The 288,358-nt window shown below is 39.4% G+C and overlaps 2 protein-coding genes across 2 annotated transcripts; one reads left to right on the top strand and one right to left on the bottom strand.

The window, feature by feature from the left end:
• Positions 1 to 53,303: 53,303 nt before the first annotated feature.
• Positions 53,304 to 97,993, bottom strand: ankrd50 (ankyrin repeat domain 50). Its single transcript, XM_017459342.3, has 5 exons — positions 97,764 to 97,993; positions 93,424 to 94,234; positions 77,287 to 77,519; positions 56,196 to 59,749; positions 53,304 to 55,898 (listed from the first exon to the last, which is right to left on the bottom strand). The coding sequence occupies exons 2-4, from the start codon at positions 93,894 to 93,896 to the stop codon at positions 56,199 to 56,201; spliced, it is 4,257 nt and encodes a 1,418-aa protein (XP_017314831.1). The 5' UTR covers positions 93,897 to 94,234; positions 97,764 to 97,993; the 3' UTR covers positions 53,304 to 55,898; positions 56,196 to 56,198.
• A 30,876-nt stretch (positions 97,994 to 128,869) lies between these two features.
• Positions 128,870 to 236,667, top strand: LOC108256470 (protocadherin Fat 4). The gene is made up of 17 exons (XM_053688190.1): positions 128,870 to 134,582; positions 181,064 to 181,195; positions 188,918 to 189,179; positions 189,983 to 190,333; positions 194,578 to 195,500; positions 196,325 to 196,499; positions 213,231 to 213,411; positions 215,542 to 215,792; positions 216,005 to 220,357; positions 221,718 to 221,822; positions 222,072 to 222,379; positions 225,952 to 226,037; positions 226,594 to 226,773; positions 227,729 to 227,853; positions 229,252 to 229,499; positions 230,700 to 230,961; positions 233,422 to 236,667. Exons 1-17 carry the CDS (start codon positions 129,480 to 129,482, stop codon positions 235,314 to 235,316), a joined length of 14,940 nt encoding a protein of 4,979 aa, XP_053544165.1. The 5' UTR covers positions 128,870 to 129,479; the 3' UTR covers positions 235,317 to 236,667.
• The last annotated feature ends 51,691 nt before the right edge of the window (positions 236,668 to 288,358 follow it).

Here is a 288,358-nt window from a genome sequence, read left to right as displayed (position 1 = left end):
ACAGATACAGTAGTTGGATACATCTGTAATTTACCATACTAATCACTGTTTGGAGAAAGATATCACTAATGTTGATGCAATTTTAGTTCTGCAATATTGCATGAATGTTTGAAGTTCACTATAGTAGAACAGTACCAGTAGCCACTCAGGCCTGTAACTGTAAACGTGCAGTTAAGTAAGCTTTTTATGAGCTCTGACAGAGCAAAGAAAAGAAAAATCTCACATTCTGCATGTCGAACATCTCTAGGTGGGAAACTACCGGTTACATCACGAACGCAGTACAATTTGGGGCTCGGTGACCAATTCCACCTGCCACCCCCACCCCATCAGTTTGGTGACTATTCACATAGTTTCAGCAGCTTGATTTTCTCAGTCTACAAGTGATCACTGCAACATTTTAAAGCATGTTTGCAATTCAAGCAGCGATTAATTGTGTATTGTGAACTCTTCTGTGTCATGCAGATCACATCTCTGAATCCAGTTTATCATCCATCTATTTGTGTGGGAGGGCAAGTGTAAATCCATCCATCCATCTTCTGTACTGCACACAGGTGGGAATTAATCTTTCAACTCTGGAGGTGCGAGGCAAACGTGCCAACCACTACACCACCATGCCCCCCACAAATGTAAATGTAATAATAATAATAATAATAATAATAATAATAATAATAATAATGCTTCTAAAAAAATTACCTGGGATGTCATACCCAAATGTTTGTTAAGAACAGAACAAATAAAAACAAACACAACATTATTTGTGATGCCACACAATATGAAATTAGCTACTTGTTTCTCTGTACCTCCACTTCTCTTTGCAGAACAGTCAATCCCCACTGCTTGCATCTCCCCAAGCAATATTTTCTCTTATTTTTCTTTCTTCTTCTTCTTAAACAAAATAGAATTTGAAAGTCGTGCAGGTGGCTGAGGGTAGTATACCTGTATCTCATGTACTACACACAAATAATAACTGTTAATTCTAGTCATTTACTTAATACTAATCATTAGTATTGTATACTAAAGTTATTTATTAAGTTCATAGTGTTATAGAAGTTGATTTGATAAGTATATATAACTGTTGTATTAGCATACTAAATAATTTTTCATTTATTATTATTTTAATAAAATAGGTGTAATATGTTTGAGTGTATGTGTGTAATGAGAAATCCAGACACTTTCTACTGGCTAAAATATGCTTTGCTTTAGTCACACTAAGTGTGTGTTATCTTCAACACACCTGAATCAGCGCAGCTAAGGCCCAGATAAACACCTCATGAGTCAAAGCAAGTAGTTAAAGTACACAAATGTGTCTGGACGCAAGATCTGCGGCTCAACATAATTGCATCACGGGGTGTGAATTGAGGTCACATGTATCTGTGCTTGAATCCATTGAGGTTCATGGCGTCCACCTGTGGAACTCAGACACACACGGATTTCAGAGGCCAAGACTTCACACACGATTACACAGATAGCAGATAAAGTACCTGTATGACAGGTCAGGAACACCTGCAAAGCTTCCTTCACACACATGTTATCAAAGGGACAGATCTTCATACAGGGTGGACACACACACTCATGCACACACTATCAGAGAGGCAAATCAGCAGTAGCTGCTGGTAGGCAACATCACAGGTTCAGCACAGATGTTCTGCAATTCAAGTTCAACCTGAAGCTGGAGTGTCACGCACCCCGGCACGCTACAAAGATAATGGCTAACTATTGACTAGCATGGCCTCCAAAAACTGTAGCACAAAGATTTTTTTAAACAAATTTTTATTACAAATCGACACACTTTTGTAATAGTTGAAAATGGCAGTTGTAGTATTTAATCTAACATTAGCTAGCATTGACATATAACTATGTATATTCACATTAAACTAGAAGTTGGACTCTGAGGCACATTTATTTTCTTCATATAGACAAATGCTTCACTTCTGCAGTTCTTTAGCTAAATTATGTTTCTGTCAAAAAGCTCCCACAATTCCGTTTCAGAGGTTGAACTGAATGTTGACATTGAATAGCAAAAATAATTACAGTTACCACACTGAAGGTGATAATTTTCCAGTAACAACATGTCCAGAAGTGTTTTATTTCTCTTAAATCACAGCAATTTGCCAACAATCAATTGTTTTATTAATCAATAAAACAGTTAAAAAGATAAAGTGTTAGAAACAGCACAGGAGAAACAACACCACAGCTCTGTTCATGACACTGTTCATTTGTGAAACACCCAACTGAACAATGCACTTCCATATTTGGATAAAATCTACAGTATTCACGCATTCCTGTACACTTGTACCAACATAATAGATCAGGTTGGTTCTTCAGATCTGACCCTCGAGGTCCACCGTCCTGCAGAGTTTACCTCCAAGCTCAAGCTGAATATTTTTTACAGCACAATGCTACTATAGAGGACTTATTTCTGTGAAAATTTCAGGTTTGTATCTGGTCCCCAACCAGAGATATTCAACCTGAAAGTGAGGGAATTTTTAATTGCACTTTCTCACCCCAATAAAAAAAGAAAAGTTTCAAAACCTGAAATGTTCTGCATGCACACTGTACTTACCTAGGTATCCCCTAAAAAATTAAGACTTAGACTCGAACCCTCACTAATCACTCAAAACAAAATGAGAAAAATTATAAATAGTCAAGCAACCAACTTTACAATTATTGGACCCCTTGAGCTGGAATGACCCTATATTTATTATTAAATTGTAATATAAGCTAGTGTACAGTACTACTCATCCTACTTGTGCTTTTGTGTGCTTTTGAGTATGTATAAATTTACACATGAGAAGATTAACTAATGTAAATCTCAACTTGATCAACTTCAAGTAATCAAATTTGCATGGATTACTGCACTTTTATATGTGGAATATACTGTCATTTAAATAGATTATTATTATTATTACGTTGACATCACTTAGCAGAAGCCTTATTCAGAGCTACTTAAAGAAGTGCTTTGGAGTCTCTATCAAAAGCACATCCTCATGCTGGTTCCCTAGGTCATGGACTAAGAATATAATTGAGAACATTTTGTGAAATCTAGTCAATGTATTTTATTGGCATAAATGAAATAATATAAAAAAATAAAGTAAGCAATTCAACACAAACCCAGAAATTAAGAACTCTAACACAAATAAAACTAATAAATTCAATTATGACAAAAGAAATAGCACCGTATAAACGGAGGACGGGCCTGTCAGTCTGCGCATATCCATAAGCCATAAACAAATGCCTCAGCTGATGGAAGATTTAGTGCTCATTTATTATTAATAATATATACATTATTAAATAGTTTTTATTGGCACAGAAGTGAGTCAAAATAATTGGCAGTTTTGTTTTTTAGGCCTTACCCTGATTATTCATTTCGTGCTCACAGCTGTCTGTGCACTTGACCTTTTATGGAGTTTTGTGGGCGTCACTACATGCAAATGTGTTGTGTCGGGAACAAGCACACACACACATACAAGCTTCTTTCCCTCTGTGCTGCCACGTTATTGTGTGTCTGTGTGTGTGTGTTGTAGATTTCTTATCAGTACAGTTTGCATGCTCACCGAGGTGGATCGTCGACCCTCATTATACCCTCATGCCATTACATCCTTCTTCTACAACTTCCCTCTTTCTCTCTCTCGCTCTTTCTCTCTCTTTCAATAACAGGTGTCTCCCTTCATCAGAGCTGGTTGTTCATACTGTACATGACTGGCTGTGTTCCAAAACAACTTTTACCTTAATTTACCAGGGTTTTGGATGTATTCATCTTCGTGTGTGTGTAAAAGAGTGTGTGTATATAAAGATACATAGCTGTTAAGGAATTGTGGGTGTTAAGGAATTGTAGGTGTTAAGGAATTGTAGGTGTTAATTGTGGGAGGTGTTACTTGAGGCTATTAGTGTGTAAGTTCACAAAATTAATTTTGAAAAAAAAAGCAAAAAGAAAAATTCAGACAGTTTGACAGTTGATATTAAAGATCATTCAAGGCCATTCTTTCAGTCTGGGATTCATTCAGTTATTCTTCATTAATAATACCAATATCTGCAATATACCTTATACAGTACCTACAGTACTCTGTATAAACATGTAAATCCACTGCTATAACACTAAATGAATAATAAAATAATAAAATAATAAAAATAATAAAATAAATAAACAAATAAATAAATAAAATGAAGCATTGAAATCCACCGCTACTAAATACAAACCACACATTAATAAGTCAATCCACTGCTACAAAAATAAACATACATTTAAATAAATGTTAATAAATAACTGAGTAAATTCTACCACAAATGAACATAAAACTAAATACATTGGAATAATATATGCTATAATGTATACTGGAGTAAATGTATGCACTACATTATATATTGTAAGTAAAATGTGTGTGTGTGTGTGTGTGTGTGTGTGTGTGTGTGTGTGTGTGATGTGTGGGTAAGTTTTGTAAAAATCATAGCAAGCTTTGGTAATATTTGTAAAAGTATGCATGACAGAGTTTCCTGGTAGATGATATGAAGATAGAAGCACATCTGGATGTTCAATTGATTAGTCGATTGTGTGTGTGTGTGTGTGTGTGTGTGTGTGTGTGTGTGTGTGTGTGTGTGTGTGTGTGTTATGTGTGTGGGTATTATGGGAATTTCCTGCCAGCTAAAGCTCTGCAGTTCCAGGAATGCACTGAAATCTCTCTGTGAGAATCATTTCCTGCCTGGAGGAAACACACAGATAAGACTGGCAAAGACTCAAACAAACACACACACACACACACACACACACACACACACACACACACACACACACACACACACACACACACACACACTCTCTCTCTCTCTCTCTCTCTCTCACACACACACACACACACACACACACACACACACACACACACACACACACACACACACACACACACACACACACACAGTTCTGTTCTTTTTCAAAACAATGCGCAATCATACATTATAAGAAGAGCCTATGCATAGCCACACCCATCTGTATATATTGTATAGCAGTGGTTCTCAAACTGGGCCCCCTGGGGGGCCACCAGGTGGCACCAGGGGGGTCTCATAGAAATTCCAGAACATTATTTAAAATATATATATATATATATTTTACCTCTATGTAAGTTAGGATTGTCAACTTTTGAACTATGAAGTACATAAAATTGAGAATTATTAATAAATGAAATCAATTATACACAGCACACTAAGACACACACACACACACACTACTGAGACATCAGTTAATATACTAGTGTACAGTACTGTTAGCTACATGCTGATTAAACCTAAGATCTCCATTAACATGGATAAGTTTTTAGATGGAGGACATAGTCTCTTAGCTGAGACGGTTAATACAGAAGAGTGTAATGTGAAAAAAAAAAAAAAATTGCGAAGATTTTAGGACTCTAGGGGGCCACAAAGGGATGCACCCTACACAAGGGGGGGCTCACACTGAAAAAGTTTGAGAACCACTACTGTATACTAACAGAGTCACATACACACACACACACACACACACACACACACATATATATAAGCAGTGTATGCATAAAACTTAAGTGCAAATAAGTGTTTGTGTGTGTTTGTGTGTGTGTGGGGGGGGGGGTGCACATGTCTTTACACATCTGTCATTTGAATTTCTACATTTGTGTTTTGTGTTATTGTATGTATGTATGTATATGTACAGTGGGGGAAAAAAGTATTTGATCCCCTGCTGATTTTGTACGTTTGCCCACTGACAAAGAAATGATCAGTCTATAATTTTAATGGTAGATTTATTTGAACAGTGAGAGACAGAATAACAACAAAAAAATCCAGAAAAACGCATGTCAAAAATGTTATAAATTGATTTGCATTTTAATGAGGGAAATAAGTATTTGACCCCTTTGCAAAACATGACTTAGTACTTGGTTTAAAAACCCTTGTTGGCAATCACAGAGGTCAGACGTTTCTTGTAGTTGGCCACCAGGTTTGCACACATCTCAGGAGGGATTTTGTCCCACTCCTCTTTGCAGATCTTCTCCAAATCATTAAGGTGTCGAGGCTGACGTTTGGCAACTCGAACCTTCAGCTCTCTCCACAGATTTTCTATGGGATTTAGGTCTGGAGACTGCCTAGGTCACTCCAGGACCTTAATGTGCTTCTTCTTGAGCCACTCCTTTGTTGCCTTGGCCGTGTGTTTTGGGTCATTGTCATGCTGGAATACCCATCCACGACCCATTTTCAATGCCCTGTCTGAGGGAAGGAGGTTTTCACCCAAGATTTGACGGTACATGGCCCCGTCCATCGTCCCTTTGATGCGGTGAAGTTGTCCTGTCCCCTTAGCAGAAAAAAACCCCCAAAGCATAATGTTTCCACCTCCATGTTTGACGGTGGGGATGGTGTTCCAGGGGTCATAGGCAGCATTCCTCCTCCTCCAAACACGGCGAGTTGAGTTGATGCCAAAGAGCTCCATTTTGGTCTCATCTGACCTCAACACTTTCACCCAGTTATCCGCTGAATCATTCAGATGTTCACTGGCAAACTTCAGACGGGCATGTATATGTGCTTTCTTGAGCAGCGGACCTTGTGCGCGCTGCAGGATTTCAGTCCTTCACGGCGTAGTGTGTTACCAATTGTTTTCTTGGTGACTATGGTCCCAGCTGCCTTGAGATCATTGACAAGATCCTCCCGTGTAGTTCTGGGCTGATTCCTCACTGTTCTCATGATCAATGCAACTCCACGAGGTGAGATCTTGCATGGAGCCCCAGGCCGAGGGAGATTGACAGTTCTTTTGTGCTTCTTCCATTTGCGAATAATCGCACCAACTGTTGTCCCCTTCTCACCAAGCTGCTTGGCAATGGTCTTGTAGCCCATTCCAGACTTGTGTAGGTCTACAGTCTTGTCCCTGACATCCTTGGAGAGCTCTTTGGTCTTGGCCATGGTGGAGAGTTTGGAATCTGATTGATTGATTGCTTCTGTGGACAGGTGTCTTTTATACAGGTAACAAACTGATATTAGGAGCACTCCCTTTAAGAGTGTGCTCCTAATCTCAGCTCGTTACCTGTATAAAAGACACCTGGGAGCCAGAAATCTTTCTGATTGAGAGGGGGTCAAATACTTTTTTCCCTCATTAAAATGCAAATTTATTTATAAAATTTTTGACATGCGTTTTTCTGGATTTTTTTGTTGTTATTCTGTCTCTCACTGTTCAAATAAACCTACCATTAAAATTATAGACTGATCATTTCTTTGTCAGTGGGCAAACGTACAAAATCAGCAGGGGATCAAATACTTTTTTCCCTTTTATATGTGTGTGTGTGTGTGTGTGTGTGTGTGTGTGTATATATATATATATATATATATATACACACACACACACACATATATATGTGTGTATATGTATTTGTGTGTGTGTCTGTCTACCTGTCTGTCTCAGATATTTCATCCATGATTAGTTGTGTGTATATGTGATTAGTGTGCAAGTGTATCTACTGCACCTGTGTGTGTATGTGTGTGTGTGTGTGTGTGTGTAGTGTGTGTGTGGTGCATTTCTCCCCCCTGTATGTGTAGGTATGTGTATAAGTGCAGGTGTGTGTCTATGTGTGTGCATCTCAGATATTTCATCCATGATTAATCATGTGTATGAGTACTTTGTATGTAAGTTTCTCTAATGCATCTGTGACTGTCTGTCTGTGTGTGTGTGTGTGTGTGTGTGTGTATGTGTGTGTGGTGTGTGGTGCATTTGTCTCTCCTGTATATGTAGGTATGTGTGTAAGTGCAGGTGTGTGTGTGTGTGTGAGTGTAAGAATGTGTGGTATCTGGTTGTTCCTCCTGGACAGCCAGGCACATATAATACACACTCACACACCCATTCATTCACTCTCACCTTCTTAGCAGAATCTCTATCTCCTATACTTAATATCCTGTATCTGAATTTGATCGAGGCATGGAGAGTTAAAAAAAAAAAATCCTATTAATACCACAGGACAGAGGTTTTTACATTATGTCAATATTTATCCATTGAAATGTGTGCTCATTTAGGGGGTTTACCACCTTAAAACACAAGCACCTGTCTTTAAACCTGAAAATAGGATCGAAGGGAAAATGCAGACTGAAGAAGGAAATCGTGTTTTTTTTGTTGTTGCTGTCATATAATGTAACTATATATATATATATATATATATATATATATATATATATATATATATATATTATTATTATTATTATTATTATTATTATTAATATATATTAATATATTATTATATTATCATATTACTATTATATCTATATATAATAGTAATAATATGATGTAGCAAGAAAAATAAATAAGACTACTAGCATGATACTGTATATGACTGCGAAGTTGACAAGAATTGAAATAAATCTAATGGGATTCTAGTATATTGCTGATTGTCACATCAGTCTTGGGCAATTCGCCACTACGCCACCAGAGGGCAATGTCCCACAGGTCCTAGAGATGCTTACTCCTTTCCATTTCCTGTCTGTATGGTACATAAAATGCATGGACATGTAGTGAGAACGTGAAGTCTTGCCAACAGTTGGATTCTTGCCTTTTGGATTACCCTTGTCTAGTTTGGGAGTTTATATTCTGTGAACTGATCTCTGCCTGTGACCTTGACCTTGCCTATAATAATAATAATAATAATAATAACAACAACAACAACAACAAACAGTCCTAATTGTCACATTAATCACTGCATTTAACCATTTTTTAACTGACACTCTCATTATTTGGCAGCTTATACAGTAAAATAGCACTTGATCCAGTGCATCCTATTATTTGACTTTTTTTGTCACATTTTCACAATCGATACAATATACTAAAGTGAGGTCATGAGATCATAATGTGTGAATGGGATTATAGGTTATTTAACACACTGTTGTGATTTGTCCAATTAATTAAATATAATGTGTGAATGATGTGAATATTCTGCACTCTCCTTTAAGAGTGGTTTGAAGGATAAGCTGACCAAGGACATATCAGCATACAGGACTTAGAGCTCACTTTAAGTTAGTTCATAACTTTATCCATTAAAAATTGGTACTCAAGGTAAGCAACATGACACTATTAATTAATACTATAAATCAATGAATAGTGATTTATTTAAGTTCTGTGTTTTCCCTCCTTAGTGGTGGAGCATTTGGTTTGCACATAGTTGGTATGTTCTGCAATATTTGCACTGTGAGTGTTTTTTGTTTTCATTTTGAGTTTTCTGTATCCAATACTTAATATCCTGTATCTAAATTTGATCGAGGCATGGAGAGTTTAAAAAATATTTTTTTAGACTTTGCCTTGCCTAGCCTAGTTAAACACAATTACTCTAAACTACTGTTCATTTTTATTAATTGTTTTGCTTAAATTACATCTTTCCAAGTAGGTTTTTCCCCAGATTTCTACTAGCCCTAGCTTTGTAACAAGTGGAATCTCAAACTCAACATTTGTACAGCAGAATGCTACTATAGAGGACTTATTTCTGTGAAAATTTCAGGGTTGTATCTGGTCCCTCACCAGAGATATTCAACCTGAAAATGAGGGGATTTTTTTTTAAATTGTACTTTCTCATCCCCCCAAAAAAGTAAGAGAAGTCTCAAACTTGAAATGTTCTGCATGCACATTATACTTACCCAGATACCCCCTAAAAAATTAAGACTGAGACTCAAACCCTTCCCATTATAAATTGACCCTAAATGTGGAACTGAGCAATCTTGAGCACTACATTTGGACTTAAGTTCACTTAAGCTGGACTTAATGTTTATATTTGCTCATGCACCTTGTAATGTGCTCTAGAGATTAAGGAGCTAGGACCATCCTTAGCAGAGATATTGAGGTTTCCATACACAGCTGTAAAATTTGTTGTGTGCCATGACACAAAGATGGCCATCATAGTTAAACCAAGTAAAATAAATAAATAGATTAAAAAAAGAACCTGGTGGTTATGCAATGCCAATACATAGAGGTAATCACAAAAAAGAAAAAAAAATGGTCAAGCAACCAATTTAGCAATTATAGATGACTATATTGACTAATAATCAAGCCTATTTTAATATGAATGATAAACCGAACATGTCCATTTATGGTAAACTGGAATATCTGGGATGAAATGTTAATGGGGATGTAGACATATCTCTCTCTTTATTATTCAACTGTAGGCTGTATCTCTTTCTTACTCACTGTCTGTCTCACCCTTTCTTATTTTGATCTTTGTATCGTTCCCTGTCTATTTTTCCGTCTCTATTTTTCTGACTGTCTCCTGTTCTTCATCAAAACCATATTGATTCTCTCCTCACTATCTCTCTTTCTCTCTCACTCTGTCTCCTGTGTCTCCTGTTCTTCATCAAATTCATGTTGGAGAGAACGAAAGTAAGATAACAGGAGGAGAAGAAAGCCAAATCAAAAAAAAAAAATATCTGTTTTTCCGTGCTGTTCCTTCGCAATGTTCATACAGAATTCCATTTAGAGTTGAAAAGTCATATTGATTCATTGCCTCATGAGGACGCAGGCTGTTTTCGAAGAGCAAGGAAAGTTTTTCCTTATTTAAGCATTTAATCAGTCAGTGCCTTAAAGCTTAAATATTATATATTGCTAATGTAAAGTGATAAATAATGATATTTAATTATGTATAATAAATAATGATGAAAGTGCACATTGTTCTCATCATGGACAGCTCAGAATATTCACTCGTTCCTCATTTCAGTTATATAACAGCTCATAGAAATCTGTTCACTGTTGATTAACCTGAATTAGATGCTGACAAGGTTAAGTTGTGATAAATAATATCCTAAATCATAAGAAAACATTAGACAATTATTGTGATGTAAAAAAATTGTATCTTATACAGATAATGTAGTGATGCCATTATCTGTATAAGGAATACAGCATACAGAATACAGCACCTGTAACAGTGCACTCTGAAGTGTTGTATTCCTCTTATACCACAGCAAATTACCAATACTTTTATTTGTGTTTAAATGAAAGAACAAAAAGACTACACATCCCTGTCAAAATGGCATGTTTTTGTGATTAAAAAAATGAATCCAAGATAAATCATGCCAGAACAGAAGTGAAAAGCAATCAGAAACATTTTAGGGACAAATGAAAAACATTCAACAATCTGGCTGCATAAGTATGCATACCCTTTTATAACTGGAGATGTGGCTGTGTTCAGAACGAACCAATCACATTCAATCTCATGTTCAAAAGTAATTATCATACAGCTGTCATCAATGAAATTATTTTGATAAACTCCAAATAAAGATCATCTGCTTCTGCAGGATTTTCTTGACATCTTCTTGGTTTCATTTGACTGCTGTATACATGGTCCACAAAGAACTTACAAAGCCTGTACAGGGTCTCACTCTCGATTAGAATCAATCAGGAAAGGAGTATAAAAGAATTTCCAAAACATTAGATGTAACATGGAACACTGTGAAGGCCATCATCAACAAGTGGAGAAAATGGAGCACCACTGTGACATCATCAAGAACAGGACGTCCCTCTGAAATTCATAAAAGGAAAAGAACTTACCCGGGAGGCTGCCAAGAGACTTACGGCATCATTAAAGCAGCTGCAGGAATATCTGACAAGTACTGATTACTCTCTGCATGTGACAACAATCTCTTGTATTTTTCACATGTCTGGGCTATGGGGTAGGGTGGCTAGACAGAAGCCCTTTCTCACAAAAACATCCCAAATAAATCACCCAAACAATTTGGCAAATTATGGTCCGATGCAACCAATTCCATAAGGTGTAATAATTCCATAATTCCAAAACGTATGTTTGGTGCAAAAAAAACCACAACACCACCTCCAAAAGAACACCATACCTAGGATGGTGAAGCATGGTGGTTGCAGCATCATGCTTTAGGGCTGCTTCTTTTCAGCCAGAACTGAGGCTTTTATCAGGGTATTTGAATATCTACAAATACCACTCGATTATAGTGCAACATCTTCAGGTGTCTGCAAGGAATTTCACCATTCAGCATGACAATGACCCAAAGCATACATTGAAATCAACAAAGGAATGGCTTATCCAAAAGAAGATCAATGTTTTTTGAATGGCCTAGCCAGATCCCAGACCTGAATCCAACTAAAACTCTATGGGGTGACCTGAAGGGGGCTGTGCACAGGAGATGTCCTTGCAATTTTGATGGATCTTGAATGTGTTTGCAATGAAGAACGTAATGGTGCAGTGCTGACACTGGAGACTCCTTCCATAAGTGTTTCCTTACAGACCAGATACTTGACCACATCAATGATATGGTCTTTTAAAAATGGTTTATTATTAGCCTTATGTGCATCATTAAACATACGAGTCCCTGTGAATTAGCTGTTACTCTATAAACATAATTCAAATAAACACTCTTTACAACCGTGATGAGCAGAAAAGTATCTCACAATGCACAACATATCAAACCTTTGAGGCAGATGAGCTTCGACAGTAGAACAGGCAATATTTTTCCAATATTCCAACTGTCCAGTTTGGGTGAATTGTAGCCTCAGTTTCACGTTCTATTCCAAAATTTTATTCCAAAGTTCTATTCATAAAATATTTTTAACTGCCACAAGAAAGGACAACCTTTGCAAGGTGTTGACTGATAAACATTGTGAGATGTATGGACATTTGGTGGCCACCCCCCTTTTTATGAAATATAAATAGTATTTAAAATTCTGATTGTTTCAACCTCAACGGGATATTATTATTATTATTATTATTATTATTATTATTATTATTATTATTATTATTATTATTGTCACTAACAGTGCAGTTGTACAGATGACCACATGTGGGTGTTATAAGATCTTGGCTTCACTGAACACACTGTGTGTGTGTGTGTGTGTGTGTGTGTGTGTGTGTGTGTGTGTGTGTGTGTGTGTGTGTGTGTGTGTGTGTGTGTTACAGATTCCAGCACATGAAAGGCCTCTGGGTTGCCAGTGTGTGATTTATACTCTGTGTGTGTTTCATATAAATCATAAAGAGAACAGAAACAGGGTAGTGTGTGTGTGTGTGTGTGTGTGTGTGTGTGTGTGTGTGTGTGTGTGTGTGTGTGTGTGTGTGTGTGTGTCTCATCCTTTGATGTGCAAGTTTAAAGAAGGAATAAAAGGAAAAGGTAGAGTCTTTATTGTGGTTGGACCTTTTGACTACTAAAACATCCCTCCTTCCTTCCTTCTCTTATTTATTTAAAGGCTTTGTGTGTGTGTGAGTGTGTGTGTGTGTGTGTGTGTGTGTGTGTTTTCCATATGTTATTAAGTAAAGCAATATATGCAAAGTGGTGTTCCCTTTAATATATGGATAAATGTAAATAAACATATAATCACACCCAGTTGTTTGACACACAGGCCACAAACAGAGTGGATGTGTATGTGTATATGTATATGTGTGTGGACAGAGCGAGAGTGAGATACATATATGATAACAACAGATTTCTACATTTACATTTACATTTACATTTACATTTATTCACTTAGCATACGCTTTTATCCAAAGCGACTTACAAATGAGAAAGATACAAGCAAAGCGATATATCAAGCAGAGAACAATACAAGTAGTGCTACCATACAAGATCCATTAATTGATTTCCAGAAGAAGCAAAGTGCAGAGTAGAGGTGTAAGTGCAAATTTATTTATTTATTTATTTTTTATTTTGAGTTGGTTAGGTGTTCATGGAAGAGGTGGGTCTTTAGCTGTTTTTTGAAGATGGTGAGAGATTCTGCGGTCCAGATTGAAATTTCTGTTATTATAATGCATATTTTGCATCTGAGCTTTACACTTGTATGCTGTAAATAATATCGATAAAACTCTGGCTAGTGGCTTCATCACTCCAGTCACCTTGCTTACTTGATTAAGTTAAATAAATATATAAATGTAATTTCACAAGCTGGCTAGCCGTCTTAGCTAGCATAGCCACTGTTGTCACAAATGCAAGAGATCTGATTCATAAACAAAATCAGAAATCATACCTATAAACAAAAATGTATGATGTTTAACCCTGGTTTGTATTCATGTATGTAAAACAAACTGTCGTGGTTATGCCAAAATCAGCACTGATCTACATTACCCATCAGCCCCAGCATGTCACATGACCCACTGATCACTCACACCTGTTCTGTGTTACTCCTAATAAAAACCCTTATTTATTTCTGGTTTCATTGGCAAGCTTCTGTTGTTGTCATGTTTGTGTGGTGTTGTGTGGGTCACAATGCTGATTATTGGCTGGCTGTTTTTGCTTAGTATTTCTGATTCTGGTCCTTGTTTTCACGGTTTTGGTTATCTGGTTGCACTTTATTTAAATAAAATCTGCACTTGCATTCCCCTCCTTTACAATTCCCTGACACAAACAAAAAATGAAGCCTGTTATTGAGGTTGCAAAAATTTAATAACAGTGTGTCATGATTGAGATATATAAAACTAATAAAAACCTTTTTTTGCCTATCCCACACCACTATAACTACACTTTACCTTGCAATGCAATCATTTGCATTTAAAATCTCATGCTTGGAATCTTCCACAAGTCACATGATAAACAGGAAGTTGCATTGTGGGAGTTACGTGAAGATCATGGGAAGAAAAAAAGTAAGTTTTTTTTCTTTTTTTTTTTAAAACAATATAGTGATATTGACTGATGGTTATTTGAAAGTATGACCCTGTTACCCAAATTATAGATTGAATGTAAAGTATTAATGGGAAAAAACATTTAAGTAAATGTAGCATGTATTTAAGGTACTAATGCCATTGGCATGGATGCTAGTCGATCACATTTTGTGTATTTTCTTTGTTATAATTATATGCTAAGTAGTGATGTGTCGTTCATGAACGATTCGCTTATTTTGAATGAATCTTTAACATGACATCTCAGACAGTGATTTGTTCGTTTTTTACCACACATGCGCTGCAACATCCCCATAGGTTCTGTACAGGAAACAGAAATGATTAGTTCACCTCTCAAGTCTTCGGGTTCGAGTTGTTCGTTCATCACGTCACAGTTCCACTGCATTCAGCCTATGGGGTGATCACGGGATGAATGAACAACTCGAACCTGAAGACTCGAGAGGTGAACTAATCATTTCTGTTTCCGGGGAACAGACATGATAAATGTGACGTGACAAAAGGATGACTCGGATCAGGAGGTGAGGTGAACTAACAGAATCTATAGCCTGAAGACCAGCTAAGCTATTAATTAATCATTTCTGTTTCTCATAAATTGGCCTTGGCTGCATTAGCCTATAGTTTATTTTTTATTCCAAATGTATTGTATTTGTTGTATGTGTTGCCTGAGATTTTAAATTAAGGTACATGCAAACTTTTTTACATTCAATGGTAAAAATAATTTTTTTAAAAACCCCAGAAAATCTTTGTCTGTGTGGGTTTTATCTGGGTTCTCTGGTTTCTTCCCATCTCCAAAAAAACCCCTCAAACAAACATGCCTGTAGATATATTGGTTTATATCTGTCTTACAAAGCATATAAATAATAAAGACTATGATAATGATGTTCAGTAACTTTATCCATGTAGATAAAGGCAACTTAAAAAAAAAAAAAACCTGAAGTGTATTAGTGATTGATTATTTTGTTATTTATTATTTTTATTTTGTCTTATGATATTTTGAATATTGCTGAACAAATCATTACACAATACAGTAGACCAACTTCAAAGATACTTTTACTTTGGGAACTGATTAACTAAGACTTTTACACAGATGTGCTACTGTGTAACACGTGCGAGTGGAATCACTCAGCCTAAATCCATCAGCACTCAGCTCACAATGTGGACGTGACATTTTGCCTGCCCAAATTTCTGTCTTTCTCTTTTCTCCGCTCTGAGAAATCGCTGAAAACATCTCAGGAATTTCTCCAGGGGCTGCTTTGGCACCTTAGAGACCCCACCATGTGCATGCGTGTGTGTGTGTATATACACGTGTGTAAGAGAGACACACTATTTTATACATGTGCACATACCTATATATGCCTACGTACACGTCTTGTTTGAAACAATATGGACATGCCATCCTGTTCTGTATAGGTATTTATCTCTGTGCATATGTAGCATATCCCTGTTCTCTCACAGCTTTAGCTATATATAATGTGTGTGTGTGTGTGTACAGTGCATCCGGAAAGTACTCACAGCGCTTCACTTTTTCCACATTTTGTTATGTTACAGCCTTATTCCAAAATGGATTAAATTCATTATTTTCCTCAAAATTCTAAAAACAATACCCCATAATGACAACGTGAAAGAGGTTTGTTTGAAATCTTTGCAAATTTATTAAAAAAAAAAAAAAAAAAGCACATGTACATAAGTATTCACAGCCTTTGCTCAATACTTTGTTGAAGCATCTTTGGCACCAATTACAGCCTCAAGTCTTTTTGAGAATGATGCTACAAGCTTGGCACACCTATTTTTGGGCAGTTTCTCCCATTCTTCTTTGCAGGACCTCTCAAGCTCCATCAGGTTGGATGGGGAGCGTCAGTGCACAGCCATTTTCAGATCTCTCCAGAGATGTTCAATAGGGTTCAAGTCTGGGCTTTGGCTGGGCCACTCAAGGACATTCACAGAGTTGTCCTGTAGCCACTCCTTTGTTATCTTGGCTGCGTGCTTAGGATTGTTGTCCTGTTGGAAGATGAACCTTCTCCCCAGTCTGAGGTCCAGAGTGCTCTGGAGCAGGTTTTCATCAAGGATGTCTCTGTACATTGTTGCATTCATCTTTCCCTCGATCCTGACTAGTCTCCCAGTTCCTGCCGCTGAAAAACATCCCCACAGCATGATGCTGCCACCACCATGCTTCACTGTAGGGATGGTATTGGCCAGGTGATGACTGGTGCCTGGTTTCCTCCAGACATGACGTTTGCCATTCAGGCCAAAGAGTTCAATCTTTGTTCAATCTTTGGTCTGAGAGTCCTTCAGGTGCCTTTTGGCAAACTCCAGGCAGCTGTCATGTGCCTTTTACTGAAGAGTGGCTTCCGTCTGGCCACTCTACCATACAGGCCTGATTGATGGAGTTCTGCAGAGATGGTTGTTCTTCTGGAAGGTTCTCTCTCCACAGAGACACACTGGAGCTCTGTCAGAGTGACCATCTGGTTTTTGGTCACCTCCCTGACTAAGGCCCTTCTCGTCCAATCGCTCAGTTTGGCCGTGCGGCCAGCTCTATGAAGAGTCCTGCTGGCTCCAAACTTCTTCCATTTACGGATGATGGAGGCTACTGTGCTCATTGGGACCTTCAATGCTGCAGAAATGTTTCTGTGCCCTTCCCCAGATCTGTGCCTCGATACAATCCTGTCTCGGAGGTCTACAGACAATTCCTTGGACTTCATGGCTTGGTTTGTGCTCCGACATGCATTGTTAACTGTGGGACCTTATATAGACAGGTGTGTGCCTTTCCAAATCATGTCCAATCAACTGAATTTACCACAGGTGGACTCCACTCAAGTTGTAGAAACATCTCAAGGATGATCAGTGGAAACAGGATGCACCTGAGCTCAATTTGAGTGTCATGTCAAAGGCTGTGAATAGTTATGTATATGTGCTTTTTTTGTTTTTAATTTTGAATAAATTTGCAAAGATTTCAAACAAACTTCTTTCATGTTGTCATTATGGTGTATTATTTCTAGAATTTTGAGGAAAATAATGAATTTAATCCATTTTGGAATAAGACTGTAACATGACAAAATGTGGGAAAAGTGAAGCGCTGTGAATACCTTCCAGATGCACTGTGTGTATATGTGTGTGTGTGTATATATGTATAATATATATATATATATATATATATATATATATATATATATATATATATATATATATATATATATATATATATATATATATATATATACACAGTATGCCCATATTTCTGATGTTCACATGACTGACAAGGTTAGAGGGTGATCATCCATCTTGTTTTGAGTTCAATCAGGAATTATAATGCAGCAGCTGGAAAACTTCTGCCAAAGCTATAAACTATAAAGCTATAAGCTATAATATTATATAATATTAATAAGCTACAACTATAATAAGCTATAAACTATAATAAGCTATAAATTATAAAGCTATAAGCTGCTAAACCTTTAAACATACATATATAATTACTCATCATCTATATGTACACGTACTATAGACCTTTCAGTTTTAATACATTGCTGCCATCTAGTGGAGAATCAGGAAACAAAAAGATGCCATCTGACTTGTGTTTTATGTCTTTTAATGAGCTTGGGGCTCAGGTTGAACCTCAAGAAAAGTGTGCCTCTCCAGTGCAGAGGACAACATTTCTAGGGGTTATATGGGATTCTACTACTATGAGGGTGTTTCTATCCCCAACACGTGTAGGGTCAATCCTATCCACATTGAGAAAGATAAAGCTGGGTCTGGGCATGCCCTCCAGTCTCTGAGAGACTGTTGGGGCTTATGGCAGCAGCAGCCAACGTCATACCATTGGGCCTATTGCACAGTAGACCGTTTCAGTGGTAGCTGAAAAGCCGGGGTTTCATCAGAGGATGAAACCTCCTAAGGTTAATCGGAGACACATGGCGATGCGTATGTGCTCTGAGAATTTGGAGGTGTCCCCAGTTTCTAGCCTCGGGTCACACCCTCGGGGCATCATCTTATCGCAAGACAGTAATGACAGATTCCTCCCTCACAGTCTTTGGAGCGGCCCTCATCTGGAGTGGCATATAAATTGCCTAGAAATGCGAGCTGTATTTCTAGCACTGAAATTCTTTCTTCGTCAATTACGAGGTCACCATGTGTTGGTTGTGACAGACAACACAGCGGTGGTCTCGTATATCAACCACCAGAGAGGGTTATATTTGTGCCCCCTGTTCAGGCAGGCGCAACTAGTTCTTCTCTCTGGGTGGAGGGAAAGTTCTTGTCAGTGAATGCACTGTACATTCCGGGCAACCGGAATGTGGGGGCAGACATCCTGTTGAGGCTGAGGCCAAGGGATTGAATCCATCCACAAGTGGTGGAATCCATATGGCGGAGGTTTGGCCAAGCGGAAGTGGATGTGTTCGCCTCCAGGGAGACAACACATTGCCCGCTGTATTTCATCCTCACTCCTCCTGCACCTATAGGGTTGGATGCCATGGTGCACTCGTGGCCACGGTCATATATATACGTTCTGGAGTTCTTACAAGGATGTTTCTCAGCAGGGTTGGCTCCTTCTACAATCAGGGTCTACATGGCCACCATTTCGGCCAGCCACACCCCTATTGATGGACCTCTGTGGGGCAACATCCTCTAACATCGAGGTTTATGCGTGCTGTCAGGCTGCTGAGGCCCATCTGCAGACAACGCATACCTTCCTGAGACCTTTCTGTGGTCCTGGAAGGCCTGTCAGGTGCCCCATTTGAACCCTTACTGTCGGTCTCAGAGAAGCTTCTGACTCTAAAGGTAGCTCTTCTGCTGGCCCTGACATCTCTCAAGCGAGTAGGAGATCTACAAACTCTCTCAGTTGCTCCTTCCTACCTTGACTTTGCCCCTGGATTAGCTGAGGCCTTCCTATATCCTAGGTCGGATTATATACCTAAAGTGCTTACATCTGCTTCCCAGTGTTGCAGGCTTTCTGCCTTCCTCCGTTCCTCACACCGGAACAAGAGAACCTACTATGTCTAGTAAGGGCTCGCTGCAATTACGTCCACCACTAAGGCCAGTGGTGTAAGTCGGAGAAGCTGCTGGTCTGCTTTGGCAGGGACAGTAAAGATGATGCTGTGTCGAAGCAGCGCATCTCCAATTGGATAGTGGAAGCAATCTCTATTGTTAACATACTCCACTAACCACCTAATTTACTATAAAGGTTAATGCTAGTTAGCTAGTTTTAATGAACAGTTTTTCTTTTTGGGTTTCAAGGCAAACATATGCTAACCCTTGACCTTAATGTAAGCCAACATAGTTTATCATGTGGAAGAGCCAAACAAATAGTAGCTAGTCAATACCACGGTGTGGTATAAAAAAATAAAATAAAAAATAAAAATTTAAACTCCCCTGGAAGACATCCTCCTCCAGCTGATACTGGCAGAGAGAGAGAGATATTTTAGTTATCAAACACTGTCTGACAATGACTAATAAAACAGTGGAGGCTACAAGTACAACTCCTAATCGCACACACACACACACACACCTCTTATACTCTGAATGCAAGCATTAGTATAAAATCACTGATATGGTGGCAGGCCAAAAAGATTTATTAAAACCATTAACATTTCAATAATTATTAGTGACATTAGGCCACATTTAGCTGACAGGACACGTGCTGAATGGCGATGCATGGTGACCCATTAGGAGGTAGTTTATAACATTGCAATGCATTCGTGTCATTAACAAATAACTGGCTATTGCAAACATTACATGGAGCATAACGTTAGCTGGTTTCATGACCACTCATGTGCAGTAAGAATCAGAAAGCCAGATTGGAATTCACAAAGAAATACAGAGATGAGCCACAAAAGTTCTGGAACCAAGATTAACCTTTACCAAAGTGATGGAAAGGCCAAAGTGTGGCAAAAGAAAGGATTTGATCATGATCCAAAACATACAATCTCATCTGTAAAATATGGTGGATGTAGTGTCATGGCTTGAGCTTGCATGGCTGTTTCTGGGAAAAAAAACTCACTAATCTTTATTGATGATGTAACTCATGATGGTAACAGCAGAATGATTTAGAAAGTTTACAGGAACATTTTACCATGGAACAGGAACTGTATCATGCAGCAAGACAATGATCCAAAACACACTGCCAACTCAAGAAAGGACTTTATTGGGGAAAAGTGGAAGGTTTTAAGCTGGTCCAAGTCAATCACTAGACCTTAACCCAATTGAGCAGCATTTCACCTCCTGAAACAAACAACAACTCGAAGCTGTGGTAAAGCCTGGAAAAGCATCACCAAAAAAGAAACCAACAATTTGGTGATATCATGAATTGCAGGCTTGATGCAGTTACTGCAAACAAGGGATTAGAAACCGAATGACTTTACTTCACGTCTTATGTTCTTATACTTTTGCTCACACAGAAATTGGGTGGTCTGATACAAAATGTACCATGTTTAATGTACCACTATGTAAATGTAGATTTAAAAAAAATCTATTTAAATTTATGCAAAAACGTTGTAATTGGATAGAATTGCAACCTCAGCACTGTTGTCGTCCAGTAGAGGTCAGTGTTGCTTCAAATTGTTCAGAGGGCAGCTTCCTGTGAGCTCAGCTCTTACCAGTGGAATCAATTACTGATGAAGTGCACATGGAAAAGTGTAGTCAGGCTGAAATCATAGACACTCCTGCACTTCCTTCCTGTCTACATCAACAAAATAAAACCTTTGAACAGTTTTCAGTGTGCTCTTGTTGGCTCTTCCTCCCCTTGGATTAATCCCAGTTGTCATCTTTCATTCACAGAGTGAAGATAAACATAGTGATAAGCTACACTTTTGCTTTTTGAGTCTCACTTCCTGTTTGCCCTGTACATTCATTAAAGATATAATTGAGCCACAATGAGCTATTTTTTTTAAAGACAGAGATCAGAGATTAGCATAAAGAAGATGGCTGAAAAATGTAGTATAAAGACAACGGCCTCTTATTTTGGCAGACATTTTGAATTAGCATTTTGGATGTACATGGCTATGTTGAAATAGGTTGGATGAGAACTATGCTGAGTAATGCTTTGGCATTCAAGATGGAGTCTCTCACATTGAAAAAAAGTTTTAAACATACTATAAAAGTTTTGCTCAGATCTGCCAAAAATAATAATAATGATAATAATATGCCAAGTCCATTCAAGTATAAGTTCAACCAAGCATACGAATGTATATTTAATGATATGAACAGTTTACTTTGGATGTCCTATCATGTGTAAAAATCTATGTTTGTCTGCCTGGGAAACCCCTTGCCATGGTGAATTTTTGAAATTTTCTTCTATTTATAGTTCTGGAAGCTACAGTGCTTCTCTTGTATGTATCTTAAACACAAGTAAAATTCTAGTGTTTTAACTTTACCCCTGAATATTAAAAGGGTCACATTTAAAGATTCCCTGCAGACGTTTTAATAGCTGACATCTGATAACAAACTGAATTGGTTATGCTTATGTTTATTTTGCTTTGACAACAACTGGCTATCTAACAACGTGATAAAAAAAATATCCATGTGGTTTAGGAGGAATACTTATGCTTATAGTTATAGTTGATAGTTATGATTTCTTAAAATTGATGTGTAAGTGTATGTTTACCTGAATTCAGCCACAGTGATGTCCAACAAATTTTCCCAGGCCACCACATACATTTCAGTAGGAGATCTGCTAGATATGCATTGTTACTTATAAACTTGTACTTTATTTAAAAGAAAAATATCAGTTAAAAAAAAGTGTGTTAAATACAGTGCTCTGCTTACCTTAATGTCCACATAATGTTTTTATGTGAGCAAGTTTTAACCTAGTAAAGCAATATGTTAAAAATATTTTGGTGAAAAGATTTTAATCAAAAATAGTTTTAAGTTACTGTGTAGTACTTTAGCTAACATTTAAAAGGTTTCAGGGAAAACCAATGAACAGACATAACGTTTTTCTTTTAGTATAGTTTTATAAACCCTGGCACAAACTGATGTAAGGTGAGCTTCAGCCATTCCAGTTGGGTCAAGGTTGGCTGCCAATGCCAGTTTTGTCTGTTGGGCCACAGTTGTGTCACCAGGTCTCACTGATTTTCACTCACATTTAAATCCACTTTGCCAATGTTGGGCCAACGTTGGCCATTTTGGTGGAGTAAAGGTTGGGTGCCATTGTTGGGACAATGTCAGTTTTTCTGTTGGGTGAACACTGGGCCAGCAGGGTCAACAGAACTTCAGCCACCTTTAAAATGACCAACTCACTGTTGGCTTAAACTCCGCCATTTTCTTGAACCAACATTGGGTCAATCAACTTTCAGCCACTTTTAAATCCACTTAAGACATAAGACCAAAATGTGATCAGTTAAAATTTGGTTAAAATTTTGTGATATAGTCAGCTTAATATGAAACCTGGCTTACGTGACAGAACTAACTTGTCCCGCAGACGTTCCAAAGAAAAAAATCCAACTATAAACTTTTAAATCTTACTATAGACTTTTAAATCTTACTATAAACTTTTAAAATTTTTGTTGTTGTCTTTTTTTTTTCTCCAATTTTTGTTCATTAATAATTAATAAATTCAACATTGCAATCATTGACAAATTTCTGTGGTATAAGTGGAAACTATATAAAAATATACATAACACTCTACCCTGGTGTGGATTATTATTGTGTAACCGCACAGTTTGACATGATATTCCAACATAATTTGTTTCAAAATCATGCATGAAGTTTTTGGTAATGACTTCCTGTTACAGAATTTCTTTAATCAGTTTTCATTTCAATTGTGTTACTAACAATTGTCCATTATTTTTATTCGACCTTAAACTAAATTTTCATTTTAGGCCATTATTCAAAGTGTGTTTTTTGATCACAGAAATTATGGAGTTTGCTTGATTTCATATTAATGTTTACAGGAGCTCGCAATTTTTCAGAATTACTGCAGATTTTCCCGAGATGTCATGTGACATCATCACAACGTGCATTCAGTCAAAGCTAAAAGGTCTCATTTACCAACAAAAATCACTGTGAAAGACAATTTTGTGCAATTTCGCATTTCGCAAAATCAAGCATTTTTGGATGCAACAATCACAAACAAACTCTACACAATCCTGTACGAACTGGCAAATGATAAGAGAGGAAACACAAAAGAAAGTAAGAAAAAAAGACATAAAAACAAGAACATTTTACAAAAGGGAGAATAAAAGGAAAAACGTCTATGGATTCACACTGAGTTGTAGTGAGCTAAGTTAGGGAGACACTTCTCAGAAATATTTGGAATTGTGTATTCAAGGTGTATAGATTGAAAGAGAATGAGCAAAATAATCTTTAATTTGGTCAGAATCTTTGGTGATTTTGCAACTAGGAATGCAGATTGACTTTGATATTACTTTGAGATTGATATTCTGCTTTCTTATTTACAATATAACAATGTTAGGCCAGGGTTGCTCATGAAAAGCCTTGCCAACATTGAGCTAACCTTGGGTCAGAAAAGGTTTGCCAAGGTTAGGCCAGTGTTGAGTCAACGCAGAGCCAGGGCTGTTTATGAAAAGTGTGCCAGAGTTGGTTATAAAATGTGCCACCAACATAGCCACTCAAAACGTGAGTTTGGAAACTTGGACATTCCTGCACTTTTCAATGACCAAGAGGTCAGTTGTTTGAATTCTGCTATGCAACACTTTATTTTTTTCTTAGTAGAAATGGCTTTATAGCTAAAGTAAACATACAGTAATTGAGGATCATTGTTAAGTCTTTTAAGATATCAAAAGAGAAAGCTTTGAACATAAAAAATGTCCTCTGCGAACAAAAGCAAGTAATTTCAAGTAATGCTAACAGTTAAGAAGACATTTTCTTTGGGTGTTAGCACTGCCTGTTACCATATAGCAAGGAAAATGAAATTGCAACACAAGTGTAGAAGCACCAAACAGAAGTAGAGCATCAGGAGGAATCAAGTCTGGAGGGTGAGAGAAGCCACTGTATTAGAAGCCAGATGTCAGGATCAGGCACCAGGCTATATGACAAGCTCTTTATTGTCTATTTTTTTGATGAATTGAAGACATCTTCATAAGCTTGAAAGATTGATATTTAAACCGAACCTGCGTTTTACTGTTTTGAGCAATTTAATGAGTCAGTACGGGGGAGGAGTTGTATATCTGGCTGTGTCTCATTACCCTAATGCATTGTTCTTCCTGACTCAGCACCTTCTCTTCCTCGGCTGTATTTGTTATCCCTCTTTCTGTCGATCAGATGTAAACCAAAGTGTTGCTTGATGAAGCAGCGTGATTCAGCAGATTACATACATGATGATGTACTGTAATTGAAAAATACAGTAGCTACATGTAGCCTGAATTATTATGCAAATACAGCTTTTGGATGGAGCTAGTGTAAAAGCATAAAGTGTAGTGCAGGCTGTTTTATTTTAAATGGAACATTTGTGTTAAAGGTGTAATGGTTGTGAGGCTCTAACTTAACGATGAGCGAATAAAGTAGCGACACACTATTTACACTCTATTAGTTCTGTCAATTTATGCATTCATAAGTTCATATAGAAAAATGTGGGGCTGTCATTTAATCCAGATATGGAAATTTGAGCAGCTACTGTATGAGTGCAGTAGATAGAAATCTGGAAGTCTCTGAAAGTTCATATATCAAACTGTTCGAGTCATCGAAATTCACACATTTATTTTCACACATTTGATCAGTCTGTTAGCTAGCATGTGCTAACTTGTCCGGATTCCTGAAAGGATTTTTAAGCCATGTTCAAAAAAATTCATAATCATTACTGCTAATGCTAGCTAGCTGGCTAACATGACAGGATATGTGAGGAAACTTTATTGTTTTGAGTTTAATCACTAGTGTAAGCTCATTTTGATAATCAGATACCTACTCAGAAACAGTCTGAGAACGCTTTTTTTTATTATTGATTTTGATCAGTACTAATGGCAGGACGATATGATGTGCATACCAGTAGGATGTATGAAAGATAATACTACGTGATTCTCCTTTACCATTAAATGCAATACAATTACAGTAAATGTAATACCATGCTACTGACCTTTACCAGGACTCTCAGGTATAGAGGCCACGCCTCCTTTTCTGGGAATGACAGGTACAGAGGCCACTCTTCCTTTAATGGTATTGCTAAAAACATAAACAGAGGCCACGCCTCCTTCGCTTGGAAGCTGAGAAACAAAGAAAAGACACTGTGCTCCACCAGTGTCTAACCTGCAGCTAGTGTGTGTGTGTGTGTGTGTGTGTGTGTGTGTGTGTGAGAGAGAGAGAGAGAGAGAGAGAAAGAGAGAGAGAGAGAGAGCGAGCGAGGGGAGGGGTCATGAAAGGTCTGAATAAGGAGTGACGGTACGAAGCTTGACAGCGGGGGATGTGCAGAAATCAATTCCAACCTGACATACAGGGCAACATCAAACCTTCACCATTATTAAGCTTATATTAGTCTTTCAGGCTTCAGGAATATGTGTGTGTGCGCGTGTGCGCGTGTGTGCGTGTGTTTGTGTGTGTGTGTGTGTGTGTGCGCACAAAATTATTAGGCTATGTCTGTAAGTCCTACTGAATACACATGTTATACAGAAATATAATGAATACAGTTTCTTAATCTTATGCATGATTAACATGCTAAAATGAGTGATTGAAATGAATTGAATCATTGACACTGGAAACATGAGTAATGAGTTGGAGGTTTTTTTTTTTTAATTTACTTTAAATTACTCAATCAACAAAACACAAACTCAATTAATAAAAAGTTCTAAAATAAAATAAATTACACAAAATGAAAACAATGAATCTTTCAGATCATTGACCTTCAACAAAAAAGTTCTAAAGTCTGATGTCTGATCTTGCTGTATGAAAAATAGCTTCCTATGAAGTGCATACACACACACACACACACACACACACACACACACACACACACACACACACACACATATGCGCAACAAAGGCAGGGACAATAGTTCCTGTGTGTGTGTGAAGACAAAGTGTAGGTTTCATGTTGCCAGGGCCGTTTTTGGCCATTTTGGCGCCCTAGGCGAAATTCCTTTTGGTCACAGGTACTCTCTTTCTTGTGGGTGGGCGAGTCGAGTGGGGGCAGGGGCGTTAGGATGCTCATCAGTGCCCCCAAGCTGGTGGCGCCCTAGGTGACCACCAATTTTCCTATGCCTAGAAACGGCCCTGCATGTTGCCATGTATGTATGCGCATATATGAGTGTGTGTGCACGTGTGTGTGCTCATGTGAACTGGATAATAATGTCAGCAGGTCATAAATACTGATAGTTTTCAGTTAGAGGCCAGTGTGGGGGAGGTTCAGTAGAGGCACGCCTTCTCAAATAAAGGTGTGTGTGTATGTGTCTTAACTGAAGCCTTGCAAAGTGAATGGGGTAGGTGATGGGTTCTAAAGAAGAGACTATAAAGCAGGGATTTTATTTATACCTCTTTTCCCCCCTACTAGCAATGCTGCTGCTTTAATGCAAGTATAATTACACGCTGTTGTATATAGCACATAACTGTAACTATATGGATTCAAAATGTAATGCTGATGGTGTTTAACATTCATGTAGCAGAGAGAGTGAGAATGGAATAGAATGACACACATACACACACACACCACACTGACACCAGACTACCCCGATGGAGGCAGATTGTTAAGTGCTTAAGAGATAGTAATGTATTTCAGTTAGTAATTTTGTAGTTTTTAAATAGGTACGTGAACATCGGTCTGCCTCAGAGCGTAGTCTGTGTGCGTGTTGTTCTACTAAGGAAATCATTTATTCGATATTTCCATTTCTCTTCCCACTTCCAACACACACACACACATTTCCTGGCAGGTGTCTCAGGTCTCTGGGAAGCAGATTCGAATAATCACCTTATTTTAAAGCAGATGTACATATTTATGTATGTATGTATATATTTAACCCAGTAATATCACACATACAAAGGCTGTTAATTAGAAACAACATAAATTGGCTCTTTTACACACGCACACATGCACACACACACACACACACACACCGGAACATGTGCTTATGTTTTTGGAGTGCGTTTGGAAGAAAGACCTGCACTGAACTACATGATCACTGAGGCTCCAAGTTTGACACACAGACTGGTTCAGCCCAGTAAGCAGATAGACTGACCCACATTTCTGTTGTGTGTGTGTGTGTGTGTGTGTGTGTGTGTGTGTGTGAGAGAGAGAGAGAGAGAGAGAGAGAGAGAGAGAGAGAGAGAGAGAGAGAGAGAGAGAGAGAGAGAGAGAGAGAAAATGTGTGTATTCTCAGCTCAGCAAGAGAGAGATCTTTTAACAGGCTCATGTGGCTTTAATTAGTATTCTGGAAAGACAGCAAGAGCAAAGGAATGAGTGAGAGAGAGAATTTGACATTAAAACCCTATAATATGGGCTTTTTAAAAGCTTCAATATTCTGAAAGGGAATGATGCCATGATATCATCAAAAGAGCAACAGCCAATCACACACCGGATTGGCGAAACTATAACACACACTTTGCTACATCATCGTTTATTCCAAATTACACGTACAGTTTTTACATCCATCACATCTATCCACACCACAACAACCAGACAGTCATCTAAAATCCAAACAAACCAAAGCTGCAGTCCCACATGGGTTCCTACTATTTAACAAGTATTATATGTATGCTTTTCAGGCCTGGAATGGAGCTGACCTATAAATGTGCCATCAAGTTCATTCCCTGAGAAAGAATTTGCTGTAAAAGCAGATTTGATCCAGAGGAGTGACCTTTGACCTCAGAAGACACAGTTAGTGTTTTCCTGGATGTGTGCTTCGCTGTGGGTGTGAGTTTACAGCGCTTAGCGTGGGTCAGTGATCTCTTGTTTCCTCTTGGAGAAATCCCCACTCTCAGCTTAAAGGGGTGGGCAAGGGAAACATCTGGATTTTACATCCTTCATTGTCTACAACAACTGAGGGAGGGTCAGAAAAGGGCTGATCAGAGTGGATGGGAGCATATAGGGATAGGCTGGCTACATGCAGGGACAGATGGGATGAATAGGATATCTTGGGTACATGGGATGGATGAGGTAGATACAGGGCCTATATGGGGTCGATGGTGATAGGTGGGGGTTGATCAATGTGGGAGTACACTGGAGTAGATCCATATATATTATGTATTTGGGGTACAGATGATGGATTAAAACAGTCATAGGATTGCTCAGGGCAGATAGGATGGAGGGGATGGTGGGGTAAATGGGATATACATGGTAGGTGATTAGATCAGATAGGTTGGAATATATGGGGTGGAATTGGGGAGCAACAACTATTTAGTATGGCATATAATTAATCAAAGAATCCTAATGCAGGCACTGTTGCCTTTCACAACTCACTACAGCTCAAATTTACAGAGCCTGCTGATGATAAAACTCATTATGATTATACTGGGCCTCCTCACGCAGCTCCATCCCCATGTGCATATGAGGCTCATGCAAAGCAGCTGTATTTTTTAATGTTTTGTTGCAATTTTTAGTAGTATGTACGTATGATAGAAAATTAGGGTTAGCTCCTACATTTCAGACAGATTATACAACCAGCAATAGCTCTGTCCTAAGCCCATAGGGGGGCCATAGACAGGGCCTCCTTGGGCAGCTTCATCACAAAATACAAAAGCATGTAAAAATACACACAGGAAGGCTCACAGGAAAACAAATACAGGCCATCCTCAAGCAATTTTCCCCCAGAACTATTAGGTTAACATAAATGTAGTAGATGTATATGGCCTCCTCATTCAGCTCCATCCCAGGGCTCATAGTTATCCATATACAAACCACAGATAAGCAGCTCCATCCTGTGTATCTTAGATGAGCATATACAAGCCTTCTTACAGACCACCATCCCAGGGCTGAGGTGTGCACATACAGAGGCTTCTTAAGCAGATTGATCCCAGAGATCACTGGAGGACATATACAGGGTGTCCTCAAGCAGCTCCAATCCATGACTCAAAGGTCACCAGACACAGGGTCTTCTTGACAAGATCCATGAACAGCTCTGGCCATGGGGGTATAATTGAGCATAATTATAACGTGTCTCCTAAAGGAGCTCCATCCCAGGGCTCAGAAGTCAGTGAATACAGTGGGTTCTTGAGTAGCCCCATTCGAGGAGGGACTATATAGGGCTTCCTCTTGTCACCATATTGCTCTTGTTCTTGGACCTCTATGAGGCATGTAAATGTAGGGACTTCTTGGGTACCTAAGCAGCTCAAAGCCTCTGAGTCTTGGATCGGAGCTCCTTAAGCACAGCCTGCCAGCATATACAGGGACTTCTTGAACAGATCTACAACCAGTTTTATCCCTGGTGTTATAGGGGACCATAATTATAAAGGGCTCCTCAACAGAGCCCCATACTAGGGCTCATAGGTGAACATATACAGGGCCTCTTAATGCAGCTCCATCCTAAAGCTCATAGATGATAGTATATCCAAGCTTTCTGGCACCTCTAAGAGGCATGTAAATACAAGGCCTTCTTGAACACAGTGATCCCACAGATGACTAGCGGACATACACATGATGTCTTCAAGCAGCTCCAGTCTAGGACTCAAAGGACAGTATAAACAAGGGAAGTAATTTTAAAGGGCCTCCTCAAGCAGCTCCACCCCAGGGCTAATAGGATGGTCTATACAGGGCCTATACAAGCAATTTAGTCTTGGGGATCATGGGTGAGCATATACAGGGCCCTTTAAGTTGATCAGTTCTTGAGGGCTTACCTTAAGTATCTTGGAGTAATTTGGTAGATCTTTCAAAAATCCATGAACTGGCTCCCAGAGGTCTGACTTTAGCAAAATAAACAAATGAAACATCCTACGATTACAGTATTGCTTTACCCAATGTCTTTTTGAGCATTTGGATTTGATTACTTTGGGATAACCTCATCATGTATCTAATATTCCTTTAAAACTTTGCACAGCTTTACTATATTAGTGTTAAGAGCTTGTGTGTGTGTGTGTGTGTGTGTGTGTGTGTGTGTGTGTGTGTGTGTGTGTGTGTGTGTGTGTGTGTGCTGTATCATGAACATAAATGAAGCATTATTCTGCTGGAACTCTAGGAATCTTAAACGCTTTCACTTCCTACAGCAAGTCAACAAGATTTAATTTAATTTTACACACACACACACACACACACAATCGGTGCATAGGGCAGTGTGTATTTCCTGGACTCCTGTGGTGAGTACATGTGTGCGTGTTTGTTTGTGAGTTTGAAGGTCAGGATGTCCATTAGCAGTTTAATGGTCTCAGAAGCCTTTATAGCCACTTTAACTCATACTGCCCGCAAGGCTTTCACATTATACAGACAGAAAGAAAGGGAGACAGGGAGTGTGTGTGTATACGAGAAAGAGTGAGTTTTAGAATGTAAAAGAAATGAGGGAAGATTAAGGCTCTGTCCCAAATGTTAGAATTCACATCTGGTTACTGTTCTCATTAGAAAGTTAGCCATTTTTAAGAACAAGATTTTAACCAGATTTTTTGATAGATTTGATTTCACTTTATACCACAGCAATGTTGAATTTTCAATTCTGATTGGTCACAAGGTGTTGATTATTTATCTATAACAGCACCTCTGACAGTAGGTCTCACTAAAAGGAAAATCACAACTTGATATTAATGTGCTCATTCTAATACGTTATTGTTCCTATAGTAGCACCTCATTCACTGGGACTTGTATGGTGGCCGCGTCATATAAGCTAAGACTAATAATAATAATAAACATACGTATAATCCTTGTTACAGTGGAGTTTTCAGCAAGGAGATGTTTAACATTTATGGAAGGAGTCGTCAGTATCAACGCTTTGCAGCTGTCAGTTACGTGTTTTCCAACACAGTAACAAGCTACATTACCTGTCTTATTAACATCGAGAGAAAGTGAGTGAATAAATGTTTATAGCTGCTATAACTTAAGTGATAACAGGAACTATCTTTATTTAGAAAAGTAATATAGTGAGTTAAATACTACACAGTGAGTGTATTTTGTGTTAGAAGTCATGTATTTTCAGGAGCCATGAGTTCTGAACAAAAACACTTCATCTATGTCAAAGTAACATTAAAACTTTATTGTTTTGGCACCGTTATTTATTTATTTAGTTATTTATTTAAAAAATGGAAAAAAGCTAAAATTCTTTTAGTGTTAGACATCTGCACAGGAAAAAAGCAATGGAAAGAAACTAAAGTAAAATAAAAGAAAGATGTTTTTCAGAGAAGAATCCACCCAAACCACCTACTCTTGTGCTATTAATTTTCTGACAGCCCCAGGATCACGGGTCAGGCTGTAAAGTAACTACAGTATATAATTTTAGTCGAACAAACTTGTTTCTTAGTAACTTACCAACACATCTGAGAAAGATGATTTATCATTTGTTTTGGCTTGTTTTCAAAGTCGCAGTTGCTCTGTATGTGCTAGCCGTCAAAAAAATCTGACAATCTAATCTAAAAGCATTTAAGGTTCATGCATATAAGGTTTATACAAATGGAAAATCCACACATCAGTTGCTGAAATTATCTCCAAAATGAAGTTTTAATGGAATTTGTACATAATGTGCTTCAGGCTGAGGTAATGACAGAAAGAAATTACAGTACTGTGCACTCTGCGCGCACACACATACAAATCAAATGGATTTACAACAAGGATCACTGGAATAACTGAGCTGCTGTTCACTGGGGTATTATTGTACAGATCAGGTTTTTGGAGGCGTGCCATGAAGCACATTAGACAGCATTTACATTAGATATTAGTCAGAGAGACAAATGAGTTATAAAAACCAGCAGAACATGATATGTCCATTCATAATACAAATGTTCTAAATAAGCAGTCCTTAAAAAGCTTCCTGAAGACAATTTCTATAAAGAGTTGTAATGACTTAGAGGTTGGACATACTTATGCCATTGCATTATAAAGCGTTACAACATTACATTACAGTGGACATAAAACACATCCCTGTTAAAAATTTTTGTGATGTAAAAAAAAATTAAACTAAGATACAAATCATGTCAGAACTTTTTCCACCCTCAATGTGAAATTACAAATTAAGTGAAAAACAATCAGAAACCTTTTAGGGAAAATAAATTTAAAAAATAACCTTGCTGCAGACTTTACAGTAAGTGTGCACAGCGTTTTATAATTGTGGATGTGGCTGTGTTCAGAATGAACCATCACATTCAATCTCGTGTTCAAATGTAATTATCAAACAGCTGTCATCAATAAAATTGTTCTGATTAACCCTCAATAAAGATCAGCTGTTTCTGTAAGATTTTCTGTAGGTTCATCTTGGTTTCATCTGACTGCTGAAGCCATGCTCCACAAAGAGCTGACAACTCCTTGTCGAAAGGAATTGATCAGGAGAGGGGTACAAATTTTTTCCTAAATATTAGAACACTGTGAAGGCCATCATCAACAAGTGGAGAAAATGGAGCACCACAGTGACATCACCAAGAACAGGACGTCCTACAAAATTTACAAAAGGCAAGACAAAATCTTACCACGGAGGCTGCCAAGAGTACTGATTACTCTCTGCATGTGACAACAATCTCGTATTCTTCACATGTCTGGGCTATAAAGTAGGGTGGCTAGATGGAAGCCCTTTCTCACAAAAATATCTTCAGGTCCACTTAAATCACCCCAAACAATGTGGCAAAATGTGTTATGGTCTGATGAGAACAATTCCAAAAGGTATCATCATAATTCCATAATTCCAATAGGTATGTTTGGTGCAAAAAAAAAACAAAAAAAAAAAAAAAAACTCATCACCAAAAGGTCACCATACCCACAGTGAAGCAGGGTGGTGGCAGCATCATGCTTTAGGGCTGCTTTTCTTCAGCCAGAACTGGGGCTTTTATCAAGGTGGAGGGAATCATGAATAGCTACAAGTACCAGTCAGTTTTAGTTCAAAACCTTCAGGTGTCTGCTAGTAATCTGAAGATGAAAAGGAATTTCACTTTTCAGCATAGCAGTGACCCAAAGCATACATTCAAATCAACAAAGGAATGGCTTATCCAAAATAAGATAAATGTTTTTCACTTTTATTTGTATACTTTGCAAAAGTGGGAAAATTTGAATTTGTGTTAGTCTTTTACTTGACAATAACCTGCCAACAGGGGTGTAGACTTTTTATATCCCTTCTAGGCCCCATATAGGACATTATACACAGTCCTAAATAATCAATATATGAGCCCTAGTGTGACCTGAACATATTAAAGTCACAAATAGTTGTAAAAGACCATCAAATGAAGTGGGCGAAGACTGTACTTTAACATAACGCTTGTTAACTATAATGACCACTGACTGAGCACAATAAAACCATTCATCCAGAAAAAAAAACACTTGGGGTATGCTGTTACAGGAAAATAATCAACGGTGGGGTGATGTGATGCAGCCTGACGCAAGGAGATACTGTAAACACCCCAAAGTTGATTATTTTCCAATAACAGCACGACTTGAAACTGGTTCATTCCTCTTCCAGTACAGCAATTTGCCAACAACCATTTTTATACATTAAAGAATAATACCTTGCACTTTATATCCATTTATAGCTACATTTAATGTTGCGGAATGTCCACAAAAGAAGTTGGCTCCTATTATTGTTATTTTTGTTTATTGTTTATATATTGTTTAGCTACATATAAACAGTCATTCCCTCAAAAGCCTCAGAAGCCCTCAATCCTGAGGATGTTCCTGTGGTGGAAAATTTAAAGCTGGAGCTTTATCTCTGATTTACAAAGCAATGACACTGGTGATTCCTTCCAAAAATGTTAAATAATCAACTCCTCAGAGAAAACGTATCCATATGAACATTTAACATGTTTCGTAAGTCTGCGTGTACGTTGTTACTATAGAAACAATAATTAATATAGTATAACTATTAATATAAACTTGTAATTTTCCTTGCAGTTGAAAATACCACTAGAGCTGCTGTTACAGAAAATGAATCAACATCATCTAACCAATCAGACTCAAGAATTCGATGTGTAACGCAATGCCATTTTCTGTATCTGTTTTGGGCTGTAAAATTTGAATCTGCTTCAGTATTCAGACTTAAACTGGAAGTGGGAGTGGTCTGTAACAGATTTTTGTTATGCCCTAGAAACACTGGAAAACATTGAAAAACAGGGCTTCTGGAAGATAAACTGTATTTTTTTTTTCATTCACAAATTATAACAACAGCTATTTTCCCAAATTTCTCCATCTGGGGGTAATAAAGTATTATCTTATCTTATCTTAATTGCAGAACATAGCATTATTCAACTCCTGAAACAAAAAAAAACCCCAAACCAAACCAAAAATGAATACTCCACATACTGTCCATAACTGTATTCGTATTTGTTTAGAACACATTATCTGTTCGATACAAATAAAGTATTTGTATTTGCATGCCTCACATACACACACACACACACACACACACACACACACACACAACAAATGAACCACAACAGATACTATTGTGCTCGGCTAAGTGTGGAAGAAATGCCTGCAGGAATTCATGTTTTTCTCCATATACAACACACACACACACACACACACACACACACACACACACACACACACACACTCACACACACACACACACCCCAACCAAGGAGTAACACACCCCCCACTGAGGAAACTCATCACCCACTAAGCTCATTTATGACAGATACTAACAGGCTAAAGCTTCCTTTCACACAGAGAGAGGAGGAAAATGGGGGGGATGGAAAGCAGGGGTGGAAAAGGAGAAACGCGAGAGAAGGAGGAGAGAGGAGGTTTGTGATGGTTGTGTTATACAGATCTATTTTTTTTATTAATATACCTTTAGGAGAGAATTAAATATGGACATTTTATCACGTTATCATTTAAATAAATTGAAAGCTTTAGGGACAAGAGAAGAACACAAAATAAAGATGGGGCGGGGGGGGGGGGGGGGTGAGAAACATACTCCTTTTCACTCCAACTGAGGGTTATGAAAAATGTATGATATTATGTGTGTGCGTGTGTGTGTGTGTATGCGTGCATGCGTGCTCACATCAGCATGGGGCCATGTCCCAAATTGATGCGAGTGCTTTCCTGTAGCAAGAAGGTGATTAGGCTGCACCTGTTCACCTTTTACACTCCACTGACACACACACACACACACAATTTTCTATAGCCCTCATTTGGAGTAAGAAGGTGTTGGATGTTTCTCACCCTAATCACTCGCTCTTTCTCTCTTTCAATACTTTTCTTCCCCTGAGACTTATACACTGACACAAATGATTAACTGGTGACAGTGAGTACATTTAAAAAAAAATTTTTTTTTGAAGAAAATTAAGTTTTTAATCATTGTTATTGAATAGATGCATTCATTATTAAGCTTCAAAGACATCCCAGTAAAAATTAATGATCAAAGTTCTGACTTTTTATACATTTATTTTTATTATTATACATTTTTTATTTTCTAATAAAATTTCATATAAGTTGTTTGTGTGTAAATACACACACAATATAAAATATATAAAGGTGTATGGTTATCTAAATATAGTATATACAACCTGTAAATAATAAATTAAAATGAATGTAAAAAAAATTTCTATAAATAAAATAATGAAATAATAATAATTAATTTTAATTAATAAGGTTAATTATTATTATTATTATTATTATTTTTATTATTATTATTATTATTATTATTATTATTATTATTATTATTATTATTATTATTATTATTATTTCAGAACCGTGATTACCGAGACACCAATTTATTAATGTGGTTCAATGTTTCTATATAAATTTGCTTTAAATTGTATGTGTGTGTGTTACTGCAGAACTTATTTACTTGATTTAGGTAAATACACGTTTAAATAATTAAAATGATTTTTTACCTGACAATTATGATTTTTTAATAATTATTATTATTAATTAACACATTAAAACTATAAAAGGCTGAGAGTAATCTTTACCATTAATCTTTACATAAATAATCAGACAGCTGCGACACACATAGCTTAGGAACATGGATACATAGAGTAATTTAGACACAGATCGGACACACACACAAACAAGAGCAATTTTCTGAAATGTCTCATAGGTTTAACCCTCCTATTATGTTATGGGTCAATTTGACCATTTCCACATTTGAAATGTCTGAAAAACTGCTTAATCTTCCTTTTTCTCTTTGAAATTTTTTGACTTTCCTCATTTAGGGTCATGAACTTGTATGTAAATATTTCTTATGTCTTGTCTCAGACAAGCCATAATAAAGGTTTACTGTTTCAAGCTGTTCTTTGCTGTTTTTGTGTGTATTTAAACTGTGGGGAGTCATTTTGACCCACAACATAATTTATGTAATGTTTTTTCCCCAACATAATAGAAGGTTTAAAAGCATGATTAATGTACAGTGCTGGAACAGCTAGAATAATTAGGTAATACTACATTAACCTGTGGGAATTATGGTAATTATGAGGCGACATATCACCTCTGACTTGGAAATTAATCATTTCTGTGGCAGCAGTACAGCTATGGTAGCTAGTGGTTAGCTCAATCTTATTTTAAAACCGCTGTCTGGTTTCAGAAAGCTAAATGCTACAAGTGAAAAAGCTACATCACACTATACTGTCATTACGTCACCTCTGTTAGAAAGCAACAGCCACCACTGCCTTGTAGGAACATTACTGACAAAATGGATTAAACAAATGTGTTAATATGTGCGTTTGTTGGAGGAGTGTGTCTATTTATTTCATGTGTGTCTGGACATGAATTTATCATCAGATGTCCCTTGACTATATGACCATTTTGACCAGGTGGAGACATTTTTCCAACCCCAAAGTATAAAATAAAAAGAGTGAACAGATCCCCATTTGGTTACTGAGGTTAGGATTGTGTAGGCATAGCATTATTTAGCTACACTAACAAACAAGTCAATGAAAGTACCTCACATAGCTTTGTATAGATGTATGTGCGTGTATAAGTGGGTGCTTGTGTAATGTAAGTTTGTACCTAAAGGACAAAAGACAGAAGGATGAATAGAAGAGAGACATTTGATCAGCCGTTTCCACACTGTGACATTCAGAAAAGCCTTGTAATTATAAACTTACACACACACTTTCTTCCGGATGCATCTTTTCTTGTCTCACCTGTGCTTGACTTGCTTCCTGTTGGTATTGGGTCTCTCAAACAGAAACTCACACTGAATGAGCTTTAAAGGATCCTGCTATGAGATAATCTAAAGCTCAGACATGAATGCAGGTGTGTTTGTGTGTGTATTAGGGGTATTTTTCTGAGTCCATAGAATTCCAGCTTTAGTGGAATTGTGAGAGGGCAGGTACAGCAGCCACGCCTCCATTAGTGTGACTGACAGGATAAGTGCAGAGGCCACACCTCATTTAGCATGACTTACAGGTCACTCTTGCTTTAGTAGAACTGAGGAGGTGGTCACCAACCCTCTTCCTTGAAATCTACCTTCCTGCATGGCTCATCTCCAACCAAAAGCTAACACACATGTTTTGGTTTATCAAGAACTTTTTAAGGCTTCTAAAGATCAGATGGTCATGTGGGCATGATAGTCTTCAGGAAGATAGATCTCCAGTAACAGGGTTTGTGACTATTGGTCTACATTTACGGCATCTAGCAGACACCCTTATCCACAGTGACATGAAGAAATGCTTTGTAGTCTGTATCAAAAACACATCCTCATGCTAGCTCACTAGGTCAGGGACTAAAATTGTCAGTCTAAAAACCCTGCTGGGGAGGAGTAGAATATGAAGAGAAAACACAACTCAAGGATATAGTTATTTATTAATTTTAGATAAATGTGTCATTAGATTTGGGGGGCACGGTGGCTTAGTGGTTAACATGTTTGACTCGCACCTCTGGGTTAGGAGTCTCAAATCCTGCCTCTGCCCTGTGTGCATCGAGTTTGCATCTTCTCCCAGTGCTTCAGGCATTTCCTTCAGGTACTCCAGTTTCCTCCCCCAGTCCAATGACATACGTTGTAGGCTGAGTGGCATTTCCAAATTGTCCGTAGTGTGTGAATGTGTGTGCGAATGCTTTTGCGATTGTACTCCAGCCTCCCTAAGACCCTGTGTAGGATAAGTGTATGGATGGATGGATGGATGGATGGATATTATTAGATTGACAAAATGCAGATAGGCCACACCTCCTTTATAGCCTTAGGCCATGCCTCCTTTCATAAGACAAACAAGACAAGTGCAGAGGCCATACCTGCTTTAGTGGTACTGAGGAGGTCAAGCCAAACCTCCTTTCATGAGACTGACAGGACAAGCACAGAAGCCACATCTCCTGTACTAGAATGGTTGGGACAAGCAAAGAGGACATGTCTCCTTTAATGGGATTATCAGGACACACATAAAAGGCATGCCTCCTTTAGTGAGACTGACATGAGTACTGAGACCACACCTCCTTTCAATGAGGTTCGTAGGACAACCGTTTGCCATGCCTTCTTAGCATGACTGACAGGACATGCACAGCGGTTATGTCTGCATTAGTGGCACTGAAAAGATGGGCCACACCACCTTTTGTGAGACACACAGGCACCATGCATGGTAGATAAAATTGTCAATGAGTGTTGCTACAGGAGTATAGTGGAGTAAATGGCCGAAAGCAGAAAGAACATTGCTCGGAAACTGAGTATGTTGAGCATAAGCTATCTTTTTATTTACCCTTGTGCCTGGGTCATGGTGATGAAAAATAATATAAAACTATTCAAGACCGATACGTTTGGCAGCTTTCCTAGCTTGCTCATTACTTTTAGCTCTGCTCCTCTCTTGGCCACATTGACACGTATTCAGCTCTTTCCTGGGCCAGGAGATAATTCTCATAATAAGTGGCCCAGTGTGTGGAGTTTTGTTCGCAGGTCCACGATATACTGTACTAAACTTCATTTTTACTGAACTTGATCAGCTGGGATCTCTTTCAGGATCATAACCCTGGAGATTACTTGAAACAGTGCCTTGGCCATGCTCTTCCCTGAGATCATCCACAGTGCCACTGCTTTGATATGTCACATTGTGTAGTTCACAAGGACTAACATGAAATCTGAACCAATTCTTTTGAAGGGGATCTCAATAAGGAAGAGAGGGAGCAGTGGTGTATTTGGGGAGGCTGTTGAATTCACCAGCTGATATTCGTGGCAAGATTCACATCATTCACATCCATCACGTAAATGATGGGACCAACAACTGGGTCACAGTTTCCCCTGTTAGAATGTCCAAACCCACTTTGAATAGCTTAATATTAATAATTGTAGTATAATCTTTTTTTAAGTGGGGGAAGGCTAGTGCAGCCCCATCTCAAACACTTTGATTGTCCATCACTGTGACCAGCTCAAAAACATTCATCCATGCATTGTCATGTGGCCCCACCCAATCACAATTATGCAACATACTCAGAAGTGCATCTGCTGTTAAGGCAATGCAAACACACCATTTTACTAGTCCTAGTGATAAATCAGCAGCTAGCTAACTAAATCCCAGTCAATTTGGTTACCAAAATTACTGGGTAGGAAAGATGGCAGTGACTACTATGCGTTTGGCTATTGTATTCAATTCTGAGATGCCACATCTCTTCAGAGTCTTATCTGAAATCAGGCTTCAGTGGATCAGGGTCTGTGTGCAGCCTGAATTCACAAACGCCTAATGTATACCCCCTTGAGTACTAAGCATTACTCCGTATTTCACCTCCAAGTTGGGGGAGAACCTCAGAGATCAGGCACACCTGACCTGCTTCCATAGGAATCAATTTGCCTGGAAGTGGGGTCTCTGAAGCTCAAACAGACCAGCTTGGGCCCCAATTTGTTGAACAATGGCCTGCCCAAACATCAGGGTTGCAAGTCCAGTGTGTACCATGAACTCCAGCAGCTTTTTGAGATGTGACTAGGAGGTAGGTGCAATTCTCGGGGTGGTGAAAATGGCACAGCATGTTTCAGGGTCCTCAAACATGTTCCTGGATCCATGTGGTCCTTGGCCAGCCAGATAGAACCAGTCAGATGCTGGATTGGTGACACTGGACCCAAGGCAGTAGCCAAAAGACAGGTGGCGAACTGACCCTCTAAGGTGAACATCAATGGTAGGTCTACTTCTTCAATTCCACTGAGCAGAACTGCCAGTGGTCCTCTGAGGACAGCCTGACCTACTCGAGCATGGCTCTTCTAATTGCCAAATAATCCAGCTGATCCTGCCAGTTCAACCTCTCCAGTCAGAAGAGCCTGGATACAGAGCCCCCCACTTACTCTTTGGCCAGCTACATACTGTATGCCAAGGTGGTACCCTTGAACATATCCAGGTATGGCTTGGTATCACTAACTCATTGGTGGTGTAGCTAGAGAGGAGGAAAGGGTTATGGTGCTTTTTAGAACTGCTTGATCCACAGCATGCTCATCTGGGATTCTAGCTGATCCTTGCCTGCGTGCATTACAGGGTAAGACCACACATTAACTTATGAGCTTGGCAGCCTTCCAGCTTGTTAATCAATGTTCCGGGAAAAAGAGAAAAAGAAAACATCACATTAGTACCCTGGGAAAACAGGGCTCTAGTGTGCCATGCCAATCATTACACCTGCAGCTCATCCCCAAAACACCACCCTCCTGCTACAAACTCGTACTAAACCATGTCCCCATCTGATACACACTGATTGAGTCAATATCAGGTGTTGGTTGTTAGCACAGAGTGAAATACTCTTGTACAGTGTCAGAACTTTATGTGAAACATTAGTCCTTTGGCAAGTGTTTCTCAGCCTCATAGTTCTTTGCAGACATGTTCAGACACACACCTGCCAGTGACACATCACACAGCTTTGAACCTATATACTGTACAATAAGCACAAAACCACAAGGAAACTGTGTGTTTGTGTTACAATTGTGTGGGGGGGTGTCTGTTACAATGTAGCACATTGGACACTGTCTTTAGTCATTGTTTCTATCCTTTAATCATGACTTGATGGATAATAATTACACACACATACACACACACATACACACACACACACACACACACACACACTGGGAAAATGTAAAGGAACAGTTATGATAAAATAAAATGTACACAATGTTCCCATGTATTAACCAAAAAAAGTTTGGTGAACAGTATTTATGTATAGTTTTACACTGGCACGCTAATATAGCTAACAAGTAATAGAAGACTAGAAGACTCACCCAAAATGCTTTCTGTCGGTGGATGATAAAGCTAATTATTTTTTTTATTTATTTTTTTTGTAGATGTGCGCCAAACAAAAATAACAGTGAGGCAAAGAACTGTTTTGACTGCTACATAATAATAATAATATCCTATATTTATTTATTTATTTACCACCCACCCAAAGAAACCATAGCCCGGCCTTCTTGTTTTCTATCAGCTCAAAAGACCACAGCTCATGAAATCACAGGTCAGTGTTTATCTACATAAAATCAGTACACAGTAAAAGTAAATGCTAGCAGAAGCAAAGATGTGTATTCCACAATCATTATCCATAGCGAGGGTGTGAATTGTTATGCTGTCGAGATCATAAATGCTATGGCTAAAATCGCCATATTGTATTGACACCTCATTAAAGGCACCAACTTTTTTTTTTTTTTTTTTTCAAAAATATTCAGATTAAAGCTGTCAGGTAGATATTTATTCAAAATTCCATTACATTTCTTTATTTGCTGCAAGATCCAGTACAAAACAAAAGAAGCAAACACTGAACAGTAAGTCTCGGTAGATCAAGTCCTTTTGTCTAAAGGGGACATTTTCCCCCTGAAATGTTCCTTGAAATAAACACAACCACAGTGTATTGGAAAGCATTAGATAAGACATAGATAGCACATGCACTTATTCCCTCAGATAGCCATTGCCTGAGGTGACCCTATTTTGTCAGAAGACAAATACAATCCCCCATCCCCCTAAAAAAACACCTCTTAGATGTTTTGCCCAGCTTGTGTGACAGTGACAGCAGATCTGTGTTGCACTCTCTCTTTCTCTCTCTCTCTCTCTCTCTCTCTCTCACTCTTTCTCATACACAATGATTACACACAAATACTAACTAGTGATCTATCTATCCATTATATCTCAAATAAATTCTGTTTATTCCCTTTTGGTTCTGTCTCTTTTTCATGATTTATATGGAGTTTGTGATTCTGTGTGCTTTAGTGCAGAAGTGTGAATTGTACTGCATGTTAATGGGGGAAGACCTGCTGTGTAAGACTGTGTGTGTGTGTTTGTGTGTGTGTGCATGCTCTGATTGAGCTGAATAGGTTGTCGACATGAGGGTCACAGAGGTTAGAGGTCACTCACACACATGGTTCAGGAGGTGATTTGGACCAAAATTAATGTGCGCGCACACACACACACACACACACACACACACACACACACAGAAAGAGAGAGAGTGAGAACATTTAGCATTGATAAATCACAGGAATTGTTCTGAACAATTGATAGATGGAATCCAAACATGGTCATTCTCAGCTCCGCCCTTTCTTTCACTTGTGACATCACGCTTTGGTTGACACAGTAACTGGAAGAACAGAGGCTTGTCCTTAGCTGAACTGCAACACACACACACACACACACACACACACACACACACACACACACACACACACACAACAGTGTGATGCCAAGGCATTCCTAAAAGTCATTCCCTTGATAACACTCACTTTCTCTCACACACACATACACACGTGCACACACGCACACCATACACACACACACACACACACACACACACACACACACACACACACACACACACACACACACACACACACACACACACACACACACACACACACACACAAATGTGCAGTGGTCTATGAAGAACATACACAGTTTCCATGGACACAAACAGGGAAACAGAGAAAGAGATGAATATGATCAGAACCAGCTGCTGGCTGGTTGATACAAAATGTGTGTGTGTGTGTGTGTGTGTGTGTGCGTGTGTGTGTGTGTGTGTGTGTGTGTGTAGGAGATAGAGAAAGAGTGTGGAAAAGTGCTGAAAGCTGCTTACTGTGCTCTTGGCTAAGCTTCCTCTGCAAACATATTGCTGTTTAAAAAGTAGAGTGCACGCACACACACAAACTTCACTCATGTTATGAAGTATTAATATTTACACACACACACACTGATTTATATGACTGTGTGGTGAGTGGCACAGTTAAACGGAGCAGGTGATTTTGAGTATGCAGACAAGTGTGTGTGTGTGTGTGACCTCATGTTTTTTTTTGCCATGATGTTAAGTGCCAAGTAATAGGAGATTATGTGTGTTACAAAGATGTAAATACTGCCAACAGATGGAAAAGTGTGCATGTAAACACACAAATAATTTACATCGTGTACTGTAGAGTATATGTAAAGGCACACCTACATTAGGAGCCACTACATTAGTCATCTATCTACAGTATTAGAGAGTTAAACTCTTATAACTCCATCTCTCTCTGTCTGTCGCTCTCCCGCTTTCTCTCTCTTTCTCTCTCTCTGCCACGTGCACTTCAGTGCAGAGGAATATAATTATGGCTGCTGCCACAAAATGGGAGAGAGCAAGAGAGAGAGAGGAAAAAAAGGGAAGAAAAAGCTGTATTTGATTCGGAAATATATAGTCAACAGAGTTGATTTCATTAATTGTGTTTTCCTGTCCTCAAAAATTTTACTTCAACACCTCTTTCTTCTTCTTCTTCTTCTTCACTATTTCATTACTTTTACGATACAAATCTACATACGAACAAATATATTCATAAAATTGTTCATGCGAACATTTACACAAATGATGCAATATTCATGAAAGTCCAGTTAGTTCACAAAAAAATGTTTGTATCTCACGAGTGCTCGAGAATTTGTTGCAAGCCAGAAACAAAATCCATAAATGAAGACAAATAACACTAGCCATTCAATTAGGGCAAAAGTAACAGCACCCTATAACAGGAGGAATGAGTTAGTGTGTGTCCATGTTAGCTGATGTGCTGCAGTGGCTGAGCTGTATTATGGGAAAGACAACCATTTAGTTGTCGTTTTATTGTTTTCGGCTCTATCTGAGCATCCCCTTATATGGAGTTCCCTTTCAAAGGGAACTCAATGTTGCATGAGCTCCACACTGTGGGAAGTGCCCTCACGCGTGACCGGTATCTGAAGCTTGTTTAACATCTTGCCTATGTATGACATGGTATAAAACAGCACCTGTGAACCATGCCATCAACCTTATCTTCAGCAAGACTGCATGTCAGTTTTTGTGTAACACTTGCAAAAGACTCTTCATTTCCTCTCTATATTTAAAAAAATAAATAAATCAGGAAGTGTGTCACACTTTGCTCCCATTTCATTGGGGGTGGGGAGGGGTTACACTTTCTGTGTGAAGTGTCTAGGGCCGGAGCATGCCACATCAGCCCTCAAGAAGTCTCACTGTGAAGTCTCACATTGCGAACGCCTTACAATCAGGCAGCTCCATTCGCGGCTCGCTCTCTTCTCGGCCAAAGTGAGTTGAGTTTCAGAGCCTCGCTGATCTGGGCCGGCCACTGCTGAGGCAACCAGACGGCTTAGGTCCTGGGGATCTGGTATGGTGGGCAAAGCCTATGCGGCAGTGGCTCTCACTTGTGGGTCACTGCATACAATGACATTATTGCAGGCCTACCAAGCAGACCTGCTGAGTGAGCTCATCATTGGGGAGGGACTTGGGCCTGAGGCAGTGGCGTAGCTTCACTGCACAACGGATATGTCTGTCTGGGCAACCATGCAAATGGCCCATCATATCAGTTGTTCAATAGTTAGCTTGATTGTGGCAGAGAGGTACCTATGGCTCAACCTCTCAGGAATGGGGGACAAAGATAAAGTCTCCCTGCTGGATGCTCCTGTTGAACCTTCTGGCCTGTTTGGCGGCACGATTAATGCCACCACTGACAGGTTTCGTGAGGCGAAACAGCAAATGGCAGCGTTCAGTCAGTTCTTTCCCTGTCGTGTCACGTTCGCACTTCCCCAGTGCTAGTTCGAGAGAGGCACAGAAGGTGAGTGTGGCAGCCTACCTCACCCTGTGGAGAGCCAGGAGGACCGGGTTGCCACAGTTGCAGCCTGCTAATAGGCCTGATCTAAGAAAGATCAAAAAGTCCAAGCAGAGAAAGAAGGAGCAGTCCTTATGGGATGCGGAGGGACGTATCAGGGGAAGTGAGGTTGTTAGGGCAGTTAGCATAGGAAGTAAGAGTCCTCTTGGACAAAGGTGCCACAGAACATGTACCCCGTTCCTTGAGGGAGGGAGGTTTTTACAGCCATTATTTCCTGGTCTGCAAAAAAGATGAAAGTATGCGGCCAATTTTAGATGTGTGTCGTCTGAACCATAGTCTTCGGACATAAAGTTTCAAGATGCTGGCGCTCAAACTTATCGATTCAGTTCAAGGACTGGTTTTTGAAGATGGATCTAAAGGAGGCATATTTCCACAAATATCCAGAAATATTGCCCAATCCCGGGAAGTTCCTTAGGTTTGCGTTTGGAGGCAACACGTACCGATATCAGGTTCTTCACTTCAGACTAGCTTCATCCCCTCGCACCTTCACAAAGTGTATGGATGCCGCTCTGGCTCCCTTGAGACTACAGGGCATCTGTGTACTGCACTACCTGGATGACTGGTTAATCCTAGCACGATCCAGGGAACTGGCAATTCAACATCGAGATGTTGTTATTGCCCACATGAGGAGCTTGGGGCTCAGGTTGAACCTCGATAAACGTATGCTTTCTCCAGTACAGAGGACAACTTTTCTAGGTTTTATATGGGATTTTACTATGATGAGGGCATTTCTATCCCCAACACATGTTGAGTCAATCATATCAACACTGAGCAAGATAAAGCTGGGTCTGGGCATCCCCTCCAGTCTCTATGAGAGTCTGTTGGGGCTTATGGCAGCAGCAGCCAATATTGTACCATTGGGCCTATTGCACATGAGACTGTTTCAGTGATGACTGCAAAGTTATGGGTTTCGTTCAAGAATGAACCCTCAGAGTAATCAGTGTCATGCAGCGATGCCTACATGCTCTGAGAATTTGGAGGTGTCCCTGGTTTCTAGCCTCGGGTCACACTCTAGGGGCATCTCCTTATTTCAAGATGGTAATGACAGATGGCTCCCTCATGGGCTGGGGTGCAGACTTAGATGGCTGTCCAGCTCACAGTCTCTTTAACGACCCTTATCTGGTGTGGCATATAAATCGTCTAGAAATGTGGGACTTATTTCTAGCATTGAAATTCTTTCTTCCTCAAATGAGAGGTCATCATGTGTTAGTTGTGACCGACAACACAGTAGTGGTCTCACATATCAACCACCAGGGAGGGTTACGTTCAAGCCCCCTGTTCAGGCAGGCACAACTAATTCTTCTCTGGGCAGAGGGAAAATTTTTTGTCAGTGAGTGCAATGTACATTACGGGCAACTGGATGAGGCCTGGGGAATGGAGGCTCCATCCACAAGTGGTGGAGTCCATATGGCGGAGGTTCGGCCAAGCAGAAATGGATCTGTTCACCTCAGAGGAGACAACACACTGCCCGCTGTGGTTCACTCCCACTCCTCCTACACCATTGGGGCGGGACGCCATGATGCACACATGTCTGAGGTCACGTCTGTACGTTTCTTCCCTGATCGCTCTGCTCCCACAAGTTCTAGCGAGAGTTCACCAAGACCGTCTACGTCTGCTGCTAGTAACACCTTATTGGCCAGCTCAAATATGGTTCTCAGAGATAATATCTCTGCTAGATGGCACTCATTGGGAGACTCCTGTCCACAGGGATCTACTGTCTCAAGCTGGAGGGCTGATTTATCACCCTCGGCCGGAAATATTGAAACTGTGGGTCTGGCCCCTGAGGGGAACCAGTTCATAGTTTCTGGTCTCTTAACTGAGGTTGTAGAGGCCATGTTGAATGCTAGAACAAATCCATGAGAAAACTGTATGCGGTCATGTGGTGACTTTTTGTCTTGTGGTGTGAGGAATGTCAGCTAGACCCAGAAAACTGCACAATATCTACTGTCCTGGAGTTCTTAAATGGGCATTTGTCAGCAGGGTTGACTCCTTCTATAATCAGGGTGTACATGGCTGCCATTTTGGCCAGCCACGCCCCTATTGATGGAGCCTCTGTGACGCAACATCCTCTAACATCGAGGTTTATGCGTGTCAGGTGTCAGGCGGCTGAGGCCCATCTACAGACCACACATACCTTCCTGGGACATTTCTGTGGTCCTGGAAGGCCTGTCAAGTGCCCCATTTGAGCCCTTAGAGTCAGCCTCAGAGAAGCTTCAGACTCTATAGGTAGCTCTTCTGCTGGCCCTGACATCTCTCAAGCAAGTAGGAGATCTACAAGCTCTCTCTGTTGCTCCTTCCTACCTTGACTTTTCCCCTGGATTAGCCAAGGCCTTCCTATATCCTAGGCCGGATTATACTCCTAAAGTGCCTACGTCTGTTGCCCAGCTGGTAGTGTTGCAGACTTTTTGCCCTCCTCCGTTCCTTCATTCCGGAACAAGAGAAATTGTACCTACTGTGTCCAGTAAGGGCTCTCTTTACTTATGTCCACTGCTCGGGCCAGTGGTGCAAATAGAAGTTTGCTGGTCTGATTTGGAGGTGACAGTAGAAGTGATTCTGTGTCAAAGCAGCGCATCTCTAATTGGACAGTGGAAGCAATCTCTATCGCTTGTGAGGTGCACGGTCTCACTATACCTCTGGGCATTAGGACTCATTCCACTAGGGGGTCGCCTCCTTGAAGGCTTTGTCCAAAGGGGTACCCTTACAGGATGTGTGTGCTGTGCCAGGCTGGTCTACGCCACACACATTCATTCGATATTACAGCCTGGACATACATTCCACCCCAGGCTGAAGTGTCCTGAATGACCAGGCTGAATGACCCTCGGGTTCTGATCTTTTGAACAGGCCATACCATTAGTATGACGGAGAGGTTATTCTTGTTCGCACAGCATGGACCTTTTGAAAGGGAACATCTGGTTTACGCACGTAACCCTGTTGAGATTTTGTGAAGCTTTGTCATACTGGAGCATACCTGTGAATTGCATCTTCGCTTTAGATAATAGAGGCTGACCGTGTGGTTCACAGACGCCGTTTTATATCAGGCGACACGCTTAATTGCCTACTCACCTGATCACAGCATGCCTATAAATAGGCATGATGTTGCACAAGCTTCAGATGCTGGTCATGTGCGAGGGTGCTTCCCATAGCGTGAAGCTCAGGCAATGTATCGTTCCCTTCTCAGGGAACAAGGTTAACTGCATAACCCAGACGTTTTTTGATAATAAATAAAAGGAACTCAGCTGTGCCTTGGTCCTCGGGTGACTGGATTTTATCAACGTACTCACATGAATATGAAGAAATATAACTCTATATTCAGTATAACTTATTTAAAGGTAAGAAGTACTACTTTATTCAATCTGTACAGGATTTCGTGGTGTTTTTCTGTGATGGTTGCAGTCAAAATTCTTCAAAGTTTGCGATGCAATTTGCTGTTTTTTGTGCTTTTTTTGCAGAAATCTACTTGATTTGACGAAATTGCAATTGCACAAAATAATTGTTCATGGACTTTCACAGTAATGTTTGTTGGTAAATGAGACCTGTTCTCATGTTTGCCACACGTGAATTGAAGAGGGCTTTGTCTGAATGCATGTTGTGATGACATCACATGATGTATCTGGTCCAAATCTACAGAAAATCTGTGATAATTTTGCAACATTGCAAGATCCTGTGAATATTGCCGTTTCCTTGATTTTGTGATAATTTCTTCGATTGCAAACTTGCAAAATCCTGGAGGATTGACTTTGGGATTCAGGAGACCGCCATGGGTTTATGAGTAGAAATCAAACTGCGTTTTATTATTAATGAACATGTCCATATTTAGACTTCTGAAGCTGCAAAACTAATCTATGCATTAATCTCCAGCAGATTAGATTGTACTGACCTTTGTCATAAACACACACACAAAATCAATAAGAAAGCTTTTGCTTCCAAACGTATTTACACAAACAAGAAAAAAAGAGAACAACCTCATAACTGCTATATATAAATCACTTCATTGGCTCCTGATCGTCTACAGAATTGATTTTAAAGTACCTTTACTTGATTACAAAGCTCTTAATGCAGCTTCCAAATACAATTCAGACTTGCTCAGTGTGTAAAGAGTGAACAAAGCTCTAAGGTTAAAGAAGACTTAAAAACAGTGAACGATATGAAAGCGATTTGAGTTATGGTCCAACTGGATGAAAAATTCTACCTTACAATGTCTTCATTTAAAAGAAAGCTTAATTAATTTGTACGCCTTTAGCCATCTATGTAAATACAAACCAAGTGCCTTTGTAATGCTGTTGAGTAACCTGACATCTTGTCCTTGTAAACCATATATAGCAGTTCTCTCTCTCTCTCTCACACACACACACACTCACACACACACACACACACACACACACTAAATCCACTTGGCCTCCCACTATAAACAACATACAATTCATCATACAGATAAATCCTAGATGAATCAATGGTTGCTAGGTGCACAGATATGTGTGTGTGTGTGTGTGTGTGTGTGTGTGTGTGTGTGTGTGCGCATGTGTGTGCGTGCGTGTGTGCGTGCGCGTGCGTGTGTGTGTGCGTGTGTTGGGGGGATGGAGTTGGGGGGGGGGGGTATGGTCCAGTTCAGAGAGACACACAGAAAGAAGGAGAGGAACAAGGAAGTACCACCAGAATCGGGGTAGGGAGACAGAGACAGATAGAAGTATAGGGAAAGGACAGTGAGTGGAAAAAAGAGAAAGAAAAAGACACAAGAAGAAACACAGAACATGGAAAGGAAAGAGACACAAAGAGAGAAAGAGATCTAGAAAGAGAAAGGCTGAAAAATGAGAACAGAATGAGTCAGACAAAAGGGGTAAGAGAGAAAATTCCCCATGTGCAGTTACTGAAGATATCTGTGTGTGTGTGTGTGTGTGTGTGCGCGCGCGTCTGTTTTTGCAGGGGATTGAAGTTCAGAAGGTGAATATGCTGTCACTGTGCAGCGTGTTATCGCATCAGCATCACACTCTTGTTACACACTATCCTGTTTGTTTTTCTACACACACACACACACACACACACACACACACACACACACACACACACACACACACACACACACACACACACACACACACACACACACACACACACACACACACACATCTTTTATCAAACACACATCTCTTACATTTTCACCTTGTCCTAACAAGTCACAGGAGTGTTTGCCTCCTTTTATCACACACACACACACACACACACACACACACACACACACACACACACACACACACACACACACACACACACACACAGAACATTTTATGAATGGTACCTTCATAAACCCTAGATAACCCATTCACCCATTCATAAGCATTGTATTATTTATGTATTTATTTTACAAAGCAATGCTTGAGAACTTATTAAAAGACTTAAGTCAAAACTTGTTCAGTGACATTTAGAGGCTTTACGTGACTGTCTCTTCATGATACAGAGAAGAAAAAAATCACAGACTGATCATTATGTGTCAACAAATGAAGTACCGGATATAAAAAAAAAACCACACACACATACTGTGTTAAAAATACCATTAAACAGAATTAGGGCAATAAAACGCTACGCAGGTCCGAAACTGTTGTGAAATTTACCAAAAGGAAGGCAAAAGAGCCCAGGATCAGAACTGTGGAATTTAGCTGGTGGTTGTACCATTTCAAAATCAACTATTAAATGCCACTTGCATACTGGAACAACAAACTGTTTTGAAGCATTGCAAGAAGAAGCCCTTCCTAAGAGTATCTCACTAAATACAGCTAAATACAGGATAGGATGATAGCCCACTGTAAAATATGTCAGTGGATCATTGATGGTTTAGGGATGTTTTGTGGCTGGTAGTTCAGGGGTTCTTGTGAAGATAGATGGAATCTTGAATTCAGCCCAAAACCTGGCTTCCCCTGCCAGGAGAAGATGCTGAGCCAAACATACACTATATGGCCAAATGTTTGTGGACACCTGACCATCACACCTGTATGTACTTGTTGAACATCCCATTCCAGATTTAGTCCCTCTTTTCTGTTATAATAACCTCCACTCCTTCGATGGGTTGGCACCCAGTCCTGCCTTGTGCCCTGAGTCCCCTGGGATAGCCTCCAGGCTCCCCGCGACCCTGTGTAGGATAAACGGTACAGAAAATGGATGGATAACCTCTACACTTCCAGGAAGGCTTTCCACTAGATGGAGTGTATCTGTGATTTGTGCTCATTCATCCACAAGAGTATTAGTGAGGTTAGGTACTGGTGTTGGATGAGGAGGCCTAGGGCTCAGTCAGTGTTCCAGTTCATCTGATAAGTGTTCAGTGGAGTTGAGGGCAGGGCTCTGTACAGGTTACTTGAGTTCCTTGGTGAATCATGTCTTCACAGCCCTCGCTTTGTGCGCAGGAGCATTGTCATGCTGGAAGATGTTTGTGCCCTTTAGCTTCAGTGAAGGCAAATTGTAATGCTACAGGATACAGAGACATCCTATACAATTTTGTGCTTTGAGGTGATAGTTTGGGGAAGAACTGCATATGTATTTGATCGTCAGGTGTCCAGATACTTTTGGCCACACTTTATAGTGTACTTCCAAATCAACAGTCATATTTTGCTGTGGCTATCTATCTCAGGCAATGGATTTGGACCCAACTGAAAACCTCTGTATGCAGTCTGAATTGAGTATTCCACATGCACAAACCTGAGAAAATAAATAAGCTTAAAATGTTCTGTATTGAGCAGTGGACCACAGTACCAATCTTGCTCAACATTATGAGAAGAGAGCTGGGGCTGTTGTGACACCTGCCATGGAGACAACAAAATATTAATATAAGTAGTAGTTTTGTAGAGAAAAAAAAACAACAACCCTATTGCATATTGCACAATTTAAAAAAAAATGTTCTGAAAAAACGTTTGATTAAAATTATACAACATTCCTCTGGGGTGGCACAGTAGGTAGTGTTGCTGCATTACATCTCCAGGCTCTCTGGTTTGATCCTGAACTTGGGTTACTGTCTGTATGGAGTTTGACAGGTTCTCCTCTTGTCTGCATGGGTTTCCTCCCACCTCTCAAAAACAGTGATGGGTGGATTGGCTATGCTGAAATGTCCTACTAGTGTTTGCATGGTGCCCTGTGATGGACTGGTGCCCTATCCAGGTTCACCATCTTTGACTCAGCATTCCTTGGATAGCCTACCCTGATACAGTGTGATCCTGATCAGGATATAGCAGCAAACAAATCTTTCTGTAAGTATCCATCCATCCATTTTCTGTACCGCTTATCCTACACATGGTCGCAAAGAGCCTGCAGCCTATCCAAGGGGACTCGGGGCACAAGGTTGGGGACACCCTGGAAGGGGTGCTAACCCACTGCAGGGCACAATCGTGCACACATTCACACACTGGCAGAACATGCAAACTCCATGCACACAGGGTGGAGGAAGGATTCAAACCCTCAACCTCAAGGTGCGAGGCATTAGTTAAGTCTTCTCATGCATAAATTTACACACACTCAGGAGCATGAGTAGGATACAAACATTTTTTCAGAATTCATGGGATTTCAGAAATTTCTTGCGTTTTTTGCAGAGGCGAGGGAAACATACCCCTTCTCCCTGTTTGTATAAGCTCAAAATATTACTTATAGTATGTGTTACTCTTTTTGTATTTTAATTTTCTTCAAAAGTGCCAATAATTCTATGCGTACACACTGCTGTCATCAAAGACAAAACCGAATCAAGGAAAACAGCTTCAGCGGTAAAGCAAATATGTTTATTAAGCACTTTAATATACGTCCGGGGGAAAAAAAATCATATAATACAAGAAAAAAAAGTTACGTTTAAATGTACATGGTGAAGCTATTTACAATCTCCAGTCTCACACTTCTTTCATTGAACCCCGAAGTTGAGATATTACACAGGACAGACAGACATGCATGGTGGAGGAACAGAAAAAGAAAATGAAGCAACACTGCAGGTCAACAGATGGCTTAACATTTCTGAATACTGTCCAGAATTCCTTTCTCTCTCTCTCTACCTTCGAATGAAAGGCTCTTGTTCAGACATACCAAGCTTTCAATAGTCTTTGTTAGTCTTTTATTATTATTTTTATTTTGTTGCTATCACCCTTCTTTTATTCTTCAGCTCTCACTGCCAGCAGCGTAAAATGAAGCGCTACACACCCTCAACTCATAGATTCACTCACTCTCCCGTTACTATTTCGACTTTGGCATGACGGAAACACGTTTCAGATGATGCCCTGAAACCAAAATATGAATTACTTTAAAATGTTAACAGAGGAGAACATTTCCAGCCTCTTTGTCATGTTGTTTTCTTCTGGTTCATATTTTGATAGAGAAAATGTTTCTCTATAGGAATTCCCATTGAAAATATAATTCAGGACAAGAATAGGCTTACCGTATTTTTCATACTATAAGACACATTTATATCAGAAAATAAAATATGTCGCTTAATTCAGAAGTCACATTTACGGAATAATGCGGTGAACAATAAATTAGCGTAAAGATATTCAATCAGCGTCTGGTGTACATGTTTATTTGTTTAGGTTTGCATCTTAACTATGAGACTAATGTAGCTAAATATGCAAGGTTGATCTATCACACCCAAATATTTTTCAGAAATATCTTTAAACCTCATCCAGTTCTTCACACAGACTTTAGCAATGTAGTTTAGGTCATAGTACGACAGTGAACAAAACTTAATTATCAATATTAACGTTCTTATCAATATTAAAGTCTTGACTCTCTTATGGGAAAAGTAAAACTGAGTACATTTTAGTATAGCAGGCATTTAGATTTTATGTAATCATGTCAATCATCAACTATGGACAAGTAGGTTTAACAACTAGAGAAAGAAAAAAACCTACACATTGGAGATTTTCCTTGCCTGATGGGCTAGATAAAAATTTCCTGATTTGTCCACCCATGATGAACCAGGTGGCCCAGTCAAATAAAGTTAAATAATGGCTTCAATACAAGACAAAAAAATTGGTAATTTGTGCTTGCCATGATGACGGGTAAATTCAGTTCATTTATTGGTTGGATTTTGTATAACATATGTTACGTGGTTGTACAGATCACAGTACGTTCTCAAAAAAAAAAAAAAAAAAGGTGTCTTATAGTGTGGAAAATGGTCAGGAAAAAATTGATCCTACAGTCAATTTTTGATTATAGAAAATCGTTTTGTATATAGCACCAAATTCTATTCATGTTTAAATATGACTGTAAATAATTCAACATTATAATAAAATGTTAAAAAAAAAAAAAAAAAGTCCCACAGGGACTAAATAAAAGTGCGAGGCAAGGTCAAATAAACCCCACCCCTCAGGGCATCGGTAATACTACAATAAACATGATATAAAGTTAATAAAAGACAATGTAGGTGACAAAGTTGAAAAATAATCATACTAGCAAATAAAAACTGCACACAGCACCATGAAATAGTATGACAACTAAAAGTGGCTTTTTTTTCCCAAAATAAATATGATTGACTACACGGATGGGGAATAATTTGTGTCTGCCGTTACTATTAAATGCGTACTGACTGACTGACTGACTGAATTTGTGATATAACAAGAAGATTAGGATAGAGATACGGTGTGTTTTTTTCCAGAGGCGATTATTGATATTCTTGATATCCTCCTCAGCTGATATACTGCTGTCCATTTTGCTTGTTTTATACAGGTAGAAAAGTGATAAACAAGCAAAAACACTGAACCGATTTCTTTTGATTAAAAACAAATAATAAAAAAAAAACAAGCACCATAAAATCATAAAAATGAAGGAGAAAACAAACAAACAAACAAAAAAGTATAAGTGATTTAGATTTTTTTTTCTCATTGCAGAAAAATTAAAAGTGCATACATGGCTTATTAAATAGCAATACATTAAATTAAAATGATGGTGTGCATGAATATGAGTAGGCTGTAACATCGGTAGGCACATAGAGATTCAGTTCATATTATTTGCCATATGCTGCAATCAGGATACTTCCCTTGGGTTTCCACACCCCCTCCCCATCTCCCCCCCTCCCCCCCTTTTTTTCTTTTTAATTCTAGCTGGGGTGTTTCACTGAGGGCTGAGTAGCAATGGTTTCTAGGAGCATATGTATACATTTCAGGAGTTAAGTGCAGACCTGGGACCAGTTCCTTTCTGATAATTTCATGTAGTATTCAACTTTATTCACATAAAATCTGATTCTGGATCAAGCACTTTCGAGCTGACTAGTTTCATACATACAACCTCTGATATATTTTTTTCCCCGATGAAAACAGCTGCTTTGGCACATTCTCCATAACATCTGGATGAGGGTTTCAGTTTAAGATGCCTGAAACAAAATCATTTGAGTCAGTATTCGGTTGGAAAATGATTTCCTGGCACAACATGAACATTTTTACAATAAAAAAAAAATACATGCATAATTCTATTACAGTTACTTCTATGGCTGCATAGTTGACTAAAGACCAATTACCCTGGAAAGTCACAATGACCCGGAGCCATATAGTATCCAAACACCAAATCTAAGTATTTATTTAATGTGTTTCACATTTGCACTGCATTATGCAGTGTGGACAGGACTAACATCTTAAATAAAATGGAGTTTAGGTCAAGTACTTCCACTCACCAGTTATAATGGCGTCTCTTTCTTGTAGTTGAACCCAGGGTCTGATCCTTCAATCTGCAGTTTCAGAGCTTGTTTAAGGCTTAATTCAGACTCCCCTAATGGGTAGTTGTCAAGAACTTCCTGATGTCCCCTACTGTGCAGAGTTCTGGATACTGAGACTCTCCCTAAATAGACTTGATTTCCCTGTAGGTGATAGTTAGGGTTGGTCATAATCCCATTTCTCTTCTTTTCAGCGCAGCTCTGCTGTTGGATATAATATGGCTCCTGCGATTGGCCAGAGTCCAGAGTGTTGGAGCCTCCCAGCACAATCTTGCAATGAGGATCCTTTACTGCAAAGTTGGATACTGGCTTGTTGAGAGCAACTCTTTTATCAAATTGGGTCATCTCATATTCCAAAACTTGACCATGTGGAAGGACACTGCTATTTTTAGATTTCTTCTTGTCTCCAGATCCTTCCTTTCTCATGCAATAGTTTGTCCCATTCCCACTCTTTCCTCCTTTACAGGATTTCAGACCTGGTTTCACTTGACTCCAGTCAAATTCACTGGTAGGAGATCCCGGCTGTGGGCCGATGGACTTTGTGGTCGAAGAAGGGGAAACTATAGACTGCCTGCTGCGACTTCGAGGCAGAGAGTGTTGCTGGATTTGCTCTGTGAAACTAAGTCCATGGAAACTATCTATGGGCACTGTCTGGGCTGTTGAGGTGGATGATGTGGTCCTCAGCGATGAGTTCTTTGAGCTTTTTAAGGAATTATTGGAGAGGGAGGACTTCTGTCTGTCCACTGTGGAGTCTGGAGATTCAGAAGGGGAGCTGAAAGCATGAACAGGTCCGTTAGATAAACCTCGACCTGATGGTTGAACATCTCCAGCTCCTGTGCTGCCAGAACTACTGGATTTGATAGTAAGTGATTGCATCTTTCCTGTAACTGACAGTGGGGTTTTCTGCTCCATAGTATGTATAGGTGAGGGATTGCAGCCATTCAGACTAGTGGCACCATATTTCTCTAAAAGTTTGATGATCATTGAGTGGCCTCCTTTGGCTGCCACCCTCATGGCTGTACGACCAAACTGGTCTGCATGGTTTGGATCTGCGCCATGCTCAAGAAGAATCCGTACTACATCAATGTGACCCTCTTGCGCAGCAATGCCAAGTGCTGTGGCTCCCTGATTGCAAGTGTGATCAACATGAGTGCCACTGTCAATCAAAAATTGGACAACTTTTGTGTGACCTTGCCAAGCAGCGGACTGAAGAGCAGATCGCTTTTCGTTGTCACAAGAATTCACATCTGCATGGTAGCTGATCAGCAACCTTACCATTTCCACATGGCCTTGCCAACAGGAAACATGAAGAGCTGTCCTGCCCTCCGAATCACTCGCCTCTACATTTGCTGCATTCTCTAAAAAATACTCAGCCATGCCTAGCTGATTCTCAAGCGCCAGTATATATAAGGTCGGGCGGCCATCAGCGTCTTTGTAGTCTATGTCAGCTCCATGACTTAACAAAAGCTCAACAATATCTCTGTGTCCTTCCATAGCTGCAACCCTGAGGGAGTTTCTTCCATCATACCCTCTCTGATCAATGCAGGACTTATTCTCAAGAAGGATGTGCACACAGTCATAATGTCCCTCCTGAGCAGCCAGGATCAAGGGTATACGTCCATCATTGTCCACCTCTGAGCATCGAGCACCTTGTTCAATGAGGGCATCACACACCTGCCTATGTCCCTCAAATGCTGCCATGTGTAAAGGTGTCCAACCAGCATCATCCCTGTGATTTTCATCGAGGCCTCTGTCCAGCAGAGTTCGGACCACTTCCACATTCCCTTGAGCAGATGCAATGCTGAGCACAGTCCTTCCTTCACTATCAATACTGTCCACGGCTGCACCCCAAAAGAGCAATGTATTGACAACAGAAGCATGTCCCATGGATGCTGCAGCAAGCAAAGGTGTTCTTCCATTATTGTCTGTGTGGTCAACATCTGCTCCTCCTTCTAGAAGCAAATCCACTACGTCCACGTGCCCTTCATAGGCAGCAACCAGAAGAGGAGTCATGCAGTCTTTATCACAGTGGTCCACTTCTGCACCACGGTCAATCAGAAGACTAACCACCGAGGCGTGGCCTTTGCTAGCAGGGACACAGAGGGCTGCAACAGACAAAGCTGTCCGTCCATCAACATCCTCATGGTTTACCTCAGCACCATGGTCCAGCAGGTGCTCGACAATCTCTCTGTGTCCCATGTAGGCTGCTGCAATGAGTGCAGTCCGTCCTTCATTATCAGCCTTGTTGACTTCTGCTCCATGCTGTAGAAGGTTAAGGACAATATCCTCATGACCTCCCCATGCTGCAGCTCTCAGGGCCGTTCTACTGTCTGCATCTGCGCAGTCAACCTTAGCACCTGCATACAGGAGTGCCGAGACCACTTCTGAGTGACCACCCCAAGCTGCAGACCTCAAAGCCGTCCACCCATCATGATCTGTGTGGTTGATGTTGGCATCACAGCCGATCAGGCAGTTAACTACCTTGGTGTGTCCTTGTCTGGCAGCAAGTGTGAGTGGTGTCTGTCCATGGTTGTCCTCAAGCTCCATATTGGCATCTCTGGAAACGAGCAGATTCACCACATCCAAGTTGCCACTGTACGCTGCATTAGCCAATAGAGTTCGTCCGCTGGAGTCACTTTGGTTTACTGAGGCACCATTATCAAGCAAAGTGCGGATGGAATCCTCTCGCTCCAGTGCTTGTTGAACAATGCATGAAGCATGATCATCCTCATTGCTGATGTGAGCTCCGGCTTTGACCAGAAGCTGCAAGACCTCCTGCTCTTTGGGAATGGATGTAGAAAGAGAGTCTTTTGCAGGTGTGCCATTCCACACCATCCATAGAGCCAGGTTAACAGGTTCAATCTGCAGGTTGGAGTTGATCAAGTGAAAAGCAAACTCCTGCACCTCCAGAGGTTTGAGCTGCTTGGCTCTACACGTATAGCTCATAGCCATCATCCGGTGACCCTCAGCAGCATTGCAAAGGTATTTCTGAGTGCAGTGCTTAACATCAAGAAGCCATTCAGCAAAACTGTAATGAAAAAGAATCTTGGTACCTTCGAGTCCATCCACTAGCAATTTGGATAGAATGTCCATCTTTTTCTGAAACTCCTCCATGGTGAGGGTCATGTTTTTAGTCCAGACAGCATGGTACAACTCCTTCACTGTCAAAGGCCTGCATGCAGCCAGAATGACATTCAGGATGGGTTGCACTTTGGCAAATTGCTTTCTGACAAAAAGTCTTTGGCAGAGCCATAGGTAGAGTCCATTTAGTGTTCCTGGGATGTCGCGGATCTCACGGAGCATGATGAAGTTATCAACCACACCATCCAGCACACGCTCCAGATACAAGAAACAGCCACTGCTCTTAATGTGGAGCTGGTTAAGCATTTCTGCTGTCTCCTTGGTCAGGTGTTGCCGTAGTGCCTCTTCCTGGTCTAGCCTGTGCAGAATGTATTGCTGAACATCCTTAACAATGTAAGCTTTACGTAGGTCATCCAGACTGATTTTGCGGAAACCTGTAAGTGAGGGGAGAGAAATAAATTGAGTATTTTTCTAAGTCAGGGTAAGTAACCATGGCACAGTTTAACACAGAGGTTTTTCAACTGATGCAGTGTATTAAACAAGATGTTCATCTACAAGAGACAAGAATGTAAAAATCTACTAGAATGATCTCTGGAATAAAACATAGTAATCATGTTTGGAAACACCCTAACAAGTTCATTCATTTAACAGCACTGACCTATATTTTATACTGAACATCACGTTTTACCTTGAACACACCCCATGACCCCTCTGACTAGTTGGATTATAACAGTTCCCAGATGTGTACCCATAATAGTACAACAAATTAGAGCACGTACACACACAAACACAAAAATATGTTCAAACATTACAGCACTGATAAAAGCAGTCCTTCCAGGACAGACAATATGGTCATGCACAATATACAAAGCATGGTTCCAGTTCACCCTTAAAATATGAAAGGTCTATTTATATAGCAGAGGTAAATGGAATTTTTCTTCTCACATAAAATAAACAGCTAAAGAGCCATAGCAGTTCCTGTAACAGAACCGTGAAACATAAAGAAGTCTGAAATGTTCTTAGAGTTACTATACACACTAAAGATGCATTTAGGAATGAAAGGCAATCACTATAAACCCTGACATTTATTAATCATCATTTGCAGCAACAGAATTGCCATGCTAAGGCAGCTTGTTCTTGATAAGTGCAAATTCCATACTTTTATCTCTGGCCAGGCAAAAGGGTAGAACAGTTTCCCTGTGGAAGCACATCTCAGCACGTCTGGAAGCCTGAGGGCAATTGAGGCATTTACTCATGGATTTTATTTACTGTTCCCACGGACATACACTAGCTTAGGCTGGGGGGGAAAAAAGCCATGCATGCAAACTCCTACAAAACTGTTAGCATATTTTTCAGCCTTCGTCCAGATTGTGCTGCTGGGAAAGCAATGAAAGGAATTCTTTGTTTTTAATTAATTGCGTGTGTGTGATAAAGTATCAGAATGGTTATATTCTCTGCCAGGAAGCCAGATCTTAAGCTAAGCATTTTAGCCTTAGATCTGGTTAACTGTGACCTTTTAAATGTGATAAAGGGATCACAAACTTAAACCCAAGTATCTTGACTTAAATATGTCAAAGCTGTCATAAATCCAAAACAAAAAGAGAAGCACTATATAAGCATGCAGTGGCAGTTGCTTAACATTAAATTGATTGAAATTTAATATATGATGGTGCCATGAGTTTTGCAGAGTAGTTCTTTTTCATCTCTTAATAACTGCCTTAGCAATATCTCATAACCTACTATTTGAAAAGTGAAGAAAATAAGTGAAAAAGTGGCTGCAAATTATGCATAGGCTTTTTTTTCTAAGCTGGTCTTTGCTGCCATATTACTAAAACTAAAATACTTGGAAGGAACAAAAATATGCTGCTGTTTTTTTTTTTTTTTTTTTTTTTTAAATAATGTTGAAATGCTTCTTAAATAGAGAAAAGGATGGACCATGTTTAAGCTCTTGCTAGCAGTTGTTTTTGCCATTAGATGGGTATTTTCCATGACACGTCCCATAGGACTGCATCCATTTCCAGTCTCACTGACCTAGACCTCCACCTTAACTCGAATATACACACTCACCATTGGTGGGAGAGAGTGTCTGTGTGTTTGTCTATCTCCAGGAAGAGGAAGAGGCCTTCTAGGGGTAAGAAAAGGAGGTGATGGTTGATGGCTGACCCATACTCTTTGCGTTGGCCAGCGGGCTTGTTTGTAACAATTTCCTTGTCTGTTTGAAGATGCTGTCTGAATATTTGCTTTGGAAATCAGCCATTAGTTATAAGGTTCATAGAGTTTAAGGGAGGATTGCAAACTTAGTGTGGCTTTCGAGTAAATATTCAAAGCCTTTGAGACAATACGGTATATATGACCAAACATAATATGAACTAGCAGCAATCTTATGAGACAACAATGTCTCGAGTTTCAATCCGAGATACATCCAAGGCACAGGCACTGTGTGTTATGTTCTTAGTGGGATACCATAAACCAAAGATGCTGACCTACAATTTCCACTTGAGTCATCCAGTGCGCCACGCTAATTCATGGATTACAGGAGGCGTCTGAATTGCATTTAAAGCAGTCTGATGCTCGTCACATCTACACTGAACATGTCCAGTCTTTTTCCACTCTATGCCGTCAAAAATCTTAAAACCACTGAGGAATTTAATAACATTAGACAGAATAAAACCAGTTGTAGGATCTTGTTGTTAGTCATCTGCTAGCAGCTTTCACCATGTGTAATTTGAGGTGATTTTTTCTCCTTCTACAACATGTAAGATATTTTAGTGCTGGTGCTGTTAATGAGCATGTTCTTTGGTTCTTTAAAGGAGAGCCTGCCTACAATGAGGTTTTCAAATGAACCTTTCAGCATGAGAGCGTGACTTTCAAATAAAAAGGTTTTTATTTCTGTTACTTAGCTGCCTTGATGGGCAAAGTAACAAACAGTAGACAGGTTATTTTAATCTTTTAATGTACTCCAGCTGCTACTTGCTGTTAAATCATCAAGAGCACAGAGATTAGGAAACCTTCAGCCACATGACCTTTACAATCATGCAGATTGGAGTCATATGGCAAAATGCAGCATCATTTGCAATCAGAAAACAGCATGTTATCATTGCTATGTGACTGAAATCCAGTTCAACTTTATTCTGCCAAACCAAGAAACAGGTTCTGGACAATCCTTTGGCCATTCTTTATGGGAATCGCCAATGAACATGAACAGGTCTGCAATACATATGCAACGTATATACCTTAAGAGACTTATTTTGAGTCTGCAGTTCATTAACACACACTTCATGATAATGAAATAAGCGTGTTAGTCTGATAAACTGTTTTGAATTGTATATACTAGAGACTGCTGGACTTTTAGTGTTATTGTTAGTGGACTGTTAGTGTTAGTGTGTCTTTTCTATACAGTTTAGTGTGTTCGCAGTCCTCAACTCATTAACACACCCTTTGGGTGCTTAAATGGGTGTGTTCAAGCTAACAACAACAAAAAAAAAGTGTAAAGACAGGGATACTGAGCTCTAACCCTAACACTCCATAACACACACATTCAAAACTCATGAAAGGTGTGTTCATGAACTGAGAAGTGGAAACACACGAACATCATAGTGCTGCTGAATTCTTGCATTGGATTGGTCAGAAGGTGTTTATTAATTTCCTATAACAGCACCTCTAACAGTAGTTCCATAATGCACTCGTTCTAATATAATCTAATAGTTTCTAAAGTAATCTCTAATTTACTAGGACCTGCGTGGCAATCTAAGGCTAATAATAAACATATTTTAAAAACATGTCGTTATTTAACAAAGAAAAATCCATAACTATTGATATGGTGAAATTTTCTGTAAGAAGACCATTATGTAGCATTTATGGAAAGACGGAAGGAGTCTCCAGTTTCAGCACTTTTTCCACCAAGAGAACGTCTAAAGGCATAAGATTCCATTTCCAGAAAGTGCGTTTCCAGGTTCTTGGTATCAAGCTGTATTTTCTTAGTCGTATCAAATTCAAAAATTTATTTAAAATTAAATCCACAAACTGAGTGTTACAAATATAAACTTCAGACTAAAACTTTACACAACTGTTTGTCCGTTTATATAAGACTGAAAAGAACCCAACACACACACACACACACACACACACACACACACACACACACACACATCAGAATATATATTATTAATTTAGGACCGTAGTTTAATTCAGTGCCATAAACAAATGCATAAATACTTGTTTATATATATATATATATATATATATATATATATATAATTACACACACACACACACACACACACACACTTATATATATAATAGAATATGCATTACTTTTTATGGATGCATACAGTCCTAAATTAATAATAAAAACTCTTTCACTGCAACTTGTGGTTTCTGTTACTCCCTGCTTTTAGACATATTATTTTACTTGTGTTTACTTTTGATCATAATGATTTAATTAGACATTACAGATCTTACTCGCGCTACACTCTGTATCACCGCGTCTGCATCGCACGTGAGGAGCAACACTGCCTTGTTACTAATACATCACTTCTGTTATAATCAAGAACATAAGTTACACTGATACAGCATATAATGACAATAAACTTAAATGAAACTAAACCTTTTAAGCAACTCGCGACCGCATCACTGCCGTGCTTCCGTGCTACACAAACTCCGATTTATAAAGTTTATAAATCTTCTCGGCGGTGTTAATATAAAATGCTCCTTTGCCTTAGAGGACTTGGAGGGCGCACATTTTTTTCCTCAGTCACGTCATGATTACTTCTCCGTCTGATGGTCACTGAGAGAAAAGAATGTCATGTACGGTGACTCTGGGTATTAGGCTAAAGTATGACGTCATGTAGGAAGCGGCATACACTTCTGGCTAGTAAAAAAAACCCGCTGGTGTTCTATTTGAGATGATACTATCTTTCTAAAATCCACACACTAGATGGTAGTGCAGAGTGCATAGTGTAACTGTACAGTATTTCATTTGGGACACAACTTTAGTATTTACTCTTCGAAGCGTGTTTTCGGAACAGAAGTTACGTAATGAGTAAATCTCCCCTGTGCCGCACGCAGACCAACTAAACGATAATGAGATTCGTTGACAATGATTTTCATAATCGATTATTATCGATTTTGTTTATCGACAAAGTTTTTATTCCTTACGTAATATGTAAAAACCTTGGAGCTGAGAAGTAATACAAGTTAAAACCTGACTAGTACAACAAGCTACCTGACTATCTAAAATGATTTAACACACAGTTTATCCTCATGAAAGGTATGTTTATGAGCGGAATCAAGTTTTTTAAAGTGAGAGAGCTCAAGGAGTCTAATACCAGCGACAGCACGAACAGTGTGTTAATGACCTGATAAACTGGAAACTTACTATAATACGAAGTCCAGATGTGCACACCACACGGCCCTTGTAAAACGAAGTCCACTAAATCTGCATTAAACCCGGCTATAAATATGGTGTGTAATGAAAGGATCACATTGTGTTCGCGCACCTGAGGACACAGCTGACTAACACACTCAAACAGGTGCATCCAAATCACCGTGTCTGACTCACATGGTCAGAGACGAGGAGGACAAAGCGCGACTCGTCCTACCGTGTTCATCCTCCTCACACGCTCACCACCATACTACTGAATCATCAAACACCACCCACAATGAGCCGACGGTGCGATACTGTAATTATACTCAACTAGCTGCGGGCTTTACATGACATCAGCTTACATGTGGTGTGGTCCATTCTGAAGAGATGAAGCCCACAGCGGGGATGATGAAAGGGGAACGCCCACGGCAGCCATCTGTATGGTTGCTCCAATCTGAAGTGTTGAAAAGCAATTGTATCAAAGGGCCCTTCTGAATGGGAGATTATTGAAGGGACCGAACGATGGACACTTTGTGGTGTTATTACATAATTCTTTTTTTAATGGTGGTGTTGACTGATAAATAAGGACTTTGGTGTAGGTCGAAATAAAGTTCATCCATCCATCCATCCATCTTCTATACCGCTTACTCCTTTTCAGGGTCACGGGGAACCTGGAGCCTATCCCAGGGAGCGTCGGGCACAAGGCGGGGTACACCCTGGACAGGGTGCCAGTCCATCACAGGGCACAATCACATACACATTCACACACTCATTCATACACTACGGACACTTTAGACACGCCAATCAGCCTACCATGCATGTCTTTGGGCTGGGGGAGGAAACCGGAGTACCCGGAGGAGTACCCTGGAGGTGTGAGGCGAACGTGCTAACCACAAAGCCACCATGCCCCCTGGTTGAAATAAAGTAAAAATCATAATTAGTTCACATTTAGTCATAATAAATCTAGCCTACACTTCGGCATCTTCATATTTGAGGAGTCTCCAGTGTCAGCACTTTGTAACAGTCAGAGGGAAAGCTATAACTTTTCAGACACAGGAAAGTCTTCAGGACTGAGGACCTCACAGCTTGCTGTTTCTCAGGAACATGACAGTTTCTTGTCTTATTAAGACAGAAAAGAAGCGGCTTGCAAAGGGAATGACTATATGTATAGCTGCTGTAACATAAGCGATAACAGAACTTGCTTAACAGAACCAGATAACAGAACCAGAGGCCAAAACCTGGAATTTGTGTCTGTTTTGGAAGTGCCCGTGTTCAGCATTGAATCTATTTGTGATGTAATACTCTACAGTAGTGGTTAATGGCACAGGGCTTTAAGAACGAGCAGTTTTTCATAAGTCAATATAAATATTTTTAACCTAGCCTACTAGATTTAAATATTATCATTTCACTGTGGCAGTTGTATACAGTGTTTTACTATCCAAAAAGCTTTAGTTGTGCTGACCGTTTTATTTCTGTACCAATGCTATTGTGGAGAGGTGTGAATGGCTTGCCCAGCAAGGGGCTCACACCCCTCCTCTTTCCCTTCACCCTGCTCACCAACAGCTAAACACAGAGTCCTGATACTCTACACACAGAAACCTAACAGTGTCCTGACTAATCTTATAACAGACTCATGTGGATGAAATAATTCAGTTGTTTATACTGATTGAAAGTGTCCGATAAGTTGAACGCCAGTTTACTTCTAGAAAGGGTTACTAAAAACTGATCGAAAGTCCTTTAATTAATACAAAAATGAGCAATGGCAAATTGCTGTGGTGTAAGAGTGATGAAGCATTTTGTGGCATGCTGTTGTAGTAAAATAATCAACTTCAGGGTGGTAATAGTATTCATGCCAAGCCATCGTTTCCCATGTTTTATTCCTTACTCATAACACAAGTCAGGTATTAGCTGATATCCAGCTATACAATCGGTAATACAGTTGAGCAACAATTAACCTTTTTTTTTTTTTAACAGTGAAAAACCAACAATTTGTTCTAACAACAGCACTTCTATATTGTCAAAATGTTACACACACCACTGGACCAATGGACGGATTCACACACAGTTATGAAAAGGTTACGAAAACCAGCTCAATAGCTGTCTTCTACTCTTAGTAATGTAACAAAATATTTCATACATCAGCCAATATTTTTAGGCAAAATTTTATATGAATATTTAAAATAATTTCATTTGGACTGCACCGTAGGCGTAGACCTTACTCTGACCTTAATGAAAAAAAGTATCTTGGCTCTTTTACACACGCGCACACACACACACACACCACTAGCAGCAGCTGCTGTGCTGATTGGAATGAGAGATGGAGTTGTGTGTTCAGACACACCTGCTGCTGTTTAGGCAAATGGATCCTGAGATCCTGTGCTACACACAGGCACTGTTCAACCCTCACAGTGATCAGATGACAAACTATGGACAGACGGTGTGTGTGTGTGTGTGTGTGTGTGTGTGTGTATGTCTCAGCCATAAGGCAACTCGGTCTTGGATGTCAGGGGCGCATTTGGAAGCGGCAGCATCCCAAATGGACCATGTTTTTCTCAACAAGCCATCTCAAGGCCATCAGAGCCAGAATGAAAACAGAAACATTATCTCTCTTTCTCTCTCTCTCTCACTGTGTTCCTCCCTCCTCCATTCTGGCATATGTTACACTTAGATATGTGGACAGAAGAAAAAGTCCAAGTCCACTAACTGCATTTATTTTATCAGTTACCAAAATTTTGGCCAGTCATACTGCTCTAATGAGACTCATCCAAAAGCGTGTTCTGATTGGCTGAAAGCAGTAGGAATGATAACAAACACTACTACAGGCAATATCGGGTATTTGCCAATAAGACCACAACATTTAACACCACATCACTGTTGAATTCTTTACTCTGACTGGTCATAAGGCGTTGATTAATTTTATACTCTGACAGTAGTTAATATTAATACTAATGCGCTCATTATAATACTTTATTCTAATACATTCTATACCACATACTTGGAGACTAATAATAACAGATCAGTGGTTGGCACGGTGGATGGATGGATGAAGTGTTCCGTTAGAATGTTTATTTAAAAGTCATGGAAGGAGTCTCCAGTGTCAGCGCTTTGTACCGGTAAGCTGTAATGTTACATTTTCCGCAATGAGAAAGTCTTCAGCACAGAGGGCTTTATTCCTTATATATCCGTTCTAAATCAATCCTCACACTGCGACCATGGCAACAACTATAATAATAATAAAAAAAGATTTAGATCATTTAGCTTTGTTATCGCAATGAAACCAACCAACAGTATGCAGAAAATGCAAAGTAGTTGAAGGTGATAATTTTAGATAACAAGCTGATTTAAGTCAACAGCTCAGGTTTGAACATGTCTTTGAATAATAAAGACAGAGAGCTAGAGAGAGAGATAGAGAGAGAGAATCTAGTATGATAGAAGTAGAGAAACAAAGACTGATTGAGACTTATGAAGAGAGAAAAGACAGATAGAGACAGATAGACAAAGAGAGATTGAGGGAAAGACAGAAAGACTTTAACGATGACAAGGATAGAGAAAGAAATAAATTGAAAGAGACGGTGATGAGAAGAAAGACAGACAGAGGGGCTTGAAAGACAGAGAGAGAGAGCGAGAGAGAAAGAGAGAGAGAGAGAATGAGAGAGACTCATTGTACAGTATATTGAGAGGTTTCATTTTTTTTTACTCTTGCTGATGCAAGCGCAGTGAAACGGGACAGATTTGCTCACATAACCACAAATTCTGTCAGAAATTCTGTTCCAGAGCAATTTTTCACACAGCCTCTCTCTCTCTCTCTCTCTCTCTCTCTCTCTCTCTCCCTCTCTCTCTCTCACACACATACACTTCTCTTTCAATGTCAACATGTTACATTAATTCCATATTCTAGATTTTCTCATGTATTTATTTCCTTGCAATGCCATTTCCCTGGTCAGTTTTATTCGAGCTGTCAGTCAATCTCCTCGGGATTTGACGGGATCAGCTATCGTCACTGGATTGTCTATGAGTAAGACCGCAGTAATTCCTCTATGGCCACAATGTCTCAGCACATAGTGTGTGTCTCACTGCCATAAAACCGAAGTCAATCAGTCATTTAAGAAGCCTATGTGCAGTAAAGTCAGCTGGCTAACATTCAGTAATATAGCTAGTTAATCTGATGTAGTGCCTCTATTGTCTTAGTTTAGTCTTTATAGTTTACTCCTGGATGCAAAAGTTTCCATTTTGCTCCATTTTTTTTTTACCAACAGAACCGTCTACTTGTTATTTATTGGCTCGTGAATTCACACGTCAAAGTAATTGAAAGTAATTGCTACAATATTGCCCCGTGTCCTTTCCCCTTTGGTGAATTGCCTTTATCTGCTGGGAAAATTATATTTGCAATTGGTCTGACCCACGGGTTTCGTAAACTGAAATTCTCTTGTGATTTCCCTGAATTTTAAAAGCATTTTGTAGGCCGTCTGTCATTTTGACGGATACAAAATAAGTCATTCAATGTAGGCGTGCACGGTAAGTCAAGTCATGTCAAGTGGGTTTTTAGTGTCATTCCTCTATATAGCTTGTATACATTGGAACGAAATGGTGTTTCTTCAGGACTGTGGTGCAACATGGAACAGTTTGCAAGACTACATAAAGTGCAGAGATTTTTTTGTGGAGTTGCTTTTTTACTTCACTGGCAAAATTGCAATTGCATGAAATTGTTTAGCACGGCCTTTTGCAGTGATGTTTGTTGGTCCATTTTAGCTGTACTCATGTTCAACGCATGTGAATCGAATAGGGCTTTGACTGAATGTGTGTTGTGATGATGTCACATGATGCGTCTTGGGTCAAATCTCTGGAAAATCTGCAGTAATTTAATATAAAGTGTCAATATTTTGTGTGGCCACCATTATTTTCCAGCACTGATTTAACCCTCTTGGGCATGGAGTTCACCAGAGCTTCACAGGTTGCCACTGGAGTCCTCTTCCACTCCTCCGTGACATCATGGAGCTGGTGGATGTTAGAGACCTTGTGCTCCTCCACCTTCCATTTGAGGATGCCCCACAGATGCTCAATAGGGTTTAGTCCATCACCTTCACCCTCAGCTTCTTGGCAATCTTCTTATAGCCTAGGCCATCTTTATGTAGAGCAACAATTCTTTTTTTCAGATCCTCAGAGAGTTCTTTGACATGAGGTGCCATGTTGAACTTCCAGTGTCCAGTATGAGGGAGTATGAGAGTGATGACACCAAAGTTAACACACCTGCTCCCCATTCACACCTGAGACCTTGTAACACTAACAAGTCACATGACACCGGGGAGGGAGAACGGTTAATTGGGCCCAATTTGAACATTTTCAGTTAGGGGTGTACTCACTTTTGTTGTCAGCAGTTTAGACATTAATGGCTGTGTGTTGTTATTTTGAGGGGAATACATTTCTCGAATACATTTCTTCTTTGAGGGGAATACATTTCTGGAAATTCTAGGCAAAAAGGGTGTCTATTTTGAAGATGCTAAAATACTAAATTAGTTTGATTTATTTAGGATTTTTTATCACAACATAATTCCCAAAGTTCCATTTGTGTTATTCCAGAGATTTGATTTTATTATTATTATAAAATGTGGACAGAAAAAAAATAAATAAATAAAGAATGAGTGTATCTAAACTTTTGATGTGCAGTGTACATTAAAATGTTATAAAATCACTCTCATCACATAAATAGTTTATTGGTGTTGTGTTCAATAGCAATTGTGGGTTAAATGAACTAGCTAGCTAGTGTGAATAATATACCTAGCTATTTACTGCTTTCCTTAATAAACTGTTAATAGATGGTTTGGACTCCCTGACACTCACACATTTCAGTACCTTAACAATGTTCAAAGTGGTAACAGGAACACCATTAGAGCTGCAGCAACTAATCAATAATAATCGATTATGAAAATTGTTGTCAACGAATCTTATTGTTGATTAGTCGGTCTGCGTGAGGCACGGGGTGTGTTTACTCACTACATTACTGTAGTGTTCCGAAAACACGCCTCGGAGAATAAGTACTAAAGTTGTGTCCCAAATGACGTACTCTACACTTACACTATGCAGTGTATACTCTACCGTCTAGTGTAGGTTTTTTTTACTAACTGGAAGTATAAGCCGCTTCCTAGTTGACGGTGCATGACACCATACGCACGTAATGCAACGCCACTAACTTTAGCAGATACCCAGAGTCACCGACAATGACTTTCTTCAGTTTACTGTTTGTCACCGTTACCTTTTATAAAAAGTAATGCATAAATACTATTGTGTTATATAAACTTATATATAATATATAAGTTTATGTCAGTCACTTATATATATAATCTAATATATAAGCATTTATGTATTGTTTTTATGGATGCGCAAAAAGCACTGAATGAAACTGCGGTCCTGAATGAATGATATATATTCTCATGTGTGTGTGTGTGTATTGGGTTCTTTTTAGTCTTATATAATTAGATAAACAGTTATGTAAAAGTTTTAGTCTGAAGTTTATATTTGTAACACTCAGTTTGTGGATTTTATTTTAAATAAACGAAAAAATGGTACTGAAAGTTTGCCCCCCCCAAACACCCCCCCCCCCCCCCATTCGGTGAATCGATTAATCAAAAGAAATAAAATAATTGACAGACTAATAGATTATAAAAATAATCGTTAGTTGCAGCCTTACACACCACTATTCATTACTGGATATGGCCAGAAATGGTTCAATTGGCAGTTTAAAAATAATATGACTGACAAGGGTAGACTTTGTATAATGATTTGCTGTAACACAACCTCTGTTCTCTTAGTTGAGAAAGCAGTTAAAGTGTAGTTTCTGGCTGTCTCCCGTATTGCTGCCAAAAATGCTATGGCTGAACCATAAATATTGGCACCTCTGGGAATGTTCTACTTTAAGAAATCATGTTTACACCATTGCTCTTGCACATAAAAGTTACTGAAAGATGGTCAGTGTGTTTACTTCTCTCTCTCTCTCTCTCTCTCTCAACAAGATTGCATCATTTGAAATTTTGTCTCATGCCATAACCAGCATGTGTGCTTAATCTCTTCAAACTGTAGCACATACTAATTGTAAACCTGGCAGTGTGTGGGATTTGCTTAGCGGTCCGAGACAAACACTTTGCTTAATCGCTTGTTTTTCCATAGGTTTTGTGCCTGGCTTAGATGCCAAATCCCTTTAATAGAACCCCTTTGTGTGTGTGTGTGTGTGTGTGTGTGTGTGTGTGTGTGTGTGTGTGTATGTGCAAAATGAACTCTGTTTCAGTCCAACAAATCATGTCAAAATAGTTTTATCTGCATGACCATATGGAGTTTCAGATTTGCCAAAGCACATAAATCAGTCTGTATCATCATCAATCATGTGTGTGTGGATAATACAGTAATCGTGTTCTCTGCTGTTTCCATTCATGCTCAAATTCAACTGGTATCTGGATAGCAGGTTGTGTGTGTTTGCGTGAGTGTGTGCCAGAAATACGACTGCAGCTTAAGGTTAACATACACCTGCGAATTTATTCACCTCATGTGAGATCGCAAGGTAGCTTAAAACATCACTGTCTCCTTGACACACTGGTGTGCTTAATCTCACGCCAATACACTTTTATTCCATGCCAGTCACAACTAAAGCATATTTGATAACCTGCTATTAAAGACGGGCGCTGGCATGCCTGACATAAGACCACAGGCTCGTAGTCAACGATTACTGCTACATTACTGAGGCAACACCTCATGTATGTATATAGTCTAATGACATCAAGGCTCAATGCTGAAAATATGTACTACTAGAAACTACTAGAAGGAACATTTTAGCTTCTTTTAGATTTTGAACTATTTTCCTTAGTCGAAACTTTAAAAAAATAAATAAATAAATAAACAAACAAAAACCCACACATTCCATATTGCTCAGACTGTCTGTCTCCACAAAGCCTTTCTTAAAAAATATACTCCCTTTGTGTCAAATAAGTATAGAATCTGAGTTACCGGAGTTACCACCTGGAAGTTAATTATTTCCCATTAACGGCATTGTGCATCAAGTGTTTAACAATTTATGAAGTTTTTTTTAGTAAATTATTTTGACAAATTCAAGAACGTCCTTGTTTTAAAATGCATTTATATACTTTTAATGTTGTGGGACATCTATGAAACCGGTTACTTCCTGCTATCGCTTACGTTATAGCAGTTACTGTATAAACAGCTGTCCATTCACCAACCTCTTTTTTTTTTAATAAGACAAAATATTGCAGCTTTACCTCTGACTGACACTGGAGACTCCTTCCATAAACGCTAAATAAACAAAATAAATAATCTTCTCACAGAAAACCACACCGTATAAACAATTGCACGCATTTATGTGCAGCTTGTCATGTTACAGAGGAACAAAGCACTGACACTGGAGACTCCTTCCATGAAATCTTTGTATCAACAACCATACATTTGAAAAAAGATTTTCTCCATAAATTACTCTTGTATAATTCCCACTAGGTCTCCCCTATCACACGACAGTTACAAATCTGGGAGGCTGAAGGCTATCACACGCTTCCTCCGAGACACGGTCATGGTGTGGTGTAAAACACTCAGAGTAATTGACAGAGAAGAGAGAGTATGACACGGGATTCTAACTTGTGACCTTGAACGCTTTTCTGGTTAAATAATGTTTTTTAGTCAGGTCATTATTAGGCTTGGATTTTATGGAGCTTTCACCATATACAGTAAGTCCCTATGTAAGTTGTTACTATAGAAACAACGTATTAAAGCGAGTACATTAATATAAACCTGTGACAAATTTAACATTTTTTAAAATACTTCCGTATCTTAGCAACTATAAGGATTTGTTGCGAAACCTTGAATGATCGTGTGGTTTGGGAAGGTGTACACTGATACTGTGCTACAAAGAAGAGTCACTAGACCATCACTTATTAACCTACCATACATTTGCAGTGCATCATGGGTAATCTACACGGTGTTGCGGATACCGAGAAGAACATAATCTTATTTAATACTTAAACATTTAAAATGTGTGTGTGTGTGTGTGTGTGTATCTGTAATTTACCTGGTCATTAGGCGACTCATTTTAAATAACAGTATTTAGGAATTAATCTTACACACAAAGCTATGTAGACATGCACATAGGCGAGCACAGACACACACACACACACAAATGGATGGCGTCTGTCATCACAGATCCATTACAGGGTACAAATGCATGATGGGATATGAGGGTTGTAATATTACCTATCACATATCACTCACACACACACACACACACACACACACACACACAAAGAACCAAAAAAGACAATAATTAAGGAATGAAAAGTAAAGCCCTGTTGTACTCAGACAGAACCGATTATGTGAGAGAGTAAGATGCACAGAGAAAAACAAAAAGGGGGGGAGAATAAAAGAATTAATAAGAAGGAATAGATGGAGGAAAGACCATAAAAGGAAAAAGACAGAATACAGAAAAAGAGATAAGAACAAAGCAGGGTAAAAAAGAAAGGATGTATGGATGGTTGGAAGGGAAAAAGTGTAAGTAAATAAATAAATACTCAAATGAGTAAGATACGGTTGCAATCAAAATGATTGAACCCCCATTGCAAATCAGGTTTACTGTCAAAATGTACAGTCTTTCAGCTGTTTGCAATGAACAAATCAAACAAAAGCAATTGAATTAGTTCAACACAACGAATGCTTCAAGTGGTTTCCCCAAATTCAACTGAAAATGCAACTTATAATGACTTCTCCAGTCTCAAAATTATTCAACCCCTGAATAGAATCTCTCACAACAGCACAAATATGCAAACCAGGTGTTGTCTCAAGCACACCTGATATAATTAATCAAGGGCATCATTGCTTGCACCAGGTGTGCTTGAGCTGGAACACATGAAATACCTGAACTGGCTAGGGGAAGAAAATTGGTGAAATACCTGGACGGGGCAGAAAAAGGAAGCTATCAATGGTTGCAACCAGATTTCTGAGAAGGCAGCTTGTGAAAAATTCTCGAGTGACTACGAAAGACCTGCAGCAAGACTTTGTGGTGACAGGCACTGAGGTTTCAGTGAGCAGAGTAAGGAGCGTACTAAATGCAGAAGGTTTCCATGCCAGAACTCCAAGTCGTACACCACTACTGACCCAAAAGCAAGAAAAGTCAGCTCACGATCATATAAATAAGCCACAGAAGTTTTGGGATTCTGTTCTGTGGAGCGATGAAACAAAACTGGAGCTTTTCGGCACAATGGATCAGCGGTATGTCTGGAGGAAGAAGAATGAAGAAAGAACACTCTGTCCACAGTCGAGCATGGTGGTGGCTCGGTGATGCTCTGGGGCTGCTTTGCATCCTCTGGCACTGGAAACCTGCAGCGTGTGGAAGGCAAGATGGATTATCAGCAAATCCTAGGAGAAAACTTCATGCCGTCTGTGAGGAAGCTGAAACTTGGGCATCATTGTACCTTCCAACACGACAATGATCCCAAGCATACCTCAAACTCCACCGAGGCTTGGTTGCAGAAGAAGCTCTGGAAGATTGTACAGGGCCATCAAATTCACCTGACTTCAACCCCATAGAAAATCTCTGGTGGGATTTGAAGAAAACGGTTGCAGCATTCAAACCCAAGAATATTACTGAACTGGAGGCCATTGCTCATCAGGAATGTGATAAGATTCCTCAGGAACACTGCCAGAAGCTGGTGTCTGGCTATGCATCTTGCAGCAGGTCATAACAGCAAAAGGGTGCTCTATGAAGTACTGATATACTTATATTTATTATAAGTACTTAAGTAAGTAAATAATGAAGTACTTAAATAGGTAAATAAGTAAGCGAGTAAATATGAAAGTAAGAAATAAGTGAGTACATAAATAAGTAAACAAATAAATAAGTAAATAAAAAAGTAAGTAAGAATATAGGTAAGTAATAATAAATAGATAAGTAAATAAGTCAGAAGGTAGATAAATAAGTGAGTAAAAATGAAAGTAAATAAAAAATATGAGAGTAAATAAGTAATTTAACAATAAATAATTAAGTAAGTAAGTGTCAGTAAGTAAGTGTCTGATTGGTCAGCTCCTGTAGCGCCCCATTTGACATTATCAAATGGCAGCTGGAATTCAAATTCAAGTCCCCAACACTCCTTTTAGACATTAATCAAAAATATTACACGTGCAAAGGAATCCAAAGTGCACCACTTACTGTAATTATTCACCAAACAATGACTGAACAGTGCTAAGAGAAGAAGGATGAGGAGTAACAGTACACCTGATTTCTGACTGCATCTGTTCAAATACACACATACAGTATACTGTACACAGTAATACACACATACACACAGATACACTATCTGTGACCCTTATGCCTTTAGACAGGTTAACAGTTATACCCACACACACACACACTCGCGGTGTGAGAAGAGACACTGTAATTATGTATGAAGTTTTTGAGCTGTGGGCTGCAGTGTTCTCGTAAACACTAATTGCTGCAGGGGAATCACACTTGAGTCACTTCTCCACACACTGACACACACACACAGACACACACACAGACATACACACACACAGAATTTATAATTGGACATGTTCAGGTGAATGCTAATATAGTGAAATAAGTTCTCTGTGGCTCCGTGTGTGCGCCCCGACTAACGTTAGGCTTCAGGAGCCTTGACTGATCCTGCAGATCCTGTAGCTTAGCGCGCAAATACACATACAGACACATATATATTACAGGCCTGAGGCATCTGCTATGGAGACCATAGTGTGTCTGAGCCTCTTACCATCTATTAGACTGATAACAAGGAGAGAGAGAGAGAGAGAGAGAGAGAAAGAGAGCTCGAGATCGAGCATGGATAGCAATCCAAATGCATCCCACAACCTGAAACCTAATAAACCTGTAATGCTTTTTGGTTACGGCTTAAACATAACCATCCTCGTCAGGACGCCTTGCTCCGAAATAAAAACAGACGTTAAACAGAACGTGTAAAGAATTATGTGTAACAGAAAAACGATTAGTGGTGTTTCTCACACACACACACACACACACACACACACATGCACACACACACACAGCATGATGTCTGGACTATAGCAAGTTTTAATGCACACATAAAACAGACACACAAGATTTATTTAAACTTATACACTGTTGTTTTTGGCATAAGCAACTTATAACTCACACACAAACACACTCACAGAAACTGAACTGTGTGTGCATGGTCACATACTTCTTTGACAACCACATCAATTACAACACACACACAAAAGTGCATGATATATGTGAGTCCATATGTCTGACAACCAAATAAATTACAGCTAAGGCATTTAACACACACACACACACACACACACACACACGTATCTTTAGGCCAGTTTGACCTCATTTCCTCCTCCATTCACAGTGCATAATCAGCACATTGAGTGTGTGTGGAGAATCAGTGTTAATCTGAAAGCAGATAAAACCCGATCAATAAGCACACGCACACGCACACACACACACACACACTGCGTGGTTCCTCCTCAGTCCCAGTAAAGGGGGCGTGGCCTCTTTGCCTGTCTGTTTTTTTTTATTTAGGTACCTGTCTGTGTGATTATTCAGATGTGTGCTAGGCAGCTTACCTGTAAAAAGCTTGGTGATGTTTTTGTTCTGGCGGCGGGCCGAGCAGATGAGGAGGAGCCATGGTGGGAGGAGTTCATGGTGGGAAGACAGAAGCTCGCCGATGCTGCGTGGGTTGAAGGGGCCAGAGCTTGACTCCGTCCCACCCGCTTTCATTCCCTCGTCTATGGAGTCGACGAGCAAAAACAAGGCCTGAGGAGGAGGAGTGCAGCTCAAAAGTGGAAGCAGTACACACCTGAGAGAGAGAAAGAGAGAGAGAGAGAGATTGAGATTGAGTCTGAACCACGAAGTCCCTAAGAAAACGAATGCTTCTATCTATCTATCTATCGATCTACAGTGCCCTCCACTAATATTGGCACCCCTGGTAAATATGAGTAAAGAAGGCTGTTGAAAACTGTTGTTATTGTTTAACCTTTTGATCTTCGGTTAAAGAAATTTACAAAAATACTCTGCTCTCATGGATATCAAACAATTGCAAACAAAACAGGTTTATCAAAAAACTATGTCTTTGTTAAATATAGGTGTGCAGCAATTATTGGCACCCTTGAAGTCAATACTTTGTGCTACCTCCCTTTTGCCAAGATAACAGAGTCTTCTCCTATAATGCCTGGTGAGGTTGGAGAATACTAGGCAAGGGATCTAGACCATTCCTCCATATAGAATCTCTCCAATCTCTCCAGATACTTCAAATTTCAAGGTCCACGCTGGTGGACTCTCCTCTTCAGTTCACCCCACAGGTTTTCTATGATTTTCTAGTCAGGGGACTGGGATAAACCATTTCTGTGTTGATTTTGATGTATATTTTGGATTACTGTCCTGCTGGAAGATCCAACCACGACCCATTTTAAGCTTTCTGGCAGAGGCAGATATTTGATAGAGTCCAAGATGCCATGTATCCTAACAAAATGTCCAGGTCCTTTGTCAGAAAAACAGCCCAAAACATTAAAGAGCGACCACCATATTTAACTGTGGACATGAGGTACTTTTCCATACAGTATGACTACCTCTCTATGTGCGCCAAAACCACCTGGTGTTTATTACCAAAAAGCTCTATTTTGGTTTCATCTGACCATAGAACCCTTTCCCATTTGAAGTTCAAGGTAATTAGAAAATAATTTTCTATGAAAGCTGTAGTTCCGGCTAGAGATGTCACGAGAACTGATACTTCAGTACCAAGTCGGCACCAACATTCTTAAAAGGTGAATGCAGTAGCGTAGTTACCGTTGGTAATGACAGTATGGATGTTGCAATTCTTCCGGAACTGAAGGGGGTAGCAAATACGCGTAAGCGTTTTAGTCGGTCCACAAGTGGTAAAGAAGAAGAAGAACGTCTACAAGCACACGGGAAAAACAACAAAAATGGAGACAAGTTTAGCTCCACCCCGACTCGTTAAGAAGCAAAGAGAGGAAAGCTCATTGAGAGGAAAGGTATCGTTCATTTCAAACAAAGCGAGGAAACACCTGGAATTTGGTGAAGCACCTGAAAGACAGTCCTATATTATGTTTGTTTGAAGCAGCTGGCATTGTAGCCGCTAACGTTATGCTGCATGTAATGTTAGCGATAGCCAGTTATTTGTTAATGATGCTCATGTAACGTATGTTATAAAATACCTCCTTATGGGCCACCATGCCTCGCCATTCAGCCCATGTCCTGTCAGCTAAATGTAGACTAATGTCACTAATAATTATTCACATGTTCATCCATCCATCCATCCATCCATCTTCAACCGCTTACTCCTTTTCAGGGTCACGGGGAACCTGGAGCCTATCCCAGGGAGAATTGGGCACAAGGCGTGGTACACCCTGAACAGGGTGGCAGTCCATCGCAGGGCACACAATCACAACACATTCACACAATACGGACACTTTAGACACGCCAGTCAGCCTACCATGCATGTCTTTGGACTGGGAGCGGATTTTGATTTATTAAAATCAAAAATCCTGAAAATCCTAAAATCCTGCCACCATATCAGTGAATTTAAACTAATGCTTGCATTCAGAGTATAAGGTGTGTGTGTGTGTGTGTGTGTGTGTGTGTGTGTGTGCGTGCGTGCGTGCGTGCGCGCGCTAATAAAACAGTGGAGGCTACAAGTGCTAAGGTGCACTCCTGAACATACACACACGCGTGCACACTTGTAGCCACCACTGTTGTATTAGTCATTGTCAGACAGTGTTTGATAACTAAAATACCCCCCCCCCCTCTCTCTCTCTGCCAGTATCAGTCAGAGGAGGATGTCCTCCAGGAGAGTTTTTAATTTATTTATTTTATTTTTGTACTACACCGTGGTATCGACTTTGGTATCGAGTATCGTGTACTTTTGGTTGTATCGGTACCGACTACAAGATTTTTGGCATCGTGACATCCCTAGTTCCGGCTGTAGGGCAGGTGAAATGTGCCCGTTCTGACGCGTTATCATTTCTATCATAACTTACATGGGGACTTTTATGGTAGACGCTCCATGTAAATTCATAGAATCATTGAGATGGTCAGATCTGCTGTAGGGAGATGCTTATTTAGCATTTTTGGAAGGAGTCTCCAGTGTCAGTAACTTTGAGTTTTCTGACATGAGCTAACAAATGCTGTTTTTGGAAAACGATTAACACTGGGTGTTAACAGTAACCTCATTTCATCACACCATCCTGTCGATGATTATTTTCATATAACAGCATGTCTCATCCTGTTTTGTTCTTTACACATCGTATAATTCGTTTCATTGAGTTATAAAGCAGACAAACCAGTAGCTCTGACTGATGAACATGCTTAAACTTCTCTCTCTCTCTCTCTCTTAATATTCTTGTCCTTACATTGATGGGTGCGAGATGAGCGCTGACTCAGCAGTGCATGTGGGACAGGAAGTAATTAGTAACTCACACTCCTTCTATCCTGAGGGACAGCAAGAGATGGATAAGCAGAACATCAGTTAGTAAAAATGTTCAGAGCACATGTAGGTGCTCTGTCCTAGTTTTGTTGATTTACACTTCTTGTGTGTGTGTGTGTGTGTGTGTGTGTGTGTGTGTGTGTGTGTGTGTGTGTGTGGCTTGAAATCTTTCCAATTCCAGTAAACAGTCAATCAGAATAATTGAACCAAAACTATCTTGAGTTCATAGACTACATTGAAATCTTCAGGTGTGTGTGTATGTGTGTGTGCGTGTGTGTGTCTATGTTTGTGTGTATGTGTGTGTGTGTGTGCGAATAAAATCTTTTGCAAATTTAAAATCAATTTCCGAAAAGTTCCAAAATAAAAAAGAAATTTATTTTTGGCAAAAAAAAAAGAAAATTACCTCTGTTAGATAGCTGATAAGGAATTTTTTTTTTACCTTGCATGATAATGAGCCAGATCGAAATCCTAAATATTTCTATTTGGTTTTCAATTGAATTATGTTGGTTACTAAATATGCACTGTGTATCAAGAAATAGTGTTGAAACATCTGACTTACATCAGTTTATTTTTAAAAAATTCCAGCACTAATTCACTGTTACCATCTCAGCCATGTGTAAACCTTTTTTTCCCTAATAGGTTGAGGATGTCTTAATTTAGCTTTTTCTTTCAGTCTCTGTCTCTCTTCATGTCTATCAACCCCATCTATCTCTCATTCATAAATAAACAATGTAACTGCTGAGAACTGAGTCTCTCTGGCAACCGGGGAACATTTTTTTCCACTCTCTCTGTGTCTCCCTTTAATCTTTCAAATAAGCAACAAGTCACTTTGAGAGGTTTATCCTGACATGCACGCACACACACACACACACACACATACACACACACACACACTGAGTCAACTCAACCCTCAGAGAGACAAACACAGAAATACAATGAGTGTTGGTATTGTCAGCATTGTCTTGTTTACATGTTTTTGTTTGCACATTTGCTACTGTTCCATCACCTTATGGCTGCTACGGCAACGGTGTGAAGAAAATAGATGGTCACTGAGAAAGAGTGAGAAGAATGGAGAAAGATAGTTACACATAAGTAAGGAGTGGGATGAAAATAGGATAGAGTGAAACAGAGAGTGGAAGAGAACTAAAGGAGGGAGAGAGAGAAGGAGAAAGACGAGGCGATACAAGTTGGGGAACTGAAGGAGGATGAGTGTGAGCAGGAAGAAAGAATGGCAGAGCAAGACAGTGAGAGCTTCCTGCATCCTTTCATCCCTCCTTAGCCCCATAGCACATGCCTCTCTTGCTTTCGTTCTCTCCATCATCATTTCTCTTTTCAGCCTCTCCCTCATTTTCCCTCACCACCAGCACTAAATGACAGACTGCAGTGTAACGCTGAAGCTGTTCTAATGCTTGCTCTCTCTCTCTCTCTCTCTCTCTCTCTCTCTCATATTCCTCCTACTCAGTGGAAAAAGCTTCAAAGGCATCGATTACACTTGATCCCGTTCAACTACGTGGCATGCAGAAGCAAGCACGACACACGGATATAATACACACACATACACACACACTTACTGGTTTACACACCTACCTAGGTCATCATACAAGAACATTACACAACAAATTCAGCACTGGTGGTGGCACTTGGGAATGATACGAGTTAGCAGTCATTGTTTCCAGTGCTGAACTGTTTTAATCATCATGCCAGGGTACCGCGAGTACCAAACACAAGACATTTAAGTGAATTTTTCAAATGCCACCATCATAGAAGTGTCACAAGTCAGTTATAATCCCTTTTCTATTGAATAGGCTGTCTTCAACAGTGCCATGATAACATTCTCATCGAGTATAACGGAAAACCCGGAAAGTTCTTTGTGGTCGGCTGCCTCGTCTCTTCACATAAAACCAAATGTCAAGTAAAAGCTCAATCAGTCCTCAAGGTTTTTCTACTGTGGGTTCTCCTTTTTTTTATGTTAAGAGCAATTAGAAACATAAAAGTCAACATTAGTAAGTAAGAAAAGAAGTAAGCAAACAGGCAATAACAATATTAAACAGTTGTGTTTTTTTATTGGTAAAACATTTTGTAATATTGATAAACAATATTGTTTCAATTAGGATTTTGGGTAAGTAATATTTCATATGAAAGATGAATCATTTAAAACGGGCGCATGTATAGGGGCGACTAGTGAAAGAGTGTTTAGTGTTGTCGTACCACCAGAGCAATTTGACGATGATTACGAATATTTCTTTAATACAGAACATCATATGTTTTAATCCGTTTATAATTATGTTTAATGGTGTACAAGTAAGGGATAATCCAAGGCTAGGAGAGCACTAAAATCATGTAATGCACGCCTAGCCGTGGATTATCCCGCTTATACCATGGCCACTTGCAAGCATTGACAAGTTAAAGCGGTCATTGAGGTTTTTGACTGAAAGGATACAAATCACAGTTAACTTTTGTTCGTTGTTCGTTGAATTCTGCTCTTAATCATACACAGAGATAAAGTAGTGCTATAAGATTACATTTATTTGAATGGAGTATAGTACATAGTTATTCGAGAGAGAGCGAGATTGTGTGTGTGTGAATTACCTGTGTCTGTGCTGAGTCTCTACTACTCATCAAGATGTGAGTTTAATTACTGAAATGGCAACTGTATGTTAATATGGTTACAGTTGTTTATAGGCAGCACATTAATTTAGAATGGTGATTAAACTGACTGGAACTACCTATGCATAATATGGTTTTAACGCACACCTTCCAGCCAATCAGCATCGAGTATTCAGACAGACCATGGTATAAAATCAGTGAAACAACTCTGTTTACTTGCATGAAAGCAGCTATAAACAGCCGGTCCCTCACCAGCCTCTCTCAACGCTCTGCCTTACCTCATACTGTTGCACAGTGCTGACACTGGAGACTCCTTCCACAAAAGTGACATAAACCTCAACACATTTTTAATCTGTTTATGTGGTGTGTCCATTATACAAGTCCCCACGTATGTTGTTACCATAGAAACAATAACATTTTACAACAAGCGCATGAATAGAAACCTGTGATTTGTGTTTAGAAACAGTGTCTTGGCATAACGGGAAAAATGTCATCACCCCACCATCTCCTGAGAACTTTTGTTGTTATACAGTGGAAAAAGGACAGAGGTTCTCATCTGATACAAGGACAAGCACTATAACATTAATGCACACAATGGATTAATGCACACATATAAAACCGTTAATGCACACATATAAATAGAGATGTCAACAGAGTTTAGGGTGAAAAAATAAACAAGTCTGTTGAAACCTGTGATTAGAATGAGTTCATTCGGACTGATGAAAAATCCTTGCGTGTGAACACGGCTCGCTGAGGGAAGTCAACCATGATGGCCGCCATATTTGGACAGAAACACACATTTGCTGCACAGATGCTTAGAAAATGCTTCCAAGCTTTAACAGCGAAAGACCTGGTAATTAGTAAGATCCAGTCATGTCAGTACAACACAACCTAGATCTCTGTAGTGTGTGTATGTGTGTGAGAGAGAGTGAGAGTGTGTGCGTGAAACAACGGTCAATGCAGTCAAGTTGTGAAGCCAAACATTAACACAGCAGACTAAACACTTTGCGACAGCTCATGAAATGAACCAAAACAAAAGCCTGCCGATGTTTTAAAAACACGGCCGAGAATTTGAGCGAGCGCTTATTTGTTCCTTCGCTTCTAAGCTAACACACATGCAGAAAGTGCAAATAAAACATTTAAAGCCTACGCAGTGGACTTTGAAGATGCTCACAGCCGGTGTTTATAGCGTCCCTTCATACTGAGCTGTTGACAGACAGTTACTTCTAAAGGGGTCAGCTGTTAGACACATTTCTCTCATGGTACATGTTAGCGCTTGTTAATTACGAATCATATTCACGTCGATTTAGTCGTAGTTAAAAAGTGAGTGGAAAAGTGAAGTGCGTCGACTGATGTGATGCGTTGATATTAAAATGTTAAAATAGTTCATAACATGTAAGCGCTAACGCCTGAACACAAACATTAGGTTTTGCTTTCTCATAACTGTGAGAAAAGTACTAATTATCATTCTTTAATTTAATATTTGACTAGCTAAAGCTGATTTTGTTTTCTTACTAATCGTATGTATGAGCTGAAAAAAAAATCCTCAGGAGAAAAGTATTACGTGGCTGAGAAAACCCCATTGGAAAACTGTGCTATGGTCCGTAATACATGTTTGTGTTTACATGGCTGTCCTGTCAGTCATTTTATAGACATGGCAACAGACACACTCCTTCACTGCACACCATGCTAGCATGTTAATACCGCCTATTACGAAGAAAATAGGACAGCGGTGCACTTGTGGCCATTCTCATAAATCATTATGAGCCAGATTTTGCGTGTTTATAGTGTTATATGGTGCGCTTGAGAGTGATGTCATGACAGTTCTTGCTAATGCTAACTTTAGTTGAACCACCGCTTTGTGTTCATGGGTGGGGTGAAAAAGAGGGTGGGCGCAAAGAGTTCATTCAAATCTTATTCAATTTATTTGTTTGTGCTATACACTAAAGACATTTGGGATCAAAAAGTGGATATGAGAAGACAGTTTAGGATTTCAGCTTTTATTTCCTGGTATTTACATCTAGATGTGTTAAAAAAAAATATAGAACCTTTTGGATCAGACCACCCAATTTTTAAATTTTTAAATTTGTACTTGAAGTACATTAAAGTAAATAACACTTAATACTTGATTGCATATCCCTTGCTTGCCTGTGACTCATTGACATCACCAAATTGTTCGTTTGTTCTTTTGTGATGCTTTTCCAAGCTTGTACTGCAGCTTCTTTCAGTTGTTGTTTGTTTCAGGTGGTTTCTCCCTTCAGTCTCCTCTTCAAGAGGTAAAATGCTGCTCAGTTGGGTTAAGGTCTGGTGAGTGACTTGGCCAGTGTAAACCCCCCCCCCCCCCCCCCCCCCCATAAAGTCCCATTGTAGAGTTGGAAGTGTGTTTTGGATCATTGTCTTGCTGCAGGATAAAGTTCCTCCTGATTAATTTGGATGCATTTCTCTGTAACTTGACAGACAAAATGTTCCTGTAAACTTAAAGTAAAGTTATTCTGCTGCTAGCATCATGAGTTACATCATCAATAAAGATTAGTGAGTTTGTTCCAGAAGCAGCCATGTGAGCCCAAGCCATGACACTACCTCCACCATGTTTCACAGGTGAGCTTCTATGTATTAATTTTTTAAACAATCAGTTTAACAGGGCGCACCTGGGCGGCAATCAACACCTGTCAGTCTTATGTTTCGATATTTCTGATCACTTGAAAAAATGGGTGGGTTCAAACAAAAGGGGCCATGTTCTAAATTGTATCTAGATGTAAATATGAGGAAATGAAACCTGAACTTCCGATCTGTCGCCTCAGATTCATCTTTTGAGCTCAAACCTAAATGTCTTCAATGTATAGCAGAAATAATAAAATTGGCCTTGATGTTCTGAGGAATTGTACCTAATGCACCTTTAACTAGGGATGGAATTTTGGGAACCGAAAATTTTCAGCCCATAATGGCATTTTCGATTTTTGACCGAAAGTTAAAAAAGGCCGAAAAAATATGCTGCCACACCCCGCCCATCAGTGTTCGGTGCTCAGATTTCACTCTCAGTCTAGCCGACGGTTATCGTTGCACTGCACCATTACTACAGTAGATCCGTGACTTAAAGAACATTACCAAGGGTGTAACCATGGTATGGACATTGTGGGGTCCAACGAACTTGGCGGGAGGATATGCAAGTGAATGTAATGTTAATGGTCAAAAACTGGAACTGACGTTAGCCTAGCCTACTTCGTGGGTGTGCAAATACCAAAAGTTAATTGATGTTCTTAAGAACAAACCAAGCCATGGTATGATGCATTCTATACTAAGCTAAGGTTACCTACTATTTAGGTATCTAGTTACTGTCTGAAAAAAAGCTTGTATGCTCTGCTGTATTTTTCTACGCATGGCTGCTCTCTCCATTTCTTACAGACTGAGCTGCTAAAATATATCAACAAACTTGCGTTGAGTATGGGCGCAACCAAGTGTACAATTGGAGGCGGGGCACACACCTATTTTCCTTATCAAACGGAAACACATTAAAAAGGAACAGACATAAATAAATAGAATAGATGAAGAAAAGACAGATCAGTTGGCATGGTACATTAAATGGGGACATATAGAAAATATTTTGTGCTGTATATTGGGGAGGACAGACTGGTATGTCCTCAACATTGGGGGGGCGACCCCCCCAAAGAATGCGTGGTTACGCGATTGAACATTACTATGACATGGAGAAAAAGCAGCGTGCATGGGAAGTGATACAGGCAGAGGTGGATGTGATGAATGCATCTACCGAAGGAGCAATGCGCAGCACAGAGCAGAGAAATGTGCCAGAGAAATGGGTGCATACAAGTGATGAGGTGCAAACTTCCTCACTTTATGACATGTTTGATGAGATTCTACAGAAAAGTGCCTGATCCACAGCAGTGCCACGACAAGCGCAGTTATGCTTTCCACTGTGTGCATGAATTGGTGTTTATCTCCCCCAAGCACCAGCACAGAGAGTGAGAGACTATTCACTGCAGCATCTCATGTATCTTGATGAGAAGAGGAACCGTCTCTCCCGCCAGAAAGCTGAGCAACTTTTGTTCTTGAAGAGAAACCTGCCACTTTTGCTTAAATAGAAAACAGTCCAATTTGCTATGTGTGTAGCAATTACATTAAAATTCGCATAGCCCTGTGAAACTTTGTTCTTCAGTTGAGGCTACATCTGTTGTTTACAGTTTGAGGTTGGTTTTAGTTCTATCGCTGCTGTTTAGCACAATAATCTTTAATTAATGTGGAAATACGTTTATATAAACAGAATAGAGGAGATTACTTGACTGCTGTTTAACATATCATAATAATTTTCTAGAACTTTACATTATTTGGATAATTGGATTAGAAAAAATCTGTTAAATTTGTTTATTACAGAACTGAATGACGAATAATACATTTAATTTTGTTTTTGTTTTGGTGTGTTAATTTCAATAAAAGTGTGATCATTCTATCCTGTTCTTAGTTTTAAATTGATTCTGATATTAGTAATAAAAGTCTAATATTAATAAAATTACAAAATAACTTTTTTAAAATGGGTTTTTAAAAAAATTCCTTTTCAGTTTCGGTTTTCGGCCAAGTGCGTCCAGAATTTTCAGTTTCGGCCCAGAATGGTCCTTTCTGTGTATCACTACCTTTAAATAAAGTTTTGCTCTTATGGGTAATGTATCAGAAGCCTCAATTTTAAAAAAATAACGCTAGTTTTACACCTTCAACCAACAAAAAACAAGCATTTTCCATAGCTGTTGCGTAATTACTGTGGTTTATTTATTTATTTAATGTTTTTAGACATAAAATGCTTAGGGTGCGGTTAAGAGGTGTTTTTTTAGTCATTCTGAATTGTACCAAAATTCAATCAATGCCCCAAATAGTGCTGTGCAATATGAGGATAAATTATCAATATCCTGATAAATTATTCTACAATATAATTTTCTGTGATATCGTAAGTATTGTATTTATTTTTTTAAAATAACATTTACAAACTCTGAATGGAGGGAGCTGATTTTATGTTAAAAAGCTGAAATGTATTCTTATACATTCTTATAATTAACAATTAATTTGTTAAGACTTTAAATTAATTTTTTAAAATTATTTTCACAAATTTTATATTTTTTTTCTTCAAAAAATAGATACTGTTTTGCTGGTAGTTTGTTAGCAAACCTATACATTATACAGGTTTTTATTTATTTATTTATTTTTATTTCTAAAATAACGGAGAATATCTTGCTTTTTTAAACAGAGTGAAGTGAACACTGTAGTAGTTTAGTAGTTCATGTTGGGATGAACTGTACCAGCTGGCAGATGGTTTTATCAGGAGCCTTTTGGTTCAAGGACAGAGGAGCAGACAGCACGTCTACCAAAACACACACACACACACACACACACTCTCAAACCAAATACCAACAACCCCAATTACAAAAGGGTCAAAATCTCTGAGTGCACGACCAAGAATTAGTTTAACTTCAGCCGTTATAACACACTAATCTTATACTATATCTGAGCCTAGAAAAATCTGACAAGATTTCATTGACTACGTTTAAATGGACAGCAGTAATCTAATTACTGACCTTATTCTGAATAAGACAATACTGTGATTAAGATGTTTACATGAGTCGCTTTTAGACTATTCTTTTCATGTACCCATTTTACATGTTATAGAACACAGATTGATTAACAGCACACATCATTACGTCACCACGCCACGCCGTCCGACGTCCCTCCAGAACTTCATGCAGTTCGCCTTCGTTATGGTACCGTATACAGTTTGGGGTGTTTCATTTTTAATTTTACGTAAGCTTCAAGTGCAGTTAATTATTTGTCATGCTATACGTGCAAACAGACGACTGCTTGAAGCTATAGGCTGCGTCCAAAACCGCGTACTTACCTACTGTATAGTAGCTGAGATGCATGTATTTCGCCTATTATATAGTAGGTAAGTATGCAGTTTCGGACACAGCCGTGCTCTCGTTTGCCATAAAACGGTTGAGCACTGCCGGTGAAAACTCCCACATGACATTAATAGTGTGATTAAGGTGTGTACAGTGAGGGAAAAAAGTATTTGATCCCCTGCTGATTTTGTACGTTTGCCCACTGACAAAGAAATGATCAGTCTATAATTTTAATGGTAGTTGTATTTGAACAGTGAGAGACAGAATAACAACAAAAAAATCCAGAAAAACGCATGTCAAAAATTTTATAAACTAATTTGCATTTTAATGAGGGAAATAAGTATTTGACCCCTCTGCAAAACATGACTTAGTACTTGGTTTAAAAACCCTTGTTGGCAATCACAGAGGTCAGACGTTTCTTGTAGTTGGCCACCAGGTTTGCACACATCTCAGGAGCGATTTTGTCCCACTCCTCTTTGCAGATCTTCTCCAAATCATTAAGGTTTCGAGGCTGACGTTTGGCAACTCGAACCTTCAGCTCTCTCCACAGATTTTCTATGGGATTAAGGTCTGGAGACTGGCTAGGCCACTCCAGGACCTTAATGTGCTTCTTCTTGAGCCACTCCTTTGTTGCCTTGGCCGTGTGTTTTGGGTCATTGTCATGCTGGAATACCCATCCACGACCCATTTTCAATGCCCTGGCTGAGGGAAGGAGGTTTTCACCCAAGATTTGACGGTACATGGCCCCGTCCATCGTCCCTTTGATGCGGTGAAGTTGTCCTGTCCCCTTAGCAGAAAAACACCCCCAAAGCATAATGTTTCCACCTCCATGTTTGACGGTGAGGATGGTGTTCTTGGGGTCATAGGCAGCATTCCTCCTCCTCCAAACACGGCGAGTTGAGTTGATGCCAAAGAGCTCCATTTTGGTCTCATCTAACCTCAACACTTTCACCCAGTTGTCCTCTGAATCATTCAGATGTTCATTGGCAAACTTCAGACGGGCATGTATATGTGCTTTCTTGAGCAGGGGGACTTTGCGCGCGCTGCAGGATTTCAGTCCTTCACGGCGTAGTGTGTTACCAATTGTTTTCTTGGTGACTATGGTCCCAGCTGCCTTGAGATCATTGACAAGATCCTCCCGTGTAGTTCTGGGCTGATTCCTCACTGTTCTCATGATCAATGCAACTCCACGAGGTGAGATCTTGCATGGAGCCCCAGGCCGAGGGAGATCGACAGTTCTTTTGTGCTTCTTCCATTTGCGAATAATCGCACCAACTGTTGTCCCCTTCTCACCAAGCTGCTTGGCAATGGTCTTGTAGCCCATTCCAGACTTGTGTAGGTCTACAATCTTGTCCCTGACATCCTTGGAGAGCTCTTTGGTCTTGGCCATGGTGGAGAGTTTGGAATCTGATTGATTGATTGCTTCTGTGGACAGGTGTCTTTTATACAGGTAACAAACTGATATTAGGAGCACTCCCTTTAAGAGTCTTCTCCTAATCTCAGCTCGTTACCTGTATAAAAGACACCTGGGAGCCAGAAATCTTTCTGATTGAGAGGGGGTCAAATACTTTTTTCCCTCATTAAAATGCAAATTAATTTATAAAATTTTTGACATGCGTTTTTCTGGATTTTCTTGTTGTTATTCTGTCTCTCACTGTTCAAATAAACCTACCATTAAAATTATAGACTGATCATTTCTTTGTCAGTGGGCAAACGTACAAAATCAGCAGGGGATCAAATACTTTTTTCCCTCACTGTACCTGTCTGTAACGCACATCGATAATGTGACTAAAACAGGAATACTCCACATGTCTTAATTCCATTTGTATTTACTTCGAGTATGACTTTAGTCGGATTAAGGTAATCAATAATCGCTTTTTACATGCTAGTTTCTTAATCTGAGTATCGTCTTAATCGGGTTAATATCGGATTATTGTTGTCCATGTAAATGTACTGATTATCATAGGAGGATTTATCAGGTTATACTATTTTCTACATTTTTATAGACTGGTATAGCATTGTAATATTTCATTCATACGCTAGCAGAGTTTTTTTATGATTGTTGCAGACAAAATTGCTTGATTTTGCTGCGACTTTTTAAAAAATTTGCGATGCAGTTTGCAGATGCAGACAACTACTTGAATTGGCAAAATTGCAATTGCATGAAATTTGTTTTTCACTGTATTTCACAGTGATGTTTTTTGGTAAATGAGACCTTTTAACTGTACTCATATTCGACACACATGATTCGAAGAGCTGAATGCTCGTTGTGATGAGGTCATATGATGCGTCTTGTCCCAAATCTACAGAGAATCTGCGGTAATATTGAAAAATTTAAAGATCCTCCGAATACTACGAAGTTTGCTTGATTTTGCGTTCATTTCTATCAAATAAGATAAACAAAATTAAATTAAAATGCATTACATAAGCATACATACATAAATACAATAAAGAATAAGGAAAGGAAATGCAACCAAGAAAAAATAAATAATATTATACTATATACAGTACAAACAAAAATACACATCCATTATTTGCTTTTATTGTTTATTTTATTTTGTATTTAGTTCAGGACCATTTATTTATTAGTATGCTCAGTTTACATTTCATTTCCAATCTGTTCCTCTGCATATATCGACTCGCTGATCTGTGCTGATAAAAACACACATTTGAGTCATTAGTGACCGTTAATAGAGCATAAAAAAGTAGTGCATTAACCTTTTTGACCTTTGCGTGTTATATAGATGGCATCAGATCTAATTTATGGGGGTCTAATAGAGGGGAAAAGACTACTGTTTAACACATGAATTACTAACTCACACACAAACACACATGTACACACACACACCTAACATGTATTGGCTGTGAACAACACAATCCTAAACAGCTGGCGCATCCACCGTTATAACCGCCTGCACCAACCAATCACAAGCAAGTGAATTATCACAATCAGTGCGTACACGAGTCTGATTATAAAGCTAACAAACAGCGTTTGCTACTGAACTAGCACTAAAGACAAGACGCTGTGTTTCGAGTTAGATTCATAGCTAGCGATATCTACCCTGAAAACTGTTTTCTTAACTTTTTATGGCAAATTCTGATCTGATTCATTCCATTTAATACATTAGTAAGATAGTTCTCTTCACCGTGGACACTTGTACTGGTCCTTCATTTGATCAAAAATATATAGAGCTGCACTTATGCTAGGATTTTACCTCAGGAATACAAGTGCTATTTAAAACATGTTGTCTCTTGGACAAATATGGAATAAAACACGACAAAATAATCAATCCTATTCAAGAATTCAATGAGGGTTTATGGTACAATATTATATAACTATAATATATATATATATATATATATATATATATATATATATATATTATATATAATATATATAATATATATATAATATATATAACTATAATATTATCAGCACAAACCAGTTCTTCCAAGTCTTTGGTTTAAACTGGAAGCAGGAAGAGTGACCATATTTTGGAAAAGTGCCTGATGAATCAATAACTCTGTTGACCATTTACTCTACTATCCCCTCCTGTGTAAGTGTGCGTGCATTAAGTGACACCAGATGCTCGGACAAAGGGGTGTGTGTGTGTGTGTGTGTGTGTGTGTGCATTCTGTAGCACATTCCAGTCTGAGGTACTCCAGCTGACCCAGTGCTCCAAAACAAGTCATGCAAACTCTTTCTCTCTCTCTCTCTCTGAGTGTGTGTGTGTGTGTGTGTGTGTGTGTGTGTGTGTCTGTGTCTGTTCAAATAGTCCAGACCAGGTCAGCTGACATAACCTTAGACTCCTGATCTAAGATCAGTGGTATATATATATTTAGCTGATATGTTGCTAGCTCACTGGGGGTTTATTGTGTAATGAAATAAAGCGTAACATTAGCTATATATAGCATGTAGCTACAGGTCATTCGAGTTTAGCGTCTCTGCGCCCTGCCAGGCTTGAGTGGGTTGAGTTATGTACAGAGGTATCTCATGTGCTACCTGTTAACTAACTAAGCTACCTAATGAACAGTCCGTGATATAGCAAGGTTACATTCCTTTTTCAGCAACTCTCCTTTGTGATCTTGCTAGCATGAGTTCTAATTCAAATGCTAGCCTTCCGGATACCGCTTGTGAACTGTGAGACGCTAGTTAGGTTTCCATCCACCTAACAGCTTATCTACACTGCCTGCATCATCTATTAGTATGTTATTAGACCAATGGTAGACTCATGTTTGGATACTTTTCTGGCCACAAGCTTCAGCATCATTAAGGCTGCAATCTGTTGGATCACCGCGCTCCTAGCTGCCAGTTTCTGACCGAAAAACAAACTTTTAAAAACAATTTTGGAAGTTGACAAGACTAAATTAATTTTTTTCTGGACTTGCCTCGAGCTTATTAATTACATCATGTTACTCTTGTTGACTACCTTACAATTTCAAGGCAACACCTACGTCACATGGTTGTTTACAGCATAAGAAGCGTACAACAAAGTATAATGGGTAGTTTTATAATTATTCATACTACTCAAGCCATCCCATTCTAATTTACCAAGTGTGTAACCCCAACATCACACGACTGGTCACTTGCTGTACAAGAATAGGAAGGTACCATATATATTAAGGTATAATGAGCCATTGGCTAACTCACTTAATGTGACCAACATGTATTGAGACCTCAGCTTGTTGCTCCTTTTTAAAATATTTAACACAACATTTACTGAGTAATCATAGCGTGTGCTTATTATGTTACTGACCTTTTAAACACCTCGCTCGGGTTCCTCTCACACTCTCCAGGCTTCAGCGCGTTCTGGATGGCAGGGTCACGAATTTTCTCCTCATACTGCGGTACGAGTTTACTTCTGCAGATCTGTGTCACCAAGCCTCGTATGAATCCGCTCACGCACACTGTGTCAGAATCGTCGGCGCGGCAGAAATGAAACGCCAGGCAGAATTGGCTTAAACCGCGATGATTGCCGTGCTGCGAGCTTGGCCACAGCAGCTCCGTGCAAAGTGCTGTTTTGCCGCTTCCGGGTCCTCCAACCAGCAAAACACCCCATGATCCTGATTTCCCTGCACCTGATGCAGCGCCACCCCCTGAGATGGGCGGACCTTCCCTTCCTGAGCCACAGGAAGTGCCAGTTTTCTCCTGAAGGCAGTGCTGGATCTTGTGGAAAACCCACTCACGGCAGTAGAAGCGCTTTCCCTGCAGTAAACTTGTCTGAGCCATGGTAACGGATTTATGGCTAGCTACGCACACACCAACCCATTGCCCCAGACATGCACGCTTCGAGGGCACATTGGGTTATTCAGTGATGGTGCTTTTTTTTTTTTTTTTTCTTCAAAATCACACCAAAGGAATAGAAATGGCTCAAAACATGGCAGGTTGTTGCAGGTTCAGCCTACAATGCACATTTTCCAAATTTCCCATTCGTGTAGCATGTTAAAAAGTTTTCACATTTATTATGCTGTTATTATTGTGGTAGGTAGGTAGGTAGTTTTTAATATCCAGTTCCTGGACGGTTCATACTGTCCATCCCATGAGTTATTTCACTGTTGCCTTTCTCCCTGGAAAAAAAAATATATATATCAGAAAGCTGATTAACCAATACACCAACACTTCAACATAATGACACACTGGCATCAATACTACACCACAATAATACTACAGATACCTTAATACACTAATACTTCAATATAATGAGATGATATTACAACACATGGATACTACACATTCTCTGCTACATCATACAGCAATACAATGACATTATGATACTGGTTTGAGTCACTAGTACTACAACATACTGATCCTACAGCCATTCTGATACATCAATACACCACTTCAACACAATACATCAATACTACACCTAGGCCTGGGCGACAAAACGGTATTGGTATTTATCGACGGTACACCTTTATTGGTAACGGTAGAAAAAATATTTGGTACAAAGCACAATAAAATGTAAACAGACATGAAGTTTGGCTGCATGAACAACCCTCAAGTGTGCGCCATCCCTGGATCAAAAACAGCCTATCATGTGCCTTGAAAAAGGAGTGTGCTACGAGAGACAAGCAAACAGCCAATAACAAGTTGCATATCTGTGGGGTTCGGTTGCATCATCGCCACGTGAGATCAGAACACACGAATACATGCGAGGACTGGCGAGGAGATTGTGAATAAAAAAAAGGACATCTCAGCTCACCAGTGTGGCGTTTTATTTGGTTTATTTTCGTCTGACCGACATCAGAACACCGTCGTGTGTAAGCTTTGCCAAAAAAAGAAAAAAAAAAAAACGTCCCAGCCAAGTACGGAGAAACAAGCTGCGAGATTTGTAATGCGCATGCGCAGCGTTCCGCACATGTACAGTGCGTGTGACTCTGAACAGTGGGCAATGGAAGAAATGTAACATTTTGCCGCTTTTTGTTTTTTCTGTTAAAATGTCGGTTTCCTCAGAGCAGGAGCTTGACTTTTCAGACACGGACCTCAGCACAGTGTTACCCGGAAGAAGTTGGGGGGGGGGGGGGTCTGTGGTGACTTGGGGGGCAGGGCAGTGGTGCCTTGGGGGGGCAGTGATGGCTTGGCAGCTAAGACTCTGGGTTACTGATCGGCAGGTCGGGGGGTTCAATCCCCAGCACTGCCAGGCTCTAGGTTACTAATCGGAAGGTCGGGGGTTCAAGCCCCGGCAATGCCAAGCTGCCACTGTTGAGCTCTTGAGCGAGGCCCTTAACCCTCTCTGCTCCAGGGGCGCTGTAGCATAGCTGACCCTGTGCTCTGACCCCAGCTTCCTGACATGCTGGGGTTTGCAAAGAAAACAATTTCACTGTGCTGTAATGTATATGTGATCAATAAAGACTCATTATCATTAAGGAAGAATTAAAGTGGAAGATTTATACGAGGCTAGGCTAACTATGCTAACAGGCTGAGCACAAACAAGAGCACCAGGAGTCCCATTCTGTGCTATAATGTGATGTTGATCACCCTTAAAGTTAGCCTTTAACATTGCACACATTTTGTAACATTTTATTTAATAAGTTCAAGAGTTTCTTTAACACTGATTTATTTAATCTTCATATAAGATGTAAGGGAATATATTTGTTTAAATTCTATTTTGTTTTTGACTGTTAACGCTAAAATTATTTGTTGTCTGACTTAATCAAGTGGGTAAATAAAATAAAAAACTAACTTTTTTTCTACTGTTCTTTGTTTAAAAAAATATTCAAATTGATCAATAATTATCAATACCGAATGATATGAAACATTATATAGTGATAATTTTTTTTTGCTGTATCGTCCAGCCCTAACTACACCACATTAATATTACTGATACTTTCATATACAACGATACTACAAGTACTATGATACACCATTATTTTGATACAATGAGACAATATAATGACACATGGATACTACAGATACTCTGCTACATCATCGCACCAATACAATGATACTCTGATACACTGGATTGATTCGCTAAAACTACAACACACCGATACTATAGACACTCTAATCAATCAATACACCAACGATTCAACACAATGACACACTGATACACCAATACTACCAGTACTCTGATACATCGATACAGTGATATTATGAGACATGGATACTACAGATACCCCGCTACATCATCACACCGATACAATGATACTCTGATATACTGGTTTGATTCACTAATACTACAACTCACTGAAACTACGGATACTCTGCTACATCAATACACCACCACTTCAACTCTTATACTGGATCAATACATAAATACTACACCACACTAATACTACAGATCATTTGATATGCACAGACACTACAGATAATCTGATAGACCGAAACAATACTATGGCGCATGGATACTACAAATACTCTGCTACATCAACAAACCGATACAATGATAATCTGACATACTGGTTTGATTCACTAGTACTACAACACACAGCTACTACGGGCATTCCGATACATCGATACACCAACACTTCAACACAATACAGCAATACTACACTACATTAATATTACTGATACTTTCATATACACCGATACTACAAGTACTCTGATACACTGATACGTCAATACAGTGATATGACACATGGATAATACAAATACTCTGCCACATCAACACACCGATACAATGATACTCTGATATATTGGTTTGCTTCACTAGTACTACAACACACTAATACTACAGATCCTTTGATATGCACAGATACTATAAATAATCTGATACACCGAAACAGTACTATGGTGCACGGATACTACAGATACTCTGCTACATCAACACACCGATACAATGATACTCTGATACACTGGTTTGATTCACTAGTACTACTACTGCACTACAGTGAAACACTACAGCTAGTTCACCACAACGGTCCTCTAATACTAGATCAGTATATCAATACTACAGATACTCTGATACACACATACTCCTACACAGTGATATACCCGCCCCACACACCAGTATAATGGCATGCCCCAAAAAAAGTGGACAAAGAGAAACGATATTCTGATAATCGGAAACACTTGTAGCTGTAATGAACGTGTAATGAACGTGTAATGAATGTGTAATAGACTTAAGTGTCCGCCAAAATCGGGTTCATTTCCCTATTGATCACATAAATCGATACTTCGATAATCGCGGCGACTTCTCACATCAAAATCCATTCCTTTCTCGACAGACTGGAGTTAACATCTATTATGTCAGGTTATCAGGCGCACAGGGAGATTTATGGATTTTGAGAAAGGACCAAAAATGAAAATAAAACTGTTTCTTTAAAAAGCCTAAATCAGTTGTCTAGAACAGTTCAAAAGAGTTCCAGCTCTTACTGTAACGTTAACAGACCCCGCATATGTGCAAAAGGTTTTTTATAAACAACACAACAGAAGAAATGTTGCGCTTGCAGTGTTGCATGCCTCATTTTTTGTTATGATAATATGATACAATTCGCATAACACTGTAGTGTAACTTCAGCCTGATATGCACGCGAATTTTGTCCCCTGTTTTATTTATTTATTTAATTTTATTATTATTATTATGCTCGTGCTGCATTTTTTTTCTTTCTCAGCTCAAATGACCAACGCTTTTTCTTCTTCTTCTCCTGCTCTCACCTCTCACTCAATCCGTGCTTCTCGTTAAAATCCAGACCCGATGATTAAAAAAAAAAAAAAAAAAAAATCCGATTCCGGAAAAGATATCCGTCGTTATTTGTTAGTGCAAAAAAAAACCCCACAATAATACAGACTCTTATTTTTTTTCATATCTCGCTTTTCGCCCCCGCTTGGTTTAGTTGCTCGGCTCTTTTCTTCCAGCGGGACTCCGGAGCGCTCGCGCATACAAAACAGACACCGAGGTGGGCTGCTTGCGGTGTTGCCAAATCCACGATTTTAGCGCGGATTTTACCCTACTTTTTAACCTGGATTGAACATGAGCATGTGTTACTGTATGAAGGCATTATATTGCGTATCAGTGACTTGGTCTACTCATACACACCTATTCTTTATGACAATACACTTTCATTAAATGTATGTCCTAACCGTAGTATTCTTTAAATTATATTTTGTAATTATGTTGGAATGGTGAACTTTTAAAGCAGCAGTGACATTTGTGTGCATCCGTCTCGATTAAAGTGCCTGCCATTTAATTTGATATAATTTGAAAACGCTATATTTTCTGATATATTTTGATACATATTTCGGGGTTTGTTTCATATTTTATTACGCCGTTTCGTTCCAAGGTACACAAGCTATATAGAGGAATGACAATAAAAACCCACTTTATGTGACTGGACACTGGATTTGGCGGTTTTAAATTGTGAATTAACAGACCTACCTGGCAACCCTGAAAAAACGTCACTGCTGGAGCCGGAAGTAAACTCCCAAATCGAAAAATAAATAAGCTTGCATGAATTCAAATTTGATTCACGAACCAGAAAGCTCTTTGATAAGCAAAAAATATGTTTGCACACGCGAAATGTATTCTATATATAATGTGTATGTATATATATATTTTTCCCTCATATATATTTTTTCTAACTCTACTTTAAGAACTACATATCCATAGACAAATCAGATACTGTCGTCACATCCGGGTATTAACCAGATAACCAGATATACAAATGTAGTTAACTAATCGAATTTTTTTTTTAATATTTCATCTCTTTAATGCGGAAAATGTTGCCCAGGAACGTAGTGACCGGTAAACACAATGGATATGATTATAAGTTGTAGGTTGGTAGCAAATCACAAATGATTAGACATACTTTTAAAGTGAGCTATAAACAAAACCTGTGACTGAGGTGAATGGGGGATTACCCACACGAAGCAAAGGATGCTGGGATTTGGGTTTTTTTTTATAAAACATTACTAGGGCGTTATAGAATTAATCATCAAAAGCCCATTACACTCCCAAACACCTCTATAGAATATGAGTGAGTAGAATATTATTTAGTATTTAGTCATATCCTATGTTTTGCTTTTCAGACCAGTTCTCTGAATTCAAAAATTCAAAAAACATTTGGTGAAAAATATATATAGTCTGTAGTCAGAGTAATACCCAGATTCCAGAGTAATACCCAATTAGTTCTCTTTAGATATTCATGTATTATTTTTTTTTGTAACTAATGCATTCTCTCATATAGAATATGTTGCATAAGTATGTACCTCCCTTTTCCACATTTTCTACTGATGCAACCTATAAATTAAATGGAAGTAATGTCATGAATCTATACAAAATAGCCCAAAAATTTGCAGTGGATTATTAAGGAAATTGAACAGATATTGTATAGCTGTACTTGTGTAACTGTGACTATAGGAGGCTGTCCACCAAAAGTCAGTCACTGGGTAAGGAGAAAATTATTCAGAGAAGCAACCGAATATTACAGTCCGCACAGGATTTTGCGACTTTTTTTGTGATTGTTGTGGCTGAAATGCTTGATTTTGCTGGTGCTTTTTTTTTCTTCAAAATTTGAGATTCGACTTGCAGAGCTTTTTGTGGGGTTTTTTTTTGTGGAAAACTACTCGCGTTGGTGAAATTGCAATTGCACAAAATTGTTTTGCACGGTCTTTTAGAGTGATGTTTGTTGGTAAATAAGACCTTTTAGCTGTACTCACGTTCAATGGTTGTGAATCAAAGAGGGCTTTGACTGAATGTACGTTGTGATGACGTCACATGACGCGTCTTGGCCCAAATCAGTGGGAAATCTGCTCTGAATATTGAGAAGTCTTCTTGATTTTACGTACTGGATTGCGTTCAGGATTTTACGTTTCTGCCTTCGCAAAATCGTAAAATCCTGGAGGGACTGATTTGAGGTGTGAATACTTACACAACATACTGTATATATGACTTTTCATGTTATTTTCACCCCTCCATGATACTGTTAATGAAAATGATTAAAGCCATCAACATATAAAGTTTGAAAATAATTAAAAAGAATTCCTACTACTACTACTACTACTACTACTACTAATAATAATAATAATAATAATAATAATAATAATAATAACAACAATAATATTAATACATATTTAAATAAAAAAATGAATGACTTTCCAAAAAAAACTTTTCTTCAATTTGAAATATACACTGAGATAATCATTTTTGGTTTAATGCACATTTAATGTATGTATATTTAATTACAACAAGCCTTATTTGCATAAATAAATGAACACTTTTGGGGGGAAAAAATTCCAATCCAAAAATAATTGTAAGAATATCAGCTGTCAACTGTCAAAAAAACTGATTGCTATATTTATTGTTTGAAATCACTCAATTCACCTGTATTCTAAAAAAGATAAATAATCCCTGAATGACTTACATATTAATATCAATCTTTATTTATCTTCTGTGGTGTCCAAGGTTTCTTTTATAATGAAATTCTGAGTTTCAAATTAGCACCAGAATCACAAAACACATCAATATGAACATTGTAACTATATTACTACTTAAAATACACTGCTCTGTACAATGTATTTGGTGTTCTCCATCCATCCATCCATCCATCTTCTATATCGCTTAATCCTTTTTCAGGGTCACGGGGAACCTGGAGCCTATCCCAGGGAGCATTGGTCACAAGGCGAGGTACACCCTGGACAGGGTGCCAATATTTGGTATTCTCGCAGTTCCATTTTTTCTTCAAGACTTTCACCAATCCCATAACACTCTAAATGCACCTCCTATTCATCATTAATGGGTTTTGTTTGATAACCTACAATGTAATCATAATTATATTTGAACAAGGACAAAAATTTAACTGCTCTGTCATTTGCTCATGTTTGCTCATGTTGGTCTCTCTCTCTCTCTCTCTCTCTCTCTCTCTCTCTCTCTGTGTGTGTGTGTGTCTTTTTTTAAACCAGCGCTGTAAAACACCCACATGACAATTTAGATATCAAACTAAATGCCTACCCTGATTTGCACTGCACAACGGGCATTTTAAGCTCCCCGTCCTTAAACCAAACTGGAAACCCACTTGGCTGTTTCCCAGGCTATCTGACCCAATCAAGGGAATTTGGATAATGACTGCAATTTTCTCTTGTCTTTGTGGCCAGAGGAGAAGAGTTGCCAAATTTGAACACTAAAGTAGATCTCAAAGGGGTAAAAGTTTCAATCCTACTGTGCTAATCAGCTGCCTCGGAGAAAATGGAAAACCTCCTGTGGGGTCTACTTGGCACCTACACGCCAACGTGTCTCATTATAACTAACAGACCTGTGATTTCTCTTCCATTTCAGTCAGTGAGGGGGAGATCCTGAGTGCTGTGATTATGTAAAATATCAGCTTTCCACATCTGGGGCTCATTCTGTGTGCTAAGCTCTTCACATCCCAGCTCTGAAGATTTCTGCTTAGTCATGGTTAAACTCTGAGGATGCAGCAATATTACAGATGATTTGGTGAAATCAAATATCAATCAGCCAAGACACATTTGGTGTCTAAGATTTTCTTTAGAGATGCACCGATACTAAATTTCTCAGCCGATACCGATAACCGATTATTCAGAGTGATATCGACCGATACCGATAACCAATAGCGATAGCTCTGCCTTTTATGCCTTCTTATAAATTAATAATAATTAATTCCACAATTCTGAAGGAAATGCAAACAAAAACTTTATTCTCTCCATTTCAACAAGTTTTAACAAGACCAGTAACTGGTCTCATAAACAGAAAACACATTACTCTAATTAACATTAACACATGAACTAAATTCTGAAGATTAAAGTAAGATTTCTTATCTTATTGAATGTTATTAATTCATATTAACAGAATTAATTGACTGAATTCTAAAAAAAAACTCCTGTTAGTCTCTCACTCACCACAAATAAAAGCATTTCTACTTGATCAATGACATCAAACTGGTAATATATAATATAAACTTTTTTATATATTAACATTAACTGGATATGAAATATACTACTCTACAAATATATTTTTCTGTGCAATATATACTATTTTGTCAACTCATCTTCATTTAAATCTTTCAACAGTGAACTGGCCCTTTAATTCAGCTCGAGCAGCTCGGCAAAAGAAAATTAGACCCGACGCAGAAACTCCCGCTTCACTGCTGAAGCTTCCGGTGTAAAATTTTAGCAGTGCAGAGATTACAGAGCTTACAAACTGCAGTTTTGTCATCATTCCACACAAGATACATCTTCTTTACACACAGCATGAAATTCATGTGTTTTCCCGCCCTCTTTTGATTGACAGGATATAATCGGCCCTGATCATTGTATGTTTTTAAACTATCGGCCCATAGCGTGAAAAATTGCCTTTATCGGCCGATGCCGATTATTGGCCGATACATCGGTGCATCTCTAGTTTTCTTCTTTATTTTTGACCTGAAACTATGACAATAATGTAGGCAGCAGTTCTGGTTGCAAGCCATATCACAGGTTTATATTAATGTGCTTATTCTAACACATTATTATTCCTATCAGAGGTGAAACAATCAGATGATTCAGACTGATGTATCAATTTAAATGACGAATGATTATGTACCCTTAGTCTCTGACTTGCTGAACCAGTACGAGAATGTATTTAATGACGGAGACTTCAAAGCACTACTGTAAGTCACTCTGGATATGGGCGTGTGCCAAAAATGCTGTAAATGAACATGATTGAAATTAATCCAGGCAATAATTATAAATGAACTATTATTGATTATACTTAATTAGAAACAAATTATTATTGAAAAAGGGCAGACTACACTAGCCAATTCTGGGTAACTGTATGTGGAAGTGGGTGGATAGAGCTATCCTCAGAGTGTGTTATGCCACCCCGAGATGCAGCATGAGCAGAAGCATGATAGACATTTATTTAATCATTCATGGAAGGAGTCCCCAGTGTCAGCGCTTTGTACAATTGGTAAGTTTTTTGCCAAAAGTGAGAAACAAAAATGACTGTTTGTCGCTAACATTAGTGATGACACTAACTTGTTTCATCAGTCAAATGTAACTATAAACAGATAAAAAGTATGATGGGTCATTCTTTATTATATACTCAGCGAACACTTTATTAGGAACCCTATACTAATACTGGGTAGAGCCACCCTTTGCTCTCAAACCAGCCTCAATTCGTAGCATGTGGCACAGATTCCATAAGATGATGGAAACATTCCTTTGAGATTCTGGCCCAGAATGACATGATTGCATCACGCAGTTCCTGCTAATTTTTCATTTGCACGTTCATACTGCGTATCTTCTGTTCTACCACATCCCAAAGGTGTTCTATTGGATTCAGATCCAGTGACTGGGAAGGCCCCTGAAGATCATTGAACTCATTGTCAAGTTCATGAAACCAGGTTGACCATTAGAAAATGGGTAAATTGTGGCCATGAAGGGATGCACATGGTCAGCAATACTCAAATAGACTGTGCCATTCAAATGATGATTGATTGGTATTAACAGGCTACAAGTGTGGCAACAAAATATTCCCCACACCATTACACCACCTCTACCAGCCTGAACTGCTGACACAAGTCAGATTGGGTCCATGGATTCATGCTGTTGTTGCCAAATGCTGACCCTACCAGAAGTCAAGATTCATCAGACCAGGCCATGTTTTTCTAGTCTTCAACTGTCCAGTTTTGGTGAGCCTGTGCCCATTGCAGCCTCGGCATTCTGTTTTTGTTTCACAAAAGTGGAACCCGACGTGGTGTTCTGCTGTTGCAGCTCATTCGCTTCAAGGTTTGACGTGTTGTGTGTTCTGAGATCCTTTTCTGCTGACCACAATTGTACAGTGCGGTTATCTAAGTTACTGCAGCCTTTCTACCAGCTCAAACCAGTCTGGCCATTCTCTGTTGACCATTTCATCAACAAGGTTTTTCTGTCAACAGAACTGACACTCACTGGATGTTTTCTCTTTATTGCACCATTCTGAGTAAACTCTAGAGACAGCTATAATCATGCCATGGTCAAAATCACTGAACATTGAGTAGTTGTACAGGTGTATTAATAATAAATAAAGTGCCTAGTGAGTGTATACTGTATATATAGGATGGGAATGTAAATTCTAGTGCTTGAAATGGAGCATCAGTTGTTGGTGTTCTGTTTGGTTCCATAATAACTGCTTTTATACTCAATAGGCATTGCTGCTTTACCTCCATAAAAGTTTATTCTTTATAGTTGATCCATATTGTAATACATTTATTATCCGGACGACAGCTAGCATGAAAGTAGGTCTGTGTGTTATATTAGCAAACAGATGGTGACCCAGTTTAGGCTGGGGATATGTATTATTAGAAGATAGATGCTTGCTGCTGTCTTTTTGTCCAACTTTCCCTGCTGGGATTGGGTGGGAAAACACCCGGTTCTAGTGATCTTCAGAATAACAGCATAACCAAAATGCTGAACATTTTCATGAGGATGGTACTAATGTCCATAGCCATTTACCTGACTGCACCTTATTAAGAAAATGAGAATCAAAGTCAAATATATATATATATATATATATATATATATATATATATATATATATATATATATATATATATATATATATAATCCTTAAGATGTCTATTAAAACAGTAAACACTGCTAAAATTTGCATGCCCAGAAGTTTACGCTACATAAACAAAAATATGAGTGATGTTACCTTTTCTGTTAACTAGTCCTTTATTTCCAACTAACAGATCAGACCTTGCTACAAATATCAATGGATAAAAATTAAATATATAGCATATGATAAACACAAAATGTAACACTACTCGGCCCAACTAACAAGTTACTTGTTTTAAAAAAATAAAGATGATGCTACTTTGTACTGAAAAGTATAGTTAGTGAAACTAGCTTTGCTAGTTACATTAATTGCTTGAGTATGGTAGCCAGGTGAATTTTTTTTGTAATGAAATTCTGAGTCAACTTCTTTCAACACATTTTGAATAGTTGAAAAGTTGTATCTGCTTGGACTTTATTGAGGGTCAAATCTTTATGGCTTAATATCCAAAAATCACGAATTTTCAAGAATTAAAAAAAAAACTTTCAAGGTTTCAATCAGGTTGTGCATGAATGTTGTTAAAAATCATGATTAGTGCGCTAACTAGCCAATTGCTGTTAAAAGAATTATTAGCAGTGGTAACTAGCCAATATTCTCTGCAAACATTACCTAGCTAGATTGGACAAAGATGAATTCATCTCAACTGTGATATCCTTTATCCTTATTTTGTGACTGTTGCAGCCAAAAATGCTTGATTTTGCTTGGGATTTTTGCAAAATTTGCAATGTAATTTGAGATTTTTTTGTGCTTTTTTAAAAAAAAAATTTTATTATTTTTTTTTAGAAAACTACTTGAATTGGCAAAATTGCCATTTTAGCTGACCTTTTAGCTGTACTCATGTTCAACGCACGTGAATCGAAGAGGGCTTTGGCTGAATGCATGTTGTGATGATGTCACATAGCGCATTCTGATGACGTCAAATGACACGTCTTGGCCCAAATTTGCTGAAAATCTGCGGTCATTTTGAAAAATTGCAAGCTCCTCCGAATATTGTGAAGTTTCCTTGATTTTATATAAATTTTTGCAATCGCAAAATCCTGGAGGAACTGATTTAATTGAATAAATAACATTAATCTTGTCAAAATACGAAAACATATTTCTAGTTAATGGTGACTAGTCTGCTAGTTTTTGTAGCTGGTTAAACGAGAGATGTGGGTCAGTGTTTGATAGAATACTATTTTGAAAGTTATTTTCTGCAGATATCATACATTCTGAGCGACAACTGTGAAAATAAATCATGAAATCCTTCATTTGTGAGGTGTCCTTGAAAATGGCAGAATGGCATTGCAAAGGCAAAATGCCACCAAAGGTAATGATGAATAGTGCCTTCACTCAGACATCAAACTAAATGGCCCTTCAGTGGGAATGGGAATATGAAAGCGTTTTCACAGTGATGTTATCACAAGTATGGCACTTCTTTCTGGATGTTATGTGGGTGTATGAGTACTTATCACGACACTAAGGACAGGTGAGCAAAATGCAAAATAAAAAGTCATGGCAGTGTTCAGACTGTCTCTGTCTGCAGAGAGCAGTCGAATAAGAGAATGGAAAATGTGGCACTTCAGCCACCCAGATGAAAGAAAGGGTGGCGGGGGAAGGGCACACACACACATACACACACACACTAACAGTCTGTGTGGGTGTGTCTAAATGTGACCTTAATGCTGCAGTGTAAACACACACACACACACACACACACACATGCTTTCAATTCACATAACTAACCCTGAGGTCCGCATTGCACTAGGATGTTAGGACAAATCTTTAAAAAAAATAAAATAAAAAAATACCCAGTTTTGTGTGTGTCTGGTTGCATTTGGACAGTCCTATGACATTTCTACATTTTTGGACAAAGTTGATTCTAATTTAATATGCACAATTATAGTTCTGTAATTTATTATTATTATTATTATTATTATTATTATTATTTTTAATCATTTTAACCTTACAATAAGCTGTACCAAAACTGTGACCAATAAACTGTAGATGAGGGTGAATCTGTTTAATTTATCATGATGACATTATCATTATAATGTGCGCTAACTGTCCACTTCGCTAGTTACCTCACTAGCAAGCAGTATGGCTAATGTTAGCAAGTGACATAGGTGCTAAGCTTAACATGATTTAAATGATTTGTAATAATGCTTCATTATTATTTCAAGTAAATGAAAGCAAATGTTGAATAATGATAGTTACATGTGTAACTGTGGTCCTGTGAAACCCATATAACTGCCATGGGTGGAGAGAATCCTCTAGATGCCGTTTAGTGCATGTGTGCATGCATGCCAAACCTGAAGTGAAAAATGTATGTGCAATAAATACTGCGATCATGCAACCATATTTCCCTGGAACTTTTTTCTATGAGAAGAAACCTTAGTGGTTGTCATGGGTTTACCTGTGACTAACATCCTGTTTCACCCTTCTCTCTCAGGGCAGTGAGAATCACCTGCATGAAATATGACGCAATATTATGAGGAACCAACAAACTTTAGGACTGGAAAGGTGTTCAGAGATGGCCGCTGCACTCATGCCACTGGGAGGGGTGATCTTGTAGTGTGTGGTGACACTCAGGTAGCAGCATCTTAGATTTCTTGGAGCTGCACACCAAGAAGGAGGAGATCCTCGTCGAGATCCTCATAGAGGATCCGGAGGACATCCTTGTAGAGTGTAATTTCACAGTAGGGGCTCTACCACCTATAGACCATGGTGATAGTCCACCACCTCTGTTTATACAAGGGAACTCACCTCCCCAGTCTTTCCTCTGAAGCAGAAGAACAGATGCTTTGAGGATTCGATGACTGCTGTTCAGTCTAAATAGTGCAGTAGGGCACATACCAGACACAACAAGTAACAGTCTGCAGGTTGTCCCTCAATTGAGAGATTTAGGTCACTGCGGAGTCAATTGGCCATGCACAATGAGCCGATAGCCAGAGTATGCAGCGCTCCCACTCTTTTTGCTGAGGTGATCGCTAGTTTTTAGTGGAACCCATATCAGTTTGGCAACTTCCCTGTAGTCAAAATTAGGGGCCTTAAGGGACTCTAGCACAACAAAGAGAGATCTGCCACCAGGATTCTGGAGAATTGGGGTGAATGGAGGCACCCTACCCTTTCAGAAAGGTTGTAATAGGTTTATGAGCACCTGAGAGATACCATCTATGGTGCTGTGATGCGCTGCAGTGGCCACCACATAACACTGTATGGCAGTCCTTGAAGAAACATTAATATTTGGGAAATGAGCAGTGCAACAAATTCAGTCAAAGGCATGCATACCATTTGCAGAACAGCTTCCTCCAGAGAGGATGGGTACTAGAAGCTCTAGTGCCTGGGTACTAGGCACTATTGCATTCAAGATCTTGGACTGCTAGGTTGCAATCTTCAGTTTACGAATGGTTGCCAGGGGACAAACCAACAGGCAAAGGTGACCTGGCTGGGTGTAATATATCTCTCTGTCTATCTGGAATAAAATCTTCTGGGGTTTCCGAGCCCAAGTGAAAACAGCAGTGGAAACCAAATCTTTGCCCCCTATCTTGGGGCCATGAATAGTAGTGGAGGAGGAAGGTGTACAGTGGATGGTGAGGTATCAGTGGGTTGTCCATCTCTACCAAGGAGAACCACAATCAGCATTGAGTTGATTATCACCGCTGAAGATGTCTACCTGCACCTTTTCTAGATTCGGTTACCAGTGATGGGTGCAGACGGCACTCTCCTGAGCATATAAGGCACCAGTGTACAGTCCCAATACCTGAGTTCCCCCGAGTGAGGCTAACCGTGGCTGGGCCCACGAAACAAACTTCCGTGCAAGGCAGAAAAAAACATTCAACCTTGTGTCAATATGATGACTGATATATATGGCTGTCACAACATTGTCTGCCAACACATGGTAACGTCAGCCCCGGTAAGAAAAACCTAAGGGCCAGATAGCAGATTGCTTAATAAGACGTACATATGGTCTGGTGTGTGTATGAGGCAAGAAAAGAATGGGAAGAAGGCTGTATTCCAGCGGTATTTATTGCAGATACTGGGCCATGCATCACTTCAAGACTTTGTTGGATGATCTGTATGTGCACATGCCTTGTTTTTCCCTGTCTCCTCCAATTCCTGTATTACATTCAATGTCTTCTTCTTTCTCTCATTACCTCTCTCTCTTTCTTTTAGTCTATTTCTCAGTTTCTCTTTGTCTTCTCCACTTTCTCCCTCATCTTTGTCTCTTTCTCATCTCTCTCTCTCTGTCTCTCTTTATCTTCCACCCTCTGTCTTTGTTTCAATATGCCAATCTTTGTGTCATTTTCCATCTATGTTGATTCTGTCACTATTCTCTGCTGCTCAGGCAAGTTCCCATAGCAACAGGAATTCTGGAAAACCTGTTTTTCACACGTTCACCTGCCAAGTCCAGGTGCAGACACATTCTAACCCCCCCCCCCCCCCCCCCCCCCCAACCACCCTCTGAAAAAGACAGACAGAGAGAGAGATTTAACTGACATGCATAGGGGCAAGACATGGATCTGCAGTGACAGGCAACTATTCATACCAGACTGTATGTGTGTGTGAGAGAGAGAGAGAGAGAGAGAGAGAGAGAGAGTCTCTTTGGTCAGTAAAGAATAGAAGAGCAGTTGATTACTAGTGGTAACGCTTGTCCTTTGCCTCAGTTTTATCATACGGTTGCTTGGCATACATTTGAAAAAATATAGCTCTCTTAGCCAGTGACATAAGCTATGCTTTTCGTAATAAAATTCCATTTTTTTCCCCCTAGATGTTGTATGCATTGGGGCTAATTTATTTAAGCCAGCATCTGTGACACATCCGTAAAACGTAATCAGCAGTGACTGAGGGAAATAAATACAAATAAGGTTGATTACTTTCTCAATCACTGATTTTCCTTTTAGATTCCTATTGAGGAGAAACTAACATTACTTCACTTCAACTTTCATGTAACTCAAGTCTATTAAAGAGAATTATGGGAAGGCCTATCTCAAAAGCAAACATCCTGGCTATGAAACACATCCTGAAATGCAGTGCATCGATGGTAAACTTGAAGCATCCACAGTGGCAATTTCTAATATTGTGTGGGTTGAAAAATGCCATGCTTAGTTTGCAAAGTCAAAACTTCCTTACGAAGTTCGACACCCACTCAGACAATTTCTCATTTTCCCTCTCACACCCATACACACAGACACACACCCTTGTTACATAAAGAGAAGGTCATAACTCTGGTGTGGTTTCTTTTGTCTCAGTAAAAAATGAGAGAGAAACGAGAGTGAGAGAGTTCAGATTTTCGAGTCTGGAGTAAAATTACACACCACTTCCAAAGTGTGTGTGTGTGTGTGTGTGTGTGTGTGTGTGCGCAAGCCCTCATGGCTTTGCGTAGGTGTTTGTAGGCTGCTTCTACACTTTGTAAAGATCAGAGTGAGGGAGGGGGCTTACGTGTGTGTGTGTGTGTGTGTGTGTGTGTGTGTGTTGGGTTACAGTATGTGTGTTATCTATATATCTTTTTCTCTCTACAGATATAAAATTAAATATTCAGTATTTAGATCTCCATATAATTATTTGAAATTGTAAACAATCCAAAACCTGCTTAAATAATAAGTATTCACCCACTCAGTATGAATTGTCCTTTTTGCAGCAATTACAGCTTTGAGACGTCTCGGATGTGACTCTTAAGAGCCCTGCACATTTCGATTTTGGCATTTTCTCCCATTAGTCAATGCAAATCTTCTCCAACTCTTCAAAATTAGATGGAGAACATTGGTGGACAGTAATTTTTAGGTCATGCCACAGATTTCCAATTGTATTCAAGTCTAGGCTTTGAGCTTCTTTCCCCTTCTTTTATTGAAGTCATTCCTTTATAGAATTTGTACTGACTGGAACAGGTTCTCCTCAATATTTTGCTTGTATTTGGCTCCATCCATGCTGCCTGTGATGGCAACAAGATTTCCAGTTCCTCCTGCTGGAAAGCAACCCAAGAGCATGACGGTGGTGCTACCACCACCGTGCTTAATGGTAGGAAATGGTGTTACCTTGGTGCTAGGTGTTAAGCAACGTTAGTCTCATCAGACTACAAAACCTTTTACAAAAGCTTTTGTCGCATAGCTTCTAGAAATCTCCATGCATGCATTTATGCTAGCTTCCTTCTGGTCACTTTCCCACAGCGGCCATATCTGTGAAGAGCTGATGATAGTGTAGATGCCTGCACAGGTTCTCCTGTTTCAGTCAGTGAGCTCTGTAACCCCTTCAAAGGTGCAGTGGTAGCTCAACAGTTAAGGCTGTGAGTTACTGCTCAGGAAGTTGGGGGTTGAGGCCCTAGCACCGCCAAGCTGTCACTGTTGGGCCCTTGAGCAAGGCCCTCTGAGGCAACTCAAGGGGCGCAATCTCATGGCTGACTCTGCCCTCTGACCCTAACAAGCTGGGATATGCGAAAAAAGAATTTCACTGTGCTGTAATGTATATGTGACGAATAAAGTCTTCTTCTTCAATGTCGTAGCTGGATTCTTGGATACTTCTCAGACAATTGCCCTTCTTGCCCGTGCACACAATTTGGAAGGACAGCCTGATCTTGGTAGTGTCTGGGTTGGGCCATATTTTTCCACTTTGTTATAATGGATTTCCCAGTGCTCATTGGAAAGTTCAAAGCTTTTCTGAGCCTTTTATAACCTTTACAGTCTTTTTTCCTACTGACAACTTCATCTCAAAGCTTCATGGCCAGTTCCTTGGTCTTCATGAAAGCAGGACTGATCTGAGCTGCCATTTTAGCTGTGAAACTTCCAAAAGTCAGTGATATTTATTGTGCAAGCATACAATTGTATTATTATTTTTATTATTATTATTATTATTATTACAGCTACTACTTACACATAGAGTGTTATACAATGTAGAATGTGTAAAAACTCAATTGAATAATTTTGTTAATATTCATAGTGTATCTTCATGGTATAGTATTGGTAAGTTAAGTACATGGTGGTAAAAGAATAGTATACAGATAATACTTTTGTTTGCTATTTATAATCTCTATGGGGGCACGGTGGTTTAGTGGTTAGCATGCTCGCCTCGCAACTCTGAGGTTTGGAATATCCCACCTCTGCCCTGTGTGCACAGAGTTTTTATGTTCCCCCCATGCTTCAGGGGTTTCCTCTGGGTACTCTAGTTGCTTCCACCAATCCAAAGACATGTGTTGTAGGCTGATTGGCATGTCCAAAGTGTCTGTAGTGTGTGAATGTGTATGTGATTGTGGATTGGCAGTGGATTGGCACCCCATCCAGGGTGCACCCCGCCTTGTGCCCCATGCTCCCTGGGATAGGCTCCAGGTTCCCCATGACCCTGTAGGATAAGCAGTATAGGAAATGAATGGATGGTATATGGTATAATACAACAATTGGCCACTAGCTTCATGCAATTATGCAATGAGCCCATTGTGTGGTAGCAGCACAATGCATAAAATCATGTAGAGACAGGTCATGAGCTTCAGGTAATGTTCAAACTTCAGAATGGGGAATAATGGGATCTTGGTGAATGTGTGTGTGTGTGTGTGTGTGTGTGTGTGTGTGTGTGTGTGTGTGTGTGTGTATGTGTGTGTAAATGAATGAATAATGATAATAATGATAATTAGTTTTTATTAGTCACATATACATTACAGCACAGTGAAATTCTTTTTTCTTGTTATGTCAGCATGTTAGGTCAGAGTGTAGGGTCAGCCATGATTGGACCCCCGACCTTCCGATCAGTAACCCAGAGCCACCACTGCCCCCAAATGAGTGAATTATTTTCTTAATATTATTTGAATCATGTAGTAATACTACTGTAAATGAATATATCATATTACTAGATATTGCATATACTGTATATCACTATATTATTATTATAATACACTAGTATCATACGTTAGGCAGTATTGGTAGTATATTAGTTGTACATACACCGATCAGCCATAACATCGATCATCTCATTACAGTGGCACCTCTCAAGGGGTGAACAGTCAATTTTTTAAATTGATGTGTTGGAAGCAGGAAAAATGGGTAGCATAAGGATCTCAGTGACTTTTACAAGGGCCAAATTGTGATGGCCAGACGACAGGTTCAGAGCATCTCCAAAACAGCAGTCTTGTGGGGTGTTCTCGGTATGTGCAGTGGTCATGGGTTCCCAAGGCTCATTGATGCATGTGGGGAGCGAAGGCTAGCCTGTCATGGTCCGATCCCACAGAAGAGCTACTATAACACAAATTGCTGAAAAAAGTTAATGCTGGCTATGATAGAAAGGTGTAAAAACACATAGTGAATCACAGCTTGCAGTGTATGGGGCTGCGTAGCTAACCCCTGTCCACCACTGAAAGCCACAAGGTGGCCTGGCCTGATGAATCACATTTTCTTTTACATCATGTGGACAGCCTGGTGCATGTGTGTCACTTACCTGGGGAAGAGATGGTACCAGGATGCACTGTGGGAAGAAGGCAAGCCGGTGGAGGAAGTGTAATGCTCTGGGCAGTGTTCTGCTGGGAAACCTTGGGTCCTGGCATTCATGTGGATGTTACTTTGACACGTATCACCTTCCTAAACATTGCTGCAAACCAAGTACTGTACACCCCTTCATGGCAACGGTATTCCCAAATAGCAGAGGTCTTTTTCAGCAGGCTAATTCTCCCTGCCACAATGCAGAAATTGTTCAGGGATGCTTTGAGGAATCTGACAAAGAGTTCAAGGTGTTGACTTGGTCTCCAAATTCTCCAGATCTCAAACAATTGAGCATCTGTGGGATGTGCTAGACAAACAAGTCCGATCCATGGAGGCCCGACCTCACAACTTATAAGACTTCAAGGATCTGCTCCTAACGTCTTGGTGACTGATAACACAGCACACCTTCAGAGGTCTTGTGGAGTCTATGTCTCAACGGGTCAGAGCTGTTTCAGTGGTACAAGGGGGACCTACACAATATTAAGCAGGTGGTTTTAATTTTATGGCTGATCGGTGTATTAATGTTTATCCATCCATCCATCCATCCATCCATCTTCTACCGCTTACCCCTTCTTCAGGGTCGCGGGGGAACCTGGATCCTATCCCAGGGAACATCGGGCATAGGGTGGGGTACACCCTGGACAGGGAGTATTAATGTTTATAAATAGTGTAATTCTTTTTTGTTTTTTAATATATATACAGTACTGTGCAAAAGTCTTAGGCACATGCAAAGAAATGCTGTAGATCAAAGATGCCTTCAAAAATAATGAAATTAAATGTTTCTACATAAAGAAAATTATTATAAAGAGCAGTAAACAGTAATAATTGAAACAAAGTAAATATTTGGTGTGACCATTTGCTTTAAAACAAATAATAATTGTACTCTCAGGTACAATTTCTACAGTTTTATAAGGAAATTACCTGCAAGTTTTATTGAGCATTCTGCAGAACCAGATATGGTTCTTCTGGAGACTTTGACTGTCGCACTTGCTTCTATTTTTATATTTTTGCAGCAAAACCCAGCAGCCTTCATTATGTTTTTTGTCTGAAAAGTGTCTCTTACGTAATATGCTGCTTTCTTTACTGACATACAAATATTTTTCTGTAACAGATAATGTTATGCTGGAAAGCTAATGTATGGGAATCTGAAATGTTTTTGTACTGACTCCATAATGTAGAAGACATGAAATTAGAAATCTATAACAAAGTTTGTGCAAAAAATAAATAAATAAATAAAAAATAGGGTGTCTAAGACTTTTGCACAGTCAGTGTGTATTAGTAATACATCACGTAACAATGGCACAATATTATTAGATTAGTAGTATATTATTGGTGTACTTTGGGAGTATTAGTGTGTGTGTATTAATACGCTAGCAACACTAGTACATTATATTATATAAGTATATTAATAATATTTGTATATTTGAACTAAAAATGTTCCTATTGGAATATTGTTGTTATTGAGAAAGCATATTGTAGTGCACTTTATTATACAGAAGTGATAGTAGTATTTTATAAATCTATATTAGTAGTAGCTTATACTTTATTATAAACTTGCAGTAAGTAGTTAATAGTAACAGTTACATTAGTGTATAATATTGCTTTTATTCAATAATAGTGGTGTTATTAACATATTTGTAATATATTATCTGTAACTTTATTACAAAATGTCAAATCATTGAAATTAGACAGTATGATTTATATAATCTACACATTTTTGAGCTAGCATTTCACACACACACACACACACACACACACACACACACATGCACACAGTGGTGAGAGGTGAGCATTTTTTCATTGTTTATGATTGTGAGTTGGAAAGTGAGCTCGACATCCAGACACTGTTATGACTACAGAGATTGTGATTGTATCAGACAGCTCTCTCTCTCTCTCTCTCTCTCTCTCTCTCTCTCTCTGACACACACACACACACTGCAATGCCCCATATATATTGCATTGTGCCCATGTTTCAAGAGAAAAATTTTATTTGAGGTGTGTGTGTGTGTGTGTGTGTGTGTGTGTGTGTGTGTGTGTGTGTGTGTGTGTGTGTGTGTGACAGTTCAGGCGAGGACAGCAGCCTTTGGAATAATTGCATTTTCGGCTGCATTATAGCTTAAGTCATTATGCAGCTTCCTTTCCAAATCCCCACAGAGACAGAAATATGACTGTAGAGCAAGACTTAAGTGCCTGCATTTGTGTTTGTGTCTGAGAGCAAGAGAGAGAGAGAGAGAGAGAGAGAGAGAGAGAGAGAGAGAGAGAGAGAATTCTTATAACTAAATTAGCATGTCTATTGTGGACCAATTTTATATACATTGGCTGTTATGGCAAAAACTAGCGGACTGTTAAGAGCTATGAGTTTCTACATCACTGAACATACAGTTGAATCAAAGAGTTTAATTAGACTCAGGGTCATACATAACAGTGCAGTGCTAATCTAATTAAAAGCATTTATTCATCAGACTATTCATGTCACTGTGCCCACACTTCCAGGAGTGAAGAACAAAAGAATAACTTTTGTAAGTGCAGACACAGCATCAGCGAGTTTTGTATCACAGCGCTGTTGAATTCTCAAAGCTGATTGGTCGTAATACATTTATTGTTTCTATACTCACAACTCAATCACAGTCACGTACTGTATATGATGAACTAATAATAAATGGATCAAAAACTGGGTAATTTAAAATGACTAATCATTGATATTGTAAAGCTTTGTGAGGAGATGTTATTTATGGAAGCACTATCCAGTGTCAGCACTTTGTAACAGTCAAGTCAGGAAGTTTTCTTTACAGTGAGGACTTTTTCTCTCATTTACAGTTGTGGTCATTAGTTTACATACGCCTTGCTATTTCACATTACAAATATTTACATATAGTCCACAAGACACAGCTATAACTGAATTTACCAAATGAACCAGTTTAAAAGTGGGGCACATGGTGGCTTAGTGGTTAGCATGTTTGCCTCACACCGCCAGGGATGGGGTTCGATTCCTGCGGCTCTGTGCGTGCGGAGTTTGCATTTTCTCCCTGTGCTGTGGGGGTTTCCTCTGGGTACTCTATCACCCTGTCCAGGGTGCACCCTGCCTTGTGCCTGATGCTCCCTGGGATAGGCTCCAGGTCTCCCTGTGACCCTGAAAAGGAGTAAGTGGTTGAAGATGGATGGATGGACCAGTTCAGAAGTTTACATATGCTTTATTCTTAATACTGTGTGTTGTTACCTTGTTGGATCAACATCCAATGTTTTTATGTTTTGTGAGAGTTGTTCAGGAGTCCCTTGTTTGTCCTGAGCAGTTAAACTGCCCACTGTTCTTCAGAAAAATCCACCAGGTCCTGAACATTCTTTGCTTTTCCAGCATCTTCTGCATATTTGACCCCTTTCCAATAGCTACATGAAGTTTTTCACACTGACAACTGAGGGACTCGTACACAACTATTACAAAAGGTGCCAACATTCACTGATGCTCAAGAAGGCAACACGATACATTAAGAGCCAGGGGGGTGTAAACTTTTTTTTTCACCATTCAGTACTGCCCTTCAGAAGCTGCATAAGATATGTATATGTTTCTCAGAAGGCAAAATAATAACAGTTTACATTGGTCATCTTGTTTAAAAGTTTACACCCCCTGGCTCATATTGTGCTGCCTTCTCATATCCTAGATAGATGGATAGATAGATGGATGGATGGATGGATAGATGTATGGATGGATGGATGGATACTTAGATGGTTGGATAGATAGATAGATAGATAGATAGGTAGATATGAAGCTCCAACGTCTGGTCTGTCAGCATTCTGGTGTATGGCAGCAGAGTTTAACACAGAGACCTTACCTCAGCATTACTGTCCGAGCAGCACACACTCATCTTCATCTCTGTCAGGGAGTGAACACACACTCCCCTCTCAGCAACTGATGGCAGCACAGTTATATAGAAGTCCTTAAACACACACACAAAGCTGATACCTTCATCAATCTTCAACATTGGCTTTTGGATTTTGATTAATTATTTCAGCACTCTAGACAGATAGATAGAGTTATATCTTTTGAGCAATTGATATTGACTAAAAAGACTACTTTTTTAAGTACACACCATGAATGCAGCTAAATGGTCTACACTTATATAGTGCTTTTATCCAAAGCACTTTACACTGTGTCCCACTCACACACACACTCACACACACACTCACACACTCACTCACACACTCACTCACACACTCACTCACACACTCACACACTCACTCACACACTCACACACTCACTCACTCACTCACACACTCACTCACACACTCACTCACACACTCACTCACACACTCACACACTCACTCACACACTCACTCACTCACACACCCAATGCTAGCAGAGCTGCCATGCAAGGCGCTAACTTGCCATCATGAGCAACTTGGGGTTCAGTATCTTGCCCAAGGACACTTTGGCATGTGGAGTCATGTGGGCCAGGAATCGAACCACCAACCCTCCGATTAGTGGACAACCCACTCTACCATCTGAGCCACAGCCGCCCCAGCTAATATAAAAATCATACATACACAAATGGTGTATATTGTGTGCTTTTAATAGTTTAACACTAATTACTGAGTGGGTAATAACTGAGACTGTAGACACATATTGTGTACAGATTGTTTTTCTGTCTCCATGTTGATGGGTTTATTAATAGTGTGGGTGAGTGTGGAGCATATGTGCAATATCACTTTGATGAATACAATCCACCCACCTATACTTCTCAAAACAAGATTATTAATATTTTGTTAGTGCTGTGGTATGTACAGTACTAAATGTATGTATAGTATACTTTTAATAAGTTTGGTGGTGTGTGTGTGTGTGTGTGTGTGTGTGTGTGTGTGTGTGTGTGTGTGTGTGTGTGTGTGTGTGTGTGTGTGTGTGTGTGTGTGTGTGTGCACTCACATTTCAGAAAACAGCACAGCAGAGTTTCTTTTCCATCCCGGAGGCCATTTTATTCCATAAAGTGTGTGTGTGTGTGTGTGTGTGTGTAGGGTGTATCCGAACAGTACAGGAAGACTTCCATTTTCTCATGTAATTCTATTCAGTGATCTCATTAGTCAGAACACATGTATGGTCATTTTAGACCGGAGTTAACCAAAGTTGCCTCAGTCCATATTCAGGTGGATCAGAGGAAGACCGATCTGCTGCAATTAAATATTAAATATCCATTTTATGTAGGAAATGAGACAGAAAAGTTGATCCCAGATTTTTCACCCCCATTTTACATTGCTCTTACTTGACAGACTCTTAAACCCTTAACAGCTCTAAGCTTGGATTGCATAAAGAGTATGTCATACTCAAAACACGATCATACTGTATAAACTGGTACAACGGAGTAAATGTGCAGAGACTTTCTCAGTATTTCTAGTAAAAATGGATTGGTAAATTTGGACAGTGGCAGAAATAATTTAGCTAGCGAAGGTGTAGCATATAGTGACATAAAGGTGAAGAGATCTTTCTAGACCATGAGTGTGATCAAAATCGCGTACTGTGACAGTATCTACTGCATGGCCGTTGAAACAGTACGTACTAATCAGGGTGTATGTGTGTGTAGTATGAATACAATCCCGGACATACTACATCCGCCATGTTGGCAATGTCATGTGACCTTCGACGTCGTCATAAACACACAAATCTTAAAAGGGACCACTAGGTTAAAGCAACCGCACTAATGCCAAAATTCACATCAGCAAAAATAACTGAATTAGTAATTTAATGTGGGCGGGGTTAATAGGCTGAGGTAAATTCATTGCTGTTAGCTTGGCCGGTTAAGACATGATGGAGATCACAAACTCAGTGACAACTGTTTTCTTGTTTAAACCTTCAACAAGTTAACAGTTTATTAAGGTATTGTTAAACAAGCCCTGTTTAACCAATGTTCAATACTTAAAAAGGGCCGACATGCTGTCTTCCCCGATTTTTATTTATTTATTTTTATGAACTTGTCCACATCAGTCCCGTTGCATTATGGGATTTTTGACTTGCGTAGTGTCCATCGGTTGCACACTGCAAAATCTCAATGGAAGCAGTACTCCATCCAGGTATTTCTCGCTTACTCTTTCCCACCTAATGAGAATTTGGACTCTGGTGTACTGCTTTAAGCCCGCTGTGTAGTAGGGTAGTACACAACTTCAGATGCAGCCCATGTATTGTGTGGAGCATCTCAAATACAAGCACCACACTGTTAAAAAACAATGATGAAATAAGTTGAAATTACATTTGATATTTGTCTCATCTTGACTCAATTAATGCACTCATTTATGTGTAATTGTTATTGCCCCTACTGCTTTTAGCCAATAAGTCTATACAGGACTTATATCAGTAAAGAATGATGGAGGTGATGGTTCTGAAGAAAGTTCTTGGTAGTCGACTCAAGACTCTGGGATCACACACAGCTACTCGTTTTCCAGCATCGTGCGTCATTCCCTCAGACTCCCTCGAATCCTGTCAGCAAAAAAGCCACCAAATATCCAAAAGCAACGCTATCACATTACAGCATTAAGCATTTCTAAATATACCCTGTGTTTAAAGGCCAATGGCTTTCTGCACGTTCGCTGGCATATTTTATCAGCATCATGTAATAAGCATGCAGAACAGCCGCCCTGTGTGTCTTGAGGTCTGTAAAAAAGCAGAAAGCCAAAGTTCTCCTTTTACAATTGTGGCTTTATCCACTTTAACCCTTGTGGTCTAAAAAATAGATATAAAGTCCAACATGTCAGAGGCAAAAAAAAAACCTCAGTTAGCGTCACAGAGCTAGCATCTAGGTTAGAAATGGCAGAACATCCATCACACCAACTCCTACACCGTAATAGGTGTCTGCCAGAGCTAACTTCCTGGAGCTAATGGATTTTATGTTTTCTTTTTGCTAAGCTGGAGAAAGTAGCTTGTTGTTTCAGGCCTGATTTGTTCCCTACTTAGCAATATTGTGTCCCACTGGCCCAGACTGGTTTAGTGATTTCTGTCTACTCTTCATTGCAAACAATGCCCTATAAGCAGGGTGTACTCCTGATGCCAGGTATACTGTATGTGCAAGCACTCACCCGTCCATGGGGCCGTATAAAGGTCTTAGTTAATGTTAGCTAATTTAGCTAATGTTACAAACATAATTGAAAATTAACTGTGGGGAACTTTAGCATTCTCTACAGCAAACGTAGTGCAACATTGGTATTTTTGAACCAATTATTTGCCAAAATTTTACTTATGCTACCACGTAGTTATCAAGTTACCCTGTTATGCAAAACCAAAAATGGTATATACCTGACATCAAGCAAACAAAAACAAAACAAGGAAGGTGCTGCCCTTTTTTTTGCGTGGATGTACCTGTTACTGCCAATATTTTATATTACCAATATTTCCTGCACCACATTGGTCGATATATTAGTGGACTATATATATTAGTGCTCCTGATTCACCAGCATAGGGAATACAAAGCAGGGAAACATTTCAAACACGGCTCATTAGTAAAAAAAAAAAAAAAAAAAAAAAAAAACACAGGAAACTAAAATACTGGACACTTGCAAATCAAATTTGCAAGAAAAGTTCTTTTTTTTAAATAAAAAAAAACACCTTAAAAATGATCGCTTGTGTTAACTAGACACCGCAACCTTGACCAGGTTAACACAATTTCTGAAAATGAATGAATGAATGTTCATTAGAGAAATGGGTTATTTCATCCTGTGCAGAGCAGAAATATTAAGAAAGAATCCATACGTGTCTCTTTTCTTCTCTGTGGTTTTTTGGAAAATGCCAAAAATGTGAAACACTGTGCCTCAAGGCCGTAGTCTAGGATCTCTCACTTTTTCTCTTGAACAGGTAATGTGATAGACGCATGTCATTAGGGACAATGTTAGAGAAAAAGATCCAGAGGAACAAAGTATCTGTCTTTTACCCCCCCCCCCCCCCCCCCCCCCGTCTCTCTCTCCGTCTCTCTCTCTCTCTCTCTCTCTCTCTCTCTCTCTCTCTCTCTCTCTCTCTCTCCTAGGCTTATTTACTGTCCTTAACTACACTTTCCTTAACTGATGTTTGGAGAATATTATAAGCTCTGGAATTCTGCTACATAGAATTCCTTAAAAGCATTTGGAAGGCCTGGGGGTTTTCAGTCATTTTATTGCACTTACTATTTCATTTAAATCCCCAAATATTCTCTACTGGTGTTTTTGGTTCAGTACCGCTGACTTGTCTGTCTTTACACTCTGCATTTATGGTTTTTGATGTTTATAGGCCCAGTTTCTTATGATAATAATAATAATAATAATTTAAAAACATATTCCTCTTAACTGTTCAATAGTGTTCATATTAAAATAATGTTAAAATAAAATAAAATACATTCATGATTACATCTTAAATGCTTTTCTGTGCTTTGAATGTTGTTTTCTAAGAAGACGCCTATATTGCTCTGTCTGTGTGTGTGTGTGTGTGTGTGTGTGTGTGTGTGTGTGTGTGTGTGTGTGTGTGTGTGTGTGTGTGTGTGTGTGTGTGTGTGTGTGTGTGGCTAAGTAATTAGTCTTATTAGGAACCAGTCAACTGTTAAGAGCCATGTGTTCACTGATTACTGAACGAATGAATGAACAGATGAATTAATGAGTCTAATTAAACCGATTGTCTCTTGGTGCCTTTATGTGCTACAGAAATGAGAGTAAATGCAGGTTTTCAAACTGCAGTTGAATGTTTTTAAGTTGTAATTACAAGTCGGAGCCACATTTGATGCCCGAATTTCTTGGCAGAGGAAAGGATGATGTCAGTAATTTCTTTTTCTAAATGCAGCTTTAATAGTTACTGATTATGTAATAGGCATTGGCTTATGTCTGTAACCATTGGTTAACTTATTTGCATTTTTACAAGGGGTTGGGGGTAGTAAGATATTAAAATACATAGATGAGGCTAGCTATTTAACTGCTGTTAGTGATGAACCTGAATTCAAGGATGGCAAGTGGGACGAAGGGGCATGCAAGAAGCATCCGTCCATCCATCCATCCATCCATTTTCTGTACCGCTTTTTCCTACACAGGGTTGCGGGGAGCCTGGAGCACTATCCCAGGAAACTCGGGGCACAAGGCGGGGGACACCCTGGACAGGGTGCCAACATATCTGCAAGAATTATGTGCAGCTAAATCACATAACAGACCTAAAAAAGACAAGGAATAAAGGGGAACCCTCATAACTGTCCTCCTGGCTCTGTCCCTAGTCTGCATTAGTTTAGGCCTGTTTGAGCACTAATAATAATCATCTCAAAAAAGTTATACCACTCCAATATAAAGAACAGTTCTCTCAATCTCTTTTTTTAAAACTCTCTTACTAAACCAAACATCGGGTGCTTGTGCTGAGGCCCACAAGCTTCTGCTCGCATACAGATTCTGCTTCGGCAATGCTGTGGCCAACAGCAACATTAGCTCATTTTCCTGTACAGAGGACTACAATCTCCAGCTGTACAGTGTACTACAAGCTCCTGTACAAGAGACTATAATCTGCAGCATCTGGCCAGGGGACTACAAGTTCCTGCTTATATCCTGAAGACCACAAGCTCCTGCTCCTGTAAAGGAGACTATAAGCTTCTGCAGAGGTGACCTCAATCTCCAGAAGACTACAAGCTCCTACTCCTCTACAGAATACTAGAAGCTTCTGCTCCTTTCCTCAAGGCTACACACTCCTGCTCCTGTATAGGAGACTACAATCTCCAGCTTTGGTCTATGGGACTACAAGCTCCTGCTCCTGTCCAGACGACTACAAGGTCATGCTCTTCACAAGAAGATGACAAAGGCCTGCTCCTGTCCAGGGGACTACAAGCTCTTTTTACAGGAAATCTCAAGCTACTGTCCAGGAGACAACCCTTTGCTACTGTCCAAAACAGTACATGCTCCTGCCCAGGACACCACAAGCTTCTGCACCTCTTCAGAATACTACAAACACATGCTGCTGTCCATGGGACTACAAGCTAGATACATACAAGATAAATAGACAGATAGTAACTTCTTCACTTTTATTCTTTTCTTTATACTGCATGGTTTTCTCCTGTGTTGATTCGTGGCCCCATCTAATGGTGTATTCATGTTACTGCATTTATCCCATCATCTCTCTCTCTTTCTCTCTCTCTCTCTTTCTCTCTCTCTCTCTTTCTCTCTCTCTCTCTCTCTCTCTCTCTCTCTCTCTCTCTCTGTCACACACACACACTCTATCATTAATCAGTCATACACAGTGGTAACCTAATAGAAGCATTTTAGTTTTTTAAAAAAAAATTATTATTAATCTATAGCCATCTTTACAGTTTGTCAGTCATAGAGTGTTTCACAGTCTAACACAGAAGTTTTGCTATGATTTGTTACACCTCATTGATACTGGTAGATTGAGAACAGTCCATCAACCAATCATGTGGGTAGAAATTGACAAAAGGAGAGAGGACAAGCTATAAAAAAAAAAAACAGTGGATTTAAAAAGAAGAGCTATACTATCTACCTGCATTTGCTTTTATTACATTTATTCATGCATCTTCAGTAACCGCTTTATCCTAGTCAGGTTTGAGACCAATTCGGAGCATATCCCAAGAGCACTGGGTGTGAGACACGAATGCACCCTGAATGGGATGCCAGTCCATTGCAGGTGAATATGCACACACTCATTCATATCTAAGAACAATGCAGAGTCCCCAATGCACCTACCTGGGGTGGAGGAAACCATAAAGACATGGGAAGTACATACAGACAGTACCTCAGGCTTAGAATACCACCATGGAGCTGTAAGGCGACAACGCTAACTGTTAATGGCTTCAAAATACAACCTTCTCCAAATATCTGGATTTCTATTAGGGAAGACTGTTTTTTGATAAAAACAGAAAATTACAAAAATGAATGAGTTTTTGAACATTTTGAGAGTGAAAGAGACGAAAAAGCATCTGTCAGGAAACAGAAGTCAGTACTGCATATGTAAATGTGTGTGTGTGTTGGAGGATTCCAGGGGAAATTTAAAATTACGTATTAAACCCTAAACGTGTGCTATCCAAACACGGCTAATCAGATCGAGCTAATGTTTTAAGTACCAGGCTGATATTTTTGAAAGGGGCTCTTTAATACCAATAAAGAAGCTGTGTCCCATTCAGACATACAATAACAGTCCTGTTTTATGTTTCAGACAGTCTGTTGATATAACAAACTTCGAGTGAACTCGCTGTACTGCTTGTGGTCATGCTGAAATCGATGTCTGTGCTGTAAATCAATGCGCCAGTCGTTTCCTGCATGCTGGAAATGATATTTTTCCTCTTCTCTATGACTCCCTAGAGTTTATATTAACCTTTTTTTTGTTAGGTTAAAAATAACCATTCCCCTTGTTCTGAAGTGTTAGTGATGGAAAAAAAAAAAAAATCCAATGTAATAAAAAATACACCAATTTCTAACGCATAAGTAAAGTATGTAATAATTTGGTGAATTTTTATTTGATTAGTTACTCAATACATTTTAGAAGCCTTGATGCTACCAACTGTGTGTTTGTTTTGGGTGAGTTAGTTCAGTGGGTTATGGCTGTTGATGGTCTTGTTGTGGCGGTTCCTGGTTCTAGCCTAGGAGTTAAGTTTGGCATCATCTCTAATCATTGTTTAGAGGCCTAGATTGTTCCTGTAGAGGATAAACCTCCTGTAACACCACCAATGGTCTGGCTGTTAAGTTAGCTCAGTTGGTTAAAGCCTTTGTTGTTGTGACGATTTCTTGTTTGAGTGAAGGTGAACCCACTTTGAGTTATTAGTCACAGCAATAATCTATGAGTTTTCAACAGGAATAATCTATGAATATGAGAGGATAAACTACCTGTAACACCACCTACCTAGCTCAATGCATTAGATCCTTTGCTGGTATGGAGTCCTGGTTTGAATTCTGGTGCAAGTGAACCCATGTTATAGTTGTTTGAATCCCAATGGAGGTGAATCTGCCTAGAGTCGCTTATAGTCATTCCACTGGACTACGCTGTGACCATTCATCCAGCGTAATCTATTAATATGAAAGATTAGGTAGAAGATAAATACCATCTGCATCAACAGCAAGTTAGTGCAGAGGTTTAGTACCTTTGTTGGTGCTTTTGTAAAGGGTCCTGGTTTGAATCCAGGTGCAGTGTACCTGCCTTGAGCTGCTAGTTGCTTATAGTCATTCCACTGGAATATGCTGTGACTGGTGTGATCTATGAATATGACAGTATAGCTAGAGGATAAACACACTCTGCATCAACACCAAGTTAGCTCAGTGGGTTAGAACCTGTAATGGTGCACTTGTGACACCTCCACCTATAGAGAGAGGAATTATTTATAAACAAGCAAATAGCAACGCTTACAGAACCTGAGCCATGAATCACCTGCAGAGAGTGATACACACTATGCCACCAGAGCTGACAAGTATAGTGCTTTGTGTTTGTTTGTTTTTAGACAGATTAACCTCCAAGGACTTTCAGATACCTTTGGAGCACTTTTTAAGTGGTTTATCCTGCATTTGGGAGACCATTGGTTACAATGATTGCGCCTATAAAGTACAGACCCAAATGAGCCTGGAAATGCAAGCACTTTTCAGAAGTGTATCCTTCAGTATTATCCAAAAAATAGCCTGTGCAAGCTTTAAATCTTTAAAGCTTTAAATCAAGAATGAAAGAAAAACTATTAAACTGATGGTAGTACAGCGGTAATGTGCTGGTTCTGGGTGGTGAGAGTTTAGGCTCGAGTCTGATATAAGCAACAAATAAATATGCAAAGAGTTAAAGTATATGATATTAAAGCAGTATTTTATATATATATATATATGTATTATATATATATATATATATATATATATATATATATATATATATATATATATATATATATTGACTTACAAAAAAGTAATAGCAGACCTATCACAAAGATTTTTATTTCTGCGTAATGTGGATCATTTATCGCACAGTGTTACCGCATGACAACATACATCTTTCACTAAACACAAACACTATGATTGTTTTACAAAAGCAAGATCCAAACAATGCCAAAATGTTATTTAGAGTTTGCATCAATATGTAGATTAGCATTTATGAAGAACACATATTGTATATGGAGAGCGCTAAATAATATAGGCGTCAAAGATTCCATTGCACACGACCTAAACAACACTTTTAAAGATTTTAATTCGTTGTTCAGATGGTTGCTGATATTCTTACAAGTATTTTTTTATTTTGCATTTGGAATTTTCATTTCTGTATTTCCACAAGGCTTCGTAGAATTAAATGTGTACATTTCATACTTCTTCAGAAATCTTTTCATGATTTGCGATGATGTGTACGTGACAGATGGTGCTGGTTCTCCGCCTAGCTGCTCTCTTCGTGCCCCACCTCAATGTCTCATCTCAGAAATGCAGAAGACACAATTCTCTGATGTACATACTTCGCTATATATGCTATATACTTACTATAGTTACTATAGATATTATAGTTACTATAGATATACAAAGGCAAGGAAGAAGACAGTGACAGTGAAAGACACAGAGAGGAAAAGTAGACAGTAGTGAATAGTATTAGAATAGTAGTAGCACTACTACTACTACTAGTAGTAGTACACTGTAAAACCAGATAAGTTCATTTAACTCAAAAAATTTGACGAAACTAATTACCTCAAAATTTTTAAGTTGATAAATCAATTTCTTTAAGCCAAATACACTTAAATATAACAAGTTTCAGTTAAATTTTTGTTATATTTAAGTGCATTTGGCTTAAAGAAATAGATTTATCAGCTTAAAAAGTTTGAGGTAATCAGTTTCCTCAATTTTTTTGAGTTAAATGAACTTATCCGGATTTACAGTGTAGTGAGTAGCAGCAGTAGTAATAGTAGAAGTAGTAATTGTAGAATAGTGACAGCAGTAGTAGTGGTAGAAGTAGTAGTTTTAATATGATTAGCAGTAGTTGTAATAATAGTAATATAATAGTAGTAGCAGTAGTAATAGTAGTAGCAATATCTGTAGCAGCAGCAGTAGTAGTAATAGTACAAGTAGTAGTAATATGAGGAGCAGCAGTATTAATAATAGTAGTAGTAGTAATATGAGTAGCAGCAGCAGTTGTAATAGTAGTAGTAGTAGTAGGAGTAATATGAGTAGCAGCAGTAGTAGTAGTAGTAGTTGTTGTAATAATAATAAGGATGATAATAATAATATTCTACTCGTACTAATTCTGCTGCTACTCATGTCACGACTGCTATTACTACTACTATTACTTCTACCACTACTACTGCTACTACTATTCTACTATTAGTACTACTACTGCTAGAGTATGAGTAGCACCAGTAGCAGTAATAGTAATAGCACTTATGGAAATAGAAGAACTGTTTTAACGTTCCTCATCCACATTTTTATGCAACCAATCAGAAAATTACCCTGCGAAACTAACCTGGTTAATCTGGTCACCCCAACTGATGAGATAATAACTGTTTTAGTGTTGCATATATATTTGTCACAGCACTTGAGTAAATGGAACTATAGAGCAACAATGGAGCTAGTGTCATCAAAAAGATACTTGTCAAGTGCTGAGAAATGCTATCAGTGTCAGTAGTGCCTGCCTTTTGTGTTAAGTTTACCAGGACAAACACAGCCTCGGAATATTTCTGCATGAAGTTTAACATATAAGTGAAGGCTCTGTCGAATGTCAGCCCCCTACAGATGGCACCATATGCATCTGCGTACAGTATGTTCTCTACGCTGATATCTAACCATGTCTATCAATAAACAACCACTAAGTAAGAAAACAGCAAGCATGGAAAACCTTTCATGAATTCTTGAAAGAGTCCTTAACTAAAGTGGATTTGCAACCCAGTATTAAAAATGGTTTGAAAAATGTTTGGACACCCCTGCCTTAAGGGGTCTAGATTTACCTTTATTATTTATTTATTTTTTTGTAAATAATGTAGCTACAATGGTGCATAAGGAAACGATAGTGCCACATATAGCAGCAAGGCACAGCAGGATGAATATTCTTTATTTTTCTTTCTTTCTTTATTTGTTTATTTATTTTAATGACCACTAGATGGCAGTACTCACCTATGCTTTACCCATAACAGCACAAAGACAACCACACCGAAATTTCAGCATCAAGCCATTTTTTAAAAATAGTAATAATAATAAAAATAACTTGAACAGGTTATATTTGTATCATAGATGAAAACTGATACAACATTCGAATAAATAGTGGATCCTTAATCATACAGTACAAATGGTTTAGACTGGGTTTCGCTTAAATATTCACAAAGTTTAGGTTGACAAAGTTAATAGCGTGGTGAAAGAAATGCATAGGAGGTAAACTAACAAACAAATGAAATGATAGTAACTAATTAATGCTGATATTTTAATATTGATATAAGTTTGGTATATAACACCCTTCTATATATTGATACTTTACATACAATTAATATCTGCATTTAAATAAAGAAACTTTTTAATATCCATCTAAGTTCAAGTTTATTATACCTTTATTGTACTTTTGAGAAAAAAACGACTAAGTAGCCTATATAAACAAACAAACAAAGAAACAAAGAAACAAACAAACAAACAAAACATTGTTCATATTTTATGAGCAACATTTTGAAGTTTGTTTTATACACACAGTTGCTTTATATGTTATGCACACTGCATGTCCTAATAATTTATTATCACAGGGAATAACGGTACTCTTTACCTGCTAATTTGTTTGAATGGAGTTTGTGTTGACCAATCAGAGAGCCTAAATGAGGCGGGATCAGTCCCCCCTATCAAATGGGACGCGAGGTGGGCGGGGCTTCGCTGCGCTGGGGCTTTGTTCTCTGAAACAGGAGTGAAGTTTGAGCTCCGTTATTCTGCCGCACATTGCACTGGACTTACGAGCTCAACACGCGCTGGCCATAATACTACAAAACTTTCATTTCTCACAGCGGAGTTAAAGAGCAAGAGTGTGTTTTTGAAGGGACTTTTATACAGTTTGGAGAATTTTTTTTGTTGTTCTGTCAGAGTGCTGGAACTTTTTTATTCCCCTTTCTTTACAATGGAAACTTTTCCATCACTGGCATTATGAGCCGAGGAGAGAGACGGAGAAATCCAAGGGCTTTCCAGCACGGGCTCCCTCTGCAACTAAAGACATTTTAAATGTATAAGGAATTTTGCATTTATGTATGTTGCATTTAAGGATTTTTTTTTGCATTTATACCTGTTGCATTGCAGACCTTTTTGCACTGATGCCTGTTGCATATACATGCATTTTACGCAGAAGAACATCAGTTTTTCTCTCTGCAGGATCTGTTAGAAAGGATATTTGCATTGCTGCATGAGAAATACATGCAAAGCCAAACTTTGGATTTGAACTTTTCTGTTTTTCTTTGCGTTCTTTGTACTTGGAGTGGATGCATCTCTGTTTGAAAGAGTTGGACTGGCACTTTCAGCATGGAGCCTTCAGGTAGGAGTCTGTCGTTTCACCTGCTTTTGTTGATCTTATGGACTTTATGGCAACGGTCGTCATGCAGCCAAGTTCGCCATGAGTTCCACGTTTTGGAGGAGCAACCAATCGGCACTTATGTGGGCACTGTGGACCCAAAACCAGGATTTACCTACCGTTTTGGCGAGAGCCACAAGCTGTTCACCATCAATGGCACAAATGGCATCATACGTACATCCTCAGTGATCGACCGAGAGACCCTGCCGAGTGACATAATCAATGTCGTGGTGTTGTCCAGCCAGCCCACATACCCTACGGAGGTCCGAATTGTTGTTCTGGATGTGAACGACAATGCTCCAGCATTCCCAGATACGACCATTGCAGTTTCGTTCAGAGAGGATGCAGTTGGGGGCAGGCAGGTCATCCTGGACACTGCTACAGATGCAGACATTGGTGTCAATGGAGTGGATCACAACACATATCGGATCATTAGCGGCAATGAGAAGGGGACATTTCGCCTGGATGTTACTGTGAATCCCAGTGGAGAGGGTGCCTTTTTGCATTTAGTGACCACAGGTGGCTTGGATAGGGAGCTCACGTCCTTCTACCAGCTTCTTGTTGAGGTCCAAGACAAAGGAGAACCTAAAAAATATGGCTATCTCCAAGTAAATGTCACTGTTCAGGATGTCAATGACAACCCACCCATGTTTGACTTGGATCAGTATCAAACAAGTGTGTTTGAAGATGCACCTGTAGGGTCTAGTGTTTTGCAGGTTGCAGCCACAGATCAGGATGAAGGTGCTAATGCAGACATCAGGTACTTTTTAGATGAAGGAACTCCTTTCCAAATAGACCCGAAAGCAGGCATTATTATTATTAAAGAGGCTTTAGATTATGAGAGTAAAAAAGAATATTCCTTCACCATACATGCTACAGATAATGGAGTACCTTCACTTTCAGGAAGGACAGAAGCAACAATTAAACTACTTGACGTGAATGATAATGATCCTGTGGTTAAGTTTAGGTACTTCCCTACCACATCAAAATTCGCTTCTGTTGACGAAAACGCGCAAATCGGAACAGTAGTAGCATTATTGACTGTTTCCGATTCAGATTCTTCTACGGCTAATGGTAATATATCCGTTTCTATTCTTGGAGGGAATGAGCAGGGCCATTTTGAAGTGCACACTTCTCCCGTCCCCAACCTGAGCTTAATTAAAGTGGCCAGTGTGCTAGACAGAGAGCGGATATCCTCCTATAACCTTACAGTATCTGTGTCTGATAATGGAAAACCTGTGGCTCGATCCTCTTTTGCTAGCCTGGTCATATTTGTGAATGATATTAATGATCACCCACCCATATTCCAGAAAGCAGTCTATAGGGTTGATATTAGTGAGGATCTTCCCAAAGGCAGCTACATTAAAGGGGTCTCAGCCACTGATGGTGATTCTGGGCAGAACGCTAACTTGCGCTACTCGCTAGTGTCAGGAAACAGTTTGGGTTGGTTCATCATTAGTGAGAACAGCGGCTTGGTCACTAGTGCAGCCGTACTTGATAGGGAAACTGCATCTGAAATCATACTGAACATAAGTGCCAAAGACCAAGGCCTGCAGCCTAAGATATCATACACCACACTGATTGTGAACATCACGGATGTGAACGATCAAGTCCCAAAGTTCACACAAAACATGTATCATATATCACTGGTTGAGCATTCACCAGCTGGTAGTGAACTTCTACTACTCTCTGCCATAGATACTGATCTAGGTGCCAATGGCACAGTACAGTTCTCATTTGACCCAGAAACACCAGTTATTGTGCAGGAGCTATTCCGGCTAGATGCAGTAACAGGGAGGTTAAGCACTACTTCTGAGCTGGATAGAGAAGAACAGGGCTCCTATCTACTATATGTTAAAGCTACAGACGGAGGTTCTCCCCCTTTACACTCTACTGCGAAAGTCAACATCACATTAAAAGATATTAACGATAATAAGCCCGTGTTTTACCCCATGCAGTATTTTGCTAACATTAAAGAAAACGAGCCTCCTGGATCTTATGTCACGACCGTGTCAGCCTCTGATCCCGACCTGGGTCGAAATGGCACCGTCAGATATGCCATCACTGCCGGAGACACTTTCAAGTTTCACATCAACGGCAACACAGGCAAAATCACAACGTTAGTGCTTCTAGACAGGGAAGAGAAAACAACTTACCAGCTACAGGTTTCTGCCACAGACGGAGGGGATCTGCGCTCACATACACAAGGCATTGTAACCATCAACGTGATTGACACTCAGGATAACCCGCCTTCATTCAGCCAGAAGGAATACAGCTTTGTAATTTTTGAAAACATGGTCCATGGTACAGTGATAGGAACAGTGTTGGCCACTACAGTCGACTTAAACACTAATATTAGTTATTTGATAGCATCAGGAGACCAGAAAGGCCTTTTTTCAATTAATAGTGTAACAGGTCAGATAACAGCCACTGGATTGATTGACAGGGAGGAGCAGGCGTTTTATCAGCTGAAGGTGATTGCCAGAGGTGGAGATGTTACAGGAGATGCTTTAGTCAATATCACAGTAAAGGATCTGAATGACAATGCTCCTCATTTTCTCCATCCTGTGGAGCATGTAAGTGCGGTGGAGAACTGGAAGATTGGTCATCACATATTTCAGGCAAAAGCGTTTGATCCTGATGAAGGTCCTAATGGTATGATAGAGTACAGCCTCCAGCAAAACCCCAAAGGACTGTTTCATATACACGAGAAACATGGACTTATCACACTTATTAGCTCTCTAGAGGTCTCCACAAGCTCATATCAGGTTGAGGTTTTGGCCTCTGACCGTGGTGTTCCCCAGCGCACCTCCAGCCTCGTCTTAACTGTCAGTGTGTATGACGTCAATGATAATGCACCTGTATTTGACCAGCTCTCTTATGAAGTTATCATTTTGGAGGCGGAGCCAGTGAACAGTCGTTTCTTTAAGGTGGAAGCTACAGATAAAGACTCTGGAGTTAATGGGGAAATAGTGTATGACATTACTGGTGGGAACACTAATGATGTTTTTGGGATTTTCCCTGATGGACAATTGTACATTAAGGCAGAGCTTGACCGAGAAGTGCAGGACAGGTACAATCTGCTACTTGTGGCACGGGACAGAGCGGTAGAGCCACTTAGTGCTAGTGTTAATGTGACCATTATTCTGGATGATGTCAATGATAACCGGCCACTTTTCAACAGCACAAATTATGTGTTCCGCTTCAAGGAAGAGCAGCCACGGGGTTCACTGGTTGGACAAGTTTTCGCAGAGGATAAAGACTTTGGTCCGAACAGTGAGGTGAGGTACTCTTTTGAAACACCACAGTCAAACTTTGAGCTGAATGCCATCACTGGCGAATTGACTAGCACACTACAATTGGACAGGGAATCTCTGATGAGGCAGAGAGGTACGGCTGTTTTTACCTTCACGGTCATTTCATCTGATCAGGGCCTTCCCAAGCCACTCAAAGACCAGGCCAAAGTGCAAGTCTACATTCAGGACATCAATGACAATCCACCAAAGTTCATTAAGGACATCTACCAGGCCTCCATCTCAGAGTCGGCACAAAACATGACACAGCTACTGCGGGTGTCTGCTTCAGATGTGGATGAAAATAAAAATGGACTGGTGCGCTATCGCCTTTTGGAAGGCAATGAGGAAAACCAGTTCAGCATCGACAGCAGCTCTGGTCAAGTGACACTTGTGGGGAATTTGGACTATGAAACCACATCCTCTTACTCTCTTAAGATAATAGCTGAAGACTCTGGAGCAGTCCCACTGTCCTCTTCCTGCCTCCTGAGCATTAGCATTTTGGACGAGAATGATAACTCTCCATCTTTTCCAAAGTCCACCATTACAGTAGACGTTCTTGAGAACATGCGGATTGGAGAGCTAGTGGCATCCATCACAGCGACTGACTCAGATTCGGGCTCCAATGCTGACATAACATACAGCATCACAGCTAACAACAATCATGGCACTTTTAGTATTAGTCCCAGTACTGGTAGCATCTTCCTTGTCCGAAAGCTGGACTATGAAACTCAGTCCCTCTACAAACTGAACATCACTGCAAAGGACAATGGCAGGCCTCAAAGATCCTCCTCCATCCCTCTTATTATTCATGTGCGAGATTTCAATGACAACCCTCCTGTTTTTACTCCTGGTGATATTTTTAAGTCCATCCCTGAAAACCTTCCTCTGTCCACCTCCGTCATGGCAATCACAGCCCATGACACAGATGCAGATATTAATGGGCAGTTGGAGTACTCAATAGTCCAGCAAACACCGAGAGGAAACCACTTCCGCATCAATCCAACCTCTGGCGTCATCCTGACAAGCAGCGTGATTGATCGAGAGTTCTCAAATATGTTTGAGTTGACCATTAAAGCAACAGATCAGGCAGTCCCTGCTGAGTTCCGTCGTTTTGCACTGAAGAATGTCACAATCTGGGTCACAGACCAAAATGACAATGTCCCAAACTTCATCTCCCAGAACGCCCTAGTGGCTGAACCCAACATTGTAATTGGCTCGATCCTGACAACAGTTGTAGCTTACGATCCTGATGAGGGGGCAAATGGTGAGGTGGAGTACGAGCTGGTCAAAGGCGACTCAGATACTTTCATCATGGACAGGTACAGTGGTGACATCCGGCTGGCATCCCAGCTCGTCCCTTCAAAACTCATCTACAGTCTTATCGTTTCTGCCACCGACCATGGTACAGAGCGAAAAACATCCCGTACTGAATTAACTATCATTCTAATAGGCGCCGATGGGCCTGTTTTCTCTCAGCCCAAATACATAACAATTTTAAAGGAAGGTCAACCGCCTGGCACCAATGTCATCTCACTAGACGCGTCCAGCCCTCGTGGCTCTGGCACCAAAGTGGAGTATTTCATCGTGGCTGTCCGAAGTGGCGGGAAAGCCGTAGGAAGGCTTTTCACCGTGGGCCGTCACACGGGCATGATCCAGACAGCAATGGAGCTGGATAGGGAGCAAGGAGCTGATTTGTACCTTCTGGATGTCTACGCCATTGAGACAGAGACCAGCCAACCCCGAACTCAGAGAGCTGAGGTGAGTAATGGCTATTAGCTGTATTTGCATTATTTGCCTTACTTTCCTGGGAAAACTTAATTAGGTTAAACGTTTTTGGAAGTGTGTGCCTGTGATTCTGATGGTTCTTGCATATTATGCTAGAAAGGGTCCAAGAAAATGAGAATTCATGGCTGTGTTGTAACATATGCTGAAGTCATTGGCCTGGTTTAGGGGGATCAAGTTTTCTGATGGAAAAACTGGCAGCCACACTCTTCAAGTTAAAACACACACACACTTTTGTATATTTGTTAATTAAATCCCTGCTTTATGTATTTTTGAGAGAGATCTGGGTTGTGTTAGATGTAAATAACCTTGCACTTGAGCAAGTCATAGTTGTTGTAATTGGGATTTTGTGTTTTGGCAGGCTATCCTTATTGTTCCAGGCAAAAAAAAAATACTCAGGCTATAACTGGCTCACAGAGGCGATTGCTGGGTTTTGTCTTAGAGAGGGAAGTGTGTGTGTATCCTGTGTTTTGTCGAGTTCCTGCCCAAACCATCTTATCAGCTGCCATGAATTCCACAAATCAAGACGTCAGACAACTTTACTGATTATTCTCATAACTGATTACTCATATTAATCGTGTGCAAACTGGGGGAGTTGGATGGTAGGGAATCACATTTTTCTCAGTTTTGTTTGTAGTCCAGAAAAAAATGGGGGGAGGGGGTGAGTGGTGGGGGGTTCATATGAAAGATGGAGAAAGCAGCAAGCAGCGAGGAGTGTTTCAGCTCCTTTCTGATACCTGTCTCCAACCGAGCAAGGGGTAATTAAGCTGGATTTTAGTTTTTTGGGGAAGATTTAAAGCCGGGTGGTCCTGCTTTTGTGCCACCGGCTTTGACTCAGAGGGCAATAAATGACCGTTAAATTCAGATGACCCTTTAAGTCTTGCTGAATAGAATTTTTTCTCTCCAGAGAAAAGGAGTGAGACTGAAAAGGAAAACATTTGAAGCTGAAACCATGTAGTACTACTATGCTGTGATGCTTTCTCTCGTGCTCCTGCTAAATTGTCCCCTCAGGATGGAGTTAAAATCCTGTGCAGCAGAAGAGAGTGAGAGAGAGAGAGAGTGGTTGGGGAGGGGAGATCGGCTGAAAATTTAGTCAGACTTTTTGGGTGGCTGAGGCTGAGCCACTCCTCAAATCAAAACCAAATGTGATTCTATATATGCGCTGAAGGAAATTTCAGCTGGAACCAAAAATTTGGTGTTATTACAGGCTTGATGATATGCATGTATAAATTAGATTTTTTCCCCACCTCTTGCTCTCTATTGGTTCAACCCTGCAACAAATCCTATGAGAGAAACAATGTTTTGTTATTAACTTTTGAAACAACCATTTTAAAACAGTATTTGTGAGTATATCATTTTAAATATGTCATAGCACTTTATCTCATAACAAAGATTTATAGCCTCAAAACCTGAGGTTTTATTAAGCAAGGGTGAAAACTGTGAGGATTTTAGAACTGTTCTTGGCAAATAATCGACGATGGGGTGGCTTGATGTGGCCCATCAATTATTTCCTATACCAGCATATCCCAAAAGGATTTATTACCCTTACACTTCAGCAATCTGCCAATGGTCACCATTTCACATCTGTCCATTTTCCATAATGCTGATCCTACACAGGGTCACGGGGAGCCTGGAGAATATCTGAGTGAACTACAGACAATTTTGGAAATGCCAAGCAGCCTTCAACGCAAGTCTTTGGACTGGGGAGGAAACAGGAGTACCCGGAGGAAACCCCCAAAGCACGGGGAGAACATCCAAACTCCGTGCACACAGGGTGGAGGCCACTGTGCCCCTGGCAATGGTCACATTTAATTTTATAAATAAAAAACTAGGGCTCACGGTGGCATAGTGGTCAGCACGTTCACACCTCCAGGGTCCGGGATTCGAGTCTCGCCGGGGCCATGTGTGTGTGGAGTTTGCATGTTCTCCCTGTGCTGCGGGGGTTTCCTCCGGGTACTCCGGTTTCCTCCCCCAGTCCAAATACATGCATGGTAGGCTGATTGGCGTGTCTAAAGAGTCTGTAGTGTATGAATGGGTGTGTGAGTGTGTATGTGATTGTGCACTGCAATGGATTGACACCCTGTCCAGGGTGTATCCCGCCTTGTGCCCAATGCTCCCTGGGATAGACTCCAGGTTCCCCATGACCCTGAAAAGGAGTAAGCGGTAGAAGATGGATGGATGGATAATGAAAGATTGAATCGTCATATTTTTTATGTTTATAGTTAATGTTTTAACATCCACGTTATAGCTCCTCTTTCTCTCTCTCGCTCACCCTCTGTCCTGAATACTTTCCCATGACAGAAGACAAACCCCTCTGAAAGCTTGACATTGTCATCGATTAAATGTTTTTCGTTAAACGTGTTTTATTTGTTTATGTGGCGCGTTCACCATACAAGTCCCTGATTAAGCTGTGAAGAAGTTAAATTGGTGAATAACTTCAGGATGTAGAGAAAGTAGAGATAAAGGGAACAGAAACAGAGTGTTTAGACTAAATAATAACTACTGAGTGTGTTCCATCCAGTCTGTGTAGCTGGCACATGTTTGATGATGTCATCTTGAATGTACAACAAAACAGGATCTAACACACACACACACACACACACACACACACACACACACACACACACACACACACACACACTTACTTTTTTTCTGCTGAAACATCTTCATTCAGCCATCTTTAGTCCATGCATGAGTGATCTGTGTGTGTGTGTGTGTGTGTGTGTGTGTGTGTGCATGTCTTTCAACTTTTCTCTCTCTCCCTCTTTCACTTTTTGAACTAAAGCCCCTCTATAATGACAATGACACACAAAGAGTGGAGTAACTGATTGTACCTCTCTCACTCTCTCTCTCTCTCTCTCTCTCTCTCTCTCTCTCTCACACACACACACACACACACACACACACACACACAATTATACTTTGCCCCTGTGTACAGTATATAGATACATGAGTCTCTGTACCATCTGTCTGATCTAATACTGTAATCTCTCTCTCTCTCTCTCTCTCTCTCTCTCTCTCTCTCTCTCTCTCTCTCTCTCTCTCTCTCTCTCTCTCTGATTTAACTTTGATTTAAGGTTGTTATCCTTCTTCTTGTCTCTCATTTGGTGACAGATTTAGAGATTGGACCTGAAAATGAACCTGATTCCCTTTCTCCCTGTCTCTCTATATCTTTTTCTGAGCGGTCGGAGGTTGAGAGTTTAGGACTTTTAGGGAGCTTCCACATTCCAACAAAAGATACAGAGAGAGTGAGAGAGAGCCCGAGAGAGAGAGAGAGAGAGAGAGAGACTGAGGTTGAGAGAGAGAAAGAGCAGATGGCTGGAGAAGATAGAGGTGTCTTATGAGTATGTTTAACTCCAAGGGCTCGGTGTACGTGTGTGTGTGTGTGTGTGTGTGTGTGTGTGTGTGTGTGTGTGTGTGTATTGCACTCCTTTCTCACTATCGTTCCAGTATTTTGCCTTTGTAGAGCTTTTGTTTTAACACACATACACACACACTGTGTTAAACTGTGATAACTTCACAAGTTTTGCATCATGTCTTAGTAAAAGTGTTAGAACGAATGCATCCAACATTGTTTTTGAGTAAAACTTTAACAAATAACCACTTTCAGCACCATGCCATAGTAAAAGTGCAACACTTAGCATGTTTGGCATTGTTTTTGAGTGAAACTTTATCAAATGAACACTTTTAGCATCATGTTTTAGTAAAAATGTTACAATTAATCATTCTAACACACGAATTTTAGCATGGTGTCTTAGTAGAAATGCAACAATTAACACTTCCTATATTGTTTTTCTGTAGAACTATATTAAATGATCAATTACAGCACCATGCCTTAGTAAAAGTGTCTTAATTATTTGCACATTTGTAAAACTGGGTAATATTGTTAATTGTGTGAATTGTTTCATTTCTACTAAGATGCTAAATTTGTGAATTTCACCTAGTTTTACTAAAAAAACAATGTAGGAAGTGTTCATTATAAATGTTTTACCGAGATACCGTGGTATAATTGTTAATTTAATACAGTTCTACTGAAAAACAATGTAGGAACACTTCCCTATGTTGTTTTTTCAGAAGAACTGTATTTAATGAACAATTTTAGTACAATGTCTTAGTAAAAAAAAAGTTATTTTAAATTAATTATTGCGTCTAACTTTGGTTTGCAGTAAAACTGGGTGAAATTCACAATTTTATCATTGTGCATTAGTAGAAATAAAACAATTAACAGAATTAATATTACCCAGTTTTGCGCAAAACCAATGTACAAATAATTATAACACTTTTACTAAGGTATGGTGCTATAATTGTTCATTTAACACAAGTCTACAGAAAAACAATGTGAGAACTGTTAATTGTTGCATTTTTACTAAATCTGTGAATTTCAATGTTAGAAGCATTAATTATAACACTTTTAGTAAAACACGTGTTAATTTTGCATGCTGTCTTAGTAAAAAAGCGACAACTAACAATTCCTACATTGTGTTTCAGTAGAACTGTATTTATAGCACAATGTCTTAAAAACAGATGATTCCAACACTGTCTTTCAAAAAAACTATGTTAAATTAACACTTTTAACACCATGCCTTGGTAAGAAAAGCTACAGTTAACACTTGTTGCATCGTTTTGAGTAAACCCGTATCAAATTAACACCGTGGGACCATGTCTTAGTAAAAGTGTTACTTTACTAATGGTTTTAACATTGTTTTTGAATACAAGTTTTTAAATGAACAATTTTACGCATTACGCCGCAATGTTTTACTAAGGCATTATGCTTACTAATGTTAACTTTCGAAAGTTTTCTAGTTCTACATAGTTTTCATGGTTTACAAAAAACCACTTATAAACACACAAAATCACACTAGCAAAAAACAGATTCGTTTAGAACCAGACACAGTTTGTTTCTGGAACCTAACATTGTTAGTATCATCGAGTCTTAGTAAAACCAAATGTTTTGATACAAATACTGTGTAATTGGTTATATAATAATTGCGTAACAACATGATGCTTGTGTTTAAAGGAAATCAGGCTTTCTTTTTTTTTTTTTTTTTTGGCAGTTCAGACGACACAGACCTTTGCTATGTGTTTGTAGAAGTCTGGAGCCATTGTGTTTTTTTTTTTTTTTTTTTCAACCTTGCGTTTGTTTTCCTCCTGGAAGCGTTTCAGTTCAGCACTGGGTTCTGGGCAGCTAAAGAATGGCACGCTATTCACAGCATGAAGTGCATTTACTGAATTTTTAGAAACGGATCCTTCTGGTCCATGACTCAGGGATGGATTGATTCTGTCTTGGAGTTTAGCCCGAGGAAATGACATTAAGATATTATGAGAATTGAGAGAGAGAGAGAATGTGATGTGTGTATGATATGTGTGTGTGTGTGTGTGTGTGTGTGTGTGTGTGTGTGTGTGTGTGCTTGCCCGTAAGTAGCAACTGAGTTAATAAATCAGTTTGTGTACACACACAATGTTCAATGTACATGCTGGTCCTATCAGGTTATACAGCCTCAACAGAACACGCACATGTGCACACACATGCACACACACACATGGGTGCATCTGGTTACTTACCTAACCCAGTAGGTGGTCTATGAAGGTTAAAGTTGAAGAATGTTGTGTGTGTGTGTGTGTGTGTGTGTGTGTGTGTGTGTGTGTGTGTGTGTGTTTGTCCTGTTGTACGCCTGTAAAACTGAATGCAAGTGTATACCCAAGTGTGCTTTCACACCTTCTAGTCCATTTGCAAAATCTGAAGCAGACAAAAATGTATACTTTTAGTTCATTTCTCTGGTTTCTTCAGTTTGATTTCACACTGCACAGGGAAAAAAAAATTGGCTGAGGGCCATACAGGGCTGAAAACATGGCACTCGAAAAGCAAACCTTGCTTACCAAGCATGTGCGTTAAATTGTAAAAATCACCCAAGCATTGAGAACATGGAGTCAGCACTGAAGAAATGATTAGATAATCATATAAATAATTCGTTTGAAATATTTTATATATCACACCCAGTGTTTATTTTCTCTTTTTGTTTGATGGTCTGATTCAGAGTCAAATCACTTTCTCAGTAAAAGTGAATCACTCTATTGTACACCATCTCATTCAGATACTTTCAGTTGTTTTGATCATGGGTCACAGTAAGTGTGCAGTGTCCTCACCTACAGAATAGCGGAAAATATACCCGGGTTTGACTCAAATATGTGAATGCTTTGTGAGAGCATGTACAAGTTGTTTTATTTTGGGGGTGCTAAAATTTATGACAGTGAAAAAAAAATTCTTATTTTTTAGTACAGAAAGACGTGACATAGCTAGCTGGTTATTACTATAGCTACTAACCAGAATTAGCACCATATCAGGCATCACTCATACCCAGGCTTGGGATGTAACAGAATACATGTAACGGCATTACATAATCAGGACACAAAAGACTGGTAACTGTAATCCGTTACAGTTATGTCAAAAAACAAAGTAATCAGATTACAGGTACATTTTGTAGAAAAATGGGAATACTGTCAAGAATACACTTTTTTTTCATTTAAAACACACTATAGAACACAATATAGACAGCTGCTTGATTATAGTTCTGGTTCTCTCTCACCAGTCATGGCTCACATGAACAACATCCTGGTGCATAAATAAATGCCCTTTTCCCTCCCTGACATGTCCTCTTATTCGGACCTTAAATAACCATTTGGCCGGGATTTCTAAATTTGAGAAAATGTCCGGGATTCGGCTTTAATTTCATTATGATGTGCTTATGGTCTAATACTGCAGCATGTGTGCACATGTTTGCATAACCCCACACTGTAATTCCTGCCTTCTCGCACACCAATTGGTCGATTATAAAAGGCTTGTAGCAACTATTGGCCAAATTCCTGCCTCTCAACAATTAGCCTACTCCCAGCGAAGGCGCGAGGGTGAAGCGTTGTTGTGTACAGCGTCAATTAGTTGCTTATATGCCCATGGCCATATAAGGTCATTTTTAATTTCATGTTATCGTGTTGCCTTCAAATGGGTAAATGATAGAAGGTACACTCGTGGCATCTGATATTTTATTTTATTCCATGGACATTCAAAAGAAACCAGTTTTATTTATATATATATATATATATATATATATATGTATATATATATATATATATATATATATATATATATATTTCTATGTGTTGCTAATAGCGTGTCTTTTTCAGTGTTTTTAAGTTTGCTCTTATAGTAACACTGTTGTGAATGCTATTAAGACCACCCCTCCCGCCTTATCTCTTTTATTTATATATTTATTTGTTCATTTATTTTATTAAAACAAATCCAAACACTGAACAGGTTTTTAAGCTCAGATATAAGCTGTAAATAAAAGTAATTAAAATAAATATTCGCTACATTACCAATTTCTCAAATCTGATTTCCCTCCAGGATTTAGGCTAGCGGTTTAGCGATTGCAAAACCAAGCAAACGTTGTAATATTCGCGAGAGCTTACAATTTTTCAAAATTACCGCAGATTTTCCACAGATATGGGCCGAGACGCTTCATGTGATGTCATCGCAATGTGCATTCGGCCAAAGCCCCCTTCGATTCACGTGCGTCGAACGTGAGTACAGCTAAATTGTCTCATTTACCAGCAAACATCACTGCAAAAGACCGTGCAAAACAATTTCGTGCAATTAGAATTCCCACAAATTTTGAAAACAGCCACAACAAAATCAAGCATTTTTGGCCACAACAGTCACAAACAAACTCTGTGACATACTGTATGGACTGATTTTATACCACAGTACTGCTGAATTCTTGATTCTGATTGGTCAGAATTTTCTATAACAGCATCCCTGATAGTAGTTCCATATGCAAAGCAAATTCAAATCCGTTACAATTTCTATAGGAACAATTTTAACATGGCGGACGCTCCACCACGAAATAAATCAATTAAAGAAACGTGTGTAATTTGTTAAATTAGGAGATGATTATTTATTTTTCTTGGAAGGATTCTCCAGTATCAGAGGAGACAAAGCTTTAACTAAGTTTTTCCTCACACAGGAAAGTCTTCATGACTTCTTCAGGCTTTGTGCTTTACAGCTTCTCTGGAACCTGCTGTAAGTGATAACAGGAGCTAACATGTCTCGTGGATGTTCCACAATGATAAAAGTAACTACAAATGGATAAAAATGATGATCTGTCTTTCTTTAATTAATCTAAAACTTTAATGGTAGGCTGTGGAGGACAACACTGTTGAACATGCTATTATTGGAAAATAAACAACTTCAGGTTGTAGCTCGCTACATCTACTGTTGCTATGTTACCTCAATGAATTATGGGTTGTTTTTATTGTGGAGTCACCGACTGAGGTGTCTTTAATATTTCAGCTGGATCAAACACACTTCCTGGGAAATTAACCGTTCTTGTTAGACAAGAATGCAAGAACACACACTGACACACACACACACACACACGGGCACGCACATACACATACACACACGATAGTATTTAGCTTTCTCTGGTTTGTAAACATGTCGCGGCTCCAGCTGTTGTTGTTTACCGTGTGCTGACATTCCATTAGGATCGTTTGATTTTAGGAGATTTTGGAAAAGTATCAGTATATGTTTTAAAAATGAATGATTTTTTTTTTCCACAATGATCACTCAACACAGAAACATTCCAACATTCTTCCGTCTTTCTTCATCTGTCTCTCTGTCTTTTCTTCTCTAATCTTTCCGCATGTGATACCAGGTCGTGCTGTATGTGTGTGTGTGTGTGTGAGAGAGAGACAGAGAGAGAGAGAGAGAGAGAGAGAGAGAGAGAGAGAGAGAGAGAGAGAGACAGACAGAGCAAGAGAGAGAGAGAGAGAGAGAGAGAGAGAGAGAGAGAGAGAGAGACAGTGAGAGAGAGAGAGGGATAGAGAGAGACAGAGAGAGAGAGAGGGATAGAGAGAGACAGAGAGAGAGAGAGAGAGAGAGAGAGAGGCAGTTTGAACTTTAGGTGCTGCATCTAACTAACCACTTACACATCCACACACACACACACACACACACACACACACACACACACAGAGGCAGTTATGCAGGCTAATGCAGGGGTCAGACAGGGCGGTTGACAGTCAGAAGATCAAACTGTGAGGCTCAGATCAACTCCATATGACCAACACACGACACACACACAGACACACACACACACACTGATCTTTTGTAAAACAAACTTAAAAGACATGGTTCAGTTTCACTGCAAAAATCAGATCACTGTGTGTTTTAAAATATAACTCAGAACACACACACACACAAACACACACAATATACAGAAATATGAGAACTAACACTCACTGGGAGATGTATTTAACCTTACGGAGATGAAGAGCTGATGTTACTGAAACTGATGTTAGTAAAACTATGGATAATAGGTAAGGAATACACACTTGGGAACATGCTGTTATAGGAAAATAATCAACGACAGGGTGGTGTGATGCAGCCTGACTTTTCTGTTACCACCCAGAAGTTGATTGTTTTATTAATAACAGAATTTTATTCCTTTTATACCACAGCAGTTTGCCCATGTACTTTTTATACATTTATTGTTGCTTGTGTTGTGGAATGGTTTCATTGTCTCTTACGTTCTAGTTATAGTTGAGTTACAGCCTTCAACAGCGCTGTGGTAGAACAAGAAGGATTTGCAAATGTACACCCTTTCATGTATTACACAGAGAACCTGAACCTAAAACGTGCTTATTAATGTTAAAATGAAGAATTCAAATGGCTGAAAAAAATAAAACAATTACAGGTTTAATATGAAAAGATAAAAAACGAAAAGGCATCACGGCACATAACACACATAACACACACATGTACAGTATACACACAACACATAGCACACACATATACACACACACAATACATAACACACACGTATATACACACAACACGTAACACACATATATATATACACGCACACACACAACACGTAACACACACATATATATACACACACATATAACAAATACACAAATACACAGCACATGTACACAACACACATAACCCACACAACATGTAACACACACATACATACACACATATAACACATACACAAATACACAGCACATGCACACATAACACACACCCAACACATAACACACACACATATATATATATATATATATATATATATATATATATATATATATATATATATAAACACACAACACATAACACACACATATATACACACACACAAATACACAGCACATGCACACAACACGCATAACACACTTATATACATTCATATATACACACACACATAGCACATACACAAATACACAGCACATGTACACAACACACATAACACACACAAATACACAACACACACACACACACACACACACACACACACACACACACACAGTTTATATAAACTGTACAGAAAGATGACATGGAGAGATCAAACACACATTCCAGCATTGTTACAAATGAGTTTGTAATGTGTGTGTCTTTGAGATGTGTGCGTTCATGAACAAGTCGACTCTTATAGGTTACTAAAAGCGGAAAGCCGAGTCTCCATTTTTTCCCCCTTTTCTTTTTTTATTCTCTTTTTCTTTTGTACATAGATGGAGGCATTGCCTTTACTAATTTAATCAATATGCTTCCGTAGCAACCTGTTTGTCTGTTTTAGAAAAAAAAATGCCAGTGAGCCATTTGGGAGTCAAAAGAGTCGACTCTGAGTCAAATGATCCGACTCAGTGAAAAAACTCGGCATTCCCATCATTAGCATGTGAATATGTGTGTGTTTAAAAAAGGTTCACATGTGAGTGAGCAGTAAGATAATGTGTGTATACTTGAAGTGTGTGTGTGTGTGTGTGTGTGTGTGTGTGTGTATGATTTGGCCCGATCAAATTAGCTGCTCTCCCAAAGCCTCTAAAGGGTCACTTCCTCTCCATAATTTCACACACACACACACACACACACACACACACACACACACAATGTGTTTCGGTCTCATAAATCAACGTCACACTTAAACACAATACACACACAATAGAGTGACCGAACCATTGAGAAGTCCTTAACCCTGAAGCAGAGAGAGAGATTCAGAAACCGGATACACACCAACACACCCATTTCAATCGGGTCAACTAGGGGAAAAAGGTTAATAGGAAAAAAAATTAAGCAACTAGCATTGTTGTAGCTAACACAAATGAAATATTGTAGTATGAAGTCCATACAAATATACATAATATTCTCACATTGAAAACACTCAAATTAATAAAACGAATTAACAGAATATTTTTTTTGTTGTTGTTGCTGTTGTTTTTCCACATGAACTGCTAGACATCAACTTTCATTATTCGTAATTTAGTCAGAGTTAAACCCGTTAGCCACTTGGGATTACAGTATCTCACAAAAGTGAGTACACCCCTCACATTTTTGTAAATATTTGATGATTTCTTTTCATGTGACAACACTGAAGAAATGACACTTTGCTACAATGTAAGGTAGTGAGTGTACAGCTTGTGTAACAGTGTAAATTTGCTGTCCCCTCAAAATAACTCAACACACAGCCATTAATGTCTTAACTGCTGGCAACAAAAGTGAGTACACCCCTAAGTGAAAATGTCCAAATTGGGCCCAAAGTGTCAATATTTTGTGTGGCCACCATTATTTTCCAGCACTGCCTTAACCCTCTTGGGCATGGAGTTCACCAGAGCTTCACAGGTTGCTACTGGAGTCCTCTTCCACTCTTCCATGACGACATCATGGAGCTGGTGGATGTTAGAGACCTTGTGCTCCTCCACCTTCCGTTTGAGGATGCCCCACAGATGCTCAATAGGGTTTAGGTCTGGAGACATGCTTGGCCAGTCCATCACCTTCACCCTCAGCTTCTTTAGCAAGGCAGTGGTCGTCTTGGAGGTATGTTTGGGGTTGTTATCATGCTAGAATAATGCATACTGATCATGCTCTGCTTCAGTATGTCACTGTACATGTTGGCATTCATGGTTCCCTCAATGAACTGTAGCTCCCCAGTGCCGGCAGCACTCATGCAGCCCCAGACCATGACACTCCCACCACCATGCTTGACTGTAGGCAAGACTCACTTGTCTTTGTACTCCTCACCTGGTTGCCGCCACACACGCATGACACCATCTGAAGCAAATAAGTTTATCTTGGTCTCATCAGACCACAGGACATGGTTCCAGGAATCCATGTCCTTAGTCTGCTTGTCTTCTGCAAACTGATTGCGGGCTTTCTTGTGCATCATCTTTAGAAGAGGCTTCTTTCTGGGACGATTTGATGCAGTGTGCGGCGTATGGTCTGAGCACTGACAGGCTGACCCCCTGCCCGTTCAACCTCTGCAGCAGTGCTGGCAGCTCTCATACGTCTATTTCCCAAAGACAATCCCTGGATATGACGCTGAGCACATGCACTCAACTTATTTTGGTCGACCATGGCGAGGCCTGTTCTGAGTGGAACCTGTCCTGTTAAACCGCTGTATGGTCTTGGCCACCGTGCTGCAGCTCAGTGTCAGGGTCTTGACAATCTTCTTATAGCCTAGGCCATCTTTATGTAGAGCAACAATTCTTTTTTTCAGATCCTCAGAGAGTTCTTTGCCATGAGGTGCCATGTTGAACTTCCAGTGACCAGTATGAGGGAGTGTGAGAGCAATGACAACAAATTTAACAAATCTGCTCCCCATTCACACCTGAGACCTTGTAACACTAACAAGTCACATGACACCGGGTAGGGAGAATGGCTAATTGGGCCCAATTTGGACATTTTCACTTAGAGGTGTACTCACTTTTTTTGCCAGCGGTTTAGACATTAATGGCTGTGTGTTGAGTTATTTTGAGGGGACAGCAAATTTACACTGTTATACAAGCTGTACACTCACTACTTTACATTGTAGAAAAGTGTCATTTCTTCAGTATTGTCACATGAAAAGATATAATCAAATATTTACAATAATGTGAGGGGTGTACTCACTTTTGTGAGATACTGTATATCTACATATTAGAATCTATATTAATGTAAGTTCTAGTCGTCACCGATTGGTCAGGCTATCTTGAGGCCTCTCGTCTCGTCCTCTCTTGATAGAACAATAACGCCTTGTTGCGTCATCGTTACACGCATTGACACCAGCATCACATTTAATTTCCAGCTCATGTTCTTTGCACGTTGCAGGACTACACTTGAGGAGAAGTTCAGGCAGATGGGAAATGTTGTTCATTATTGCACATGACAAGTCAAGAGTTGACCAATTATCAACTACAACGAACATGTGCACAACGACATGAAAATGGCACGTGCACACACACACACACACACACACACACACACACACACACACACACACAGAGTATATCTTGAAAGTTCATTGGCTGTGTGCCATGGTGAAAATTTAGAAATGAAACACAATGGGCTGTGCTGTTATAGGGAAATAATCAATTGCGGGGTTGTGTGATGTGCCATGACGCAAATAGCTACTCTAAGATTAAGGCTCTGGTATAGTCGCATGCATAGCCTTTCAAAGTATACTCCATTTGAGATGTACGCGTACACAGACGGTCGACGCATGCGCATTACAACAACTTGCACAACCCCTCCTTGCCTAGTGTCAGTACAGAGCAGTAAAGCAGGTCTTTTGGTATGAAGGACGACAACAAAGGAGAATCACAACGACACAAAGAATAATGCTCGGGCAATCTCTCGCCACGATTAGGACCCATATACAAATCCTTATACTCTTTAAGGCTAGAATTATACAAATGCGGGTCCTTTCTAACCTGCACTCGTTTCCGTTTCTTCCGGTTATTCAATTTTTTCTTCAACTACCTTGAGAATCAACAGTCCTGGGTCACTGTTGCCACCTTGTGGAACAACTAAATAATGCAAAAGAATTAAATGTGTTTGTGCGACCTGAGTGTACAAAGTACAGGTTTTTAGAAAAATCGGTACAGTACACGTGCACTCTGCTGATTACCAAATTTGCATCATGCGTACTATACGGTGCTCCTAGAGTATGCGTAAAACGTGAAGCATACTTTCTACTGAACTCTTACCACCTCGAAATTGATTATTTTCCAATAATAACATCCTGTAATGTTATATTCCTCTTATGCCACAGCAATGATCTTATGGCAACAGTTTTCTGTCTTCTATTTATTAAAATATACTTTTTATTTACAACATATTATATTTATTTATTTATTTTTCAGCTTCTTAATAGTTTCTAATGTGAACCCTTGATTCACATTACAGCTTGAACTACTGTCTGAGCTGCTGAAAATGAATCTTCTTACCAGTCAGATTCGATAATTCAGCAGCGCTATGGTAGAACGTTTACTAGCAGTACACACTTACTGCCAATGGAGGAAGTGTAAAAGACCTATATAGTATAGTATAGTATAGTGTGTTTGTGTGTAGATATTCTATCATTTATAGCCTAAAGATAGTTTATTATAGCAATAAAACTGCTACTGGAGGAAGGTTCGAGGTTAAAAGAACTATATCTTCAAAAAACAGCTAAAGATCCCCTCCATCACCCACCCCCAAACACACACACAAAGATATATGTTTAAAAGAAAAAAAACCTTCACTGACACCTCTACTCTGCGCACTTTGCATAGTAATAACACACCTACATAGAGCCTTTATAACACATTCATAAGCATTTCATAAATATTTTATATAAGGAATTGCTGGATAACTTATGAAAGGCTTGTGTCAAAATGTATTATAATGTATATATATGTATATAATGTATTATAATTAGATTATATGCAGCTTTGTCTTTACATGTCGTAGAGAACAACAATCATAAATGATCATTTTGAGTGTGACTGAGATACTGGGTTAATATAATTTAAAATAGAAAAATACATATCTTGCAAGTTATTAACTTGTTTTTAAATAACATCAGATTCATGACACTTTGAGAAAGTTAAAGAACGTACAGATAGTGCTTCAATAAGAGTGTTATTAAGATCAATATAGTAAAGATGAACACTTAGAAGTAGATATTCTAAGTGCACCTCACAAAAGGGTTGATTTATTACATTATCTACTTCTTATAGTAGCATGGAATTGACTGATCACTCCATTTATATTAAAATGATTATGAAGCCCTATTACAGTACAGCTTCTTATTCATAAAGCCCTTATGCCATCCAGATGAATGATTTTAATGGCCCTAATTTACATTAGTAACACTATGCAAGCACTATGTGTACCTTCTACAACTTTCTCAAAGTGCCACAAATGTGCTGTTAGTAAAAACAAGCTTATGACTTTTATAAGCTTATTAATTTTTAATAAAAAAAATAGTTAGACAGTATCTTGGTTGTTGTTCTCTCTTATATGTAAAGACAAAGATAAAAACGCATAAAAACCTTAAGCATTTTGAAATAAGCCTTGCATAAACTCTCTAGCATGGCTTTATAAAATATTTATGCAATGCTTATGAATGTGTTATGAAGGCAAGACTGCAGTCAGAAAATAATAATGTTTCTGATTCACCTTAGCACACAAATTTGCAAGACAATGTTTTTGTTTCTTTGTTTGTTTCTTATTTATTAGTCTATTTTCACTATAGTTCTCTCTCTCTTACACACATACACACATACACAAAATGACATAAGATCCACATGGATAATTAAATCCAGAGAAAGTGTGTTTCCTCCCATGTTGAGAATGGAGACAGTAAAGAAAGATACAGAGAGAGAGAGAGAGAGAGAGAGAGCGAGAGCGAGAGAGCAGGTATGCCAGTCACGCGTGAGTCACATTGAAACTGTAGAATCACTACCCAAAAGCCTCCAACTGTTTTCAATTAAGGAAACACACACACACACACACACACACACACACACACACACACAGTGTTTTCCCCCCCAAATATCCAACCAGCACTTTTTCTTGTCTCGGTCAAAACTTTAAAATCTGAAATTTATACAAGTGTAAAAATTTCTAATAATATGATGTTGATGATGATGATGATGATGATGATGATGATGATGGGTAGTGTGTGTAGTATAGTAATACAGTATAAGTATAGCAGTTTGTGTAGTGAGGTAGTAAGTGTAATAGTTTGTATGGTAGTATGAGTGTAGATTAGGGTTATAAGTACAGAAGTATTTAGTATGGTAATATGAGCATAGTAGTGTATGGTGTGAGGTAGTATATGTGTGATAGTGTGCATGGAAGTATGAGTATAGTAATGTGTGTGTAGTAGTTAGTATGCGTATGACAGTGTGCATGATAGTATGAGTATGGTAGTGCATAGTATGGTAGTATGAGTATAATGTATGTAGAAACTGGTAGTATAAGCAAGAAAACATGCTTGTTAGTATGAGTTTAGTAGTCTGTGTAATGAGTGAATATAACTATGGACGTGTGTATATTGTGGTAGTATGAGTGTAGTAGTGTGTGTAGAGTAAGGTAGTATGAGAATGGAAGTGTGTGTATTTTGTGCTGTGTGCATTATGGAGCGTAAGTCATTATCAGGTGTTACTCATAAAGCATCATAGTGTTTTAATGAGGGAATGTAAGAGCCAATAAGGAGTTACTGTGTGTGTGTGTGTGTGTGTGTGTGTGTGTGTGTGTGTGTGTGTGTCCAGTGGAAAACTCATAAAGCAGTTTGAGGAAGATAAGAATAACATGAACTTTTTTTCCTGGTGCCAGGATATCTGTGTCTGCAGCACTGACATGGCGAGCAAACATAGTCGCGCACACACACACACACACACACACACACACACACACACACCAAAACCAAATTCCAGCCTCAATCCTCTATACTCCCTCTGCTATTAAATGGGTGTGAATGCAATGTATTTGTGTGTGTGTGTGGTGTGTGTTCTTGCTCACACAGACTTGGCATCAGTTCAAATTCTCAAATAACTTCTAGGATTAATAGAGCTGTCATACACTCACACACACACACACACACACACACACACACATATATATATATATATATATATATATATATATATATATATATATAGTATGGAAGTAGGGATGCTCCGATCAATTGGCCGCCAATCATTATACATTATAATCACATTCTATGAATTGATCGGTAGTCTGTAAATGTGGCCGATCGCAATTTGATGATGTAAAACATGTGAGGACGTAAAACACATGATGATGTAAAACTTTAGCGCTACAGTTATGTCATCACCATTGTGGAATTATTACGAGGTCTCAAGAAACGATGAAAAATTCACCATTTGCCGTGTATTTTTAAAGGCCTAATAAATGTTCATTGTAAAATGAATATTAGTTGTGCTTATTTATTTGATTCTCAATTAAAACAACAATCTACAACATTACTGTAGATAATATAACCAAGGCAACATCTGTGGTATTACTTTATCTGAAAAAAAAAAAAGGTTAACAGTTACTGTCAACAGAAAGCTTTCATATCACTTATATAAAGCTTGAACGATCGGGATCGGCCGATCATGATGACAAGAAATCGGTCATTGGTATCGGCTGCAAAAATCTGATCAGAGCATCCCTATATGGAAGTGTATGAATTGTGGTAGTATGAGTATAGTAGTGTGTGTAGTGAGGTAGTATAAATATAGATGTATATGTGTTGTGGTAGTATGAGTATAGTAGTGTGTGTAGTGAGGTAGTATAAATATAGATGTATATGTGTTGTGGTAGTATGAGTATAGTAGTGTGTGTAGTGAGGTAGTATAAATATAGATGTATATGTGTTGTGGTAGTATGAGTATAGTAGTGTGTGTAGTGAGGTAGTATAAATATAGATGTATATGTGTTGTGGTAGTATGAGAATAGTAGGGTGTGTAGGGTGTGTAGGTAGTATATACTACCCCTGGCAAAAGTGATGGAATGGCCACAATTAGAGGATGCTCACCCATATTTTTTACTTTGTAGCAAATAAACAAATCACATATATGGCACAAAACAATTTTTGTTTAATAGCTTTTTGTTAATATTTGGAAATCTTAAATGTTTTTTGTACTGACTCGATAATGTAGAAGTCATGAAATAAAAATCTATAACAAAGTTTGTACTAAAAAAAATAGGGTGCACAGTACTATATATACAGCTCTGGAAAAAATTAAGAGACCACTGCAATTTTTTCTTAAATCAGCATCTCTACATGTATGGCAGCCATTCCATTCCAGTGTCTATTGAATTCCAACACAGGCACACATCATTCTACTGAATGAGGCTCTGATTAGGTGATCACTTGAACCAAATCTTATTTAATGAGGACAAGTATAAAAACCACCCCTGTGGTCATTACTATCCTCCTGCAATAGGATCAATTGAGTTGGGTTAGTTTTGGCTTTACTGGCAGAGGGATACGATGAGCGTCGGGTTGCGTCCATCCTTAGAATTTCAAAGACGCCGGTTCATAAGAACAAGGTCAAGCAGCAGACATTGGGAACAACAAAGCTACAGACCGGCAGAAAAAGACTCTCCACTGACTGGGATGAGCGGCAAATCATTCGAATGCCATTCAGCAACCGTAGGATGACATCAAGTGACCTACAAAAAGAATGGCAAACGGCAACTGGGGTGATGTGCACAGTTAGGACTGTTTGAAACAGGCTCCTAGGGGCAGGGCTGAAGTCGTGCAAAGCGAGAAAAAGCTCTTCATCAATGAGAAGCAAAGAAGAGCAAGTCTGAGGTTTGCAAAAGACCATAAGGATTGGATCGTAGAGGACTGGAGTAAGGTAATCTCTGATGAGTCCAATGTTCAGCTTTGCCCAACATCTGATCTTCTAATGGTTAGACGGAGACCTAGGAGACCTACAAGCCACAGTGTCTTGCACCCACTGTGACATTTGGTGGAGGATCGGTGATGATCTGGGTGTGCCTCAGCAAGGCTGGAATCAGGCAGAATCTTTGTGAAGGTCGTATGAATCAAGCCACGTACAAAGTTGTCCTGGAGGAAAACTTGCTCCTTCTTTTCTGACAGTGTTCCAGCAGGGCAATGCTCCATGCCACACAGCCAGGGCAATCAAGGTGTGGATGGAGGATCAGCAGATCAGGACCCTGTCATTACCAGCCCAATCTCCAGCCCTGAACCCCATTGAAAACCTCTGGAATGTGATCAAAGCGAAGATGAATGGTCACAAGCCATCAAACAAAGCCGAGCTGCTTGAATTTTTGTGCCAGGAGTGGCATAAAGTCACCCAACATTAATGTGAAAGACTGGTGGAGAGCATGCCAAGAAACATGAAAGCTGTGATTGAAAATCAGGGTTATTCCACCAAATCATTTCTAAACAAATGAGTTAAAACATTAGTATTGTGTTGTGTAAAAATGAATATGAACTTATTTTCGTTGTATTATTCAAGGTCTGACAACATTGCATCTGTTTTTGTTATCTTGACCAGTTGTCATTTTCTGCATATAAATGCTCTAAATGACAATATTTTTATTTGGAATTTGGGACAAATGCTGTCAGTAGTTTATAGAATGTTTCCAAATTATGTTTCCAAAGATTAGTTTTCCAGCACAAAATTAAATGTTAAGAAAAATGATTGTATGTAAAGAAAGCAGTATATTATGTAAGAGACACTTTTCAGACAAAACAAACAATGAAGGCTGATGGGTTTTGCTGCAAAAATAAGAAGTGCGCCATTTAAAGTCTCCAGAAGAACCGTGTCTGGTTCTGCAAGGTGCTCAATAAAACTTACAGCTCATTTCCTTATAAAACTGCACTAATTCTACCTGAGACTATTTTTCGTTTTTTTAAAGCGAAGGGTCACACCAAATATTGACTTTGTTTCATAACTGTTTACTGCTCTTTATAGTATTTTTTTTAAATGGAGAAACATTTAATTTAATTATTTTTGAAGGCATCTTTGCTCTACAGTACTGTATATGCTGGCACATGATTGGCTGATGGAAATGTTGTGATCATAAATATGATGTACAGATTTTCATATTACAGATGTTCCTATTGCTCATATCATTGTCATAAAATAATAAAATAATGAAAAACAAGTGGATGTTTACAGTATTCAGAACATAGGAAAAGCAGTGAATGACCTATTTGGGAACTTTAAGAAAAGCCTCCTGGGTCAGGCTCAGTTATGAAGCTGGTTGAGAAGATGCCCAGTGTTCAAAGTGTCAACAGGAAAAATGCTCAGAATTTTAAATTGAAAATAGTTTTGATTTGTTTAACACTTTTCTTGGTCACTGCATAACTCCATGTGTGTTAATTCATAATGTTAATGAAACACACATACAGTCTATGCACAGTTTGTGTGTGTGTGTGTGTGTGTGTGTGTGTGTGTGTGTGTGTGTAAACTCTATTAGTCATTAGAGTTTGTGTGTTGGGTCCATACACTCAAAATCAGCACTGAACACTGTGTGTGTGTGTGTGTGTGTGTGTGTGTGTGTGTGTGTGTGTGTGTGTGAGAGAGAGAGAGAGAGAGAGAGAGAGAGAGAGAGATGAATCTGTTCCAGATGTGTGTCTGGGACATGATGCTTAGAAATAAATCAGAGACAAACTCCTGCAAAAACAGAGACTCTGTATCACCCAGTGCTGGACAAATACTAGTTATGGACATTAACCATTTAAGAGGAGTGTGTGTGTGTGTGTGTGTGTGTGTGTGTGTGTGTGTGTGTGTGTGCATGTGTGTGTCTTCTGACCCACTTGACTGGAAGTTATTATTCATTTTTAAATTATTACTTTCTTTAGCTAAGTGCATCTTTAATGTAATGATCATTAGTTGTTGTTGTTGTTGTTTGTGCTGTTATTTATGCTGTTTATGGGGTTATTTGTTTGGCCCACATCATTTGATCTTCTTATTAAATTGGCTCGAAGAAATCTATTGGGAAAATCTTAATGAGAATATGATTAACCACACACACACACACACACACTTAAAGCTTTGCCCTAATTTCCCTTCTTTCACTATTTTACTATGTCTCTACACTACACTCTTCCTTCCTTCTCTCTCTCTCTCTCTCTCTCTCTCTCTCTCTATATATATATATATATATATATATATATATATATATATATATATATATATCCCATACCCCCACAATAAATTAATTCTCTCCATTTTTCTCATTTCCATTTCTTTTCTCGCTTTCTTTTTCCTCACTTACTTATTCCTTCTGTCTGTCTTTTTCACTCTATCCATCTCTTCATCTCTGCTTTTCTCTCTTTTTGACTCTGTTTCTCCTTATATTTGTCCTCTCTCTCTTTCTCTCGTTCTTCTTATCGTCAACCTCTGTCTCTTTTTCTCTCTTTCCCATACTCATCAGTGTTGGGTTGTTATCCCATTTAACACAATTCTCTGCTTAATATCCAGGTTTGTGCTGTACATGCGTGCACACACACACACACACACACACACACACACACTTGGAATACACACAAGTAGTAATTCTATAGAGTTACACAGTAATTCAGTGTATTTACTACTGACATTTGTGGGGGAGTTTGAGGCATTTACTGGGTAATTACTGAGGTATTTGGGTGGTTGCAGGTATTGCTACCCCGGTTGTGTTTCATGGGGGTGTTTACTAAGGTTTAGTGGTGGTTAGGATGTTTGGACCTAGGTAGTTGGAATGATGGGGGCAGTTATAGTTCATTGGGGGTAGTTTGGGCTGTTTAACTGCATGTTTGCTGAAGTTCTGAGAGTTTCTGTGGGTATATTGGTGTGGGTATACTGGCATATTGGGATTGGTGGGGGACCTTGATTGTAATTTAGATTTTTCTTTTGTATTTACTTGTTGGGGGGGGGGGGGGGGGGGGTGGGGGGGGTAGTTGGAATTATTTACTTGAGTTCTGGGAGGTTACTGGGTGTTCACTGGTTTATTGTGGTACTTTGGGCTATTTATTGGAGTTTTAGTTGTAGTTAGGAATATTTACTGGATTTTTGAATTGGTATCTATGACTTATTTGGGTAGATAAGGCTATTTACTGGAGTTCTGGGGTTAGGTAGGGGTATTCCCTGGAGTTCTAAGTAGGGCTATTGCTATATAATGGGTTATTTGGGTAGTTTGGGCAACTTACTGTCATTTTTGGGTAGGTAGGGGCCCTTATTGGAGGTTTTATTTTTACTTGTTCATAAGTGTATTTACTGAGTTATTTTGGTACTTAGGGCTATTTACTGGTATACTGGGGTAGTTAGGGTTTTAGGTGAGTTTTAAGGGATTTATTAGTTTATTAGTTTATTAGTAGTTTGGGCGGTTTACCTGCATGTCTGGTATAGTTGGGACTACTGATGTTTTGAGAGTTTCTATGGGTCATTACTGGGGTATTGGGCTAGTTAGGACTATTTAGTGGCATTTTGGGGTAGCTGGTGGTATTTACTGAGGTTTTAAGATGGTGACCCACGTTGAGGTGACAATAAACTGCAGTGGAAAAGCAAGCTCAGAAAAGTAAAGTGAGTCGAGTCAAGCTGAGCCATACCCTGCAGTGGAAAAGTGTTTTTTTGGGGACCAACTGAGTTAATTGGGTACTTATGGCTATTTAGTAGCATTTTGGGGTAGGTGTGGCTTTTATTGGAGGTTTAAGGGGTTCTATGAGTATTTACTGGGTTATTGGGGTAAATAGGCCTATATACTGGCATTTTGGAGTGGCTGGGGTATTTACTGGGGTTTTGAATGTTTTCTCTGTATTCACTAGGTTGAGGTAGTTAGGGCTAGTTATTGGAATTTTAGTTGGGGTATTTACTGGAATTTCAAGGGGTTTGTTTTGAGGGGTTATGTATTTACTGGGTTAGTTGGGGGGCATTTACTGAAGCATTTTTAGGTAATTAGAGGTGCTAATGCATATTTATTGGGGTAGTTGCATGCATTTACTGGGGTATCAGGATAAATATGGGGCATTGTTGATGTGTTCAAAGCAGGCTGATTGGCTGATTTGTTTTTCCTTCATTTAAATTTCAGCAATTAAAATCTTTTTAAAAATGTATTTGAGTCCCCCTGTGCTTTGATTGAGACTGTGTGTATGAGTGAGAGAGACACAGAAAGAGAGAGTGAGAGAGAGAGAGAGAGAGAGAGAGGGAGAGAGAGAGAGAGAGAGTTTCACAGCATGTTCAAAAGCTGCATCTTTAAAAACAAAACAAAACAAAACCAAAAAAAGGCTCTTCGGATTCCTGCGATTTTCAGGGTATTAATCTTTCTTTTATACGTTCACATCCAGTCTGCCTCCTGCTTTAAAAAAAAAGCCAGTCCTTTTAGCGCTCTTATTTCTCTCCTTTCACGTCGCCTGTCTCCTCTTGCTGATTACTGACTGCTTTATAAAGTCGTCCGAAGTGAATTTTGCACCTTTTCTGCCATCGCCATGGCCACGGGGGAATTCACATCTTTTAAATGCAAATGTGTGTGTGTGAGCGAGCGCGGGCAGTGTGTGGGACGGGGGAGGCTGTGAAGGGAGAGAGGACGTCCTTTCTCCCTGCGACTGACAGCAATAGGAACCCTTAAAGCGTGACAAAAGCTTGGCAACATCATTACATCCTCCTCTCTCTCTCTCTCACACGCATACACAAACGCACATACACACTCACACACTCACACATACACTCACTTGGGGCACAGAGTGTGACTCAGAGCAGGTCGGAAAGTTGCATTTGATATTTGGACTCTTTGGCTTGTCTCGAAAAGAGGATGGACGAGGAGAGAGTGTGTGTCCAATCGGCCACAATCGGCCCGTTTTTAGCAAGTGAAAACGCGCCATAAGCATTAATGTGTTCCTTATTGGCAATGAGAGTGATGGAAAACTGAAAGAGAGACAGACAGACAGACAGACAGACAGAGTAGAGAGAGAAAAATACAGACTGGAGAGACAGGTAGAAAATGGCCGGGGGGGGGGGGGGGGGGGGGGTTGATTGAGAGAGATTGTACAAGGGGTTATTTTGGATATTAAGTTGGTTAGGGGTATTTCCTGGGATATGTAGGGTTTTGGAAATATCAATAGTGCTGGAGCTGGGGCATTGTGGGCATTTACTGTTGTACTATATGTGTCGGGGTATTGTTTAAGTAGGTATATTTATTGGGCTAGCTAGGAGTATTTATTGGGGTATTGAAAATAATTTAGGGTTTTAATTGGGGTATTTGTGTAGGTAGTAGGGATGTCATGATACCAAAAATCTAGTAGTTGGTAACGATACCACCAAAAGTACACTCGATACTCGATACCAAAGTCAATACCACGGTGTGGTTTAAAATTTTTTTTTAATACAATTTTTAAAAAATAAATAAAATTAAAAAATCCTGGTGGACATCCTCCTCTGGCTAATACTGGCAAAAAGAGATGGGGCGGGGGGGGGGGGGGGGGGGGGGCTATTTTAGTTATCAAACACTGTCTGACAATGACTAATAAAACACAATTCCTAATGTGCACTCCTAAGCGCTCGCACACCCACACACACACACACACACACACACACCCCTTATACTCTGAATGCAAGCATTAGTTTAAATTCACCGATATGGTGGCAGGCCAAAAAGATTTATTAAAAGCATGAACATGTGAATAATTATTAGTCACATTAGGCTACATTTAGCTGACAGGACACGGGCTGAAATGCGATGCATGGTGGCCCATTCAGAGGTAGTTTATAACATTACGTTAACAAATAACTGGCTATCGCTAACATTACATGCAGCATAATGTTAGCTGGTTTCACGGCTACAATGCCAGCTGCCTCAAACAAACATAATATAGGACCGTCTTTCAGGTGCTTTGCCAAATTCCAGGTGTTTCCTCGCTTTGTTTGAAATGAACGATCGGTTGCACACTGGCTTCATTGCATCAGTTATATGTTTGTTGTCAACCACCTCGAATGCGAAATATTTGACTCTTACCACCTTTCCTCTCAACGATTCGGGGCGGAGCTAAACCTCTGTAGTTTTTCCCGTGTGCTTCTAGGCGTTCTTCTTCTTTACCACTTGTAGACCGACTAAAACACTTACGCGCATTTGCTGCCCCCATCAGTTCCGGACGAATTGCAACCTCGTTACTTTCATAACAACGGTACCTATGCTACTGCATAAAAACTACCGTCATGTTTTAAGAATGTTGGTACCGAAGTATTGGTTCTTGTGACATTCCTAGTAGGTAGGGATACTTACTGTGGTATTAGGGTAGTTGGGATAATTAACTAAGGTATTAAAGTAGTTACATATATTTAGTGGATAAGTTAGAAGTATTAACTGGTGTAGTAGAATAGCTAGGGATATTTACTAGGGTATTGGGGTAGTTAGGGGTATTTACTGGCATATTAGGGTGATGAGGGGTATTTACTTGGGTGTTAAGTCAGTGAGGGGTATTAACTAGGCTACTGGATATTGGTATTTACTGATGTTACAGGGTACTGGGGTATGAGGTTATTAGGGGTATTTATTTGGGTTATTAACTGTGGTACTGGAATAGTTAAGGGTGTTTACTGGAATATTGGGGTGTGTAGGAGTATTTTCTTGGGCATTGGGGGATGGGGTAATTAGAGGTATTTGTTGGTTATTTATTAGGGGATTGAGAGTAGTTATAGGTATTCGGTTAGTTATATGTATTGACTAGGGAATTGAGGTGGGTAGGGGTATTTATTGGTGTAATTAGGAACATTTATTGGGGCGGTCAAATGTATTTACAATGTATAAATTACATTACCCATCCTCACCTTTATCTCTATTAGACACACAGACAGACAGCAGATACACACACATGCACACACACACAAACACATGCGCACACACACTGGCAGCTTCCTGTCCTGACCTCGACTGCTTGGAGGTCAAACTGCGTCCCATGACGTCCATAAATGTTGAGTGCTGACTTTTTTCAGTTCAGCAGAAAATCAAAACAAACAGCTGGTAATCTCAGCAAGACTGCCTGCTGTGATAACATACACACACACACACACACATACTCACAGTGTAACTCAACGCACACTCCATATTCTCAAACACACTCACACAGCACACACTGCACAGAGGTTGTTTTGGAGGTTCTAAAGTCCCTCACACTGTAGCACCCAGCAACACACACTCGACAGGGGCAGACTACTTCAACTTTACACTCCCACATGCATACACACACACACACACACTCGGACACACAGGGGCCAGTGTTCTCTGTGAGAGGTTTGTTTGCTCTTGTGTTTTCGGCTCTCACTTAAAACACAATGCGGTCGCACGCTGCCTCTCCACTCTCCTCAGACACAAAATAAACAACACAAACTACCCCAGTAAATACCACATCCTCCTCCAAACTACCCCAGTAAATAGCCCAGGTGGTTGCAAAACCCCAGTAAGTCCCCTTTCATACTCCTTTCTACCCCAGTTAATGCCTCTAACTACCCTGACGCACCTATTCAAATACCACAGTAAATGCCCCTAACTACCTAATTTCTCTGGAAAATATCAGATGCAGTGCTGATAACCTAATACCTACCCTTAACTACACTTAATAGCCTGGTAAATACCCCCAAAACTTCCTAAATACTCCAGTAAATAATTTTTCCAATTCCACCTTTAATACCCATTCTCAAACCCAAGTAATTACCCTTTACTATTCCAAATACCCCTATAAATACCCATAACCACTTAAATCTTGGTCAATACTTCTAACTAGCTCAACATCTCAGTTAATACACCCAAACACCCCAAAATTCGAAACACCCCAGACTACCCCATTTCCCCAGTAAATATCAGAAATGACCTCAAAACCTAAACACGCAAAAGTACCACAATATCTCCAAACAGATTCTCCTATAATTACCTCGACTATTCAAATACCCTAGTGAATACCCTAACTTCCTATAACCATAGGAATACCCCCAAACTAACTACCTAATTATTCCAATGCCATCTTTAATACCCATCCTTAACACCATCCACAGTAAATGCCAAATAAAGCTGCCCCAATCTTTGGTCAATCTTCCTAACCACCTAAGTTCTCTGGCAAGTACCATAAACACCCTTGATACCCTATAACTACCTCAACAACACTAAATATCCCCAGAAATTGCCCCAAACCTAATTATTACAGTACCACCTTTAATACCAATCCTGAACACCATCCACAAACTATTAATATACCTCAGACATCAGCCCCAAACTAGTCCAATATCAGTGAACTACCTCAAATACTCCAATAAATACCCCTAACTATCCCAACACCCTGATAAATACTCCCATTTCCTAGTAAATATTTCTAGATACCCCTAAGCACCTCAATACCACAGTAAATAACACAGTTATTAGTTTCTTATATGTATATCATGTTAATGTCATGTCTGCACATATACCTTACCCTTTTCTTTTTTTTTCTTTCTTTGTATGAATCGGGGAAAATAGAGGGAAATTCTTTACATTTTTGTAGGCGGCACTTGGGGACGTCACGGCCTGGCAAAGTGAAATCCGACTGGATACACACACACGAAAGATTAAGCACACAACGAGGTACATGCACATGTAATGAATTCACACAGTGTGGGAAAGACAACGTGATCCTCAGAGAGAGAGAGAGAGAGAGAGAGAGACAGATTAAGTTCTCCCTCTTTCAGGACCTCAAGAATTTTGTCTCCCTCAGTTATTTACATCGACCTTCTGAACACCTCATATAGACAGTGTGTGTGTGTGTGTGTGTGTGTGTGAGAGAGAGAGAGAGAGAGAGAGAGAGAGAGAGAGAGAGAGAGAGGAACAGAAATGAAGATTGTATAACACTGAATGAGAGATTATAAATAGTGAGAGGCAAATGCATGGATTGAGAGAGGTATAGAAAGAGTATGATGGAAAAGGAGAAGGAAGTTAAAAAAGAGAGAAAGAAAAGAAAAGATGGGTGAAAAGGAGGGAACAGGAGGAGGATAAAAACAAAGAGAGAGAAGAGAACAGAAATGGAGAGAGAGCGAGAGACAGAGATATAATTCCTGACCTTCATTACTTCATAGTGAAGCAATGTGCTTTAGCGCACACACACACGTGCACACGCACACTCGCGCGCACACACACACGCACACACACACACACACACACACACGAGCAGTCAGTGAGGAGCATGCTCACTAATGGCCCAGGACGTTTTTGAGTTCCTGAGGAATTAACATGTTAAATATATGACGTCAGTGTGTGTATGTTTTGTGTGTGTGTGTCTGTGTGTGTGTGTGTGTGTGGCTTGAGATCTGCTGTATGTCTGAACTTGAGCGAGTGTGCATGTGTGTAATGGAAACCACGCCAGGTTGAAGTGGAGTGGGTCAGCGTCTTTGTGCCTGTGCCTGTACTAAAACACACACACACACACACACTTCAGAGAATAAACGTGGGTGGTGGCAATCAGTAGCGGTCCCATCTGGAAGGAGATAGCTAGGACGCACACACACATACACACACACACACACACACACACACACTAGTACAGTTAGAGCAATGTCGTGTGTGTAAAGACTTTTATGGTAATTACACAAGCACTAACCTCACCCCTCTGCAGCTATTCTTATGAAGACTCTGAACTCCGCCTCCTTGTGATGTGATTGGCTGGAAGAAAAATGATTGACATATATCAGAAGCATTTCCATGTCTTTTATTCTTATCTTGATGTAGTAAGAACAGGTCAAAGTAACCTGGATTGGAATGCTGTGTGTGTGTGTGTGTGTGTGTGTGTGTGTGTGTGTGTGTGTGTGTGTGTGTGTGTTTTAGATTGTGCAGTTGTATCTTGTCTGGAGTGTCTGGGTTATGTCTGATCACAGGTCTTTAACCTGGTGAACCCAGTCACCCCTCAGAGAAAGAGACAGACAGACATAGAGACAGACAGATTGAGAGACATACAGAGAGAGAGACAGAGAGACAGACAGATAGAGAGACAGACAGACTGAGAGACAGACATACATAGAGAGACAGATCAGTATACACTCGTAATAGAAATCTGCTACTGTAGTACTTCATATGAATGAAGCTTGAATGTCAAGCCCTAACCCCGGCTCCTTGACATAAGCCTTCCCCTTATAATTGTCCCATCCACAACTCTGCCACTCTTCTTTATAATCCCCTCATTCTTTATATTATGAAGAATATATCTTCTTCTCATTTCTAACCCTGTTTTTCTTTATCTTTTTTCCTCTCATTCATCCCTGCTTCTTTCTTGCTCTCCCTTCTCTCTCTTTCCCTCTCATTTAATTTCTTTCTCAGTCTTTCTTAATCTTTTATATTCAATGTACCCCTCTAACCCCTCTTTAGTTCCTTTCTTTTCTTTCTTTTATTCCTTAATTTGTTTTACCCTTTTTTATCCTCCATTCACTGCCTTGCTCCCATTACTTTTTTCATCCTCTCTGTCACTTTTTCTCATTCTTTCCATCTTTCACTCCTCTTTTTTTGTCTTTCTCTCTCCATACCCGATTTCTATGCCATTCTTTCCCTCGCTATCCTTTTTTAATTTCTTCTCACCCCCTGTTCCTCACCCTCTCTTCCCATCACTTCCTCTTTCTTTCTTTCTTTCTTTCTTTCTTTCTTTCTCTTGCTCTCTCTCTTTCTTCCTGTCAATGTCTACATGTCAGTGATGAAGAGATGACCGATTAGAATGAGGGAGAAGACGGAGACTATGTGTGTTTCAGTGGCAGACCCTGGAGCCCATTTCAGATCTACCGCACACACACACACACACACACACACACACACACACACACACACACACACAATAGTTAGTGGTTAAATAGTGTGAATTAATGAAGTCTGTGTGGGAACGTCCCAGAGCGAATTAATGGAGGGAACGAAAGAAGAAAAGCAGCACTGCTTCCTTAGCATTTCTATAGGCTCTCTCTCTCTCTCTCTCTCTCTCTCTCTCTCTCTCTCTCTCTCATTTTCTTTCTCTCTTTTATCAAACCCCTTTAATCCTGAGGGTGTATGCACAGTCTGGACCAAAGACTGATAAGCAGGCCAGTAAGCACCACAGTGTGTGTGTGTGTGTGTGTGTGTGCTGGTCATGGAAGAAAAGAGATGAAAGGAGCGTTTGCAGATATGCAGTGTGTGTGTGTGTGTGTGTGTGTGTGTGTGTGTGTGTGTGTCTGTGAGTTGATTTTCTTGCACTTCCTTTTAACACACAGTTCACTAAGTACACGAACACACAGATCACTAATCCCCCGTCCCCCTCAGCTGATCCTCATTACTGACGAATCCATCCTCAAATGAAAGTGGATTCGATCAGAATTAGTTTTTCTAGACACTGTGTATGTAAAAATGTAAAAAAAATAAAAATACTAAACGGTACTTTCTAACTGTACACCTATAACATGGGTAATATGTAAAGAAAGAAAAACACCTGGAGACATGGTGTTATAGAACAAAAATCAACAATCAGTCCGTACCGGATTCCGCTGAGTTTTTTTGTGATTGTTGCTTGATTTTGCTGCGGCTTTTTTCCAGAAGTTTTTCTGGGGGTTTTTGTGGAAAACTACTCGAACTGGCGAAATCGCAGTTGCAGGAAATTGTTTTGCACGGCCTTTCGCAGTGATGTTTGTTAATAAACGAGACGTTTTGGATGTACTCACGTTCGGCGCATGTGAATCGAAGAGGGCTTTGGTTGAATGAGCGTCGTGATGATGTCACATGACGCTTCTCGGCCCAAATCTGCAGAAAATCTGCGGTACTTTTGAAAAATTGCAAGCACCTGCGAATATTACAGAGTTTCCTTGATTTTGTGGTCATTTCTGTGATCGCAAAAACCTGGAAGGACTAAACAATGGGGTGGTGTAATGACCAGTAGTTACCGTTGACTGTTCACTAATATTGCGTTGAAATACTGTCTTCCTGTTATACCACAAATATAATTGGCCAACAGTTAGAATATTTTATTCTTTAAAGTGCACCTATTATGGTTTTGAAACGTGCCTAATTTTGTTTTAAAGTTCTCATACAATAGATTTACATGCATACAAGGTCAAAAAACACTTTAATGCGTTCATAATTTAAATTGCAGAATTACTTCATCATTACGAGTCACAAACGACTCGTTCAATGATCCGTTCTAAAGGATTCATTCTAAACTTCTTCTTTCAGAGAGCATACTCTGCTCTGACTGGTCAGATGTCCCAGTCTGTTGTGATTGGTCTACCGCTGTCAGCGTGTGTCGAAAAGGAAACGCCCACTACCATAAAGAGTTTCAGCTCCCTCTGTCAGCGAGGAGACGATGAAGACCAGAGGCAGGGCTTTTTGTTACAAACCTACGTATGTTAGTACAGGAAGTAAGTCTGGAATTACTAACGACTCATTTCAGCTGTTCAGAATCAATTCCTTCTTTTGGGAGTCAACAACCCTGTTTGTCGTACGCTTTGATTTTTGAAACTTTGCAGACGAATCTCCCCCCCTCCCAAGTTTGTGTGCTACGAAGTGTGCAGGAGTAGTGAACAGGACCCCATTTTGAACACAGTGTATTTTGAGTGTGGGTGTGGAGGAGTTGTAGGCTGTGCTTCTTAAAAACCTGGCGCTTTATTCAGGCAGATAAGACTAAGCGGATTGCTCGGTGGACACACATGCACACACACACACACACACACACACACACACACCTTTCTGGTGCATCGCCAGTCTCTAATCGTTTTGTGTTTATCCTTATGTTATCTGCTCTTTCCACTGTGAGCTTCCTTGACTGGAATCTGCACCCTTGATGTGTGTGCGAGAGAGTGTGTGTGTGTATAGCGTGAGAGAGAGCGTTGTTGTGTGCTCATAGCGTCCGAAATTTGTCAAACACCACAGCATAAAGACGCCACGCTGCTGCATACTGAGCGATGGCAAGGTGTGATTAAGTGTGTGTGTGTGTGTGTGTGTGTGTGTGTGTGTGTTTGCATGCAATTATTATATAACTGATGCAGACGTAATAATGGCAGTCTGGCAGCGGTGATTATGAGTCATTTACAGATCATTGGCGGTTATGCATTATTTACTCCCTAATACAGTAAATTACTGTTTATTTTTCTTTGTTTGTATTATTTTTAAAATTGTTTTTTTTATCTTTTCCTCCTCTTCACTTTTATACCGCAAAAATATAAAACAACAAATTATATTTTATCCTGAAAACTAAATGGATTCTTAGAATGAAAAATAAAAGACCAGATTATGATACAGTCGTACTCTCCATCTCTCCTGTTATAACCAAACCTCTCTCTCTCTGTCTCTCATATTCTCTCTCTCATGTGTGTGTGTGCATGATATGCTGCTAACTTTAGCATTGTCTAGTGTAAGGGTCTTCCCCCAAACCGATCGTATTCTTTGACCTGCGCTGGAAATAAAAGCAGCGCCAGTGGACAAAACTGTCCAAACATGGACGTCCTCAGATCTCTAATTAGCAGGAACGGTGGTTTAATTGAGTCATTTGTTTTCGTCTTGCGGGAAAAATAAAAATAACAATGTGAGCGAGTGTGTGTGTAGGGTGTGTGTGTGTGTGTGTTGGGGGGGGAAAACAGAAGCGTATCGTTTAGCAGCCTGTAATTTAGGGATCGGCTTCTCCTGATTAACGGTGAGGTTTCCTCCTGTCTCCCAGTGTGTGTTTATGCAGCTCTGTGTATGTATATACTGTGTGTGTGTGTGTGTGTGTGTGTGTGTGTGTGTGTGTGTGTGATCGCCATTGTTTTTCCCAGTGCGGATCACACAGCCTCGTTGACCGTGTTTGTGTGTGTGTGTGTGTGTGTGTGTGTGTGGGCGAGATGGGGGGGTTAGTTGTTCCATAAGGTCCTAAAATTCTCAAATCATGATTACAGGTTTAGCCCACACTTGTATGGAGAACTGAGAGAGAAAGAGGGATGGAGCGAGAAAGAGAAAGACAGCCAGCCAAAGAGAAATCAACAGAGAGACAATGAAAGAGAGACAGAGATAGAGCGAGAGGCTGACAGAGACACAGAGAGACGGAGAGAGACAGACAGAAAGAGAGCATCAGAGAGACCGACAAACTGAGAGTGACAGACAGAGAGACTGAGAGAGAGCGAGAGAGACAGAAAGGGTGACAATCAGAGAGACACATGGACAGGGAAAGACAGTGAGACAGAGAGAGCAAGAGAGACAGACAGACAGTGAAATAGAGAGAGAGAGAGTGACAATGAGAGAGACCCATGGACAGGGAAAGGCAGCGAGACAGAGAGAGCAAGAGAGACAGACAGGCAGCGAGAGACAGCGAGAGAGCAAGAAAGACAGACAAAGACTGATAGAGAGACAAAGAGACAGAGATACAGAGAGAGACAGACAGATGTAGAGAGCATCAGAGAGGGAGACATAGAGAAAGACAGTGAGACAGAGAGCAAGAGAGAGAGAGAGCAAAAGAGACAGACAGGCAAAGACAGACAGAGAGAGATCAAGAGAGACAGACAGACTGACAAAGACTTACAGAGAGAGACAGAGAGACAGACAGATAGGGAAAGAACCCTTTATAGAAAACAGAATCATTCTTGTCGATTGCCAGTCATCAGGCCAAAAGCAACAACAGCTGGCTTCTTGTCTTTCTCCTTCTCTCTCTTTTTCCCCGTTTACTTTCTATTGTTTTTGTGGCCTCCACTGAACTCAATTCCTAGAACTATATCTGCGTACAACTCTGACTGTCTGTCTGTCTGTCACACTCTGGAATGTACTGTGTGTGTGTGTGTGTGTGGATGGACAGAATGAGGAAATCTGTCTGAAAAAAATCATATGGTGTGTGTGTGTGTGTGTGTGTGTGTGTGGAGGGTAGGCATGCAAGTGAGATGGAATTTCTTTTAAATGAGAGAGAAAGAGGGATAGAGTGATAATGACTTTAACAGCTGTTAATAAATTAATTCCTGAGGTGTCAGTGCTACTTCTATCTCATCAATCTATCTCGTGTGTGTGTGTGTAGACCAAATCCATACATTATTCCGTGTATTTAATTCAGTTTTTTTAACACAGCTGTCTCATCCTTAGTAATCATGATCCAGTGTGAGAAATTCTTGAGTGAAACTGAAATCAATCGAAATATTGTGAGATAATTCAGTATAAAATGTGAAACATACACAATTTCCCTCTTACTTCGAATGGAGCCAATCAGCAAAAACATGTTTACTGTCGGAATTTTCGCCTCTTTAGTTTCGCACTGCATCTATGAGGCTCATATAGATAACAAGTAAGGCAAATCTATCTCTCCTACAACTGTTTATATAAATGTATAGTGTCCTAAATCTCCGTGTTCTGTGGACCGATAAGTCGAAAATGGACCATGTTGGAAGATGTGAGTCCTGTTACACCTGGACTAAACCAGGAGTAACGCTGCATTCCACATTAAGAACATCACACGTGGTGGTGGTAGTGTGATGGCGTGGGGATGCTTTGCTGCTTTCAGGGCCTGGGAGACTTCCCAGTCTCTAGTCAATCCTGTCTGGCCATCAGTCTGTGTTCTCCACACTGATGTGAATGACTGATCTCCAGTTATCAGAATCGTTTGGTTGCGATTGTTGGTGGAATATGCAAATCTAGAGGGAATCAGCGTAGGGAGTGGGTGTGTAAGGGGGGCAAATACTTTTTCACGACCCTGTACACCTGTTTTAAATGTGTTCATAACTAGTTTTCCGCCTTCAAATTTGCAGTGCCTAGGGGACAGAATACTGTAAAAAAAATTATTCTACAAAAAGGTCCTCAGAAGGACAGTAAACCTAGTGTGTGTGTGTGTGTGCATACTCAGTAAATCAAATGACCTGAGTGTGAGACAGCAGCAGCAGCAGCAACCATACTGACCGCGCCGAGAAGGCGTGTAATCGGACAAACACTCCGTGAACGAGGGATGAGTGAGACAGAAAAACAGAACGAGAGAGAAAAAGAGAGACAGATTAAACATGCATGTAATTCATCTGATTGATCTCATCTAGGCTTGTGGCTCAGTGTGTTTGTGTGTGTTTATGTTGTATGGATCTCTTCTAGGCAAGTCTTTGTGTGTGGGTGTGTGTGTTTGTGTGTGACACACAGATAAAGCATGCGTTAGTGTGAGGTGTGTGTGACATGTCATTACACATGATGTGTTTGTTTGTGGTTATATGTTTAACTTTTTCACGTGTGTTTGTACGTTCAAGCGTCCCCTCTAGACGAGTGTGTGCGTTCGTATTTGTGCCAGTGTGAGAGTAGTGTAGCGATTATGCGTGTGTATTCATTTTCGTTAAGCCAAACACACGATACACTCACGACATACAGAAAGCGCTTAAAGTTATCAGAGGATTGTTGCTAGGCAAGTGGGAAGTATACTGTAAGCTAGCTAAGAATGGAGGCTAATAATGTATTTAGCTAATAATACAGAGTCATTAAGTCTTAAAGAGAAAAAATAAAGGCGCAGTGACCGTGAAAACAAGACAAACCTTTTAGGATGATCAACATTTACTGCAAATGTGTTGGTAAATTGTGAAAAAAAAATGGATATGTATGACTTAAATTACACAATCCTTACATTTAGCTAATCAAAGTTCCACACATTCAGCCATATATAAAAAAAATTAAAAAATTTAAAAAAAGGTGAACATTGTGTTAGATTTTTATTGAAGTGTTTGATTTATGTGAAATTATTTCAGAAACATGACTGAAAACCTGACTGGACATTGCATTAATACTTTTAAGATTATGAACAAATGTGTGTGTGTGTGTGTGTGTGTGTGTGTGTGTGTGTGTGTGTGTGTGTGTGTATGAAAGGGAGCATATGAAAGCTTGTGTGTGTATGAGAGAGAGAGAGGGGCGAGACAAGGAGGGGTATAGTGGTGGCTTAGGTGATGATTGGTTCTGTCTCGCAGTGGATCGAATGTGTGATACTGTGAGTCCTCTGTATGCGAGTGTGTGTGTGTGTGTGTGTGTATGCGTGTGTGTATGCGTGTGTGTGTATCTGTGTGTGCTCAGTATGAAACGTTCAACCTATGTTGAGTGATAACACACAGACTAAGAAAAAGCCACACTGCTCCATCTCTGTTTTTCTCACACTCATTCCCTCAGCTTTTCGTTCTCTCGATCTTTCTCTGTGTCTCCCGCTATCCTTATGTGTCTCTCCCTTTCTCTATTTATCTGATACATTTTCTCTGCAATAAAAGAAAAACATCAGACGCCGCCATTTTCTGTACACATGCGTATCTCGGGTAATATGGATGCTCAGTATGTTCATGTGTCTCTATCTCCTTGTCTTTCGTTCTCTCTTGATGTAAGTTGTTTATCTTGTTCCTTTCTCAGCGCTTTGTGTTCACCAATCTGCGAGCGCCGTAACATCAACATGTTTTTGCATCTCCTGTAAACGAATGCTTCCCTCTGACCACTTCAGCCCAAACAGCACTTCCACACTCCAGCGCTGTTTACATTACCGCGTAAATGTTGTATCAGGGCGGGTGTGTGTTTTTACATTGTGTTTGTGTTGATGTGAATGGTGAGATTTGATCTGTGTACATTACAGGCACTTTCTCCGTCTGATGTATTGATTTAGTGGTGTGCTCGAGCGCGTCCGGCTATAGATGGTATTTTGGACGAGAATCGCGCAGAATTTTGACCAAAAACAAATGTAGTTAGCTGAAAAGAATGACATGATTGTGATCGCTAAAAAGCTTGTTCATGTCTCTCCAAATGAAGGATCTTTGAAAGACAGTTGTCCATGTGATACCTTCTACATGGGACTACTCCACCCCCCCCCCCCACCCCCACCCCCCCCACCCCCCCGAAAGCCTCTTTCTGAGTTGGACAGGGTAACAGAAACATCTAACCCAGCCCCCACATCATGTAGTGCTTTCCCTTAGTACTATTTCCTATATACTGCCCCATCTCCTTTACACAATGAACAGCTTGCAAATAGTAAATAAACAGAAACATTTAAGAAGTTTCATACGTTACGAATGGCTCTCAGAAGCACTTAAGCATCTTAGCTATCAAATGATGTTGCCTGTCAGACTGTACTACACTGTCTAGCTTGCTTGAACCAGATATGTTATGGCTAGCAATAAATAACATTTTGGATTCATGGAAGCATATCATTCAAGCACTTTATCTAGGTAAGGGTAGTGGTGTATCCAGAGCCTATACAGGGAGCACTGGGTGGACGCCTAGGTGGGACCCCTAACCATTGCAGGACACCATGTATACACATTCACACTCTGTTACATATAATCTACGGGCAATTTAGGGTCACCAGTCGACCTACTTACTTATGTTTTGGGAGATTTGAGAAAACCCAAGAACCCATAGGGAACCCCTGGAGAACACAGGGAGAACATGCAAAACTCCACACAGACAGTAACCTGATCTCAGGAAAGAACCTGGCACCCTGGAGCTGTGACGCGGCAATGTAACAGTAGTTTTCAAAAATCATAAACAAAATGGCCTTTACCATCTGTGAATACCATCCACAGCCCCAAAAACATCTTTACCCAGACATTCTTTTTCTTCATTTCAGCCTGGTCGCTTCCCTCGCATCACTAGCAGTTTAAGACTTGATCCGATTTAGGTGCCCAAAAGGAAACAATAAGAACAGAAGACACTCAGCTTTCTCTCCATACAACAATAGCACTGAACAACGGAGTCATTCATCGTACACTTATCCCTCTCTTTACGCTCGTCTCTAAGGAGGAGGAGGAGAGTGAGAAAGACACAAAAAACAAGATGTCAGAGCCACATTACAGCTTCGCTAACTAATGACTTGGCAAGGTCACAACCTCAGGGACTCTGGTAACTTCCAGTCCGTCACCTCTCAGCAGGATAAATCATCACCTTTTCACCTTAAAGCTGACCCCAAAGCAAGAGAGAGAAAGTGAGGAAGAGAGAGATATTGGTGTAAAAGAAAGGCAGCTACTGTTTGTGACGTACAGCTCAGGTATACTGTATATTGCTAAGTGAATCTAATAGTGTTATGCTCCACTGATATACTGTAGATAACCCATTATTCCTTGGATGGGTGCATCATTTGACCTAAAGAGGTGAAAATTTTGGGTTTGTACATGGTTCTAGCAAACTACTGAAGGCTAACACTCTTTAAAGTATATTCTACCAGTTTCCCATAACAGTGTTAACAAGGTCAACCCCCCACCCCACTCCCCCTGCAAATTTAAATCATGAATCAAAATTGGATTATAGAAAAAAAAAAGTAAGGATGATGGCTTTCCAAAGGGGTGATTTTTATTTTTTGACGGAATCCCCCTTGGATGCCTCCTCAAATTGAGGACTACAAAAATACAGAGACTGCAATACCCAACTTATCTAGTAACCTAAATATCCGTGTGAGTGTTTCTTGGTGCTGTTTCTGGCCTCTTTAGGATGGGTTTTTATGAGCAGCGATCATTCACATTCAGTAGTGCTCTCACCATTCAGACCAAATGCTCCTCTGCTATTGAGTTCTACTGAAGCGTGCATTTAAGAATACACCCAGCCTAAGAGAGAGGGAGAGGGAGGGTGGGAGAGGAAACAAGAGAACATTACACCCAGTCTGAGAGAGAACACTATACCCGGCCTGGGAGAGACATAGACGGAGCATCTAAAGTGAACGTGACTCAAATTGCATCACAATAAAGAGCTTTTCGAAGCAGTTAGTTTTAGCTGTTGGAGACAATTAAAGTTAAACAAACCAGAGATCATGAAGTGGCAAGCTTAAGGAAATCTAAGCATTGATTTTGCTAATCATTGTCTTAAGATCTAACGCAGTAATCCATCTATAGAGCAACATGAAGACTAGAGATCTCTGGAGATCACAGCCAGCGGTTACCACAAACAATAGCTCAGTCTGTACTCGTATATCAACTGCCAGTTGCTTCATATTATGGAAAAAGAACTCTTGAAGACAGAGTGTCACACATGCATGACAGATTTTGCAGTCTGGCAAGTTTTAGACCTTTACAAATAAGTTCCACCAGCATTAAAGCGTTATATTGAATTGAATCGTCAAGTGTTAGTCCCCCCAGTGTTGGACCTTCTCCATTGTGTTTTGGAGCAGATATAGACCTTTGCTAACATTCTTTAAATTTGGATTCTTCATGTGTTGGACTTTGACTTGTTAGACCTTCCAGCATCCTTCTCTTGTTGGACCGTCAACTGTGGTAGCTTCAAGTGTTGATTCTTTCTGTGTTAGTCCTTTCAGTGTTCAACCTTCAAGTGTTGCCCCTTGAAGTGTTAGACTTTCCAGTTCCAGGTTATGTCAGATCTTCCAAGGCTGCATCTTCTAGTGTTATTCATCTTTCAAGTGTTCGATCTTCAAGTGTCTTTTACCTTGAATCCTGGTAGCCCTTTCATTATTAGAACTTCAAGTATTGACTCTTGAAGTGTTAGACTTTCCAGTTCTAGGCTATAAGTGTCAAACCTTCAAGGGATAAATACTCCAGTACTGTGATTTCTAATATTAGTCTTCTTTGAAGGGTTTGAGCCTCAATATTAGATCTTCCAATGTTGAAAGATCAAGTGTTAGACACTTGTACACTTGTAATTGTTGAACTTTGAAATGCCATAGTACTTCCAATGTTCCAGTTCTACCAAACCTTCAAGTAATGGTTTTCCTGATTTCAGTTTTAGACCTTCAAGTGTTAGTTCTTTAGGTGTTAGTCCTTACATTGTTCCACTGTTGGAACGTCCCATGTTAGTTTTGGACTTTGTAGTGATAGATATTCAAATATTGGCGCTTCAAATGTTGACTCTTCTTGCGATAGTCCAACTGTTACTCTTAAATTAATACTCTCTAATTGTGTTCCAGTCCTTACAGTGTTAGATCTTCAAAAGGTTAGTCCTTATAGTCTTAGTCTAGTATCAATCACATCACTGCTATGCCAGAGTTGGTTGTTCCAGTGTTGGGAATTGTGGTTTCTGTTTCAGTGGCGGCAGCTTAACCAGTGTTAATCGTATTATTCCTGCAAGCAGTAATCCTTTTAATCTTGCCAGTGTTAGTTGTGCCAGAAGTTGTCGAATGTGAAGGTAGTGTTTTCTCTGCCAAATGGACAAGCATGAAATCTCTCTGTAATGAAGGAAGTCTTCTGATGAGACACACTTTATAAAGACACACATCATCAGATAAACACACTTTTTCTTACACTGTTTCCTATGCTATCACACTCTTGCATATGGTCTCACACTCACATTGATTCCCTGGAGCATTTTTAATGTATTCTGTAAAGATAATAGAATAATATATTTTTTTTCCTCCATTTGGGTTTGCATTTGACATAAGTTTGGATCAGTTTTGGACCACATCATAAATTTGGATAAGGTTGGAGCAGAACAGAATCCCAAACGCTCAAGGAAACAAGGTATTTGTGAAAGCATCCTAAATGGAAATGTGTTTTTGCCATCTCTTGTGCTTTTATCAGTCACTTCACATACGTTTTAGTCTTGTAAAGACTTTGCAAGATATGTTTTTGTTTCAGCATACATCAACTTATCTCTTTCGGGTTTGTCTTGAATTTCACATACGCTTTTTACATCGGATCAGGGGGTCCCAGAACACTTCAGGAAACAAATGGACGTGAAAGCATCCTAAATTGCTGTGTTGTGTTTTCGCTATTTCTTTTCCTATTATTCATATATGCTTCCAGTCACTTCCTCTGTCTGTCTCTTACAATTTCTTTCCCCATCTCTCTTTCTTGCTTTCTCTCGTCCATGAATGGCCTCAGTAAGGGGAACAGGTCTGTTATAGCTGTGCTCTTTGGCAGAAATATGCTTTATGCCACCTCATGTTAAACGCATTAGCGTTTCTGCTCCATTCTACTCGGCCCACAGCCCGCCAGACGCTTCCTGCTCCTCTCCAAACGACACGCACAGATGGAGAGAGAGCAAAAGAAAGAGAAAGAGCAAGGGAGGGTGATTCTATGGATCAGGGATTACCAAGTGGAGTTTTATGATTTGAAGCAATGTTTTAACCCAAATTCATTTCTTTGTGCTCCATGAAGATTTGATAGAAACAACCTCATGGCATGTGTTGAGTTTTTCTTTCTTTTGGCTCTGATTTCAGTGCCTTGTTGAAATGATCCAATTGTTAACGCTGATGCCACTGCTACATATCCACCGAAGTTCCTCGAGTTTTGTGTGAGCATTGGGAGAAGGTCTAAAGAGCAGTGGCGTTTTTAGTAAACTCTAAAACTGGCTTTACTTATGTTTTGTGGTTGGAATGTCAGCTGGAGAGATCACGGCAAACAGGAATTGTAAAAAAAAAAAAAAAAAAAATGTGTGTATGTGTGCATGTTAAAGACACAGGGTTGTGAGGTAGCGTTTAGATGTTTATGGTGTGTAACAAGAAGTTTGTAATTTCGCTCTGCTGGGGTTTGGCTTGGTTTGTTTCTGTGTGTATGTGTGCGAATGAACCATTGTGTTCTGTTTAATCTCCATCCTAGACACTTTAACTGTCAGGGAGTTCTGGGAGCCGCTGTGCACAAAAATTAGCGATTATGTACCAACTGCTGAGATCTTATTCACATACACACACACACACACACACACTCTCACTCAGCTAGTCGCTCTCTCTCATTCTCACAGTCTGTCTCTCTCACACACACATTTATTGTGTCTTATTGTCACTGTTTTGGGCTTTTCTCATTGAGGAACTCAGTGGGGGGCGTAATGGAGGTGGTGGTGGTGGTGGTGGGGGGGAGGTTTCGCACACACAATTTCAGCCCTGTTTAGACTTTTAATCATGCCCGCACACACACAAACTAACACACGCACACACACACGAAAGAGGGATTAAATGACATCTTTTATAGCAGTGTATATGCACTTCTCAGGTACAGTGACTTTTAAATTAAATGTTTAGATATTCGACAATATAAAGCTGGATAGATTAGTTATTATTGGGGGTATAACATCCACAAAAAAAAAAACGGTCATGTCGTACACCACCACAGCATAGAAAGTTACATATTATAGCTAATTTTCACAAAAATTTAACTTACCTTAAATGTTAGTCTAAATGAATTAGTGGGGATTTGAGAACATTGTTTAACCCCAAGCCTGCTACTGAAATTGCTGGTAGAATGATCAAAAGACGTGGGCATTAGAGACCAACTGGGCAAGCTGGAATCAGTGATGAAGTTCCTGCTCTAACCCAGAGGAAACCGAAGTGGACAAAGTCAGAGATCATGTGAAACACAGACAGTACCCTGAGCTTAGGGTCGAACAGCGGACCCTGGAGCTGTGAGGTGCTAATTCTACCTGCTACACCAGTGTGCGAAACTTTCCATTCAATAAAATAAAAATTTAGAAATCCAGAGTGTAGGTTTTCTTGGTAGCCTTATTTTTGTTCCTAAAGTTTCAAACAACATCAAATGTAACTATAAATGGATAAAAAAAAAAATGGATGATGTCATACTAGTAAAATGTTGTTGTGGTGTAAGATTAACAATGTGCCACATCACCCCATCCTTGATTGTTCTCCTATAACATCATGTTCTTTTGCCACCATTTTCTCCCCAATTTGGTCACCTGTCAATTCACACAATAAAGCCAACCTGTAACCTGAAGCCAACCTGTATTTTTTTTTCACACTGCTGCATCAAAGGGCAGCATAAAACACTCGGAAGAAAGTGCTTTCAACCGTCTTCCGCATACATGAGCTCACATGCCCATGATTGGCTAGTGTCCCTGTGATTGACAGGAAACCGAGAGAGCACCCAGCCACGGCTGGCCGTGGATTCAAACTCACATTGTCCTGACGATAAGCGGAAGACATTTCTCTTGAGCATGTCATCTTTTCGTCTCTACATAAATAATTAAGTTAGCAATGGGCCGTTGAGGGCACGCCTGATTGATTTCTTAAATTCTAATTTTAGTCTGCGGGTCCTCAAATCTACAAGGACAAAAAAAGAACAAAGTTGTGAGGATTCCACCTCAGTGACAATCCTTTATACCCTCAAATGCACAGTTTTCCTCTCAGAGTGGCGTCCACTTGCTTTCTAACACAAGTATTTACTACATTGTTAAAGTAATGCATGTACACATACACACACACTTTTTCTCTCAGCCTCATCTGGGTCTTATAGGGATTTGTGTGTGTGTGTGTATGTGTATATACCCTTTTTTTAGTGTCTCCTTTTTTACTTATCCTGGCAGGTCTCCATGCCCCCCGTGGAGCCCGTTTCCACCCTGAGAAATTTCCAATTCGCTCCATGCAGAGTTTGTGTGTGTGTGTGTGTGTGTGTGTGTGAGAGAGAGAGAGAGAGAGAGAGAGAGACAGAGAGAGAGAGCAAGAGAGAGAGAGAGGGGGAGAGGGAGGAAGATCAGGAATCTGTGCTTAGACTCCTAGAGTAATGACCCCCTAAATCTACTGCATACACCAAAGAGACAAAAAAAATAGAGTGAGGTAGTAAGATAAAAAAGACTGAGAGAGAGACAGCAAGAGAGAGAATCCAAATAGGGAGAAAGCAAGACAGAGATAGAGAGGAAGATTGTAATTTAAAGATGGTCTTTGTCTGTGGAGGAAAATGTAAGGAAATGAGTTACAGTGAACATATCACAAAAACTCTTTCTTAAACACACACACACACACACACACACACACACACATACAGTCTGCCGTCCGGATTTCAGATTAGAGCCGCCAACACTGTTCTCGGACTCCCATGTAAACCTCAACACACTCATAACCTGTTTCCACTAACAGAGTTCCATCCTGTCCTGATTCTGGTTCTTGTTCATGTTGTGGTCCATGTTTTGCTTCTTCTTCTTCTTCTTCTTCTTCTACTTCTTCTTCTGCTTTTGATCAATGTTCATTTGTAATTCTGCATGCAAATCTAGTTCTTACCGTTTTTTGTTTGTCCATCCATCTGTCTGAGATTCCCATGATATCACAGGAACAAAGCTGATCGTTTTCAGGGTTTACGTATATGGAATGATCATTGTAACCAGCAGATAAACTGATTGGATTTTGGAATTGATCCAAATGAGGTCAAGGTCACAGCAAGGTCAAGTTTCGGAAATAGTTTTTCTTCAACAGCTTCCTTCCTGTTTGAAGTATGTTTTAGTAAAAAGAAGGACTAGACTTAGAGGTGGTGGAGAAATCCCCGTCATTTTACTGCTGATTTTATTTGTGGTTCTAAATGTTTTTCCACTTCTGCTTGCTTTTACCTTGTTTTAAGTCTTTTCTGGTCCTGAATATGTTTCTGCTTTCTTTTTGTTTGTTTGTTTGTTTGTTTGTTTGTTTTGCAGATTTTTGCTTGTTCTGATTCATTCTCTTCTTATTATTATTCTATTTTTTTTGGTTGTTGTTGTGGTCCATGTGTTGGTTCTTCTTCTGGTTCAACTATTGATAAAAGCCAACTTTTATTTCTGGATTTAATTCTAGTTCTTATTCTGGTTCTTTTTTATCAGTGATTTCAGTTCTGGTTCTTGTTCTTTTCTGAGTTTGAATCTAGTTCTACTTGTATTGTTGTTGGGTTTTTTTTATGTTTATTTGTTTGTTTTTTCCAGACTCTTGTTTGTGCTTGTTCTCAGTTCTTCTTCGACTTTTGAGTAAAGTTCACTTATATTTCTGTATTTAATTCTACTTCTAATTCAGTTTTTTTCCTGCCCAGTTCTGGTTCTTGCCCTTGTTTCCTGGCTCTGAATCTGTTTCCAGTTCTGCAGGTTCTTGCTTTTTCTTGTTCTGCTTTGCTCTCTAGGGGTTTTATTCTGGTTTTGATTCAGTTCTGGTTCAAGTTTTACTTCTTTTTCTGCTTCAGTTTTTGATTAATGTTAATTGAAATAGAATAAAAAAAAGTTTTTAAAAACCTGTTTCTTGGTACGTTTTTTTTTTTTTTTTTTTTTTTTTCCAGATTCTTGTTTGTTCTCATTCTGATTATTGTTTGTATATTTAGTATTTGGATTGGGTTTTTTGGGGGGGTTATTCTTCAGTTTCAAGTCATGGTTCTGATCCTGTTCTTTGCTGTGCTTCTCCCGCTCATTTGTGTTTTGGTTCTTGTTCTTTTCGTTCAAGAATTATGCACATTTCTTTGTGCTAATTTTCGGCTGGTTTCACTTGCCATTCCCTCAAACCTCTATGTGTGTGTGTGTGTGTGTGTGTGTGTGTGTGTGTGTGTGTGTGTGTTAGAGAGACAGAGGGAAAGACAGAGAGTGAAAGAGGGTAGTTGTGTTGATGGTCAGATAGTGTTCAGGTATGTGTAAGTCAAGAACATCAGTTTAACACACACACACACACACACACACACACACACACACACACACACACACACTATTTACGGTAGCTGTGTGTGTGTGAGGTCAAAGGTCGTATCTTTGCCCAGGTGAAACACATCATTTTTCGTGAAGGGAGGATCAGCTTTCTGAGCTCCTGCAGCTCTTTAACACTGACTGAGTGTATTATTCAGCACGACTATCAATGATTCAGGACTCACACACACACACCTCGTTCTCTCTCTCTCTGCTGCATATACACATTATCTCTCGTTCCCTCTCACGAATTCCTGTCCTTTCCGGCGTCCTTTCTTTTTAACACTACAGTCTTTGATCTCCTACTCCTAAGGGATTGTGGGTAAATCTGTGCCTGTAATTATTTATCATGACTCCATCTCTGTCCTAATTATCCACATAAACAGAAAAGAAGAAGAGAAGCAATGTTATTTACACATCAAGGGGAAATCTTTTTCATTTGCTGAGCTTATTATTAATATTTATATACACCAAAGCACTGTGGAATGCTCATTTATGAATTCTTGGTCAGAAGGATGATGATTTTTATTTTTATTACACCAGCTCTGACAGCAGTTCCATAAACAAGTTTTTATTATTATTATTATTTTAAAAAAAGCATGCAATTGTTGATATGATGACGTTTTATGTAGGAACATTTATTTATTTAATATTTTTTGTCAAATTTGAGTGCTTTGTAACAGTCAGAGCTAAAGTTGCTTGTGTTTCCTTATCTTAGCAGGTTCTTTCTGTCTGTCTTTCTTTCTTTCTTTTTAAAGCCATTGTAGTTATGAAAACTATTTTATTATTGGGCTCTTTGGACTAAATAGTCTTTAAAAAATAATAATGTTACAACTTTATTATAACATAAATCATCTGTATTGACATGACTCACACGCTTATTAAGTAATACTATACTGTACTATCTATTTACACAAGCCAAATCAGAAAATATAGCTTTTCAAAATCAGTGGTCATGCTCCTGACCTACAATATAAATAGGTTGAAATGGAGGTCTGTGGAGCATTGAATACGATGAATCTTCAGAGGGTTTGCATTTGACTAGGAGGAAAATATGCATCTTCTTTGTCTCCTTTTCAGCTTTGTTTCTGTCTCGAGGGGAATTATATTCAATCACAACAGCATTAATGCAGACTGTGGATGTGGGGAACTTCTAAACACGCGCTCTACATATTTATTTAAGCAATAAACAGCAAGATGCGAAGAAAATGCCTGTTTTGCTTTCGATCGTAGCGTGTTTATTGGCAACAGCTTGCGGGCAGTTAGGGGATCAAATGTAGGTTGACAGTGATGGTTTGTGTGTGTATGTATGACTTGTGTTTTGATGTGCAAAGTCTGAATCCAGGATGAAAAACTGTTTTTGTTTCATCAGTTATCAAAAGCACTTCACACTTCACAAACACATAACACTCAATTGTCTTCATGTCATTCTCTCGTTCAGGTGGAGATCACGCTTCAAGACATCAACGACAACCCTCCAGTTTTTCCCACCGACATTCTAGACGTGACCATCCAAGAAAACGTGGGTGATGGATTCAGGGTAATGCAGCTAACAGCAACCGATGCAGACGAGGTAGGAAATTCCCTGTGGAAAAATCTGGAATAACAGCCGCCTCGACTGAACTTTTCTGCTAAATATACCCGGACTTTTAAGCGATATTCCGTTTGAAAAAGTCTGCTCTGATTACAGTGTGGAATAAGTCTGACATAAGTCACTTTTAGGCTAAACCTGACAAGCGGCACTCTAATAGATCGGTCTGGGTGTGTGATGAATATCAAGGTGCTGATGGATATCATTAATAGCATTAACAGAATGTTGATATTTGCCAAGGGAGGAGAGAGAGAGAGAGAGAGCGAGAGAGAAAGTGCATGTGTGTGTGTGTGTGTGTGTGTGTGTGTTGCGGTTGGAATCGGATCGGACCCTGCAGAATGCTGTTGTCTCGCAGCTGAATGAGATTTAATCACTAAAGACGGAAAGGAAACCGTACGTTTGGCTGATGATCTGGGAAGGTATTTGAGAGGGAAAATGATTTTAAAAAGGAAAAAAGGTATTGAGTAATGGAAATCCACTTTCTTGCTGCCTGTCTCTCTAGTGCGTTTTCCAGCCACCTGTTTTTAGGTGAAATTTGGATGAACAGAATGAGCTCAATAAGCTAAATAGTACTGTGTGTCACAATAGTAGACAACTAAGATACTGCGTAGTGCTGCACTATTTTGAAACATGACAGAGTAGTTTGGGACAGAGCCAGAGGCAGTGTAAGAGAGTGTCAGTCTAACTCATAGCTTGCGAATACCACTTGCCAAGTAGCATGAACAAACAGCGTGGTATTGTTTTGGTATACGCAGTAGTATGCATTGTTACTATTGCGACTGTTTGCGTTTGTTGCTTGGTGGATTAAGGGACGATGTTATACAGGGTGATAGTGACAGATTTCTGCAATAAACTGTGATATAGCGAGTGTGCTTTTGGCAGCCGGGTGCTCTTTTAATGACATCATCATGCTGTTCTTCTCCAGAACTTTCAACACAACAGTAGTTAATAGTAACACACAATAATTCACAGTAAGTTTGCTTAGCGTTTAAGAAACATTTGGATGCGAAACACCGAACAGCTGCGCAGACTGTCGGAGTTTAGGTTGGTCCCTCTCTTCTTGTCTCTCCCCTTCTTTCTTTTCTTTCTGATTTCATGAAGTCACTTGAGACATGCCGATGAGTCCCTGTGAGGCTGCTTGAGTTTGTATTACATCTCTGGCTTCCTTTTGTGCTATAAAACCTCTACTTATTTCCCATCTCACACAGGAAATGTGTAAAAAATAAATAAATAAATAAATAATTCCGGCAGTTGCACAGCTCTGTTACAGTACTTAAGAATTACACCCTTATGCAGGACTCTTGGACCCTCCTTCTCACATCACAGATTCAGGGTTCAGGGTACCACGTCATGTTCGTTTGTGTTAATAGATGAGAAACACTCGTCTATTCCGAAATCATTGAAATCACCAGAAGTTTTTCCATCAGCATGGCATAGAAACTTATACTTTTCCCCAGGTGTTCTCCGATTGGAAGTATAATGCAGACCAGTGCCAGGGTGAAAGGATGTCCTTGGCTAACATGAGTCCAATCAGATAGATCTGGAACCTTTTTCAGTTAAAGCCACATGTGTAAGAAAAGACTGAGCCAAGCTCTATAACAGCAGACCAGCAGACTGGAACGTGTTTTTGGTTTCTGCAGGATTTCTCAGGTCTGAAGGTCTGGCACTCCACAAGTTGGCACAGAATGGTGTCAGTCATTCTAAGGTTGTTTCAGGTGGGTGTAGACAGGCTCCAGGTTGAATAGGTAGAATAGGTGACTCTGGAAGGATTTTTTCTCATTTGTAAGTCACTTTGGATAAAAGTGTCTGCTAAATGAATAAATATAATGTAAAGGATTGCAGGATTACTTAGGACTGCAAATATTGCTCGAGTAAGCTGGTGAAGGGGATTGTCTCAGCAGTGTTGAACTCTTTTTATGGTGACAAAAGTGGTCTGAATATGGTATAGATCGTATAGATCATAGTGAATTTAGAAAGGTTTTGCTGTCAAGAACTGTTATGGAGTTTGTTTTCTATAGGTTACAGATCTTATCAGCATTTTAGCTCTTCTTGAATTGGCGATAGTGGGCTCAAAAAATTTAGACCACCTCAGGTTGGTACAGATGGGTATGGATTGGATATTAGCTTTCCTTAGGTGTGTCCAAATGCATTAGAGCACGTGTACATCCGACCATCACACCCATATGTGCCCATTCCAAAACCATGGGCATTTACACAGAGTCGATGCCCATTTGCTGTTATAATAGCCTCCACTCTTATGGAAAGGCTTTACACTTTTCCAGGGATTTGTGCCTGTTCAGCCACAAGAGCATTAGTGAGGTTGGGCACTGATGTCAAGTGAGAAGACCTGGTATGCAGTCGGCATTCCAATTTATTCCAAAGGTCTTCAGTGGGACTGAGGTCTAGCCTCAGGCCTCTCAACTTCTTGCATGTCGACCTTGGAAAACCATGTCTTTATGGATTTCGCTTTATGTACGGGGGCATTGTCATGATGAAACAGATTTGGGCCCTATAGTTCCAGTGTAGGAAAAATCTTAATACTACAACATACATGGACACTTTGACAATAGTTTGCTTCTACCTTTGTGGCAACAGTTTGGGGAAGTCCCAAATATGGGTCTGATGGTCGGGTGTCCACATACTTTTGGGCATATACCGTAGGTCTGGACAGGGGTCTGGTTGATCTAGACAAGCAGTGATCTAGAGTGTTAGCTTTTCTCAGGTTGGTACAGGTAGATATGCATTGGGTTTTATCCCTACTCAAGTTGGTCTAGGAAAGTATTCCAAAGGTTTATTTAGTGTGGTAGTGTTGGAACTAGACATAGTTGTAGTGGATTTATATGTTTACCCTTTATATAGCACTATTGAGTTTGGCACTGGTAGGGTTGGAAATGGTTTTAATTCTACTCAGGTTGGCAATGGTGAGTCTGGATTGGGTTATAGCTCCATTCATGTTGGCGCTGATGGGTCTAGGTAGGTTTTTAGCTCTATTGAGGTTGGCACTGGTGGGTCTGGATGGGTCATTACTCTACTCAGGTTGGCAATGGTGGGACCGGATAAGATATTTGTCTCAGACAGATTCAGGTGGATCTGAACAACATTCTTGGGAAGTTGGTCTGAAGGTCTGTATAAGGCCTAAGTAGTATTTACCCCATTGTTTCAAGTGTGTCTGGATAGAGATTTAACTCTTCTCATTTTGGTGGATCTGGACAGTCTTAAGTAAGTGTAAAAATCAGCTTATGTTATAGTATGTTCTTCATGTCTCAAACCCTGTTTTGATGTACATATCAATTCATGGTCATTTGTATTAAAATATTGGAAACACTTGTCCTATCACCATCATCTGTTGAAACCTCAAGAAGTGTTTCAATCAGCAGAGCAGAGAGAGGTTTACTTCACACCAGGTGTTCTGCAGTGTAGACCAGTGCCAAGGAGGAAGGCCGGCCTTGGCTAACATGGATACAATCAAGAATATCTGGAGCTTTCTCGGTTAGAGCCACATGTGTTACAAAGGAACGAGTGAGCCAAACTCTGAAACAACAGACCAGCAGACTGGAACAAGGATCCAGACATCCTAACGATCTCCAAGGTTTAACTATTGAACATGTGGAAACCGTGTGCAGGGGATGAAAACACAGTTTTCCCTTTATCCCTGTCCTCTTATTTCACTTCTGATAAAGTAGAGCAAATAGTGAAAGAAACTGGAAAGTTAGAAAACTCTTGCAGTTAATATTAACCATCACAGAATTGCTCATATTTTAAAATGTAATGCTAAATATGAATGAAATATGCCATTTTTGCATCACAGTGTTGATATTTATGAAGGATAAAGAGTTGAACAAGCACAGCATGATCTCAACTAAAGGCCTTCTGAGAAGCCCAGGCAGATACGGTTTGGTGTGTGTCCATTTAAATTGACGTTAATTAAACCTTTGTGTTGTAATTTTGCTAACAGCTTGTTGGTGCCTAAGTTTGATTCTGTTACAAGGAATTGGGATTTCCTGTAAGAGCCACTGTACCGCCCCGAATACTAACCCATACATTTGTTCTCTTCTTTCTCTAACTCCCTCCATTCCTCCCTCCTTTTCTCTACTTCACCATCTCAAAGTTAACTGAAGTTCTGTATGCCCCTGGCATCCTGTCATGGCATGTCTTAATTGCTCTGGTGGCCCAGTCCAGAAAGAACCATAAAACCTCTCAACATTTTAAGTGGAGGTCAGACAGATGTAAGCCTCTATCATTCTCCTTCTCCATTCGCAACACTTAAAGGGTTTTAATTGGTTAACAGAGGGAGGGGATTTTGACCCAGGTAGTTGATGGGAAATCCAGATCCAGAGCAAGGGACCAAAAGACAGCTTCTTATGGAGACAATTAATGCAATAGTTTAGTGAAAGAAAAAAAAATGTACACAATGTTCCCTTCACCCCAATTGTATTCAGTCAATGCAGAGCATGTTTGTTTGCTTCTTTAGATTTGAGCCAGAGCTCCAAGGCTTATACAGCTTACTACTAAGGGAAGCATAAAACCACCAGATTAGCATTGTGCAAACTGCATGCCTAAAACCTAACATACTCACCTCAATCCATTTTCAATTGTTTACTGATGTTTGATGGTTTCAGACACTTGGCTGTACATTGTGCGTTTTATTTTTTCTGCGTTCCAAAGTAACAGAACCTCAGGTGTTAATGCTATTGACAATTAAACTGACAATTTAAATCCCAGGACTGACAGAGAGCAATTGTTATACCAACCCTTGAACAAGACCCTTAATCCTCAATGCTCAGCCATTGGCTTGGATAGGATTCTGCCACACTTTGTAAGTCACTTCGGATAAAATGAATACATGTATAACATTTATACGGCACAGCTTCTCTCGAGTTGTAAAGAGTCGATTCCAGTGTCACTTCTTTATTTTGAATGAAAACATATTTGACAGCATGTTGAGTGGCGTTCTTTGAATCCTGTCGTGCATGGAGCCAGTCGTCTGGGCCTTCATTGTTTTTCGCTTTTAAATAGACCCATCACAGTCTGTCTGCACAGTTTTTCCTCGGCCTTGCTATAGTGTCAGATGTGTAGCTCTTGTGCTTAGCGCAGGTATCAAGGGATCTATTAGCTGAATTTATGGAGGAATGCAACACCAGTCCGAGTTCAAAGAGCAGGGCAGTTCCTCTGAGATCATACACCATTTCACTGCTACCGAGCTCTGATTCTGCTTATTACATGCCCTGTCTTCGGCACATTTTTTGTCTCCCTCTTTCTCGATTTCTCCACCTTTTTCCTGGTTTTCCGACTCGCCATCAAGAGAACCTGTGGTTTAGGACATTGTCACAAAAAAAGAGTCACTAAAAAGTTGAATGCCATAACTTTGTACTATTTTAGCCTATTCAGTAGCAAATTAGTGGTTAGTGTATGAGACTACATAAATCAGCAAACTCAGATTAAGCCTAAGTGCCGTTCCTTGGAAATGGAGAAAAACATAGCATAAACTCTTTAAAATAAAATAATGACCACCAAGGAATCTTATTATAGTGGAATCTGTGTGTTCATTCAGTTGAGACATTTGAGAATATGGCTACATGACCTCTGACTCTGCATGGTCATGGTTCTTGCTGTCTTGTAGCTAGCCCTTGTGCCTAGTTCTTGGTGATTTAAGTAATTGCTGGTTTTGACCCTATCTCTTGGATTTACTGACTTAGTGTCAGGCTCTGGCTGTGATTACTGGATGGTTCCCTGCTGTTACAGTAATAAAGTGATACGCTAGTGAAACTTGAATACTTTTTCACCAGATTTTATTGTTAGAAGCATTTTATGTGTTGTGTTGTGTTGTTTAGTGCAATAAGTGTATCTAACTCTGAATCAGAACTCATACGCTCATATACTCATCCACTGAACTTGACTGAAACTCAGCACCTGGAGGAATGAAATACTTAGCACTCTTGCTAATTGATATGAGTAAATTCTGAAGTGTGTGAAACCTAGATGCTGCGTTAGCTACTGTTATGTCTGTAACTTTCACTAAATGTGCTTTGTTACAGGCATCATAAACTTCATTTTAGAGATTTTTGTGAACCAGCTAGCTAATAGGAGCTAACATGACAGGATTTGAGAGGAGTTTTAAGTTGTATTCATAAATATTAACAGTCTTCATTGCTTACACTAGCCAGCTAGCTAAAATAATTTGACTTGGATAGGATTTCTGAAAGGAATTATAAAAAAAAAAATATATTCATAAATGTTAACAATCTTAGCTACCACCACTAGCCAGCTAGCAAAGCAGTCTAACAGCTATTTCTGAGAAGATTTTTAAGGTATAGTGATGAATGTTAACAATCTCCACTGCTAACAATATGCAGCAACCGTAGCTAAAAGCTAATATAACTGAAATAATTTACCATACAGTATTTCTGAGAGGATTTTTTTTCTGTTATAATTACCAAATGTAATGATAGTCTTAACTGCTAACACTAGGCTGGGTGGATTTGTGAGAGGATTTTTAAGTTATAGTCATAAATGTTAACCATAAACCTTCACTAACTCACTAGGTAGCTAAAATAATCAAATTTAGCAGGATTTCTGAGAGAAGTTTTAGCTTTTGTTCATGAACATTAATAATCTTCATTGCTAAGACTAGTCTGCTAGCTAAAATATTCTAAGTTGGCAGGCATTTCTGAGTGGATTTTAAAATTATTTTCATAAATGTAAACAATTTTTATGTCTGCAGGATGCCTAGCCAGAATCTATGCTCTGCCAACAAACCCTTGTCTGTGTTTATCGACTGTATGTCAACACATGCTCCATATTGCATATTTCCAGTGCCGTTCTTGCTAGCACGCTAAATAGTTTGGATAGTGAGACAAGTGAGACATGCTTTAGCAGGTGATTCCAACAGCTCAGGACGCACCTGTTAAAACAAACCAGTGTACATGAGCAGGAGAGTAAGGTTCGGTGATGGCAGACCTGGGTGAAACTGTGAAAGTCTGCAAAAAATATTAGCACAAAGCCACTTCACTGTTTGAACTGCGATATAGTCTCTACATATTGTTATAACACTTTTGTTAAGTTTGATGGACAAACTGAGTTTTTTAAGTCTTGGAGGATGTCTCTAAATACTGTACATTTATAGAAAGATAACAAATGATACAAGTTTTCACTGTGTTCAGAGTTGGGATTTTTTCTATATTAATTCGTATTTAGTTTCAACACAGACTGTTTCAAGGCAAGATTTGGGAAGATCAGGTCAAATGTCCAGGACTAGTTTGTAAAGTGCTCTTCTTACTCCTTTTCAAAATATGTGACCTAAGTGCAGCTGAAACACATCCATTCACATGGTCTTTTGCTGACTTCTTAGAAATTCACTTAACATTTGTGAAACATTCAGATGGGTGTTTAACCATGTGTACCTTGTGTAAATTATGTACGAGTACGAGTACTGTACGTAGACCAATAGGACATGCTGAATACTTTTAATGTTATATCCTGTAGTTTAATGCACATTTTGCTGCTTTAATATTGTTGATTTAATTTGAGAATTAATTAAACTACACCAAATATGATAATGTTCTAACACATTATTACTGTTTTCAGTGCATCGTAGTCACATATCTACTTACAAACCTATACGTATAATGTAACATTAACCGTATAACTATTCCGAATTTTTGGATCACTTCTTTACTACAAATTTCTCTTTTAATTCTATTGCAGGGTCCAAATGCCTTGGTGACTTACACCATCATCAGCGGGGCAGACGACAGCTTCCGTGTCGATCCCGAATCAGGTGACCTGATTGCCACAAAGCGATTGGACAGAGAACGTCGGTCAAAATATTCTCTGCTTGTCCGCGCAGATGATGGACAGCAGTCCTCAGACATGCGTGTCAATATCACCGTCAGCGATATTAATGACCACACGCCAAAGTTCTCTCGCCCCGTGTACTCTTTTGATATCCCAGAGGATATGGCTCCAGGTAAACACATTTGATAATTATTAATATGTGTATAGGAATGCAATAATAATAATCACAGTACAACACCTCATGTAGGTTTTGTACATTTGTACCTTTACTCTTGGCTGAAGTTTTTTCCCCGGGACATTGATATAAAATGAGAGTACCAATAAGGTTTATTGATGCCTATTCAGTCTTATTGCTCATTTTATCACCAAATAACTCATTATATCTATGAAGTGATGAGTTGATAGATCACTGCTAAAGGATGCATTGGAGGAGTTCAAGGTGAAGCTGACTTTACTAGACAACATAAACTCACACGTTCTCGCACAGGTAATGACAGGGCCATAAGAACACTTCCTTACAAACATTGGTAAGATACAACAGGAGACGTAATGGGCATGAGGTCTGTTGGTTGTAGATTAGACAGCACTGATTTAGAGTAACCCAATCTAGGACCTAGGGCATGAGCTGCATGTACTAAAACAGAATCAAGCCTCTAAACCTAAAGGAGTGGTCATGCCAGACTAAATACAACAAGCGGGTGACTCTCAGCATTTATCCTGAAAATCAAACCCACACTGCCTGTTCATCGTCAAAGCCTCTGCTAGGGTTTTATACAGAATGAACAGGACGTCTGCGTTACCCCAAACCGCAAAAAAAATCAAACTGCACAACAATAATAAACTCCACTGGGAACAGGGAAAAGTACAAGTCAGCAGTCATGGTGTGTTTTGTAAAATGCGGTTCGGCTTTGCTTTGATCCATGCCATGTTGTGCTGCCTCTCGTTTCTCACTCTCTCTGCATTTTCTCTACTAAGGCTCCATTGTGGCAGCTATCTTGGCGAGTGACTCGGATTCCGGGTCGAATGGTGAAGTGACCTACTCTCTCGAGGAAGACGACGATGATTCCACCTTCCTTGTCAACCCTGTCACCGGGGTGTTTAATGTAAGCAGGTCACTGGATTATGAAACGCAGCAGTATTACATCATCACTGTGAAGGCGGAAGACGGTGGAGGCCAAGCCAGCCTGGTTCGGGTGTATTTTAACATCCTGGACGTAAACGATAACAAGCCGAACTTCAACGCGTCTGTTTACAGCACATCTGTCTCAGAGGACCTGAGTCTTGGATCGCCTGTTCTTACTGTAGCAGCAAGTGACGGTGACGATGGTAAGTTATGAAAAAAACACTCCCCAGAAGAGGGCATGGCCCAGAGATGTGGGCTCTGTCGGTACCAGGGAAGAGGGTGCCATGCCTCAGTTTCTGTCAGTGCCAGGGAAGAGGGCATTTCCTCTGGGTTTGTTAGTCCCAGGGAAGGAGGTGTGGCCTCTGTTTTCATTTGTACCAGGGAAGAGGGCATGGGTTCTACGCATTCTAGTCCTATTGAAGCAAGGGTGGCCTCTGTTTCTGCCATTACCAGGGAATATGACATGACCCCTGCACTTGTTAGTCCCGGGGAAGGAGATATGGCCTTTGTTTTCATTTGTAACAGGGAAGAGGGCATAGGTTCTGGGCTTGTTGTTACTGATGAATCAAGTGTAGCCTTGGTTTCTGTCAGTTTCAGGAAAGAGGGCATGGCCCTTCATTTGTTAGTCCCACTGAAGGAGGTGTGGCCTCCCTTGTCATCAGTACCAAGGAACAGGGCATGACCTCTACACTTATTTTTCTGAGTGAAGTAGGTGTGGCTTCTATCAGTACCATGGAAAAAGGTATGGCCTCTGTGCTTGTTAGTCCTAGTGAAGCAGGTGTGGCTCTGTTTCCATTAGTACCAGGGAAGAGAGCATTGCTTCTGTTCTTGTTATTCCTATTAAAGAAGACCTTGCCAAGTAGAAGAGGTGTGGTGTGTGTGTTTGTCAGTTTCAGTGAAGGAGGTATGGCATCTGTCCCTGTCACTTTGCCCTTTTGTATATGTAGAAAATGATTAAATTGGATTAGATTAAGAGCTGTTAAATTAACAGCCATGTTGAAAAAAAACACAAAACTGAGGTTCTCTCAAATCCTCAGTTGTCTAAATTTTTTGAGGACTCATGGATGGATTTGTAAAGGGAAAGACTTTGTAAGCTCAATTTTTATGTCATATCTCAGCTTAAGATACTTTGGAGTATGATGATCTTTGTCTGATTTGCATTCGTGCTGAAAAATGTGGCTTTCGTAATGTTTACTTCCACGTGGCTCCAGCGAGACTATAGTATTACGCCCCAACTTCAACGCTGGATATTACGCATGCATACTCGGCACACAGGGCAGCGTTATTCGATGCCAGAGAGCTGAAAGATGGAGCAGATCTGGCTTCGTTAAGTGCTCTAGCCTTAGCACATAACACTGCATGCATTTTTTTAAGCAGCACGGCATTACATCTCCACACGTCAGGCTGGAGCTACTCTTTTTTTAGTTAATTAGCAGTCCTACTGACTTTAGTCATCTGTTTGGATTGTTGTATTTTTGTACCAGTTATCCCCAATCTAGCTACACTTTATCACGTTATTTAAAAAGAAAAAAAATTCCTGGTGGAAATGTTCCAAAAAGACCTTCCCATAGATGTGGCAGGATGGCGTGTCCTTGAAAATCATTTTGCCAGGTGACATCTTTTCAACTTGTGATATGTTTTGCTATTTAGTCCCTACATAAATCACAAGTCATTTGGTCAAATATCTTAAAAGTAGTCATTTGCCATTCAGATTGTTTGCATTTTTAAAGCACGATATATATTGATTTGAAATAGGGACATTTTAAGCACTTAATCAACTTCAAGGATAAAATACATTAAAAAGGGCCACTTTTTGGGATCCAGAATGGCCAAAAATACATGTAGACCTCTGAGAGTTAAGCGGTAAAGAAAAAATCTCTCCAACCATCTCCAGATCTTGACTTTACAATTTGGCAGTCTGGGCCCAAAATACCATGTCTGTAATATTAATATTATTTTTCTTTAAATTTCACTTTTTTTGTTTATTTAGGGTCAACGTGCACATGAGGGTTAAGATTTAATTTGCACACAACTGTACTGAACTAGTGCCATGGCTCAGCTCGCACGGCAGCGTTAACATAGCGCCAAGCCGCCTTTCTCAGACTCTGCGCTAAATTGGTTTCTAATGTGGTTATGGTGACCTACATTCCTCTTTCCACCCTCTCTCTGTCTTTTTTCCTTCTGTCTCTTTAAGATCCTCCTGCTGTTTATCCCCTCGGACCATATCGGTCCCAGAATGGCTTTACTAGCGCTTTCTAAATCGTGACCTCTCTGTCCGTGGCAGCCGATGAAGAGATTACTTGTTTTCTGTAAACAGCGGGGAATTGTGGGAAGGTGCCGAGGCGTTTCGCATGAGCAGGTCGGCGTGTAGCATTAAAAGATGCTCAATTTGAGCTTGTTTGCACTGAGTAAATTGCTCAGCGCAGCACACACTGCATCTGATACTGAATGCAGCACTAATTACTACAAGCAAACTTTAGACACTGTAACACGCAACAGGCTTTAAGCACACATTATGTGCAAATCCATTTGTCTTTTTTTTTGATGACTGGAGGTTGGTGATGACTAGACGTTGACCTTGTCGACTGTATTGTGAATTGTGGGAAGGTGCTGATGCATAAGAGCTGCTCAATTTGACTTCATGTTGAGTATTCTGCATTCTGAGTGTAGAACATTCATTACTGACACATTTAGTGCACACTTTTTTAAAAAATAACAATGTGTCCACATTTAAACACACTTATTATATGAAACATGTCTCTACGATAACCTTTATTAGTTACTACAGCAGCATGAGCTGTGTCAGCTGTCTTGGGAGTTATAAATTTTCCCATTTTCAAGTAAATCTAGGCTACCTCTTTGAAATGTACTTAATTCTCGAGCTAGCACTGTTATTTATGATTTGCCTGCATTCTTGAGCTAAACTCTCAGATAATTCACAGAGAGGATGTGTATGTATCAGTACCAGATGTTGCAGTAACAATATGTGGAAAAGCATCAATCAAATAAGAATATCATTGTTTAAGGATGTTTTTGTTATACATGGGAGGCGGTGTCGACATTTTGGATAATTTTCGATTTCACGTTTATTATAAGCAGTTAATCCAAAATGGAGAAATAATACAGATCCAAAAACATTATGTGTTGCATACAAGCCCATGGTTACAAGCCCTGTAATTTAGTTTTGTTAATTCTCGGATCTTTCATAAAGGCATTGTTTAAAATCATAAAAAAAAGTCATCAAGTCATGAGCAATGGAGACTCAGTGGTTAAGGCTCTGTGCAAGTGACTGGTGAGTTTCAAATCTCAGGGCTGCCAGAGAGCCAACTGTTGATGTCTAAAGGAAGACTGTGAGCTTCTCAGCTCTATATTTCTGGATATATTATGTTTGTTTTATTTTTGGAGATGGTTGCATGATTATTTTGGGGCCGTGATAAGATTCTGTGCTAGAGATTAGAAGATTCCAGAGAACTACTTTTGGGACGACTACAAAAAGTACTCACCTATGTCTTTAGATTATACACTGTCTCATTTGTAATCCCTCTTGAGGTTAAACCTAAATCACATAGGAACCATATGAACATATCCACCTTGCATAGAAGAGAGACAGAACCCAAACTTTCAGTTCCCAGAGAACCTGTGAAGGGCCAAATTGAAAAAACCACATAGAAATTCCACCCAGATCTACCAGAACCTCACAGAAATCTTACAGAATCCCCCGAAAACCCTTATCTGAAGCATGTAGAACACCCATCCAAATGTCACGGAACCCTAGAAAACCCAACTGGATCACACAAAACCTATAAAGAACCTGTCCACATCTCACACAACTATGAGAGAACCCATCTACATTTCAAAGAATGTAACCAAATCGAACTGTTAAAGAACCTTTTGAGAGCACCTACCTAAATCCCAGAGAACCCAACCAATGCTCAAAAACAGGATCAAAACAATCCAAATCACACTAGTGATTTGGGTAGGGTTTATCACACCAAAAGCACCTTTCTTGAAAACTCGTGTTGCATTTCTTATTGAAGTTAATATCTGCTTTTTAAATAATATTTAATAAATAAAGAATTCACAGAGCCTGTTCTTTTCCTTTGAGTATACTTGCAGCAATTAATAGAATAGGTCCTGTATTGTGGCACCAATATTATTATTATTATTATTATTATTATTATTATTGTTATTATTATTACCTGTATTGTGGTGTCAATATTATTATTATTATTATTATTATTATTATTAATATTATTATTAAAGCCAACCCAAGCCCATCCACTGATATGTATATTCAATCATAGATTTTCCTTGTTTATCATCTGAATAGGCTCAATGGGAAGGTTCCTGCTTTGTAATTCCTGAACTCTCATTTATATAATCCTAATTGTTGTTTTAATTTTTTTATTTTTTTATAGGTAATAGAATGTTCTGTCATGTTTTTCAGGTCTGAACGCCCAACTAGCCTACAGTATTGCATCAGGTGACCCTCAGGCCCAATTCACCATCACTAACTCTGGTGTCCTTCAAACTCGGAAACTTCTAGATCGGGAGACTCAGTCCTTCTACAACCTTGTTATCACTGTTAATGACCTGGCACCACCTCCTGCCACCCGCTTTACCAGTACTGCCCAGGTGTCAATCATTCTACTGGATGTCAACGACTGCTCGCCCATGTTCATTTCACAGAAGATGGCCTACATCCAGGAGAATACAGCAGTGGATACAGTGGTTTTTACGGCACATGCGATGGATCCAGATAGCGGGCCTAATAGCTATGTGGAATATTCGCTTGGTGGCACATATGGAAGCAAATTTAGTATTGGAAATATTGATGGTAACGTAAAGTTAATTGGAGAACTAGATCGTGAAGAGATGGCCAATTATACGCTGACTGTCATTGCCAAAGACAAAGGGCAGCCACCTCTGTCGTCCACGATGGAGGTTACCATGGTGGTGTTGGATGTAAATGATAATACACCAAGCTTCTCACAGAACATATATGATATTGAGATAGAGGAAAACACACTCACTGGTACTGACATCCTCCAGGTGTTTGCTAGTGATGCTGACGAAGGGACCAATGGACAAATCCGGTTCTCCATTGCTGCAGGCAGTGGAAACTCTGATTTCCGTATTGATTCAGTGACGGGTGCGATCTCTGTTGCTAAGCTTCTGGATCGGGAAACTAGGTCTTCGTATTCACTGGTGGTGCAGGTTTCAGATCGGGGGAGTAGCCCTCGAGTTGATCGTGCTACAGTAAACATTGTGCTGCTGGACATTAACGACTGTGCACCTGTATTCGAACTCTCACCTTACACCATCAACGTCCAGGAGAACCTGAGAAACCTTCCCAAGAACATCTTACAGGCAAGTGCAGAAAATCTAAATGACACAGAACCAAACAATTTGTATGTGCAGCAAGCAGAATCCCATTCAAATAAAGTGGAGTGCATGGGGAACTAAGCTAGGACCTTTCAAAATCTCAAAGAACTCCATGCGCAAAACCCAAATCGCAAAGGATGTTATTAGAACCCTTCCAGGAACCTATCCAAATCATTCATAAGCTAAGAAAAACACACAACCCATACAGAGAAACCCATCTACATCACATACTGTATAGCCAAACCAAATCACAAAACCCATTCAGAGAAACCCAGCCAGGAACCTGTCCGAATCACACATTACCTAACCAAATCTCACAACCCATACAGAGAACTTCAGGCAGGAACCCATCTAAATTACAGATAAGCAAATCACCCAACTTATACATCGAAACCCAGCTAGGAATCTGTAGGAATCACGCATAACCTAACCAAATCTCACAACCCACATAGAGAACTCCTGGCAGGAACCCATCTAAATCGAACATAACCAAATCATATAACCCATAAAGCAGAACCCTGTCAGGAACCCATCCAAATCACACAAAAAGTCATTGAACTCCACGCCAAAAATCATTTCAAATAACACACAACCCAGCCAGTAACCCATCCAAAGTCACACAGCATCTGGACAGAACCTATGCAGATCAGAATCCATTTAAAATTGCAAAGAATTCAGACAGAACCATCAAAAACAACATTATTGCTGATATCTGTTCAAGAATGCATTGTTTAAAATTGAGACAAATTCATTTTATAGCTCTTTAGCTCTTTTCCAACAGGCGCCTGGTCTTTTTCTCTCTTTTGCAGGTTGTTGCTCGTGATGATGATTACAGTCTGAATGGGCAGATGAGTTACACTCTGAGTGGAGGAAACGATGATGGCTCATTCAGCCTAACATCCAGTGGGCAACTCAGACTGGAAAAAACACTCGATCGGGAGATCCGGGACCGTTACGAACTCATTATCATTGCCATTGACTCAGGTGAGACTACCTGCTTACCTCAGTGTGTAGTATCACCTGTAAGCTGAGTTACAGCATAGGAGTGAGCTGATTTATTGTACTGGATTAGTCAGGAGTTACCATGCTAAGAGCTGATGAAGTATGAGTGTTTTTATGAAAGCGTGTGTATGTGTGTGCATGTGTGTGTGTCTGTGTCGGGAGGGCGAATATGAGGTTTAGGTTGTTATTGCTTGGAGGTCTGTAGATGAGTGTGTGTTTAGATCACAGTCTATTCTAGTTAAGTGCAGCTCTCCTGCAGCCAAACCACCGTGGCCTGTGGGTGGCTCCGCCCACATTCCAGCCAGGTCATATGACCTATGTTAATGATGGGTATGATTTTTTACTGCTTCAGCATGCAATGAGAAATGCAACGCTGTATGTACAGCTGAGGAAAATATCTGCTTTCTAAAGTAAACTCTCCTGAACGTGAAGATGGAAGGAATTTTGTCATGGCTTCTCAAAATCAACTGATCTTGGATCGTGGATGAAGACAGAATGTAGCTTTAAGTGAACACAAGATGAACATATAGAAAGTAGATGATTCAAAAGTATGGAATGAAATGAAATAGGCTTCAACGATACAAACGATCTAGAAATAGATAGTCTAGTCTAAGTCTGGAAAGTTAGTCAGAATCATAACATTATCTGATACTATTGGTTCATTCATACTTGATTTGGTTTAGTTTCAAACAGCACACAATTAAACAAACCAAAAATGGCATGCCGGGATAAAACATGTTTATAAACCTATGTATTCATTCATTCATTCATCAGAAATATGGTGACACAACAAGTTGAACATGTGAAAATCTAAAACATCACCCGAGTCGAGAACAATGAGAACACATTAGACATTCATTTAATGAGTTTCTGTTGTTTGTAGGTCCAAATACCCAGAACAAAACATTTCTGCACCGCTAAAGCTGTCCTTTGGCTCTGATTGTCTTGCAGTTTAGCAGCTTGCAGCTACGAAAAAACTGCTGCCCACAACCAAAAATACACGGCATGTACGATTCACTTCCAGCACTTGCGTTGATCCAGAGTTGAGTCGTTTTCTCACTGCAATCGAACCATACTAGAGTTCACTTGGAACTGGTGTGGGACCGCTTTGTTCGGTTATTTTTAGTACCTGGGTGCAATTGCTGTGTACTCACCTGCCCAAATGAACTGCACCACAGGGGAAAACAAAATCTACGAGGTAATGATTTAGGCCAGGGGTGTCAAATCTTATCCGGAAAGGGCCGGTGTGGGTGCAAGTTTTCATTCCAACCAAGCGGGAGCCATAAGATTGGACACTCCTGATCCTCGCCAACCAAGACTTAAACAATAGATGATGCAATAAAGAAAATTCATTTAGTAAGTAAAATGAACTAGACTTCAGTGGAACAAAAACCTAGAAAGCATATGCTCAAGGTCTGAGTATTTGAGAGTGGTCTGGAAAGTATGTAATCTCAGAAAAGAAAACTCAGAAAGTAAATGCGCTAGAACCCTAGAAAGAATATGATTTGGGCTGCAAAGCAGGCCAGCCATTTGAGGAAAATAAAAATTGACATATCTCCTTTCTTGACAAAGAACATGAGTAAATCTATTGAGTCGATAAATTGAGAACGTCACTGGAATGGAAAAGAATAGATTCTTGTGATCTTTAAAGCTTTTCTAATATGACAACCTGCAATTTTTGTCTTAGTAAATGCAAGAAAGAGGGGGAAATAGAATCTAAAGTAAGCCATAACTAGTGACATTAAAACTATACATGGATAAAAAAAAAAAAAAGTATCATGGGACTTCCTTTAATAAAAAATTATTGTTAGTATTGGACAAGTGATGTGGGGTGACATCGGGTTGGTAACTGTAACTCCAACAAACCTGCCAGCCTCGGGGACTGTGATTGGCTGGCTAGTAGTTCTTATTTCCACTGAATGGACAATTGAGAATAAATTGTCAGAATATGCGTGGTGAAAAATAATGCATCTCTTCCCCACCCATGCTCTTCGAGTTGCACTGTTTTGCTCCATTTGCAGTGAATGACTTCTTGAATGTCCAATAGGCAGACTGCAATCCAGTAAGCATTGCCTTATTTTCTTTGGCGGACAGTAGCTGTTTTGTTCTCATAAACCCGCAATCGCCGGTCCGGAGAATAAATATTTATTGCAGTTAAATCATGACTGACGATGCGTGTATTTGTTCGAAGTGATTTCGCTGACTGGCAGAAAGACGAAAGTGAAAAAAAAAAAAACCACGTACAAAAATAGTCAAAAGCAGCTATTGTGTCCTAATAGGGAGGAGAATATCGGAAACCTCTAATGGCTTCCCGGCTGGAACGGTGCAAGATATTTAGCTGAGATATTTGCGGTGTTGTGAAGAAAGGAGTCGGTCGTTCCTTTTTTGGACGAGGAGAGCAGATACTCTCGTCCCGTCAGGACGGCTGACTCTTCACTCTGAGAAAGAGTCAGTCCGGATTTGGAGTTTTAGAGACTGGATTCGTCATTATTATAGAAACAGATGATGATGAATGACTGAGCCTCACTCAGTGTGACCGGCGTTCACTCCATCCGTCTATCTGTCAGAGCGCTGCTGTACGGGACCAAAGCTGCGCTTACAGGAGTGGAAAGAGAAGGAACATGCCAGCTCAAGGAGAGGGAGAGAGAGAGAGGAAAGAGATAGATACAAGACAGAGAGACCGATATAAGGAGACAGAAAGAGACAGGCGATAGATAACAACTCAAGAAGAAGCAAAAGAGGTAGCATTTGAAGAGTGTGTGTGTATACAGTACAAGAAAGGGAGTGAGACAGAAATAGAAAGACAGGAGCAGAAAGAAACAGTGATGGAAATGGAGTGGGAAAAAAGAAAGGGTTAACCAAACACAGACTGAAAGAGAGAAAGTAAAAACGAAAGGAAGTGAAAGAAAGGGACTAAAAGAGGGAGTACATAGAGTGTGTGAGAGAGGAAAAGAGAACGATAGTGAGGGGTTTTGGCTGCGCTCGTCATTAGGTGATGGGTTCTGCACTCGTGGCAGCAGGATGCTGTTTCACAGTCACGGAGCGAGTTCACTGAAAGGAACAGATGAAGTGAAATAAAGATCGACAAGAGGAGAGAAATACAGCTACAGATGGAAAAGGAGAGACGGAGTGAGTGTGGAAAGGAGATGCACTTCTGGGCCAAATGGAATAACTTAAGCCTTCACGGGGGACAGCGAAAAAGAGGACACTCACAGCAAACGGCTGTAGGGTTGGTCCAAACTTGAGAGACGTTCATAGCCACCTGATTGGCACAGCTAAAACGTCACACTCTCACGTCGAGAGATATGATGAGCCTCTGTAATATTTATACCTAAACAGTTCATTAAATACAATTCAATCGCTATAGAGCTGTGTTAGAATATTATGTACACTCTGTACTAGGGGTTGCACAACTATTCATTTTTACTACTCAACTTTAGTTAAAGCAAATAATTAAAGTGAAGACCATAGTTAAAGCATATACCAGTTCAGGACATCACACTTTGTAGGTTAGGTGCAGCAAATCACACGACAAACCACATTTGCCCAGGCTATTGATCACATTTCACACCAGCATTTCTTCAGGCTACACTGGAATCAACCTGGCAGCAGATGTGGCTCAGTTTAAAACACTGATTCTGGAACTGAGTAAGAGCAGCATGGAAGCTCAAGTCCATCAAAAACTCAATGAGTGGCCTTCTATGGATGGAGGGTCCGATGTCTACAGCATGAGGTTTTTTTTTTTTTAATCATGTTTCAATGAGTTCAGTCTCAGTAGCGTCTGCAAAACAAGTCTGAATCAGCTTCTAAACTAACGGTGCTTGCCAGAGGTTGGCTCTAAACTAGCGCAGTGGGATTGCATACTGGCACGGACTGTAGAAATCAGTCCGTACAGGATTTTGCGGATTTTGATGCATGATTTTGATATTTTTTCTAAATTTGCAATGCAACTTGAGGGTTTTTTTTTTTTTGCAGAAACTTGATTTTTGCATGAAATTGGCTTTCGCAGTGATGGTATTTGTTGGTGAATGAGACCTTTTAGTCATACTCATGTTTGTCGTACATGAATCAAAGAGGGCTTTGACTGAGGGTATGTCTTGATCACCTCCGTAGCTCGTGAATCAATATATCGTGTTAAATATATGGGTTCGGGCACGGGTAAGGCACTGGGTCACTACACATCGGGACATGGATAACTCAATTTCCGGAGACATGACTACATACTCGCATTGTAAAATGTCACCACAAATATCAAGTTAAAAATAAGATTTACATGTCATATCAATTTGTTTGTGTTATCCCACGCATTTCTGTCATAATACTTCAAGCAGGATCGTAGGCTAAGTAGTGGATTTTAATAAAATTCATGAAACACTTAAAAGTCGTTAGACTCAAACAAACCGTATAGAACATCAAATAAAGTTAAAAATCGCTAACGTACTGTAAGTAATCATCTGAGAGCTACAACAATGGTAACAAGATACTTACATTTGTAGACGAAGTCAGCTCAGAGTTCAGAGGCTTCAGAAAATATGATGTCATTTCTAGTAAGGGAACATAGTGAGTATTGATGCTCCCTGGTATTTGTGGTGCAGTGTGGGATATTTTAGGGAGCGAACGTTCCAGTGCACTGGAAGGATTTTGTGATTGAGACAGCTCTTAAAATGGCCGAGTCCTTGATCAGTGCACTGACTACTGAACTAGGGAGCTGGTTGAGATATACAATGAGATTGAACTTCGTCTAATCTGAAATATTTGTATACTAACAAAGAGCTTCTCGTCATCCCAGCCTGCCCCTCAATCAACCACAACCTCACTGTACAGCTCCACTCAACCACATTCAGGCCAACCAGAACAGCCAGGAACCTTGGGGTGACTTTTGATGACAGCTTGATCTTTACAGACCACATCTCAACAACTGTACGATCCTGTAGGTTCATCCTGTACATAAAGAAAATCAGACCCTACCGCACTGAACAGGCTACACAGATACTAGTCCAGGCTCTTGTCATATCAGAACTGGACTACAGCAATGCACTACTCTCAGGCCTCCCAGCCAGCTCCATCAAACCCCTTCAGATGATTCAGAATGCAGCAGCACGCCTCATCTTCAACCAGCCCAAAAGGATCCATGTCACACCCCTCTTCATCTCCCTCCACTGGCTTTCTGTAGCTGCCCGTATCAAATTCAAGGCCTTGATGCTCACCTACAACACCTTGTCTGGAACAGCACCCCCTACCTCAACACTCTCCTGAAGGCTTACATTCCCTCATACAATCTGCGATCAATCAACGACCGACCTTTAGTAGTTCCTACTCAGCGTGGCTCAAGGTCCCTTTCGAGAACCTTCAAACTAACAGTTCCTCAGTGGTGAAATGAACTTCCAACCTCAATCCGGACCACAGAATCTGTCGCTATCTTCAAAAAAACAGCTAAAAACCCACCTCTTCCGTGAACACCTAACTAACCCCTAAAATACCAACCAACACTTACTCTGGCTCTTACACCTCTACTCTTCACACTTTGCTTTTCTAGAACTCAATTATAAATCTTGTACGGTAGCACTACTTGTATTGTTCTCCACTTGATATATCGCTTTGCTTGTATTTCCTCATTTGTAAGTCATTTTGGATAAAAGCGTGGTCTGAATGAAGACATGTAAACGTCGTCTGATTTCTTTACCACTGTATTAGTCGACTAGTCTGTGCATCCCCTACTATATACGTGTATCATATACAATACATCCAGAAACAGTATATAATCCTGAAGGATTTTAACTACCAACTATTCCCTGAGGCAGACAGTGATTCAGCTTCAAGATGGCCGCTGGAGTTGGTTTCAGCTCTGCTATGTCCTTTTGTGCATTTTTTATAGACAGCAGTGTGTCACACAGCATCGCAAACCACACCAGCAAGTCTGTTTGAAATATTAAACAACTCCACACGGTCTGAGGCGAGCGTCTGATGATTTGCATGTGCAGTTTGCACAGAGCTAAACTGATGGCCTTAGCAAGTCTCATAGCTCCAGAGAAAAAGTAAATAAATGAACTTCACACACCAGACGTTTTGTCTAATCAACTGCGTCGTTTCGGATCGCAGGGGGCGGGGTCAACTGCGTACAATGTACGTATTAGGAGATGTGCGGACACATTTTCACATGCCTGGTTCATGGTAACGCACTTTTGTGTGTATGTTAAAAGGGCAGTCGTTAAAGAAGAGCATTACGAGCTGAAAAATGGAGTGAGAGAGGGAGCGAGCAAAAGAGTAAAGAGGAGAGAAGGTATGGGAACGGATTCCGTGATGTAGGAATGAAAAGAGCGGTTTAAGAACCGTGTTTGTTCGCGATTATTAAAGAGACAGTGCCTTGCCAGTGTGTGCCTATAAAACACACACACACACACACACACACACACATATACACACATATACACACACACAAAGAGTCCCTGTAGCAGCACAGTGTTTGCGGAGTGTCTTTTCAGTGTTTAGAAGCATTTAGCAGATAAAAGATCTTAATGGCTCCTTCATTTAGTTCCTGTGTGCTCTATAAAGCTGAATGCAGACTGAATACAGCCGACTGCAATGAGCGTCATGAAGCAGAGCGCCCCCTCTGGACACACGTTCATCTGCGTTCTGACTTTCCGGGCCACTTCAAAGAGAGTTTCTGAATAAAAAAGTGACACACAAATACTTCATATATCGTAGTGTGATTGGTTACATGTGACAGTACCATAGGTACATAGGAAAGTGGTGGGCTTGTGGTTTTCTTCTGCGTTCTTAAATTTTCTTCTCACTCCAAACCCCCTGACCCCCAAAATACATACTGGTATAGTAGGTGTGTGTGTGTGTGTGTGTGTGTGTGTGTGTGTGTGTGTGTGTGTGTGTGTGAGTGAGTGAATGTGTGTGTGAGTGTGTGAGTGTGAGAGTGTGTGTGTGAGTGTGTGTGTGAGTGTGTGTGTGAGTGTGTGAGTGTGTGTGTAAGTGTGAGAGTGTGTGTGTGTGTGTGTGTGTGTGTGAGAGTATGTGTGATTGTGTGTGAGTGTGTATGGTGTCCTGCATCCCATCCAGGATGTATTCCTGCCTCACTTCCCCAGGATCCACTACAAGCCTGAATGAATTTATTTATTTAAGAATTTTACTGGCAGCATTATTATTCCCCGCTACATCTCACCGTCCACTTAATTATGGTTCTGTGTGTATGTGAGCGCGTGAGAGTGTGTGTGTTCTTCAGATGAAGCGTAAATAAGCCGTGAGTGTTAATGGCATTTTTGCAAGCGGGGCAAGCTGTTGCCCTGGTACACAGAGGACCCAAGGCAGTGGTTACACACAACTGAATGGATGGAAACACACACGCACACACATGCTCAGGTTTGAAGCTGGAGCTGTGAAACATCAACGCTACCCGCTGTGCAACATGCCACCCACAAAGATAAATAAATAAATAAATAAATAGAATTTCTCCCCCAAGAAAAACTAAATTCATACAACTTCATCATATATGATTACCACTAGTCTTTCTTTTCACATTTTTGAGCTCGATGTACTACTTAGCATGAAACACAGGTTGTAATTGCACAATATAATAGTCTGGCAACTAGCAAGCTAACTTACCGCTTAGCTAACTAGCTAACATTAGCTAACTACTTAGCTGTTAACGTTCAACCTTAAACCCTTTCAGCAGTAGTACCGACCGCTGGGCCTAAATAGCAAAACAAGCTTACTAGCAAGATGGGTGCAGGCATGTTAGATAAATTGTTGTGATGTCACATCATTAGTTGCTTAAGGCAATTTAACTTAGACCCCGCCCACATACCTTGGGATGACTGTCAAATGGGGACACGTGGAAGAGGATTAAACCGAGCCATATGTTCTAGATGGGAGGATTACATACAGAAGTGCGTGAGTGTGTGTGTGTGTGTGTGTGTGTGTGTGTGTGTGTGTGTGTGTGTGTGTTGCCGAAATGTTTACCTGAGTTAGCGTGAACTGAACAGATGGAGAGTTCCGACTTTGTGTCATCTGTTATAGACCTGGTGTGTAATTGGATTCCATGTGAGGACTAATCTCACACACTCACATGACCCTTGTACACGGTTAATGGCTAAAGGCTAACCTCTAATGAATCGATCAAATTAAATTACACTAAATAGTTTTGTCTAAGTTCTTCCAACTTTCTCTTGTGTTGAACAGCATTATGGTATGGCTTGTCCGTATGCTGCGTTCAGAATGGGACAGCGTCCGTGACGATAGTAATGTTTATGAGGACAATATAGCGTGTACTGAATATGACAATTTACTCCACAGCGCTGTTGGATTCTTGATTCGGATTGGCCAAAGACGGATTCTGTTTCTATTACAGTAACTCTGATCGACGTTCCAGCTGCTATGCAAATCCCAGGTTTATCTATCCATCTATTTTCCATACTGCTTATCCTACTCAGGGTCACAGGGAGCCTGGAGCCTATCCCAGGGAACTCGGGGCACAAGGTGGAGGACACCCTGGACGGCGGAGCCAACCCATTACAGGGCACAAACACACACTATGGCTAATCAACCTACAGTACATGTCTTTGGGGGGACCGAAGGAGAAAAACCCAGAAGCATGGAGAGAACATACAAATTCTATTCACACAAAGTGGAGACGGGATTCAAACCCCCAACCCTCAAGGTGCAAGGCAAACGTGCGAACCACTAAACCACCAGGCAGCCAAGTTTAACTGACAAACTCAAAAAAAACAAAAAAAAAAACACCTCTTTAACAAGTCGTGTTACACAGCCAGAGTTTTTGTTTACAGACTTCCCTACTGACTGTGTGCTATTAGTAGTTGCTCCTGAACAATGTCTGACTATCTTACAAAATCCATATCTATGCTCTAATTTATGACTTCAACAGCTAGATATTGACTTGATCCCATAAAGACCCTTCATTGGAATCATCCTCTTCTGTAACGCAACCTATTTGTTTATATACAGTGCCCTCCACTAATATTGGCACCCTTGGCAAATATGAGCAAAGAAGGCTGTGAAAAATTGTCTTTTTGATCTTTTGATCTTTTGTTAATAAAATTCACAAAAATATTCTCATGCAACTACTGCAATTCTCCAGCTGTGATTCCTAAAACATTTTTTGGTCCTCGAACCATCCTCTTCACAGTGCATTGATACAATATAGACACACGTCCAATTCCAGGTTGATTCATAACATTTCCAGTTGACTGGAACTTCTTAATTATTGCACTAAAGGTGGGAATGGGCGTTTTCAATGCTTGTGCTATTTTCTTATAGCCACTTCCCATTTTGTGAAGCTCAACAACCTTTTGTCACACATCAAAGCTATATTCCTTGGTCTTACCCATTGTTATGAATGACTAAGGGAATTTGGAATATGTCTTACCTCATATTTATACCCCTGTGAAACAAGAAGTCATGGTTGAACAATTTCCTGCTCCCACTCACCCAGGTGTACTAAAAAAAAAAGGTAAATCAATGGGAACTTACTTCAAATATATTTTTCTCATATGAATTCATAGGGGTGCCAAAAATTGTTGCACACCTATATTTAACAAAGATTTTTGGGATAATCCTGTGTTGTGTGTGTAATTGTTTGATATCCATGAGAGCAGAGTATTTTTTGTGAATTTGTTTTAACAAAAAGGTCAAAAGGTTAAACAATGTTGACAATTTTTCACAGCCTTCTTTGCTCATATTTACCAAGGGTGCCAATATTAGTGGAGGGCACTGTAGCTAGCTCGTCAGCCACTAACGCTGTCTATTTTCTGCACAGTGGATACAGGCACTGGAAGTATATTACATAATAATAACAACAACAACAACAAAAACGTGTCTGAATACTTATTTCCCCTTAATGTATATTATTCAGACAACAGTGTTTTTTTTTGTATAATTGTGTTAAGTTTCAGAGAAATAGCTGCTGCTTGTTTGCCATCGATCATCAGCAAGGGCAATACACTAGCGAGTAATAATGAAGAAACAAATGTCATGTAGCAATTGGGCTACAATTTAGGACATATGATGACTCTTTAGCGTGTACCGAATGTAACGTCTGCCAAGATTCCTTTACAGATACAATGTGGCGGAATGAAACAGAAATCTTTGGAGGATGGTCTAAATTTTGAACACATTGAATGAAGCTTGGTAATGGGATCAGTATTTGGCATCTGTGTGGATGATGAATAAATCACACACACACACACACACACACACACACACACACGTGTTGAACTGATTTGTTGGCTAAACATTTGCTATTAAACCCTTCAGCTTTTATAGTTTACACCCATCAGTGCTGAAGTAAACATATGCAAAACACACACACACACACACACACACACACACACACACACACACACACACACACACACACTCACACACACAGGGTTTCCTAAACTTTCTAGCCTAATGTGATTGGTGATTCAAGGTCAATGGTCAGACACAGTGTGTACTTATATATATGTGTGTGTGTGTGTGTGTGTGTGTGTGTGTGTGTGTGTGTGAGAGACCTGAGATGATTTATCCTGGATTAGCTTGTGTACGAAGCTGGTCACTCAGAACCATGTTCAAATGTAAAGGTTATTTAAGTCCACTTTGTGTTACCCCAAACACCTGAGTCTCTCTGTCCTACTCGTAAACAGGAAATGACATCACTTACTATTGGATGTGAGCCAACAGAATCCAGGAATAAAACAAAAGCAGCTTCCTCAAGTCACTGTGTGTGTGTGTGTGTGTGTGTGTGTGTGAGAGAGAGAGAGAGAGAAAAACAATGAAGGAAACACAAACAGTGGGGCTGCTCCTGTGGTGACCATTACACACACACACACACACACACACACACACACACACACACACACACACACACACACACACTCACTATAAGAACAGAGAGAGAGAGAGAACAAAAATAATCAAATGGGGATATATGGTGAGAGAGATGGAGATTTTAAACACCTTTCTGAACTTGATGTGGAACAATGAAAAGAAAAAGAAAGAAAGAAAGAAAGGAGAGAACAAAGCAAGGACAAGCAAGAAAATACAGGGAAAAAAATTGCATAACAGGAAAGATAGAAATGAAGGAAAAAATAAAAAAACATCGTTGTAAAGAAGAAAAAGTGCAAAAGAAAGACAAAGGATGCATCCTGAGCATGTTTGTGTGTGTGTCTCACGTCTCAAAAGCTGACAGAGAGCTTTAATACACACACGTAAACAAAACTGAATCAGAATAAGTCACGTGACGATCTAATCTACCTGAAACCATGAATGTGTGTGTGTGTGTGTGTATGTGTGTGTGTGTGTGTGTGTGTGTGTGTGTGTGTGTGTGTGTGTGTGTGTCTAAGGAAATGTTAGCACATCCATTTTTGACTATTCAACATTTCTAGCACTTCATCCATAATGTTTGTTAAATGGGTCTGTGTCTAGTTTCAAGCAAACTAACACAAATAAACATGAAAAAAAAAAGCGGTGACTCACTCTGTTGATTAGCCTTACAGTTAGCGCTAAGTGTGTTCGGATTTGAAGTGTTTACTTTTGTTTATATTGTGTGTGTTCACTGTTATATTCGTACACACACACACAGTGAGATCTGAGACCTTCCCTCAGCGTGTTTAATCAAGTTTCCTGGATGTACAGCCACGTTTCCCAACACGCTCATGCTAATCTGGCGAGGCGTGAATCCCTTTGTCATCCAAAAGAGGAGCAGAGCTGATTTCACTTCACGCTTAAGGTTTATGAACTCATTATTAATTACACTAATCCTCAGTAATCCTTCTCCGACCTGAATCTCTATGGTCTCCCTTGTTGCTTTTCTTATAGTCTGTCTTGACTTATTTCACTTTTTTCCCCCTTATTGTGGTTTTGATTGTTTTTATCCGAGTCATATCTGTAATGCTAACAGCTTTCTTGACTTATACTGTCTATCCTGCTAATCAAGTTTTGAAGATTTCCTTTGCATTTTTAAAAGCATTCAAATGACCTCAAATGATCTAACCAGGGAATAGATGTATGTGAATCGAGCAATGTATTATTAAATGATTAGTGACTTAAGAAAAGGCTTTATTTCTCAGTTAATCAGTATCAGTTAATACTAGTGCTGTTTCTACTAGTGCTGAGTCTTTGGTAAATGGTCTGCCCTTATATAACACTTTTTTAACCTTAGAAGCACTACAAAGCGCTTTACACTGTGTCTCATTCACTCATTTACACACACACACCAGTGGTAGCAGAGCTGCCATGCAAGGTGTTAACTTGCCATTGGGAGTAACTTGGGGTTCAGTGTCTTGCCCTAGGACACTTCGGCATGTGGAGTCATGTGGGCCGGGAATCCAGCCTCCAACCCTACGATTAGTGGACAACGATTAGTGAATTTGTGCAGTTAGTCCCACAAATATTTAGCTTTCCCTATTCAATTGTCTTTTTTCTGTTCATCTGTTGCTGCTGTTATTTAAAGAAAAAAACAAGCTCCTGAGTGGTGAAAGGAAAATCGTTTGCCCTATCATCTGAAAGGTCGCCAGTTTGAATCCCAATGTTTCCATAGCCATCCATGGCCAGGAGTGAATGGAAGCTAAATCGGCCTTGTAGTTATGGAAGGAGGGAGGGATGGCATACTCTCTCTCTCCTATCTATCATAGCAACACTAACCAATCATGGGCGTCTGTGAGCTCATGTAGGCAGAAGGGGCGGATAGCGCTTTCCTCTGAGTGTGTTACGCAGCCCCGTGATGCAGCATAAGCAGTTTGAAGAGACAGGTGGATGTCTGGTGGGTAGGAATCAGCAAAACTAAAAAGTCCCTCCGTGATTTTGCAGATTACAGAAATGAACGCAAAATCAAGGAAATGCTGCAATATTCACAGGAGCGTGCAATTTTCAAAAAAATTCCGCAGATTTGGGCCAAGACGCGTCATGTGACGTCATCACAACCCACATCCAGTCAAAGCCCTCTTCGATTCATGTGCGCCGAACATGAGTAATGCTAAAAGGTCTCAATTACCAACAAACATCACCGTGAATGACCGTGCAAAACAATTTTGTGAAATCACACGTGAAATCTCGCCAATTCGAGTAGTGTTCCGCAAAAAAAGCACAAAAAACACAAGCTGCAATTTTTGGCCGCAACAATCACAAATAAACTGTTTCAAATCCTGTACGCACTGACTAAATTAGGGAGAAAATCTTAGGGGGGGAAATAATAATAAAAAGAAAACATGTATAATTGTTGCTATGGTAAAGGTTTCTGTGAGGAGATTTATTTACATGGAAGGAGTCTCTAGTGTCAGCACTTGCTAACATTCAAATCTTCAAAGACAAGGCTTTGCATTTTGTGCTTTAATCGCTGCTTGATGACTGCTTTTTTTGTCTTATTAACTTCAAAAGTGAGAAAAACAGAGAGGCTGGCGAGTGACCAACTGCTTAACACTAACTGTTATAATTAGAGCTGCCACAACTAATCGATCATAATTGATTATGAAAATCATTGTCAATGAATCTCTTTAATAATTAGTCGGTCTGTGTGAGGCACGGGGTGCGTTTACTCACTATGCTACTTCTGTTCTGAAAACACGCATTGGAGAGTAAATACTTAAGTTGTGTCCCAAATAACGTACTATACAGTTACATACTATACACTTACACTATGTAGTGTATACTCTACCGTCTAGTGTATGAATTTTTAGAAAGGTAATATCGTCTCAAATGGAATACTAACTGGAAGTATAAGCCGCTTCCTAGTTAACGATGCATGACGTCATACGCACGTAATGCGACACCGCTAGCTTTAGCAGATACCCAGAGTCACCAACAATGACTTTCTTCAGTTTACTGTTTATGTCACCGTTACCTTTTATTCCCAACATGACTTCAGTTACCATCAGACGGAGGCGAAATCGTCACGTGCCTGAGGAAGAAAGTGTGTGACCTCCAAGTCCTCTAAGGAGGTCTAATGGATGAACAAAAAGCACTGAATCAAAATACAGTCTTAAAATGAATAATATATATTCTGGTGTGTGTATTGGGTTCTTTTCAGTCTTATATAATTGGACAAACAGTTGTGTAAAGTTTTAGTCTGAAGTTATATTTGTAACACTCAGTTTGTGGATTTTATTTTAAATAAGCGAAAAAATGGTATTGAAAGTTTTCCCGCCCATCCGATTAATCAAAAAAATAATAATAATAATAAAAACAACCAGCCAATTAATCGATTCTGAAAATAATCGTTAGTTGCAGCCCTAGTTATAATATTGATTCTTCTAAGTCTTTATTTGTTTTAATGCTTTCTTTTCCCTGTCCTTTAGTTATTTCTCTTCATCTGTTACTGATTTGGTATTATCCCTTCAGACCTTCCATGCAGTGATGCCTTTGGGGGAATGTGTGGTGTGGTGGGGGGGTATTGGGGCATTGGGGTTATTGTCTCTCCTCTGAGACTGCTATGAGTAACGTGGAGAAGTTTGCAGTGTTAAACAGCTGCAGATGCTGTGTGATTAGCACGGCACTTTTCTGCAGCCTCCCATTGTGATGGTCACATTTACATGCAGCTGAGCGACTGAGGAGCGTCTTTCTCTTCACAATCCTCTTATTATGGAGATTATGTTGTGTAAAAAAAAGAAAAGAAGATATTGCTATTGCCAGACACACACACGACAACGCAGGAGGTTTTCTCAACACCTCAGAGTCTGTCAAGCAAGATATATCCAATCAACAGCAGTTCTGTGGTCAGAAACTGACACTGATGACCTGATGTCTGATTTGGTCATACCAACATCACATACACGCCCAGGTCACACACATCCTGCTGTGCTGAAATTAGTCCACCATTCCAATAATATCAGGTCATTGGGGGATCTACGTATGGTGGTCACTTTTCCCCAAATGAGTGACACATTGTGTGTAGCAACAGATAGACAACAGTCAATAATTCAACATCTTTGAAGTGGCCTTCTGTAGGTGTTTGGTGTGTAACGCAATGACATGTACTATGTTTACATGGACAGCAGTAATCTAATTATTGACCTTATTCTGAATAAGAGAATATTGTGATTAAGGTGTTTATATGAGTTGCTTTTAGAATACTCCTTTCATGTTCCCGTTTTACATGTTACAGAACATAGCTCGATTAATGGCACACGTCATTACGTCCCCACGCCACGCCGTCCAACGTTCCCTCCAGAATTTCACGTATCAACATACAGTTCATCTTTGTTATGGTACCGTATACAGTTTTGGGTGTTTTTATTTTTAATTTTATGAAAGCTTCAAGTGCAGTTAATTATTTGTCATGCTGTACATGCAAACAGATGACTACTTGAAGCCGTGGGCTGCGTCACAAACCGCGTACTTACCTACTATATAGTAGCTGAAATACATGTATTCCTCCTACTATATAGCAGGTAAGTACGTGGTTTCGGATGCAGCCGTGCACTCTTGTTTGCCGTCAAATGGTTGAGCACTGCCGTGTGTACGTGTCCTGTCCGAAATGCGGTGGAAACTCCCACACGACGTTAATAGTGTGATTAAGGTGTGTACATGTCTATAATACACATCGATAATGTGACTAAAATAGGAATCCTCCATGTGTATTAATTCAATTTGTGTTTACTTCGAGTATGACTTTAGTCAGATTAAGGTCATCAATAATCGCTGTTTACGTGGTAGTTTCTTAATCAGAGTATTGTCTTAATATCGGATTATTGTTGTCCGTGTAAAATATTTAGTCCTCTAAATATCCATATCTGTAAAGCCAAAGTGGGCATGGCCTAAACCAGAAAGACAGTTATGCCTCAACTAGATGCCCTGTAGTAAAAAAAATAATAAAATAAAAATAAAAATGAGTTGTGCACCTCATATTCATATCCATATTTGTGTCGGCTTTGAACAAATTATTGCTTCATTCAGAATAGCATGTTCATATTCATATTCATGTTCATATTCAGTTTCATCCCTAGTAGGTATGCCTGAAAAATGCCAAATCGGTGTATTCCTGTTTCTGATACTGACCTACTGCCGCTACTCTGACTAAAAAGCCACGTATAAGAAAGATGTTTCAGGTTATATGACTTTTTTTCCCCTGAGGCGTTCCAACCGTGTCATCTAAAGTAGAAACCAGCAGGAGATCCCACTGCCAAAACTGAGAGGTCATGATTCATTAAAACACTGTAACACCACTGAACTCGTCCTGTCCTGAATTTCCACCATGACGATCAAGTTTGGCGCATTGTCGTGGCGAAAATAAGCGACGGCCGAGTAGTGACTGGAAAAATGTACTAAACTCCATATGGCTGTGACTTTTCGATTCATGAGAAACGTATGAAATGATTTGCTTTGTATATGAAACAGATCTTTGTCAAATTGGCCACTAGCGCACTAAACAGTGTGTCAAAACATTACACTACCACAGGTACATGCTGTTTAGCAAGTGCTGTAAGCCATATAGCCAAATATTTAAATGTTACTTTATAAATTCTCTTGACCGCCTGTGGCACCGTCCCAGATGTCACACTACCAAAGTATGTAATACGTCAAAATAATACAACACTCATTAATTATATTATAAAATTATAAATGACCTCTGCTAACACAGGTGGCGTATATGGTAGTATGTGGTTTGGGACAGAGATCAGAAGAAAAAGAAAAGAATACAAACTCACTATGTCACCTTTCACACCAAACGTGGCGTGTCCATCATTATATAATACAAACCTCTCTCTCTTTCAGGTTCTCCCTCTCTGAGTGGATCTGCTACAGTAACGGTTCTGGTTGATGATGTAAATGACATGGTGCCACTTTTCTCCTCATCCTCCTACCACACCTCCATATCAGAGAATGTTCCAACAGGAAGTGATGTAATACTGGTCAATGCCTCAGACGGCGATGTGGGTCAAAATGGAGTTATTAGGTACAGTATACATACTGTATGTACTTATATGCATTTAAAATACCCAGTGAAAAGAAGAGGCGGAGGAAACGGGATGGCACGAACATCACTTTCCTACTTTACATTTACAAACACTAGCCATATTTAATGAATGAACATCTTTATTTCCTTTTACATTACAGCACTGTTGAATTCATAACAGCAAATCACAGGTTTCTATTATTTCTATAGTGACAGATAATTAAAAGATTAACATTTATGTAAGGAGTCTGTGCTTTCAGGGTTTTCGGGAATGTGACAAGCTGCAGTTTTGCACCAAAAGGCAGGAAAATACGTGTGGAAACAATTGTTTATCCTGTCTTTCATTTGAATGGTCTAGTAATGCATGTACTGTATCTCTATGAAATAGGCAGCCTTTTGAAACCCAGCCCAGGAAATGAAACACAGGATATAGCTATCGGTCACATAAGAGTACACATAATTTTGTTTCACTGTGTTACTTTCAGCTTTTGATTTAAGAATTCTCATGTTTATCAGAGAAACAGAGCCAAGCACATACAGATTCATGTTGGAAAAAGTATTTGTACTGTTGTTCCACCTTCGAAAAATGTAAATGGGATTTCGAACCCATACAGAACATACCAACTTGTCTGAACACACACAAACACTTTTGTAGGTATCCCAAACAAGGAATTTGGAGGACATTGTTCGACTTTTTCTGTATCATTGTTCTACCATAATTACTTCACATACATTGTGTGGTCCATATGCCTACTTTAATTTCACCCTTGTAGCACACATAGAAATGTATTCATGTTCACACACTCTTGTACACGAACCCAACCCACTCTAAACCGTCCCACTCCCTGCTGGGGGTGAGCAATGTGCTCCAGTTTTGCAAAAAAAAAACACGCTAATGAGGATGATGATGGACAGTGACAGACAGACCAGCAAGCAACAGGGGGTTTCAGACCGACTTTACCCTTCTGTCCTGCTCACATTAAAGTGACCCATTTAAATTTGTCACTAAAAGTGGAATAACACTGGAAATATATTTTTTTCCCCAACATAAATTTAATTTCATTTTTATTCGATAAAAATGACTCTTTTTTTGGAAATCTGAAACAGAAAAGTAATGTTATTAAGATCCCATTTTCTGCATCTCCTATTTCCTATTACCTGTACACACACATCTGACATTAGGAGGACCCAGGAGCATGAGAAGTGACTGTTGTCTCCAAAACTGTACCATCAGTGCATGTTATGTTCAAGTAACTCTCATAAATATTCTGTAATTATGATAATATATGTAATAATATGATATCATTTTAAGACCCTACAGATAGTAGGCATGATAAGCTTCAGCCTTAGTAAGTTATTGTCAGAAGCATCAGTACCTATGATTATGAAAAGAATCTTTAAAATGAACTAAACTTGCCTAAAATTTTGTTCAACAAAATTCTTACAGCTGTAAGAAATTGCCAGGTACCAATGAGTGATTTATGGCAGTCACACACTTTTTTTGATGTTGTTGCCATGTATGTCCCAGTTGTGTTTTCATGGACCAAAACACTCAAACATAGGACTGCTCCATTTTTATGTAAAAAAAACATTTAAAAAAACTACAAGCCATGGCAGATTTTTTTCTTGAACCCTTCTTTGATATAAAACTGAATGTTTTTGATATTTGATACTTAGCTAAAAGCTCCATTGTTATTTATTAATTTTTTTTATATTTCTTATTTGTTTATTTTCTGGATATTGTATATGACACTTATATGGTTACTAATGTATTTAACATGCAACAAATTTAAAGTCTTTTCTGTATATAGTAGATGTGCATTGTTTTAAATCACCCATTTAAATTGTTTATTAAAAGTGGAACAGTACTACAACTAATACAACACTACTATTTTCTAACATAGCATTCCAGCCTGATAAAGTGTAATATACAATTTAAAGAGATGGCCTATGTATATAATATGTATTGTGTTATACATATTAATACATTTTAATTTTAATTTAAATCTATATGAGGATTTCTGTAAAGCTGCTTTGAGACAATGTCCACTGTTAAAAGTGCTATATAAATAAAATGGAATTGAATTGAATTGAACATATTAATGCTGTATGTTGTGTTTTTGTCCACAGCTATAGTCTGAGTGGTGGAGATGGGCAGTTTTCCATAAATCCTGCCACAGGGCAAATAATAACCAGCTCACTTTTGGACCGCGAAATACAGGGCAGTTATGAACTGCTGGTGGTTGCATCAGACAGTGGACATCCAATACCCCTCTCCAGCTCAGCCACAGTTTCTGTGGTTATTAATGACATTAATGATAATCCACCACGATTTCACCACCACCCTTACGTCACACACATTCCTGCCTCTACCGCTCCAGGTAGGTGACATAAGAATGCTTGTTAATGGAATTATTATAAAAAGACAAGAAAAATAAGTGTAATTGAAAAAGGACCATGAGAAGTATTTACCCTATAAACAGTATGGGTTTGTACAATGTATTACATCATCCTGTATAGGGATACTAGCAGTTAATGAAGAAAACATTTCTAATTTCATATGGTTGATTCTCTTCTGTTGTTTGGTATGCAGGTTCATTGGTGTTTGCCGTCACCGTAACAGATGAAGACTCAGGCTCCAATGCTCAACTGCATTACTCTCTAAGTGGCCGAAACTCTGAGAAATTCAAAATTGATCCAATCCGAGGAGCCATCACGGCCAGCGAGAAACTGTCTGCCACTTCTGAAGTTACGTTTACAGTTCGTGTCAAAGATGGTGGAAGAAATCCAAAAATGGATAGTACAACTGTAACTGTCCGTTTTGTGTCAGGGGGAGACTTCCCAATCATCAATATCAAAGAAAAAAGCTTCACTTTTCCAGAAAACCAAGCCATCAACACTGTCGTTACCAAAGTTACAGGATCATCTACAAGAGCTGGATCATTATCATACTACATCGCGAGTGGCAACTTGGACAACACGTTTCATGTAGACCAGGTTTCAGGAGAACTGTCCATCAAAAAGGACCTAGATTATGAGAACATTGACAAGTATGTGCTCTGGATTGAAGCAAGAGACCAAAGCTTTCCCCCCTACTCAGCATACGAGAAGATCGAAATCACAGTCTTGGACATTAATGATAACAGTCCTATTTTTGAGAAAGAACCATTTCATGCTGAGATTCTGGAGAACCTCTCACCTCAGAGAGTACTTGTAGTGTCAGCTCTTGATGAGGACAGTGGCCCTAATGGGCAGCTGGAATATGCTATTACTGATGGAAATAAGGACAATAGCTTTAGCATCAATCGGGCCACGGGAGAAATTCGCACCACTCGACCCTTGGACAGGGAAAAGATAGCTCAGTATATCTTGATGGTAAAAGCTACAGACCGTGGTACATCACCAAAAAGCACTGCAGTCAAAGTCATCATTAGTGTTCTGGATGTGAATGATAATGCTCCAAGATTTTCAAAAATTTTTAGTGCTTCAGTACCAGAAAATGCACCTGTGGGTTACACGGTCACCCGAGTGACAACTACTGATGAGGACGCAGGTGCCAACGCTGTTAGCCGTTACACCATTAGTGATACAAGTCTTCCCTTTAGCATCAACCCCAGCACAGGAGACATTACCATAAGCAGGTCTCTAAACAGAGAGGACATTGATCACTACATCGCCAGAGTCTCTGCACATGATTCGGGCTGGACTGTCAGTACTGATGTCACTATATTCGTGACTGACATAAATGACAATGCTCCTAGATTCAGCAGGCCATCCTATTTCCTTGACTACCCTGAACTTACTGAGATAGGATCACTGGTCACACAAGTCTCTGCTACAGACCTTGATGATGGATTTAATGGTAAAATATTCTATTTCGTTAGGTCTCAGTCTGAATACTTTCGCATTAATTCGAGCACTGGGGAAATATTTATCAAGCAGCAACTCAAATATCAAAATTCAACTGGCCACAGTAATGTTAACTTAAACAGGCACAGCTTCATTGTAACAGCATCTGACAGAGGTGTCAAACCTCTGATGAGCGAAACCACTGTGATTGTAAATGTAATTGACAGCAATGATAATCCTCCCATATTTGAGTCATCCTCCTATTTCACTCCCGTCACAAAGAGTGTCAAAGTTGGCACCAGACTCATCAAAGTTACAGCACACGACAAGAAAGACTATGGTGTCAACTCTGAAATTGAGTATGCAGTATCAGGAGGCAACAGCTCAAGTAAATTCCGTTTGGATAAGCAGACTGGGTGGGTCACTGTTGCTTCTTCTCTTGCTTCTGACGTTAATAAAATTTATCTGCTTGAGATAACAGTGAGAGATAAAGGAACCCCACCTCTTTCAGATAAAACTGCTCTTAAAATTGCTGTTACAGATGAAAATCACCACACTCCAGAGTTTTCTCAAAGCCAGGTTACTGCCACAGTCTCTGAAAGCCTCACTGTTGGTACTGCAATCCGCACTCTTTCTGCAAGAGACAAAGACAAGGACAAACAGATGAATGGATTCATTACATATGACATTTCTTCAGGCAATGATGATAGCCTATTTTCAGTCAACAGTAAAACAGGGGTCTTGTCCTTGGCTAAACCTTTGGACTATGAGAAAAAACAAAAACACGAGCTTAGAATATCAGCTACAGATGGAGGATGGATAGCCAAGACCAGCTATGTTACAGTTAATATCCATGTTACTGATGTGAATGACAATCCACCGGTGTTTGAACCTGATGAGTACTTCCCTGTTGTGCAGGAAAATGTGCCCAGTGGTACCACAGTGGTTAAAATGAATGCCACAGATAAAGACTCTGGCCCCAATGCTGTTTTGGCTTATGTCATCCAGTCCTCTGACAGTGACCTTTTCATAATAGATCCCAACACAGGTGTCATTACTACACAAGGTTTTCTTGACTATGAGGCCAAACAAATATATCATCTAACTGTCAAAGCATTCAACATTCCTGATGAAGAACGGTGTAGCTTTGCGAATGTCAATATTCAACTCAAAGGAGCCAATGAATATGTTCCTCGTTTTGTATCTAAGCAATACTACTTTGAGGTTTCAGAGGCTGCACCCAAAGGCACCATTGTTGGGGAGGTGTTTGCAAGTGATAGGGACTTGGGACAAGATGGTGTTGTTTATTACTTGATTTTTGGCAGAAGCAGGAGAAAAGGATTTGGCATCAACAAAAACACTGGCCAGATCTATGTCACAGGACCGCTTGATCGTGAAAAAGAAGAAAAAATCTCCTTGAAAGTCCTTGCCAAAAATGCAGGGAGTATAAGGGGGGCAGATATTGATGAGGTGTTTGTGAATATCACAATCCTTGATGCCAACGATCCTCCAGTGTTCACCCAAGAGTTGTATGATGTTCAGGTGAGTGAAGGGCTCTCACCTGGAGGGCTTGTCACCTTTGTGAGTGCTGAGGATTCAGATTCCGTGCCAAGCTGGAGCAGATTCACCTACTCCATTGCTGCTGACCATGAATCAACTGCTTTCACAATCAACCCACAAACTGGACAGGTCTCTGTGGCAGCTGAGCTGGATCGTGAGACCACACCTGTGTACAACTTGACCTTGCTGGCTATAGACTCTGGCTCACCTGCATCTACTGGTACTGCCACTTTGATTGTAACTCTAGAGGACATTAATGATAATGGGCCCACATTAGTGACCATGAGTGGAGAGGTCTTGGAGAACCAGAGAGCTGGAACAGCAGTGATGACCCTCAGCGCCACTGATTCAGATCTGGCACCAAATCAAGGTCCTTTCTCCTACAGTCTGCTTACTTCATCAGCTTCAAATTACTTCACCTTAACCTCATCAGGGGAGCTTAGCACCAGTCGGGAGATAGACAGAGAACAGATCAGTGATTTCTACCTTTCTGTGGTCATCAAAGATTCCGGCATTCCTCAAATGTCTTCCACAGGCACCATCCATGTCAAAGTCAATGACCAGAATGATAACCCATCTCAACCTCGCTCTGTTGAGATCTATGTTCATTATTTTGGCAACATGTTCCCTGGAGGCTCCCTAGGGATTGTGAAACCTCAGGATCCAGATATACAGGACACATTCCATTGCACCTTGATCCCCCCTGTTGCAAGCCTTTTTAGTATTCCCAAAGAAACCTGTGACCTCAGTTCAAATTCCAGATCCTCAGATGGCACATTTGACCTCTCAGTGCACAGCAGTGATGGTGTACATAGTGCTGTCAGCAGCAATGTGCGTGTTTTCTTTATTGGGTTCAGCAATGCTACAGTGGACAACAGCATACTGATCCAACTCAATTCCCATAGTATCAGCAACTTCCTTAATAACCACTACCTCAGTTTCTTACGCATTGCAAACTCACAGCTAGCAGGTCTTGGTACTGGAGTTCAGCTCTATGGGGCATTTGAGTTGAACAACCAGACCTTCCTCATGGCAGCTATCAAACGTGGTCATGGACAGTATGTAAACCCAAGTGGTGTAACTACTTTTTTCCAGAGTATAAAAGAAGCATTGCACAGGCAAAGTGGGGTTAAAATAGATTCCGTGGACCACGACCCCTGTACTAACAACCCTTGCCAGAATGGTGGGAGCTGCAAACGGCGCCTTGGTGTCGGACCAGACATGATGACTGTGGAGAGCGTCCCAGTAATTCTCGTCTCAAATCACCCCCTACAGCCCTATGTCTGTAACTGCAGGCCAGGATATGCCGGTAGTCTGTGTGAAACTGACATCAACGAATGTCTTCCATCTCCTTGCCACAATGGAGGAACCTGCCATAACCTTGTAGGTGGCTTTTCATGTTCCTGCACAGAAGGTTTCACTGGCATGGCATGTGAAAGGGATGTCAATGAGTGCCTGTCTAATCCATGCAAGAATGGGGCACTTTGCCAAAATTTCCCCGGTGGCTTCAACTGCCTTTGCAAATCAGGATTTGCAGGTATAGTATAACATGTCATCTAGATCTTATGAGCCACACCACTGCAGCTATTGGTCAAGCCATTCATATTATTTTTGCACACAAATATAGCAAAGTTTTGATCCAAGGAAAATATTTGCTTCTGAGAAATTGGAGAGATGTTGTAACTCTAGCATTCAGTGATAACTGCCAAAAACCAATTGCTGTTAGGGTTACAGGTTGGGGGGTATCAGCTATGATACATATCAACTTGTCATGTTTATGTTAAAGTAAATGGGATGATACAGTTTGACCCTAATAAGGACACAACTAAAGGCTGACCTTAAGTGCACTCGAGTCAAGTTTCACTACCTGCTTTCTGTGGATTAAAGCCTTTCCATGTTTATGCATTGAAGAGCTCTGTAAGTTAAAAGTTCATTTGGCAAACTGCTTAATGGAGTCTTGAAAGGGAAAATGCTTCAACAATGCTCTTCTGTTAACTGTTGGATGTAGCAAGCATCTGAAAAGTGATCTAATTAGAATGGTTCCTGTAGTGTCAACACACAGTGGTGTAGATTAGCCCCAACTAAATGTAATGGCTAGTTGAAGACTTAATAAATATAACTGAGCTAGTGTATAAAGGGAGTGAATGCACTTAACTGTTTATGATAACATTACATTGAATAAGCTCTGTTTGGGCAGCTGCTGCCTGTAGCTTTTGGATGGGCCTCTTCATATGGCGCTACAGCAGACGGTTTGTCTCTGGCACACTCAGGCTTTGAGTCATTATTGTCCTATTTTATTATGACCATAATAAATGATCGTGAGCATTCATGTCTGAGGCCCCAGATAAATGGGAGCTGCAGAAGTATTACACCTATTGACTTACAGTAGTTTTCCTGCTGAACCCCCAACTTCCTGTTTTGCAGGCCCAGTTGTAGGGAAGGAATTTATGTCCCTTAAGCTTTTTGTTTAACATTTCTGAAATCATGGATAGCAAATGAGAAAAGCTAATCTTAGTTCTGCACATTCATGAGTTTGCATGTACCTACCATCTTGTACTGATCACAGTCTGTTTATTTTGTTACTCCCATTGTGTAATGTTCATTTTATTGGCCTCCCAGATCTAGTGAAGATAGGGTATATATGTTGAGTTAATGCTGTCATGACAGGTATATGCTTTCATCCCCTATTCTTTTAGACACTTGGGTGCATTTACAAGGTGAGAGCCTTTCAGAATTGTTTTGGCTGAGGAGGCTGAAGTAGACCAGAACTAGAGAGAGTGCAAAGGCACAAAATCCCCTGTTGGTTTCCGGGAGCCCCATACATGAACAGCCCTTCACCATATGCCTATGTCATCCTCACCTCATTCATTTTCATGTGTGTTGTTTCATGAACTCAGGGAAAACCTGTGACTCCATCATCAATTACTGTGAGTGTAACCCCTGTTTCAATGGAGGCTCCTGCCAGAGCCGCGTGGAAGGCTATTACTGTCACTGTCCATTTGGTAAGTCATCACTCCAGCTGCAAAAGCCAGGTGTTCAGGCTTGTTCTCGAGCAGTGTTTATCAGACTTGGCCATGATTCAGGCCATACTGGAAAATATCAAGATTCACTACCAAAATTGTCTGCTTTGGGGAACGTTTGTCACTCATTCTGTATGCATAACACTTGTTGGCTTGAATTTATGTAAGAAAGATATGTAAAGTCATCATATCAGTTGAAGAAATACTAATTTATTCCCTCCTGTTTCACAGGCGTTTTTGGAAAACACTGCGAGCTTAACAGCTATGGATTTGAGGAGCTGTCTTATATGGAGTTCCCAAGTTTGGATCCCAACAATAATTATATTTACATTAAGTTTGCCACACTGAAGGAAAATGCCCTGATTATGTACAATCATGACAACCAGACCGGTGACAAAGCTGAGTTTCTGGCACTGGAGATCTGTGAAGGTCGGATGAGGTTTTCCTTTAACCTGGGCAGTGGCACCTACAAGCTCATGACTATGGTTCAAGTTTCAGATGGTCAGTTCCACACGGTCATAGCTAGGAGAGCTGGAATGGTAAGTCATGTATAGATTCGTAAAATAACATCCAACCATGGTTATAAGTCATCCAGGTCATTTTCCAGGTCTACTCAGTAATGTCTACTAGCTGTCAACAGAACATTGGTAAACTATTGAAGCTCTTTAGATGAGTGGAAACACATCTTCTCGATTATAGAAAAATGTATTTGACTGCTATTACCATCCATTATCATCATTACTGTATGATTTTCTATTAAAAAAAAATATTGCAATCTTTGCAAAGCCAGTTTGGTGTAACGTGAACCTGCACTGGGGGAAGCCGAGTGTGAAAGATATGGCGGCTGATATAACATTGAAACAAAACACTAATCGAATGGCTCACACCACATGCTCACTTGTTCTTTCTTGTGGTTCTTCTTGGCCAGCAATTATTTTTGATTAATCCTGGTCTTTTTTTTCCTAATCTCTTTAACGTTCCAAGATGTACAAATTCCCTGCAATTGTCTCATAGTTTTTTTTAATCACATCAAACCAAAGCTGAAATCTATCAGACAATTTGTTTTGGTCAGATGTGAGTTAGGGTATGTCATTCAGCATTGGGCTTCCAGAGGTATAGTGGAATCTGCTAAAATGATAAAATTCTGGGTTCTGAAATAGCTAGCATTGTGAAACAAATGCTAGCTGGTGCAGTTTGTATGTTAGACAGTTCTAAATCTGGTCTGAAGATTATTGTGGAGTTAAAAACCAAGCTTTCAGCACATCCCTATGGAGGTGTAAAGAACAACCAATCTGTGTGTTTGGGAAAGGTGTTGTGGATCATTAAGATGGGCCTGTGTGGGTTTTTTTTTTTTTTTTTTGGATATGGATTTTGCGCAGATGTTAAAGTCATAAGCAACCCTTGGTTGTCCCTCTGTGCTTAAGGTCGAACTATGCAAGTCAAGGCTACTGTACTTTTGTTTAGTTAAGACGTTCCAGTTTCTGCCCGGAGGCAGCTGCTGACTTTTTTATTGCCCTGTTATGACTTAATGTTCCCTCATTTCTACCAAGGAGAGAAGATACAATCAGGGTTACAAAACTGGCAAAATAATGGCACCTTTTTAAACAAAGCATCCAAAAGGTGCTACTGAAATGGCACTGTGGCTTAGTTAGTTGAAGAGTCTGTCTATTAAAAAGTAGATCCTCGGCTTGAATTTCAGCTGTACCTTTACTTTCTGAATTTCACCCCAGCGCAACTAAAGACAGGGCCTTAAGTTTTTTGGGCAATAGTAGTTCAGTGATTAAGATTTGTTTAAGCCCCAGCACTGATAAGCTGCCAAGATATGAGAAGAAACATAACTTTTAAGTGAAACTTGTTGATGGCAAGTTTCCTTTTATATGTAGACCAGTAAGTTGGGCAACAAACATGTTTGGAAGAAATGAAAGTTGTGTGTGCCCCAGCTGGATTCATTTTAGAAAAGAGAGCTCACAAACACACACATACACGCACTCACTACTGTGCAATAAGAGCCTGCGTTGTATAAAAACAAACTTCATATAATCTACAATCTTAAAACAACACAATATTCTAATGGCTTGTAACAAGAGATCAGTTATTTTACATCGTACTACATCTGGGATTCTTCGCCTTTGTGTACTATATATCTTTGGGGTCCAATCCTTTGCCTTTCATATCTTAACGAATGTAATTCTGTGGACTTGGAGAGCCAATTGTAGATCAGTATGCTTGCTGTGCGAGGTCTTTCTTTGCGGCCAAGGCTCTTTGAAGTGTATAGCCGTAGTAATAAAAAGCCCAGATGGTCGAGCCATGCGGTAACTCAACTGTATCAGTGTACACCAAAGCTGCAGAAGACAAATGCGTCTTGTTTCCATCGTTGGTTTATTTTCTCGCAGCCATATTTCACTCGCCCAAGCCGCGACTCTGCGTTAACGATTAGGAGCGGGGGCTTTTTGCGGGTTTATGCTGTGTTTACCCAGAGGCCTGTGTGGGCGCCAAGCATCGCCCCCTGTTTTTCAACACCTTTGCGCTCTTTCCATCTCTCTTGCCACGACCGTCTTTCCTCCCTCTGTTCATAAACCGCAAAGTTGTGGGTTTGGACACAATGGCAGTGAGGAGCCATAGTGTGTTTGTTTAACAACAGAGAGGAATGATGTTTCTATTTAACTCACTGTAACTCTTTATTTCATTCACAACAATTCTGCCTGAGCTCATTTCTCCTCATGTGAACCCTTAGTCTGGGGTGTTCTCAGTTTAGAAGGATACAAAAAATAGAAAACTCCATGCCAGCCATGCTAGCTAGTCCTTGATATGTTTCTTTAATTGCTAGTGCTGTTAGCATTGCTTATCTTTATCCCACCACAAGCCATTACAAGGAATAAGAAGGATACAAAGGAAAAGAAAATCCTAGCAGCTATGCTAACTGGTCCTTAACAGGTTTCACTAATTGATAGCATTGGTAGCATTTGTTTTTTTTTTCTTTACCTCAAGTCACTGCAGTAAGAAAGATACAAAAAACTGATCCTCAGTAGGTTTTGCTAGTTGGTAGCATTGTTAGCATTGTTTCCCTTTACTTCATCTCAGAAAAAACTCCTTGTAGCTGTAACCCTTATTACGAGGTAGTAAGAATGTACATAGGTGTAGTAGTCTAAAGTAGTCTTAGAGGTTATCAGTAATATGAATTTGGACCAGCATCAGAAGATGCTAAATTGTTAAGAGCCTGAGAATTGAAGGTCAATAAAAAGAATACCATACCAGAATGACAGTTTGCATAAAATGTATTAAATACGCAGGGCTGGTACATACATATACAAAAAAAGTTATGAAAAAATAACAAACTAAAATAATAAAGTGCGCACATAAATAAATCCCCTTTTAAATTCCCTTGAGCTCAGTTCGTCCTCAGTTTCACTTGCCTTTGTTGACAAGAGTTCAGTTACCAACGTTGGGCCCTTTTTAGTTCGTGTTAGTGTTTGTCCTACCACCATGAAGATGAAGAAGATGATCCTGGCAATCCATCTAAAGTCAGAGTCACAAACACGGTTGGCTCGCCACCCAGACTGGGAATCTATGAATCTCTGGAAGAACGCCTGGAACGTGGGGATCTGTATCATTACGTGGAAAGGATCTCCGCACAATGTTTCCAACTCTTTACCAAAACCTGACCATTTTAGCAGAATTCACTGCCTTTAGCTCCGTGACAACAGTGGATTCAGGCACAGCTCTCTTTTACTCTCAAGTGGATAACGCAGCCTCCTATGCTCAGGTGCAAGCGCCAAAAGAATGTACAGAGACACTAACCTAGAGGTGTAACTGTAACAGAGCCTAGGTGGCAGCTGATTGGTCAGCTCACTACCTGATAGAGTTAACCCATTTGCTTACTTACAATTCCATCAAAGATAACAAGAAAATCAAAGTTAACCCTTTTGTGACTTGGTTAGACAGCTATATAGTGTTTCTCATTATTAAGCCTGGGCTGCACAGCCATTTTAATTAGTCCTCAGGTTTTGTTAATTTGTTAGCATTGTTTTTCTTTACCTCACTTCAGGTCATTGCAACAAAGGCTAATTTGAGGCTAATTTTGCTAACAAGTAATATCTTTTTCATTTGTAAGGCTGCGTCACTCACTGTTGATCTGTGTGGAGAAGAACAGGAGCCCGGGTACTGCACTGTCAGCAATGTGGCTGTCCATACTGACTGGTGAATAGGCACTTATATTTACAATGGTAGCTGTAGGAAACCATTTTTCGTTGTTCCTTTCTGTATTTGCTAGCTTAGCTTCCTTTAGTAATTAAACTGCATGCAGCTAATTTAATTATTTTTATCATCTTCATTTATTTTCATGGTGAGGTTTATTTGGACACAATAGCCTGTGTGTCCTTCCGGGAGCTACTAACTCTACCTTTCTCCATCTCACTGTCTTTCTAATTTTCTCTGTCTGGTCTGTCTTCTTATTTTTTTTTCTGTCTTTCATTGTTTTTCTTTCGCTCCATCTCTGTCTCATATTTCTCTCGTTGTTTGTCTCCCTTTCTCGCTCTCTGCTTTCTTTCCATCTTTCGCTATCCCGCTCTTTCTTTGTGGTTGTCTTGCGTTTTCTGTATTCTGTATTTTTTCTCTCTCTCTTTTTACCTTCTCACTCTATCTGTCTGCCTCTCTCTATCTTTTCTTTGTATCTCTCCCTATCTCCTTCTTTCCCCATATCCTTTTCCTTATTCTTTCTATCTTTTCTTTGTATCTCTCCCTATTATTCTCACAGGATTTTGGATGTACAGCCGAATCGTTTGTCAGTCGGCGGCGTTCGAGCGATTGAACCGCTCCTACAGCGCAAAAATCAGGTGAACACACATGATTTTGTCGGCTGCATCATGGAATTTGCCATCAACGGACGGCCTCTGGAGCCATCGCAGGCTCTGTCATCTCAAGGCATCTTAGACAGGTGTGTTACACATACACATTTGCGCACACACACACACACACACACGCATATATAATTATAGTTATAGATAGGCTAAAGAATTCAGGTAGACTCATCTTTCTGTTTATTTTACTGCAGTTGCCTTAATTTCTGGATTGAAATTGAGTTTTTTTGCCTTCTAGTATTGAAGTGATGCATGTGTAACAATGTTTGCAACATTGTATAGTTTTGTCTATTGTTTAGAGTATCTATGGTTGGTCTACTACTCCAGTAGTCGCTGTAATTTGCTACCCATGAGTGCTACACATATGTGCTAGCTATACTGCACTAGCTATACTGCCATATTTTACCTGTAGTTTAGTTATCACTACTGTCCTGTATGGCGAACCAAGATGTTGATGAAGCCTAAAAGAAAACCATAGCTCATCTGTGTATACTGTTTGCTTGGTCAACGGAGAAGAACTCTGAAAACACACACACTGTCTCAGCCAGTCAGTGAGAGGAAAAATTACTGGATTCACCATTACCAAGTATGTTTCATATGAGAGAGATACAGTAGTATTAGTGTTTTGATAACTGTTGAAATAAAAACAGTGCTTGCTACTGGACTCTTTTGGGCTTTACTGTATTCATACACACTCGGTGAACCCACTTCCCTCAACAGGCAGCTATTGAAGATCACACTTCAGTGAACTGCCTGCTGTCTGATACACTTTTATTAGTGTCCAAACGTCTGTTTTTGTAAGCTAGAAAAAAACATGCAGTGTTTTTATGGGTTTATAAAATGGAGACGACAGATCTTTTGCTAATATGCTAATACAGTTCGCTCTCTTTCCATTTGTTTTTGTTAGTGGTGGGATCATCTCATCTGCTTCTCTGTCTGTCTGTCAGTACATCAAAATGTTGTCTTTATACGTGTGTGTGTGTGTGTGTGTGTGTGTGTGTGTGTGTGTGTGTGTGTGTGTGTGTCTTGCAGATGTCCCAGGATGGAAGGAGCATGTGTGACTAACCCTTGCAGGCATGGCGGGACGTGTTTGGACATGTGGTCATGGCAACAGTGCCAATGCGCTGAAGGACTCACGGGCAAATACTGCGAGAAATGTAAGGAATATGATTCAGTAGGGGTGATTTGGATTGATTGGGAAAAAGTGGTCAAAGAGGGTAGTTTAATGTAGATTGATGGGATAAGATAGGTCAGAGGGGACTATTTGATATACATTAATGGGGTAAGATATGTCAGAGGGGGCAGTTTGATGTAGAATGATGGAGTAAGACAGGTCAAACAAGGCGATTTTATATAGATTAATGGGGTAAGATAGGTCAGAATAGGAAGTTTAATATATTGATGTGATTATTCATGTAACATTGGTCAGATGGGGCAGCATGATTTGGATCAGTTGGGTAAGATTGATCAGATGGGGCAGTTTAATTTGTAGTAACTGGGTTAAGATGGTCAGAGGGGGCAGCTTGATTTGAATCAGTTAGGTAAGATTGCTCAAAAGGGGCAGTTTAATTTGGAGTAACTGGGTAAAGATGATCAGAGGAGGATGTTTGATTTAGATCTACCGGGTAAGGCAACTTTGAGGGTGGGGGGCTGGGGGGTTGGTTTGATTTGGATTAATTGAGTAAGACAGGTCATAGAGCGTGGTTTGACTAAGATTGATGGGAGAACAAAGGGTCAGCAGTGTCAATTTAAATAGAGATCAGTTAGGTAAGAGAGGGGTCAGAGAAGGTAAACTGATAAAGACTGATGGGGAAGACAGGTCAGGAGACAGTTTGACATTGATCACTAAGGTAAGAATGGGCAGATTTGTGTGACTAGACACGTCAGAGGAGCTAGATTTGGTATACTAGTAGTAGATTAGTAGGAGTGGTAAAATGGGCCAGAAAGGGCAGCTTAATCTATTTTGTAAGGCTATGATGGCTCAGAGGGTTATATACTGATATATATATATTGATATCCAATGGTTTGGTTGGAATAATATGGCAGACATGGTCAATTTGAGCAATTTGATTTAGGTCAGTGGTGTAAGACAGGACAAAGAGATACGTTTGATAGAGATTTATAGGGGGAAATGGGTCACAGGGGGCCATTGGATATGGATCTGTGGGGTAAGACCAGTCAGGGGCAGTTTGATATAGATCAGTTTGATAAGAAAGGGGAAGACAGGGCAAATCGATTGGGTAAGAGTTGTCAGAGGAGGAACTTTGATCTAGTTAAGTGGGGTAAGATGGGCCATAGGGGGCAGTTTAATATACAGTAGATCAGTGGGGTAAGACTGGTTAGGGGGTGCAGTTTTGATATAGAATAATACGGTAATAGTGGTAAGATGGGGGCAGTTTGATATAGGTCTGTGGGGTATGACCATGCAGAGGCTGGTTTTATATACAGTAGAGTGATGGAGAAAGAGGGCCCAGAGAGGGCAGTTGGATATATTGTTGGAGAAGGACATATCTGAAGACTAGTTTAAAAGATTTTTTCCTCTTTTCCTATTCTAGTCATTTCTGCAGATTCGGCTCTATCCCTTGACGGTAGCGGCCGTTTGGATTACTCTCTTCGTCAGAGCTGGAAGAGAGACACGATGATGCAGCGGAATTTGCAGAGCTTCTCACACACATACCCGCAGTCACAAACACACTCGCATACACACTACGAGAGCAGCAGCCTGGAGCTGAAGTTCCGCACTCGCAGCAAAACTGGAACAATTTTACATGTCCAGGAAATCTCTAACTATACTACTGTCAGGGTGAGAAGTAACACATGCACACACACACACACACACACACCATAGCAAGTGATGAGTTGCTGATACTTTTAGGCTACGAGTAATGCACACACATTTATGATGTATACACATTGTTATGGTTGAGTTATTGTGTGTGCGTGCGTGTGTGTGTGTGTGTGTGTGTGTGTGTGCTGTATTTCCTCACTCAGCTCCAGTTTAAGCTTGACGAATTCTGGGCACAAAGCCAATCACTCAAACCCTCTGCATCTCTTCAACTCTCTCTCTCTCTCTCTCTCTCTGTCTCTCTCTTTCCTCTTTTTTTAGTGTTCTCACTATCACGTGTCGTTAGCGTTATCTCGCCAGCAATCCCTTACTTCTTATTTCTCTCCTTCTTCTCCGTCTTCTACCTATTCCTCTCCTAAAATCCCTTTCCCACTCTTTCTGCCTGTCCTCCTATTCCTCCATCTTTCATCCCTCTTTCTTTCTTTCTTTCTTTCTTTCTTCTATTACTGACCTCCTGTCGCATTATCTCTCTCTCTCTCTCTCTCTCTCTCTCTCTCTCTCTCACACACACACACACACACACACACAAACACACAGTATCAGTGCATGATGCTAGAGGTAGGTCAAGATTTGTTCTCCAGATTGATTTTCATGTCGGTTTTTTTCCCCCTTGGCAAGATGGATTTTCCATTTCCAGAGTTTGTGACCGTTTTAAATCACACAACCTGCACAGTGTACACTCTTTCCTCTCTCCCCCTCATGCTTTACCTCTTTTCTCTCCAATTACATGTTACTAGAGACATTTATCTTTCTCTCTCTCTCTCTCTCTCTCTCTTTCGCTCTCTGGCTTCATTAGACGTCATCCTCAAACTGAACTCAGTGATGGAAATGTGTGAACGTGAGATGCACACTATCAAGATTTAATCTCACAATCTATCCATTGCGATCTCTCTCTCTGTCTCTCTCTCTTTCTGTCTCTCTGTCTCTCTTTGTCTCTCGTACTTTTACTGTCTGTCTTTCTCTTTATCAACCAACAACCTTTCTTTCCTTCCCCTTTTCCTTTGTCTCACTCTTTGTCTTTTGCACATTCTCTCTCTTTTACACACACACACACACACACACACACACATTATACGTGTGTATTACTGTAGTTACATAGTGCACTAACCCTGACCTGAACCTCAGTAACCAAACGTTTCTCCTTGTTCCTTGCACCAGCTGAAGAATGGGAACCTGCAGTACGTGTCTGATGCCGGCATAGCGGGGAAAGTGGAGAGGACTGTGGGAGATGGAGTTTTCTCAGACGGTCAGTGGCACACGCTGCGGTTACAGAGGAACGTCTCCTCCACCACTGTCCTCATCGACGAGTCAATCCTGCGCATCATCACACGCACCACGCAGGACTTCGGAGGTCTCGGCGTCCTCACAGTGTCGCTCGGAGGAGAGCCGCCACGGACCAACCTGCAGAAAACCACACCAGGTTAACTAGTCACAGCTTCATATTAGCATTAGGTTTTTGTTTGATCAGTTATCAAGCACTAATCCAACATTTCCCTGTGCTGAGCCTTATTATTGAAGAATCCATTATTTTATCACTGGGACAGATCTGTATTATAGAAATCAGGAATGACTAAGAAGACTTAACATGACTAAAATTGCACTGTAATAACACTTAGTAGGATCTAAACCAGTTCCCCCACTGAGATAAATCACCATTATGTCACTCGTGAATTTAGAGCGATCCCAAAAATTTGGGAGGAAAGAAGGAGTGAACTTGAGCTCAGTATTTAATATGTAACCAGGTTTACCATGGTAATATTATATCATATTCATTACACACGAAACTGTCTGAATATTCTGCGATACTAAGACAATCCTGCTGAACTTTTGGATTATTTCTATATCATTCTATATAGAATTATATCAGCATAAAATGGTGGATCAGATATTGGATAAAACGTAACAGATAGCAGATCCTGTAACAAATGGCAAAGACTTGAATTGGATTTGGAAAATAATTTTTTTGTTGTTTTTTTTTAATAAAGAGACTTTTTTTTCTTTTGTTAGGATTGCTTTTATTATATTTATACTTTATTATATTCATTATAATTGCAAAGTATGAGATTTTTCTGTGAAAGAGTCTAAGTGTGAAGTGCTTCAGTTAACCAAAAACATTTTAAAGCTTAGTAGTTTTAAAAGAAAACAATATTTGGTGGGTATTGGTATCAGCTGTGAGTCAAGGTTTCAGTATCAGTATTTGAAAAGAAAAAGTGCCATTGTGCTATCTCTGTCTATTAATTGTCAAATTTAATACATGCTCTTCACTTTTGCTAATTTGCACACACAATCATCATTCTTAAAGTGACTTTCAGGCTAATTGCATCAACACTGCATTTATTTTGCATGTTTTGTAGAAATGCCCTAAATTGCACATTCGTTAAGGCAAATGAGCAAAACAGGCAAAACGTGCAATTTTGCTCATGCGAAAGATGCAATCTTTTAGTATGCTGCACATACACGTTTACCTTATGTGTTCATTTAATTTGGGCATGCCTAGGTAGCCATTCTTAAATGTAAAGTTACAGGGAAAATAATCCTTGTGGGAAAATAAATCATACTCCTAAACAGACTTTTGCTAGGTATTATGTGTTATTTTTAATGGATGTAGCCAATAAGACCATTATTATAGCGCTTACTTTATATTAGTAAAGAATGATTGATAATAATAGAAATTTGACAAGGCAAGTTGTATTGTGTTGGCAAACTAGAAGGCTATTAAATTTGTATGCTAGCATATACAGCAGCATGTGCAAAGAAACATTTTTAACCAAATATTAGTTCAGAATGACAAGTTTTTGATAACGGTTGAAATAACAGTTCTTCACCAATTAACTCTTATTGAATCCAGGAGTGTCTGGAGAGATTTTTTTTTTAAGATAACATCTTTGGCCTCATACATTGGGTTCAAAACCATCTGGGTGAAATGGTGATGTGACTAATCATAACGTGAGTTCTCATATTTCCTCTTGATGTTGCTTTACCAACATAAACAGATGTTTATTCAATTTATCCACAAACCGCCCCTCCCATGTAAATGGAGAGGATTTGCTTTTGCTTTATTGGAGATGAAAAGGCCAAGTCGGCTTGGCTGAACCTGATCTCTAACCTGCACGCAGGGAAACTTATGTTCCCATATTTCAGATTCCGTTAGTTTAAATTTGTTGGCGTGAGATAAAGAGAGCAAATTTGACCAGATGTTGCTATAAACAGGGGCTGTGCAATAAATAATGTGTTCTTGAGTAAATATTTATATTTTTTATTCTCTCATAATACTAATATCGTGCTAATGCTAATAATTATGCTAATAATCATGCTAGTAATACTGAAAGCAATGGCATTATTATTATTATTATTATTATCTACATTATTATTAGTAGATTATTAGTAAAATACTAATATTCCTACACTGCTAATTCAAATAATAATGTTAATTAATGTTAATATTAACCTGCTGATCATCATTCCTCTTTTAATTTCATTAGCAGATGATGATTATTAGTTATATCATTACTATAGTACTACTAAAGTAGTATTTATAGTAGTTATAAAGCTTTAAAAGTAATAAAAGTAAAAGTAATTTTTAAAAAGTAATAAAGCTTTAAAGTAGTAATAAAGCATTAACATCTCTCTTAACGTTTTTGTTATTTTTGTTGGTGATTGATAATAATAATAATAATAAGAAGAAGAAGAAGAAGAAGAGAAGGAGAAGAAGAATACTAACATGAAATCTAATAATCCTGTCTGTTAATAATAATAATGCTAACAATACCCAACACTTACCTCTAATAATACTATACTAATAAAAATGCCTATTATAATGCTAATAATCCTTCCATATGATAAACATAATGCCAATAATACACTCTTTGTCTCTTTTCAGGTTTTGATGGCTGCTTCGCATACGTAAAATACAATGGCGAGCTCCTGCCATTCTCCGGCGACCACCGAATTGTCTCCATCTCTATTTCTGGGACAGATGAGTCAGTGAAAATCGGTTGCCGTGGGCCGGACATGTGTGCTAGTGCCTCCTGCTGGGACGGTATGATGTGCGTCAACCAGTGGTTTAGCTACCAGTGCGTTCCTCCTGGAGACTGCACTTCCAGTCCCTGCCAAAATGGTGGCAGTTGTGTCCCTGCTAACCGTGGTGGCTTTAGCTGCATGTGCGATGAACTGTACACAGGACAAGTGTGTGAAACCCTAGTGGCATGCCTGGGTGTAACTTGTCCACATGGCACGGTATGCAAAGTTGGAAGCAATGGTGGTTTTAGTTGTGTTTCTGACTCCAATAACGAAGAATTCATTTTACCAATTTGGGCAGTTCCGGCGATTGTGGGTGGCTGTGCCACGATTCTCGCTCTGTTGGTGCTTGGCCTTATTTTACACAATCACTGCAAAGGAGGCGGAAAGACGGCCGTACCAAAGGAGGAAAAGAAAGCAAAGAAAAAGAAAAAGAAGAAGAAGAAGGGAAGCGAGAACGTGGCATTTGATGATCCAGACAACATCGGGGACGTTGACATGACGGTGCGGAAACAGCCAGAGGGAAATCCAAAGCCAGATATTATTGAGCGTGAGAATCCCTACCTGATATATGATGAGACAGACGTTCCAGAGAGTGGTGATACGATTCCAAGTGCACCGGAAATCGCAGAAATTGAGCACTATGACATCGACAATGCCAGCAGTATTGCACCATCTGACGCCGACATTGTCCAGCATTACAAGCAGTTCCGAAGCCACACCCCAAAATTCAGCATTCAAATCCAGCGCCATAGTCCTCTGGGTTATGCTCGCCAATCGCCACTAACCTTGGGCGCTACTAGTTACACTTACCAACCTTCTTACACTCAAGGACTTCGCCAAACGCCACTTAGCCATGCCCCCTGCCCTACACCTACCCCTTTGTCTCGCCACAGCCCTGCACATTTTAGCAAACCGGCCTCATTTTACCGCAACACACCAACACGGGAGATGAATCTGAATCTGGCGAGGCGTGATGGAAGCCCATTAGATCTTCATGGAGACACTTGCCAGTCAGCAGCTATCTTTAATTACACAGCATCACGCCTTGGAAGGCGCAGCAAGAGCCCACAAACGATGGCGGGTCACGGGTCAAGACCCGCGAGCCGCTTGAAGCAGCCAATTGAGCAAATTCCATTGGAGACCGGGCCACCTATTGGATTGTCTATAGAAGAAGTGGAGCGACTCAACACTCCGCGACCCAGAAACCCCAGCATCTGCAGTGCTGATCACGGACGCTCATCGTCTGAGGAAGACGCCCGACGTCCGCTTTCTCGTGTGCGAAATCCTGCAGATGGAATTCCAGCACCGGATTCGTCCTCAGAGAGCGATTCGCATGACTCCTTCACCTGCTCTGAGATGGAATATGACCGGGAAAAACCAGTCAACTATGGTTCTCGAGTTCCAAAACTATCACAAGTTAACGAATCCGATGCTGATGATGAAGATTACGGAGGGGGAAGAATCAAGCAAAGGAGATATTCAAGTCGTAGGGCAGAGGGCGGGGCCAGTGGAGGCCACACCCCTTTTGGAGAGTATCAGCATCACACACTGCCCCACAAACTGGGCCAAGGATCTGGCAACTTCAACTGGGACAACCTACTAAACTGGGGACCAGGATTTAGCCATTATGTTGATGTTTTTAAAGATTTAGCTATGCTTCCAGAAAATTCTAATGCTGCTAACGATGTTGAAATGAACAGCGGCGATGGTTCGGTTACCATCATTGCCGAGGGAGAGGCAGAGCAATATGTATGAGATATTCTCTCTTGGACCAATCAGGACTGGATGGACTATGGACAGAGAGAAGGCAATCGCTTGCAATAATAAATGTTCTTCTTTTTTGTCTTTGTTTTTTGGTACATGTATTTGTAAGAAGACGAGCTTAAATGCAGTATGGCAGAGCGATACATCTGTGATTCTCCTGATCCCTGTTTAGTAAGAAAGATTTAAATAGTCCAATAAGTCTGAGTCCATAACCAAAAACTGTTTGTATTTGACTGTTGATTCTAGTGTTACAGAGTCCACGATCCCAAATATAAACAAATAAAAGCAATGGAGCTACTTGATCAGCAAACCACAGCAAGAAGTTTGAATTTTACCAGAAATTGATATCCTCTCCAAGCACTATTTAAATTGTCGCAGCACCAAATTAGGGCTGCAAAATATTATTATTATATAATACCATAGTAAATGAAACTATCACCTGTACATTTATTGCAGAAAATGACTGTCTCTATTCAGTAACAAGTAGCTGATGGAGCTCACAGAATATTGGTTTCATTTCTCCTCGGTTCCATGTAATAACTTATTTTTGTAGATGTCAAATAAAAGTATCATTGAAACCAGGTTTTGCATAGACTCAGACTTTTGGACTGTAGCTTTTAATACTTCTTCATGGATCCCATAGACGTCCATAAAATCCGAAAGGTCCTTGATGACCCCATAGACTTTCATTTGCGTTCTTCCGTGCAACAGAAAGCCAAGGGAGGATGTGGCTGTTTTAACAGCATGACCATATGAACTTCATCAAAAAAAAATAAAAAATAAATGAGCTCCTCTCATTCCAGCTCTCCAAACATAAAGTAGGGTCCAAAAGTCTGAGTGCACTACTGAGAACTGTTCTCACAAACTAATATGGTTTGGTCAAATGATATTTCTCAAGGTTTGGTTTGACATTTAAAAACATGAATGGCGTACACACAGGATGTTCTGATAGATTTCACACGCAGCTGAACAAAGGATCAATCTCAGTTATAATAAGTAAGGTTGTTACATAATGAGGATTGACTGAAGAAAATGTTTTAGTGATTGATACCTGATGGAATAGAAACAGTTTCTGGGGCACTCAGATTTTTTTTTTTTTTTTTTTTTTTTCTTCATTTTACCAGACTCCTCTGGCCTGCTTCTCATGTGAAAGAGGAGTGTATGCGACCATGTGTAACGCGATGATACCTGCAGGTATCTGGGACAGCCATCTTTCTTAAGGCTAATTCACTTCCTGACCTGTAGGAGCCATTACTTGTGACCTTTGACCTAAAACAAAATCCTCATAATACTATGAACTTGTGTACATTTTGTATCAATGAAGGAAATTCAATGTTCTCTATTGTTGTTGTTGTGTGTGTTTTTTAATGAACTGTTTCTACTTTTTTTTTTATTATTATTAACTTAAAGTACTTAAGCAGTGTTTTTATGGATATTTTTTCATATGCTGGAAATGATCTTACTTTCAGGGGAAGTAAGATTGAAGTACTTAATTTTTTTTTATTTTTACATTTGTTACTTATGTAACATCAGTATTTTCCACTTTTTTTGATAAAAACGATAACATACTGTATGCTTTATATGTGTAAGAGCCAATAACAGAATAAAAAAACAACAATATTTATTTTAAAAGACGCAATTTCAAGACTAATGCAATAATACTTAACAAAATTAAGTGTTAAAGGGATAAAGCAGGACATGCCGCCAGAATGCCGTCCAGTGAGCTTTCCTAGTGAGGAGTTGAAATAAAGTGCTTCAAAGACCAAATAAGAGTGTGTGTTAAATGGAAATGGAGGTCGGCCAGTCCTGAGCGAGAGACGAACAAGAGTGAAAGGATGAAATATACTTTTTATGGTTAGTCTAAATCATAGTGAAATTGATACTTTTAGTTTGTTTGCTGTTCGGTTTGGTGACTGTTCATAATTAAACGGCCCAAAAAAGCATTGGCTGAGGGGCAAGTAGGACTGAAAACGTACTTCCACGTAATAACAGCGCTGGGAGTACAAAACAAACGTTTGCCAAGTGCTCGTAGAAATCGCAAAAATCATCCGAGTACGGAGAAAACGCAGCCAGCATTAAATAAATAATTAGTTAATTATATAAATAGCTAGTTTAAAACTGTGTAAGGATTGCATCCAGCATTTATTTTCATTGTGGTCCAAATATCCAGAACACATGGCACTTCTGCATCACCACAGCTCTGTCCCTTGGCTCAGTTTAATAGCTCGCATCTAGAAAAAAACATGCAGCCTGTAACCCAAAACACTTCCTGCAATCAGGTCGATTCAGCGTTTTCTCACTGCAGTCGAATCACACTAGATTTCACCTGGATCTGGACGAGACCACCTCGCTCAGACGCTCTTGCAACACTTATTGTTGTCTGCACCCGAGTGTGATTTCTATGCTACCCAATCAAACGGCACAGAGGAGGAAAACTCCCCAAGGTTCCGAATCGATCTAAAGACTGTATCAGTATAGTATGGGAAAGCGTTCTTCGAGTGGCTTGACTGTGAGAGAGACATAGAGAGAGAAAGACAAGAGAGATTTCTACACACTTCCTTAAAATCCCAGGAATACTGTGAAAATCCATAAATGTTTATATGACACCAAACTTCAAGTCTATTACAAGAAGTGTCCAGGTGTGGCCTAGTATTTTCATGAGCGTGTTTGATTGCCCGAGACTTGCTGCCTCCTAGGAATAATACACTCTGGTCCGTGCTGATACAGGAAAATGATAAAAATAAATAAAAACAAACAGGTGGTGTGGTAGAGTTGGTTGCCACCCGGAAGTGGATTATTTTCCTAACACTACAAGTGATTCATTTCTCCTATGATATACCACAGCGATTTGCCAATGAACACAGTTTCTAATTTAGTTATATACAACGTGTCATGCTTTTTAACCATTTATAGTAACATTTTATATTATGGAACATCCATGAAACAAGTTAGTTCCTGTTATCACTTACTTTACAACAGATATAAACAGTCCCTCTTGTGCTGGAAACCTTCCTGACACTGGAGACTCCTTCCACATAAACAGAATGCTTCACCATATCAACGAGTATACCATTTTCATTATTAAACAACATGTTTTTCTTAAACTGTTCATTATTAGTCTTAGATTATGTTGTGCATCTGCCATATGGGTCCTTGTGAATGGCTTGTTACTATAGAAACGATAACGCATCATTAGAACGAGTGCATTGATATCATTCTGTCATTTATGTTAGAGCCGGAACTACTGTCAGAGCTGCTGTTATAATAAACGAATCCACACCTTCTGATTTGAGAGCTGTGGTATTAGCAGAATGAAACACAATGGGGCAAGTGTAGAGAATCCAGATTGTTCAATCCTACATCAGTTATTGAGCTGTCTCAATAAGCTACACTCACCAGGTTCGCATTCGCCTACAAGGGTGATAAAAGAATTTATAAAAAGATGTAATAATTCACAATTAGTCAGACATTGTACTGCATATTGTACCTACGACAGGAACAACAGAACAGAGGGTTTTTTTGTGGCCAAAAATGGCCAAAAATACTTGATTTTGCTGCATTTAAAATATATATATATATATATATATATATATATATATATATATATATATATATATATATATATATATATATACAGTGAGGGAAAAAAGGGGCAAATTTTATAAATTAAAATGCAATTAATTTATAAAATTTGCATTTTATAAATTAAAATGCAAATTAATTTATAAAATTTTTGACATGCGTTTTTCTGGATTTTTTTGTTGTTATTCTGTCCCTCACTGTTCAAATAAATCTACCATTAAAGTTATAGACGGATCATTTGTTTGTCAGTGGGCAAACGTACAAAATCAGCAGGGGATCAAATACTTTTTTCCCTCACTGTATATATATATATATATATATATATATATATATATATATATATATATATATATATATATATATATATATATATATTGGTGGACAACTACTTTTAATTGGCGATATTGTAATTGCACAAAATTAGATTTCTATGGTCTTTCGCAGTGATGTTTGTTTATAATCAAGACCTTTTAGCTGCACTCATGTTTGATGCACATGAATCAGAAGAGGGTTTTGGCTGGATGCACACTGTGATGACATCACATGACGAGTCTTGACCCAAATCTGTGGAAAATCTGCAGTAATTTAGAAAACTTGCAAGCTCCTCTGAATATTGCAGCGTTTGCTTGATTTCGCGTTCGTTTCTGCGATCGCAAAAATCGCTAAATCCTGGAGGGACTGAGTGAACCATTGACTTCTGTGTAAAGTTAACCTAATCCTTCATCTGCTCCTTAGCATGTTCGTGGCAACAACAACAAAAAAAGTTATAAATGTCACATTGTGTGGTAATGTGGAACATCTAGGGCTTGTCACAACAAATTAAAGAACTAGACGTTAAACAGAATGTTATGGTGAATTTATGGGCTTTATTCAGAATATTCAGGCCAATATTCTTTAAGTACTTCTTGCATAGAACAGAAAAAAAAGAAAAAGAAAAAAAAAACAAGCTTGTCAAATGGGTCTGTTTTACAGATTTACAAAGAAAAAAGAAAAACGCATCCGGTTCGTCATTTTTCCACTTAAAAAAAAAGCAATAAATCATTTGGGGGCTTGCTATTACAAGAAAACTCATCAATGACGAGAACAAGTTCTCAGAGGTATTCCTCATATATAACAGCAATATGCTGACTATTACAAGTTTGCACTTGTTAACAATGATTCAGTGTACTTTTTATACTTTTATAGTTACATTGAATGTTGTAAGTTCCTGTAATCACATACATTTTAAGCAGCTGGAAACAGCCTATCTTTTTGCATGTCGCTTCTCCTAAGCTATGCTTACACACAATCCCTTTCTCTGTGTTGTGACAGAGATATGCACACAAGTATAAACCAGACTTAAGATGGTGCATGAGACTACACTGATGAACTGAGAAGTTAAAAGACAGAAAGTCTGCATTATTTATAAAGCATCTCTAGATCGTTACACATTGCAGGGGTGTGTGTGTGAGAGAGAGAGACCGACCTCTGTAGACAGACAGTGTGTGTCTAAGTGTAAGCAAGAGTCTGCAAGAGTGTGTACATGTATATGATGTGTAAGAGAGAAGGAAAGAATGAGAAGAAAGAAAAAAAAATTAGAAGAGACAGATGGAGTGAATGAAGATGCAGATGGTTTGGGGTCTAAAGTAAATCGCTGACAGCTGGCTGATGGCACTTTGTGGTTTCTCTCTCTCTTTTTCTCTCTCATACACACACACACACACACACACACACACACACACACACACACACACACACACACACACACACACAAAACAATGAACTAAATGCATTTCCTCACCAGTCCTATAACCTCTATAATTTCTTGTCCACCATTTGTGTCCTTTGTAAGCCGTCTACATATTGGTGTTGTTTATTTTTAAGTGTTATTTGTAATTATTACTCATAATACGATGATTTAACAGAAAGGGATTAGTTTACAAATTGATTTTATTATGATTTCATAATGAAATAAAGTGATAACCTTGTTATTGGTAACATATACTGTCCTGTCTGAAACTATTGGAATGATAAGGCCGATTCATTTGTTTGTGCTATACACCAAAGACATTTGGGTTTGAAAACAATGATGGATATGAGATGAGAGTTTAGGATTTCACCTTTTAATTACATCTAGATGTGTCAAACAACATAAAACACAGAACCTTTTGTATCAGACCACCCAATTTTTAGGTGAGCAAAAGTATAGGAAGGATACCTTCACCCCTACCCTATGGAGGTTGTTGGTGATGTCACTGACTGTTGTTTTTGGGTTTTTCTTCACAGCTCTCACAATGTTTCTATCATCAGCTGCTACTGTTTCCCTTGGCCGACTCATTCTGTGTCTGTTGTTCAGTACACCAGTGGTTTCTTTCTTTTTCAGGACATTCCAAATTGTTGTATTGGCTATGCCCAATGTTTGTGCAATGCCTCTTATTGATTTTCTCTCTTTTTTCAGCTTCACAATGGCTTGCTTTTCTCCCATAGACAGCTCTCTGGTCTTCATGTTAGCTTATCCTTTTTAACAACACATGCAGTCTTCACAGGTGAAACTGAAGGCCAAAACCACTAGAAGTAGATGTTCAGAGTTTTTATTATTATTATTATTGTTTAAACAACCAATCAAACAGGACACACCTGGGTAACAAGAAACACCTGTCAGTTACATGTTCCAATATTTTTGCTCACCTAAAAATTTGGTGGTCTGATATGAAATGCGTTATGTTCTATGTCGTTTAACACATCTACATATACATACCAGGAAATAAAGGCTGAAATTCTAAACTCTCTTCTCATATTTATCTTTTGATCACAAACCCAAATGTTTTCAATCTACAGCAAAAACAACTGAACTGACCTTGGAGAAGGAACTGTAGCTAGCGCTATTTTGAAGTGAATTATAAAAAAGTCTTTTGAGCTGCACGTGTGTAAGGTTGTGTATGTCTGTGTTGATGGATGGTGTTAAGCACTAAAACATGATGCGTGTGTTTTTATAGGAAAATGATCGACGGTGGGGTGATGTGATGCAAAGCAGATTTATTATTACAAGATGCAAGATACAGGACTCTTTTTTGCCACACAAGAGTGTTGGTGACAATTTGGTTCGGGACAGCTCAGCATGTAAAAAGCTGCAGTACTATAGTATTTATGACAACCAGTAGCAGCAAGTCTCAGAGTTGAAGTGTAGCAGTAATGACTAGGAATGCAGATATAACATAGTAATACAGTACAAGTTGTGGAGGGGGAAAAAAATATTATAGCACAGCAGACTGAGAGAGGAAGGAACAGATCAGCAGCATCTGAGGAGAGAAGAGTCGAGTTCTCTGATGGCAGATGGAAAGTGGCTCGTATTTGACATCAGTAGTCTGCATTTTCTTTCGCCAGATGGGAGGGGCTGAAATATGACATAGGCTTGATGGGAGGGGCCAGAGGACATTTTTAGTGCTCTTTTCTGGATGTATTTTATGTACAGACACACAATACCTTCTGTTTCCTCTTGGTATGGTAGTCCGTTCCAGACAATGCGCCTTATAATTATTTTCCTCGAACAGCATGTCACGTAGTGTTTTCTTTTTCTTATACTACAGCAAGTTGTCCATGATTACAATCTTTAATTGAAAAAGAATGTCACATCGACATTTAATCATTTATAGTTACAAGACATGTTAGTTCCTGTTGTCGTTTTATATCACGTTATAGCAGCTGGAAACTGTCGTTCCTTCACAAGCCTCTCTTTCAGCTCTTTAGAAATTAAATGCAGTTTAATATCCCTCCCTCCATCCATTTTCCATACTGCTTATCCTACACAGGAGAGCCTGGAGCCTATCCCAGGGAACTCGGGACACAAGGCAGGGGACACCCTGGATGGGGTGCCAACCCATTGCTGGACACAATCACATGCACATTCACACACTATGGACAATTTGGAAATGACTAGCTGCCTACTACAGTGCATATCTTTGGACTAGGGGAGGAAAATGGGGTACTCAGAGGAAACCCCTGAAGTACCGGGAGAACATGCATACCTCCTGCAGCTTGACATGTTACCGAGGAAAACGGACGCGCTGTCTGGTTTTCTATATCCATGTGGGACCATCCAACAACAGCAGAAAGTGAGTCTTATAAAATATATATTACTCCAGATTTACACAAGTATATAAGCAATGGCACTTCAAATATATGTTTATAATTCATGAATTTTGACAGGACAATCAACTGTATAAGGTGAGAAGCCTTATAGCATGAAAATGTTTCCGTTCTCTATGTAACTGTCACCAGGCCTCAGTTCGTCATTCACATTAGAGGAAATTAAAAGCGACTGAAGACTTTTAATGACTTTTAACCATAATACATTTCTACGAACTACGTGTTATTTAGTCCAGTCAAATGTAAGTATGAACAGACATTTAAGCAAAATTTTTTATTTAAATTTAAATGTAAAACTTGCATTGCATTACAGTATCTACAGTGTTTATCTCATAGCTAGCAAACAAATTGCGTCTAAGTTATGACATTTTCTTTTCAAATGACTCTTATTTATAATGCAGCATCAATGTACGCTACTCAAACACATGTGGAAATGTATGTATGTGACCCAATAGTAGTCTTTGGTTAATATTGATGCTAACAATAACGCTAATCGTGCTCTTCCTCTTGTACGAATGCTAATTATCCTGTCTGCCAAAAAACAATGCTACCATTAATGATAATAATCATCTTTCCTTACAAAACTTTCTAACAATCCTCTGCCATTAATAATGCTTACAACAAAACAACAACAACAACAACAACAAAATGTGTACATGAAGTACTACATTCTTCAATACACACCAGCAGTGTGTATGGAGTTAAAGAAAAAAAAACTCATACACTTGATTCATATGGCTAGAGCATAATTTATTTTCCTCAGAGTCATAAAATAATTGCAGCTAAAAGCTGAACACTTCTTTCCACAACCAGCATGCCACTGGTCTGGGTGTTTTAAAGTTGGAATAGTGTGCATGCCATTGGTGCACACAGATCTACCCATGTCTTTGTGTGTGTGTGTGTGTGTGTGTGTGTGTGTGTGTGTGTGTGTGTGTGTGTGTGTGTGTGTGTGTGTGTGTGTGTGTGTTGGTAGTTGAAAAAGCACATCTGGATCTGATCGTGACGGTATGAAGCGCTGTTTCAGCACTCACTGAGACTCTCACTACTGACTAGAGAGGCCTCAAGCTAACCAGGGGGGGAAAAAACACTATTTGTATGTGTGTGTGTGTGTGTGTGTGTGTGTGTGTGTGTATGTGTGTGTGTGTGTGTGTGTGTGTGTGTGTGTGTGTGTGTGTGTGTGTGTGTGTGTGTGTGAATATGGCCCTTTGTTCGAACAAATATAACATTTCTGTCAAGAAAATGCAAATACTTCTGCATTAACCCCAGCTCCTGTTCTGTTCTGAACTAAGACTTAGATCAGCCAATCACACACAGCCAAAAATCTTGAAAACTGAACACTACCATACTAAATAGTGTGTCAAAACAGTACTCCATAATATACACAAAAATATGTATATACACAAATGGGTTAGCAAGGCTATACCGTATTTGTACATACACACAAATATAGACAAATAGTTTAGTTTATCAAGGCTTTGCCTGTCTTTCAGACATAAAAAGACAAATATTTTAAGGATTATTTTGAATTTCCATGGAAGCACAACAGCACCACCAAGCAAAAAGTTTACACAGATTTATAAAAGTTTCAGGAATGTTGAATTTCTTAATACTCCTGTGCGAATATTGATCACCCATAAAGTGAAAAGTGTGCTGCTGACACAACTCATTTGCATGTAGCAACGCCCACAAAACTCCTTAAAAGGTCAAGTGCACAGATAGCTGGGAGCACAAAATGAACAATCAGGGTAAAGACTGAGAAACAGAAGTGGAAATTATTTTGACTCACTTCTATATCAATAAAAGCATTTAATAATATATTATGTTAATAATAATTAACCCTTTACTGCATTGTGTTGCCATATGGCAACAATTAATTTATCTCCAATTTTTTGATAGGCAATAACAGAAAACTATTATTTTCCTATGTAACAGGAAAAAAGAGGTTTAACTTCAACATAATAAAAAAAAAGCCATGTCACCTCACCAGGAAATGTTGTTTGATGTCATCAATGGAGGTCTCTCAAAATTTGAATATTTTTTCAGTATTTAGGCAAAAATGCTTAAAGAAAAAAAACAAACAATTAAACACTCAAACATTTATTTTTTGTCATTTAAACAAGTTTATATTGCAGTTTTGAGTATTCTGTTAAATGGTCAAATGTAATTGTTGCCATATGGCAACAACATACAATAATGGAACTGTGGTATGTGCATTCATGAACTGAAAGAGGCATGCAGAAGAAAAAAGACACTAGTCTTCTCTAATAGAATATTTACTTTATTTATTTATTTATTTATTTACAATCAAAGTAAGAAAAAATGGTCATCTCAGTCATTTTTCAACTGCACCGTATTTTCCAAATGTCATATTTCAAGAGAAAAAATTAAGAATTAAAGAGAAAGAATTAAAAAGATACTTCACACAAAACATGTTTGGATCTAATTTATGTATGTATTTTGAGTGAGTAAATCCGTCCACATACTTTTTACAACTGTAATTCCTTTCTAGAAAATAGAACATTTATATGATTACTAGGTGGCAAAAAAAAAACAAAAACAAAAAAAACCCTGAACCCTATAGTCTGGAAATGTAGTAATTGGAATTGTAATCTCATACTTTTTATGTTCTTTTTTGACTATATGAGACTTTCCACCATTGCACATTGGTGGCATATGGCACAATTCACCATATAATATAACTGTAAACTCCTGCCCGAACCATTTATGAGTAAATCTGTTTGTATCCAACTTGATAAATGAGGCCTGTTGTTCATACTGCTTTGCTTATAAATGCGTAACATTCCATCAGGAGTGACTGAGAAAATGAACGTGAAATACAGTCATGGGTGTAATGAAGGCAATTGAGTTGGTTTATTTACTCTGTCATCCTTTTTCCCCTGAAATGCCTTTAGAGGAGAAACTAAAATAGCACATATTGTCCCACGTACAAATTACACAAAATGACATATGACATAACCATAAGTTTAGTGTGTTTTGGTTTGAATGAAACAGTTACAACTTTTCTGTTTATGGTTTATGCTTGGTATTCAGAGGAAACATGGCATGACCCCAGTAGAGCATTACAGACTTGAAACTCTAAAAAAAAAAATGTTAATGTAGTTTGTCAGACACTATTCTTCATAAGCCATTGATCACCAATGCATGATGTGAATGCATTATCAAGCTATCAATACATAGATATTAGGTCTTTGGTCTGTCATCTAATATCACTACCGGCCATCGCTGACATACTATTAAGCAAGTAGTGTTAAACAGGAAGAGTACAATGTCAATGCCTATATGATCCTCTATTGTGTGATTCACACTTCATGTGACTCCAGCCCAAAAAAGTTTTATGATCTGTTTAATAAACAAGTTGAATTTCTGCTTCCTGTTTATGACAAAGTGTTTGGAATGATATTTTTTTCTTAATGGGTTTTGCCATGCTATGCTGTTTTTATGACTTTTGATTTTTTTCATTGTTCCAGTGTAACAGGTTTATGTGGATAAAGTGGTTTAGCTGTTATATTAGAAGTAGCTTATTTTATTAAAAGCTTAAGGTTGCGTGACTTTAGCACTATATGTGATTATTGACTGCCAGCTTGTGACAAAAGTATGAGTAAAACAATATAGGTTGTTATACTGGCTTAGTTATAGTTTCTAGCATGAACCTAATGTAAAAATCACCTCATGTTTGAGCTAACTTTGACAATCTAACCCACAAATCCTAATGCACTCAAGTTATCAACAATTTGGCATTTTTTTCTGCAAAAAAATTGGCTAGCTGTGCTTGATGTTATTGATAAAACAATTAGATTGATGAAACACCACAATTCCAGTGTGGCCAACATAAATTGAGGCTTAATTTAAGGAATTTGAGTGGACCCCAACATAAAAAATTACCTCAGTTCAGGCCAAAATTAGCATGCTAACCCACAAATCCTAGTGCATTTGTTTAGCATTTTTTCTCCCTGCCAAAAATGTCTGACTGGTTTGATGAGATTGATAATCAATTAAGCTGTAGGTCAGCGAAACACCACTGGTCCATTGTGGCTGGAAGCAAAGCCAAATACTGTTTATTTGTCAAGTTTTCCCAGATTCTCAGATACATGTTGACATTTCTGGAATAACACTGCTCAGCAAGGTACAACACGTTCCATCAAATCTCTCTCAGTGAGAAAGAACACATAAACACTCACAGAAATGCACATAAAACAGTGTACTTTCGAGGACAGAAATGAATAGATGAAAACAAGTGATCTAGAGAGGAAACAGTGCAGTTCTTCCATGCCAGGAGCTTTCAATAACAGAACCAGACGACGCAACAGATTCTGGGTAAATATTGACTTGACTCGTGCTTCGTTATTGTACCCACTGCAAATTTTATTCATTAATAGTTATGTTTAATGTTATGGAACATCCGTAAACAAGTTCAGGTTATCACTTTTGTTATAACAGCTATAAATTTTAATTATCTCAAAGTATAACCAATTTTACAATTAAGACATTTGAAAATGTTAGAATATAATTTAATACATGTGGATAAACCTAACAATAACATTTTACAGCAAAAATAAATCCAATGTTATTTGTTTAATAAATACACTTTGGTCAATGCATTTTTAGAGCCTTAATGATTTAGCAGCCTTAACGAGCTACCACTTAATCCTGAGAACTGGACACTAATGAACACAATAATGTGTCAATTATTCTCCTCGTTAGCTCAATAGCTTGCTTAATGGCCAATTCTTCACCAAATCCCTCTGCTTGCTCTCTGGCAAGTCTGGATTGTATGTACTTCAGATGAAAGACAAACAATGAGACTCTTTTGGCAGCTGGTTCGAGGCACATTAATTTCCACAATAACGCTCATTGGCTAATTGTCGCCTGTAGCCTTTCTGGGTTTTTTGCCTCAGGCTTTTTCCCATGCCCCACTATCTTTTCTCTTCTCCATCTTTTCTCCCCTCTGCGTCCATTCATGCTGTCAGTGAGAAGCATCCGTGAGTTCAGCTCACTCAAATAGGTACCTCTTCATGCTAATCATCTCTCAATGGATCCGTCACCTCCCACTTGAATAAAAACACTTTTTCTTCTGACTGTTTGCCCCCCGCCCCGAATCCATCCCGTTCCCTGTTTCCAGACAAAAAAAAAAAATCAGCTAATTTCCGAAAAGACACAAATGAGAATCATTGTGTTTCCATCAGCTTCTATTCTGTTAAATATTCTAAAGAGGGCAAACAAGGTGACATCATCAAAAGTCACTGTCACAGAGATATTGAAACACATAAAATAATCTCTTTATCCGTAATCCATACATACATATTTATACCGCAGACAAAAATAGTTTTATGATATTTAGTTGTTTATTTGTTTGTCTTCTGGTTTTTCTGTTCAGGTTGCCTTATGTGAAAAAAAAAACAAAAAAACATTCACATTAAAACAGATTAAAACTTTAATGAAAAAGACAAAAAAGAGTGGAAAAACTACCTGAAAGACCCAGGGTCCAAAATGTCTCCTTTCTTGCTATTCCTAGGGGTACTATCCAGCACACACCAGTTGAAAAAAAATTTGAGTAGAATTTTGTTGTTGCTTCTACATGTAAATCAAACAGGAAATGCGACTAAATTTGCATCATAAAAGCAAGGAACTATTTTATATGAACTAAAGGATAATGCATGTGATCAAACAAAACTCACAAGAAAACAGAAAACCCTGTTATGCATGTAACTATGGTTCCATTATCCCCAGATTAACAACAGGAAAGGCCACTTAGATACCTTCTTTATGTGTGTGGAACACATACAGGTCAGTCAACATATTCCCAAAATTGAGTGATATGATCCTAGGCAGATATGCCAGATTCATCCGCACAGTCATCCAAGAGTCATCTGGCCACCAATGAATTCAAGACAAGGTTCTTGACAGAGCATGCTGTTCTCCCACTCTTTGTGCTGAAGTGATCACTAGCAAAAAGGCAGTATTTAGGAGACATCCATTTTAAGTTGACATCTTTGTAAGGCTTGTAAGGGGAGGCCTTAACTTAAGGATCTCCATCACAGTGATGAGATCCCACACTGGAGTCTAAAGGAATCATGATGAATCGAGGCACATTGATAAGCTGTAATAGTCATACAGGCCCCAAGAGAGAAGCCATCTATGGTGCTGCAATGTGCCTTAATGGTTGTCACATATGCTTGTAGTGAGGTTGGGGACTTGCCGATGTCTAGCAGTCGCTGAAGAAAAGTTAACATTTAAGGTATTGGAAAGTGCCAATGCACCAGATCCAGCCAATGTTGTGCACACTATTGTTCATTTGTGGTACAGCTTCCACCTTATACCATACAAGGTTCTTGTGCTTGGGGCCAAGGTGTTCAAGATTGTTTCCTGGACCCCAGAGTTGCATTCATTAGTTGTTGATTTCTTTCAAGGGGCAAAATCCACAAGCACAGATGAATGGGCTGAGATTACATACCTCTGTCCATTTGGGATAGCAAATCTATTGTGTGAGGAGGCTGCCAGGGTGCTCTTACTGTACCAATAACCAAAGCAGTAGTGGAAACTAGGGTCTTCTTAGCCTTTTCAATTCCACAAACAGTACTCAGTTGCTGAATTATGTGTAGCAGAGAAAGAATCAGTGGTATAGGAGGAAAATATATAGCAGATAGAGAGGCTAGTCATGTCCTGGGCCAGTACTATCCAGTTCTGCCAGGGAGGGCCACAAATGGCAAATGTCTTTACTTGACATTTGTGAAGAGGTCCAGCTACAGCTCACCAAACCTTTCCAAACCTGTGCTACCACCTGCAGGTACAGTTGGCAGATCTCCAGACATATACACCAGCTCAACAATATGTCCACCGTACCAATGTCCAGCCCTGGCAAATGTGTTGCTCTTGTGAGACTATCCGTATATGGGCCCACCAGAAGAAAGAATGTAAAATGTAAAAAAGCCAATTTGACCTCATCACCAACCCCAATAGTTGATGTCACAGAACCAACATGTGGCAACATCTCAAAACAGGTAAGAAGAACTTGAGGGCCAGGTGGACCAACACCAGCTAGTTGGTGTGTGTCTATGTGGTAACACACTACTACTATTAAACTACTACTCCCCAGCCAGCAAGAGAAGCATTCATTGTGACTCTTTCCAATCTCTTTCCAATGGGGCACTGCTCCGAAGCAGACCCCTTTCATTAGAAATGCCTTGCGTTTCCAGCAAGCTAGAACCTGGGCCTATGCTGCTGAGACAAGGACACATGAACATTCCTGGAGTTTGGGGTCCAGCTTTAGGCTGAAAACACAGTTCTGAAAAGCCCAGGGTAGTTACTGCTGTAGCTGCCAGTCCTAGCATCCTCAAGAAATAATGGTACCACACATTGTAGACCAGCTGAACCTGCTTGGCAAGTACAATAATTAAATGCCCACCAAGTGTTGGAGTGGCAGGGTGGCTTGAATTCTCACTGAATCTATGCCTATGTTCATGAGTTTTATGGTCTGGTTGAGTTCATGATGAGAGCAAGCGCTATGTATAAGACCACGTGCAATGTATGCAAGGAGGATGAATGTGTCCTGAATGGCCTGTCTCTTGGTAGGGCACATAAGGTAAGGTATCAGAAAGGCTGCATGTATATCTTGAAAATATCCATGGCTCAAGAGAGAGGATGAAGAGTATAAATTTGAATTGGAACAAGTGGTTTTGAAAAGCCAAGCTTAAAACATTTTTTTACACTGAGTAAATGTACCATTCTAATAAAAAAAATAAGGTCATTTTGAATTTGATGGCCACAACACGTCTCAAAAAAGTTGGGACGGGGAAACAAAAGGCTGGAAAAGTAAGTGTTACTAAAATGAAACAGCTGGAGGTTAATTGGCAACAGGTCAGTAACATAATTGGGTATAAAAAGAGTATCTTAGAGAGGCAGAGTCTTTCAGAAGTAAAGATGGGCAGAGGTTCACCAACCTGTGAAAAACTGTGACTACAATTTGTGGAGGAATTTCAGAATAATGTTCCTCAATGTAAAATTGCAAAGACTATGGCTATCTCATCATCTACAGTACATAATATCATCAAAAGATTCAGAGAATCTGGAGAAATCTCTGTGTGCAAGGGACAAGAGTGACAATCAATATTGCATGTCCATGATCTTCGGGTCCTCAGGCGGCACTGCATTAAAAACAGGCATGATCCTATAATGGAAATCACTGCATGGGCTCAGAAACACCTCCAGAACTCATTGTATGTGAACACAGTTCGCCGTGCCATCCACAAATGCTGGTTAAAGCTCTATCATGCAAAGAAGAAGCCGTATGTGAACGTGATCCAAAAATGCCGTCGTCTTCTCTGGGCCAAAGCTCATTTAAAATGGACTGAGGCAAATTGGAAAACTGTTCTGTGGTCAGATGAATCGAATTTTTAAATTCTTTTTGGAAACCATGGATGTCGCGTCCACTAAACTAAAGAGGACTAAAGAGTTGAGGGACCATCCGGCTTTTTATCAGCGCTCAGTTCACAAGTCTGCATCTCTGAAGGCATTGTGGTGCAATAGTGCCTATGGAATAGGCAGCTTGCACATCTGGAAAGGCACCATCAATACTGAAAGGTATATACAGGTTTTAGAGCAACATACGCTTCCATTCAGATTCCATCACATCTTTACTTCTGAGAGACTCTGTCTCCCTAAGATATTCTTTTTATACCCAATCATGTTACTGAACTGTTGCCAATTAACCTAATTAGTTGCAAAATGTTCCTCCAGCTGTTTCTTTTTAGTAACAATTACTTTTCCAGCCTTTTGTGCCCATATCCCAACTTTTTTGAGACGCGTTGAGGCCATCAAATTTAAAATTACCTTATTTTTACCTTATGGGGTTATGAGAGTTGCAAATCATTGCATTCTGTTTTTATTTACATTTTACACAGCATGACAACATTTTTGGAATTGGGGTTGTACATCTGATGTGCGTAGCATGCAAAAAGCATGCTTTTAAAAGCCAGTGCAGCCCTCTCAAATATTGAATTTGGTTAAATTTGTAAAGTGCACTTGAAGCAGCTTGTGGCTTGCATTAATTGACCTTGAACTGCTGTTTTTGGGGCTGAAGGATCAGAAGTGCTTCATTAGGCTCTAAACCTTTTGATCATCATCATCATCATCATCATCATCAATTAAAATGTGCCCAATTAGTGAACCTTAAATAAAAAGCCTACTTAGCATAAATTACAACCATACATGTGCTATTTTGGTGTGTATCTGCATGTGGAACGTTTGCTTTGTGTTATGATTGGCAATGGTATGTTGTGTACCAAAATTGCAGGCCTCATTAAAATGGTGGGTAAATATTATTCTTTTGTCCACATCTGCTGATGTTTGGGTGGGCTGTGTGTGTGCGTGTGTGTGTGTGTGGTGGTCAATGTATTGGTCGCTGCAGTAGCAGTATTCATGGTATATTGGGTTCTGTGCCTGTGCAAGTGTGTGTGTGTGTCGGGGGGGGGGGGGGGGGGGGGGGGGGGGGGGGGGGGGGGGGGGGGGGGGGGGTGTTGTGCACTTGCATCCACAAGGTCTGCCTCAAAAGCAATCTGATGCACTTATATTGTGCACTTAGCTGGCCACTATCAGAGTCCATCAGAGACCCCATTACTGTACCACTCTATCCCTAACCCAAGCACTGGTTTGTAACAGAGGCACAAAGTTGAACTTTTTTGCTTTTCAGAGCAAGTTAGTTGCTGGATTGAAAAATTTAGTGAAGTTCAAGGCAGCCAACTCTGTGTCAGCTTCTCTAGGAGTCTGGCTTGTGACACGATAATAAACCATGCTGTTTTTGAGTTGTTGCACACAGATTCTATTTTGGTTGGAACCGTTGTTACAATTGACCAATCACCAAGCCCCCTTAATGCTTAGTTACTAACACTATGTAGATCAACATTTTGAAATCTAGAGCCTGGACATTGAACAGCAGGTTATGCTGAACAATCTACATGCTACCAGCTTTACATTAACACATGTTTGAAGTAAACAACAATTTGGATAAGCCAAAACAAGCTAACTAATGGACAGCCAGATAAGGCTTGAACTTTTGACTGGAGTGCTTTCAAACAAGTATTATTTAGTCAAAGTGAAATAACCATGTAGAAACCTCACTTAACCAATTAAACATTTCATATCACCAGCTTAAAAACAAATTAATTGAGTCACATTTTGAGAACTGTTTTTGGTTATGGTGGCCACACAAGTGAAAGTTGTTTTGTTGACAAATTGACAAGTGAAAGCAGGCTTTTTTTCAGGCCTGTTTCTTGACCATATCTGGAGCTTCAAATTCAAAATATGTCCATGGTAAACATTTTCTCATCTGTCACAGTGCTGAAAGCATGACAGAGGTAATGGCAGTAGTAGGTAAATAGCAGTGGCTGCTTAATCAGTGTTTGGAGGGCCAAAAAAATAAAGTGGCACTTGGGTTCGGTCAAAAACAAAAGTTTTTTGTGGTTGCTTGCTTGAAGTGTAGTCACATGTTGAGTAACAAAAACTAAGAGACTCCCTCGCAATATCTATAGGAAAAGAGTCTGATTTTGTGAGAGTAGAATAGCGCAGATGTATCTTTGAGTCTATATATATATATATATATATATATATATATGTGTGTGTGTGTGTGTGTGTGTGTGTGTGTGTGTGTGTGTGCGTGTGTGTGTATAGGAAATATTTAGGAAAAGTAAGCTAAGGCAGCAAGCCCTGAAGTGTTTTATTCCTTTTATAATAGAAAATGAATCGACACTTTCTGACCAATCAGAATTCAGTATTCAACAGCACAAATCTAAATAATTCATTCATTCATCTTCAAAAAGAGCTTCAACCTGGGCAGGGTTGTGATTGATCTAGAGCCTGATCCCAGGAACACTGGACACAGTAATTAAAAAAATATGTTGTTTATTAACTTGACAGGATATCTGAGAAAGGCTTACCACTTTGAGTGGTAAGACTAAAACTACTTTTGAGGACTGGGTGCCTACTCTGTATGTTTGTATATACAGAGACGTTCTGGGCAAGCCCAGTCCTTGTGGGTGTCTCGAAAACATTTTAGTCTACAGAGGGACGCCACGTGTATGGGCTCAGTGGCATATGCACACACACACACACACACACACACACACACACACACACACACACAGAGAGACCATCAAGAACAAGTTAAATTATTCCATAATTCTTATTTAATATCCAGTGAAGTCTGTTCTTATTGACATTGAAGGCAATAACACACATGTGTATAGAAACTGGGTCAATATCATGTGTTAATCATTAATTTACACAATGTGTGGCTGTCTGATTGAAATACTGTATACATGATGTGTCTCAACAAAAAGAACATATTCTCTCTCTCTCTCTCTCACTCAGTCTGTTTTTCACCATCATTTCCTTTCCCTGCTGTCTCTCTTTCTGTCTTTCACTCCTCTTTTTTGTCCCTCTCAGATTCCCCCTCTCTGTCCTGGTTTGTTTTTCTTGGTTTGTCATTTCTCCTCTCTCCATCATTCCCCCTCTCATTTTTTCATTCTCCAACTTTCCTTCACTTTTTTTTTCGCTCTATCTGTCCTTCGATCAGACTTTCTTGGCCTCTTCTGCACACTATATCAATTTTCCATCTGTCTCTCTGCCCATCTTTTTTGTCTGTTTGCCTGTCACTCTCCATACTTCTCTCTCTCTCTCTCTCTCTCTCTCTCTCTCTCTCTCTCTCTCTCTCTCTCTCTCTCTCTCTCTCTCTCTCTCAGTCTGAGACTCAGACACACATTATTTTAGAGACAGGTTTAGCAACACAGTGAGAATGAACAGCATTTGTGGAATTCACTCCATTCTTCCTGCCCCCCCCCCCCCCCCAAAAAAAATAAAAATAAAAATAAAAAAAATCCATCCCTCGGCCTCCTCGCTCTCTAATAATAACCTGCATAGTGTAACAGGCCTGGCTTTTGTGTGCGTGTGTGCGTGTGTGTGTGTGTGTGTGTGTGTGTGACTTCATTCTGGATTTCCTGTATTTGTCCCTGTTGTCTGACTCCGGCTGTAACACATTTCTCACTGTTTTTTCACACAAATTCACTCGGTCAAAAAAAAAAAGTTACGCATTCTATAATAAATGAGTAGGAAATCATTAGGACTGTATTCATTTGGTAACATTGCCATGTTATCATAAATAATGTGTAACAAGTCAAGAATGAAACACAATGAAGCCACCATTTTAACTGCTGTGTCTGATGGGTTTAAACAAAGTGGAGATATATATACATACACACGTATACAGTATATACAGTATGTGCTGAGGTCTTAGAATGGTGAAAATGCTTCTCTTTTACATTCGTTTCTAATTTTAATACAACAATATTCATTACTTTTTTATACATTTTATTATCGACAACAACTTGAGTGAAAACTAGAATCTTGTTTCATAGTATTTGGTACAAATCTCAGGTGTCCCCAGAATTTGTCTGTGAATTTTCAGCTCAAAATACCACACGGATCATTTATTATACTGTGCTGTACATGTCCTGTTTTGGGTGGAAGCAAAAACACGCTGTTTTCGTGTGTGTTGTTTTAAATGCAAATGAGCTGCTGCTCCCCGCCCCCTTTCCGGAAGAGGGCTGTGCCTTTACAGCTCGTGTTTCAGATACTACGGCAACAACAATTCATGAGAACCAATATGACGGACACCGTAAATACCGGTGTTCAGCCCTATGTGCATGAACCAATCAGAGACAATGGTAACTTTAGCCGCATTAGCCATGGAATCTGCTAACAAGCTCATTCAGAAAGCGGCCTGGTGTAAAATGATCCGCACACAATGTACACAGTTTTCAAAATGACAATCACCTTACTGTATTATGCATAATAAAGGTGCGGTTATGAATTATACAGACAGTAAGCGTTTTTGGGTTAAAATTAAAAAGGTCGACATTGCTCTGTTCTCCATGAATACAGTCATAGACAATGGTAACTGTAGCCGCACTAGCCATGGAATCTGCTAACAAGCACATTCGGAAAGGCAATTTGCAAACCTTCATAAAATATAAAGTGCGATACTTACGTCTTCTGGATATAAAGCTGGATCATGAACAGTTGGTACTGATCCATGCTCGAGAATCAACATTTCAGCAAATGCTGCTTTGTATTGACCCTCGTTCATAAAGCAGTCTGGTGTAAAATGATTCTCACAAACATTCACAAATTCAGCTATTTTTTGGTGCACATTTCCTTCAAAATTAAAATGCCTCCACTGCGTCTTCAGTGGCTCTGATGCTGAGAGGACATGAAGACTCTTATATTCATTCTTACAGCCAACAACAGGATACTTACAAAGCTTACAAATCTGAGACATGCTGCTCCAGCATGGCAGACTGTGTGCAGCTCACTCAGGGGTGGTTCTATGCTAAAAGGGCAGAGTCTGTCACCAGTCGTGGATGGGGCCTGTTCCAATGTGACGTCACGTTGGAGAGAAAACGAAAACAACTCATTTTGAGACAATGTTTATGAATTATGGGGAATATTAAAAAAGGAGTGGGTGGGATTTTACCATTGTAGAGTGGTTGTGTACACACACCGGCGACACACATTTAGCAAACATCATGTAAAAGTGAATTTTGCATAATAGGTCCCCTTTAATGACAGTGTGCACTCGAGCTGGCATGGACTCCACAAGTCCTAAAATGATCAATTTTAGATCAAATCCATCGGTGATATTGTCTGAACAAGTGCGTCAATAGAAGAGATTAGACAAGAGGAAAATTTTATCTTTTGTATAAAGCAGTCAACATGGGCAATATCTCAAATTTGCTTACATTAAAATAGGGACCTAGAAATAGTGCAAAATCTTAAATATTAAATATTCAACATATTGAACATTTAATACAACAGATACAATCTGCTTGAGTTATTGGCTTGGTAAAGATGGAGTGAAAAGGTTAAGAAAAATATTTCTATTTTTTATATCCTTTGAAGCAAAAAAAAAAAAAAAAAAACACTTTTAAAATATTTTTTTAGACAAAACCACCTGTCACCATAATTGTCACTTAGAAATTTCTATGTGCAAATGTAACTGAAGCATGTTCCCATTATATTTTACATATTATTATTATTTTTAAATAATTCTGAAAATAGTTCTTCTGAGAGTTTAGGAAGTCTTAAGCAGTCGTCCATCACTTCCTGTTTCACTGGAGTATAAATATGTGGTGAGGCAGAGGCCAAATTCCTTTAGTCATTCATCAACATGGAGAAGGTTACAGAACAAACAAATGAAATGAGACAAAACAAAATCTCTGTTGACCTTCATAAATCAGGCGAGATCAGGAGAGAAATCAGGAGAGAAAATGGCTAGGTATCCGAAAATGGTCGTGCACACTGTTAGGGGCAGTGATTAAGGAGTTAAAAACAACTGGAGCTGTAATGAACTTATATGAAGAGGATGCAAGTGTATTTTGTGTAAATTTACAATTTGAAGCCACCTTCAAGCCAACAAAATATCTGGAAGCCATGAAGAAGAAAGTCCTTTGTTTCATCAAAACTCAAAAGTAAGCAGCACTAGAGGAACTATAGCAACTTTGACTGGAACCAGGTTCTGTGGTCAGATGAGAATTTTTTTTGCAAGAAACACAGTATATTTGGCATAAAAAGAGAACTGTTATAGAGAAGAGAATCTAATCGGCACTGTTAAGTGTGGTGGCAAAAAATCTGCCGCAAACTGTAAATATAGACATGTGTGCAATTATTTATTTATTTATTTTTACATGTTGTTCCTGTATTTAAAACTTTATTTATTCTTTAATAAGTTTGACTTGTTCACAGAATTGCACTAGAAGGTCATTCCAAGGTCAAGCCTGTCCGATATTCCTATTTTTGGGTCCCCACCAATATAGAAAAACATATAACACACACACACACACACACACACACACACACACACACACACACACACACACACACACACAATCACACTCACACTTACCACCAGCACCAGCTGTTCTCAAGTTCCAAAGATCCAAAACACTGCACTTGCTGTGAGGCTTTCATGCTTTTGATGGAAAATGAGGACCGGATGTGTTTGGATTGGACTGATGCATAAACCATAGATTTTTCCAGTTAGCATTCACACTCTTCTAGCTCTCCCTGTCAAGAGTGACACCCCCCCCCCCCCCCCCCCCCCCCCCCCCCCGCTTTTTAGCTCATCTACTTTTATTGTGTATTATTAGGAGTGAGACAAGGTTTTTCCATCCTAAACAATCAAATCAGTGCCCAGGGTTGGGGGGATCAAGAGGGAGAGAAAGTTTATCCATCTACAGTTGAGTGTAAAACGTTGCGTTTACTTCCACAAGATGAAAACAGCCGGGTATTTAATGTTGATTAGGTTTTACAGATGTTCTTGTATTACCACAAGTAACAAAAATGATTAAAAAAAAATAATAATAAAAATTTGGTTGAATATTAACGGCAAAACAATGCTGTTAGGCATTAGGCTTTTTTTTTTTGGAGCTGCTTCAACCTTTCAGGCTTTTAAAAACAGATTGATAAAGATACTTTAGATAAAAACCTAAAGTAAACACACCAACTATTTTGCATGATTAGACACCTTAATGAATCACATTCAAATAAGTAACTAGTGTATCACCAGAGGTGCAAGCTTGTAAGCTTGCTTATAAAGATAACTACAGATGTTGACTCAGTTAGTGGAATATTTGGGTGGAATGTAGCAGTTTTTGTAATAGATAACTGTAAAGCCAATATGATGCAAACTCTTTTCCTTAATCAAGTCTGTTTAAGATACTGAACAAAGCAGGTTTATGTGTGATCTGTGGTTTGTTTTAGAGCTACATTTAGTAAGGTGCTAAACTAAAGTCTAAAGTCTCTTACTCGTTAGCTACATTAGCTATGAAGGAAACTTCAGACGCTAAACATATTCTGTCACACTCTCAAACTGTTACTGAGTTGATGTTAGTGTAACATCCGTGTGGGTAAATGAGGCGGGATGCAAGTAGACAAACTCGAATAATCCGTGAACGACCAACCAAGAAACACAGTACTATGGAAACCCAGCCCAGACTTAAATACATAAATAAATGCATGATGCGTCTTCACAACAAGACATACAGTAGAAACACCAAAGTATACGTCAACAAACTAATAAATGAGTTAACATAGAACAGGTGAACACAATAGAAGATGAAATCAATGACAGGACCAGGGGGTGGACACAGGGCCAAAATAGAAACAAAAACATATGCATATGCTGCTTGTTACCATGGCAACTGCTACACAAAGTGTGAATCAGTTAGCAAAGTATGCCCTTTCTTTACTTAGTAAAAGACTTTATCAGGAACACATGTACACCTGTTGATTAATGTGGCAGCAGAGCAATGAATAAGATCATGCAGATCCAGGTAAAGAGCTTCAGTTAATGTTCACATCAAACATTAGAATGATCACATAATGATCTCACTGACTTTGACCGTAGCATAGTTGTCGGTGCCAGATAAGCTGCTGAAAGTGAAACTGCTGATCTTTTGGGGTTTTGGTGAGCAAAAGACTCTAGAGTTTACACAAAATGGTCTGGGGAAAAAAACATCCAGTGAGCAGGTGGAAACACCTCGTTGTTGAGAGAGGTCACAGGAGCTGACAGGAAGGCTACTGTAACTCAAATAACCACTCTTTACAAACGTGGTGAGCAGAAAAGCATCTCTGAACATACAGTGCAACACGTCAAACCCTGAGCTGAGTGTGGTTTTCACAGCAGAAAACCACATTGGGTGCCACTCTTTTTCACCAAGATCAGGAATCTTGTCTACAATGGGCAGATGTTCAAAAAACTGCACAGTTGGAAAGTGGAAAAACATTGTCTGTATTTTTTTCCCCCAATCTTTAACTGTCATATTTTTCCCATTCTGATGTTTCATGTAGATATTAACTGAAGCTCCTGATGCATGTTTGCATGATTTAATGCATTGCCCTGCTGCCACATGATTGGCTGACTGGATAATGGCATGACAAACAGTTGCATATGTGTTACATCCAGAAGAATTAGGCCAATATACAAGTGCAAATTTGAGTATTTATGACCAATTTGGTTATTTTTCCTTTTGTTGCTTAAAGGTATATATATTTTAAGCATTTAAATGAAAAATCGGCGAACTCATGGTCGACCCTAGGCTTTGAATTTACTTGAAAGGGCTTTGGGATTGTTTGGCGTTGTGTCCAAGATCCACGGTTAGCCTGTTTGCCAACCTCAGAAAATATCATGAAATATGAAAAGCATGTTCATATCATTATTTTTGCCATTTGACAATTCTAAACTCTTTTTTTTTTACTTCTGAAATTTACCCCTTCTCTAACGAGACATATGGAAACTCATATTAAGTCATTCTTGGCGGGTTAATGTGCTGGTGACATCAACAGTGACCAAGAAAAACATCTGAACTCGAGAAGAGAATTATGGCTTGTTATTATAACCTTCCTCTCCTGGATTGCCGATAATAAATTGGACTTGGATGAATCGGGGCGTGTAATACAAACGAAAAGCCAAACCCAGAAAGAGAAACAGTTCTCTTTTTTCCTTTTTTTAAATTTTTTTATTGGCCGCTTTTAAGACAGACCAAAGTGCAGATTTGAGGAGCTGGATCGTTGCGTTAAGTTGACGTTTGGACTGAAAGCGGAGATAGCTAAAGTGTTCCTTTTGGGTTCTGATTTTGGTGTATGTGTCTGTCTGTCTGTTGAGAAAGTTCACAGTAACAAGTGTTGTGATGCTTGGATGCTGTTGAAAGATTATTTGCAAGCTGAGTTACATGATGAGAAACTGAAGATGGGGAATGAGGTATGGTTAAAATGAAATCAAACAACAGAACTGAGATGGAAAGTACACTATATTCTACTCTCTGGGACACACACACCTGACATTTTTGCATATAATTATCCATATTAGATAAACCTGGTGACTGAACCGGTACCAATACTTAAAGTTAATAAATATGTTGATACTTAATATACAGTTGAGGTCATGAGTTTTCAAATGCCTTCATTTTTTTTTTAATTAAATAAAGGGATCATAAAAATTGCACTTTGTTTTCATTTAGTTCTGCCCTGAATAAGTTATTTCACATTGCAGATGTTTACATATAGTCCACAAGACACAATAATAACTGAATTTATATAAATGAACCAGTTCAAAAGTTTATACACACTTGATTCTTAATACTGTGTATTGTTGCCTGGATGATAAACAACTGTGTTTGTGTTTTGTGAGAGTTGTTCATGAGTCCCTTGTTTGTCCCGAGCAAGGTCCTGCATATTTGACCCCTTTCCAACAGTGTCTATATGATTTTAAGACCCATCTTTTCACACTGAGGACAACTGAGGGACTCGTACACAACTATTATAAAAAGTGCAAACATTCACTGATGCTCAAGAAGGCAACACAATGCATTAAGAGCCAGGGGGTGTAAACTTTTGAAAAGGATGATTTGTGTTGGAAAGGGGTCAAATATGCAGAAGATGCTGGAAAAGCAAAGAATGTGCAGGACAGTGAACAGTGGGTAGTTTAACTGATCAGGACAAACAAGGGACTCATGAACAACTATCACAAAACATAAAAACGTTAGTCATTGATCATCCAGGTAACAACACACAGTATTAAGTATCAAGCGTTTGGAAACTTTTTAATTGGTTTGTTTGGTAAATTCAGTTATTGTTCTGTCTTGTGGACTACATATACAACCCAAATTTTAAAAAGTTGGGACTCTGTGTAAGATGAAAATACAACCAGAATGCAATGATTTGTAAATCTCACAAACCCATATGTTATTCAAAAGAGAACATAGAAAGCATATCAAATGTTTAAACTGAGGAATTGTACCATTTTAAGAAAAAAAATGAAAAAAATAATAATCTGATGTCCGCAATACATCTCAAAAAAGTTGAGACAGGGGCAACAAAAGGCTGGAAAAGTAAGTGTTACTAAAAAGAAACAGCTGGAGGTTAATTGGCAACAGGTCAGTAACATGATTGGATATAAAAAGAGTATCTTAGAGAGGCAGAGTCTTCAGAAGTAAAGATGGGCAGAGGTTCACCAACCTGTGAAAAACTGCGACTACAATTTGCGGACCAATTTCAGAATAGTGTTCCTCAACGTAAAATTGCAAAGACTATGGATATCTCATCATCTACAGTACATAATATCATCAAAAGATTCAGAGAATCTGGAAGAATCTCTGTCCGCAAGGGAGAAGGGTGACAATCAATATTGCATGTCCATGATCTTCGGGCCCTCAGGCGGCACTGCATTAAAAACAGGCATGAATCACTGCATGGGCTCAGAAACACCTCCAGACCTCATTGTCTGTGAACACAATTCGCCGTGCCGTCCACAAACGCTGCTTAAAGCTCTAGCATGCAAAGAAGAAGCGATATGTGAACATGATCCAGAAACACCATCTTCTTCTCTGGGCAAAAGCTCATTTAAAATGGACTGAGGCAAATTGGAAAACTGTTCTGTGGTCAGATGAATCGAAATTTTATATTATTTTTGGAAACCAAATTTTTTAAAAAGATTAACATTTCTGATATTCTGTAAGGCGTATGTAAACTTATGACCTCAAATGTATTACTAGCATTTGCATATAAATGATTAACTTCCTGTAGAAATGAACAAGCCCTACACTAGCTTGTGCTCTCCTAGTTGTTTGTTATCTGATCTGTAAATTTTGTTTGTCTTTTACAAGCTAACTAGCTGACTTTAGCCTGCTATCTCACAACCATTAACTCTGTAAAGCAGGATTTCTTTTTAACCTGGAAGTGTGATGACATCTGAGCTATGGGGTATAACGTTTTTGCATCTCAAAACTCCCACCAAATCCGACGCAACAGCTGAGACCATGAATTACTAGTACATGATATCCAGCATGACTCACAGTAGGAGTCATCATCAGGAAGACTATGTTTTAGAAACGTCTTTTTGTACTCCCCTGACGCAATTCTTTAATGCATGTCTATAAGGAACGTCCAAGTAAGATAAACCCCTGGAGCTTGCCTGCAGTGGTGCACACTGTATAAACAAGATACCGAGTAGCATTACTGTCTTCGTCCCCTTTGTGTTTGGGGCAGAATAGTGAAAAGGCACCATGAGCAGTGAATCATGTGTTTCTAATACGTTGCTTAGTATTACTGTTTCAAGAAGTGTGTGTGCGGGTTTCTGTAAAGTTTTTGCAGAAAGACCTCTCAGAGCTTTAGGAATGCTATTGCCAAAGGTATTTCAGCATCAGTAACAATGTTCTCTGAGTCACACACACAAGACAGAATGTTAACAAAATATTGTTCTTCACATAGGTCACATAGGTTACAATTCTGTATAGCTACTATAATTTTATTGATAATAAGAACTAACTTGTTACACAAACATTCCAGCACATTAAATGTAACTATAAATGGACTTTTATAACCAAGCATAGCACTTCTGTGTACAACGCCATCTTCTTATCTCAAAAGCTGCGAAACTTCGTGACATCATGAACTGAGCTCATATGTAAAATTTGTTTTTAGGGACATATTGAAAAAGTGTTTTCATGTGTTAGACATCTCATCAGTGTCTTAAAGAGTACAGCTTTGATTTTGAAGTGTGTGTGGAAATGGTTTAAGAAGTCTTAAACTTTTGATGGTAGTTTATACATCACAATGTCCCCAAGCTACTGATATATGTTACATGTTTTTTGAAATATTGCAGTGTGCAAAAGTCTTTCAAAATTATTGTTCATGTTTCAATTTCCATTTCCATTTTGAAAAGTTTGTAAATTTACATAAAGCATGTGATAGCCTTCTCCCTCCCCCTTTGGTATAGTAGCTGTCATATGATGAGGGAGACCTAACAAGTGAGTGGGAATTGGAAAGAAAATTTTAAAAATAACAATAAAATATTTTTTTTTAAATATGATAACATGCAGTAAACAATAATAAACTGAACAAAAGTCAATATTTGGTGTGACAATGTTTTGCTTTTTTTTAACAAAAAAACATCAGTAGTCTCAGGTACATTCTGGGCAACTTTAAAAAGAAATCCAGTTTGATAGCGTTGTTTCCAAGCTAACAATAAGAAAAGTCAGGCAAGGAAATTGTCTGATATGTTTTGGAGAATCTGCCTTCATTATGTTTTTTTTTTTTTTTTTTTTTTTTAATTTGTCTGGTCTATTATGTGACATGTTGCTTTCTTTCCCAAGGCTATGTCCACATTAACCAGGATAGATCTGAATACTGCATTTTTAGTTTCTCTTTGTATAAACAGGCGTTATCAAACATTTTCCAAAAATCGTTCATCCACACTGAAACGTGCGAAAACACTTACATCCCTATACTGTACGTGCGTAAAAACGGAAGGAGCTTTGGTCTGCGTCATTTCAGTCAGGTGTTTATTTAAACGTAACTCTGAAGGTTGTACTGTACAAATTGGCATGAATCTTACAGCAGGCACAACAGCTTCAGTCCACCACCTTGTTTGTTTTGAGTTGAACAGGTCACATGACTAAAATATGTCCTTGTTTTTGAATATCTCCATTTTCTCAGGGAAAACGGTGTCTTCAAACTTATTCACTTGGGGAGCGTTTTCAAAAAGCTCCATTTTTACTGGACAAATATGCTGCCTCAGTGTGGCCAGAAGGCCAAAACATGAAAAAAAAAAAAAAGATGTGTTTTCAAAATTAATGTGGACGCAGCCTGAGATACACATTTTTTTTTAAAATGAAGATTGCATATTTTACTGGAAATGTTTGGCAATCTAAAATGTTTTTGATTCAGTAATTCAGAAGTTATAAAATAAACATATACAACCAAATGTGTATTTTTTAAAAAAATAGGGTACCTAAGACTTTTGCATACTGACTGAAAACAGTGTAATGACTCTCTCTCTCTCTCTGTAATGTGAATTGTAATTCTTGTTCTAAAGACTACACTACCAAGAGCTGATAACTTAAAGGAGAAATTTGATCTCTCTCTGTCTGTCTGTGTGTGTGTGTGTGTGTGTGTGTGTGTGTGTGTGTGTGTGTGTGTGTGTGTGTGTGTGTGTGTGTGTGTGTGTGTGTGTGTGTGTATGTGTGTGGGTGTGTGTGGGTGTATGTGTGGGTGTCTTTCCATAAAATCCTATGAGTTCTTGCCAGACAGTCTTGGTGGATTTGGAAATTTCACGGCCATCTTTTCTCACAGACAGGCCTGCTAAGCATGGTTATAAATCAGCATACATCAGGCATAATATCAGGAGTTAAAGATGGCTCTTGACTCTGTGTGTGTTTGCATGTAAATAGTTCTTCTTGACCCCTTGTACTTGACCTCTAACCCACACACACTCTCTCTAACACTTCTGATTTATTCTGTTTGGCAGGATTTGTAGCCCTGCGTTCAGACAGGAATGTCCACACTCCTTAAAGACTTTGGTAATTAAAAAATATATATATATTGACTTTATTAATTATTCATAGACCATTTTATACACTATACAGGATTTAATTAAATACTTTAAATTATTTATAAAATGAATGATTCATCCACCATCTTTATACTACATAATACATCAGTAATGATTTACAATACAGTATTGATGTTAATAATTATTTATTCACTAATTATATATGATGAATTGAATTAATACAGTATATGGGAATTAATAGTAATAATTTATTATTATTATTATTATTATTATTATTATTATTATTATTATTATTATTATTATTATTATTATTCTGGAATAATTCCACAGTAATACACACTGCATAATCTAGACATGTAACACACACACACACACACACACACACACACACACACACACACACACACACCCATAGAAAATAAGAGTGATGCTATTTTTATTGCTCTTGTTTCGGTTCACTACAAAACCAAGGATTTGCATCAAAAACATAAAGAATAAATCTAAAAAAAATAATGTTTAGTAATGAAATAATAAAATATACACTGACAATAATATTCATAAAATAAATAACATTTCAAATGAAAAATAAATATGAAAATACTATTCATAATTTCAAAACAGTATAATGTACACTACCGGTCAAAAGTTTAAACACATTCATTCTTTATTTTTATTTTTATTTTCCACATATTAGAATATTAATAAAGTCATCCAAACTCTGGAACAATACAAATGCAACTATGCGAATTATGTTGTGATTAAAAATCCTAAATAAATCAAAACAATTTAGTATTTTAGCATCTTCAAAATAGACACCCTTTTTGCCTAGAATTTTCAGAAATGTATTCTTGGCATTGTCTCAACCGATTTCTTGAGGAATTCCCCTGAGATGCTTTTTAAACAGTATTAAAGGAGTTACAGTATAGAAAGGATTTTGATCCAAGTCATCCATTTAAAAAAAAAAAAAATTATGTTAGTTTTCTAATGAAAGAAATGAATATGTTGGCACAATTATATTATGTCTACAACACCAATATCAAACAGTTAATCATACACCTTCAGATCAAAATATTCTTAAGATCTTGAGAAACATTCCAGTCAAGTGTCTCCAAAATTTTGACTGGTAGTGTATATTTAAATGATCATGATAGAAAATGGAACAAAGAAAATTAATGTAATAAAATAACAAAATAATAAAACAATTTTTAATAAAAATAATAACATAATAAAAGTAACCAAAATACCATATATTAACAATATTTATTTAATAATTACATGAAATTATAAAATAATAAAATTTAATTTGGCAAACATTTTTTAAAAAACCTTTACAAAATCTGTTGTAAAGTCAAAATACATTTAAAGGAAATCATTGAATTTAAAAGTTGCTGAATTTAGATCAATCTGGAGATCAACATTTTCAGTTTATTTTCATTTCCAGTGCAGTAGAACGGTCTTCCATTCTTGTTCACGTGAAGCTCAGACTTTATATCTGACGTGACAACATCTTAATCCAAATTCCCTCCAGCTGCTGTGTCGAACGATCGTGTTACTTTGTGCCCCCCCCCCACAAAGTGAACGCGTGCTCACTTTGTAGTGCTCCCTCTTTTATTTCGCTTTAGAATGTTTCGTTTTGGCCGAGCCTTGTTATTCCTGCTTTCAAAAACAACGCTCGTTTTACGTTTAATCTGTCCAAGGTGTTTCTGAAACAGTAGCTGTTTCCTCGTAAGGCCAATTAGGCATCAGATTCGCACGCACAGTGGTACAGCTAACCATTTCAAAGTGTGTGTGGTTTTCTAATCAGTTATGAAAGCTACTTGAATTTTACTAAATGAAAAAATAACTTTTTAAAACAAGGTTCTAGCACTTTTCACATTATTGCACTAACATTGCTGTATTATTGTAAGCTATAATATAGAAGAAAAATCACATGGTACATGCAAATAGGAACATAACTGACACCAGACGTAACATTGTTACCACCCTAAAGCGGATTATTTTCCTATATTTTCTCATCCCTGAGTGTTTATTCCTCTTACATCACAGCCAATTCGCCCACAATAAAATGTCTTTATTAATTATCACAGGTTTAATGAGTATCACAGGTTCAATGAGTTTAAAGTTCCATTGAATGTTGTGTAATGGGTCTAAAACAAAGTAGTTTCTTTTTATCATGTTATAATAGCTATAAACAGTTGTTCCCATGGCACATCATTTTTTCTCTCATATAAAGTTACAAACACAGCTTATGTGCCTGAAAAACCAGAACTGTTATTAACTGTTAAGTGTTGACACTAGAAACACCTTCTGGAAATGATAAATAAATGTCCCCTTTCAGAAAACTTAACCATATACAATGGATATAAAAAGTCTACATACCAGTGTTAAAATGGCAGGTTTTTGTGAAATTAAAAAAATAAAACTAAAATAAATCATGTCACAGTATACAAATAAAGTGAAAAACTATCAGAAGCTTTTATAGGGAAAAAAAGGAAAATAAAAAACTTATAATAGTTTCATAACTGTACACACACATAAACTAATACTTTGTTGAATAACTGTTTGATTTTATTACACAACTTATTTATTTCACAACGCAATCAGCATGGCACATCTCGACTTGGCATATATTTTCTTGCAAAAACATTCGAGATCCATCAGATTGGAAGGACATCTCCTGTGCACAGCCTGCTTCAGGTCACCCCGTAGATTTTTTGTTGGATTCATATCTGGGCTCTGGCTAGGACATTCAAAAACACTGATCTTCTTTTGGATAAGCCATTCCTTTGTTGATTTGAATGTATACTTTGGGTCATTGCCATGCTGAAAGGTGAAATTCCTTTTCATCTTCAGGTTACTAGCAGACAGCTAAATGTTTTGCACTAAAATCGACTTAGGTATTTGTAGCTATTCATGATTCCCTCCACTTTGATAAAGCCTGCAGTTCTGGATGGAGAAAAGCAGCCTTAAAACATGATGCTGCCACCAGCATGCTTCACCTTGGGTATGGTCATAACTCTTTTGGTGATATGTTTTTTTGCACCAAACATGGAATTATAGAATTGTTATACCTATGGAATTGTTCTCATCAGACCATAACACATTTTGCCACATTTTGGGGTGATTTAGTTGGGATGTTTTTTTTTGGTGAGTAAAGGGCTTCCATCTAGCCACCCTACCCCATAGCCCAGACATGTGAAGAATACAAGAGATGTAGAGAGTAATCAGTACTTGTCAGATATTCCTGCAGCTCCTTTAAATGTTGCCGTAGGTCTCTTGGCAGCCTCCCTGGTAAGTTTTTGTCATGTCCTTTTGTTGATCTTGGAAGGACGTCTTGTTTTTGGTAATATCCCTGTGGTGCTCCATTTTCTCCACTTGTTGATGATGGCCTTCACAGTGCTCCATGGTAGATCTACCATGTTGGAAATTCTTTTATACTCCTTTCCTGATCGATTCCTTAAAATAGTGAGGCCATGTACAGGCTTTGTAAGCTCTTTTTGCGGACCATGGCTTCAGCAGTCAAATGAAACTAAGAAGATGTCAAGAAAATCCTACAGAAGCAGCTGATCTTTATTTGGGGTTAATTAGAATCATTTCATTGATGACAGCTGTATGATAATTACTTTTGAACATGAGCTTCAATGTGACTGGTTCGTTCTGAACACAGCCACATCCCCAATTATAAAATAGTGTGCACACTTATGCAACTAGGTTATTGTAACTTTTTCATTTTTCTTTTTTGCCTATAAAAGTTTCTGGTTGTTGTGCACTTTATTTGCATACTTTACAATTTCACATTAAAGGTGAGAAAAAAGTCACGGTATGTCAGGAGAACAAGCTACACTGGGCAATACTTTCAATTTGTAATTTGAATTACAAATTTGAAGAAAAGAAAAAAAAACACCTTCTGACCAACTAGAACAGAGAATTCAACAGCACTATGGTGTAGTAGAATATAATTTATCAGTGATAAAATGTAATCAAGTAATTAAGTCAGTAAATAAGTAATCACATTGTGTACTTTTGAGTGTATTATTTGGAATTCTGTGTCATATTCTTTTTAGAAAGCTGGGGAAGCTGTAATCAGATACAGTCATGCACTAAAAATTGCAGGTTGGATGTTTAATTGTGAATTAGCATATTGTTCCAAACCTGGCATGAATCTTGATACAGGAGATGCAAGGGAAATTGTGCAAAATCAGAGATACCAGAAAGATTTACACTCCTGTCAGAGGAAAATGTTGACAAAACCCCATCGTCTCTGAGTGGTTTTCCTGGAGGCCTGTGTGGCAGTAAATATCTAATAAAAACGATTTACTCCGTTTTACTAACTAGATACTTTGTGACATGACGATAAACCACAGTTATTACAAATAAGATGGCTAAAGTTTGCACTGTTGGAATTTAAAATAGCCTCTTTCTCAGCAATTTGCAGGATGTAGTATTACTAGTACTACTTACAGTTAAATCACAGACTATTATGGTTTTCCAATATAAATATACATTAAAAGGTAGGTTGGCTTGCCAGAAAAATGCACACAAAAATTCCTTACAAGTCAATAACTCAATACACTCAATAGACTCAATACATATGTCTTCAGTAACCACTTTATCATGGTCAGAGTCACTATGGAACTGGGGTGGGGGGGTTGGTTGAGGGGGGTGCAAGAAATTTGTAGCAATCTGGTAGTAATGCGTGATATTGTTTCTACCTAAATATAATTGTAACACGTTTAAGTTAAGAGCTAAACTTGATCTTAACATTAATTTTTACACCGAACCCTAACACTGATACCAAAACCTAGCTTAAACTTTAACACTCAAACCTAGTTCCTGATTTAATACCTAAAATTATCCTTAAATTGAATACATTGTTCCTAAACCTAGCCCTAACTAATACTTAAACCTAGCATTAACTGTCATATGCAAACCTAGGCCTAGCTATAACATTGACACCTAACTTTAATAACTACGCCTAACCTTAAATGTAATATGTAAACCTACGGCAGTCCTAACTTTAACTTTAAACACTTAGCTTTTCCTATCGTTACCTTGAATAACAAAATATAAGTTCAGATTTTTGTCGTTTTCCAAGTAAATGTTGACAATAAGTTATTTTTAACAGCACTCACTTACATTTCAAGATGCATTTCCCACAATAAAATGTGCACGCTCACAAAATAGTAAAAAAAAAAAAAAAAAAAAAGCATTTTATGGCAAATGCGACTTGAGTCACATGATCGTAAAAAGCGATATTAAACGGTCCAAAGAGTGTAGACAACACAGAACGTCCAAGCAAGGGTCAATGTTGAGCCATTACGTTCTCACACAGACACAGCTAACCATTTTAACAGATGTATGACCTGATTGAGAGACACGATGACATGATTTTTTCGTTCGGGAAAGACATATTGAAGCAGGTTCTTTTAAGTTATTTTATTTACATTCATTCTAATACTTATCATTCTAATGGGTTTTTTGTTGTTGTTGTTTTTATTTTTATTTTTTACTTTTCTTTTTGGACTAAGTAACTAAAAGTAGACAGATTAAACACTCATTATCCAATCAAAGTTACAGTATTACCCAAAATGACAAACAACAGAACCTCAAGTTTATTTTTTATTATTTTTTTTGTGGTGTAACCCTTTTTCAAACAAAAGGGTCAAAGTTTATCTGAGGCCTGTTTCATGAAGCGACTTGAACAAACTAAGTTTTGAGTTGACAAAACAAAACAAATCCAACCCAGGTTAATTAAGATTAACAAGTTTCATGATGCTAGTTGTCAACTTTCTCTGTCAACCTGGGTTTTAACCCTGAATCGAGGTTTACTCAGCGTGTGCATGCACATAAAACCCAGAAGTTTGCAGCAAACAGCCAATAGCATTCAACATGGAAAAAAACAGGTTTGCATACTTCTGGATGAAGAGCAAGAAATTATTACATGAAAATATGAGGAATTTAAACCTACACTTACTGCAAAAATCACACCGTTACGGCTGCCAAAGCTCAGAAACATGGCTGATTGTGTTAATGTGTACGTTTACTTTTATAGGCTCACAATGAGTACAAACGGATTGGAAATGTATAACCCCAACATATTTCACATAATTTCATTTAATGTAAATGAAATTATTATAATGATACCTTAATAAAATAAATATCAATTTGCACCAATATATTAGGACAGGAATAATGCAACCACATGAAAATATGTACCACTCGCAAAGAACTACAAAGCAATACAAGCAACGCATAGATTTTGAGGTATGGTAAGAGTGGCTTCAGCACGTCAGATTTTTAATTTGCGGCTCAAGAATCCAGCAGAAATAAACTGTACCATCTGCCAAAAATTCATATTGTTCGTACAGATGGTCAACAGGGAAAGCCAGGGGATTGCGTCTGTCCCTAAAAGTTACACAAATGGTAAAATAGTCAAGCCACCTCTACAACCATTAAAGGGTTAACTTTGATGCATCAGATTTATAACACTTTGCTCACAGCTATTTTTCCCAAGTTGGGCTTCAGTTGTCTTACCCAGAATAAAACCTGCTCCAGAGCAGGTTAGCCCTGTATCGTAAGTTACCATAAGTTAAGAAACACCGCTAAAAACCAATCCACCCTGTTGAGACTGAAAAACCAGAGTTTGCTCAAACTAAAATCAAACTTACCTGGGTAGCCACTGAAACCAGCTTCGTGAAACAGGCCTCTGTTTTGTATGTTTGGTATTTAGAAGATAAACACAGCATGCACTGTATTATAGATTTGAAACACTTACAAAAATTCGCAAATCAAGAATTCAGCTGCCAGTGTGCCTTTAATTGTGTGTGCAAAAGTTTACCTGACATTATTTTTTATTCTGCTATTGATGATACCTTGTAATAAAATTCATTGTTCAATCCTGTTCGTTCAATTGTTAACAAACACACCTTGCTAAGTAATACTATATATACAGTATTGTACCTATGGACATACACATTACTGTATTTGTGGATTTGTTGCAAGAGAAAATGGGATAAAACAATCCCCTAAAATGTTTGGAATAGAGGACTGAAGCATATTTGGAACAGATAACTACATGTAACTGGCAGGTGCTTTTTAAAAGCCCTTATCTTGTATAGAATATTCAACTAATGTCTTCTGACCAACTGAAATATTTTTGATCAATTCATGAATAATTATCTGTTTGATTTATTGATTTCAATTATTACACTTTTTCACAGCTTTTAAGAAGGCGCTTATCTCAGTCAGAATCAACCAGTCTCCAGTCTTCTTTTTGTTTCCCTCCTTTCATCTTTCCTTCGCTTTCTTTTTCTTGCACATGTGCGAGTGTTTGACCCTCGTTATAGTTTCTGAAGAACTTCAGAGAGCTTCAAGAATGTGGTTTTGATAAGATTCTGGACAGATCTCAACCGAATCTAAAACTTTACACCACTGTGTCAGAGAGAGTAACTTCATTTTCTACGATGCCCTTCTTAAAGACCTTTTTTTAAAATTTTATTTATTTATTTATTTACATTTTTTGTTTACTTTCCATGGTAGAGTAAAGCTACGAGGAAGACATGCGAAGATGCTACATTTACATTTTGTCACGTATCGTGACGGAGCAGAGATAGGACGACTTCCAGGTTCTGCGTTTTCTCCATTCTCTTGCTGCATCCATGTTTTGGCGGAAGATTCTGTCACGTATCGTGACGGAGCGGAGAGAGGACAGATGCAAGTGCAGTATGAACAGTGTTTATTTTAAAGGAGAGACAGGCAGACAAATCCAAAATGTGATCCATAAACGTAATCCACAACAGGCGAAGGTCAGGCGATCGGCAAACAGGCATACACAGGGTTAAACATGAATCAAGGTCGTGGTCACGGAAAACAGGGTCGATAAACAAAATGAGAAACATGAACTACGACGAGGAACTGGGAGCGGATAATCCAGCGTGAACTAACTCTAAACATGGACCGTGACTATGACTACTAAAAGAACTAATCTAACTCTACGATAATCTTCCGCGTTGTGTGCTGGGAGGCGCGCGGTATATATGTAGACATGATCATTGTCTAAACTGCTAGCAGCTGAGGGCAATACAGACACACGTGAAATCCCAGCCAATGACAGAACAGGGAAGAGACATGACAGAAACATAAACAAAACACACGTGTCCAGATGTCACTACTGTCAACAATGGAAAAGCAGGTGCTCGCGCATTCGCGCTTAGAGCACGCTGCTTCAAGGGGGAATCATGACAGAACCCCCCCCCCCCCCCCCCAAACTCCTCCCGGAGTGCCATGAGTCATCCCATTTCATTGGTGGCCCCGGCCCCCTGGGCTGAATGTCCTTGGCAGAGCATGAAAGCAGAGCGACGTCCTCGGCGGAGCAGGACGGCGGAGGAACGTCCTCGGAGGAGCAGGACGGTGGAGCGACGTCCTTGGCGGAGCAGGACTGCAGAGCGACGTCCCTGGCTGAACAGGGAGGCAGAGTAACAACCACAGCCGGGCAGGCAGGCTGAGCGAAGTCCTCGGCAGAGCGACGACCACAGCCGGGCAGGCAGGCTGAGCGAAGTCCTCGGCGGAGCATGAAGGCAGAGCGATGTCCTCAGCGGAGCAGGAAAGCAGAGCGATGTCCTCGGCTGAACAGGGAAATAGAGCACTGTACTCAGCAGAGCAGGGAAGCAGGGCGACGTCCTCGTCGGAGCATGAAAGCGGAGCGACGTCCCCGGCTGAACAGGTAGGCAGAGTGACAACCACACCCAGGCAGACAGGCTGAGCGAAGTCCTCAGCGGAGCATGAAAGCGGAGCGACGACCACAGCCGGGCAGGCAGGCTGAGCGAAGTCCTCGGCGGAGCATGAAGGCAGAGTGACGACCACAGCCGGGCAGACAGGCTGAGCGAAGTCCTCGGTGGAGCATGTAAGCGGAGCGGCGTCCACAGCCGGGCAGGCAGGCTGAGCAACGACCACAGCCGGGCAGACAGGCTGGGCGAAGTCCTCGGCGGAGCATGAAGGCAGAGCGACGACCACAGCAGGGCAGGCGAGCTGAGCGAAGTCCTTGGCGGAGCATGAAGGCAGAGCGACGTCCTCGGCGGAGCAGGAAAGCAGAGCAACGTCCTCGGCTGATCAGGGAAACAGAGCGCTGTACTCAGCAGAGCAGTGAAGCAGGGCGACGTCCTCGTCGGAGCATGAAAGCGGAGCGACGTCCCCGGCTGAACAGGAAGGCAGAGCGATGTCCTTGGCTGAGCAGGAAGGCAGAGCGACATACTCAGCGGAGGCTGCAAGCTGAACTTGGCTGGTCATGTCAGCCGACGGGGATGTGAGCAGTGCTTGGTTGTCCGTGTCAACAGACACTTGGTTGTGCATGTCAGCAGACGTGGACGTGAGCAGAGCTTGGTTGTCCCCGTCAGCTGACTTGGGCGTGAACATAACTTGACTGTGCATGTCAGCGGATTCGGGCATGAGCAGAACTTGGCTGTGCGTGTCAGCAGACTCGGGCGTGAACATAACTTGGTTGGTTGGGTCATCAGACGGGAACATGAGCAGAGCTTGGTTGTTTGTTTCAACAGACACTTGGTTGTGCATGTCAGCAGACATGGACGTGAGCAGAGCTTGGTTGTCCGTGTCAGCAGACTCGGCCGTGAGCAGAACTTGGCTGTGCGTGTCAGCAGACTCGGGCTTTGGCAGAACTTGGGTGGTCGTGTCAGTAGTCTTGGCCGTGGGATGAACTTGGGCAACCGGGTCGGTAGACTTGGGCGTGGGCTGAACTTGGGCGATTGGGTCGGTAGACTCGGGCTTGAGCAGAACATGGCTGGCCGTGTCGTTAGACTTGGGCGTGAGCAGAACTTGGTTGGCCGTATCAGTAAACTTGGGTGTGAGCAGAACTTGTTTGTTAGGCTTAGATATTAGCGGAACTTGGTCAACTGGATCAGCAGGCTTGGATGTGACATCAGGAACTTGAGACTTGACTTGGACCTCAGGGACTTGAGACTTGACTTGGACCTCAGGGACTGGAGACTTGACTTGGACCTCAGGGACTGGAGACTTGACTTGGACCTCAGGGACTGGAGACTTGACTTGGACCTCAGGGACTGGAGACTTGACTTGGATTTCAGAGACTGGAGACTTGACTTGGATTTCAGAGACTGGAGACTTGACTTGGACTTGGACCTCAGGGACTTGAGACTTGACTTGGATTTCAGAGACTTGGGACTTGACTTGGACTTCAGAGACTGGAGACTGGACTTGGACTTGGACCTCAGGGTTGAGCTCTGGTGCTGTAGCCTCCCTGTTGACCTCTAGCTGGAGCTCGGCAGGTGAGCCCACCTCGTGGGTCTCAGGTTCGAGCTCTGAGGTCGCCGGGTTAACCTCCAGCTGGGGCTCTGATGCTGGGGCCGCCCTGTTGACCTCAAGCTGTAGCTCGGCGGGTGAGCCCACCTCGTGGGTCTCAGGTTCGAGCTCTGAGGTTGCCAAGTTAACCTCCGGTTGGGGCTCTGATGCTGGAGCCTCCCTGTTGACCTCTAGCTGGTGCTCGGCAGGTGAGCCCACCTCGTGGGTCTCAGGTTCGAGCTCAGAGGTTGCCAGGTTAACCTCCGGCTGGGGCTCTGCATGAGTTTGCCTGTAGTAGTGGGTAAACGGCAGGGCAGGTTTGCCTGCCAGACTTACCCCCCCCCCCCCCCCCCCCCCCCCCCCGAAAAGTTGTTCTAGCTCGACCCACACCTTCGGACTCCCGAACCGCATCATGAACTCCACCACAAACTGTTCTACACTGTCCAGGTTCCTACAGTGCTTATCTGCTTGGAGCTGCACCCACTGACGGGCTGGTCCAAAGAGCCGGGACCACATGAATCGGAGCCATTGCTTCTCCTCTGGCTTAGGGTCTAACAGCTGGAGAAATAGAATTGACAGTCTACCAGAAAATATTCTGGGGCACCGAAAAATCCGTCAAATGGATCAGGAAGCTCCATAAATGTCAATTGTGGGAATTGGACTGAGTCCATAGCAGGGACGGTTGGCATAGGCTTCTTGGCCCGATGGGGTCCGTCCTCCTGCTGCTTCCATGGTGTCGGGGCAGTATTCTGTTACGAAACAAGACTCGTATGGAAGCAATTGCAGGTTCAAGTTCAGGTTCATTCAGGTTCACTCAGGTTCATTCGCGCTTAGAGCACGCTGCTTCAAGGGGGAATTATGACACATTTACATTTATTTATTTACATTTATTCATTTAGCAGATGCTTTTTTCCAAAGCGACTTACAGATGAGAAAATACAAGCAAAGCGATATATCAAGCAGAGAACAATACAAGTAGTGCTACCATACAGGATCCATTAATTGAGTTCCAGAAGGAGCAAAGTACGCAGAGTAGAGGTGTAAGTGCAATTTTTTTGCAATTTGCTAGTATTTGGTTAAAAAAAATTAAAGAGTTTTATCGCTCATGTACCCTAACTAATCACTCTGTGAAGATAACTAATAGTTTAGACAAAGAACATAGTAAAGCTATATATTGGCCTATAAAATGGCCAGAAAAGAGTCATACAGTGTTGTGCTAGCTACATGACTAATTAGTGATTAGAATTGGAGCTATGAGTAAATCGACACAGAGGACATAGGAATGCTCAAGATATAAATTCTTGCTATATGTACTCTAGCATTATAGATATTCTATTCCTGGTCAGCTGATATGCTAACTAGCAGCCAAGAAGGCAAAAATTGCATTGATAGACAGTTATACAATATACTGCATCAGAAGTTTGTCAATAATATGTCATGGGTCACCTGAGGCAAGAAATTTATTATAAATTTCATTTTGAAAGAGAAACTGAATATGATCCAAATAAGACTAGCTATGTTTCCATCGACATATTTTTATGCAAATTTTAGGTTATTGCATAAAAAATGCTGAATGGAAACACCAGATACGAATAAAATCTCCAAAATCCACATAAAAAACGTATGCACAGGTAATTCTTTTATGCGATAAGAAGACATGCGCATGAACTATGATAGAAGCACATTTACCGAATAAATTCCTCGATGCGAATCAAAAAAATTTGTGACTTGGGGGACGATCTAGAAACCTTGTTAGAATAGTAGCAGTGTTTTAGCATCTTCGATAAAAACAAAAAAATGTCCAACAATATACTAGGAAGACAAACCACGAATTTCAGCATTTGGGACGAAGCCCAATCCTCATTGGTGGAATGTTTTTCCACTTATTACTGTGTGTCTGTGGGTTAATTAGAGAAACAAAGCACAGAATTATACTTTCACACATGACTGAGCGTGTCATGGTGAGTCCGTCTGCTCTCAGAGGAGAAAAGAAATGAAAGAACAATGCTTTGAAGTGAACAAAACAGGAGCGAAACATGCCAGTTCTCACACAGAGATCGAGACGGAGGGGAAATAGAATGAGAGATGGGGCAAGGAAGGTCAGCAGGAGGTTGTAAGCGTTTGAAAAGCAAATTAATTAGCCCGTATGTCCAGGAAGGCGAAAAATATCCATCTCCGTAGGCTCAACACACACAGATGTGTGCACACAAACATACACGTTTGTCTTACTATCCTTGTGTGGACCTGCAATTCATATAATCATTAATGCTGCTTATTAATGATACACCTACACCTAAAACTAACCCTCAGTTAATCTCAGTAAGCAAAAGGAAACCTTTTGGAGCATTTATTTGTTTGTTTTTTTGTTTGTTTTTTTTAAATAAAAGCTTACATTTTTGTTTTAAAAAATCCTCTTTGGGGGAGGACAAGATATTATACATAAATCATTGTGGGGACATTTGGTTCCAGATTTCCCTAAAAAAGTTAGATCCAGCTACAAAATTAAAAATAACCAGTGTTATGTTTCCATTCAGTATCAATTGGTTGATTAATCGGTTATCGGTAAAATCCTTGATCTCTAGTCATAACAGTTGTGAAAGCTTTTTTTTTTTTTTTTTTTTTTTTATAGCATAGAATTATCAAAAATGCACAAAATGTGGTTAAATAGCATCCATACTAATGGCATGAGAACACTAAGCACAGTATAATGATTTACTAATTAATTTAACATTTATAATTTGAGTAAAAGGACTAAGGGAATATAGTAGAACGCATGTAAAATGAAATTTTTTATCACAACCTATAATGGATGACTCATGTCATGGATGAAAAAGATGTTTCAATCATGAGACGTTAGGATTTGCACATTAATAGTAAAAGCATTCTAGGCGTTTTGAAGTATTTTAATGAAAACTCTGAAACTTGCAAAAAATAAATAAATCAAGTATTCAGGCCTCAGACAAGAGCATATAAAAATATGAGTAAATAAAACATAAATCATAGATACATAGAAAGAAATTTACTATATTTACTATGAAGTTATTCTTTCACATCTTTTGATCTCTCTCGCTCGCACTGTAATTCCTATATAAACATGTTAACATGTCAAATGGCATGTTATGGGAGCAGTTATCATTACCACTTCTTCCATACATTTTGTGTGTGTGTGTGTGTGTGTGTGTGTGTGTGTGTGTGTGTGTGTGATATATATATATATATTTATATATATATATACATACACACACACACACACACACACACACACACACACATATATATATATATATATATATATATATATGTGTGTGTGTGTGTGTGTGTGTGTGTGTGTGTGTGTGTGTGTGTGTGTGATATATATATATATATATATATATATATCACACACACACACACACACACACACACACACAGGTGCATCTCAGAACATTAAAATATCCTGGAAATGTTAAATTTTTCCATAATTTGATTCAAAAAGTTCAACTTTCATATATTCTAGAGTCATTATACATAAAGTGAAATATTTCACTTTTGAATTTCAAAAACTTTTCTTTGTTTTAATCTTGATGATTACAGGTTACAGCTCATGGAAATCAAAATTCCAGTAACTCAAAATATTAGAATAAATAAATCAGAAATGTTGACCTTCTGAAAAGTATGTTAATTTATGCACTCAATACTTGGTCGGAACTTTAATCCTTTTGCATGAATTACTGCATCAATGTGGCGTGGCATGGAGGCAATCAGCCTGTGGCACTGCTGAGGTGTTCTGGAAGCCCAGGTTGCTTTTTTAGCGGCCTTCAGCTCGTCTGTATTGTTGGGTCTGGTGTCTCTCATAGATTCTGTATGGGGTTTATGTCAGGAGAGTTGGCTGGCCAATCATGCACAGAAATACCATAGACAGAAAACCAGTTACTAGTAGTTTTGGCACTGTGGGCAGGTGCCAAGTCCTGCTGGAAAAGGAAATCAGCATCTCCATAAAGCCCGTCAGCAGATGGAAGCATGAAGTGCTCTAAAATCTCCTGGTAGATGCTGCATTGACTCTCGACTTGAGAAAACACAGTGGACCAACACCAGCAGATGACATGGCACCCCAAATCATCACTGACTGTGGAAACTTCACACTGGACTTCAAGCAACTTGGATTCTGTGCCTCTCCACTCTTCCTCCAGACTCTGGGACCTTGATTTCCAAATGAAATGTAAAATTTACTTTCATCTTCCCCATGATTGTGGTTGTGTGTACTGAACCAGACTGAGAGATTAAAGGCTCAGGAAACCTTTACAGGTCTTTTGAGTTAATTACCTGATTAGAGCTCTTCTCAGGTTGACATTACTATATTATAAATTCTTTATTCTAATATTTAAGATACTGGATTTTTGATTTCCATGAGCTATATGCTGTAATCATCAAGATTAAAATAAAAAAAGGCTTGAAATATTTCACTTTATGTATAATGAATCTAGACTATATAAAAGTTACACATTTTGAATTTAATTATTTAAAAGAATTAACTTTTCCACAATATTCAAATATATATATATATATGTATATGTATGTATGTATGTATGTATGTGTGTGTATATATATATATATATATATATATATATATATATATATATATATATATATATATATATATATATATAAAATTATTTTTATTTTTATTTTACTACTCCTTAAAACTGAACCTAGGATTTGGCAGTTCTGTCCTCTTCTAATTAGCATTGGTTCACTGCACGGCTTTCCCTTTTATTTCCCTTAATCGCCATTCCAGAGTAATTGGTTCAGGATGCTGATGCAGAGAGAAAAGAAGCACAACACATCCATAAAGAGCGAAGTACGTCAGAGAAGTGATTCCTGTTCTATTATTAGTTTTCCCTCTCGAGGACTTGCTGACCTCTACGAAACATGAAAGAAAGCTTGGAAATGCCAGATGAAGACGTAATTAAACGCTTCCTCATGTTTGAGGTGTAAAATTTGTCATATGGATAAAGAGAAGTTTTTATAAAAGTGGGCGGAGACTTAGTGTTTGGAATAAATTGATGTGTATACGGTTAGAGTATGCAATTTGAGACACAACTACTTACCAATTTTAGCTGACATGTTCACTGGGCTGTGTTTCTCACTTAATGTACAGTAACCAGTTACATCAGCTGAACATAAGTACTAACTCAGCCCAGTATGAACATATAAATGGCCACTGTTTACAGTTTACAGACTACCAAATAATATTAAGAGTGAGATAATTTCTATGTAGCCTTACGTAGGTTAAAACTTTTCCCACTAGTAGGCGCAACATCTGCCATAAAAACAAAACTATACTATGTAAACTATAGTATAATGAAATAAACATAGCACATATACACTGATCATTAAAACCACTGAAAGGTGACGTGAATAACATTGACTATCTTGTTACAGTGGCACCTGTTAAGGGGTGGGATATATTAGGCAGCAAGTGAACAGACAGTTCTCAAAGTTGATATGTTGTAAGAAGGAAAATGGGCAAGCGTAAGCATCTGAGTGACTTTGACAAGAGCCGAATTCTAATGGCTAGATGACTGGGTCAGAGCATCTCCAAAACGGCAGGTCTTCTGGGGGTGTTCCCAGTATTTTCTGGTTTTTAACTACCACAAGTGGTCCAAGGAAGGACAACCTACCTAATCACTGTTTTAGACCAAGTAGACACCTTCATGGCAACAGTATTCTCTAATGGCAGTGGCCTCTTTCAGCAGGATAACGCGCCCTGCTACACTGCAAAAATTGTTCAGGAATGTTTGAAGAACCTGACACAGAGTTCAATGTGTTGACTTGGCCTCCAAATTCCACAGATCTCAATCTAATCTTCTGTGGGATGTGCTGGACAAACAAGTCTGATCCATGGAGGCCTCAGTTCACAACTTACAGGACTTAAAGGATCTGCTGCTTCAGAGGTCTTGTGGAGTCCATGCCTCAAAGTGTCAGAGCTGTTTTGGTGGCAGAGGGGCGACCTACACAATATTAGGCAGGTGGTTTCATAGAATACATTACAAATAGACTATTTTTATATCAATCAGTGCAACAAGCTGTTACGTGACAACTCAAAATGTTATGCATCAAATATTTAAAACAGTTACACTCAAGCGTATTTAAGTTTAAAGTTTGCAGCAGCTTCATTATTTTCCATTGCTATGAACAGGACAAGTGCATAAAATACAAATACAAGAGATGGATCATGTGAAGTCACCACCTTATTGTAAAGCACATTTAGATTATCTTAAAATGGATAAATGGATAAATGGATAAACCTGCACCTCAATTATGGATTTGAGTATTTCCTGTTTACATTGGATCATGATTTTGATTGGCTGGTGATAACGAAGTTTTGGTCTATGATCACTTTACGCACTACTAGTTATGATGTACCTTAATTTTTGTACTTTAGCAAGTGACAAGTCACTTGTGCTGCTTGTAGCTTGTCCCTTGTGGGCTGTTACTTGTTGTTTATTGTTGAGAAATGGTAGTAGCTAAAATGTATAGTTTAAAGTTAACTAGTTCAACAAAAATTAACTAATGCACTAATCATTTGTGTAAATTGGTTGCTTAATATACAAGGTAGTGATTTAGTGCTAGGTTTTGTCCTAGCTTTGTTGGCAGATTAGCAAAGTAACTAAACTAGCTAAGTATAATCACAAGAGGCATCTACAATTTCTGTTCCTTCTATCCAAGCTATATTTTCACTGGTAATGTCTCTATACAGATATATTGAGGGGGTTATACTGTACAGACCATACAGGATTTCGCAGATTTTTTTTATAATTGTTACGGCCAAAAAGATTTAATTATGCTGCTGCTTTTTAAAAAAAATAAAATAATTTTGATGCAATTTGTGGAGATTTTTGTGCTTTTTTGCGGTAAACTACTTGAACTGTAGAAATTGCATTACGCAAAATTGTTTTGCACTGACTTTTGCAGTGATCTTTCTTGGTAAATGAGACCATTTAGCTGTACTTATGTTCCACACACGAATCAAAGAGGGCTTTGATTAAAAGTGTGTTGTGATGGCATCTTGGCCCAAATTTGTGGAAAATCTCTGGTAATTCTGAATTATGCCAGCTTCTCTGAATATTGTAGCTGTAGTTGATTTTTTGCATTCATTTCTGCGATCACAAAATCGTAATTGTAAAAAAAAAACAAAACAGTAATTGTACGAGCTAAAGTTGTGAGAGGGGAGCTGAGAAAATGTCGTTTGCATGTGCCATAGCACTGTGTCACATAAACCAGGTGAAGGCATATGCAAATGCAGATAATAATTTAATGAAAAAAACAAATAATACAAAATACTTCACGTGGAAACACAAAGATATGAACTATGATATCAAGACAAAAGCAAAGGATAGCAACAAAAGACAAAAGATAGACAACCAGTGCAGTGCAAATTGTGGCTTCAATAGTAGTGCTTGTTAACATCAATGTGAATCATGTGCAGGTGGTCATGTGAAAGTGATGCAGTGGCTGCTGGGAACGTAGTCCTGCTCTGATTCCAGCCTAACCATGACAGATTTGTCCAAGGGATCATTCAAGCCTGTCTCTTGGATTTATTGCTTTACTAAGCAAGTCCATACCTAATTTGCTTAGAATTGAGAAAATCTCAAGTCAAATGTTGCCTTGTAGATGAAATAGTCATCTGTCGCTTTGATAATTTTGTTAATTTTTCTCACAAGTGTACACTAGACAGTTCTGTACACTTATATTTCAGCGAGAACAGTTTTTCTTCTATTTAGAATATTCAAAAGGACTGTAACTGATATTAACACTCAAAACTTTTGAGGAGAAAACTTGTATGGAAACTCAGCTACTGTATCAGTGAGGGAAAGGGAGCACAAAGTGGATCGAATAAGCCATGTGAGATTTGCTCCATTTTTCCAGTCAGTACTTGGCCGTCCTCAGTTTCGCCATGAAAACGTGCCAAACGTGGACGTCATGGTGGAAATTCAGGACAGGACGAGTTCAGCTGCGTTACAGGATCTCTGTTTTAATGAATCATGACCTGGCAGTGGGATCTCCTGCTGCTTTCCTTTTTCAGATCATACAGTCAGAATGCCTGGGAGAGAAGAGTATATAACCTAAAACATCTTTCTTATATATCACTCTGTCTGTCCGTCTGTCTGTCTGTCTGTCTGTCTGTCTCTTGGACTCTGGAAAGGAAGACGCTTCTCTTCAGTTCAAAATGACCGGTTTTAATTTTATATTACTAAAAGTGGAACAATACCAAACATAAATTTTTCACCATAAGGCTTTATGCTCTTGGCTCAGTTTCTCTATTCTGTTATACATATGTTTCTCTATTACAGAGATGATGTTCAGGTCCTTAAAGCCGATAGGAACAAGATGAAATAAAAGTCTTCAGTAAAAATGGCTGGTGTTTCTAAATGCGAAACAGAAAGTTGATGTTCTTGTCCTATATTCTCTTTCTCTTAACTCCACTCATAACTCACTCGTCACACATCAGGAGGATCCCTAAGCATGAGAAGTGTTTCTGGGATTCACATGTTTTATATTTCACACTGTTCACATGTAATAGACATTCACGTTTAGTCCTTGTGTTGACGTGTGATTGTTTTGAAGATTCAGTCATTTTCACATCTGTTTTGTTTTTCATACAATCCATTTATTTTCCTTGTTTCTTTTCGATCATGATTCATTAGCTTTCACATGTGAAAAACATTCTTTTCTTTCTTTTTTTTTCACAATTCCTTTATGTTCAGATGTTATTTTTGTCAAATGATTATTTTTTTTCCACATAATTTTTTTCTTGATTAATTTATGATTCACTTACTTGATTCATTTTTCCTTATTTGTTTTTGTGATTTTTCCAGGAGTCACCTTTTTTCATTATACATTTATTTTCACATGACCAATTTTCACTTTTTTTTCAATTTTCACTTTTCACTTGATTCATTTTTCATTTGTGATTTTTTTTTTTCACAATTCACTTATTCTCAAATGTGATCTTTTCCCCCCAATTAATTTCTTCACGTGATTGTTCATGTCAAGGTAGATAACACAGATATAGCATGTGTCCATAGGAAACAGTCCTTATTACATATAAGTGATTACTTATCTCGTGCACACGCGCAGCCCTCTGGCTCTCCGTGCACGTCGCAGCCGCAGAACCATCTGCATGGGAGATTGTGACAGAACCCCCCCCAAAGGCGCTCCTCCCGAAGCGCCAAAGAACACTCCCCTCCATTAGCGTTCCTGGTGCCCTGGGTAACCTGTCCTTTGCTGAACCAGAAACTGAACGGCCTCTGCTGTGAAACAGATAGGCGGAACACCGCCCTCAGGAGCTCAGAGCGATGTCCTCAGCGGGGCTGGCGCTCGGAATGATGTCCTCAGTGGAGCTGGAGCTTGGGGCGACGTCCTCAGCGGAGCTGGGGCTCGGGACGATGTCTTCTGTGGGGCTGGGGCTCGGGGCGTTGTCTTTGGCGGGCTGGAACTCAGAGTGATGTCCTTGGCAGGGATGGAACTCAGAGCGATGTCTTCTGCGGGGCTGGAATTCAGCGCGACATCCTCAGCGGGGCAGGACAGCGGGACAGCTTCCTCAGCAGGACAGAACAGAGAGACAGCTTCCTCTGTGGGAAAGGACAGCAGGACAGGACATCGGGATGATGTCCTCTTCGACCTTGGGCAGGAACTTAGCATGAGAGACCATCTCTTTGACCTCAGACCTGAACATGCCTTGGGAGGTCATCTCATTGACCTCTAGCAGGAGCTCCGAGGTTGCCACATTGACCTCGGGCTGGGATTCTGAGTTGGCCACGTTTACCACGGCCTGGGGCTCCAAGGTCGCCACGTTGACCTTGGGCTGGGGCTCTGATATTGCCTTGTTGACCTCGGCCTGGGGCACCAAGGTCACCACATTGACCTCGGGCTGGGGCTCAGAGGTCGCAATGTTGACCTTGGGCTGGGGCTCTGAGGTCGCCACGTTGACCTCGGGTTGGAGCTCTGAAAGTAAAGTTACCCCCTTTACCTGCATATAGTAGTGGGTGAACGGCAGGGTAGGTTTGTCTGCAAGGCTGACCCCCCACCCCCAACAGATGTTCCAGGTCGGCCTTCGACTCCGGAATCCTGAACCGCATCATGAATTCTCCCATGTACTGTGCTACACTATCAAGGCTCCTACATTCCTTGGCCAATAGGAGCTGCACCCACTGATGGGCTGTAAAGAGCCGGGACCACATGAATAGGAGCCACTGCTTCTCCTCTGGCTTGGGGTCTAATAGGCAAGAGAAATAGAACTGACAATCCACAAAGAAATATTCCGGGTAGCCGTAAAATCGTTCAAATGGATCAGGAAGCTCCATAAATGTCCACTGTGGAAATTGAATTGAGTCCAAAGCAGGGACCATTGGCATAGGCTTCTTGGCCCGATGGGGTCCGTCCTCCTGCTGCTTCCATGGTGTCGGGGCAGTATTCTGTTACGAAACAAGACTCGTATGGAAGCAATTTCAGGTTCAAGTCTTTATTTACAAACCAAAGTCAATGAGCATGAAACGGGAAACGAGGTCTAAACATAAAACGAGAACCGCGGTCATGAGCATAAATATGGCATACTTAAACGTATTCACCTAAACAAGAACAGGACACGAAAACACGACCGCTTAGCATCAAGTTAGCTAACACAGACATAGCATACGTAAAAGTATTCACCTATACCTTCATTTAATACTGCGCAGAGTGCACATCAACACGAGGGATTTAAATAGCAAACATAATCATGTTTGAGTACAGACAGCTGGAACCAATAATGACACAACCTCGAACATCAACCAATACCGGAACAGGAAGAGAACAAAACCAAAACAAAGGCACGTGTCCATAGGAAACAGTCCTTATCATGTAATCTAATGCACGCACGCGCCCTCTGGCTCTCCGTGCACGTCGTAGCCGCAGCGCCATCTGCAGGGGAGATTGTGACAATCATTTGTTTTCACCTGATATTTTTTTACATGATTAATTTATTTTCATGTGATTTGTCCACATGATTCTTTTTCACATGACTCATTTTTCAAATCTGAATTTTTCCACATGGTTCACTTATTTCACATGACTTATTTGTCATGTGTTTTCACAATTTTTTTGTTTCCATGTGATTCACTTGTTCTCACTTGATTATTTTCACATCTGATCAAATATTATTCACATTCTGTTATGAACACTTAACTAACCCCTAAAACACCAACCCCACATTATCCTTTAAAGAAAAAAACAAACAAAAAAACTTATTCTGGCACTTACACCTCTACTCTGCGCACTTTGCATTTCTAGAACTCAATTATAAATCTTGTATGGTAGCACTACTTGTTTTGTTCTCCGCTTGATATATCACTTTGCTTGTATTTCCTCATTTGAAAGTCACTTTGGATAAAAATGGTATGAAGAAGTAAAGAAATTATGAAATGTAAATGCTGTCACATGTGCAACTTCAGAACATAACGTTCTGAAATACACCTTCACATATTTGTTTCACATTTTAGTCACATAATCATGTGAAAAATGTATCATTGTTTGAAGTGTTTATGATTTTTAAATCTTTAAGTGGTGGTTCATTACTGACATGATGAGAGGGTAGTTTTATATATTTTAAATATTCTATAAACATTAAAGTTGCATTGGTGTAAATGGAGCTGAAGTTAAAGACCACAACATTGCTGTTCAGTAGTGAACACTACAGGATAGCAATGAGAGTAAATTCACGGTCTTCCATTAAATCCAAAATAAAAATATTGGGCCGAGCAGATGATGTGGTTGGGATTTTTAGCAAAACAATCTTTATAGGCCCTCCCAAGGAAACAGTATTTCTCCAAAACAGCTCCAAACTGAGGCTGTTCAAACACCACAAGCAAAACAGGCACACTGTAATGCAACAAAAAAAAGTGAAATGGTAATTTTTTTTTTTTTTTTTGCTTTTCTCATATTCTTTACTGTTTATGCATAAAAATTGCATTAAAAGTAAAAATATTAAATGAGAAACTGAGTTGAAAGTGGAGTAGTCCCCCACAGAATGTGAATTATGTAGTAAATTATATTAACCGAAGCTTTGAAGCAGCTTCCATTTTCGTAAGTAAATTGAGAGAGATAGAGATTAATGAGAAAAAACACTTTTGTTATTTTTATATTAACCATATTTAAATCACAAGGCACAAAAGTTTGTAATAATCCTTACAAATCATTCATTCAGTTTTATTTTAATGTCTTTGCAAAATTTGATTGGTTATGCAGTTATTTCTAAGCCAATTAGCGTCTTCTAATTTCTATATTTCAATCAAAGTATAAAATATCAGCTGCACGAAGTGTAACAGATTCCGCATTTCCACCCCAGGCAGCAATTTCGGAGCTTTCAAATGAAGTAGTCAGTTAGCTATCCAGCTAAATCTCTTCTTACTTTCCCTCCACACAGCCAGCTGGGGTCATTCCTATGTTCCCAGGGTCCTATATTCTCCATATTTATATGGCACATAATGTAACAATATCACTGCCTGGGTATTTGGACATTTCAGCAGTGAGATATCAATCACAGCTAAAACATAAAAAAAAGTTGTTCAAAATTAACTAA

This window comes from Ictalurus punctatus, chromosome 2, assembly GCF_001660625.3.
Source record: "Ictalurus punctatus breed USDA103 chromosome 2, Coco_2.0, whole genome shotgun sequence".
Lineage (NCBI taxonomy): Eukaryota > Metazoa > Chordata > Actinopteri > Siluriformes > Ictaluridae > Ictalurus > Ictalurus punctatus.
Note: the sequence above shows the minus strand (reverse complement) of the source record. Positions and strands in the feature narration are given on the sequence as shown.

Excerpts from the sequence above, each read along its gene's own strand:
- ankrd50 (XM_017459342.3), bottom strand. The coding sequence starts at position 93,896 with ATGGCTCAGACAAGTTTACTGCAGGGAAAGCGCTTCTACTGCCGTGAG. Across the intron at positions 77,520-93,423 it reads CCGAGCGAGGTGTTTAAAAG|GTGTGTACTGCTTCCACTTT; the intron begins GTCAGTAACATA and ends TCTCTCTCTCAG. Across the intron at positions 59,750-77,286 it reads CATCACCAAGCTTTTTACAG|GTTTCCGCAAAATCAGTCTG; the intron begins GTAAGCTGCCTA and ends CCTCACTTACAG.
- LOC108256470 (XM_053688190.1), top strand. The coding sequence starts at position 129,480 with ATGGAGCCTTCAGGTAGGAGTCTGTCGTTTCACCTGCTTTTGTTGATC. Across the intron at positions 222,380-225,951 it reads TAGCTAGGAGAGCTGGAATG|GCTGCGTCACTCACTGTTGA; the intron begins GTAAGTCATGTA and ends TTCATTTGTAAG. Across the intron at positions 226,774-227,728 it reads TCTCAAGGCATCTTAGACAG|ATGTCCCAGGATGGAAGGAG; the intron begins GTGTGTTACACA and ends TGTGTCTTGCAG.